The 286,098-nt window shown below is 51.3% G+C and overlaps 1 protein-coding gene and 1 long non-coding RNA gene across 2 annotated transcripts; one reads left to right on the plus strand and one right to left on the minus strand.

The window, feature by feature from the left end:
- Positions 1-7,412: 7,412 nt before the first annotated feature.
- On the plus strand, positions 7,413-211,231 carry TRABD2B (TraB domain containing 2B). Its single transcript, XM_059689667.1, has 7 exons — positions 7,413-8,135; positions 10,126-10,686; positions 175,190-175,336; positions 179,667-179,841; positions 192,594-192,684; positions 194,873-195,142; positions 205,789-211,231. Exons 1-7 carry the CDS (start codon positions 8,034-8,036, stop codon positions 206,015-206,017), a joined length of 1,575 nt encoding a protein of 524 aa, XP_059545650.1. The 5' UTR covers positions 7,413-8,033; the 3' UTR covers positions 206,018-211,231.
- Positions 211,232-256,654: 45,423 nt separating this feature from the next.
- On the minus strand, positions 256,655-264,713 carry LOC132229501 (uncharacterized). The gene is made up of 3 exons (XR_009451696.1): positions 264,577-264,713; positions 259,192-259,282; positions 256,655-258,172 (listed from the first exon to the last, which is right to left on the minus strand). It is a non-coding gene; the product is annotated as an uncharacterized LOC132229501 (long non-coding RNA).
- Positions 264,714-286,098: the final 21,385 nt, after the last annotated feature.

Consider the following 286,098-nt stretch of genomic DNA (forward strand, 5'->3'; position numbering starts at 1 on the left):
ATGAATATGGTCTATGCACAGTGTTAAATGAAAAAGTCTGGCGGTTTCTACCTTCCTCAAGCTTCTATCTAACCAGTCTTTCCCTGGATGTATGACAGTCCTTCAAATTCACTCTTAAAAACCCCTGTCCCTAGTCCTGAGCTAAGGCTCTGTGCAACAGCTAGAAATGATGATCCCTCCAGCTGCAGCATGTCAAGACTTTGAGGAGAAAGGTCTAGAATTCGGTTAGCATTGAAGTGGCTAGACCACAGGCATGATCCAATGATCTGAGGGGGAAGAAAGAGATGGGACTGCCAGACACTCTGGAGAGATGACGAACAAGCTCAGAGGCGAAAGTTTGAGGCTGACTGGATCCCAAGGCCACGGCTCTGTATCGAGGCAGCGTGGTCAGTGAAAGAGCATGATCTAGGGCAGTGATGGCGAACCTTCTGAGCTCGGCGTGTCAGCATTTTAAAAAACCCTAACTTAACTCTGGTGCCGTGTCACATATAGAAATTTTTTTGATATTTGCAACCATAGTAAAACAAAGATTTATATTTTTGATATTTATTTTATATATTTAAATGCCATTTAACAAAGAAAAATCAACCAAAAAAATGAGTTCGCGTGTCACCTCTGACACGCGTGTCATAGGTTCGCCATCACTGATCTAGGGTCAGAAAGAGCTTCTTGGCTGTAAGATCCTGGGCAAATCATGTCATCTGTCTTGCCTCTGATTGCTCACCTCCACTACCGCCTTCGTGCCCTTACTGGACCCCCTGAATTCCTCACTTGTCACCACATCAACCTCCATACCAATGTCTGAACCATGTTTTTAAAACGCAAATCAGATTATGATATTATTCTTTAAAACCTTCCTATAGCTTCTCAGTAAAGCTGGAATTCTGACTCCTTACTTACTTTGACCTATAAAGTCTTACTTTCCCTCTCATCTCCCTGTGTGATCTCTTAGCTTTTTCTTTCTGGTGTCCAATGTATCTGGCTTTGCTGGACTTCTGTTTCTGACACCAAGGTCTTTGCCCAGGCTGGCCCCCTGCTGGGAGTGCTCCTCCCCCTGCAGACTCCTCATCATCCACCAGATACTCGTTATTACTTCCAGAATCTTCATTGGTATTGGTTACTTCTTTGTTATGTTTCTTCATTAACTAGAAAGTAAGGTCTATGTGAGCAAAGACCCTACATATCTTGTTCACCAATTCTTTAGCACCAAGCATTGATTAGACTCTCGCTACATATGCCTTGCATGCCTGAATGCATGAATGAATGGACTCCTCTCCCCCTCTGTACAGAAGTCACTGCCACTACCATGTGCCACACACTGAAGAGGCACTTGCTAAGCATGAGCTTGCCTAGCAGGTGGCAGGCTCTCAAGCCACGCTGCCTGGGTTCAGACTCTGGCTCCTCCACTAATGGCCGTGTGACTTTGGACAAGGTTTTGGGCCTCAGTTTTTTCATCTATAAGATGAAGCTAAAATAGTACCTCCTTCATCCAGGGAGTTAACACATTTGACTGAAGTGATCAAACAGTGCTGGACACACAATAAATGTTCAATGAAAGTCAGTAATGATTATATCCTGGGAAGAAGCAACTCTGCAAGAAAGGATTTCTCAATCTCAGTACGATTGGTCTTTTGGGTTGGAGAATTGTAGAAACTATCCTTTGCATGTAGGATGTTTAACAGTATCCCGGCCTCTACTCACTAGAGCCAGTAGCACCTTCCCAGTTTTAATAATCAAACGTGTCTTTAGATATTGCCAAGTGCCCCTGTGGGGGCGGGGAGGGCAAATGGATCTCAAGTGCCCCTGTGGGGGCGGGGAGGGCAAATGGATCTCTTAGATTTTTCTTCCCGGTGTCCTATGTGTCTGGCTTTGCTGGACTTCTTGCTGGAAGGCATGGACTTTTACTCCTGGGACAGATAGGAATTTGGAAGTTCACAGAGTTTAAACAACTTGCCCAAGGTCATGGGGGTACAAAGTGGGGGACAACGATGCAAAGTCCCATCTTCCTGGCCCCACAGCACAAGCTCTTTTCTCCACGGCTCGCTGTGCTCGAGGCCCCAGCCCCCCTTCGCTCACCCTGGTCGGCTCGCACACTCACAGATGCGTGCTAATTACACAGCAATGTAAAACGTTATATGTGGTTTGTTATTTTATATCCAGGAACATGGTCCACAGCCTTCATTACAGAAAGCAGCTGTGTGTATACTTGGGGTCTAAGTGCTATTTAGTGGTCAGCTCCATGGGGTATTTTGTTTCAAGCATCACATTTCTTTTTTCCCTTTCCATACGTCTCTTGGATCCTATGTAGAGGAATGGAGTCTCGCACAGCTTGGCCTACAGCGAAAGGCAAAAGTCTCCTAAATGACAATTGTCCCACTGTCCTAATTAGATTAGGAGAAACAGCCCAGGATGTGCCATACGCTGTGTAGATGTGTCCCCCAGTGATTGTGTGTGTGCGTGCGTGTGTGTGTTCACCAGCCATACCTAGTCTGACCCATTCAACCTGTAGTGCTCTGCTAGTGGTGTCTTAAAGGAAGCAAGTAGTTTAGTAGCAAGAACTCAACTGTCTAAACCTTCTAAGTATCAGCTGTGTAGCTTGAATATATCATGTGTCCCCTCTAAGACTCAGTTTCCTCATCTTTAAAATGGGGGTAAAAATATCAGCCTCACAGTGTTGCTGAGATCCTTTAGAGTTTAGATAAAGGGTCTGGCACATAATTGATTGGTCTTCAGTACCCCCAGCTCCTTCACTTGCAAAGGCCCTAACCATGACCCCCTCCCCAACTTCCACTCCAGCTCTCTCTCAATATTATCCCTCTTCTCTAGCCAGATAGTTCTGGTCCCTGCCCCACCTCTGTCCCTTCCCATTCATCATCCTCCATACCTGGGATGCAAGCAAGTTTCTTTCCCTCTTGTTAAATCCTACTTTTCCTTCAGGGCCTAATTCAAATCCCACTCATCCCCGATGTCCTGACACTCCAACAACAATCGTTGTTCCCCACTTTGTACTCCAACGTTCACTGACTCTCCTGGACTTTTACAATACCGTTACTCACCTGGCACTGAAATGCATTTTAACTAGTCACCTGGATAATTTTTGTAGAAAAGTTGCAAGTAGCGAGAGGTCAGGACTATATTCCTTCACGCCTAACACACGACAATGCATGGGGGGACCAATAAGTATTTGTGAGTTAACAGAATATACATCATTGCTGTGATGTCACCGATGGCTACGCACAGGATGTGAACACACTTCGTCTGGATTCTGACATGTGGCCACCCTCAAGTGATACTGGCCATTTATGCAGAGCAGCTAAGATGTTATCCTCTGATGTTAACATCAGATGAAGCTCTTTCCAAGATCATGCAAGGCCCTTCCTGGTGCCAACTCATTTCTGAACTTCCCCAATAGCCCTGGAATTCTAGCTCTCCCCATCGTTTATAATTTCCCAAATATGCCAAACACGTACACGTCCATGCCTTTATATATACTGTTCCCACTGTCTGAAATGACCTTCCTTTCCTCATTCTCCCTGTCCAAATACTGGCCCAACTCAAACATCATCTTCTTCGCAAAGATCTTTGCTGATCTCTTCTCTCCTAAACTTGACTTTCAGCTCTTCTAAGATTGCTCTGCCCCTCCTCCCCCATCCTCCCCAGAGCACCCTATTTGTTTGCATCTCTGTCTCCCTCACTGGGTTGCAAACAAAATCTGAGGCTAATTCCTCTGTGTTCTCCATTCCCTCGCTGGGCTGGGCTATAGTAGGCTTTTTTATTTTAATGACTCATCTTGTACAGCAACTCTAATACTTGATTGTGCTTCTATGATCATGCGCCCATTTCCCCACTCCTGTAAGGGACTGCCTGTTTCTGAATGGTCTCAGTTCTTCCCATCACTCTAAACTCTCTTAAGACTGCTGGCCTCTGCCTGCTCCTGGACTCTACCTCTCCCTACTCTCCAAGGCAATCCTGTCCTTCAATCTAGAATTAACTTCCAACCATTAAAGCTGGGGTAGAGAAGACAGAGCCTGGGGGTGAGTGGGAGTCAGGCACCGTTAACAGGGGTAGGAGGTGGAGCTGGAAGTCAGACCAGGCCAGGTCCATTTGAAAGCACTCGCGTGGTCAGAGGCTCAGGCAATGGCTAACCAAGAGGGCAGCCCTCAGGCCCAGAACGCAGCTTCCCCTCTGAGCCCACAGAATAGGAAAGCCCCTCATTGCCCTCCCCCAGAGGCGCTCTGAGGCGGGACCCAGGGCTCCTGGATCTGCTCAGGAGGCAGACTTTGTTGGTTTAGTTCCGCTACAAGGCTCTGCTCCTGCCTGAGCTGTTCCAGCCTACGGATTCCTGGTACCCATCTGATTGAACAACTTAATTAAAGTGCAATAAAAGGAAAGTGGGCCAGATGTGCCCAGGGAGAGGGCAGGCATCTGAGTCCACTGCCTGCCTTCTGAGCCCTGTGCCCTTCCCATCCTGCCCAGAGGCTACTGGGCAGGCGGTGGCCAGGAAACTCTGAACTCCAGAGTTGGGTGTGGAAGACGCTTAAAGGTTAACTGCTCTGTGAGTTTGTTCATACTGATGACAAAAAAGGTGAGGCCCAGGACAACAGAGCCCCCCAAGGCTGCTCAGTGAGACATTCGCAGAAGCATGATAAATCTCGAGGACTTCTGGACCATCCAGTGCTTTTCTCATGAACCAGGAGGGAGAAAAAATTGTTTGAAAACACTAGACCCTTGTCCTTGGGGAGCACTCTCTTCTGGGCTCCAAGCTTGTTTGTTCTTTGTTAGTAACAGCTTTATGGAAATATAATTCACATACCCTTTTAAAGTGTACAATGTAATGGTTTTAATATATTCACAGAGTTGTGCAACCATTATGGCAATCAAGTTTAGAGTATTTCTTTACTCCCCAAAGAGATGCAGTACCCTTTAGCTACAGTCCCGCAATCTCCCCTTTCCTCCTACCCTTAAGGAACCACTAATCTACTCTCTGCCTCCATCTATTTGCCAATTCTGGACATTTCATATAAATGTCCTTTTGTGACTGGCTTCTTATATTTAGCATAATTTTTGATATTGATCCATATTCTATCAGTACTTTATTCCTTTTCATGGTCAAATAATATTCTATCACATGAAAAGGCCACATTTTGTGTATCCATCAGTTGATGGACACTAGGTTGTTTCTCCCTTTAGCTATTTTGAATAATGCTACTATCAATACCGGTGCACAGTTTTTGTGTGTTATTTTCAATTCTCTTGAGTCAGTCCCTAGAAGAGAAACCTGTCGGTTCTTGCATCTCATGAACAATCTCAGTAACAATACCAGTGGAAATCCTAAAGCGTTATTGCACACACTGCCTCGGAGAATACTGACAGGAAGCTGGATGGAGAGAGATGCAGAGAGGTTAATTATTCTGCCACACAGTCATAGGATAGGGCCAGAGAGGAGATATAGTTGAAACACATGACATTTAGCCAACGAAACTTGTATCATTTTAGGGGAAAAGCCCCAGAACATTTTAAAAATCACACACATATTCACATGTGCCATCACTTTAATGATATGGATCAATTTTTAATGTGGTCAGGTCCTTTTCTGTCTATCTGCCTCATATGTCCAAGTTCCCCATGGAGACCATCACACTCCCTCTCATGGAGATCAGTTCTCCCACTTCCCAACTGTTCCACCTCACCCCCCCACGCAGAGCTGGTCCTGTAGGGAGTTTGGGGGCCTGGTGGGTGGAGGCTCTAACAGGCTCTTTGGTCACAGCTGCAGTTCTCAGAGCTCTGTGTGTGGGAAACACGGAGCCGCACTGTTCTCCATACTATCTGGGCACTCGGGCCTGTTCTGCGTCTGTCACCAGATGTGTGCGTGGCTAAGAGACTGAAGTTGCTCTGGACACCTCGCTGGTTGAACTACATGAAATTGTCAACATTTATTAATTTCTGGATTAATTTATTAATAAATGCAAACTCATGTGGTTCAAACTGCCGGTCTCTGCTGTCCCCCCTGGGTTCCTGCCAGAGGCCCAGGTCTTGTGCCCTGGAAGTCCCTCTATCCCAGCTGGTCTTTCTCTCCTAACTTCCTAGAGCACCATTCTCCAGTTACTCAATCTTGTGCCCAAAGGCCTGAACCGGGTATTGAGAGAGCACTGGGCTGGGAGTCAGGAGACCCCTCCACTCCCTGCCGATCTCCCCAGAGGTTGCCCTGCTTGCAGACCTCTGCAGGCACCTGTGCTCTCCACCTCTGGGCCTTTCACCAGGAAGAATTTGTGTACCTTCACTCAGCTACTACCTGTGACTTTTCCTTCAAGACCACTCCCAGAAGTCTTCCCCGAGCCTCTGGACTGTGTTAGGAGCCCTCTCTGTTTGCATTTACTTGTGCTTCTGTCTCTCCTGGCACTCATCATTTATAGTTTAATCATCTGTGTGTCTGTCCCTGTCTGTCTCCCTCTCAAACCTGTGGGCTTCTGACAATTCTACCTAATTCATACTCCAGTCTCGGTTGTCAGGACAAGAAGAGTCAGGCAACTCTCATTTAACAGAACTAACCAGTGGTGACTGTGACTCAGTTTCCCCATTTGCTGGAAATGCCCAGAGGCTTGGGCAGAATGGGGCGGGTTTTAAGGGCACTTTCAATTCTTACCTCCCAGGCCTCTCACAGGGATCCCCTGTGGGTCCAAAGAAACTGATGGGACAGGGTTGTTTAATTGAAAGTTCCAAGGAATTTTGAGGAAGATTATTTTGCTATTATAACTCAGTTAGTGTTTGCAGAGCACCCACTCAGTGCATGCCAGTGAGTCAGAAAAGTGGTGGAACACAAAGTTGTACATACCAGCTTCCCTGATTCTTTTTGAATGCCGCCTTACCAGTCAGTCTGGGAGTGTCTGCCCATCCTGAGCCTCCCGCTGTTCACTCCCGCCATGATCTGCACTTCAGATGCCTCCGGAGAGGCCAGTCCTCAACCCATCCCTGTACCCAGTCAGCCTGCATCTCAGAGCCCACCGCGGACGGTGGAGCGGGGCCTCGGCCCGGGCGCCCTCTGGCGGCCGCGTGCGGAAGCTACCGCCCGGCGGGGAGCAGGCGAGGGAAAGGGGGAGGGATAGGGGAGGAGGAGGCGCGGGCAGGGGAGGAGAGGAAAAAGTTGCGCTGGGAAGTTTGGAAAGTTGGGAAGTGGCTGCTGCGGGCTTCGCCTCCCTCCGCGCGTGTGTGAGGGAGCGAGCGAGGGAGCAAGAGAAGAGCGAGCGAGCGCCTGCCATGCCCATCAGACCCCGCCTCGCCGCGCCGGGGCGCGGAGCACGCCCGGACTCCCTGCGGCCCGGCCCGGCCCGGCCCGGCGCGGCCCCCCGCCCCCCGCGTCCCGCGCCGGGTCCTCCCCTCCCCCCGCCCCGGCGGCCCCAGCCCCCCGCCCGGCCCGGCTCCGCGCCGCTCTCCCGCCCTCCTCTCTCCCTCCCTCCCGGCCGCGGAGCAGCATGGCGGAGCCCGGGCAGCGGCCGCGCGGCCGTCCGCCGCCCCTCTGAGCCCGGCTCGGGGGCAGCTGGGCGCACAGATCAGACCCCCGCCCCCGCCGCGCTCGCCGCCGCACTTGTCCCACTGCGCGCCCCTGGAGCGCGGCGCACCCCTGGGACCTTGCGCGCCCCAGGTCCCCAGCATAATCCCGGATCCCGCACGCCGGGACCCCAGTACCGCCCCGGGAGTCCCGCACGCTCTGGACCGCGACGCAGCTCGGGACTTCCGCGCGCCCTGGACCCCGCGCGCTCTCAGAACCCCAGGCTCGGCCGACCCGGCTGTGTGCCCTGGTGAGGGGCCCGGGCCCCGCCCCCGCCCCGGCGGGTACCCTTCTTCCAACTGACGGAGCCCCGCCCCCGAGGGACCCCCAGGTTCGGCGGGGACATCCAGCCACACCCCAGAGGGCTCCCAGCATCCCGCAACGAGCCCCGCGCTCCTGAGGAACCTTGGTGCCCAGCTGGGGGCTCCCCGCCCCGCAGAGGGGGCGCCGCCCAGGAGGGTCCCCGCGCCCCGCGGGTCCTGGCAGGATGCACGCCGCCCTGGCGGGGCCGCTGCTCGCCGCCCTCCTGGCCACCGCCCGCGCCCGCCCGCAACCCCTGGACGGAGGACAGTGTCGGCCGCCCGGATCGGTGAGCGAGCGCCTGCCCGGCCACTCTCCGGGCCTCCGGGGCACTGCAGCCCGTGGGGACGATGGTTTGGGGTCCTGCCTTCTGCACCCACCTCCGCCCACCCGCTCCACCTCCGCCCGCCAGGTGCTGCCTCGGGCGCCCTTCCCGAGCTTCTGCCGCCCGGCTCCAGCTCCGCCGGAGCCTGGATGGGCGCTCCTCCAGCTCACACTGACGCTCTTGGGCTCTCCTCAACTTTTAGTCCTTCTCGGATGGTTCCTCTGTGCCCCTTTCTTACCTCTATCCTGCCTTTACCCTCCAGTTTTCTCCCTGCCTACTGTGACTCTCTGTTTCTACCATTCCTTTGCGCCCTTCTCTCTCATTCACACGCTGCCCCCTCCCCGCCCCCAGCCTCCCTGGATCCCCTGCGCTCCACTCTGACCTAAGACACACTTTTTCCCTAGTGCAGTTTTCCACGTTTCTCTCCCTTTCCAACCCAGACCCCAGCACCCACTCTTCCAAATGCCCTACTTGAGAGGACAGGAAAAGCAGTGCCAGGAAATAGATGCTGTCCTAATATTTCCTTGGGGTTGAGTAATTATTGGTTCTCCTAATTTTCCTTCCAAACCAAGGAATCTCATGATTTCCCACAGTATACCCCCTCAAAGTGTAAATTAATACGTTGAAAATAACCCTGAATTGGAGGCCAGGGGAGCAGGAGATGATCTTGTAGGGTCTTCACTGGCTTCCTTGTTAGAAAGGTAGTTGACCTTGGACAAGGTGCACCTCCATCGGCCTGACTCCTGCTGCAACCCGGAGCTCGGTGACCTGCAGGGCGCTCAGAGCCAGCCTGTATCTCCGGTATATTACAGTTGCTGGTTGTTAGTAAAGTAAGGTGCCATTTCCTCCACCCGCCCTGAAACATACTTTTCATTGTGCTAAAATCAGGTAGAGAAATGCTGAGTTGACCTAAAGTTTGCAGGTGCCACGTGGACAGACAGTCCAGGGATTTCTCTGGTTGGAAAATGACTTGGCCTGTGAGAAATGACAATTGCTTTCTCATGCCCCTTAACCCCTGACCCTAAACTGGATCTGGAGAAATGACCCTTGTCTCCATGCCCCTCAGTGCTCACCCCTACACACACTCTAGTCGGAGCTTAGGTCATAGATGACAGAGAATAGGGTTGGAGACCAGGTGCACCTATTTAGGAGAGCAGCGGGCAAGCACCCGGACTGTGTACATTTCTTGGTACCGATTCTATGACATCCTCCTCCCCCAGGCCAGGGCCTGAGACTTCACGTAGCCTGCAGCTTTTAAAGCACTTTCTCATCTGTGGTTTCAGCTGGTGGAGCAGAGTAGCTGACACCCAGATCTGCCCTCCAAAAAGAAAACTGTATCCACCCTGATGAATGGGAAGTCGCTGTTTAAATAGGTGTGCTATTTTTAATAGGTGTTCTGCTTTCAAAGTGCTCTTGGCAAGTATCTTCTAATGGTTGGATTTCAGTTATATGACTTCCTCCCTTCTTACCAGAGCAGTACTCTTACTCCCCCTCTCCCCACCCTCCCCATCAAACACACCACTGGTGAAGGTTTGGCTTGGCCCAAGCCTGAATATTCTCAGGTGGTGTGGCAGACCTGGGCACAAACAGTGAAAGCTAATCAGAATGAGAGCTTCCTTCATTGCCCCTTCCTCTGTGCCTGGCACTGCTCTTAGCGCTTATTTAGATATATTGCGTGTTTTTATTCTCCCATTGACCCCTGAGGTAGCTTATCTCCCCCCTCCACCCCATTTACAAATGGGGAAACTGAGTCTGTGGAAGTGAAGCAGTGTGCTCAGACAAAGCAAAGGATTTGTCTGTGGGCATTTCAGCTTCCAAAGCCCTTGCTCTTTCCCAGGGCCCCGTGTAGAGGTATCTGCCTGCCATCCCCACCTCCTCCTGCCCCCTCTGTGTTAACCTGGGTTCACTCTGCTGCCACCAGCCTCACTGCCTTCCTTCCCCTCTCCTCCTGCAGCAAAGGGACCTCAACTCCTTTCTGTGGACTATTCGGCGTGACCCCCCGGCCTACCTGTTTGGCACCATCCACGTCCCCTACACCCGCGTCTGGGACTTCATCCCGGACAACTCCAAGGCAGCCTTCCAGGCCAGTGCCCGTGTCTACTTCGAGCTGGACCTGACGGACCCCTACACCATCACAGCGCTGGCCAGCTGCCAGCTGCTGCCCCACGGGGAGAACCTGCAGGACGTGCTGCCCCGCGAGCTCTACTGGCGCCTGAAGCGCCACCTGGACTACGTGAAGCTGATGATGCCCTCGTGGATGACGCCGGCGCAGAGGGGCAAGGGGCTGTACGCCGACTACCTGTTCAATGCCATCGCGGGCAACTGGGAGCGCAAGAGGCCCGTGTGGGTGATGCTGATGGTGAACTCGCTCACGGAGACCGACGTGCGTTCCCGGGGCGTGCCCGTGCTGGACCTCTACCTGGCCCAGCAGGCCGAGAAGATGAGGAAGAGCACAGGGGCCGTGGAGCGGGTGGAGGAGCAGTGCCATCCACTCAATGGGCTCAACTTCTCCCAGGTAAGCACGCGGCCCCTGGCCCCTGAGCCAGGCAGCCCCTTTGCCCCTTGGTCTTCTTCTCTGGCAGCCAGGGCCTGCCATTCCCCCAGAGAGAGAGGGTCTTTTGGACTGTGGAGCGGCTCTTCAGCTGCTTTTGGGGTGGTCTGTGGGAAAACTGGTATGTGCTGGATTTGGGGGGTAAGAGTTCGGGTGTTGGCTTCCCTCTCGGCGGTGTTACCTGTCGGGGATATACACTCCCCACCTGCCGTGCTTGCCTGAGCAGAAAGAATTTCCCTGGGAGCATCAGAGTGATGAAAAACAAAAAGAGGGGGCGGAAAGTTTGCCTTCGAGGCCCGGATCTCAGGATCAAGAGGCTGTCCTGAGGCTGCTGTGTGGGCACATCCAGGCAGCAGCGAGTCAACAGGGGACTTGAGAGGGAGTCCTGGTGCTTGGGCCTGGGGGCAGGGCAGGTGTGGTGAGTGGACCTGGGGTCTATGGCTTGCTGTTGATGGGAAGCACTGTCGTTTCCCGGACCTTTGCAAAGCTCCAGGCGACCCTCGGACTGCCTCCCTCGGCTGGGAGAAAGCCAGCCAGGATAGTTTTGGGGTTAATAATTTCAGAGAAATGTGTTCACTTAAAGGTTGACAGTTCTGATTTCTGAACCTAGGAGTGGAGGCAGGGAGAAGGGGCGAGCCTAGGAGGTTTAAAGTCTCGGGCTGCCAGAGACCTGATCCAGCAAAATGTCATTAAAAGCCCTGTTTCCATGGGCAGAGGTCACTCGCCGCTCACTGGCCCCAAACTCAACTCGGAGGCCCTGGGAACAATGGGTTCACATCTGTGCCTTGAGAACAGGCTGTCTCTCTGGGGTGGGGGCTCGCATCAGGGCCGGTGGCTTCTGCACAGAGGCCCCCAGATGGGGCTTGGGCCGATGCCCCAGTGAGGAGTGAGGCGTGGGCCCGGGAGCCGTGCTCCTCTGTGACGGACACGGCCCCATAAATTGGCCAGGCCAGCAACGACCACTGGGACCAGAGCTGCTTGCTGCTCCTGAGATGTTGCAAGCTCTTCACCAGGGAAACAGCAGCAGAAACTGATCCCCCTTCAGAGATCTCTGGCCTTTGTTTTTCCAGGGGAAATGCAATATTGTCCCCAGGGAGGTAAGAAGCCAGATTGATTTGCCGGCCAAATGAAAGGCGGGTTTGTCGGTCCTCCTGCTGGCTCTCCCATAATTGTGGAGTCCTTACCCAGAGGGCCCTGGTGGCAGGAATATTGGGGCAGTTAGTCACGCCCCGCAGGGTTCTGACTACGCCTGACTCCTTCTCCACGGGGGAAAATCCTGTGCATTCTCTGGCCCCGCGCTGATTCCTCTGAACATACCGGCTTTCTCCCTCTGAAGTGACTTTCCCCTGCCAGCCTCGGGAGCTGATATTATCTGTGTCGGGCTCCCCAGCGCTCACCGCCCATCTCATTTTGGAGGAGGCAGGCTTGTGGGAGGCCCCTCTGTTCGGAGGCCTCATGTCTGGCCTCGATATCTTTTTTAGGCTGGGGAGGTGGGGGATCCACCATCATCTCAACACCCTCTTTGTACCAACCACAGAGGAATCCACGAGAGCTGAAGGGAGCACACCAACCCCCTGGTTAAACAGCCCCTGGCTTTAATCTGTCTCCCTTAAAACAACAACACTATCTTTCTTCGGGGTCTGGAAACACTGCTGTTGGTAGGTTGCAAACATTTGCTGGAAAGCGTGTGAGGTTATGTTTTAGGAAAAGTTCCTGAGAGCCATTCATCGGCCAGTGAGGAGCCCGCTGACAGTCTCCAAAGCCCATGTTTGAAGATCAAACGGACTCAAATCTCTGGTTTCACAAACGTGCCCACCCCATCTCCAGCCTGGGCCCGCTCTTAGCGCTGTTCTTGGGTCCAGCTCGTCCAGAGGGCTGCAGGAAGCAAGTCCCAAACAAAAGGAAACAGGTCTCCTCTTGGTTCCCTAATCTCCACACCCTTCACCACCTGCCAGAGTGTCCGGCCCCGCCAATTTGTCCTGTTATCATTTTGGAGTGAGGTGATGAAATCTCTCCTTCATCCCCATGAGCGGCTGTGGGCTAACTGGGAAGGGAGGGATTCCAGAGCTTGGGTGGATGGGGTTGTTAGGGATCCCCCACCCCAACGTCAGAAATGCAACAGCCTTCTCAGTAAAATTGTATGCGCGTGTGCACAGTTTGATATGAACATCTGTGATGCATTATTGTACCAAAATATCTGTTAAGTGCATCAGATTTTTATTTTTTCTTTCCTTTCAGCATTACTGTTATTGCAAAATATTTTTTGGGTAGGGGGAGCAATGAGAGAGGAAGGCGGGAAATAGAAGCCTTAAAAGAGAGTACCTTTTTATTAAGACCTGGGATTTTAGTTTTGAGTATTTTTCAAATTTTTATATTTTCTTCTGGGTCGAAATACCACATTTTTTTCTGCCTAAGTCGAGAAAGGAAGCTTACGTTTTGGAACTCCCTGGGTTGGGGAACCACTGAAAAAGTTCCTTCCACCTTTGCACAGCTTGGAAGATTGGGCTCATTGGTCCTAGTCTGTGATTTTAATATAAACGGAGTGTGCGAGCCCCAACATCACCTTGAGTTTGCTGTGTGACCTTGGGCAAGTCAGTTCCCCTCTCTGGGCCTTGTTTTTCCCTTCTGTGAAATGAGACACCAGGATTAGGTCATCATCCAAGTCCCTTCTAGCCCTGACATTCCATGGGACGGTTGTAATCAATTCCACGTGCCTGGCACTCTGCAGGAAGCTCCGTATGCTTTTCCATTTTGTTGGATTCTCACAGCCCTGGGGTTTTCTAAGGTGGGCAGTCAAGAAAGGTTGGGTGACTTGCCCAAGGCCACATGGCTAATAAGGAACAGAACCAGTCTGCCTGGCTCTGAATGAAGGATGCACTCTTCCTGCCACCCATGTAACTAGGTATTTTGTATCCTCTTGTAATCCTTCCTTCAGTCCTTTCTTCCGTTTCTTTCTCCCTTTTAGGACTTGAGGGCTTAAAAGTTTACTGCTTAGAAAATGTATACCTATGGAGAAATGATTTCTTTTGGCCACGGGGCCGAGGCAGGGATGGTGAAGGCAGCTCCTGTAAAGATTTCCCTGATGTGTCACAGACAGCTCAGCCTCGTGGGCTGAAAGGAGATTTGCCTCTAGATTTCAGTCCCAGCTCTGGCCTGAAAGCCAGTGATTTGTGTATAACTGGTTTTCCTGTCTGTCCAATGGGGCAGTTAGTGACCAGTCTTTCTCAGTAGAGCTGGTTTGGGGAGGACGTGAGAAGACTCTACATGTGGGAGGTTACTGAGAGGGTAAAATGACTACCTAGATAGAGGGAAAGAGTCTGGGGCGACTCCGGGACTGAGAAAGAAAGAGGAGGGAAGCCTCATCCCTGCCCTGTTAGCACCTTCTCCTAGCAGCCGTGTCCACTTCCCGTCCTTTGTTGAACAGAGTAAAGCTGGAGTAATAAGGAGTGGTGGCGGCCCCTGCCCTCAGGGGCCCGTGAGTACCTGAGCCTTTAGTCCAGATCTTGTGACAGTCTTGGGACCTGCAGATTTCAATAAGTTCCGTTAGCTGCCTCCAGGGACTGGCGCCGGCTGCCACTCACTTGCTGGTCTGATTAGGAGACCTCCTTCTCCCTCTAGGGGGCCTCAGTCCCCCCCACCAGTGGGTGAGGAGCTGCATGAGAGGCCCTCGAAGTCATGTGGTTCTCTGAGGCATAATGAGAAAAATGAGGACCCTGCCATTCTGTACTTTGTTTGTTTTAACAAACATGCAATGTCACCCATCCAGGGTGTGCAAAGCCTAAACACTTGGGCCTGGCTGCTAAGGTTATCCAAGATGTATGTAAAATCCCATAGCCCCTTCACTGGGGAGTTAGAAACCGTAAAATCATCATTTATTGAGCTCTGTCTCTGAACAGGGCACTACCTTACACCTTGTAAGTACATCATCTCTAAACCTCACAGAGATGTGACAAGACGTATCATCATCTCTCTTTCTCAGACAATAAATTGAAGCTTAAAAAGGTTAAGTCATTTGGCTATGATTACACAACCAGGCCAGGCGGGCTCAGGGTCCAAACTTGGGCGTGTCTGATGCCAGAGTCCGTGTTTCTTAGGCATGTGAGAGCTGACATGATTTTTGTTTTTAATAGTTAGAAGGCATTATCTGGGTGTGTGTTTGAGTGGCGAGAGATGATCATATCTTGCTAAAAAATATTTAAAAAATAGAGATAATTAAAAAGTGCTCACTCTGATTTTCTACTGGCTTACAAGTCGGATCTATAGGTGATTCTAAAATCAGAGTTCTCAAAGACACCCCCAGCTTTCCAAGGGACCACCCCTAAGCAGGCACAGTTAAATAAGGGAGAGTCTCTTGGTTTCTAGTCAGAGCTCCTCTATCTGCACCCTGCAGGGCCAACACTATTATTAGGTGCTCTATTAGTATTCAGAGAATGAATGAATGGTCAGAAACCATGATATGACTATCTCTGCTTCCCCTCCTTCCACCATGCAGCACTGTTGAATGGATGGATGGATGGATGGATGGATGGATGGATGAATGAATGAAGAGACTGCATATGTGAGGAGCCCCCTCCTTGAACTTTATTTTAATAGCTCCATGCCTTCCTATAAGGACACAAAATATGAAAATCACCAAGTGGGTTGTTCAGATACAAAGCAGGCTCCAGCCCTGACCCCATTCCTACCTTCCCTGTGAGTCTGGGCTAGTCCTTTTCCCTTTCTGGGCCTAGATTGTCTTCTCTGTCCCACGAGAGTGTGGGCTGTATGATTTCCAGGGCTGGCCCAGCTCTGATTTCTGCGGTGCTCATCTTTGGCCCCATATCTTGGAGACCCTGAGCCACCCTGAGATGTTGAGCCTGTGTTCTCCATAGCTGGGAGGGACGGACAGTCTCTGGCGGGCTGCTGCTGATACCTGCTTGTCCGGAAGCTTGCTGGTTCTGGTGGGTGATCCTGCTGTCTCCCGCTGCAGTTTGCAGAGCGGAGAGAGCCCAGCCTGTCGCAACACAGTCTGCTGGACACCTGCCCAGCCCTGGAGCCTTTTCCTCCATTAGGACTCCTCTCCCTCACTTTCTCACTCATTCAACCGGAGTGCCTTAGTATTAGACCAGGGCAAGGCTGGGGGCAGAGACCTGGGAACAGCCTGCTTTTTCCTGCAGAGAGTTCACTGACTAGCTAGGAAGAGTGGGTGTCATTAGTCCTTGTATGAGGACTGTCTTCTTCAAGCCTCCATGGCAGTTACAACAGCACTGACCAATGGGCCCTCTAGTCCACAGCCAAAGTCCCTACTGGTGGCTCCCCATCAAATCTATGTGCCCTCCCGAGTAAGGGATCAGACACCTCCGCAAGGCAGCAGGGCACCCCTCAGACCATGCAGAGTCCTCTTCTCCCCAGAAGTCATCTGCAGAGTGAGAGTCCCTCAGTGTAGGATCAAAACACAGGCTGACCCAGTGTGCACCGTGGGACTCTAGCTCCTGAGCTGGGAAGCTGGCTTCCTCTGGCCCATCTCTACCCTGTGCTCTGTAGCCTGCCAACCCCATTGTGTCTCCCACACAGAGCCCTGTGCTCAGGAGCTGCTCAGCAAATGCCCGGCACATGGCGTGGAAGTCCCTAACAGGAAGGGGGACCTGTTAGCATCAACCCCCAAGCATGTGTATTAGATCCTTTCTGTGCCCAGAGAGCTGTTTGCAGAGCGCCGCTGCTGGCTTGGCAGGCTGTGTCCGCTCTCTCTGAACTGGTTAACTCAGACTTTAACATTTAATATATTAACACAACAGAGGAGTGGCGGGTGGGAACAAACTCAGGAGCAGATGCGCAGGATGGCTTAGGTGCCTCTGTGAAGGAGGGAAACTAAGAATGGTAAAATCTTAGAATGTTAGGTTAGAGGCACTTTGGGACTCGAAGAATCTTCACATTATGAAATCCGGGCCTCTCAGCTTTGAAGAATTTTCAGCTCATAGACGTCTAAAATTTTAGAGTTGGAAGGGACCAGTTCTCAAGAATTCCAAGAAGCCCGGTCCCCAAACCCATTGATCTCCTTCCCGTAACACACTTGCCAGCCAATGGCAGGCCCGAGACGGAAAGCCTGAGCGGTGAAACATTTTGTGACGGAGATAAAAATGGGCGCGTGCCTTTGTTAATAGTTCCCATTTGGACATCTCTGAAAGCCAGGAAGAGGTCGCCTGGTAATGCAGCTTTCCGAGGGAGGAAACTGAAGAATGCGACGTGCGCCGCGGCCTGCCAGCCAAGCTGCCGACGTTCTTTCCCCCTCAAGTTTGCTTCTAAATATTATCCACTTCACTCCCTTTTATCTCCCATCGCTGGCTCTCTGTCCGCCCACTTAATCCACAGGCAGCCGGTGGCCCAGCGTTCAGCTCTGCGTGGCGGCTGCCAAGCTGTCTCGCCGAGCAGCTCCTCCAGGATCCGCAGGCTTTTACATCTGTGCCCTGCAGCCGCTGGAACACAGCACTGTTGCCCCAAGCTTGGAAGCACTGTTGCTTGTGTGGGCCCCTCCCTCTCTAGGAATTTCCTCCTTTTCTCTTCTGCTTTTGAATCCTATGAGATTTTCAAGGCTCAGCTCAAAGCTGTACCTCCTCCAGGAAGTCCTCCCAAATGCTCCTAAGTCCAATCTGCTTGAGAAGACTTGGTTCAAAGCGTTGCTTGATGCCCAGCCACATCTATTCTTCCCCTCTGGGAATTTTTTTTATGACATTTTATGACATTCTTTCAGCACTTACATATTTTAGTTTATAGTATAGTGATTACTGAGGCAGTCTTTTCTTTCCTAATAGACCCAGATTCAAAACCTAGTTTAAAATATGCTTACAATTGACTACAAAATTAGATTGAAGGTGTTCCAGGTCTGAAGTTGGGGCTTTGTGGTGCATTCTGTGGTTGGGGTGTTGGCAGCTTTGGTTGTTAAAACAGACGGCACCTTGGCCTCCATATGCACAGAAAGGCCTTTAGACTTCCCACCTGAGCCGTGTAGAGAGTTCTGTACTGATGTTGGCCCATTTGGTCAGGGCTCTGTAGCATCCAGAGGTCCCTGTTGGAGCGCTCTCTCTCCAGCCTGAACACTTTGTTGTTTCCTCTTCCTCATCTCTTACTTTCAAACAAAGGCCTCTTTTTTATCCTCTTTACTCCCCAGAGCACACATGAGCCTCGCCAGGCTCACCCCACCCTCCCACTTTGTTTGCATTTTAAAATGTTTAACTTGACCCATTACTTGCTACTTGGGTTTTGGGCTGTAGCGATGTGACCTGTCCTGGTTCTCCCTCCCTCCCTGCCTCTCACACACAAACCTTGGTCATGCCTCCATTTGTTTGCTTATGCTGTTCCCTCTTTTTTTGTTCCTTCCCAGTTTTTATTGTCTGGCTAATTCTTACTCCTCTGCAGCAGCAAAGGTTCCTGAGGGCAGTCCACTTTAAATACTGGCCTCGCCGAACCGGTTTGGCTCAGTGGATAGAGCGTCGGCCTGCTGCAGACTGAGGGGTCCCGGGTTCAACTCCGGTCAGGGGCATGTACCTTGGTTGCGGGGACATCCCCGGTTGGGGGCATGCAGGAGGCAGCTGATCGATCTCTCTCATCGATGTTTCTGGCTCTCTATCCCTCTCCCTTCTTCTCTGTAAAAAATCAATAAAATATATTTTTAAAAAATATTTAAATACTGGCCTCTTGCCTAGCCGGTTTGGCTCAGTGGATAGAGAGAGCGTCAGCCCACGGACTGAAGGGTCTCGGGTTTGATTCCTCTGTTGCAGGCTCAATTCCGGGGCCTGGTAGAGGAGGTGGGGAGGAGCTGTGGGAAGCAACTAGTCGATGTGTCTCTCTCACATCGATGTTTCTCTCTGTGTGTCTCTCCCTCTCCCTTCCACTCTCTCTAAAAAATCAATGGAAAATATATCCTCGGGTGAGGATTAATAAAAGTCTGGACTCTTCAAACAAATGCCATTTATAGCACTTCATTCACAGTCACAAGATTGCACTTCCCCATGGGCTGATGTTACCTGCATTAGTCAGCAGTTTGAGTTTAGATGTAATGATGTGATTGCCTTTTAGCATGGTGGGGGTTTTTCCTTAATTTTTTATCAAGGTAAAATTGACATAACATATTAGTTTCAGATGTACAATGCAATGATTGTATATTTGTATATATTGCAAAGTTGCATTGTGGTTTGAAAGGATCAGTGAGTATCTTAGTTTGCATGACGGCCTAACAAAACACCATAGGACTGGCTTACACAATAGAAATTTACATTCTCACAATTCTGGAGGCTAGCAGTGTGCAATAGGGTACGAGCTTGGTTGGGTTCTGGTGAGAGCTCTGCGGCTTGCAGACAGCTGTCTTTTCACTGTGTGCTCACATGGCCGGGTTGGGAAGGGGGGAGAGAGACAGGTGTAGAGGTATGAGTTGAAATAGAGAGAGAGCAAACTCACTGGTTTCTGTTCTTATAAGGGCACTAATCCCATTACCAGGGCTCCACCTTCAGGATCTCCTTACACCTAATTACCTCACAGGCTCCATCTCCAAATAGCATCATATGGGAGGTTAGGGCTTCAACATATGAGTGGGTGGGGCACACACATTCAGTCCACACAAGCAGATGAGATGTACCTGGGTCACACTGAATGCCGAGTATCCTTGAAAAGAGCCTGAAGGTCCCCAGACAAGGTCCATACAAGTCAGAGCCCTGAAGCCATCTCTGGAGGACAGCCTGGGGCCTTGGGATTGTGCAGTCTCTGCAGTGGCACCTGATGCTGGAGTCTGAGCCCCCCTGAGTAGGCAAGGGGGCTTCCCTGGGGGCCCCTGCAGGCTTTCAGATCAGTACTGCCCACCATTCTCCTCCCCTGCAGACAGTGCCAATATTCCCTGCTGACACCCTGTCGCCTCTTTGCTTTGGGGTCTCCCTTTCCTTCCCATTGGGTCAGGAAGCGCCAGGGGAAACGTTACAATTTACTTCTCATTTGCTCTTACCTTCTGAGCCTGTGCTCTCTGCATAAGAACTCCTACCCCATGTCTCTCATTCAGAGGAATATCCTGGTCTGATTCTACCTTTGAACCAAGAACTGGTCAAGTAAGTTTACACAGCACGGTGCTGACTCAGCTGGGTGGGGGTGCTCCCACAGCCCAGCACCCCTTCAGTGCCCAGAATCATGGCACTCATTGGGAGTGTAAGCAACCTTGGGCTAGTCACCTGACCTTTCCCTGCTTCAGTTTCCTTGTTAGCCAATCTCATTGGATTGCTGTGAGGACTGATTAGTATACAACACTGTAGTGCAATGCCAAACACACAGGAGACTCCGTGAACGCTAGCTCACACTTATCCGTGTGTTTTTAAATTAGCATCATTTTACAAGTCAGGGAATGTGTTTCAGTTCCTACTGTGTGTCAGAAATTGGGCTGTGTGCAGGAGAAAGAACAGTGAACAAGCTGATGCTGTTCCCAGGTGCTCCCTTTCTGGGTGGGGTGGGAATGGGCAGAGGTGTTTTACATTGTGGCAGGATGAGGGTGGCCTGGGGGTAAAATAGTGTGTTGTGGGAGCACAGAAGACAGCACACTTCCCAGTCCTGGGGAGGTTTGGGAAAGCTTCCTGGAGGAAGCACAGGTGAAGCTGAGAACGGAAGGAGGAAAACTTAGCAGGCAAATGCTAAGGGTTCTAGGCCCAGAAGACTGGGGGAGTCTATACCAGAGCCAGGAGTGTTGTGGTGCAGACTCTCCGAAGTTCAGCTTGGCCGGTGTGCATGGGCTGTGGCAAGCTGAGGCTGAATGAAACCACCTGCCTGCTGTCTGCACGCCTCCGCCTCTGCCCGCGGGCGCCGTTCTGGGCAGAGCGCAGAGATGTGCCAGGCCCATCCCCCAGCTGGTCTGCTTTGCTCAGGCCACGTGGCCGCTCTTCTGCCTCCCTGGATTGAACTGGATTTCACCAGCACCAGTGATCCTTCCTGAAAGAGCAGCACACCTTCCTGCCCACACTTTGGCCAGGCTGGTAACTCCACTGGGACCTCGCAGACGGGCCTGCAAGCTGGCACCTGGGGAAGTGCCAAGCTCCCATCTCCACGACCAGCCCTGCCCCAGGAAGGTACAGTGCAAAGATAAAAGGCAAGGCCTTCCCCCGCCGCCCCCTTGTCTGTTTAAAGGGCTTACCTGTTTCCTTCCTATTAAGGTTATTTAAAGTTTTCCAGCCAGTTTTGTCTCCTGGGGACTTAATGCCCCTTCTAGGCAGTTGGCAAATTAAGCCTCAGGTCCCATTTGAAAGCCCTTTATAGAAAGGAAGATTCCGGTGGAAAAAGCCTTTTGGAAATCTCTCTGGCTCATCCTTTAGCCTTTGTTCACGAGGCTTCCCTTTCTTGAGCTGCTCAGCCCTAAGTTTGAGAAGAGACAAAAGCTTAATAGGCGACGATAATTCCACCCATCTGCATCTCGGTTTGCAATTTTCAGTCTCTCACATGCACTACTGTCCTGCCTCCCAACCCCCTTGGGGACACCTAGAAAGGACTACACCCCTTCCCCCCAGTGTTCAGACTCCCAGTGGTCCTGGTGGATTCCTCCTGCCAAGTGGCTATAGCATCTATTGGATTATGGGACATTTTTGAGCACCAGATGTCGGTGGGGGCTGAGATGTATCTTGAAGAGCAGATGGGCCATGGGGAGGGGGGTACATAAGACCTTTTGGGTCCTCAGTGGTGATACTTGGTCACTGTGCTTGCCCTTGACTGGGATGACTAGTGGCCCCAGGACTACATAATCCCCATGCCTGCTGGTGGTCTTGCAGGTGATTTCATATGATTCTGCTCCCGTCACTTTAGTTTTGTGGAGAGGGCAGTGAGAAAGGCAGGCGGGGTTCTGGATGGGGTTAAAGAGGATTGGGGCCCCTGGAGGTGGGAGGGGGAAAGGCCTCGCCTGGAGGGAAGGAGACTGTTCAGCCAACGCGCCAGGCTGGGGACGTGCAGAGGGCGTGCCTGGCCCTCCCTCTCTTGGGCCTATTCCGTCCTTTCCCACGAGAGCCATTGTGAGGGCCTGTTATGTGCTCGGGGTTCATCATAGGAAATTCCTGAAACACTCCTGAAAGGTAAGTATTGTTTCCCCCATTTTGACGAAATTGAGGCTGAGTACTTTGTGCAAAATGATGGAGCCAGGATTTCTACTTGGATCTTTTGATGCCTGAAGAGAGAGACGGGACTGGAGTTGGGATGCCAAGCTTTACCAGGTTGGCTGGACAACTGAGGGTCTGTTTCTACATCCGGAAAAGGGGGGCTCACAGTAGTCTTTCCCCCCTGGTGTGCTGTGAGGAGTGAATGAGGTAATGTATGTAAACCGCATAGCTGGGTGCCTGGCAGCTGGTGAAAGGTGATGAATGGTAATTGTGGTGGTTTAAGTTCAGGTTATTCTAATTATTGTTATTGGCCCATTTTCACGCTGTCTGTGCTTTGAGGTAAAGCCCATCCCATAGAGATCCTTTCGTGTCTCATATGCTGAGCCTCATCCTGAGCAGATTGGCTATCCTGATGGGAACCAGGGAGTCTGATAACTGGGAGTGTGGTCAGTTTTTTCCGACCATCTGCAGAGTGTAATGTTGGATCCTCCTCATTCAGCTTCCCTGTGATCTCCCACTGCTACCTGGAGTGGGGACACATCAAAAAGAGGGATCAAGGAGTTTAGGCTGGAGACCTGGTTTGAGGCCCAGCTCTTCCAGGGGTTATAGACCCATGATCTGGGGCGATTCCCTCTCTGAGGGCCCGTTCCCTCTCCTGCGCAGGTGGCTGGATGTCAACAGCAGGGACTCAGAGTTATGGGGAGAATTAAGGGCTCAAGCCTGGGAAGGACTTGATTAGCTCTCAAGTGCTCTGTGCTCTCAGTACTTGGTGTGCAGGTGTTTTTCCTTTGCTGTTTCTCCCAAAGAGAAATACCCTGTAAAGACTTAGGGAATTGAATTTGTTAATATGAAACTGTTCATCCCTCTGTTTGTTAACAAGTGATATTGGGATTTACACGGTGCCAGGCTTAGTTCCAGGTCATGAATGTAGGGCTGGTGAGGAAGGGAGGGTTTGAAGAGACCTCAGTGAAAGGTGCTTCATAGCAGAGTGCTAAGAATAGGGGTGAGTCGCCATGGCCGGTACTCAGTTCATTAGAGCATTGTCCCGATATGCCAAGGTTTTGGGATAAAGCCTGGGAACGACTTTATTAGCTCTCAGGGTACATACAAGAATCAATCAAGGAATGCATAAATAAGTGGAACAATAAATCGATGTTTCTCTCTCTCTCTCCCCTTTCTCTCTCTCCCGTCCTCTCTCTCTAAAATCAATTAAAAAAGAAAAAAAAGTCCTTTCTATGTACTGCCCCACTGAATCCTCACCACAATCTCTCAGATATATACTATTATCCAGCCCCATTTTACGGGGGAGGAAACTGAGGCACAGATAGGTTAATTCACTCACCTGCGGTCACACAGTCACTGAGTGGGGGATCTGAACTCAAACCCAGGAAGTTTGGCTGTAGAGCCTGTGCTCTCAACCTCTGTATCGGATGAAAACGGCCTGAATCTGGTAGTTAGGGAATGGGGGGCGTCTCTTTTTTCTGAGACTGGAAGTATGAAAGGTTGGAAGGGCAGGGAGTTGATAGACTCCGGATGCTCCCTCCTGCGGAAGGCTGCCACTACGGCAAGGAGAGGATGAGGTGGCCTGATTGCGAGGACCTCCGGCGAGGAGGGTAGTGAGGAGAGAGGCTGTGTGGGGATTGAGAGCAGAAGCTGCCCTTGGCAGGTGAAGGGGTGGCACAGCAGCCTGAGGGCCCAACGGAAGTGGAGGCTATCGGTTTGTCACAGCACCAGTCTGGATGGCTGGGGTGCTTCTCCACAGAGCTCTCTATGGGGGTGCCGGCCTGGGGAAAGGTGACAGAGAGCCACTTCCGGCCGCCGAGCCCCGGGGAGTCTGCTCAGTTACCACAGTAGCTGGACAGCATATCCGTTCCCACCTGTCTGTCTTTGCTGAGCCCTGACCCTGAGACCCCACCCCCATGGTGGCTGGGGCTTTGCAGGGACTCAGCCTGTCCTCTGGAGGCCGAATGGAAGCTGTACCAAGATGGATGAGACTGCATCCTTGCTGTCCCGGAGTAGTCTTTGCTGGTGACGATGCTCAATTTCTATGCAATAGGCAGACCACCTCTCCTTACGAGAAGCAGGCTTGGCTAGGCATTCATACCTAGACTTACACTGTACTTGCAGTTTCATGTCACCTGAGCCCAGTGCTGAGGGACAAAGAGGTGTTCCTGGGTTCAGAAGGAGCACTGTGTATGGGGGCGGGGACTCATGGTAATACAGTGAGGCCTTGACTTACGAGTTTAATTCGTTCCGAGACTGAGCTCATTAAGGAGCTCATTAACTCAAATTACTCTATCAACTCAATGCAAAAAATCAGCCGAGAGACAGCTGGTATCTCAAAAAACTCGTTAGTCGGGACACTCGTAAGTCAAGGCCCCACTGTACTGATCCAGGTGGAGGGACGACCCACACTCACAGTGGAGAATGCTTTCAGGAGGCACGGAGAGTACGGAATTGGGCCACATGGAGGAAGCCTCCTGAGACGTGTTAAGGGGTTTGGGGTTGATCCTGGGTGCATTGGGCCCACTCCTGTGTTCTGTAATATAGTCATTCATCAAACAGGAGCACCTCACCAGGCTTGCCTGGAAATCTCAAGCTTGGGCTGGAGGAAGGACCCTATGAGGGAGGGTCTTTTCGTCATCAGATGCAGGATGCTCTCACTGCTGGGCCAGAGGAGACGGACTCTCCACTTCCGGAACAGGAACTGGGGGGTAGGGGTTTCTCCTAAAAACTGGATCATAAAAGTGGTGGTGGGTGAATGACACCATCCATAGTTAAGTAATAGGGTGTCTCAAAAATGAATACACATTTTAATAGCTGATAGCTCACCTTATTTTCACCCCTTCTCAGGTTTAACTGATTTGAAATAATGGCTGAAATAATGGGTGAAAAAATAAGTTTTGAACAAAGAAAATTTATGCTAAAGTGCCACTAGACTTTTTTATGGGACCACATAAAAGATAAAGCTTACGGTACAAAACTGGCAACAGCTGATGAACTGAGAGCACACAAATACCAAACAAAATGATTCTTGATGTTTGCTATTCCATTGCTTCATGTTATCAGCAGTGCCTGGACGAGATCAGTCATCAGTTTGAAAACAGGCATTGACAACACACACACACACACACACACACCCCAATATTCATTTCTGTAGTTTCTTTTAAATTTTAAAAATGACTGTATATCAGTAAGTGCTGTCTTTATAATCATTCAAAGTTAGTATTCACTTTGGGGAGGGACAGCCTGTATATTACAGGGCCTCTTGTAGGGAGCCCAGGACCCTGATTACCATGTCTAAAATAGCCACTGAAGGATAGCATGTCCCTGCATTTCATGTGAGCCATTTGATGGCAGATTTGGGGGATTCCACCTGTTCAAAGGGGGAGTGGGGTGAGACAGGTTGTTTCTGAGTGCTCCCCAAGTGGAAGTGAGGGGTGGGAGGATCTGTGGTCTGTAAATGGCCCGTAAAGTATGCGAGCCCTGAATTAGAGTCAGCTGCATGAGCCCAGGCAGGTTCCTCCCATCTCTGAGCCCCTTAGCGGGTGTGAGAGCACTTGGTAAACCAGAAACCACACCCCATTGCTGCGAAACCACTTTCTCGGCTAGCTCTGACCTTACTAGAAAAGGGCATTTTTTGTTTTATTGTCTTGTACATGTTTACATGTCTGCCTTCTCCATAGTCTGAAGTTCTTTGAGGGCAGGAACCTCATCTAATGAATCTGGGTTTGCCTAGGGCCTGGCTCCAAGTACACACTCAGGGATGCTGCGTGGGTCGCTGTAAAATTACCGACTGTATCTACACATCATCGCCTGGGTCTCTGGGTGGGAAACAGAAAGTCCCAACCGTACCTCTGCTCTGTTTCCAGATGTTTAGCTTCGAGGCACCCAGGTGTTTGGCTTTGGTGGCTGTGACCATTGAGTGCCTTCTCTCCCTCATCCTCGGACCGTCTCCGGTGGAGCTGTGGTTTCCCGCTCATCCTTCATTCCCACAGGGGCCTCACGGGCTTCCACGGGGCCCCTCTGAGGGTGGAAGCCGTTTCTCCGAGGAGAGAAGGCATCTTCCCAGCCCTCCTGCTCGACCCCCTTCCTCACGCTCCTGGGTTTTTTTCCAGGGCACGGATCAGAGCTTCTGTTTGCTGGCCATTCCGTGATCCACACACAATATAAATGAAAGCTGCTAAAACCAATAAATTCAAACCATGTGTGGGCACTGGGGAAGAGCAGGGACGTCAGAGGGCCTGGTTGTGAGGTGGCGTCAGTGCTGACGGCCTCGGAGCTGATTTGTGTATGAGAAAAGTAAATACCCAAAGTGGTAAACAGCCTTGGGTCTCTCATCATCGCTGGGATTCAAAGGCATTTAATAGGAACACCCACTCTCTGTCTCTCGTAAACAAAGTGAGATTCTCTGTGTGTGCTGACCTAAATTCTGCATTTTCATCTTTGGGAAAGCCAGCCAGTCATTTTATTCGGGAGACCACAGGCAGCCTAGGCCGCTGGGTTGGGTTGCCTTCTTTCTGGTTTTGTCACTTTTGCTTTGCAAAGGGCTGCATCACTCTTTGGCCTCCGAGCAAATGGGGTGGGTGGCCATTCTCATCCCGTCGCGATGAGGGGGATGGATCCAGAGATGTACATCAGTTTGCCCAAGATCAGTCATCAGATCTGGGCTGAGCCCTGCTCTCCTCCTTTAGAATCCCCAGTTTTCCATTCCTCTTTCCGTGAATGGGACTTCTGTTCTCCCTGACTCAGAGTCCCAGAGACATCCTCACCCACTCCTCCCTCATTTCCTCTCCCTTCCAACGTCCCCTGGAGCCGGGCCTTCCTCTGGGTCCCTGCTTTCACAGATTATTCATCTTGTTTTATTTTATTCAGGCCATTCTTGTGTTCAGGAAAGAGCCCCAGGGAAGGAACCCGACCGTCATGGGTTTAGGGTTCTGGTTTCTCTGCTTGTCAACTGTGTGGCTTCCAGTAAGTTCCTTCTCTGAGCCCTGCAGTTTTCACATGTGTAAAATAGGGGTGAAGTACTTACCTTCTTGGGGTGGTTGTGAGGATTAATGGAGCTCACATATGTGAAAATGTCCAGCCTCCTAGTTAAACATGGATTAACCCTTAAAATGGCATAAAACCAAGTATACCATGTACACACACACACACACACACACACACACGCGCGCGCGCGCGTGCGCGCGAGCACATGTAACACTGTGAAATCTGAGTCACGTCAGTGGGTTGTGTCAGTGTCAATGTCCTGGTTTCGATATGACTGTACTATAGTTATATAAGATGTCACCCACCTATGGGGAATCTGGGGGAAGAGTGTTCTTCCTTCCAGCTGCATTTAAATCTACAACGATCTCAAAATAAAAAGCTTAATTAGAAAAGTCAATTAACCTTCCCAACGCGCTCATTCTTCTGTGCCGGCTGCATGCCAGGTACTGCTCTAGGTACTAGGCATGTATCAGGTGAACACAAAAGAAAATAATTCCTGCTCACCCTTTCTTCAGGTCTTTGCTCAAAGGTGGTCTCCCCCCATGACCACCCTATTTAAAATTGCACATCACTCCTTTCTGCCCTTCCTCATAGCACCTGCCACCAATTGGCATTGCTTATACTTTACATATTTTGCCCTTTACCCCATCGCTAGAATGTCAGTGTCATGTGAGTACAGATTTTTGTCTCTGTTATCTGTATCCTTAAGCAACTCGAACATACCTGGCACATAGAAGGCATTCAGCTCATGTTTGTTGAATGACTGAGAGCTGACAGATAACAAGTCAGAATATGGTAAGTGCTGAAGGAAAACAAAGCAGAGGGAGTGTTTGGGGGGATGGTGGAGGAAGTATCATCGTACTGACCAAGCCTAGATTTTTCTGCAAATCCTGCCTGTCTTTGTGTTGTGTGAGGGGTAAAGTCCTGGCTTCTTAGTTTCTGATGCACTCAGTTTCTTCTTCCCTTTATCCATTCACCAGATGCTTCTTGAGCCATTACTATGTTTGGGACCCTCCAGAGCAGTGGTTCTCAACCTTCTGGCCCTTTAAATACAGTTCCTCATGTTGTGACCCAACCATAAAATTATTTTCATTGCTACTTCATAACTGTAATGTTGCTACTGTTATGAATCATAATGTAAATATCTGATATGCAGGATGGTCTTAGGAGACCCCTGTGAAAGGGTCGTTCAACCGCCAAAGGGGTCGCGACCCACAGGTTGAGAGCTGCTGCTCTAGAGCAAGCTGAGATGAGATAGAAAAGGATCATGCCTCCAGGAAGCTTACAGGTGGGGAACAGAGAGATGGGACAGGAATGCACACAGCATATGACAAGGAAGAATGGAGAGAGAAGTGAGCTAAATCAAAGTGCTGGGGAAGGAGCCCGAGAAGGGAGCGCTCACTTTTGGCCAAGGCATTTGGGACAGCCTCCATGGAGGAGGTGTTGGTTCTTGGCCTCAAAATTCTGGGAAGATCTCAAGGCCTTGTCTGATCTGGCCCTGGCTCAACCCGCCGACTTCCTTTTCCATGGCTCCCCCAAGACATGCTACAGCTCTAATTAGGCTGCTCCCTGCATGTAGTTCTGGACAACCTGGCTCTGCTCATCTCTGACCTTTGCCTGCAGTACCCTCTCTCCTTCCTCTTCTTTCTCTAAATCCCATTTCCAATTCCAGATCCAGGCTGGCACTTCCTGCAGGAAGGCTTCCTTGATTGCCCCGTTCCTTTGATCTGTTTTCTCTGAACATCTGTGCCATGTGTAATCTGTACTGCTCCACTTGACCCTTTGGAAAAGAGTCTTACGTTGGATCAGCATCGCTGTGGGTGGGACTTGAACTTCCATCCAGAACAGGAGCTGGCTGCTAAGCCATGGGCTTGGGTGCACAGTAGGTCCTCAGCAGTGCTAGCGGCTGGATGGACTTGAGAGCAGTGAGGAAATGTGATTCTTCCTCAAAGAGGGCAAGATTTGTTATTTTTGTCTTTGACCCAGTCTCCTCATTTTGAACCACTAGAAGTTCAGTTAGGGCCGGGCTGCCTTTACAGTGTTTCTGAGTGTGTTGACAGGTAGTGCTGCAAACAGTGGCCCCAAAGTGCTCAACTTCAGGAACTGGCCTCAGGAATTCGTCGGTATTCTAGGGTCATGCTGGAGTCTGTGCTCACTCAGTACATCTTTAAAAATACTTGAAAATATATCCGCAGCGTGTACTGCTGTATATTCACTCACTTAACAACTGTGTTTTTACATAGATTTTTACATTTTAGAATAATTTTTGATTTATAGAATCATTGAGAAGATCATCTAAAGAGTTCCCCATACCCAGTTCCCCCTATTTTGGCACGTATGTTAATACTAGAGGCCTGACGCACGAAATTTGTACAAGGGGCTCGGCCCTCCCAGCCCCAGTTGCCTCGGCCCTCCCAGCCCTGGCTTGGTCCGGAAGGTCGTCCGGGTGGTTCTGCCGTTTGGCCTTCTGGTCTAATTAGCACAGTACTCTTTTATTATTATAGATGGTGCATTTGTCACAATGAATGAACCACATTGATCCATCATTATTAACGCATATCCTTGCCTGGTTCAGATTTCCTTTCCCCCCTAATGTCCCTTTTATGTTCCAGGACACCATAGTATATGTACTTGTCATCTCTCCTTTGACTCCTCTTGGCTATGACCACTTTTCTGACTTTCCTTGGATTTGATAACCTCGGCATTGAGTCCTGATCTGATCCTTGTCCCTCACTTGGGATTTTTCTGATGTGTTCCTTATGTGAGACGGGGGTTGTGTTTGGGGGAGGAAGATTACAGATGAAGTGCCATTCTCCTCATGTTATATCAACAGCACCTGCTATCAACACGACTTATCACTGTTGATATTAGCCGTGGTCACCAGGCTGACGCACTGCTTATCACTTTCTCTGCAGTAAAGGTTCTCTTTTTCTCATCTTTCCAACTGCACTCTCTGGAAAGATGCCACTGTGAGCAGCCCACACCTACGAGTGGGGAGGTTTGTTCCCCCTCCATCAGTGCGCTTTGAATGCTCACTATGTGCCAGGCTGTTACAGATGCTTAAAATAGAGTGGTGAGTGGGGCAGAAAAGATCCTTTTCCTGCGTGGAACTTTCATTCCAGTGAGGGCTTAACAGTGAATAAACAAGTAATAATTTTAAAGCATGATAAGGGGTATAAAGGAAAAAGTCAATAGGTTGGAGAGGGACCAGGGTGCAGGGGAGTGGTTGGGGGGGAGGGGCAGTTTTCAGGAGAAGGTGCCTTTCCAGCTGAATCCAGAGGGATGAGGGAGAGCCAGCTGTGCACACCTGGGAAAGCACATTTTTGATGGAGGAACACAGATGCCAAGGCCCTGAGGCCCATTTAAGGAACAGAAATGATGTCGTGACTGGAGCCCTATGTGCACAGGACAGTGTCAGGAGATGGAGCAGAGAGGAGGCCTATCTGTTAGGCTTACAGATAACAGGAGGGCATTTGGATTTTAATCTCACAGTGGAAGCCATTGGTTTAAAGTGGGGAAAGCTCTGATTTGCTTTTCTATATAAACGATGGCTTTGGCTGTGGTGCAGAATGGGCTACCCTGGAGACAAGAGCAGAGGAAACTGGAAGACCAGCATGGATGCTGGTGGAATAGTCCAGGTGAAGGATGGCTTGGGTCTGGGTGGAGCAGGTGGAGGTGGGTTTTGGAGGTAGAGCCGACAATATCTGATGAGATCAGAAACTGGTACGGCACTTGCACTTGGTGGTACCATAAATGAAATCAGGAGAGGCTGAGGTAGGAACAAGTTCAAAAGGTTAAAATGAGATACGAAGGCCTCATTACAAAAGCTTCACCAAAATCTCTTTTGTTGGCACCACTCTGAGCAGCCCCCCTGGGACATCACATACTGGGAAGGATGGGAATAGTATTCTGTTTGTTGATTCAAGTATGCCATTAAGTAAGCATATATTGGTTTGTGTTGACTTATGTCTACAGAAAAGTCAGTCAACAAGTATTTGTTGGACACCAACTATTGCCTAATGCTGTCTTAGGCATGAGCCAAGGTCTCTGTCTAGGTGGGTAAGGGACGGAGTGTGGGTAGCATGTTCATACATGTGCAGTTGGCCACAAGAGAGAGAACTCATGTCCCCAGGGATGCCTAGAAGCATCATGGAGGGCTGCCTGAAGGAGGTGGAAACAGTCATAAATTTGAAGGGCATCGGAAAACACATATTTAATTACATATTGTTTACAGTAGCAAAATTAGGGTCAGAATAGGTGCTCAAAAACTATTGCTGGATGGGTGAGTGATTGGAAAGTAAGTTGCTAACCACTGCCTAGGGGGCCTCTGATACAAGGACGAGGAGGTCAGTGTCTCCTGTGGGCCATGAAGAACCACCACGGAATAGAACCAGTGTCGAAGAAAAGTGGAAGGAACCAGATCCCAAAGAAAGACTTTTGATTTTCTAGCCAGTATTTAATTTATTGTAATAATAACGGTATTGCTAATAATAGCAATAATTTTTATAACTACTTAATGAGCGTTCTTTTTGCTGGAAAGGCGCTGTTAGTTCCATGCATGGCCCGTCTGTGTGTGATTAGAGGTTACTGGAGGAGACTAAGAGGGCTTTTTTATTTGGAGGTTTGGTTGTTTTCTTTCCTGGTTGGTCTCTGCTGATAGTCCATCTCAGTGTTGGCTCTTCAATCTGTTTGTGTTCCATGAGATACCACAAAAGCGCAGTCTTTGTCAAGGTAAATATGCCAAATCCTTATTATAACATTTAATCACTTAGGGAGGTTTCACTCTGGGGTCGGGGTGGAGGGGTGGTGGGAATGGAAAGAAAAGCCCAGATTGCTTTGATTAACTGCATTTTTCTTTCTGGGTGAATGAGAAGGCTTTGGTGGAAATCTTTCTTTGAGGCTGTTTCCAGGAAAGAGTGAGAAAATCGATTGAGGAGGTTCCGGAGGTTCTGGAGCATCGATTGTGGGCATGGGGCCGGGTGCTGACACAATACTCTGGAAGAAAGCATCTCTCTTCCCTGTTAGAATGTGTGTCTGGGAGGCAGGTCTACCTGGCACAAGGTGGACCTCAATAATTCTCATTGATTGGATACACCTTTAGCCTCATGGTAATTAATTGTTTTAAGGATTCAGATTGGTGAGAGCTCACTTCCAACAGGACTCACCGGCCTGGGCGTCATGGGAGACACGGTGTTTGATAGAGGCCTTTCCCCACATAAACTGCACGTAGGCAGGCCAGCTTCCTGTGGTTTTCTCATGTTTGTGAGGTGGTCTCTCTGCACTTGGTGGATGAGAGAATTGGCACTCAGAGGGTTAAGAGGTTCATTCATGCCCTGGCCAGTTTTGCTCAGTAGTTAGAGCATCGCCCATGAGCTATTGGTTTAAAGTGGGGAAAGATCTGTCAAGGACGTGATCAAGGGCACATCCTCAGTTGTGGGCTCAAGGTGTCTGTGGGAAGCAACCATTTGATGTGTCTCTTTGCCATCCATGTTTCTCTCTCTGCCTCTCCTCTTCCTTTCCACTCTCTCTAGAAATCAATGGATAAAAATATCCTTGGGTAAAGATGAACAAAAACAACAACAGGAACAACAAAAAGATAAGGGGGAAAAAAGAGTTCACTCACACCTCCAGGAGAGCGGGCCATACCTGACTGATTCACCAGTCTGGCTCAGGGTCTGCCATGGTATTCCCATACATAGCAGGTTCTCAGTGCACATGCAGTGAATGAGTGAATATTTTAGGAGTACGTATACTATGTGTAGGATGTGTAGCCATGATACAAACCCGGGCCTTTCATTTCCAGCACCTGATTTCTTTTACTGTACTGCCCAATTTCATTATGGCAGAGGTGGGGTATTGGATTAGATCACTGTTCAAAAATTTTCACTCCCTGCCTCCCCTCCCCTGAGCCTGCAGCGATGTAGGGTTGGGCTATGTGACTTGCTTTGTCTTTTTTTTATTTTATTATTCTCACCTGAGGATATGTTTATTTTTTAATATAGAGGAAGGGAGAGAGAGAAACATTGATGTGAGAGAGACATCGATGTGAGAGGGTAAAGAGGCTCTGAAGTGCCCCCACCCAGCCCCCCAGAGATGGTCTTATCTACTATAGAGCAGCATGTGACCCCTAACTGTTGCTGGTGCTTCTGCCCTTGGGGCTCATACATGCTGAGTGGTTATGGTGATTCCAAGGGGCGGTGGTGTCTTGGTGTGTGTGTGTGTGTGTGCGTGTGCCTATGTGTGTGCACACGTGCACTTGCATGTGCACATCGGGGTGTGATCCCGTGTTCCTGAACCCAGGATGAATGACTTCAATTAACCATTGTTTAGCATTAGCTGTACTTCCTCCAGCTGCTCAGACAATTTAGAGTTATTGTCCCTTCTTGGCCACACATGTCCAAAGTCCTGACCTTCTGGCAGCTCACTTGGGAGCTTGGGATCTTGGGCGTCGTGGAGGGAGTAAAACCACAGTGATTGTCATAGGAAGGAGCAGCCTGCAGTTTACCTTCCTGACTCTCTAGAAAAGGATTTACTGAGCAAATTAGAATTGAAAATAAATATTCATGGAGAAATGTGTATCTGGGTCAAGAACACCTAGTTATCTCAAGGCTGGGATGTTATTTGTTGTGAATCAAATATTAATATGCTAATTTCATAGTTCTAATCACTGTGAAAGCAGGTAATGTAAGTGCCTCTACGAGGCAGTACTTTCTTGCCTGGCTCCAGTAGCCATGGGAATCAGTCATGCAGAGTGGTGCCCACCCTTGCACCATGCATCATAATCATCAGCATTAGTTTTTGTTCTTGAAAACCACATTGTACACTGTGAGATAACACACAGCGACACTTCCACCAAAAGTGAATTATCTAGATAATAGAATCAGAACCCTTAGGTGACCTATGACTTTGGATGGGAAGTTTTCAAAAGTATGTTTGTCACACACAACAGCAAACTCTTCCGTGGGGTCATTGCCAGTAGCCCTGGATGCATGGAGAGGTGTGTACCAGGGGCCGCCTTTTCCCTCGACAATCCGAGACTGCTGCCATCTAGTTTCTGGGAGTCTTGGTGGCTGTCTGTCCATCTGCCCCTCAGAGTCAGGCTGAAGTTCTGACTTCTTCCCAGAGCGGGTTCCTCTGAGACCCATTGGCTGCTTTTGATCTTTTGTGAGCGAGGAAGCCAGAGAACCAGGTCTATGAGAAGTGAGGCCAGAGCTGAACCAAATCCTTTCAGATGAAGACGCTGTTTTCCTCTAGGAGTCAAGTGCAGAATGCAGGGCAGTGGCGATGCTGTCCTGTGAACATGTGTTCTGGATGGGAAGTTACCAGATATGGGACTTCTGGTTACATGGTGTGTATGTGTGTGTGTGTGTTCAGGTTTATACACATAGACTCATAGGCCGTGGGGGGTGAGGCTCGGTAATTCCGTTAATTCCGTTTCTGAGCTGCTCTCACTCGGCACCAGATCAGTGGCTGAAAGCTTCCAGGAGGCCGAGCGCAGCTAGCGAGGAGGAATCGGCCCGTAGGCAGAGAAGTTGCTGGACGGACGGCTGCCTCCGGGCCCTGCCTTCCCATCACTGCAGCTGCTCTAACGCAGGCTGGTGACTAGCTGCTCATTTAGCTCATGGTTGAGGGGATTTAAACATCTGCCAAGTGATTGACCTGGGTTTCAAATTTCGGAAATGTTGTCGGTGTTATTAAAGCATAATCGATGGGCATTAAACTGTCATATTTGAAGGATGGACCTGCTTGATTTTTACAGTCTGTTCCTAAGATTGGGCAAAGCTGCTATCGAAGAGCCATCTGCATACCCGCTGCCTCCAGCAGATCAGGTTAGCAGCTGCCATGGACTGAGTGTGTGTGTCCCCCCACCAAATTCACAGACTGAAAGTTCTTAGCCCCGATGTGCTTAGAGAAAGGGCCTGTGGGAGGGAATCAGGCTTAGATGAGGCCATGAAGGTAGAGTCCTCGTGATGGGATTAGTGTCCTTATATCAGGAGACACCAGAGAGCTGGTGCTGGCTCTCTCTGCGATGTGAGGACCCAGCCAGAGGTGCCATCTGCAAGCCAGGAAGAGGGGCCTCGCCAGAGCCCAGCCGGGCTGGCACACTGACCTCGGACTTCAGACTCCAGACTATGAGACAATACATTTCCCTTGTTCAAACCCCGTCCATAATCTCTTGTTTTGGCAGCCCAGGCTAAGACGCACCCCTTTTTCCAGGTGGGTCTCAGCTCTCCCCCCCACCCCCCCGGTTTCTGTCATGTTCATCAGGTAGTCTAGGAAGCACCGCCTTCTGTCATTCACACTGAAAGCGGAGTATCCTTGAGTCCCTCCCTGGCTCCTAAGGTGAGACCTGCATCTTACACACCTGGACACGGGTGACATTCCCTTTTGGTGTGAGATGACAGCTGGGCCAGTGAGGAGCCCAGCTGTGGGCATGTGGCAGGCTCTGCCCTGCATGTGTCCACATTGGAGACCAGCCTCGCGGGTTCCCATGGCCTGGCTGATGCTTCCGGACGTCAAAACGTGCAGGCCTGCCACTGCCCTGCAGTTTAATAGGCCTCTTCGTAAACTGCACCAAACAGTTGTTCAAGTGACACGCATCGCTGCGTGCGGCTGTGAGGCTGAGTGTGGCCTAGGCTTTTTATTTGTTTGGGTTTGTCCCCACTTTGTAAACAGTGAGGAGTGTCTGCCTGCAAAATGGTCCTCTTGTCTTCTTGGCGGGACAGGGAGGGGAAGAGGGGGCAGTCCTTCCTCCCTTGCTCTCTCCTTCCTGGCGCAGGCGCTGCCCCAAGTTTCCGGAACCTGTCTGAGCGCCTCGGCTCCCTGTGACCTGGAGCACCCAGTGGTTAGAGGTGGAAGGACTCACCCGATGCGGGCCAGCCCCAATCACAGCATGTCAGCAAGGAAGCTGGGCCCCATTTCCCCATGAACTGAAGTGGGAGGAGGATGTGAATCACACCTAGATCACGGGTTCCTTCTCAGAGGCCCTGCCGAAGCAGATTCCCCCAGAGGCAGTTTCTTTCCTGGGCTGGGGAGGGGGCAGGGCTAGGGTCAGCTGGGCAGCCATCCTCCAGACACAGGTGGGAGGGGGCAATCAGATGTCAGACGTTACCCAGGAGAGCCCAGAGGCCTCTGGCGGGTTCTCCCTCCACCCTGGCGTGCTCCATGGGAGTTCACTGGACTCTCTGGCCCTGAACGGGATTGTTTACCAGGAGAGGATACTTAATTGCAAATCTGGATCTGTAACCGGGACCTGGATGCTGCCAGATATCCCCATCACTTTGTAATGCAGAGGGCGCAGCCCTCAAGTTCCCAGGAGAGTCAGACTCGTGTCTTGTGGGAAACCCTCCCAGTCTCCCACCTGACAGACCACCCCCCCTCCCCAGGGACTTCGGGTTGACCTGGCCTTGATGCTGGAGTTGAACCCACTTGATCAAGTCCTGGAAGAAAAATCAAAGACCAAGGAGGAATCATGTGCGGTGCTGAAAGTCCCTGACTGCATCTCGAAACAAAAAGGATTTATGTTTTGAAGACCCAGTCAGATGGCTCAGTGCCCTGAATGGAGGGAAGCGGCCCTAAAGAGTGAGGCAGAACCTGGGATGAGGAGAGGTGGGTCTGGCGTGCTGGGGGCAGCCCCTCCCCGGCCTGTGCGCACCTGGTGGGTGTGTTGACTTCCTCCCCTACGTGTCCATCACCTCATCTGCAACAGGAGAGAAGCCGGATGAAGTGACCGGTCCCAGCCTGGGCCCCAAGTTCCCCGGCCAAGTAGAAAGCACTTGATGAAATCTCAGGGCTGTTCAATATTAAACATACAAGCAACCAAAGGACTGTTTTATTTATTGGAAGCAAAACTGCAAAGATAACGCAAATGGCAAGCTTTTAGCCCCTGAATACATCAGATCAGTATCCGAGGCTCAGACTCTGTTATCTCCTCCTGATCAGAAGCCTGGATTGGCTCTCGGACAGAATCATTTGGGATAGGGATGCAGTGTGTACCGTAAGGGAAAATATTTCAAAACATGACACTCAGCAGGCCTCGGGTGGGAAGGTCTTTGCTCAGTAAAAAGTTCGGAAACCATGTTTTCAGCATTTCAGAATTTTTAATGACGGTTATGTCCTTCCCCCACTATGAGGGATCTTTTTGGACTCTCCCATCCCTAAGATTGCAGGGTGGCCAACGCTTCGGGTCTGGAAAGTGCTAAGCCTGCTCACAGGGAGCGCCAGGGTACCTCCACCCCCCCACCCCCCCACACGCTCTCGCAGGTAGGGATTGTGTGTGTAATGTAACCAGAACGCTCCCTTTTCATCTCCGTTAATTTCCAAATTGGCTCGTTAAATCCATACATTCCAGAGACTCGGTCCAACATTCCAGGGAACCTTTCCATGGACAATCAGAGCAGGAGTTCTTTTTGGCAGGGTTTCTTTAAGCAGAGGGAATGTGAAAAAAAAATTACCAGAACAAATTATCTTCATCTTGCAAAGGGGACCTCGTGGTTACCTCAGCCCTCGTCTCTCTCTGACTCTCCCTCGTCCACGTTTGCTTCACAAAGCGTCTCAGTGAGTCCAGCTTGGGGCCTGGCCCAAGTTCACTGCCTCACGTGTTTGTTGAACTCCTGCTGCAGACAAGGCATCGTAGCTAGCAGCCCCGCCAGGGAGAAGCAGCACAGTAAACCCCGGGTGTTCCTTTCTGCCCCAGTATTGTTGGGAGGCAGACATGTGTGTTTGAAACTTCAGCATGCAGTTGCCAGGGGAGGTGTCCGTCTTGCTGCCAGATGGGTACAGAATGTGCCACACGTGAGCAGGGCACCGGGGAAGTTTAGCTGGAATTAACCTCCCAAGAACTGAATGCAAATAAATAAATAACCCAAGTGTTCAAAGGCCGGTTATCAGCTCAGTTTATCTCCACTGCTAAATGCCAACTTCTTTTCTTGACTTACCTTTTCCAGTCCTCTGACCTTCAACAGTTGTTCCCACATCCAGGCAGCTGAAGTTGCTGTCCCAGCCCTCCGTGTCCTTCTTTCAAGGAATGGCCTGCTTTTTTTTTTTTTTTCTGAAGGGCTTTGGTGGGGAGATAACTTTCCTTTTCCCCAAAGAGCAGCTCCAGGCAGTGGAGAGTTGGAGGGATGGGTTCTGGTCCCCATCCTTCTGGTCTGCTTACCACCAGCCACCTGAGCATGGAGGTAGTGGAGGACAGCTAAGCCCCATCCAGATGTCACCTGCTGTTTGCCATTACCTTCAACAAGCACTTCTTGAACACCCAGTGAGTAGGTGTGACGGCACTTCTCTGTGAGATGGTCCCTGCTCTCAGGAACCTGCTAATTCCTGGGTGGGAGCAGGTCTGTGCATATGAATGTTTACGTCAGTTTATCTCACTGGGACGGACACAGACATATAATTAATATTAATCGAATGAATGAATAGGTACCAGAATTATAGAAATTTAGCTTCAACTCATAAGTAAATAAGCAGCTGGGCCTACCTTGTTTCTCATCCGGGCAGCAGGCCCACCTGTGTGGTGCCTTTGTGTGACATAGAAGCAGACACCCGTGTGCATGCAGCCCTGCGCTGGATGCATGGGTTGTTTTGGGCAGGAGTCAGGCTGCACCAGTGTGTGCAGTGGCCCTACTGGGAGGGGTGGGAGATGGAGAGGAACAGGGAAAAAGAGCATACTCTCTGAAGCTCATGTGCTGCAGTCTCCTCGCCTATCAAGTAGAGGAATAACAGAACCTACTGCAAAGGCTGCTGTGGGGCCTACATGAATCACTACATGTAAAGTGTGTGGATCAGTGCTGGGCACGTAGCAAGTGCTTATTAAGTATCAGATCTTTACGTTATTGTTATTATGGGGGAGAGCCAAGTGTCAGGATCTGAGGGTTCAGGGAACTCAGTGTCTAGAGGGGTGAAGAGCTGGGAGAAGGGGAAGCTGAAGTAGCTGATTGGTGGGCTGTGGTCAGTATGAGTTGAGTTTCTAAAACAGTAACTAACGCTCTGGAGCCTTCAGGTCTTACCTGGTGGGAAGATCTCTACAGTGGTAGAGGCAGGAGGTCATAGGTGAAATGGGGTGGCCAGCAACTTTCTCCTGGTTCTGATTCTGAGCAACAAACTCCACACATCTCTCTCTCTCTCTCTCTCTCTCTCTCTCTCTCTCTCTCTCTCTCTTTCTTTCTCTCTCTCTCTCTCTCTGATGGCAGGGAGGAAACGGGCATCCAGGAAATGGGCAAGATCAGGTAGGGTGGTCCAGAGCCAACTAGGTAGGCCAGCAATGCATTAGGTTGCCTAGTAGGGAAACTGAGGCAGAGGCCTAATAGATACAGGCTGCCCAGAGTTCTCCATAGACATAACTGAAATCAGGTCTATGGTGGGAAGATCATAAGCCCCTGCTATTGGCGTTCCTGATCAGGGGACTCTAGTCTGGTGCGGCTTAGCCTGAAGCCCACAGGAGCAGAGTGAGCAGTGAGCCTCATTCTGGAAAGGGGGAGGTGGAGGAGAGGACTGGAAATACCATAGGCTTAGGCCAGGAGGGGTTTCATGGAGACCTTGACTTGAGATGGGAGGATGATCAAGACTTGGAGGGAGAAAGTCAAGGACAGATTCAGGTGGGAGTGTGGGTGATGAGATCCAGAGATAGGAATAAAGCCATGTGCCTAGAACAGAGCAATGGTGGCCTGTGCATGTAGGGGAGAAGCCTGGGATTGGACCAAGGAGAGAAGGCCAGGCAAGGGAGCCTTGAAGGCCAAGCCAGGGATGCAGAGCCACTGGCCACTTTTTGAGGAGACTGTTATAAAGAATCAGATGGTCACATAGAGTCCACACTACTCTATATGTCTGTACTGCAGACAGTTGGGTTATAAAGGAGAGGCAGGACTCAGGTAGGGTGCTGGAAGGAGCATGAAATTGGGGGAGGGGACAATAAGAGGCGGTCAGAGCAGTGTCGTAATTGTCAGCAGCAGCCTGGAAAGTGCAAAGGCCTAGGTGGAGGCAGTAGGAATGGTGAGGAAATGAGATCCGAGCCAGGAGAAATATCAGGAAGGAGGAAGCCCTAGGGCCTGGTGGCTGATGAGATTACAGGACACATGTGTATGGGGTGGGGCCTGTCTAGAAGGGGAGATGAATTCAAAGGGCCCCAGTGGGCAGGCTGTCAGAAAGTGGGGCCCCAGGGAGGGGGTCTGGGCTGGAGAGGAGGATTCAGGAGGCCTTGAGGCAGGATGGAAGCCATGGGTGGGGAAGAGATGGAGCACAGAGAGAAAGAGAAGAGAACAATGGTTGCAGTTGGGGCAGTCATCCTCAGGGCCAAGAGGAGGGAGAGGAGACGTAGCAGCACCAGAGGGGTCATAGTGGCCAGAGACGTGGGATGCAAACAGGAGAGCACAACTTCTTCCTGTGCCCAGATGCCAAGAGCTGCTGCGTCTTTGCCCAGGCTAGCCCTCTGTTGAAATTCATGCCCCCTTGCCTGCATGTGTGTCTATACACAGCATGCACACACATGCATGCAAACACCCAGCTCAACCCCATGACCTTTGGCAATTGTCAGCTCAAGTCTTTTATCTCTTCTGGAAAACTCTGGGCAGCTCCCCAACCACCATTTTAGTTATTCCCTCCTCTCACCCCCACAGCCCCTGCCCCACCTTCCCCACCGCACTTAGCAGGTGATACTGCAATTACCTGCAATATGGAAGGTTCTCCCACCAGACCGTGAGCTTCCCACGGCTGCTCCCTCTATGATGCTGCAGCCCTGGACAGAACTCCATGAACGGTGGCAGCTGATTGAGGAGAATTTCTATGAAAAGGGAGGTGGGCAGATAGAGGCCTGAAAAAGCACTGGGGTGTTCAGCCTGGGCCTTTGAGGCTGCAGCCCGCGTGGAAGGTAGTAGGGGTGAAAGTGTGATTGAGAGAACACACCCCATGGTTCCACCTGCCGGGATCACTCATCTCCAAGTTGCCCGTCACCTACTGTGCTCCAGTTTGATCTGGCTGTGACCCCCACCCGCCTTTCCTTGTAACTTGGTATCTTTTGTTTCTGCATCACTTTGAAGCTGTGACCTGAACCTCACCTATAACGGGGCACATAGTAGGCCCTGGGGAAATGCTTGTCTGAATGGATCGTGGCTCTCTGTAAAATGAGAACTGTTGAAAGAGGAGAAGCTGACCACCACTCGGGGAGAATGGAACTCAGAGTGTCTGGTCTCTGAAGTTCTGGAATGCCTATGATGGAGGCAGAGCCAGTCACTGGAAAGGCACTGGTGTGAGCGCTGGGCGCCCCTCCTCAGCCACCGACCCCAGGCTGGGAAGGGAGGGGAAAACTCACTCTCTCGGTGCCTCCTGAAGCCAGGCTTGAAGCCGTGTGCTTTCACGCTCAGCATTTTGTCTCATGAACCCACAGAGCAACTTCATATGCTGGTTCATATGCGGGGTCCTTGTCTTCATTTTATTTAATAACATGGGGCAACCCACAGAGGTGAGGTGACCAGCTGAAGGTCACAGAGCTGGTAGGTCACAGGCTGCCCGACTGCGTGGTTCTTATGTGTCGCTAAGACTGGTTCTGGCCCGAGGGCAGAGCTGCACTGGGTGTCCGATGCCCGAGGCCCCACAGCCCTGAGGCCTTTGGAAGAAGCAGGGTTTCCTTTCGTGTGGGAAGCGGCAGGAAGGCAGAGCAGGAAGGTTTGTCCTCTGTCCTGTTGGGCCCTATAATTCTAAGAGCAAAGGACCGTGTGTCTTGAATACACAGCGTTTAGGGCCGAACTCTGTCTGGGATGCCTGGAAACATTTGACATGATGTCATGAAAAACTATGAAAGTGTCTCTCCAAAGCTCCAAGGGAAGAATTCGGCCTTTGCACGTACGTATGTGTTTAATTTTCGGCTGTCCCGATTTCTCTCAGAAAGCTGTTCGTTCTTCCTCGGAGTCGGTCCAGGCCCCTCTGCTTCATCTGCACTGGGCAAGCCCTTATGCCCAGCTGGCTCCTTCGGTCCCATTTTTCTGGGGCGTTTGGGCTGCCCTCTGTGGCATTTTTCAGTCATGTGTTATCAGGAGCTAGGAAATTAAAACAAGGAAAGCATTCCCCCGGCCCTGAGTGGCCCTTGGGCTGAGCTGCAGCGTTTTGGGGCAGGGGGAGCAAGGCAGGCAGAGTCCCTCTGTCACAGCAAAATGAGTCCGTGAGAGGAGACCCAGCCCAGAGGAGAGGCTGGATCTGCCCTTGGGAAGGTCACAGCATCGCCAGGCAGGAGACAAGTCACATGGGAGAGCAGTTGTGTAAGAGCAGGGTAATTCCTCCTACTCACTTGGAGCCCAGCACACATGGAATGAGTGGGACTAGGTACAGCCTGAAGGAGCCGTGGGCATGGCTCTGCCCTCTGCACTGTGCACCCCGCCCTTGAGGGGCTCACCAGGTAGTGGGAGCGAGAGGCGTGCACATGTCAGTTTCAGAGGGGGTGACAGGTGCTGAGATAAAGGGGCGTGCTGCACCAAGGGCCTTGGGTGTCAGGGGAGGAGTTAAAGAAGGGGAAGAGTCTGAGTTAAGAAGTTAAATGTCTTAGATACAAGGAACAACAGCCAGTGGGTGGGAGCAGAGGCCTGCGGCAGCCTGGCACGCTTCTGGTGTGGGCAAGTGTTGGCTTGGCTGCCCTCCACACTCTACCTCAGGGCTGCTGGGGTCTTTGCCTGGCATCTCAGTAGAACCCAGCTGTCAGGATGGCCAGCAGGGCTCTAGGGAGGCCTAGATTAGTGGAGGCAGGAGTGAGTTGAGGAGGCTTCCTGGAGGAGGAGGTACGCCAGTGGCCTTGAAGAAGGAGAGAGTTAGGACAAGTAGGAAAGCAGGATAGGAGCCCCGTAGGTGCATAGAACCAGGGGCCGGATGGGAACATGACATGGTGGGGACCCCAGACTGAGGGGTGCCTTGCAGTGGCACTTGGCACAGTGCCTGGCGTCTTCAGATGAGGCGTCTTCAGAATTCTTCTCTGAGAAGAATGCCTGAGTCAAGAGAAGGCTCCTCCAGTGGGAGTGGCCTCCCCCTTGCCCTGTCACTGAGGATGCTGAGTGTGTGGGTCAGGGTGTCCAATGACATGGCTCCTGTGGCATCAAGCAGAGTCCTTTACCACTTCATGCCTCAGTTGGGTCACCTAGAGGACAAGGACACTGGAGGAGACCTCTGGCATTCTGTGATCACCTTGCCTGGTAACCTTGAGCAAGGTATGTCACGTCTGAGTCTCACTGCCCAGTGCATAAAGTGGGGAGATGGAAACACCACTGCTCTGTCACCTCACTGAGCATTTGGGACAGGGGTCCTCAAACTACGGCCCACGGGCCACATGCAAATACAAATATTGTATTTGTTCCCGTTTTGTTTTTATACTTCAAAATAACATATGTGCAGTGTGCATAGGAATTTGTTCATAGTTTGTTTTTTTTTTATAAACTATAGTCCGGCCCTCCAACGGTCTGAGGGACAGTGAACTGGCCCCCTGTTTAAAAAGTTTGAGGACCCCTGATTTGGGAGGACCCGGCAGATGTGCCAGTGAAATCACTCCAGAGTCAACTTCAGACAGACTTGAGGCGTCAGGAGACATTGGGACTTTTCTTGACTTGGCGCCCGCCAGGGCCGTCTTTCGTACAGCCAGGTCCATCGCCTCCTCTGATGTGCTTCCCCATCCTCCCACCATGTTCCCTCGGCTTTGAGGACAGTGCAGCCTGAGCAGCTCCACCCTACATCTGGAAGGACTTCCTCAGGCCACATGGCCTGGAGCCTGCCCACCGCCCCTGCAAACACCCACACACCTGGCCCTGGAGCCTGTTCACCCGGGGTGGGCGCGTCCACTCTGCTATGGGCCCAGGGTCCTGGCTCCAGTACTCTGAGCTCACCAAGGTTTATTTATTTATCATTTGTTTGGGGGTGAAATAGGAGAGAATCAAATCCAATGTGCTGTTTTAGCAGCAATTGGTGGAAAGAAAGGCATGTCTGTTTCTCCCGAAAGAATCCCCTGCATTGTGACCATGGTCCCTTGGTTGGGTTTTGGCAGACAATGCCCTTCTTTCTCCCTGTGCCCGCCGGCTCGCCCCCGCCTGCCCGCCCGCCTGCCTGCCCTTGGTCCATGGGCCTGCCACTGCCCGCTTGACTTGGCTGTTGGGAAGGAAGAGAAGGAGGTGCCTGAGGCCTTGGCTGCTCTGTCCCCCAGCCTACCAGGCCCTGCAGGATTTCTGGGGCCACCAAATCCCTGTGGCCCCCAGAAGAGCTCTCTGTTTGGAGCCTGACTCTATAGAAATGTGTTGAGGGCCTGCCCTATGCCAGGCACTGTGCCCACAGAAGTGAAGCTCTCCTCCCCCCTGGAGTGAGGCCCAGGGTTCAGGGTTCAGGTCTCAGGTCCCACTACTGTTTCCTCTAGGCTAAATCTTCATTGCCATTTGCAGACAGACTAATGGAGGCTCTAAGGGGCTGAGCATCTTGTCAAGTTCACACCGTGAGATACTGGTGGCTGAGATTTGGGGGCCTGTCTTTCTTCTCTGTGTAGAGGCGAAGGCCAGTGGGTCAACAGAGGCTGAGGGTGGTCAAGGCAGCCTCTGCAGGTGACTTCAGTGTTCCCTACCTGCTTGTCTCAGCCTCCCCTTCTCTCCTCCTATAACCAGGCCGAAGCCTCTCGTCGTGAACAGAATAGAATCAGAGTCATACCCTGGCCCCTAGTGACCTGTTTCCTGTTTGCCTCTCCAGCTTCACCAAAAACGTCTCCTTTTCCTTGCCCTTGTGCAGTCTCATTCTATTATTGCTGTTTCTTTAGCACACCACGCTCATTTTTGTCTCAGGACCTCTGTATTTACAGCTTATCTGCCCAGAGCTCTTTTCTCCTGAGGTTGGCATGGCCGGTCCTTGACCAATAAGGGGTCCACTTGATTTAAATGGTCTCTTCTCACTCACACTCTTAAACTCCTTACCTTTCTCTTCTTTTCTTTATATTATGTGTCACTTCCTGAAATCATAGTATTTATATGCTTATATGTTGTATTTATGTCACTCCCACTAGGATGTAAGCTCCTTGCCTGGCCCATTCTAGGAGCTTAGTAAATATGTGTATTTTTTGAATGAATGAATGAAATCAGAAATGTTATGTCTTGATTTTCAGGGACTTTTCTCAGAATATTTTATTGTTTTTGCCTAGTAAGTTTCTGGGACCTTGAGGATACAGATCTGAAGAACCATGGCCTAGAAAGTTACAGTAGACTGGTGGGAAGACACAGCAGAATTAGCTACAGAACTTGGGTGACCAGGCTTCAGAGTCAAGCATATCGTCATTTTCCTTAGTTCTTTTTGCCTTGGTTTTCTCATCTCTAAAATGGGAATAATAATAGTACTTCCCACAAGAATTGTTTTGAGGAGTAAGTTAATAGATAACAAGCACTTAGGATAATATCTGGCCCATAGTAAGCATATATTAGTGTTATCCATGATTACTGTTATTATTTATTAGGTATTTTATCATTATTATTAGTAGTAGAACTACAGTTATTATTCTAACTCAGCTCTGACATTTATAACCCACGTATCCTTATGTTGGTCACGTAACCTCCCTAAGCCTCAGTTTTCTCCCCTGTGGTTATTGGTAGTATACTGGTCTCATAGATTTGTCATGGGGATGTATTGAAAAACTACACATCAAGTGCTTAGCAAAGTCATGGGAACTGAAAACCTATGGGCACAGGAGAGAGACTCGGGGGGTGGGAGAGAGGGGTGAGGAGGCTCCCAACAAGCCAAGTGCCAAGAAGAGAATTTGGAGTGAGATCTTTAAGCTGGGTTTCTTCTCCATCACCCTCCTGAAAATACAAATGTTGGCCCTTTTTTTAAAATCCAAGGAGTGGAGCCAGGCCAGTGTTGCTCAGTGGTTGAGTGTTGACCTATGAACCAGGAGGTCACAGTTTGATTCCTGGTCAGGGCACATGCACAGGTTTCAGGCTTGATCCCCAGTAGGGGTGTATAGGAGACAGCTGATCAATGATTCTCTCTCATCATTGATGTTTCTCTTTCTCACCCTTCTTTTCTGAAATCAATAAGAATATATTTTTAAAAATTCAAGGAGTGGAAAGAAGCACATTTGGGGTTTAAGTCTGAAGGCCATCCTTTATGCCCAACTCTTGTCTCCTTGCCCTTGGGTCAGGGGCATCAGGAGGTGAAATGTCAATGGTCTGAGAGGTGTATGTACCACCTCGTACTCCAGGGACCACAGGTTGGCTTGGGTGACAGATTTGAAAGTTTGATGTTGGCCTTAACCCCTGTTATCTTTGATGATTCCATTTTGCTTATGAGCCTTTAGCTGGTCTGTCTGCTACCCCCAGGAGTTGTCCTTAGGATCACAGGACCTTTATCCCCACTATCCCAATTCCCATCCCCATTATTTCATAGTCTTTGACCCCAAGATTGTAGAGCCTGTGTCATCAAGATTTCAGAACTTCCTATCTCAATATCACAAAGCCCATGGCCTCAAATTCCAGAATTTTGGTTGCCTTGAATTTTAGAGCCATGTCAACAAAGCCCCAGAGCCTTTTCAGATGCTTATTTGACTTTAGATCGATGCTCTCTGGTCTTTTCTGTCCTTGCCTTTCTGTCCCTGGTAGAATCCTGGACTTGGGAATCAGGTCTGGTCCTGGGGCTTCTGGTAGGCAGAGTAGAATCATCAACAAGCTGTGCACCTGGCTGAGCCTCGGTTTCCTCACCTCTAAGATCCAGATCACAAACAACCCAGAGGGTGCTTGTGAGGATGGAGGAGATAATGTGTTGTAAAGGAAAGTGCTGCACAGATGTGAGCTATTCCTATTTTAGTGCCTGTCAGCCCTGCTCAGCGTCAGCATCGTGACACTGGAAAATCCAGCTACGTGCCCTGCTTGTCTTGGCTTTCATTTGCTCCATGGGCCGTGTCCACCCTTTGCTGTTTGCCCAGATTTTTAACTCAGTCCACTTTCTGGCTCCTCCAACCCTCTCGTCTGGTTTCAGTGTTTACCGGCTTTCCTGTGCATTTTCCAGGAGCGCCCAAGTCACAGTGAATTCCTCCCCTTCTTTCACCCCCTCCGTGTATGCCTCCAAAGCTGCTTTGTAGATAGGTCGTACATGAATGTGTTAATTATGTTATTATGCTCATTACCTCCTGTGCCCCGTCACTGTGAGTCTTTGGTGTCTAACACCATTGACTGACCTTGAGTGAGCCCTCTGGCCTTTCTGCATCTTAATTTCCTTACTGTTGACATGGGGAAAGTAACACATACCTCAGAAAGTCACAGTGATCAACAGTGAACAGAATACTAGCCTTAAAGCATTCAGAGCAGCTTGCACTTAGGCGGTGCTCATAAATATTAGGAGAAATGACAAAACTGGGTGTGAAGAACAGAAGCTTTGAGCAGGGATTCAAACCATACCTCTGCTCCATGAGAACTGTGGACTTTAGGCAGTCTGCTTAACTCTCCTGAGCCTCACCGTTCTCACCCTAAACACCCTGTTCACTGGCATAACAAGATTGCAGTAGGTTTGGTGCTAATATTAGTAAAACGCATGGAAAAGAGCAGGTACCTATTATTATTGTTTATCTTTAGTTCCTTGTGGGAGAAACCTAGTCTTAGTTATCTTTCTGCACCCCCTTGGGCTGTTATCTGTGGCACAAGTTATTCTCTGAAGTCAATTGAATTAGCGAAAGTGGTAACGCTGATGGAAGAGACGACAAAGTAGTGAACGAGGCAAATAGAGGGACAGAAGGGAACACTCCCCAACTCACTTCCCGGCTTTGTGAGGTCAGCATTACTCTGACACCAAAACCAGAAAAGACATTTAAGTCCTGTATCCATTTTGAGTTTATTTTTGTGTATGGTGTAAGTTGGTGGTCTAGTTTCATTTTCTTGCATATATCTGTCCAATTTTCCCAGCACCATTTATTGAAGAGACTATCTTGGCTCCATTGTATGTTCTTGCCTCCTTTGTCAAATATTAATTGAGCATATTGGTTCGGGCCGATTTCTGGGGTCTCTATTCTATTCCATTGATCTATATGCCTATTCTTGTGCCAGTACCAGGCAGTTTTGAGAACAGTGGCTTTGTAATACAACTTGATATCTGGTATTGAGATCCCACCTACTTTGTTCTTTTTCAGGATTGCTGCAGCTATTCGGGGTCTTTTTTTATTCCAGATGAACTTTTGGAGAGTTCGTTCTAGATCTCTGAAGTATGCCGTTGGTATTTTAATGGGAAGTGCGTTGAATTTATAGATTGCTTTGGGTAGTATGGACATTTTAATGATGTTGATTCTACCAATCCATGAACACGGTATGTTCTTCCATCTGTTTATGTCTTCCTCTATATCTTTTTTCAACGTCCTGTAGTTTTCTGAGTAGAGGTCTTTTACCTCTTTCGCTAAGTTTATTCCTAGGTAGCTTAATTTTTTTGGTGCAATGGTAAATGGGATTGTTTTTATAATCTCTCTGTCTGAAAGTTCACTATTGGTGTATAGAAATGCCTCAGATTTCTTGGGGTTAATTTTGTATCCTGCTACATTGCCAAATTCATGTATTAAGTCTAGTAGCTTTTTGATGGAATCTCTAGGGTTTTGTATGTATAATATCATGTCGTCTGCAAATAAGGACAGTTTTACTTCCTCTTTTCCAATTTGGATGCCTTTTATTTCTTCTTCTTGCCAAATTGCAATGGCTAACACTTCCAGTACTATGTTGAACAGGAGTGGTGAGAGGGGGCATCCCTGTCTTGTTCCTGTTCTTAGGGGAAATGGTGTTAGTTTTTGTCCATTGAGTATGATGTTGGCTGTGGGCCTGTCATATATGGCTTTTATTATGTTGAGGTATGATCCTTCTACTCCCACCTTGCTGAGAGTTTTTATCAAAAATAGGTGTTGAATTTTGTCAAATGCTTTTTCTGCATCAATTGATATGACCATGTGGTTTTTTTCTTTCAATTTGTTTATGTGATGTATCACGTTTATTGATTTGCGGATATTGTACCATCCTTGCATCCCTGGGATAAATCCTACTTGGTCATGGTGTATGATCTTTCTGATGTACTGCTGGATCCGATTTGCTAAGATTTTGTTGAGGATTTTGGCATCTATGTTCATGAGGGATATTGGCCTGTAATTCTCTTTCATTGTGTTGTCTTTACCTGGTTTTGGTATTAGGGTGATGCTGGCTTCATAGAATGAGCTTGGAAGTATTCCTTCCTCTTGAATTTTTTGTAGTAGTCTGAGGAGGATAGGTTTTAGTTCTTCCTTGAATGTTTGGTAAAACTCCCCTGTGAAGCCGTCTGGTCCTGGGCTTTTGTTTGATGGAAGCTTTTTGATGACTGCTTCAATTTCTTCCATAGTTATTGGCCTGTTGAGATTTTTAGATTCTTCCTGATTGAGTTTTGGAATGTTGTATTTTTCTAGGAATTTGTCCATTTCCTCCAGGTTGTCTAGTTTGTTGGAGTAGAGCTGTCCATAGTATTTTTTAACAATCATTTGTATTTCTGTGGGGTCTGTTGTTATTTCGCCTCTATCATTTCTGATTTTATTTATTTGGGTCCTCTCTCTCTGCTTCTTGGTGACGGGAAACCATAAAAATTCTAGAAGAATCCAAAGGCAACAAAATCTCAGACATATGCCGAAGCAATTTCTTCACTGATACAGCTCCTAGGGCACTTGAAACTAAAGAAAAAATGAACAAATGGGACTACATCAAAATAAAAAGCTTCTGCACAGCAAAAGAAACCATCAACAAAACAACGAGAAAACCCACTGTGTGGGAAAACATATTTGCCAATGACATATCTGATAAGGGCCTAATCTCCAAAATTTATAGGGAACTCATACAACTTAACAAAAGAAAGATAAACAATCCAATCAAAAAATGGGCAAAGGACCTAAATAGACACCTTTCAAAAGAGGACATCCAGAAAGCCAAGAGACATATGAAAACATGCTCAAAGTCACTAATCATCCGAGAGATGCAAATCAAAACAGCAATGAGGTACCATCTCACACCTGTCAGACTGGCTATCATCAACAAATCAACAAACGACAAGTGCTGGAGAGGATGTGGAGAAAAAGGAACACTTGTGCACTGCTGGTGGGAATGCAGACTGGTGCAGCCACTATGGAAGACAGTATGGAGTTTCCTCAAAAAACTGAAAATGGAACTCCCATTTGACCCTGTGATCCCACTTCTAGGAATATATCCCAAGAAACCAGAAACACCAATCAGAAAGGATATATGCACCCCTATGTTCATAGCAGCACAATTCACCATAGCTAAGATCTGGAAACAGCCTAAGTGCCCATCAGTAGATGAATGGATTAGAAAACTGTGGTACATCTACACGATGGAATACTATGCTGCTGTAAAAAGGAAGGAACACTTACCATTTGCAACGTCATGGATGGAACTGGAGAGCATTATGCTAAGTGAAATAAGCCAGTCAATAAAGGAAAAATACCACATGATCTCACTCATTCATGGACAATAGAGACCATTATAAACTTTTGAACAATAATAGATACAGAGGCAGAGCTGCCTCAAACAGATTGTCAAACTGCAGCGGGAAGGCCGGGGAGGGTTGGGGGGCAGGAGGTAGGGGGGTAAGAGATCAACTAAAGGACTTGTATGCATGCATATAAGCATAACCAATGGACATAAGACACGGGGTGATAGGGGAGGCTAGGGGACTGTCTAGGGCGGGGGGATAAAATGGATACATATGTAATACCCTTTGTAATACTTTAAGCAATAAAAAAAACACAAAAAAACCAGAAAAGACATTACAATAAAGAAAACCATAGACAAATAATAGACAAGTAAATTCAACACTGTCCATGATAAAAACTCTCAGGATTAGAAGGGAACTTTCTTGATCTGATGAAGGACATCTACAAAAAACCTACAACTAACATCAAACATAATGGTGAAAATTAAATGCTTTTCCCCTGAGATTGGGAACAAGACAAATCCACTACCTGCTAAAAAAATTTATAGGTTTACAGTGGTATCTGAAACAGCTTATTCTTGTACTATTGTTTATTAATTATTGGGCTATTTTCCATATGAACAACTGTAAACCTACTTTTGCCCACCGCTTTATAAAAAGCCCTCAAAACTCAATGAGAAAACTAATGCAATTTTAAAATGAGCAAAAGATTTGAACATTTCTCAAAAGGAGATATATGGATGGCAAATAAGCACATTAAAAATGCTTAATATCTTTAGTCATTAGGAAAATGCAAAATAAGATTGTCATGAGAATTGTAAGAATTGCTACAGTATTAGAATTACTACAAGCAAAACTAACAATATCAAGTGTTGGCAAGATTATAGAGCAACTACCACGCTCAGCATTTCAGCTGGGAGTGCAAAGTGGAATAACCAGTCTGTAAAAACAGTTTTTCAGTTTATTATAAAGTTAAAAAAAAAACTCACATTTAATATACGTGAAAATCCCACTCCTACGTATTTACCCATGTGAAATAAAAGCCTATTTTCACACAGATACCGTACACAAATGTTTATGGTGGCTTTATTGTAATCATCAACACTGGAAACAACCCAGATGTGTCTACACTGGGCAGTTGATAAATTGTGGTATGTTTGTATAATGGAATACTGCTCAGCAAAGAAAAGGGGGGAAAAACTACTGATACTGACAGCATGGCTGAATCTCAGATGCACTCTGCTAAGAGAAAGACGTCAGACTCAAAAGCCCACATACTGCAGGTTCATTTATATGACATTCTTCGAAAGGCAAAACTAGAGAGTAGTCTCTCAGATTAGTTTCAGAGCAGCTGCTATATGCCCATCCAACCCAAGGCTTATTCTAGAGGCTTGTCATCTCCCTGGAACAGGCAGCAGCCTCCTCATTGCTCTCTGCCTACCTACCTTCTGCCCCCTGCACATGCTTTCCACAAATCAAAAACAGAAATTCACACACTGGCCCTCCTTTCAAAGGCTCCCATTGCCTGTGCTGGGAGGTCTGGATCCACCCCATAGCCCACCATGACTTCCCCAGCCCCTCCTAAGTTCCAGAAATACTGCACTACTTTGTATTTGCTGTCGAAATCAGACTTGCTCTACCTTGGTGCCTTTGTGGAGCTATTCCCTAGTCCAAGAGTCCCAGCACCCTTTTTTCTGTCTTCTCAACCTCCAAGGCTCCCTCCCCTGAGATACTCCCTCCTGGAGAGTCCCCTGAGGTTAGAGCTGCATTCTTCCTCTTCTGTGTTCCAGAATCAGTCTTCTTGTAACATCTCTGATTGTGGTGCCCACGGCCTGGTCATCACAGTCAGAAAACTTCCCCTGCTCTGCTCCCCATCCCCCCTGGACTTTTGCAAGCATTACCCCCCGCAAATGGCTTCCACATCTTGCTCTGTCTGGCTTCTGCTTCCAGAAGAACGTCTCATTGATTATTACTTTTTCTCCCATTGGTCTTTACTCCTTCCTCCACTTGCTCTTAATTCATGCATTTACTCATTGGTTCAACAGACCCACCATTCACGGTGCCTGCCATCCACAGCTCAATGTCAGGGTTGCTGTCTTCCCTCTGCACCCAGCTGGATCTAACTTATTTGCCTTTGCCCTCTGTCCAACACACACACACACACACACACACACACACACACACAGAATTCCATGTCCTGTGGCCCCTTCATCCTGGGCTTATGCGTTCCTGGGTTTTTCAGTCCCATCTCTTATTCTCTAGTTAGCTTCCTCCTTTCAGACCTTCCACAAATCTCAGGGGATGGCACCTGGCTTGGTGACTGCTCCCCACAGTGCATGGCATGTACTAGGGTGCAGAAACTGCAAGTTGACTGTCTGAGTGACTTCCACATGACTGTTGTCAGGATTGATTAGAAGAGATAATGTGGGTAAAGCAACAAGCCTGCGGCCTGGCAGGCAATAGGTGTATGGTAAATCCACATGGTTGATTTCCAGTAAATTCCACTTGATGGCCTATCTTGTAGATTGGAGCTGACATTTCCTTCTAATGCATTCTGTGTTTTCTATTTTTTGTTGATGCATCCCATGCAAAGTTGGGAAAGTGAGAGATGGTGAAACCTTCTACATTGTGTTGTTTATTTCTTGAGACACAGGAGACACATATGCATGCCTTGTGGGGTGGCACCACACCAGGATGGAGTCAGAGACATAGTGCAAGCCTGGGCAGCTGTGCCAACAGCTCGTTATGTGACCCTGTCCTCCTTTAGGCCTCAGTTTCACCAACGTGATAGAGAATCAGGCTCTGAATCCCACAATTCTTGCAGAACTAGATTCTGTGCTCTGGCCCAGAAGCAATATAACAAAACTAGGGAATGGTTTTTGCTTGAGATTGTGCTCTTTCCTCTTCACATCGCCTATCTCCATGAAGGCTAAGCGTTCATCATATGGACTTGGAATAACACAGTTATAAAGATGCTCAATAAACACTTTGTCACTTGATATTGATTACAATTTACCTGTGGGGAACATAGTTATTTTTCAGCCACATTTGAAATTTCTAGCCAAAAGTGGGGGGAGAAAAATGAACATTTATTGCATGTTAGCTGTGTGCGAGTCCTAGGGTAGAGGTTTTGTGTGCATGTCCTCACTGAACTTTCAAAACCCCATTCTGGGAGCCAGTATTATTCTCATACTGGTTTTGACTGGGAAACCAAGACTCAGCAGGAAGAAGAAACTTTCCTAAAGACTTGGAACCACCCAATGGTTGGATGTTGAACCCACTGCACCCTGGCTCCAAAACCTGTGCTCTTCTTTTGAGGTCAAGTGCCGCTGCATCTAGGCTTTCAAACACACACACACACACACACACACACACATGCACACACACACACACACATGCACACACACACACACACAATAAAACCTCTGAACTGTTTAGAAATGACAAGTCAGTGGATGCTTGGGCATAGAAGGTAAGAAGCATGTGCTCTTACATCAGCAGCCTATTTTAAATCCCATCGATCTGTGTCCCCTACTAGTCTTGCAGTCTTGGGCAAGTTCCTCTACCTCCTCTGCTTCCATTTTGTCTTCTGTAAAATGGGTATAAAAATAGTATCTACTTCCTACACACATCAAATAAGTTAATATGCATAGAGAGCTTAAAGCAGTGCCTGCCCAGCACCTAGTAAATATGCAATAAGTGTTAGGAGTTATTCTCCTTAATGTTATTATTATTGTTGTCATGGTCATTGTTATTCCGATCCAAGCCTGGGATCCGGCAGATTTCTGCAGGCTCTTCTGTTGTGGAGGACACTAGGTGGTAGCTAGGGATATCCTTCTGGGGAGTGTCACTGCAGCTGCTCGGCCGCAGTCCAGCCCATTCGCTCATGGAGAGGAACACACAGCGCCCAAGCCCTACTTGGCCTGGGAGACGGTAGCTTCCTGGAATGTTTGCTTGCTGGCTGCTAAAGCAGGACCCTAAACATGTATAGACAAACACCCCAACTCTGGAGACACTGCCTCCTCGTGCTCTGGGCCCTTCACCCAGCCCTGCCCGCTCCTAGCCCTGGCCCTGCTCTGTCTTAAGGTCTTACTGTTCTGGGCTGGTGAGCCCAGGAACTGCTCAGCTTGTGCTCCAGGGGAGCGAGGCTTGTGCTCCCTGTGGGTGGAGAGCGTGACAACATGAAAGGCATAGCAGGAGCTCCGGGCATCAACAGGGCTAGACATCATTTCAGAACAGTTCTCCAACACCAGGGGGGAGGGAATCTGACAGCATTACTGCCCTCCCCCGGTAGTGTTCATTCATTCATTGGACAAACATTTCCTGAGCTCCAACGTGTTGCAAAACAACATTAATAAGTGTTAATTCGATAATGGTACGCTATTGACGAACATTTGTTGAACACACAAAATTCCAGGCATTGTTCTAAGAACATCACAGCTGTGGATTCACTTAATCACATTAAAACGCAGAAGGCAAGTTCTTGGATGACCCCTATTTTGTAGACGAGGAAACTGAGGTTCAGAGAGGTAAGGGACTTGCCCAGGGCCACACAGCTGATGCAGGCAGAGGAGGGACTCAATCCAAGTAGCTGAGCTTCAGAGCTGCCGTTTCTCAGCCTCTGAAGAGATGCAGGCAGGTCACGCAGTTCATCAGCGCCTTCTCAAGCCTTCTCTCAGCCTCACGACAACCCTGCGCGGCAGGCAGGGTTATCAGCCTGGCTTATGAGTGAGAGGACCAGAGCTGTGAAATGGCATGGACAGGTTCACACTGCAAGTCAGTGGCCAGATTAAATTGGAACTCAGGTTTCCTGGCTCTTAATAGACTAATTTAGTGTTTTCTACACTGGGCTGCATGCACACGTGCGAGTGTTTGTGTGTGACTGCACGCGCCATGATTGCATGTGTGTGCATAGATGTCTGCACTGTGTTTGTGTGCTCACCGGCATATATTTCTATGTACACGCATGTGTGTATGCGTGTTCATAGGTGTGCGTGCATGTGTGTGCATCTGTTTGGTGGGGTCAGGTGGACTGGGGAGGGTGCCGAGACACAATGTGGCTGGTGGAAGCTCTGCGGGATTCCAACTGAAAGACCTAGGTGTGCATCTGGCTCTACCACTGAGGTCCTGGGACCTCGACTAGGTCCCTTCTCCCTTCTCTCTGCGATAGGTGAGGGGTGGGCGAGGAGAGTCTAAGGCTCTCTTCTTTTATGTCGTTCTCTGCTGCTGGGAGCTCCAGTGAGCAGAGAGGAGGTGCGTGGAAAGCAAGATGTTTGGGACCGGGACAGAGAGCTGGGAGTGGGTTCGTGTGGGCAGAGTGTCATTCATACGCCTCTATTGCTCTGCTGGGCTGACGTCCAGGAATAGCTGTGGTGAGAACTACATTTTTAAAGTGGGTCTTAATGCTTTTCACTGCTGGAAAATATGCCATTATGGGCATTTTCCCCTCCCGATTCCTGGCCCGCCATGCCCCCTCCCCACGCTCCGGCCCACACTGCTCACTTTATTTTCTCTCTGACTGAAGCCTGTCTGTCTGGGTTCCCACACGCCGCCGCTGCCTCTGTCCCTGCGTCCACGCAGATGAGCAGGCTCACGTCTTGCTGCCATCCATGTCTGCATGCCAGGAACATGTGACAGGGAGATGGGATCAGGTTCACGCTGGGCAGCCAGGGCCTGCCCAGGAAGCCAGCCTGGCAGATGGGGCAGAGCACAGGCGCAGGGCGTGGGAGGCTTCCGGGGCTGGCACCGCTGCTCTTCAGGTCACTAAGGGCATGTCGTCCCTCTGGGAGAGAGGTGACATAGAGGTTGGCATGTGGCCTCTGTATCAGATAGTCACAGTCAGCCCCAGCTCAGTCCTTTCCAAGGAATGGGAGCTGAGATAATAATAGTAATGAGAACAATAATGAGATGGTAAATGAGGTGATAATAGTACCTGCCCATAATAACCCTCAACACATCCCATTTACTTGCTTATCCTTTTTTTTTGTTTCTGAGATGCTCACAGTCTGATGGTGGGAACTGCTCGGGGCTGGCAGGCACCGGGGAGCCAGGACAGAGATTCCAAAGTTGTTCCTTGAAGCATCAGTTGACAGGACAGGCATTATGAGCAGAGAAGCAGAGAGTGTGGGCAGTCACCGGGGAAAGGGCATGGTGCTTGGGGCCAGAGGTAGCCTGATGCTGCCGGGAGAAGGGGCCTCGGGGATGCTGTGGGACAGCAGGCTGGACAATCAGGTTGGGGCCAGATTGCGAAGGACCTTCCCAGGCAGGGTTTCCACTGAGGCATTGAAGCCCTGTGAGGTTTTTGACTTGGCTTGGATCGCAGAAGCGCCGTGTGGAGGATGGACGAGAGAGCAGAGGCTGGGGGCAGGCAGGAGGGGTCCTGGAGGCTCTGAGACACGGGAAGCTCTGCATAGATGTTTGAAGGACCACCTCTTCAAGGCTCTCAGCGTGATCGCAGGGTCTTGGTCCTTGTCCTCTCCTCTGTGCTGTTACCCAGGCACTGAGGCTGGACAGCTCTTCCCTGCCTCCAGGTCTGCTTCTTCCTCTTGCCCCCTGTGTCTGTCTGCCCGTCTCTCTCCCTCTCTCTCTCTCACACACACACATGCACAAACACACACACTCTTACTCTTCTGTGGGATCTCAACCCGTCAGAGTCAACCTCATATCCCACTTCTTCCAGGAAGCCTTCTCCGATCTCGGCTTCTAGGAGCGGGTCTGTCCCCGGCTCCCTCACAGAGCCCTGTTGGTCTGTCATAGCTACTCCGTAGAGCAGCCAGGGCCGTCTCTCCAGTGGTGTGCATCGCCTCCACCCCACAAGTCTCAAGGGCCGGGTGCTCCGTGCTCTGGTTGCGTGGAATCCAGCCTAGCTCCACTGTTGTACAGGTAGGAGCACAAGAATCCGCTAAAAGATCCCTCTGCTTCCTCCCAGCCCCAACCTCAGAGAGCAGACCTCCTCTGGGACCTCCAGCTGTTACTATGCTGAGTCACAGAAAACACATCATTTCTCAACTGAAGTCACAGAAAGCACACTACTTCTTGAGGCAGGAGAGGAAAATGTCTTTTCCCAGTGGTTCCAGAAGGAAGACAGACTGAGCACATGTCTCCATGCACACCTCCCACCCCGACCCACCAGTCACGTGTAGCCCAGGACTGGAGACAGAGGAGGGTTCGGATAGACAGACAGAAGACTGACAGGTTTGTGGAAGGCCACGTTGCCGACAGATAGAGCTGAGACTAGAACAGTTCAGAGGTTTTCTGACTCTTTAGTCCTGAGTTCTCTCTCCCTTGTCCCCTCTGTCCTCTCCACACCAGTAGCCTGAATCCCACTCTCCCCAAAGCGAGAAAGATCCTGTGAGTGGACTGTTCATCCCTTCTGTTTGGTGTCTAGCCTCTTCCAGGCCTGAGTTCCCTTGCTCTCACCTAATTTCCCTCAGGCCTTGCTCTGTGGGCCTGCGCCCGAGGTTTGGGAGCTGTGATATGTAATTTAGGCCCCGTTTGCGGCTGGCAAAATATATAATGAGGAGTAGAGCTGGAGAATGATGATATTGTTGGAGACCGCTGTGGGAACGGGCTGGGATCTGGGGGTTTCCCGTTTCCTCTTGGAACAAGGAAGTCGTGACAGATGTGTGCCTCCCCCCAACTCCCAATAAAACCCTTCACTGAGTCTGGGCCTTTGCTTCCTCTCCCTGGTGGCTGGGTTTGGGATGTTGCCCTCTGTCATCGACTGCAGGTGGGAACAGCCTGGCTAAGGGACAGTGGCACCAGCAGGGCAGGAGGTGGACAGACTGACCTTGAGAGAAGATGCTTTTGTGTGAATACTGGGTGTCTCCATCTCCAGGACCCCTGCTCCCTTGTCAGGGATCTCTGAGCACCACTTGTCATGGGACGCTTGTCTGAAAAATTCTGTCCTTGTTAGAAAAATACAAGTATTGGGGCCGGCCTCTCTGAGTCACCCTGGACAGTTCCCTCTCCTGGGCCTCAGTTTCCTCATCTGTAATAAGGATGATGATGATGGTGGTGATGGCAATGATGGTGGTGATGACAATGATTATTCTTATTTATTCATCAATATGTTGTAAATGGCTTCCACCTACTTATTCCTTACAACATTCCGGTGTAGTGGGTACTATGATCATCTCTTTCTATAGATGAGAAATTATTAACTTGGTGAGCTCACACAGCTCATAAATGGAAGAAAAAAAATACCTTTGACAACAAGGAGGATTTTTCCGGGCTCCTTTCTAAGTCTAAAATATAATGGCAATCTAAAATTTTAAATTTCTTATCTTTTTTCCCCCCATGCTTTCTCCTTTGTCCCCTCCTTAACTGGAGACACCCTTTCATACAAGTTCTACCCATTCTTAAAGACAGCTCTTCCACAGTGTCTCCTGACTTCCCCAGGCCTGGGAGGGCTCCTCATTGGCACCTGGGTGCCCACATTGTCTGTCTGTCCTTTGCCCCCTTAACTGCCCATCCTGATCTCCTTTACTTTTGTGTTTCCACCCTAGCATACTATGGGCTCATAGCTGGGAGGGGCAGGATTTTGCCCACCTCTCTCTCCCCCTCTGCCCTGGTGCCAGGCTGGTCTTAGACTGGACTGTTGTTGGATCCATATCCTTTGTGAGTCTGTTAGTGATGAAGCATCCAGTTCAGGAGGGAAGCCCCCGGTCAGCCAGGCTTCTCTCTGGTCCTTGGTCTCCCAGAGCACCATGCCCCTGCATTCAGCCAGGACTGTGGTTAAGAATGGCTCTCTCCTCCCTGACTTCATCTGAGAGAGAGGGAGACCCCAGAGTTCCTAAGCCCCTCCTGGGTGCCAGGCACCGTCCTGGGTGCTTCCCCATAGATTCTCCATTTATTCTCCTAACAGCCCTGTGAGGCCCCATTTTCTCATTTGAGGCTCAGAGTAGGGAAGACGCTTGTTTGAGATGGCTTAGCGAATGAGTGGCCAAAGTGGATTTGCGCATGGGTCTGCCTGCCCGTAAAGTTGATGTTCTTTCCTTCTGTGGCTTTATTCCCCAAATTGAACATCACAAGACAAGGGGGGACCTTGGGGATGCCTCTTCCACGCATGAGAATAATTTAGGTGATACAGTTTAGCCACCTAAATATTGGTATTTCTAGGCCACTCCGGTGACATAAGCAGCTAGTGGGATGTGCTATTTGAAATTAGCACTAACCCAGAAAACTCAGATGTAACATTTGTCTGTGTAACCATGTCTCACTTGCTCATTAAGCACTCATTCACTGCCTTTTTTTGAGGCTTTTAAATACCCTGCCAGTAATGAGGGACTACCCTAATTCTATTACCTACTTGGTGCAGTGGGGCTGTCTTCACGGTGGTCCATTTCTGAGCACCTGTCTTGGGTGGGGTCAAACCTGCCCTCAGCCCCGGAAGCTCTATTGCAGCGAAGTGAGAGATGAAACCAATCATTGCATTGCTGTGATGACAGGTGTGAAAGAACATATTGTGTGCGGTTAAGTTAGAATCTTTTGAATTCAAATCCAACTCCATTATTTGACAGCTGTTTGACCTTAGGCAAGTCACTTAACCTCTCTGAGCCTTTGTTCCCTCATCTGTAAAATGTGAGTAAAGGTAGTGCCTCTCCAACAGGGATGGGATGAGGATTAGATAAATTGCATCCTGCACTCAGCACAGCGCCTGGCGAAGAGGGAGCCTCAGTACACAGCAGGTCTACTTATCATTGTTCTATACTATGTTAGAGGAGGTTTACAAGGAGCAGAGACTGACGACCTGTAGGGGGGATGGCTTCTTGCGGGAGGTGACACCACAGCCACCTCCGGAAGGATCAGGTGGAATTTGGCAGGTGGAGAAGGAGAGAAGGGTGTTGGCAGGGTTGGACGAGTTGTCTGAAGGCCCCGGTGAGCTGTATCGTCTGCTGCTTCTAACTCAGACTCTGCCTTCTGTTTTGAGAAGAGGAGCAGGCTCATTCCAGTGCCATCTTGGAGGTTCTTTAGGATGCAGGAGATGCCTCATTACGACTCATTGGAATTCTGGGTGATCAGGTTCCTCTCGTACAGCCCCACCCAGAGCCCTGTGTCCGGCCCTGAACTGCTCCTACCTACCTACCTTGGAAATGTGGCTGATGACGAAAAGGGAACATGGGTCTCGTTTGTGGTTCCATCAACTTTGGAAGCAGATCATGGGAATTTTCTGAATCTGGGCCCCCAGCCAGAAGGCATTTATAATCAGACATGGAGCAATCATTAGAGCAGAAACAATAAATTACAACAGCACGAGAGAACTCCCCAAAGCCGCTCACGCAAGTGGGAATGCAGTGCTTACAGGCTTGGGGCCCTCCCGCCCCTCACAGAGGCAGCCAGGGGCCCCTGTGCCCCACCACCATCAGGCCGTGTCCCCAGACATCTCCGAGCCAGTGGGCTGCGCCAGCACTGCCTGACCCAGACGCAATCTATGGACTGAGGGAGGAGGGCATTGGAGCGGGGAAGCGTCTTCCACTAAAGCACCTTCAGGGTCTGACCCTGGAGAGGTGAGGGGTGAGCCTAGTGTGGTGGAAAGAACCAGAGATTTGAGGATCAGAAGACCTATGTGCAGGCTTCAAGCTGAAAGGACCACGGCAAGTCATGCCTCTCTCCAGGACTCAATTTCTTTGTGAAATGGGAATAATTGTATTTCCCATCTCACAGGATTGTTGTGAAGATGAACATGTTAAACAGAGTCAAAAGCTTGGCACATACTAAACTTCATAACGTCAGTCCTCCCCAACCTTCCTTCTACCCTTTGTCTGTGCTGTCCAGTAGAGCAGTCATTAGCCATCTGTGACTATTTAAATTTAATTTAAACTCAATTAAATTAAAATTTCAGTTTCTTAGTTACACCAGCACATTTCAAGGGCTCTGTAACCACAGGTGCTGAGTGGTCACTGTACTGGGCAGCACAGGTCCACAGCATGCCCGGCATTGCAGAACATTCTCTTGAGCAGCACAGGCCCCTGATTCAGCTGCTACCTGAGAGAAGTGTGGCCCAGCAGACAGTCACTGGGCCAGGCCATGTTTGCGGTCCACATATACTGTCCATGTATGTCATGGACACACAGAAGTCTTAGAATTGGGGGCCAGGATTTAAGGATCCAATAAATATGAGCTAGCTAGCGACATGCTGATTACTCCTAAATTTCTATTTCTAGCCCTGAGTTCTAGACAAGTATCTCCAACTATTGACTCAACAACTCTTCTTGGATGTCTGTCAGGAATCTTAGAATTCTGCATGTCAGGTACCCTTCCTGCCCTTCCCATGCTGCTCCTCGGCAAGGCTTTATCTCCGCAAATGGCTCCAGCCAAAATCCAAGGAGCCATCTATGATTCCTCTCTTTTCCTCTCCACCCCCAGATCCAAACCATCAGAAAGTCCCAGCTGGGCCACTTCACTCTAAATTCTGATTCCTGCCTCTTGCCACCATCCCCATTGCTACCGTCTTCACCCAAGCCCCCTGTGTGAGTTGCAGGAGCCTCCCAGTGGGTGTCCTTACTTCAGTGCTGTTCCCTCCTAAGGAGCCAACGGAATCCTTATGGCCCAGAGCATGTTGCTGCCCTTCTGGCCCTGTCATGCCTACTTCCCTCCACACGTAGAAGAAAGTGCAGAGGCTTCTCCTTTCTCCAGGGCCTTGTGGTCTCCCACTGACTTCATCACACTCCAGCCTCTCCGGATGCTTCGCTGTTCCTCAAAAGAGCAGATCTCCCTCCCGATACAGGCTCCTTGCCCTCACTCTCCCCCTGGATTATTCCATGGCTGGTTTCCTCCCTTTGTTAAGGCCTCGAATCAAATATCACATTCCCAGAGAGGCACAGTCTTAGAAAGTAACATCCCTGTCACTCTATATCCCTTTATTCTGCTTTATTTTCCTCATGATAGTTGTCACTACGTGACCTTTGGGTTATCTATTGCCACACAACAAACTGTCCCAGATTTAGTTGTTTAACAGGCCCTTTATTATGCTCATGACCTGTGGGTCAGGGATTTGTCAGGGAGCAGCTGGGCCATTCTGCTATTCATAGCATCCTGTGAGATCACTCAGGGTATTCAGCCGGCAGCTGGGCTGGTGTGGAGGGCTCAGGAAGGCTCCCCTCTCAGAGGCAGGTGCAGCAGAAATCTGGGCTCCACTGGGTGCTCACCCTCTTGCTCCAGGTAGTCTCAAGGGCTCTCCACGTGGTGGCCCCAGGAGCACAGTTGCATTTCTCACGTGGCAGCACCGAACTCCAGGAGTGAGTGTTCCAAGAGACCAGAGTGGAAGCTGCCAGTGCCCTTGACCTAGACACAACATCCCTTTCACCCTATGGCTGAGTCAAAGCCATCACAGAACCCACCGGGATTCAAGGAGTGGGGACCTCACCACTTGATGGGAGGAACATCAGGCTTGGTGGCCACTGTCAGTTTGCTGCATTGACATTCTAGCCTATATTCACCTCAGTTTCCTATATCCTGTGTCATTCCCAAGAATGCGGACTCTGTGAGCACTGAGACCTTCTCTGTCTCATTCACTGCTTTATCTCTAGCACCTAAAACAGTGCCTGGCACATACTACAGTGGGGCCTTGACTTACAAGTTTAATTCGTTCCGTGACGGAACTCGTAACTCAAATTACTCATATGTCAAATCATAAAGTGAACAAGTGAGACACGTGATGCTGGGCTGATGTTGTGGCGTTCACTGTGACGGTCGCTGCGCCAACTAGCGGTGGGGTATCTGAAGCTGTCTCATAACCCGAATTTTAGCTCGCAACTCAAAGCAAAAAATCGGCCGAGAGACTGCTCATATCTCGAAAAACTCGTTAGTCAGGACACTCGTAAGTCAAGGCCCCACTGTAGGTATCAGAATGATGGATGGATGGATGGATGGATGGATGGATGGATGGATGGATGGTTATGTGTAAAACAAGTCACTTCTCTTGTGCAGTTTTGATTTCTTATTTGAAAAAATGGAGATGATCCTTCTTGCCCTGCCTTCTTTTTGTGGAGTCCTCAGTGTTCTAGAGCAGGAGGGACTTTAGAGAGCCTCCAGCTCAGCCCTGAAGATTGGCCAGACCTTTGTCTTCCCCCAGTGGCAGCCACACCCACCTTTGTTTCCTCCACCTGGACAGGAGTGCTGAGAAGACCCTTGGGGTGTGGTCTCTGGAACACCTGAGTCAACAGATGGAAAATCTGGTCCCAGCTCTGCTCCCAAGCTGCTGTGAGACCCTATTGTGTCCCTTTTTCACTCTGGGCCTCAGGTTTTCTATCTGTAAAGTGAGGAGCTTGATCCTAGATCACATCCTAACCACCTGGGGCCCTGGAGAGGAGGGCTTCCAGGAGGGAGCGACCACTTGGACAACTCGTAGTCTCAAGATGCTTTTATGTGTGTGTGTGTGTGTGTGTGTGTGTGTGTGTTTCTGAGAATAAGGCACTCTGGAAGGGGGACCAGGGGATGACTGGACATTATGCTGCCAACTTACAAGCAAAGGTGTACATCTGTGTCCTGTCACATAGCTGGTTCAGGATCTCCGTCCACCAGAGACCCTGCTGAGCCGAGTGGGGGAGGGGGAGGGAGCGGGGGCGGGGGGGGCGGGCAATGCAGTCCTGGTCAACAGCCTTGGAGGCTGTGGCTCCCTTTCTTTGCGACCTCCCGAACTGCCAGTGGCTGTGTTCTGTCTCAGAATGTGGACCCAGGGGCTTGCTGGAATCAGCCAGGAGCTCAGTGATGATCCAAGGGGATCAAGATGAAGATACCCAGAGAAATCCACACCCCTCAGGAAGGGGCTGCGCACTGTGCACCTGCCTGCCCCAGTCTCCGGGGCACAGACTTTGTCAGAGCCCAGCTCCCCTCATAAATCACCTGGCCTCCTGGTCTTTCTCTTCTTTAGTGTCTTCTGTCAGACACCAAAAGCCATTCCGGAAATTGAACCCTAAACCTCCGCTGACCGGTGGCTCAGGATCCACCTTCTGGGAGGGGCGAGGGGAATGTCAAGATGTGATTTCCAGGGAATTGGGAGGGTATGCAGTTCAACCAGCCTCCACTCCACACCTGAGCACCTACCTGGCTGGGTGCTGGGGAATTGGAGACGAGGAAGTATTGGTCCCACTGAGCGTTGCAGCATCATAGTCAATGAATATGTGGAGAGATGAAGGTGGCATAATATGGAGCAACCTACACTATAACCAGCTATTTTCCTACAGGAGTCAGTGCAGTGGAAGCCTGGGAGAGGGCTTTTGACTCAGAGAAACTGAAGGATGAGACAGGTTTGAAAAGCAGCAGGAAAAGTATACAAGTATAATGAGCAGCAGGTGCTTCTCAAACTTAACTGTGCCCATGCATCACCTGGGAATCCTCTCAAAATGCAGATTCTAACTCAGAAGGTCTGAGGTGGACCCAAGAGTCAGCCTGTCTGACCAGCTCCCAGGTGCTGCTGATGCTGCCAGTCCATGGATCACCCTCTATGTTGCAAGGGTTGAACCATCTCCAAGCGCTTACCTATCCACGAAGAGGGAAGAGTAGCAAAGACGCTGTTCAAGCCAAGATCTTTCTTGCAATTTCTTTCCATTTCATTCAGCGTCTAGAGTCTCTAGACAGAGATCAGGGCAAGGAAAATGTCTCCCTGTTCTGGAAGAACCAGAAGCTCAGATAGGCCTGGGGCTTGCCCACTCCTGGCCATGCCTGCCCGGTGTTCTTTGGGAGGGCTTTCTCCCGTCGGCAGCCTCTTCCTCTTGGCACCCTGGGCCAGCATCTTCAATAGGCACCTCTTCTCCATTTTTCCTAATGGGGAAGCCTCTCCTGATAAAGGAGCAGTATCCTTTGTGGCAATTAGGGCATTGGCTTGCTCCTCCCCTGCTGCCCCCTTGGCCTAAAAGGGCATGGCTCTCCAGAGGGAGGGGCTCAGGAGGAGGGAAGCCTGTCCTCATGCCCGCAGTGGCTCTGCATGCTTGGCACTGCCACGCTCACACTCCCTGGGATGGCTTTGGGCTTGTTAACTTGGAAAAGAGAAGGTGCTGGAACAGTGGATGTTTGTGGATGGATTTACAGGCCTCGTATTTACCCACATTGCTAGGGAAACAGGACTACAGGACTGAGTCACTCAGAGTAGGAAGGCAGCACCTGGCGCCTCTGGTGGTCGGAGCCCACCCAGCCCTCGGGGCCACCATCCCATGCACCAGGCCTCTGCCCTCACCTTAGCTCATGTTGGCCCCCTTCTGAGCATGGCCTTCTAGCTTCTTGCAGTTCTCAATCTCAGCCCTCCCAGGCCACCCAAGGCCCTTCGAGGGGACTCCCCCCACCCCCCCTTCACCTCCATCTCTCCATTCTGTGAACTCAGCCTGTGTCATACAATCCCCACCAGTGTGTACTTGGGCTGCACGGACTTGTTTGTGGGTAGATCTTGGTTTCCATCCACTTCTTGAACCTGGAACTAGGATTTATACTGTATCCGCGTCTCTCGGGCAAATCTACAGTTAGCAATTAGAAAAGGTTGTTAACATGCGCCCCCTGCGTGAAGCATGGGGGCTGGCGGAGGAGGATGGGCTGAGGGGTTTGCACCAGCCTGTGGCCTGCATGCCCCAGGGAATTCTCCTCGGTCTCCTTCCTCGATGAAAATGTTTGGGAGATATGTCTACCCTCTACCCTCCCATCTTCCCCAACCCCTCTGTGCACATGGCCACTGGGCAGTAATAGCTGCGCCTCTCAACCGGAAAGGTCCTGCCACCCAGCTCTTAGCACAGCCGGCAGCATCTGAGGCAGCCTGGATGGTGTACCAGGGGAGGCTGAGGCTGCTGGGACCCACCATTCTGAACAGCAGCGGATCCCTGACAAATCAAGTAGGGTTGAGGCCAAGCACCCCTTCCTGGGAGCCAGAGCCCCTTGTAGAAACTTGTGCTCCTCTCCAGTGGCTCAAGGCACCGTGACGTGGCCATGGCAGACTTGCAGAAGGGAGAGCAAATGCACTCGTACCGTGCTGCTGTGTGGCATGCAAGGTTGCCTCCCCGTGTCATTCTGGGCCTGGGAGCTTTTCCCTCGCAAGTAGCCAACTGAGAGGGCAAAGACCCAGCTTCCTCGTTAGCCCCTCTTCTATGCACCATGCAAACTCAGATTTGGGGGCCATCTCTATAAGATAGGATAATAGCACATTTCATATAACTGGATTCAAGATTAGAAAAATTATGCTTGCCAACAGCTTAGCATGTGCTTGGCATGTAGTAAATGCTCAAAGAGGTATTAACTTCATCTCTCATCCCCCCCCCCGCCCCCGAAGAGACCCTACTCCATAGAACAAACTGAATGGCTGAGATTTTCTGTGCCTTCTGAGATCGAATCTAAACTAAGCCAGGTCGCAAGGCTCCAGCATCCTTTGCAGTATGTACAATGGAGATAATAATGGTAACGGCCTCTCTGAGCTGTGTTCAGTGAGGATTAAATGAAAGAATTTATATAAATAGAACTTGATAAGTTATTAGCTCTCGGCAAATGTTAGTTCCTGCTGCCACTTAAGTACAGATATCGTTCCCATTCACTCGGGGACTGGTGCTTAAATCACATGAAGTGAAATATTAACCAGAATTATTCCTAGCATAAAACATGAAATTTTTCCTTTCAAATCCCTGTTCTTTCTCATTCTTTTTCAATTTAATTTCCTGATGCTGTTTTAGTTCTTTACCACTTAAACAGGTAAAAGAGGCTCTGTGAGGTGTCAATATGTCTTTACGGGCTGTTTTCAATACCGTCCTCGGGAAATGTGGAAGGAGACCAGAGAATGGGATAGGGTTGTTTTGGGGGAAAGTGACCAGAAGGAACTAGAAATTTCGATCCCATCTTATGATGTAAATAAGCTGACATTTCTGGGCTGGGTTTCAGAAAGGCCAGATCGGTTGGCTAGAAATATCAGGGGAATGATTCAGTTACTTTCTGGCCTGGATGACCTCTCAGGAATGGACAGCAGCTGCGGTCACTCCCTGACACCTCTGGCCCAGATAAAACCTGAGCCCTGCCTCTGGCCACAGGAGAGCCTTGCCCTTGCGCACCTGCAGGTCTTCGTCACTAAAGCAGCGTGACTCACAGAGCGGGGCTGGCTCCCTGCGCCTCCCCGCACCGGCCCTGAGCTCTGGTCCCTGCCACAGCGGCCCAGGGGAACCTTCTTTCAAGGAGCAGCTGTGAAGGCTGAGCAGTGGGAGGAGGTTCGGAGCGGATGTATTCTGTAGGTGTTCCCTTCCGTTCCTCTTCCTAAGTGCAGGCAAATGCACTGCTTTGAAAATGCCACACCATTTGTCCAGCAGCCATCTGGGGTTCCAGTTGCACCCACTCCTACTGGGGGTCAAGCAGGAGAAGGTGGGAATTGTGGGAGGATGGCAGGGCTAGCGGCATCAGTCCCGGTGGACGGGATTACCTTTCCTCATGAGATGCCACCCAGGCACTCCTCCTCCTGCCCTCAGGGAGAGCTGGCTTGGCTGGTTCCTTAGCGGACTGTGGTCCAGGGCAGCCGTCCACATGCTGGGCGGTGGTGTCACTTGGGGTGAAGAGCCTCGCAGCTCACAGAGCACTGCTGTGTCGCATTCTGCTTTGATCCTGTGTCACAGTCACTGGGGACGAGTAAGCAGAGTGGGTGTCCCTGGGACCCCTTTTCACCTGTGGGAACCTAGGCAGGCCTCTGGCGTAGGGAGGCCACCCACTGGGAGTAAGCCCTGCTCCAGCCAAGCACTGAGCGATTCCCGCCTGGCCCTAGACCAGGCCCCGACCCTGGTCACCCGCTCAGTTCTGCTCCTGGCCTCTGGTGGAGTCCCATCCAAGGCCTCTTGGTCCTGTCACCCTCCATACAGATAGCGAGCAGCTGCTCTGCTCCTAGCACTAGGGTAGGCCACCTGCAGCCTGGGCCAGCCCGCATTGCTGCTTATCCAGGGAGCAAGAAGAGTGTAGATGCTGATCACCCCACTGGCTAAATGGAGACCTAAAGGGCTATAACAGCAGAGACAGCGGAAAGTGTGTGGCTTTACAGATGGACAGGCCTGTGTCTAAACCCCAGCTCTGCCACCTATTAGCTGTGTGGCCATGGGCAGCTTACTTAGCCTCGCTGAACATGCTTCCTTGCTGTCATCTGGGGATCACAGGCCTTACTTTTCTACTGAGAAATGGATTTGAGATATTTGTCCAGAATCTAGTATATAGTAGGTACTCAGTAAATATCAGCTCCTTTAACTTTCTTCATAGTCATTTATTGAGCAACGACTAAGAAATGGATGTGAGATCCTTTATTAGACGCTAAGGATACAGAGGTGACAGGCAGTGTCAGAATTTCTAGCAGACTTCTTTGCACACCGTAGATACTTTGCAAATAAAAGATCAAGGGGCCCTGGTCAGTTTTCTCAGTGGTTAGAGCATCAGTCCTCAGACTGAAGGGTCTTGGGTTCGATTTTGGTCAAGGGCTCATACCTCGGTTGCAGGCTCCGTCCCTGGCCCCAGTCGGGCCCCATGCATGAGACAACCAATAGATGTGTCTCTCACATTGATGTTTCTCTCTCTGTCTCTCCCTCCCCCCCCCCACACTCTCTCTGAAAATCAATGGAAAAAGTATTCTTGGAAGAGGATTAACAACAACAAAATAAGGTCATGGGGCCAAAGAGCATTTCAGAGACAGTTGGTTTTGCTGAGCCCCACACTGTTAGGATCTCCAAGCATCTTTGCAACATACAAAACAAAACAAAACCAAACCAAACCAAAACAACAAAAACATCCAGAGAGTTAAAATGGAGCAGAGGTACCACTGTGTCGGTGGACAGGGGAGATGGAGCCCCCGGCACTGAGACTCAGTCTGGGGCGCCTGGAGGGAGACAGTGACTCTGTGTTTTCTCCCTTGTGATGAAGGCAGTGTGTGTCAGACTAGAGAGTGCTGGGAGCTGGGAGGCGTCCAGGAAGGGCTTAGGAAGCTTCTGCTCAGCCTGCCAGCCCCACCGCAGGCTTGTTTTCCTAGAATGCCTGCCCTGGTGTCAGAGGGAATGTGCATTTTTGCATCATCTCCAGCCCAGAAATGCCTCCACTTCTGGAAATTCACAGGTCAGCCCATTCCAACCATTGGACATCCTGACCTGTCATACCTGGGGGATCTGAAGACAGGGAGAGACGCCACCAAGGGAGAGGTTTCACAAGCTCCCAGCACAGAGGAAATGCTGAGGTCTAGTTTGAGAAGCACTCAGTGAGCGTGTGGTTGGCCCAGTGTGGTGCAGTGTGCGGAGGATGCAAACCTCAAAGGCCTTGCTAGATCCTGTAATAAAATGAGCAGTCTCCATAGTCAGGGCGGGCTCTGCAGTGGAAGGAGCACTGTACTTGGAGTCTGAGAGGCTGGATTGGGGTTCTGCATGCACCACTGGCTCTGGGTGGCCTTGGGAAAGCTCCATTCCTTTGCTGGGCCATCATAAAAAAGATAGGACAGAGGACTACAGAACCTACAGATTCTCAAAATACAGTGGCTGTATAGTGGAGCTTTGAGCTTTGGCTACCAGAGTCTTAGCTGCTTCCAGAAATAAGACTCTGAAAATCAAGGTTTACTCTCTTCAGAGCAACCCTGAGGAATGCTTTCCATTTTAAAATTGGCTTCCAAAGAGGCAGCCTCAGGCCCAGAGCAGGGCAGGTAGGCAGGTCCCAGGGGAGTCACCCCACTTCCCCAGGGCCACCTTGAACCTTGAATGAGCAGCACTTTGGGATAAAAACGCTCTGACTTAGAGTCACGTGGTCTAGGTCAGCGGTCACCAACCTTTCGGACCTCACGGACCCCCAGTGGCCCGCAGACCACCTGTTGGCGACCGCTGGTCTAGGTGATGCATCATTCTGAAGACAGAGGAGTCTAGTGTCTTAAACATATATACCTTTGACCTCTGATTTTCTGGAGATGAGGCCTAGGGGTAGACAGTCCAGAGACCTAGGGTTGACCGGCTGTGTGACCTGCGCACATCACTTCCCCCCCTGTGAGCCTAAATTTCATTGCCTTCACTGTGTAGAATAGTGATAACACCTGCCTCTTCCTACCTCCTAGAGATGCAGAGTTCTTCCTATGTGCCCGGTACTGGGCATGCATTACCTCATCTTGTTCTCAGGGAAATCCTTTGATACAGGCACCATGGTCATTCCCATTTGACTACGAAAACACCAAACCCTCATATCCAAGGAGAAAGTAGCAGGCCAGTCTCAGGGGTTTCTGAGCTTTCTGTGCAAAGACTTCAGGAAGCTGAGGCCTGTTTGGTCCTAGGTGCCTTTCCATTCCTTCATTTCTCACTGCCGAAGGAAGCATTCTTCCTACCGGTTCTGTACCCCACCTTGGAGCCTCCTCAGCACCTCTTCACCAGTTTAAATCCTCCTGTCCTTCCTGGCCAGCACCAGAACCCCCTCCTCCAGGAAGTCCTTCTTGATATATCCCCTTCTGAGCTCCCCCAGTTCTTGAGAGTCATATGCACTCAGTGTGCCATATTGGAAGGACTAATTGCATGAGCTGACCTGCAGGAGTGAGCCAGCTCGGGCACCAGGGCTGACTCGGAGATGTGAGTTCTGTTCCTTAAGTAGCGTCCTCTCTAGAGTTCTTTCCCTGTGCACTGTCCCACTAGAAGGCCCTTAGGCCCTGCCTAGTCCAGCCCAGTCCTCTCATTTTACAGATGAGGAGCCTGAGGCCCATACAGAGGCCCTGGTTTCCCCGAGGTCACCTGGCAGGTAAGGGCAGAGTGTACCAGCAGCTCCACGCCTCTCCCCGACTCTCCTGGGAGTGGGTTAAGGAAACTCCTCTCTGCCTGCAGATGCCTCCCCAGGACAGGACTGAAGCCGCAGGAGCCTTTGCTCTATGGCTCACCGTAGATTTCTGGAGCTCCCTGTGGCAGAGAGACTTTTCGGTCTCCTGGGTAGCTCGCTGTGGAGTAGGCCGCGTGCACGCCGTCCATTACTCACCCCACCAGCCAGCCATGCACTCCTTCATTCTCATTCATCTGTTTATTTATCTACTTCATTTTCCCTTGTTTATGCAATCATTTATTTACTCTTTTATTTACTGGCCCACTTATTTGTTTATTGCCTCATTCATTTAGCAAGTAAACACAGAGCACGAGGCGGGTGCTAATTGGAGAGACTGATAATCAAACAGTGGCCTCCAAGGAGACACCCCAGCAGAAGTGGCATCCACACGGACCTCCAAGGATGAGCAGGAGCTCCCCAATGAGAGAGGAGGACGAAATGTCCCTTACGTCCTGCTGAGGTTCTCTGGGGCCACTTAGACCTGAGCTACTAAACCCCTCTCCCCCTCCAGCCTGGGCAGGAGGAGCGCGAACTCCACATCTATTCACTCCTCGCCCTGATCTGGCTGTGGTCACTGGCTTCCCCCAGGCCGTGTCCGGGTGCAGGAGGCAAGGAGTCTGGCTGGGCGTGAAGAGCTTGATCTTCTCTTTCCAGCCCCATCTTGGTTTCTGGCCAGTCTTTCAGATGATTATCTGGGGCACGTGCTTCCACGTGGCCTCCTCCACCACTGCTTGTCTGCCACAGGGGAAAGGAAGAAAGGAAGGGGAGGGAGAGAGGATTAGTAAAGTCAACAGAAATGTCTTTATCCTGTAGGATAGCAGAGCCGCTGTGTTTGGAATCAGGCAGACCTGGATTCTAATTCTGGTTTGCCACTTACAGCTAGGTGACCTTGACCATGTCCCTCTCGGCCTGTTTGCTTCTCTGTAAAATGTGATAGCATTTAACCTACAGGATCCACTCTGAAACACCATAGATTCTCAGAATACTAATGTTTCATTATGCAGCCACTTGCTACGTGCTTGTCGAGCTCTTCCTGTGTGTTAGACTGCCTAAGAGCTGCTGGGGTCCCAATACATAAAGCATTCACTGCCCAGCCCAAAGACAGACAGGTGACCCTGCGCTTTCCATGCAGTGTGATGGAGCCTGGGTCTGAGGCCACGGGGGCACTCTGAGAGCCCCACAAGGCTCGAGGGAGGTGGTGAATTCTAGCTGGCACTTGAAAGCTGTGTAAGTAGGAGGTTTTCTCTGAGTCCAAGCAGCACCTGACTGTTAAGACTTCATTCTGACTCTCAGTTCTTCCAACTGCAAAATGGGAAGAAGAATAACTGTTGTGGGAATAAGGCAGAACTATGCATGTTAACAGGCTTTGGAATGGTACAGAGCTACTCTTCCCCCAGCAAACCAAAGCCTATCCAGGCATCCTGACTCTAGTGCTTCCCCACAGCGCACACACAAGCCACCGTGAATGTCACAAGTTATAACAGGAATCCAGGAGGCCTGGCCCGGGAAAAGACTAGGAGGGAGGCAGTAGCACTGGCTCCTAACGCAATAGGGCTTAGGAAGAATGTCCCATGAGTGGTGGAGGCAGCAGCTTCTCTAACCACATTGTCCTGCTGCACCCCACCCTCCCCCACATGTGAGAGAGTGGATTTTCATTGTGGCAGGAAAGATAGGCTATAATCTCAGAGGAACATCCTGGACATACACATCTAGCATCTCAAGTTCACCATCTAGTGGTTTCTGGAATTCTGGCTCTATCTGAACTGCCAGCCCCAGTGCCTCTGCCTCCAGGAAGCCCTCCATGACTTTCCCCAACCCCTTCTTAGAGCTCCTCACAGAGGCTCATGCTTTAGTAGTCTCACCTGGGCCATGCACTATTTTAGGATTCCCCCCTTTTTCCTTTTCAGGAAATGGGCATGCCTGAGAAGCGTTGTTGCTGCGTCTTCTGTGTGGCCCACAGTGTGCTCATTGTGGGAGCAGGCCCAGGGCCTGTAGAGCTCTCCTCTCACCTCTGTGGCCCACAGTATTCCGGTTGGTCTGCCGCACACTGGAGTCAGTCTGTGACACCTGGCTTTTGGGTGTGACCCCTGGCTCTGCTCTACAGGAGCTATGAGGTGATCTGGTCAAATTAATCTCAGAGAGCTTGTTTCGTCATCTGTAAAATAAGAAAATAGTGTGCACTTTATAAAACCTTTTTAAGTGCAAACATTAAACTGTGTAAAGTGCTTCAGCCAGTGCCTGAGGCACGGTAGCGGTTTTCAAGGTGTGGCTCTTACTGTCAGGGCTGGAATATGGACAAGGGAGAGGATTGAAAAGTGAGAGCAGAGAGGAGAATGAAAGGGAAGGGGGTTTGACTAGGAGAAGAGAAGAGGACAGATGAGAGGGCACTACAGGAGGGGATGAAAAGCCCCTCAGCCTGCCCCTTCCTGATTCCAGCCCCAAGTCCTGCTGTTTCCCTAAGATGCTCTGCTCAGCCATGTGGAATTTTTGCCATTTGTGTAAAGTTTTTCACTTCTATTCCCTCAGCCATTGCTCCTCACCCTGTGTGAGGTGTCATTTTCCTCTTCCACCTTTAAGACTCTGTAAAGTGCTCCCTCCTCCTGGAAGCCCTCCTTGACTGACCTTCTCCCTAGAAGTTAGCTCCTCCAGCCTGCATGCCTCTCCCAGCCCTCTCTGCTGTTGCCCTCTGTCATAGCACTCATCACAAGGCTTCTCTGTTTGCATAGCTGTTCCCCCACTACCACCATCACATTGTGAGCCCCTTGAGGCAGGGAGTGTGTGTGTGGGGGAGTTTGATTCATCTTTGAGGCTCCAGCACTCAGTGACTATTTGAATGATTAGTGCACGAATGAATGAATGAATGAATGAATGAATGAATGAACAGCTGTGAAGCAGGGAGGCTTATTTAAGGGCCTGTCCTCGGTGATTTGGTCTCCCTCTATTGCTTACTATGCCCCCGCCCGCACCAAAGTCTGCTGCTCCTCCGTGAGTGAGGGGCAGGAGCGCCAGGCCAGCATCTGTGATGCACTGGGGATCCCTTCACCACCCTTGTTTCCTTCAGGGCTCTCTGCGGCCTCCTCAGGAACCCCAGGTCCTTGCAGACCTACAGAGACAGCTTCCCTCTCCCACCCTGCACCGCCCCAAAGCAAACACAGCCGCTGCCAGAGAGCCACAGGGGCTGGCAATGAAAAACAGGTGTCTCCCAGAGACCTGTCAGCCACGGCTGCGAGGCAGCTGGGGGTCACCACCCCAGGGGCAGGGGAGGGGTGGGGGCACAGCAGGGCTCACCCGAGTGTTCAGCTCCCAGGGTCTGGAATCGGGTACGGCAGCCACCTCGTGCCCTGTTACAGGAGACTGTGACTGACAGGACACCCCACCCCCAGCCAGAGGAGCCAGGGTGCTCTGGTTCTGACTGGGCCCTCGCTGGGGCCAGCCCTGGAGAACAACTGGACAGAGGCCTAGCCCTCGTTCCTGCCCCCCTGTCTCTGACTTCAGCTCCGCTCTGGGGAGTGAAAGAGCCTGAGTGTTCTATCACCTGGCTTTCTTTCCTATTTAGCCCCTCTCGAGCTGTGGGAGCTCAGGTATCTTATTTTTCTTCTTGAGGTCTTACTTTACTCATCTGTAAAATGGTCCCATAAAGATTTCCTCAATGGGTCGTGAGATGGGACTGGGTGAGGCAGCTTGTAGGTGTATGTGTGTAAATGACCCAGCATAGGGCCTGGGGTGTAATCCACATTCATTAAATGTGAGTCCCTGTGCCTCTGACTCTGGAATCCATCACCGAGGGACTGTATGTGACCTTGAGTTGGTATTTTCAGCTGTCAGGGGCCTTTAAGAAGAAGGGTCTATAGTCTCCACCCACTACCCGATCTCCTGAGGCCCTGTTCTAGGGAGATGTTTCTAGTCTACACAGGTCACCCTGTCTCTTGTTCCCCCCAACTTTTATGTGTGAAGTTCCTCTGCCTGGAATGCCTTTCCCCAGTTGTCTCACTCTTTTCAGCTGCAGACATGCCTACTGAGCACCTGCTATGTGCCAGGCACTATTGTAAGTACTGGGAAGACCTGGGTGAGCCAGTCCTGCCTGCCCCTCCTGCTCCCTGGTGCCCCTATTTCCTGCTACATCTGCCTTGTGAAATTTACCTCCTTGTACTGGAGGGGGCTGTTTTTGTGTCTGTCTCCCCATGACTGAGCTCTGACAGGGCAGGGACCATGTCTAACTGTTAACAGTGGGGAGCTCTCCTGGTCTCCACCAGTTGCTTGTGGGCTTCTTGCAATGTCCCAAGAAAAAGACTTTTCTGTGCCTTGCACAGGAGGATGAGATATTGTAGAAAGCTTTATTCTGTGGAATGACACCGCTGAGTTTAAGGTCCCATTTTCCTCCCTCCCACCATAGAAGAAGTCCCATGTTGCTTTCAGCAGACCTAGGATCAAAGCCATTGCCCAGAGTTTCTGTTCCATGTTGGGATGCAGTCCGATCCAGCATCAGGCTTGGTTTGTGTTACCTGCTGCAGCTCATCAGTCCATTCCAGGTGGAATCCGCCGGGCCACATGGCGACGGAAGGAACATGGGCCGGAGCAAAGCCAGAGGAACCAGAGAGCCAAGAGAGAGAGCAGACTCCTTTGTTTGGGGGATTATGTATGCTCAGATTTTCATGGGTTTGTAGTGGCCCTGCCCCCTCTGGCCAATGATCCCTGTTCCCAGGTCTGACTGGCAGCAAGCACCTTCCCTGACTCACTGTGCATGCGCCCATCTTCCCCTTTGTCCAGTCCCTTCCCCCAGTAATCTGCAGGGAATGGAGAGTGTAAAACTGCCGCTTCCTGGTGAAGTTGCCCAAATGACATGCCTATAATGTCTGGCCTTCCTTTTGCTCCTTTTCTGTTATTAATAACTAGCTAATTGCAACAGTATCATAACCAGTACCCACAGCACTAGGCACAGAGGGCCGCATCTGTGATTCACCATGGCCCCCCAGCATTAAGCCCTGGGACCCACTAGAAGGGTAATTCCATCTCCATAGCCTGTTTCAGACTCTGTTCACTGGGCCTCTGCAACAGTGCCAATGCACAGGCTTTTTTCTCCACGGGGGGCTGGGCCCAGACACTTCGGTGATGGAAGGAGAGAGGCCCAGTGGGTGCCGGAGTCGTCTTCTGTATTTGTATTGGAAGCCGGCTCCTTGCATACCAGCACTCAGCCCTGATTTCAATTATCCCATTGCACACTGCTGCTAAAATTGCCCCTGGGCAAATGAGCTGGCTCGGGCCCCTTCCTTCATTAATTCCAACAGTCCATCACGCTGGCCCAGCTCCGAGGCCTTCCCCAGGAGGCCTGCTCTCCCTCTGGCAGGCTCAGCAGAATCTGCCCAGGTCACCAGGACTGGAAACTGAAAGAGCCGAGGGGTGGGAATTCCCTAAGAAAAACATTTGTGTGTGAGAGGTTTCAGGTCAGATCCCACCCTCTTCCTGATTGATGCTCTGGTGTCTGCCTCACGCTCACATGCTTGGGGCTGGTCCTGGCCTTCGAGCTAGGCCAGGTGTCCTTTTGCCAAGGTGGCTGAAAGGGAAGGTGTTTGTGGTCTTTGGCCTGACCTTCAGGGACACTGTCTGGGTTCAGAGCTCAGAGCCTCGTCTTTCGGGTGCTGGAAGTTTTTTTGAAGGTGAATGATCTCCCTCATTTCCAGTTATCCAGGCCCTGCCATGGGGGAGCCTGGAAACACTGGGATATCTACAGAGAATCGAGAAGCCTAGAACAGTTAGGAGTTCCAACACTTTACCCAAAGTAGGTAGCCACGCAGGGCTGGGGCTGTGACACAGGATCTGGAGACAGGGCTGGGTTCTGCAGTGAGTGTCTCAGTTGCTGAACTTGAGCAAATTGATCAACCAGACCTAGTTTCCTCATCTATAAAATGCCAGCAGCAGTACCCACCTCGCGAGTGTTTATGTGAATATTAAAAGAGATAACATTTGCCTGTATAGGCACCCAGTAGCCTCTTTCCCCTCCTCTCCATAAGTCCCTTTATTGTTGATTGCCTTTCTGATGTTTTTGATTAAAAAAAGACATGTCAGCTCTTCTCCTGAAGCCGGGGATGGGACAGGTAGGAAAGGCAGGGAGAAGGGAAGTGGGGATTCTACACTTTGATAGTTCACATTCACAGGGTGCTGGCCACCCCATGCGTTCCCAGCCTGGGTCTGTGCTGGAGCCTCAAGGGACAAAAAAGTAGCCACGTCGAGTGTCATCTATCAAGGCCTGGAGGGGAAGGGTGGGCACCTGATCTAAGGGTGAAGGGCAGAGTAAGATGCCAGGGGAGCCACCAGCCGGCTCTGCTAGAACCAAAGCTTTCTTATCGAGTGTCTTTCTGCCACTACAAATGGTATCATCGAGGTCACTCCCTGGTGTCCTGCTTCCAGTGCAATAACCCCTGGAGGCCACAGCAGCTAACTCCAGCCAGATCCTGTCTTCAGCCCAGGGCAGGTGGCCGAAAGGCCGTGCCCTCCCCAGGATCACAGATGCTGCAGAGAGAGGGGGTCTGTGTCTCGCGGAGGTGGGGAGTGAGGCAGGGGCTACGGGGATCTAAAAGCACCAGGGGTCAGCGTGGAAAAGGCACTTGGGGAGGAGGCAGTTGCTTTCCCCACATACCAGAGGGAAAAGACTGTTTCACAGAAGAACAAGCCAGGCTTGGTGGGGAAATAGAACCGGCGAAGTGGAAAGGACTTTCTCAGAGTCCAGCTGCCCAGCCGTTCGGGGAATTAGTCCGCAACCTGCTGCAGAGGGGTGTGCCCGTGGGATTGGCATGCTGCCTGGGCAGCCTGGGCTTTTCCCAGCCTGTAGGCCACAGACAGGTCACTTCCTCCCTGAGACCCCCAGGTCATCTTCCATGGCCGTGGGGAGAGTAGTGGCAAAGGAGTATGAAATGCATCCTTGCCAGCCCCCAGGACGTGGCAGGCCTGGGAGGAGGGAGTTCTGCCATACAGGGCCGGGCACAGAGGGGCCACCTTGGAGAGCCCCCGCAGCCTGGGGTGACCACGAGGCCTCATGTCCATCTCCCCAGGCTTGGGCTGCCCCGCCAGCCCTCCCAGCGTATGTAAATACCCTCGCAATGAGTTGGAGCTCCACTGCTCCAGGAAATGTTGTTACAAATTGCTTTTCCACCAGAGCACATACTGGATTTTCCATGCCACCTCCAGCACATTTTCGGGAAATCCCAGGTGGTGGCGATGGGGGCTGAGACCCTCCAGAAGGGCCAAGGCCCCGGCAAACCAAAAGACGGCTGGGTTTTATTTAATCATAAGTGCACATACGTCTCAACCTCTGAATACTGGGAAGGGGAAAAAAAAAAAAAAAAGGCCAGCAAACCAAAAAAACACACACATCGCTTTGCTTTGGAGGGTAATTACTCTGAATTCAGTTAAACCAACTTGCTCTAGCTAACTAGATTAGTTTACATCTTGTGGTAGAAAAAGAAATACAAATTACTTAGATTGCAATAAACCATGTTTTTCTAACTAAATAGATTAGTTTATATCTTGTGGCAAGAAACAAGAAGGGGAACGGCTCAGAAATGCCGGGTGCTCGCTCCTGCCCACTCACTCATCCAGGGAAGTGTGTGTTCTGTGTGGCCTCTGGCCCCTGACCCCTGGCTTCCCTTATCCCCCTCCTCCAAGAGATGTAAAGACTTGAGACTGAGGAAAAGAAAAACAAAACCACCTCAGCCCAACTGCTTTGATGAGGAGGCCAGAGTGCTGTCAGTTGCATGATCCACACTGATTTTGTCCACTTTCACAAGCATGTGCCTGCTGCCTGCCTGCCTGCCTACTATGCGCAGGGCATGGGGTGGGCGCTGAATGGGGCAGGCCAGCTCTCTCAGTGAAAGACCCGCGTGGTCACACAAGGCCCCATTGATTCAATGCTCTGCTATCACCACTGTGAAATTCTTCATCATTTCATTTTGTGGTGGGCCCTACAAATTATGCAGCTGGTCCTGGAGGAAAGATGAGGGATAGAGGAGGTAAGGGTGAGGGATAGAGGAGGTAAGGGTGAGGGATAGAGGAAGTAAGGGTGTTCCCTCTGGAAGCATATGGCTCTCATAAGAACCCCTGATCTCTTCCTGAGGCAGGGACCATGTTGGACCCAGGTCCAGGGCTCCACCCATGTGTAGCTGGTGCATTGTTCTGACTGATTCCAGTAAATTCATTGACTTGGGTATTCCTTGGCTTTCCCCCTCTAAGAATAAAAGACACTTGCTCCCCAATGTCTGTGTCTTTCTATGCTAACATGGCACCTGGAAGAAGGTAACTGGGACCAGCAGTTTCTGAAGAGAGTCATCTTGGTGGGCATCCCACCCAAGCCTGTCCAGAGGGCATCTCCAAAGGTCATCTCAGTGGAGAAAACCATCAGAATGCCACCCTGGTCCAGGCTGGGAAATCGGTGGATTTTGTGCAGCTGGCCTGGCTCTGAACCAGCATGGGTTGGAGCAAGGGCCAGAGAGGCTTGAGGGAATGAGAGCTGCAGGCAGGGTGGAAGGCAAAGAGGGACAGAGAAGGTGGTGAGAGACTGGTTGTGGGAGACAGGGAGAGGCCTGGAGCCCAGAGCAGGAGCCAGGGGAGACTGAGCGGCATTAGCTTATCTACTGGACAGCAGCAGCCCTGGGGGCACTGGGTCTGAGCCCCATTTACAGATGAGGAGGCTGAGGCTGAGAACTTTGTGACTCGCCTGAGTTCACCCAGTTGGTGATCTGCTTCTAAAGTTTTCTCTTTCTCCTCTTAAAATCATACTAATATGTATTATTACAGAGTACACAATCTTTGCAAAAAACATAAACAAAAAATTATAAAATTCCACCCTCTGGCGGAATAACATGTTAACATCTGATGTAGCTCCATTCAGACATTTCCCCATGCAAATTCATGTCTTTGTACGTGCATGGAGAGGAATGCATATTTATAAAAACGGACTCGTCCCTGTACATACCGTCCTTTATTCAATTCACAGTCACTCGTGAGAAGCTTTCCACTGCGGTGAAAATGTGTCCATGGTATCAGTTCTAGTGGTCACAGAGCACAGATCACTCTCAAGTCTCCGTAGTCACGTGGGGGAGAGCACTTACCAGTGTAACTTTCCAAGGAGAAAGGAAAAGAAATCCAGAAAATGTGTAGTGAAAGAGGCAGCAAAAACCCTAACCAATCCCTCCTTCCTTATCCCTAAGTGTAATTAAAAAGCAGGTTCAAATCCTGGCTTCCCCCCATATTTATGGGGCAACCTCAAGCCCTGATTTATATCTGGGCCTCAGTTTCCTCATCTAGTACTAGTAAGTAGAAAGGATACAGGGAATGTAAAGGGTGGTTGGTGGGTATATGACACCATATAGGATGGTGTTTAACCAATACTTTTGGAAATTATATTAGTTTCTATTCTCATCATTTTCTTTGGGAGGTGGGCCTATCCATTCTTGGTTAAATACCCCCTTTATTCAATGGTGGCTGAGGAGAGCTTAGCGATCAGAATCCGCTGACCACAGAACTCCCTTGTAAAAAGCTGTGTTAGTGGCTCAGCCAGCGAATGAACAGATCCCTCAGCATGAAAGAACGTGTTTCCAGTAAGTATGAAAGTGTATTTGCCAAGGCAGCCTGGGCCCTGCAGCCCCAGCTGCTGGAGGTTATGGCATCCCTGCCTGAATAGCCACACTTTTATGCCTGGAACATGTGTGTTATTGGAGCCAGACTCCCCCCACCTTCTCCCCAGATCAGCAAGGCCAGTGCTCACGTGGTCTGCCTGTCATCTGCAGGCAGGAGACTTCCAAGCCTATTCAAGGGACAGGCCCTGATTGTCCGTGGAAGGGGCTGAACCTGGGCAGGCACTGTGTGTGTTTCTAGGGCACATCGCGTCTGTTGCCAGAGGAGGACAGACAGCACTAGGGATTGACACTGGCAGGACCCCACTAAGCTCCTGGATGGATGCCCTCGAGAGCCGGGCCAAGGGACCTGCTTTTTCCCCCTGCATTATTAAGCGATTAAGCTGTCTTTTGCTTTTAATGTTCTAGGACTTGTCATAGTATAAGCCATCCTGCTAATATTCTGGGCCCCTTCCCCTTTGAACTTCAGGGGCAGCTGTGAAGAAATCCCGCTTTCCCTGTGGCGTGGTTGACAGTTCCCAGCCAGGCTGCCACCAAACCGGGTTGCAGCCTAGCAGGTCTAGAGTGGGAGTCCATGTCCATGGGGAGGTTGGACAGAGCCCTACCTGCTCAAACCCTGTCAGGATAGAATAGAGCTGAGAGCAGGGGAAGAAGGTCATGTTCAAGACTGAGATAGAGGAGAGAGAGAGAGAGAGAGAGAGAGAGAGAGAGAGAGAGAGAGAGAGAGAGAGATACTGTGATCAAAATCTCTGGATCCTCAGAAAGGCAATAATTAATGCCCCACGGCAAGGAGCATGGGGCTTGGTGCTAGATGACCCGGGTCCAGTCCAGCTCAACCACTGTTGACCTTTAGTAAGTTCCTTCACCTCTCTGAGCCTAAGTCCCCTCGTTTGTATATGGGGGAAATAATAGTGACCACCTCCTAGGCTTGTTTTCAAGATGAAATGAGTGATGGGCTTCTTTGATGAGTCGTGTAACCACTGAGCCCAGTGCGTGGTGCATGGCAGACACCACAGATGTAGCTATTATTACTTCTTGTTCATGGGCCTTAGTGCTGCATGGGCCTTAGTGGCCTTAGTGGAGCATCAGAGTGGAGAATGCTCAGAGCTGGTGGCCAGAAACCTGGCTTCTGATCCCAGCTCTGCCAGGGGCCTGTGGTATGATCTTAGTCAAGTCTGTACCACTCTATGAGCCATCCGTAACTCATTTCTGGGCACAGAAAATCTAGAGGTGGCAGTAGAGCTGTGAAGGCTTCTAAACTCAGTCAAAACTCAAAGTTCCTGGGTCTGAGTGGCATGCACGGAGACAGGGCTGGTAAGGCAGGGTGATAGCCAGTAGGTAAGCCTTCCCCAGAACTGAAGCCTTTTCCTACACCCCTCTCTTTCCCTTTGAAACTGGTTCAGTGTTGGGAATGTATGTATGTATGTATGTATGTATGTATGTATGTATGTTGGTATGCTCTTACACACACAAGCCAGAGAGACCGGGGCTTGGCAGGACTGGGGGGAGGAGAGGTAAAGAAGAGGCAGGAGAAAAAGTAGAGGGAGAGAGGGGGATGGAGAAATAGACATGCAGAGAGAAAAAGAAAAGGACGAGGTTTTATGTAGAGCCACAGAGTGGGAGACGTGGGGTCAGCCCTGAAGGAGGCAAAAGGGCAGATATTCATCTGAGGTGAAAGTGCAGCCATGGGAGGCTGGGTGACCGGGTAGATGTGGGGTACCAGCTCATTTCTGCTGCCTGGGATGAGGAGGTGGTCACACCGACTCCCCAGAGAAAGCCAACCAGAAACAGGCCCAAAGAGGGAGGCTGAGTCAAGGGACTCTTCAGAGAGCTTCCTGTTCAGACACCTCGCTTAGCACCCCCTTCCCAGCCCCAGCTGCCAATGCCCTGGCCAGGCCTGCTTCTTCTTCTCCTTCTCTGGGAAGTTGGTTCTCTTTGTTCCTCCCACCATAGTGTCCCCAAGACTTCAATCCTTTGAGAAAAATGAAGGGGTGGAATTTAAAATTAGCAACCATTTATTGAGACCCTCCAGGCATACCAGGCACTTATACATGTGTTGCGTCACTTAATTTAACCTCCAAACACCCCGTGTTATTTATGCTCCTGTTCCCTTCCCTCCCTCGTGACTGTGAGCTCCTGGAGGGCATGCTCCATCTTTGTGTCCCCCAAGCCTCCGGCTCCAACTTCAGAATGTTGACTGGTTTCTGTTGATTAAATTATGTTGAATTAAATCTAATTAATCTAAAGGAAAGCTTACTGAAATTTAATTTATGTGATTTGCAGCACTGGGAGTCAGTTATATTGGGAGAGAGGAGGGAGCAATTAATCGTTTGAAAACAGAGTATATAATGTCAGGAGGGCAATGCTTAACTCAAGTGGAAGAATGGCACTAGTGGGATTTCTGGCCTGGAGGCAGATTTATGGTGGGGAGATGTTTGGGGCACTTGGCAGAGGGAAGGGCAGTGATGAGTATGGGGAGAGTAGAGTCCTCCAGTGGGTTGTGGATTGACATGCCTTTCTGGGACTCTCCTCCCTCCTGTGCTGAGTTGTCTTGGAGGAGAGAGAGGGGATGACATATCCTAGGCACTTGGTTAGAGGACTTTTGGGGCAGTAGCATTTTTCTGCTCCATTGCTGTAACCACAGTAACATGGTTTCCTACAGGGATTGGAGATTACTCCAGTAAGAGTTTGCCCAGCCCTAACTGGTTTGGCTCAGTGGATAGAGCGTCGGCCTTCGGACTCAAGGGTCCCAGGTTCAATTCCGGTCAAGGGCATGTAACTTGGTTGTGTTCACATCCCCAGTAGGGAGTGTGCAGGAGGCAGCTGATCAATGTTTCTCTCTCATCGATGTTTCTAACTCTCTATCCCTCCTCTCCCTTCCTCTCTGTATAAAATCAATAAAATATATTTTAAAAAAAAGAGTTTGCCCAGAATTGGGAAAAGACTCAGTACCTCAGTGTCTCCACCTACACAATAAACTTCTCTGCCAGGTGTCCCCAATGTGAACCCTGCTGACTACACCACCCTTATATCTTCCTGCCCATTTCCCTCCTACCCGGGCCTCATACCCTCCTTGCTGTTTCTCCCACATCCTGTGCTTCCCCCATTCTAGCCTGTGGTCACCCTGTCCCATCTATTTAAATGGTCTCCCTGGCCTTGACCCATTAGCACAACCTGCCTCCCTATTCTTTAAGGTCAGACTCAGATTCCTCCTCCTACAGGAAGCCTTCTTTCCCTTCCCCATTGCAACTATCCATCTCCCTTCATTGCCTTGTTGCAGCTTCTTCTGCATGCTTCATACTATTTTTATGCTCAAGTTAGGTTTTGGAGAAATATATCTCCTTCCGCACTGTGAGCTCCTAGGAAGCTCAGAGTCATGGGTTCATCCTATGGGCCCTGGCCCAGAGATTGTGTGCAGTGTGTATGGGCAAGCGAGAGCAATCTGGGGATGCAAGCAGATTCTGTAGCCTGGCCTGCTGGAACCTCGGGGACAGTGGGGGTTAATTAGGGGTACATGTGATTAATAATATTTACTAGGTGTTAAGTTTTTAGCCTAATGTGGGATTTAGCAGCCATTCTCATTTATAGTAATGGGAGGCATGTGTGACCCTGGGGGACTTAGGGAGGGGACTCCCTCCACCTGCTTTTAGACCAGTTTCAGAGCCCCTCCCCCACCAAACTCCAACTGCCCTGGCCAGGAAACCCTGTGGAGATGGACCTTTGGCTTCTAATAATTTTCTTGGGCTCTCAAGTCCTGATCATCCCAGGTAGCTCCTAGTCCTCCCTCCCTCCATCACTTCCCACAGAATCCTTATCCCATCACTATGCTGGACTCTGTGCTAGGCACTGGGGACAGACATGAAGCCGACCAGCTCCTTCACCCCAAGGAGCCCCCCCCATTACACTTTTCTGCCCTGAGGAATGATCCCCAGCCCTTTTTGTTGCCCAGCACTACATAGCTGGGCCAACAACAAATTGAGGCTCAGTTGAGGGGTAGGAGAGCCTCAGCCAGGTCTCAGGGAAGAGCAGAGCACAGGGAATGTGCAGAAGCCGCAGGTGTGGGGTGTGCAGAAGTCCCCAGATGATACGATGCACACCCTCAGAGGGCATTCTCCCACAGACATCACTAGGCTAGAAGCTGAGATGGACAAATCAATAGGCAACACTCCACACAGTGGGTGCAGTGACGGGAGGAAACGCCGGAGCTGTGGGAAGTAGCCGCAGCGTCTCCCCCAGCCTAGGAAGCTTTCTTCAAGAAGCTGATCTCGAGCCGTGTTGTGAAACTGGAAGAGAAGAGGGAAATGACATCTGAGGCAGAGGGAACAATATACACCGAAGCCCAGAGGCATGGAAAAAATTTGGCACGTTTGAGAGACCATGATGAATTTGTGGCTGCTAGCAACATGTGGCTATTTAAATTTAAATTCATTAAAATTAGACAAAATTAAAATTCAATTTCTCAGTTGCCCTGGCCACATTTCAAGTGCTCAGCAGTCAGCATGGTGAGTGGTGCAGATGGATTACAGAATTTCCGTCCTCAGGGGACGTTGCATCCCCAGCACTGGGCCTAGAGTGGAGAGGGCTGGGAGCCACAGCGAAGAGCCTGCAGGGTCGCGAGTCAGACTGCAGAGGGCCGCGAGTGGCCTTGAGGGACTCTGGGCTCCTTCCTGGGGGAGGGAAGGTGCCAGCTCTTTCCTGGACTCCATTTGCTGGAACAAAGAGGCTGCTCGTCCCTTCCACCGCCATTTCATGATGTCTTATTCTGTGCCTCCTGTGCCCCGTTTACGAGGAAAAAACATACCTGAGGACCTGGCTCTGGAGAAGGGGCAGAAGCGGCCTCACTAATGTCAAGGCTGGGAGGTTACAAGGGTCCTTTGAGAACGCAGGAAGCAGACGCCTGTCCGGCACACCACACCCGCCCCAGTAAACATTTGCTAAGGACGGCCAGAGCCAGCGCGGGAAGATGAGCTTGTGGGAGGCTTGGTCTAAGTTGTCTGGCAGCTCACGAACAACAAACCCAGGGCCAGTGTGGGGAGCTGGTGCAGAGAAGGGTGTGCTGGGGAGTCAGAGTGGGTGGAGGCAATCAGGAGGGAGGAGGCTTAGCCTGGGAGAGTGGCTGCCTATGTCCTGTGCCTCCTTGCCCCACAACCTCCCTCTTCCATGCCCAGCTCCCAGGTCACCTCCTCCCTGAACTCTTCCCTGATGGGTCAAGGAGTCCCAACTGTCCCTCCTCCTGGAGTTCCACACGGCACTTGTCCCACAAACTGCCGACATGTCCATTTCCCTAACTCAACTCTGGGTGTTTTGAGGGCCCAGGCCTCCGCCTGTCCTGAGCCATGCCCCCCTCTCTTCCCCATGAATCTGCCCACATGGTTATCTCTCTGCACCAGAATACCTCTGCCTCCACCATGAGACCAGGAGCTGCTTGAGTGTAGGAGCTGTTCCATTCAGCTCCCTAAGTATCTGAATGAGGCAAGAAGAATGAAGGACTGGCAGGCAGACAGAACCAGGAAGGGGTCTGGGGGTGCTGAGGGAGCCAGAGGAGGCTGGCCAGGTAGCAGGGCCCCCCGCTCGCTGCTGCCGAGCAGTGCTGGTTAACAGGACCTTCTCTCCAGTCAGACCTGAGCAGATGCCCCTGGGAGGGGACACCCCGTGTGCTGCTCATGGGCTCCAGATTGCCTCTGTGCGGCGGCCCCTCTCCTCCCTGCTGATTGACTGCTGCAGGGAAGATAATGGCAGATCCCGTCCTTTATTTCTCGGGCCGGCCTCTAGGCAGAAGGGCTTGTTCAAAGTGCCACTTGGTGACTCGTGCAAATTGTTCCTGACAGCCCCGCAGAAGGCCAGGCCATCTGCCTTGCCCTTTCTCCGGGTGGAAGGGGCTGGGAGGAGAGATATTAGGTTTCCACTTCAGTCAATACTTTGATGTTCAAAGCTGTTTAATATTCATTAAAGCAGCCCTTCAGTTGTAATTGCGGTCATTACCCTCCCTTTTATGATTGTCTGTAAATGTTATGGGACAGACGGGCACAGCGATCCTAATGACAGAGGGTTTTGATGATGGATAAAAGGTTGAATAGGACCCCTTCAAATCCGTCTCCTCACTCTGTGGTGCCCACTCCCACCCCTTGCTGCTTTCTTTCTCTCTTAAAAGATGGTGTTTGGGTTGAGAGAGCAGGATGGCTCCAGTAGGGTCATGGTTAGTTAATTTAACAGAGACAAAAATGCTGTCGGATAGTCTCCGACTGAACCCAAACTCACACACACACCTGACCCCAGCCACAGCCTCAGCCTTGACCCTGGCCATAGTTGAGCTCTTAGCACGGAGAAAGCTAGGTTTTCCCAGCCTCCACTTAGAGAACCCGGACTACTGGCCAGGTTCGGGCCTTTGAGATCGCAGTGCTTTTGTTCCGCGGAGGAGTGGAGGCCACCTTTGGGGAAATGACAGACTTAGGAATCAGATGTGTATTCAGTCTCAGACTCTGCCACTTTTGAGCTGTGTGATTTGGGCAGTTCCGGAACCTCTCCAGTGTTCAGTTTCTTCATCTATTAAGAATTAGGAGTTATAATACCTCCTAGCAGAGCTGTTGTGAAGACCCCATTAAATAACAGATGTGCAGTGCCTGGCAAGTGGCATGTGCTCAGCTAATGCCAGTTCATAGCTTGAGCACCAGTCCCTGAACCTCTGTGAGAACAGGCTGGCCCCGTGCTAAGACTAGGTCTGCGGGGAGAGGAGGGGGGAGGGGCATTTGGGGCTGGCCAGGCCCTATAATTTGAAGGGCAGATGCCTTATGCCTGCCCCTCAGCCTTCTGTTCCAACTGTCCCCTCATGCCCTTCTTTTGAAATTCCCGGTGTCACAGGTTGAGGTCTCTGGGAAGCAGATTCTGAGACCGTTTGTTAAGGGTCCCCTTGGGATTGACGCATTTGTCTGGCTCAGGGGTTGGAGAGGAAGCATATCGGGCACAGAGATGCAGGTGTGAACACCTTTCCATGGGGAAGCTGGGACTCTATACACCTGCCCCAGCCCATCACTGGGTGAGGAATGCTCCTAAAACGGCAGGATCTTGACCTACGGCTGAGGCAGGCCCCGAGTGGCTGGCAATTGAAGGCTGCATTCTGCCAGCACTGCCAGCAGCTGGGCAGCGAGTCCTTCATCAGAACAGGATCCTCCATGGCCGGGACTCGTCATTGTTCCCAAGTGCCTTCCTTGAAATACAGCATCTACCCACCACACACACACACACACACACACACACACAGCACACAAACATACACAACACGCACACACAGGACCCCTGCACAAACACACAGGGCTTTATCTTTTCTTTCTTCAGAATTCTGTAGTATCACCTCCTCCAGAAAGCCTTCCTTGATTCCCCCCTCATTATAACAAATTGCATCTCTCACTGCTCCCGAGATTCATGGGTAGAATGCCAGGAAAGAGGATTTTCTCTTACCAGATAGCAGAGTATTTGGTAATTGGCCTTGTGCGTTATGGGATGGGTCTCAGTGGTGTCCAGGTGACCTTGGCACAGCCTTGACTGAGGGGACCAAAGCACTGGAAAGGGCTGGACCAGAAGTGCTGGCAGGCCCTTTCTGCCCTACTGGCCTGTGATGCCTCCAGGCCACACTCTGATGACCTGCTTCTGCAGGTGCGCATGAGCGCCTTAGCCAGCAGGGCTGGGCCTTCCCCTCTGTAGGAGATCCTTGCGGGCACTGACTTGCTGAGCTCCATCGCATGCCACGCTCTGAGGGGGAAGGTGGAAGAAGACTCAGCCCTGCACACTGGGAAGCCTGGCCTGGGGTGGAAGTTGGATGGAAACAGGACTGTAGCTCAGTGGGACAAGTTCAGCAGCGAGACCAGCACAGCGTCCCCCATCCAGTGTGGTTCAGTGGGTGCTTGCTAATGAACAAGTGCATGGTCAGGACTTTCTCTAGCAGCAAAAGGATAAAGTACATGGTGAAGGCAGTGAAGACTTGCTGGATGAATGAATGAACAAATGAATGAACTAGCAATTAAAGAAATCTGCAACCGAGTAGAGCAGATCCCCAATCCTTTATCCAAAACCCTAGAAGCCACATTTGTTTCAGAATTCTTTTTTTTTTTTTTTTTTTTTTTTTTACTTTAGAGCATAAAATATGGTATTTATCCAGCTACCATTTAACATTCCTCCGGGGCACCCATAATCATACGCATTAATAGCGGTGCCGCAAAACATGCCTATTACAAAAGTGGGACAGATCAAGGCTCTTTGGTTGACAACATTATGGCTTTGTAGATATTTAATTAAATATTTAATAATTTTGCTTTAAAAAAATATTTGAGCCTCTTGTAGGTTTAGGTCAGGTTACCAAAGACCTGTGGTTCTTCAGAGCTCCTTGGATTCGAGAACTGCCAGCAAGGAGTGAGGGCTGTATTACCAAGGCTGGTTCTGGGCGCAGAAGTCCCCTTGAAGATGCAGAGCACCTACCTCACCATGACCCAGGTCCATCCGAGTCTAGGGCAGCGTTCCCCAGGCTGAGGGCGGAGGGGCCCAGAGAGGGCGAGTCAGCCCCTGGGCAGCATGCAGCCAGGCCAGGCTCCCCACGCCCGCCCGATTTCTGTGGACCCTCAGGCTGAGCTTCTATGCCCACTCTTCCCACGGGGCCTTTGGGAAGCGGGTCCTGGCACCTGAGATGTGTTCCACCCCCACCGCCCCACCAGGGTCCTGCTTGCATTCCAGGGCGGACGTTTAGGCAGTGCAGACCGTGGCATTGAGGACCAGGCCGGAAACAGCCATGCCCAGGGTTGCACTCAGGGAAACCTGGCCTGCCTCCACAGCCCCCATCTCTGCCTCCCCTTACCGCCCTCCTGTCTGTAACCCCAGAGCCCCAAGCTCCCCATCCTCTCTTCCCTCTGGGCCTTGGGCCAAGCCTCCACCAGCTTCCCTCTGCCAGCCCGTGAATGTCCCTTTGTGCAGCAGCCCTGACGCGAGGTCCTTCCTGGGGAGGTGTTATTTTAATATATGAAGGGTAGTCATTCCATTTCATAAAGATAGCTTGTTTGGAGGGGCCGGCAGGGGCCCAGGAGCGATCGCACTTGACAGATGCAGGGACGGCCTGCGGTTTGGGGCTGGAGATCATAACATGCCCCTCTGCAACCCAGAGCTGGGCGCTGTGCCCCGACAGCCACGGCGGGATTGAGTCCTGCTGCCTGGGCCGGAGCGCCAGGTAGCTTGTCCCCTCCACTAGTGGGGCAAGTCCCAGTGATAGGGGTGGTGGACAGGCTCCGGGAGAAAGGCAAACACTGATACTGGCAGGAAGGCCTGGTAGGTGGGGGGAGTCTGGGTTCATCTCCAGCTCCATCCCTGCCCCACCCTCCCCTGAAGTGGAACCTGAAGAAGTCCTTTCCCTCTGCAGATAAGAGCACCCATCAGCAGATAAGAGCACCCAAGGGCTTTCTGACACTGTCATTGCAAGAGACTTTTACTCCAGCCTCCCCCAAGGGAACTGCTGAAAATAAATGAGCAGCGAACTCCGGCTCCTGGCACCTTGGGCCCTGCAGCCAAGCCAGGGTGATGGACGGGGTGACGAAGTCTGAACGAGGCTGGTTCCAGGACAGCTCTGGTTTGCTGCCGAGCAAAACACCTGGTCTTGGGGGAGCGAGGCATGGAGGCTGCCTTACCAGCCCCTCTCCTCAACAAGGAGCCTTTCTCTCGCTGTGGCGGGAGGGGCCAGGGCTGGGCAGTCCCCGGGCACCCACTGCCAGGCGGCGAGGTTATTGAGCTTGAAAACGTGCGAGCTTCCCTCTGCTCAGCAGAGCAACCCACAGCTCACACAGAGTGACCAGACACAGGCTGTGCTTTATGGTAACTTCAGGGAGAAGCGGGTGTTGGGCTTGGAGTGGTGAGTGGATGGCATGAGACCATCTGCTCTCCCTGGACTCTTCCCCTGTGTCTGGGTGTGGGGCTCGAGCTGTGATGAGGACTGTGCATTGGAGTGCAGATCTCCCTCTCCTGGGAATTCCCTGGAGAGTGTCCCATCCACATCCCTGGGATGCAGCTCTAGATTTAGATGGACCTGGGTCCTGGTGCTGGTTTTGTCCTGAGAGCTCTTTGAGTATCTGCCAGTCTCCAGGAGGCACTTTTAGAGACCTCGTAAGACAAGACAAACCTGAGCTAGAACAAGGTGGTGGATGGCAAGACAGAAGGTCAGGAGCCTTGTTCCAGTCCTTCCATTGACTCACCTCTTTTCCCTGAGGCCTTCTTACCGGGTATTCTGGTTCTTCGTGGTCAGGCCTTGGCCATCGCCCCAAGCTAGAGTCGCATCTGAACCACGTCTGTGCCCTTAGCACGCGTCACAGGACATGCATGCAGGCAGTGCTCCAAATTATTTGCAGCTCACTTCCACATCCACATACTTTACTCCTGCCTTGTTCTTTCTCTTACTGGAAATATCCTCCTTCACAACTAGAACTCTTACTACTGTGGGTGGGTGCCACGACTCTGGCAGGGTCTAAAGAAGCAGAGCATAAGTATACCCCCAACCTGGGATCTCCACTCCCCAGTGGAAAACAAACACATATATTCACCAAAAATATTACAAGAACACTCTTTTTTTTAATATATTTTATTGGTTTTTTAAAGAGAGGAAGGGAGAGACCCTGTACAATTCCATTTATATAAAGTTTAAAAATGGGAGAAGTTAATCAATGGCTTCAGAAGTTAGGATGGCGGTTATGGGCAAACATGTGACTGAGAACGATCTTCGTACTGACTGGTTTAATGTCATTGTCCAGCTGTTACTTATGACATCTGTGTATTTTTATGTATTGTTTATGTCAGTAAAATGTTTTAAAAAGTGACAGATTTAAGAGAGAAACCACAAATAATAAATAAATGGAGGCTGAGCTTGCCCTCACCCTGAAACTAAGCTGGGTTACTTGAGGACAGTGTAGCAGCCCTGCCTGTTTTTAAAGTTCACCACATTCTACCTTCCCTTCCTGCAAAAGCCACTTGTCTGAGAAGGCGGCCAGCATTCCTCAGTGCTCTTTCTGCATGCCCAGGTGCTCCTTGTCTGCGGGGCAAAATTGGTCACATGTCTCTTGCAAAACCAGCATGGCACCGAACTTCAAAGATTCCAAGTGCCCGGTGCCCGCAGAGCCTAATTCCGAAGGGCGGGAATTCCCCACATCCCACAGGCCCTGTGCTGTGGTCCCAGTACCCCATGACAAAGGGAGCAGCCCCTTCCGCCCGCAGTGATCAAGTATGTCAAAGGATCTACTACTACAGTAGCCATAGCTGCTCACCTGCCTGGCTTTTCCTAGTTCCGGAAGTACTTCCCACACATTTCTCAGTTAATCTTTACCGTGCTACAGATGCTAACATTCAGACTTGGATGTGAACTACCCAAGAGCACCCAGCTAGCAGACGGTGGGGCTGGATCTGGAGCTGAGGTCTCTGACCCCAGAGTCATGCTATGCAGGAATGCTCCTCTGGTCCAGGTGGCCTGTGAAGTTTACACAGGGCTTCACATTTTCGACAGTCACTCTTCTCCTCAAGATTGGTCAGCCCTCCACTCCTTGAGGCAGAATGAGCAGGGATCCTTGCTCCCATTTTTCAGATGAGAACAGTGGGGCCCAAAGAGAGGAGGTGTCATGACCAGTGGCTCACACCCCATCCCAGTGGTGGAGCTGGGATTCAGAAACCCCCTCTTCTCCTGCTCCTCTGAGGCCTCACCAGCCCTGGCACTTAGACACGTTAGGTGCTCAGAAAATACACGTAGCCAAACCTTTAAACACCAGCCAGCCTGTCTGGCAAACTTCTTGACCGTGAGGCTCTCCATGGTGCAGTGTGTGCCCAGAGCCTTTCCCCTCATGTGAAGTTCGCCAGGTGATGTGACCAGTGAAGCGGGAGGCGGGCTTGGAACCCTTCTTCCATTGTTTCCTCCTGTCCCTACGGCTGTAGGGAAGGACAACTGCGAGTGACATGCCCTTCATGGAATTCATTCTGTGCCTGCTTCCAGGACCACCCTGGAGATCACAGGACCGTGAGTCCTCTCACTCACAGCTGGGATAGAGAAGGCCGAGCCGTAGCCCAAGGGCCCTGCTCCTGGCCCTCCATCCCTTTGCCCTGGTCTCCTCCTTGGGCTTGGGGAAGGATGAAGGCAGGGGTGAGAGCTGGAGAAGAGAGCGGTGAATAACTGGCGTTTCTGAAATCCCACCCACCACATCAGTGCTCTGCACAGCTGAGGAAAGGAAGTGCAGAGGAAATAAAAGAAAGGCAGGCTCCCCTCTGTGGACAGGCTCATGGGGCCGGGATACCCAGCCTCTGCACACCCTGTCCCCTCTGCCTAGAAGCCTCAATCCCCCGATAGCCTTCCTGACCACAGTCTCTCATATCTGTTCCCTGGCCCTGCCCTGTTGTGCTATGTTGCTGCCAGGTATTATGTAGCTCTGTATTGTGGGCCTGTTGTCTGCCCCCCTTAGAATGTAAGCTCTATGAGGACAAGGGACTGTGTCATGTTCACTGCTGTGAGAACGGCTAGAATTGTTGAGCACATGTCTATTGAAAGCATTTTATATGATTGAGTCATTTAATCCTCCCAAACCCAATTAGGTCAGTACCGTTATATCTCCATTATACAGATATGGAACTTCAGGCACAGAGAAGTTAAGTAATTTGCCCGATGTCACACTGCTAAAGGTCAGAGCCAGGATGTGGACCCAGCAGTTTGGCTCTCAATTATAGGGTCTTAATATTCTTGCCATATGTGTGTCCATAACACCCCCACCCCATCCTGCTGTCACTCTATCTCCAGCACACAGAGCAGTACACCACATATGCTAAACACTCACTCATAGTATTTAAATTATTGAAGAAAAGGAAGAATATGAGTGAGTGAATGAATGAATGAATGAATGAATGAATAAGTGGATGAATACAGGCTGAGAACATAAGTAAGTTCAAGGAGGATCACGATGAACTCTCAGAGGGTGCATGCACAGCAGTTTTCTTGGGAGGGTTGGGTATGAGGCACCTGTCCTCAACTATGAAAATAGTGCCAGGCCTGGAAGACCATCGTCTCCCCCAAATCACTTTTAGCGACCCCATCACCAAAGCCAGGATCCTGGGGCAGCCAGAGCAGTTGAGCCCTTGCAGAACCCGAGTCCCTCCTTCTGATGAATCCAGGCAGTTCACCAATACCGCGAGCCCCTGCTCCGTTGTCACGCTGTGGACAGGGGGCTTTCTCAGGCCTTTTCTCCTTTCGTCCCTGCAATAACCCTGGGAAGGTCACAACTGCCCACTTGTTCAGCAGCCGTGTGTTTAGTGACTTCTTTGCACAGTGTACAGTGACCAATTAAACATGGATCTTACAGTCAAACTACCACCAAGCTACGCAGGGCAAAATGAGAGGGGAGCAGGTGGTAAAGGGAATGGACACCGGCTTGGAGAAGGGCAGGTATGAATTGAGCTTTTCTGAAAAGATGACACCCAGGAAATTAAGTTCAGTGAGGCTAAGTTACTTGCCCTATACCACCTAGCCAGGAAGTAATAGAGTGAGAATTCCCCAACTCTGACTTCTGCGTGCTGGCCACTCCCTCTGGCTGTTCCTCCCGGGAGTCCCCGGGAAAGTATTTTGTCCCCCATAAAGACGGAAGTTGGAATGAGACAATTCCTAGAAAACAGATCTTTTTTAGGTATTTGAAAATTGTACATATGATCAATTGAATCAAATTGGGAAACAAAAAATAGCAAGTCAGTCACTGTATCCACTCCTCTTGGTAACCCTGTCGAGATGACACATGTCCACTGGCTGAGGAGCCATCTGGCTGGACGACATTCCACATGGACTCCATGGAATGAGTTCTGCCCCCGACCTCACCGTGGTCTGTGCAGGGTGCGGAACCCCTGGCACCTTTTATGTAGTTCCACGGTGAGCATAAATCTATCCCTACCAGCTTACCTTTTCCCCTTCCTATTCCTCTGGATGCCCTCATAAAATTTAAAAGCTTTGCCTGTCAGACTGCACTTCCCAGGCCCTGAAACTGGAGACTTGGCTCATACCCGCTGTTTCATTGCACTGGCCCTGCAGGAGCCACGGAGATGGCCCATATTCCGATTATGGCCTCTCTTTCCTCCGGACGAGGCCATACCTCGTGCAGCTCTTACCACCTCCTTGCCATGCACTCACATTGATAAATCCGGAAGTCACTTTTCAGCCCTTATCTCACTCAACCTATCAGCACACCTTCCTTCCTGAAACACTTTCCAGAACGTTACCCTCTCTTGGCTCTCCTACCTCCCAGGATGCTCCTTCTCAATCTCCTTGGCTGGTTCCTCATCTCCCTGACCTGACTTTGGAGGGGGGGAGGGGTCCCAGGGCTCAAGCCTCAGCGCTCTTCTCTACCTTATCTGCTCATCCCCATTTTTATTTCTACACTGAGGTCTACATTCATAGCTTCAGTTCAAATTCTCCATTCATATGAAGTCCCTGAACTCATTTATCCAACCAGCTGCTAGAATCTTCACTTGAATGGCAGACACACATCTCAAACTTAACAGCATTAGAGCCAAACAGTGGATTCCTCCCTCCACTGGTCCCAGTCCTGGTTCTCATCCAGGCTCCTCAGCTCAGCAGATGGCAGCTCCATTCTGCCCATTGTTGAGGCGGAAAGCTTGAGAGTTGTCTTGACTGCTTCCTTTCTCTCATGCCCTACCTCCAGTCAACCAGCATTTGTGTCTTCTCTACATTCTCAATATATCCGGACCCCCCTGCCTCTCCCCACCTCTCCTGCTCAGTACCACAGCCCAAGTCACCATCCACAGTGGTATATGATTAGTAGCCTCCTAACTGGTCCCCTCCTGTTGCCCCTTTCTCAGCCCCGGAGTCTACACTTCACGCAGCAGCCCCTCCTTATCCCCCTCGCTGTGGCTCCATCCTCACAACCATGGCCGCGGTGCTGAGGACCTCGTCCTGGGCTCCAACTCTGCTCTAGTTACTTCACTATGTTCAGCCACAGCTACTGACGTTGTTACCACTAACAATAGTCGTTGTGGTTAACCACTAACATAGGTAGCATACCGTGCAATTTACAGAGTGACACCATGCTTGCATTGGCGGCCACAGCAGGTTGGTGAGGTAGGCGGGGCGTCTTGTACAGATGAGGGAAAGGAGACACAGGCAGAGATATTCAGCAACTTAGACAATGTTTTCCAGGTAATAAAAAGCTTAGAGACCAGACAGAGCTAAATAAGTGAATTTACAGAGGCCTTCTCCCAGGTCAGACACTGCGCCAGGTGCGTTCACAAATTTTAACCACTTAATCTTCACCACAGCTTCAAGATGTGACTGTCATCTCCTCCATTGTAATCCTCCCACTGAGTCGATGCAGCTGCCGTCCTTTGACCTAGTATTTGGGCCTCTCCGTGTCTTATCTTGATAACATCTGCCTTCCCTTCCCTGCAGTTTGTAACAGACTAGGTCATCTCCACCCCTGGCGCCCCAGGTACCCGCTGCTGATGTGACTTAAGCCACACATTGTGCTTGGCAGTTCTTCTTACTCTCCATCCTTTATTCTGTCCCAGTTGTACCCAGTTAACAGATAAGGAAAACTGAGGCCTAGAGGAGTGACATGAGATGACCAGATTCTCAGCCCCTGTGTGATGGGGCTGGGATCTCTAAGCTAGGGCTCCTAGCTTTACATACGGGGCAGCTTCCAGCCATACTTCCACTCCAATGCCAAGGAGGTGGGTCTTAGAAGGATTACTATCCCCTAGCCAGTCAGTCGCCCTACAGCTGTTCACAGGGTTCTTGGGTGTGCAGTGCTGTGTTGAGCCCACGTGTTCAGTGGTGAAGGAGAGACAGTCTCCACTCACACTGTCTAGTGAGAGATGCAATCATCACATGAATTCTCCAGGGAATGAAATACCAAGGGTGCTGAGCACAACCAAGAAGCAGAGGGGGCTGGCGTGGGGGGGTTAGGGGAAGGTTGCAATACCGCAGGGACCAAACCCAGAGCAACACTAACGGTTGTGACAGCAAAGCTCAAACTTCTGTGGTTTCACAGCCCCAGTGTGAGTATTCGTGGTGGGTCAAGGAAAAGCTCAGGGACCCAGGCGGACAGAGGCTCGTCCCTGGACAGGGACACCAGGCGGCTTCTGTGGGAAGAGTCAGCAGGAATCACTCAGGGAAGGGTTTTAGGGCCAGGCCTGCAAGCGGCCTTGTGTCCCATTGGCCAGAACCAGTTGCACTGCCTTGTCCCCCGTAAGGGAGGCTGGAGAAGCCGTCTAGCCGGGTGCCGGGAAGGAAGGACCTGGGTTTGGTGAGCAGGTGGTCCAGTTTGGAGGTAGTCGATGCAGCTTCCCTAAAAAAGTGCCATTTCCAAAGAGACCTGGTGACCAGGCTCAGCCTGTGTCCAGGCAGCACCCAGGCCAGGGGGTGGATGGAGCAGCCCAAGTCCTACTCTCCCATGGTCGTCCCAAGGGACACGACGCCTACAGATGAGAATGGCACCTTCAGGCCCCAAGCGGGGGCTGCTTCCGGCTAGAAAGACCCTCACTCTATTGTCAGGCTGTGTAAGGGCTCTCTCCGGAGAGAACCCAGATGATCCTCTCCGAGCGCGCCAGGGCTGCTTTCCTGCTAGAAGCTGCCTTTCAGGCCCGTCAGGCTAAAGATTTTAACCCGAGATTTAAAAGGACCAGAGATCAAAAGCAGATGCTCCTGGAAGACACTTCAGCCTGCCCAGCCGTCTGGGGACACGGCTACGGAGGAGAAGACAATTCATCACGGAACCATGCGAGCCCCCGTTCAATAATAAACAGATGTATTATGGGGGGAAAAGAAAGGGATGGGTGTCAGCCCCTTGATTCATTTGTCTCCCTCTCAAAATCACCGCCATCCCGGGCTCCGGAGGGCAGGCGCGGGCGCTTTGAAGCGGAGACATCATGTCAGAGAAATGGAAACATTTCACGTTGTAAATCCTTAGGGTTGTCAGAGAAACCCTAATGAGAGGGGAAGCTTCTGGGGGTGGTGGGGAGCACCCAGGACTGGTTTGGGGGAGAAACTGAAAGGCAATTCTGGGAGACAAGAACATGGCCCCCTCCCCTCCTGCTTGACCCTTTCGGCACCGTTCTCCAGCCTTGAGATGAAGCAGACCTGTTTCCCCAGGGTGCTCCTGTCTGCGGGGATACCACCAATACCACCGTTTGGCACTTCTTGCCCTCGGCAAGATCCACCTGCTTTGCTCAGGTTAAGACTGTTTTATTGGCTCTATCCTGTAACCACCACCCCCCACCCCCAGGGCTGTCACAACTTTCACTTAGATGAAGCATCTGAAAACATTCTGAAAGCCATAGATTGATTTAAGTGTGATTGTCTCCTAAGACAGGGTATCTCTTGTTCCCTATTTAGGGGAAACTGAGTCATGACTCACAAGCCCCACCCTGCTCAAAGCCGCTCACAGACTGAGAGAGCTAGTAAATCTCCAAGTTAAGATCTGGAGTAATCAATGCTGTGTTTGGAATCCCAGTTCTACCACTTAGAGCAGTGTGACCTGACCAAGCCACGTGACCTGACCAAGCCACGTGACCTCTCTGAGCCTCAGGTTCCATGTTGCAAATGGGAATTGTAGGAATAGGAACTGCTGCCCACCTCTGATTGTTGGGAGTATTGAGTAAATATGTGTAATGTGCTTGACTCATTCAGTAAAGTGTCCGTTATTTCTTCCAGATCTGCCTCCAAGGTAGATCCACACAAAGGTGTGGATTACTAACCCACTTCACATTTGATTAAACTGAAGCTTTAAGGGAGAGTTAGCCAAGTTCACATAGGGAGCTAGAAGCCAGCCCCTGTGAGCTCGCCCTCACTGCTTTCTCCACCCCACCCCACCCCACCCCACTCCCACTTCCATGTTCTCAAACTGTGGACCTGGTGTGATGATGAAGTTGTGGAGGTACAGAAGGCTTCAGGCAGGGGACTGGTTAGAAGCCAATTAGAGATAAAGGGGTCCAGACCAAGGCCTTGGGAATGTAGAGGAGAAAAGCCATTTGAACATATATAAGGTAAAATCCCACTACACCATTTCTGCCTAATTCACCAGTTTGCCCCCAGCTCCTAGCACATGCCTAGCAGTCAGTAAGCAGATAATACCTCTCTTTTTTTAATTGTTGAAGGAATGGAAGAATGAATGAATGATTAAAAGAGGCAGAAGGAAGACTCACAAATGACTTCCAGGTGTTAGGTTTGGCATATTCACTGAAATAGGGAGCACAGAGAAAAGAGCAAAATTCAGGGAGTGATTTATGATAGAATCAGATAACTTTTAAACTTCCTTTGTGTGCAAGATCCAAAGGCTATAAATTCAATTCTGTCCAATCAAATGGACTCTCACTAACACCAGTAGGTGTCCAACAATGAGGAGAGGTGGGGGGGGGGGACAACAAGCAAACCCAGGGGATCCACAGCTATGTGGGATGGCCAAGGGTAAAGCTCAGCCAGCCCAGCACGAGCATGTGTGGTAGGCAGAGAGCAAGCTGAGCTTAGAGAACAGGACCTCCCTGGGGGCTGGGTTGATCACAGAGGGCTTTCTGGAGGAGGTGGGACTTGAACTGAGGGGTTAGATGATGAATTGGGTTTGAGAGAGGATAGAGGCACCAGAAAGCAAAGGTTTGATCCTGAGGATGGGTCCTGGGTGTGAAGGAACTAGTCTAGTAAAGGACCTGGCATTGAGCAGGCAACAATGAACTTCAAAGTTTCTTTATCTCATTTCCTATATTCTTGACCAGTAGCTACAAAATAATGATTCTCTTCGGCCATATGCCTGAAGGTTGAAGGCATTCCAGACCCATAAATATTATTTCCAAAACCAACTGATGCATGAAACTAGACTTTGATTAAATATTACAACCAGCACTTGGTAATGGAGCATGAGACTGTCATTTATCAGCAAGAAATGTGGACATAATAATTCATTAAGCCCCTTTGAGCTCTCTCTGAGCTGAGCACTCGGAACAGAGGGGCCTGGAGAGGTTATGTTTTGTTTTGGCTGGTTGTGGGACTTGTTTCCAAACTGCTCCTGAAAACCATTAACTCCCCAGGAGGCCCCAGGCTGCTGCCCTCCAAGTGTCCCAGCCACTGAGCCACTTGGAAGGTCTCCATTTATCACCACAGACTCCCTGCCTTCTCCCTTCATGCCAGAGATTTGGGGGGAGGTGTGTATGGAAGCTTCTCCTGCTTCATTAAACCCCTGGCCCCTCCCACAGTTACAGGACCTGTGTGTGTGGAGAGACTAATCATCCATTCATTCAATAGTGTTTGATAGTGACCAAGTGGCGGACGCCATAATGGGCACTGGGGATACTCTGAACAACAAAACACAGCTCTTGCTTTCAAGAAGTCCACAGCTCAAAGGGGGTCAGCAAGTAAGTAGACAATACACAGTGATACCAACCAGAAGAGTGAAGGAGACACCTAGCCTTGGGAGTCAGGGAGGCCTTCCTGGAGGAGGTAATAGCTAAGCTGAGGCCCAAAGCTGCAGGAGTTAGTTAAATGCGGGGCACAGAGAAGAGTGCTTTAGATATAGGGAACAGCATGTGCAAAGCCCTGGAGATGATAGAAAGCATGGCACCTTTGGAAGAACGAAAAAATTTGGTATGAATAGGACTTTGAGAATGAAGCAAGAGGTGGTGGGAGCTGTGACTAGAGAGCTGAGCTGGATCAGGTCCATGAAGTCCTTGAACTTTATCCTGTTTGGGGATTTAGAGTGGCCTGGAGAGTGGGAAGCCCTGCTGTGATCAGCTTTGTGGCTTTAAAGATGGCTCTGGCTGCCATGTAGTGCATGGACAGTAGTGGGGCAGGGAGTGGATGCCATCAGAGAGATTGGGATGAATGAGATGTCTTTCACACCAAGTCTCTGGAGACCTCCGAGCAGCCGATATCTGCCACACGGAGAGAGAACAAGAACAGGCCGATCTCATCCTGGCTGTAAAAGCTTCCATCGAGAAGTGGCGAACACCATTTCCATTCACTTTTCATTGGCCAAAGCAGTGACCACTTCTGTTTTCAAAGCGGGTAGGAAAGAGCCTCTCTACTCTGGGAAGACCGGAGAGCCAGACCTATTTATGGACATGAGGCTGGTGGCTCCGCAGCTTTCCCATTACATAAGCATCACAAACATGGGTCTGCTGCTTTTAGAATTTCTTTCCATGTACCTGGTCACATTTCATCCTCCCACCAGCCCTGGGAGGCAGGCACAGTCACCCCTTCCAAGCCACCAGGCTCAGCTTCCTAAAATCCCCACGGAGAGAGGAAGTAAGAGTTCAGGAACTTCAGAGCCTCTGGGAAAGTTGGGGTGGGCGTAGACCTCCCAAATGCTTTGTGCCTATTTTTTAACTTTCACTAAAATAAGAAATAAAAGCAACTTGGTAAACAAAGAGAAAGCCAATGGCATTTACACATCGAAGTGAGACATCATGGAGACCGAACCAGGGCTTTGCGTTTGTCACCCTCTGTCAGAGACTGAGCAGCTGCCTCCCGGTAGTTGGAACAAAATGATTGCAAATGTGTTTTGCTTTGGTGCAGACATTACATATGCCCTGGGGCCTTTTATTTATTCTGGAGCTGGTTAACCAACCGATATCTTGATTCTATGACACAGACAAGGGCGTTAGGCTCCTGGTTCCTCCAGGATCTCAGAGCAACGGCCCCAGATAGAGGCCCACACTTGTTCTCTCTCTGTCTCCTCCACTCTGTCTTCTCTCAGCCTTCTACTCCCTACCCGTTTGCTGTCTCCCTCTTGTTGCCAGTAGGTCTGAGTTTGAATGGATCTGCGCATCAAGCTTGAAATACCAGCATTTTGACTTAGAGCACTGAGGCAGTGTGAGAGCAAGGGCTCTGGGAGAGCCTGGCTTGGGATTAAATTTCAACTCTACTGCCTAACCTGGGTATGGCCTTGGACTAGACCAGCGGTTCTCAACCTGTGGGTCGCGACCCCGTTGGCGGGGTCCCTTTCACAGGGGTCCCTAAGACCATCCTGCATATTAGGTATTTACATTACGATTCATAACAGTAGCAACATTACAGTTATGAAGTAGCAACGAAAATAATTTTATGGTTGGGTCACAACATGAGGAACTGTATTTAAAGGGCCAGAAGGTTGAGAACCACTGGACTAGACCATTGCCATTCTGAACCTCCATTTCCTTGTCTGCCATCTGAGGCAGCGCAGAGAGCAGAGATGCTGTGAGGAGGAAGTGAGTGAAGATGTGGGAAGCCAGGCACTGTGTCTTACAAAGTGAAAGCACCTAGAGCAGTGGTTCTCAACCTGTGGGTCGCGACCCCTTTGGGGGTCAAACGACCCTTTTACAGGGGTCGCCTAAGACCATCGGAAAACACATATATAATTACATATTGTTTTGTGATTAATCACTATGCTTTAATTATGTTCAATTTGTAACAATGAAATTGGGGGTCACCACAACATGAGGAACCGTGTTAAAGGGTCACGGCACTAGGAAGGTTGAGAACCACTGACCTAGAGTAACAGTGTCACAGCACACTCACACTCCGGAAAGATGCTGGGTCACGGAGTGACTTTCCCCAGGTCATACTGTTAGCACCTAATGGAGCAGGGCCTGCCATGTGTCCTAGGAGGGAGCAGCTTCTGCTCCGAGACTCTCCTCTTGATCCCTGGGTCCCTGACTCCCATGGGCACCGCTTTCCTGCCCCCTTCCTGACAATCACCTCTGCTTTGCCCCCAGGGGCCTCAGTCGTTCCTCACTCCCATCTTCCTCACTGAAAAGAAAATGTCCCCAGAACTACCCACTAGGGCTATTTCCACGTGGCCTGACGTGGAGGTGTGTGTGAGTGCCCACACCCCTCATGTTTATTGCACAGTGCTTAGTGCTCACAGAGCTCATCCCTGCTGAAGCCAACACTGGGACCCAGGATCTCTGCCTGCTTCTCCCCGTGGAGGTGCTCTCTGTGTAGCACACAAGGTGACTGTCACACAGGCAGACTGTCACACCCCGTGCATGTCAAGGTCAAGGTCAGCAGACTTCCCCGTCTGAACCAAACATCAGACATGCCAGCCTTTTAAAAGCTCAGTCCCTCCTCTTTGGTCCCTGTGAGGAGGGTCAACTACTGGAGGGAGCTGAGAACGGAGACCCCCCCCAAGACTTGCAGGGGTGCAGCAGAGAGCTGGTGAGGCCTGAGCCAGGGGAGGTGCCATAGGGCGGAGGAGGGGGTGAGGAGACTGACTTGGCAGCGGGACGGACGAGATCATTCTGGCGGGCACGCAGGCACACATGGGCGGTCACCACAGTGACGTCCCTACGTGTGGTAGCAGCCGCAGGGGATGCGAGGCGGGACATGCTTCTGCCTTTGGAAGCTGGTGTTTGCTGGTGTTTACATAGGGAGTGGAATTAATTAAATGCCTTGGGGCCTCCTCGGTTGCTGAAAATAAACCCAGCCAGGCCCCCAGCAGCGTGCCCGCCTGCCTGCCTCACTGTGTGGAGTGAGCGTCTGTGGGATCTCTCCAGGCTTCACAGGGCAGGAGGCGCCCACGGCTCACACGCCCGGGATTAGTGTGTCTGCCGCTCTCTCCCCACAGGCAGGATGTCAGAGCCAGATGTGGCGCTGAGCCCTGTGTGACTCCCCACGGGTGTGCAGACACATGGGCACATACAGACAGCCAGAGGCACACAGAAACACACGTAGATCCATGCAAATAAGCACAGGACCACTGGGACACACACACACACACACACACACACACACACGGACATGGACATACATGGACACAGAGGTACCAGGAGCACATACAGACACATAGGTGCTTGTGGGGACATAGAGAAACAAGCATGGTCTGGTCACATATATTCAGATAAACCTGGCATGTGTGCCATTCAGGACGCACAGACTCATTGGGACATGTTTGGATGCGGCTTCAGAATCAGAAAACCTCAGTGTGACCTTGGGTTTGTTTCTTAACCTCTCGTGCCTCTGTTTCCTCAGCTATCAAGTGGGATAATAACAGAACGGACCTCATGGTATCATGAGGATGAAAACGAGAAAGTGAGCGTAAAGCTCTCAGCAGAGCTCCTGGTGCCTACGAAGCGCTCTCAGAACGCTGACTGGTCTCATTCTCTCTTAGCGCCCTCCCTGTCCTGGGCTCACATGGGCACGTGGGATGCAAATACGTTCAGATACACCTGGGCCAGATGACACAGGATCGAGGGACTTCAGATCCTACACATCCAGGCTCCCAAACAAACCCACCTCGCCCTGACCACGTGTGGCCCTGTGCTCACACGTTCCCTTCTCCACCAGCACCACCAAGACCCAAGCTGGTGGCAGGTACATGACCCAACCATGCAGAGCGGAGGCTAATTGAAGGTCTTGTTGGCCAAGAAGGCACAAGCTGTGAGGTGTGGTTTAAAACACACACACGCTCCCATGGCTCCCCCTGATCTGCAGGCCAACATCCAATCTCCTCAGCCTGCACTTCATGGACTTTTGTGCTCTCGCTGCCCTGGCCTTCCCATTGCATCCCCCCTTTGCTCTAAGGGGGCTCCCAATAAACAGTGCCTCTCACGTTCTAAACAATTGAGAAATGAAATGGAATATGGGGGCCAAATATAACCTTTATTGCTGAGAAAGTGCACGCTGGAGCTCCTAGCTTATTGTGCAAGGCAAAGAAGCCTTCTAACCGGGTCCCAGCGTGGGGCAGCACAGCTCCAGGCAGTGCTGGAGGGGGCAGGCACCCCCGTGGAAGGGCAGAGAGCTTGTGTACATGCTGTTCCCGTGTCCCTTCCCCAGGCCCTGCTCCCGCCCTCCACAGCCCCTGTTCTGACCTTGCATCCGTGTCCCCTGCTGTATAACAGTGTAGCCACCACTCCAGTGGCGGAACACAACCCTGATCATCTCACAGGGTCTGTACCAACTTAAAAATAAAACCTGCATTTAAAAGGACTTTCCCATCTTTAAGGAGGCTTCTCTTCTAGTTGCTGAGGAGTTAGTGGGACGGAGACAACCAGACAGGGAATAGATGCTGATGCCTGAAGAGGTAAAAAGGTGTAAGAACAGGGTTTGGCCTGGAGCCTGGGCTGCCTCCCATGGTTCTCTATCCCCATCTCAGTCTTAGCCTCCACCCACATCAACCTTCTGGACTGTGGGTTGGTCTCCCACTCCCATGCCTGGTCTTCTTGGGCTCCCTGCAAAATTATAGCTAGCGTTTGAATTGGCCATCTCTCTTTAAAGCTAGTTACAAAATGTAAATTTATTGTAGACATAGGAAAGTACAGATACCATAAAAATCATTCTGAAATAATTATTGCATTTTATTGCTTTCCATCTATTTCCGGTGGGTATACATTTGACCCTTGAAAGACACAGGTTTGAACTGCGTGAGTCCACTTACACGCTGGGGGTTTTTCAATTGTCCTGCGCAGTTCGAACCCCCGTTGCTCAGGGGTCAACTCTGTGGTTGGGAATCCTGGTTTGCAGAGGGCTGACTGTAGTTCTACTCAGACTTAAGACTGCATGGGGGTTGGTGCCCCTAACCTCCGAGTTGTTCAGGGATCCACTGTATGTCTCTGTGTATTTTTTAATAAGATTGACATAAGGCCACATACTATTACTTTTTATCATAATGCTTGCTATACATCACACTCTCATCACTGGCCTCTACATGATCTTATTTTGTTTCTTGTTTTTGTTTTATTAGTATTTATAAATAATGTAATAAATAACTATGAACTTATCACTCAACCCCAAAACTAAAATGACTACTAGTCACTCACATCAACTTATGTGCTTCTTCTCTCCTGGCCCATCTTCCCAGAGATAACTCACACCTAAATTTTTTTTATTTCTCATTTCTTTAATTTAAAAAAGATATTTGTATCATATATATATTATTTGTTTGATTTTTTTCCTTAAAAAAACTCATTAAAAAGAGAAAGATGCTGTGCATATACTTTTAAGACTTGCTTCTTCACTCAGCATCACCCCTGAAGCTGCCCCTGTTGGCAGCTCACCTGTATGATGCTGTGTGTCCGTGTCGTTGCGATGCTGTGCTGTGTGAATTCACCTCAGTTTAATCTCTTCTCCTCTCTATGCATGTTTAGTTATTTCATTATAACCTACTCACTACTCACTTAAAGCATTTTACAGAGATGCTCTTAATAGCTGCATAGTGCTTTCTTATGGAAGACTTGTTATCTTTTTATCACTTCTCTATTATTGACTTTTAGATCATGTGTCACTTTATAAATGATGCTACCACACACTGCCCTTCGCATGCCTCCCGAGTGTGTTTCTTAGGGAGAGTTCTGAGCTGTGAAACTGCTGGCTCAGAAAGCATGCACATGTGTATGGGTTTTGATAGGATTGGCAAAATACTCTCCAGAAAGTTTCTAATAATCCCTGTCCTCACAGCACATGCCAACACGGAGTACCATCATTTATTGGAAATGGGGGAATAGGAAGGGAGGGAGGGCCACAGATGGATCTGTGTCTTTCCAAGGACCCCAAGCCTTTGTCATCTGCAGCTGGACATGCACTGAGAGTGGCCACCTGCCCCTGCTCTGCTGCTTTCCCCTCCCCTCTCTGTTCAGCCACATTGCTCTCCGTTCACTCTCCTGCTACACCCCCATTGCTACAATGTGCACATAGCTGAGTCCTTCCAGTCCTTTGGGCCTCCACTTAAATCTCAACAGACTTCTCTTCAGATGGCTGATCCAATGCCCCTTGCCTGTCACCAACATTATTAGCTCTCCCCAGTGTGATCCCTTTATGATCCCTGCCACAATTTGTAACATATACGGGGGAGAGAGAGTAGGTTTATAGTTGTGAGTATGGGAAACACGAACTTCATTCTTGAATCATTATTTATTAATTATTGTGTTATTTTTCATACGAGCAACTGTAAACCTACGTTTGCCCACCCTGTATTTGCCTCCCTTCCCCCACCTGACTGGGATCGTAATGGGACCATAGGCCGTGTGTGATCATCCACTACTAGATACACAGCGCCTGGCTTAGTGCCTAGCACACAGAACTGAACAGACACTGGTTACTGAAGGAATGATGGATGAATGAATGAACGACCTCGCATGTAGCCCAGTGCCGCACATAGTTGGTGCTTCCTGTGTGCATATTTAATGAGTAAGTAGAAAAATGACCCAGTGCCACCGCCCACGTGCTCTGGATCGAGGCAGCACTCACTGGCCCCCAGGACCCTCCCAGCCTTGTTGAGGGCCGGGGGCCAGTACCTGGGCCAGGGGTGTTTCTGGCATGTGTGCAGGTGGACTTCTGGGAGACAGGACTGTAGCTTCCTGCTCCATGGACCTGTGTCTTCCTCTCCAGTTCTGAATCCTGGAAATACAGGCACACCCACCCCCATTGCCCCTCCAAGCAGTTAGCCCATCTCTACACGGTGACCCCCTTGACCCTCTGACTTAATGACTGAATGCTCCAGAGATGGGAGAGTCTGTGCCGGGGGTCCGAGTCAGGAGTAGTTAGGGTTCCCAGGTGGCCTGGGCTGGGGTCCCCTCACTGGACCTCTGCCTTGTGCTCTCACACATAGCAACAATGACATCACATTGTTCTGAGTGAGGATTCGCATGGCTCTCCGAGAGTCATTCTATTTGACTTTTTTTCAGCCCTTAACCTCTCAGGGCTATTTTCCCCCTGAGGCATAGGGAGGGCACCTGGCTTGTCCAAGGTCCGCAGCTACTGAGGGACAAAACCAGGCTTGCCTGACTGCAGGTTCCTCTTCATGACTGTGCCTGTAGGAGTGGTGAGTGGACGGCTCAGGTCGGCTGACCGCTGGGAGGCAGAGCGCCTGTTCCACTGGATGGAGCCTCGTTTCGTTTCGTGTCCATCAGTTGTAGGAAAGCTCTGTCTTGGATTTGATCTGGGACATTATTCTCTCCCATTGTCATTGCTGAACTACGTCCTGAATGTCTATGTGGTGCACAGCACGGTGGGAGGTTCAGTGGGAACCACGAACATGAACAGACCTCAGTGTTTGGAGGCCAGGACTGGCCAGAGCCACCATAGTCTGTGACTGGGTGCACATCTCAGCTGGGGACCCTGAGGAAGGATAGTGACCTCCCCGGGGATGGAATCAGTCCCCGAAGAGAAAACGTGGCTGTAGCTTAGCTGCAAACCTCAGGTTTAATGGGTAGCATTTCAGAGTCACGGTTGCATGCGAGCGTGCACGTGTGAGGGAGCGGTCCTGTCACTGTCGCCGTAGGAAAACGCCCCGTTTCGTAGGTTCGGGAGGAAGTCTCAGTGGAGTGCTAACCTGCTTTTAACAACTTGGAGCAGAGGCTGTTTCCTGTCTGGGAGGGGCTGATCTCCGTTTAACACCTAAGGCTCAGCCCACCCTAGAGACACATTTTAAACCTCTCAGTGAACTGTGAGCCACTCAGCACTGACCTTCGCTCAGTGTGCAGAGCCCTGGGGGGCAGCGCTGAACGTGTCACCAGAACCCTTCAGGACCTGAGAGTCGGTGTGCACAGATGTGTAAGGAGACACTAGATTGCGGAACTCCTGGGTTCAGAAGCAGCGAGTGGGGAGCAAGAATAACCACTTCTCACTTCTGAACCTCAGTCTTTTCATCTCTACAATGGAAGGGTGAGGGGGACTGAACTTATTTTATCTCTAATGTCCCTCCCAGCTCTGTTTTCAGTTACTCTGTGCATCACTGGACTCCAGACAACCTGGCAAGCATAAGTATTGCTGTGGTCTCCCATTAACCCTCGGTGTCTCTGTCTACTCTTATTTTTTCTGCAAAAGACCTTTAGGAGCTGTGCTTACTGTGTGGGGTGATGAGGGCTATAGGACAGGACTGTTATTCCAACTTGTGGTTGGGAAAACCGAGGTTCTGCACTAGACCACACAGCTCCTTGAACATGGCTGGGCGTGGTGCCAGGCCTGCTGACCATCCCTGCATTCTACTTGCTGCCAGTGGGTACCAATCTGAAGCATCCAGAAGGCAGGTGCCAGCTGAGAGAATCTGTGGTTTTTGTCTCAGGCCGGCCTAGCCTCCATCAAGCCTGTGAGGTTCTCAGTTAAGTGCATAAGGATTTGCAAACAGCCTAGCCCCCTCCACCTCCTTATCTGCTGGTAAATGCCTTTTGTCTTTTAAAGTCCAGTTCACAAGTCCTCTTTCTCCGACCTCCTTAGACGGAACCAGCTGCTGAGCTGCTCACTCATTACCGACTTTGCCTGGTGGGAACTCACCACGGTACCCACTGCTCTGGCACTAGACAAGGCTCTCTGGGCAGGTTTCCGGTTTTACAAGCTGGGCACTCTATCCTGACCTCTGATAGGCAGGCAGTCTTCTTTCTGTACGACAAGGCCACAGCCTGGCCATGGCCTGCTCTGAGGCATGTGACAGCGAGTACTCCCATCACACATCCCCCCCGTAGTATCAGCATCCTCTTATAGCGTCTGTTCTTAGGTAGAAAGCCAGGTTTTGCCTTTAAAAGAAAAAAAGGTAAAGACCAACTTTATTTAGTGTCAAAATGGCTCCCAAGCCCACTGCCCTTTGCATTTATTCCTGGCCAGGGCCAAATAACGTTCCAGGCAGCATTCTTGCCCCAGGGCCTGGCACACAGTAGGTGTTTGCTGTGGTGTTCTCTCAGGCTCCCCTGGACCACAGAGGCCCTGCATTGTTTGAAACCCGTTCAGACCTCTCCATAGTTCTCCACTGGGAGTGGGAAATCAGTCCCATAGTCTAGACAGGAAAATCTGGTGGTGTAGACACATCTGGAAGGCAGTGCTGTGTTTCGAATCACAGCCGACACTCTGCTTCCTTGTCCTAGCCCTGTGGGCTTGCTCCGTGCAGCAGTCCCCTTGCCCCAGCCACACGCTGCCTGCTCCCCGGCTCCCTTTGGTTGTAAAGAGTGTGTGTTTGCAGCTCTTTAGATAGTGAGCCAGAAATGAATGTGTCTACTCAGTAAATTGGTGGAAAATAGCAAATAAAGACTGTGGGCCTGGCAACAGCATCACAGACACTTCAGGAAAGCTCCCTTGGTGACATTTGGGCAAGCCACACACCGCCCTCTTCCCCTCCCAGGTCCTGGGTTCACATGTGGGAGGCACCGGGTCTGGCAGGCACAGGAGCCCTGAGGGTCCCCACCGGGAGCAGCCTCCCAGCCTGGATGCCTCAGACCCCCAGCCCTTCACGCCCTTCCTGTGACCTTCCTTTCTCCAGTCTTCAGGCAACTCAAGGGTTTCTCTATCCCCCGAGGGAGCCAGATTCTCCCCAAAACTCGCCTTTCCTTTATATATAAAAATAACTTCTAAGGATCGGTCTGCATAGGGCTTCTTCTGTGATGCCTTCCTGGGCCCTTCAAAACCTCACTAAAACACCTCCACTCTCCACTGGGCCCTCAGGGCTCTGCTACCCTCGAACAAGCTATGTTACCTCTCAGAGCCTCCATTTCTTCCTGTGTACCAGGATGCTAGTCCCACCCACCTCGTGGAGTTGCTGAGAAGCGAGTGGAATGAGGACTGTGCAAGGCTGCAGTGTTACAGCATGAGTGCCGGAGAGTAGACAGGTGTGGGCAGCCTGGGCATCCATGGGGCCAATTGGTTGCAAACGCTGCTAGGGCTCCCGGGATGCATGTTAGGGGCGGGACACAAAGCAAGCGTGGTCTCTTCTGAGAGTGGTCTGTAGGGCAGGCTCCTGGGAAAGGCACAGCTGGGTTGGTGGGTGGGACCTGGTCAGCACATAGGAATCATACCTGTGGGCTGTCACTTCCTTTGGTACCTCTCGTGCCACCTGATGCTCAGCTTTTCATAACTAAGAATAAGAGTGAATGCTTATATGGCACAGTGCGCCAGGCTCTGTCTTAAGTACTTTAAAAATATCAACACTCTTAACTTCATCAAAATCCCATAAGGGAGGTGGTTGATGTTATCCCCAATTTACAAACAAATAGAAGCACCCAGAGTTCAAGTAACTTGCTAATCGCCAGCTATTAAATGAATCTGGGCAGTCTGGCGACTGAGTCAGATATTAATGCTAGGCCAAGGGCTTTCCCAAGAATATGCAGCCCTTCTCTGACTCTCACTTCACTTGTCCCTTTGTATTACCCTTCCCGTACCTCGCTTTCCATTCCCTCACCCCACTCACCTCTGCTCAGCTGCCCCCTGGAGCACATGGAGGTGGAAGCAAGTACCTGGGCTGAGAGTCGGGACCTTTGGGTTCTAGTTCTGTCTGCCGTACTCCTAGTGGGACCGTGGGCCCGTCATTCATCTCTTCACCCATCCATCCACCTGTGCATCCATCCATTCCTTCATCTATTACTCTTCCCAAATCTCCCTGTGGTGGCAGGGAAGGGTGGCAGCCAGTGTCTGTGAGGCCAAGGGATGCAGTGGCTGGTCAAGCTCATCTGGAACAACAGCCTGAGTCATGTCCCACCTGGACAGGGAGTGGAAAGTCACCCCAGGAGACCAGACATGGGTCCAGGGGGACTAAACTAGCTAGAAAGTATGTGACAAAGTAGATATGAGCAGATGGAGAGAGGGTTCCCCAGAGAGGATGGAAACAGCACTATTGTGTCCTCCTGTGGGCTGCTCTCCCAATGGTGAGTGAAGCTTCAGGGTGCATTGGCTGACACACCTGGTGTGTCACAGGTGTAAGAGCCACCTTCTCTTCTAGGAGCCCAAGTCCAATGGGTCGTGAGTAGAACTTGTTCCCACAGGGACAAGTGTGGAATGACTCCCGCCCTAGTTGTCCCCGGGAGCAGAGCAGTGCACAGAGGCACAGGTACCTGTTGGCCCTCTTGGTCCCACCCCTCCTCAAAGAAGCCCCTGATCCTTGCAGAGGTCTTGTTGCCTTTGATTGTACCAAGATCCAGGACTTGCTGGTGACAAAAGCTAATGACTTCCAGGGAGCCTGGAGGAAATGGGTGAATGAGGTAAAGAAAGGGCATGGAATGGAGCTCAGAGGACAAGGGCCCTTGCACAGGCTCTGCCACTAACCTGTCTGGACCCATGGGGAGCCCCCACCTTTCTTTCCCCATCTGTGAAGCAGTGAGTGAGGGGGCAGGACCAGCTCCTCTAACACATCTTCCCACCTGTCCTGACTACCTCCCCGCCTGAGTCCTGCAGGACGAGGCCATCAAGGGTGAAAGGGTCACACCGTGGGAGGCCAATGCATTTATTCAGGGCTCCAAGTTGCTCAATGGGGGTGGGGAGAGACTTTCTTTTCTTTTTCTTAAACAACAATATAATTTTCTTGGAAGTGAATGTATTTCCTCTGCTGACTCTAAGCCATTTTGCCTCTTATCAGATTTCAAACCTGATCCAGGTCTGGTCCTGGTTAGAGTGTGTGTGTGTGTTGGGGGGGGGGGGGCGGGGTAGGGAGGAGCCCTTCTGATCAGCAGGTGTGCAGGGCTTCCCAGGTCCTTACAGTTTCACCCCTACCCCCAGTCCTGCCCAGCCCTCTAGCATCAGCCCTAGTGACTCTCAGCCTCTTATCATTGGTGCATCCTTGGGCAAGTAACTGGGCCTCAGTTTCCTCAACTGTAAAATGGAAATAATAGTACCACCTCATAGACTTGCTGGTGAGGATGAAAAGAGTAGACACGGGTAAAACACTTAGGACCCTGCCTGGCACATAGAAAACTGGTGAGTGTACCTGCCATTATTCCTATGACTGCGATTATGACCGTGCTGTGTGCTCGAACCCTGAGGAACTTCGCCCTGCTGCCCTGACACTTCCTGAAATTCAGTGCCTCCATGTCTTTCCTAGGCTGTTTCCTCTGCCTAGAAAACCATACTCATCCTTCAAGGTCCAATTCAGGCTGACCCCGTCGTCTCTGGCACACTTAGTGGACCATTGATCCCGCCCTGACTGTGCTTCCTGCTGCACCTGGATCGCACTTAGAGCACATCATGCTGTCTGCTGCCTGATCCCCTCACAGGTCTGTCTCCCACCAGACTCTGAGAGGCTTGAGGAACTGTAAGTGATTCACCTACCTCTGCGTCCCTGACACAGGCCTGGGCAGGGGATGGAAGCCGTGTTCGTCTCTCTCCCTAAGAGGTGCTGGGAGACAGGAGGGGGACACGGCCCAGGAGGTTCCACTGCAGTGATGATCACCACACTGCGGGACAGGCAGGGGTTACTGACTGAGGCTGGGGAGGGCTGAGGTCAGAATCTGAGGAACAGGAGGCGAGGCTGTCAGTTTTCAGTTATTTATGAAAATGCTTTAAAGGTGTAAGTTGTTCTACAGATACCGGCACAGAATTCCCATCAGCGGGCCAGGCATCAACAGCTCAGATCACTGTGTGGCTTCTGGCACAGTCAGTGTGGGATGCTTTGGAAAACTACTATAGACTAGGTGGCTTGTAAACAACAGAAATGTATTTCTCACGGTCCTGGAAGTCCAGGATCAGATTTGGGTGAGGGCCTGGCAGATCCAGGTCAGGGCCTGCTTCCTGGCTCATACACAGCTCTCATGCCTCTGTGTCCTCACGTGATGGAAGGGACAGGAGAGCGCTCTGGGGTCTCTTTTATAAGGGCACACATCCTATTCATGTGGGCTCTACCGTCAAGACCTAGACACCTACCGGAGGCCCTACCTCCAAACAGCACCACTTCAGGGATTAGGTTTCAACATGAATTTGGGGAACATGAACATTCAATCCACTCAGATTCTGTCTACTGATTAGACCCTGACTGATACACTCGGGCCCCAGTTTCTTATTGTTATGATGGAGTAGGTCTAAAAAAAACCTCTGCCTTCATACCCCTGCGCTCCTTCCCCAGAACAACCTCTGGGGGCCAGTTCTGGTTGCCTTGGTGGCCTCCAAGTGCTCTTTGCTTTGCCCTGATTTTTCAAACCATGTGTGACTGGGACGGAATATATGCCATGTGCTTCTGATTCAGCTCCCCTGTGCTCAAGGCAACGTGATTCTGCACGATATCTGATGGCCTTCAAGACCCAGAAATATGTTCCTCAAGCCTTCTTTTCCTGCCCTCTACCCGCCTTCTCCCTTGACAAAGAGGAAGCAGTCCTTGCCAAGAATTAGTCAACTCCACGGCCCCAAGACTTGGCAACATGCTTCCTGCCACCCCTTGCTAGGTATCTGAGCTGAGGAGGCTGGGAACGATCAGAATGGAGACCAGGCGCGCACCATCACGCGTCACTTTCTCTTGGAGACCAAGGTGGTACACAGCTGCCTAAACAGATGGATGTGCCTGTCCTGGTGGTTATGCTGAGCACACTGTCCAGGGCATGATGGGCCTATGGCTCTAAATCATGTGTTTATGTTCAACAAGCCTGGAGAGTTTTCCTTTTTTTTCTCCTCCCATCATATCATTATCTGCCCACCACTTAGTAAACTTATTATTGAGAACTAACTTAATTCTAGGCAACGGAGATATGAATATGGATAAAGCAGCTCCTGTCCTCAAGTGGGGAGAAATTGGCACTTTAAAAGACAGTCCCATGCTGTGGGGCCCTTTGGGGGCAGCACAGATATAGGATGAACCTCGCTCATTTGGGGGAAGGAGAGGAGGGAAGAAAAAGAAGGACCAATCGGAGAATCTTCAGAGGGGCATTGAACCGTTCCTGACTGTTGTGTGATGCTCACGGGCAGGGTCCAGAGCAAAGCCTCAGGGAGAAGGGGTGGCTGGGACTGAGACTCCCCTATTCCCCAACAAATGAGGACAGACATCTCTATTTTTACAAAAATGACTGAGGACACCTGCCACACTGGGGAACTGAGGCCTCATGGTTCAAGGTCCCCAGAGGCTTCTAGGCTGATTGCAGCCGAGCAGAGTAAATGTCCCCAAGTTGGACCATGCTTTCGAGTTGAAAAAGCCGAGTCCCACCCATGCTCTCATTCAGTGCTCCTTCCCTCTGTCCTTCCTTCCTTCGTTCAGATGTGTTCACTGAGCACCAGTGACCAGGCGGGGAACAGTCATGTGCAAGGTCAACAGGCCTTGGCGTCCTGAAGGATCTGGCTCAGGAATTCATGTCTAAAAAATGACACTCCCCTCTGGATGGCAAATGCCAATGGGCCTGGGTTCTGCTGAGTTTCCCCACGTTGAGGTCTTCTGTAAGAGAGCTTCCTTTCCCAACTCACATTAGGAAGGAATTCAAGAGAAAAGGACAAGGGGATGGTGTTTTCTCGATAAGCCAGGTCACCGCCTACCCCCGCCGATGAAAGCATTTCCTCTTCCTGCCCTTGAGGTACTGAAGGAAGTCCAAACCCCACTCCCGGCCTCCGAAGTTGGAGCCTCCCAAGCGCTTGCCCCTGATCAACTATCACTCGCAATGGTTCATCTCCAAAGTTTTGTTATTGATTCCAGCCACATTTGCTACACTCGTGTTGGTTGCTCCTATTTAAAAACGGAATAGCTCACGTTGGCTTTTTTTAGCCCGTGTCTCATTGTTTCCCACATATTTCCAGTGAATGAAGAGATTAGTGAACGCATCGGTATTTTTTTTTTTTTTTTCACAAAGGACGAAAGTTAAACATCCTGTTCTGACTGCAGAGAAATTGTAAGGTTTCTGGAATCCATTAAAACCCAGAATGTCACAGGAAAGTTATTCCAGAGCCTGCAAACACACAATTTTACACTTCTGATGTCCACTGGGCATGTTTGCCTGTCCTTGGAAGAGATCACCATTTTCTGTCTTCACTCCCTCCCTCCCTCTTTCCTCCTTTCCAGAAAAAATGGAAGGAAGCCAATGTATGTAATGCTAAGTACTTCACAAACATTATCTTATTTAATCCTCCTCACAGACCCCTCTGAAGCTCAGACAAGCTGACGAACTTGACCCGGGTCACCTTGCTGGGAAGCACCAGGTGCTGCCTTCCTCTCGTTGCATCTTCATCGCTTTGCTCTCTTTCTACCACCAGCCACTCCCAGTTTCACATCCTGATGCCACACCATTTCCTCCCCAACTTTGTAGGAAAAGATAGATGCGGAGCCTGGCTGTGGGTGCAAGCCAGAGAAGGACTGACATCTTCGCCTTCCCTCTCTGCTAAAGACCATGTTTTCTCATTTGTTAGCGGATGTGCCACTGCGCACAGTACAGCCAAGAATGATTTCAGAGCATCTGGGTCCACAATCCAGGCAGCTCTGCAAATGCAGTTGTCATTACACATTTTACTTCCTTGCAGAGACAGGCAGGTGGCTCTGATGTCTGACTGTATAGCTGAGTGTAGGGAAATCTCTTACCAGCTGGTGAGGGGCAGATTGGCTATGACAGGGCCTGAGGATGAGGGTCTAGCTGGCTGCAGCTTTGCAGTCAAATATGGGCCTTTGAAATCCACTAATAGCCCATTCCTGGACGTAGAGGCCCCCGGGGCCTTTCAGCCTGCCTTCATTTGGGCGCTTGTTAGAAAGTCAGGGAATAACAGGCTTGGACGGGAAGGGTGAGGTGGAGAGGGTCCGCTGAATTGCATCACAGGCACAGCCAAGTTCTAAAGCACAGGAGGAACACAGCCAAGGGGCCTCCTGGCTTAGCCTTCACCTTCATCACAGCACATGCCTTGGGAGTTTTCCAAGATTCTCCTGGCCTCGGAAAGGTTTGGGAGGTCTGTGCTGGTGATAATGGGGTTGGCAACCAGGGAGTGCTGTCCTGGCCGGGCCACTCACTGGTTCAGAAGCCTCGAGGAGATGGGGCCGATGTCTCTCTCCCAGAGTGTGAGCTCTTGGCTTCGGGAAACAGGCAGGATGGACCCCCTCTTGCCTCCTCAGGGCCCCTGGAGAGAAACAGTCAAAACTTCTAGAGTCAAATTATATCTCTTGAGACTTCTCTCATCTCCTAAGAATTAAAGGTCCCCTTTTAGGATTTACACGGAGATGTGTTCTCTTTGCTCTTGACAATCTTACCAGCCCTGAGCTGAGATGGCCTGCCCACGTCTATCTCTCTCAGACTGGGACCTTCGAGGGGCAGAGCACCTCAGATGTCGCTGTTGGAACTTGGGTCTGCCCCTGGTCCCTGATGGTTTCTATGTCCAGGCTGATTGCCTGCAGGACTGGGAGCCTCTAGCACGTGGGCAGGGCTAACCTTCCTGTTGCACATGGGCCGAGCACCCAGTCAGTGCAGATGAGTCTTCTGACCTGTGATGATCAACGATCATCATAGTAACACTCTTCATGGTAACAATAACCTGTTCACTGTGCTAGGCCCTTTCTGTTCACACCTCATGTAACCTGTGTCCTTGCAACACTCCTTAAGATTTCCCTTTACAGGAATAACATATTGTTATATATTATTTAGGTAATATATTGTTTAGGTAACATATTGTTAGCAAGAGGAAGGTTGAGATTGGAGCTCAAGGCCCGACTGACTCCCAGGCTGCTGTGTCCCTCCGCTGTCCAGAAGCATCTGCCTCTCTCACTGATTTGCATGTTTAACTCAAAGCTTGGGTCTGGCCAGGATTATGACCACCATTCCCAGAAAGTGAGAGAAGCCCAGGATGCAAGGTGGGAGGGTCATTAGAAACCTAATGGTCATGTCACAAATGAGAAAACGAGGCTCAGATAAAGAATTTAAACTTGGAAGGGATTGTTGCGGTCACCTAGGCTAGACCAGGTGTCACCCTGGTTCTGCCAGGAACCAATGAGCATCTCTGGAACCCGCCCCCTCCCCTGCGGCACTGAAGGTTGGAATTGATACTTGCCAGGGCTTAGATTCCATTGGACCATGAGACTGATTTTACTAATAAGATGCTGGGGTCCAGAGGAGGAAAGGAAGGTGCCTGCTGTCACTCAGGAACCCAGGACTCATCAGAGCTCGGTGTCTTTTGTAGCAAAGATTCGGGTCTGGGTCCATTCCCCACACATGTGAGCCCTGGGCTAGTGTATAAGGCATTCTTTCTAGGTGCCCAGCCCCGGGCCAGGTGCCAGGAGGCGGTGGTTAAGAGACAAGGGAAGGAGGAATCAGGAATCAGGCTGTTCTGCTGGTCCAGCTCAGCAGGTCACCATGCAGCAGGGTAAGGTGAGCAGCTTAGCTGGCCCACAGTGGGACATGGTCCTCCATGGAAAGACTTCTTGGAGAAAGGAGACTTAAGCTGAGCCTTTGGGAGTTTGAAGGAGGGTTTGAGAGAGAAAGGCGATTATGAAGGAGTAGAAGTAGTGACGTCAGTCTGTCCAAATCACCCAGCGTTGAGCTCTCTAGGACAATGAAAGGCATGGAATGTCAAGGTCCGGGGCCTCTTGTTCACTGTCAGGGCCCTGCACTGAGCCAGCCCATGGCGGGCGTTCACGGACTTGTCCTCTGACCAGCAGGACTCACATCTCCGATCCACTCTGTCCCCCGCTGGGCCTCACCTCCCTGCACTGCATTTCCACATCTGTCAACAGGCCGGGGTTGTGGTGAGGGCTGAGTGAGCTCATGCGCGCCTGAGGGTTTGGTTAACTGTGGAGAGCTGCCCGGTGAGAGGAGTGATCGTTATCATACCAAGTGGGATGATGGGATGAGATCAGCCCTGAGATAGAGGTGCCAGGGCTAGAAGGTACTGAGGACTTCGCCCTCCAGGGGGCAGCTGGGTGGAGCCTTCCCCCATTGGGGCAGGTGGGAATGGGGAATGGGCCACTGAGGCCCAGGGGCGTAACCCCTGCTTCTCTTACCAAAATGGGCAGCAGCAGCTAAGGAAGGCCCTGACCTGGGCTCTGCCGGAGGGCCTGCTGGTGCATGCAGAAGCCTCCCCTGACCCCAGGGCCAGGCCAGAAAGGGGCCGCTGCAAAAAGGCTTCTGAATTCCACATCCAGAGCTTTTTACAAGTCAAAACCAAGGCAGGCAGTGCCCGCGGCTCATGAGCTACTCTCAGACACGGTTGTTGAAATGGAGGCTGGGGGCAGAGGGGTGTTGGAGGTTGATTCTGGATGCAGGGGCCGGGGTCCAGCTGGAGCTCACATGGGCCAGCTGGGATCCATGGCCTGTAACCACTAGACCGCAGCATTGGCAGGCAGAGGGTATCCAGAGGTGGGAGGACAGGCCAGATGGAGAAGAGAGGGCAGGAGGAGGAAGAAGAAAAGAAGGATGGGGAACACGAGGGTCAGCCCCACAAAGCCAGGTGCTGGCATGAAGCGTATTGCCAGCTGTAGGATAGGCAGCCCGTGTCTTGAAAAAATGACAAACTCCATCCTAGCCTGTTTAGCCCAGTGGATAGAGCATCAGCCTGTGGACTGAAGGGTCCTGGGTTCAATTCCAGTTACAGGCTTCTCCCCGGCCTGCGCCCTGATCAGGGCATGTGTAGGAGGCAACCAATTGATGTTTCTCTCACATGAGTGTTTCCTTCTGTCTTTCCCTCTCTCTTCCTCTCTCTCTAGAAATCAATGGAAAAATATCCTCAGGTGAGGATTATAAAAAGAAATGGCAACTCCCAGCAGAAGCCCCTCTGCTCCTGTCCAAGCTGAGCAGTGGCCATTGCTTGCTTGGCTGTCTTTGGTTTAGGGAGCACACAGGGCCACCGCCCTGACCGAGCCACCACAATCCCCAAGCCGAGGCAGGAGCTCCCCCCTGCTCCCAGACCCCCTTCCAGCTGCCACCAAGCCACCAGCCTGAGGGCCTTCTCGGGGTGCCTGAACCCTTAGCCATTCCAGGGGCCAAAGGCGAGCCCCTTCCGCCTGGCGGGCTTCTACAAGAGGCCGCAGCCCTGCTGCTCCCCGGGTGCGGGTGAGTCAGAATGGAAACGCGGGCTTTGGGGGCACGGCGGTCGCGTTCAGATCTGACTGCACTTACAGGCTGTGCGAACTTGAGGTCGCTTCCCTCTGCTCAGGCTTACCCTCATCGTCTAACAGGGGATGATAAACCCTACTACGCAGGTCATTAAGTGTATTAAATAAGATACAAAGTGCCTGGCACGGTGCTTAGCACAGAGGCACTGTTCGCAGGAGTTACCACGTGTGGAGCATTTACTGTTTGGCCAAAACAGTTCCCAGAGAAGCAAAGGACAGTCCCCGTGTCCAGGGACAGACCACTGACATAAGACAGGGTCTCAGGAAGCGTTCTCTCTCTCCCTCAACTCCTTTATTCATCGTCGGAGGCCTTCTCTGTGCAGGCCCCACTGGGCCCTGGGTCAGACCCAATGAACAAGGTGGGGTGACTTGGAGAGACAAACAGGTGAGCAGTCAGGCCTCAGGCAGAGTCTTCAGGAGGAATTTGAGGGATCAGAGGTAGGTTCTGAGAAGGGGACCTTAAGCTTCCCAAGGAGGGCATTTGGCCCTGTAGAAGGATAGGTAGGAGGGTACACACAGTAGGGCAGGGCTAGGATCTGGTGAAAGCCCAAGCTCACAGGGCCAGAGCCACGCAGGGCACCTGCAAAGTCTGCAGGCTAAGATGAGCACTCAGGCAGCAACCTCTGGGAGTGGCTTTGGGAAGGAGGCGGACTGAGGACAGAAAGAGGTCCCTGATTAGGGAGCACCAACAAGGGAGCCCAGGGCTGAGGAAGGAGAGGCCACTTCAGGAAAATCCTTGCCTTGCACCAAGACTGACCAATTAGGTGAGGAAGGTGCCTTTATAACAGCTGAGTCCAAAGCACCAAAGGATACAGATGAAGAAAGCCGTACCACTGTGATCGCCCAGCAAGTTGCTGGAGCTTTGCCAAAATTGTCCAAAAATCTCCTGTTTGGGGCCATCTCCAGCCGCGGAGGAGCTCTGAGTGACAGCGCCTCCTGCACATCAACAGCCTCTAGTATTTTTTTCCCTTTCCTTCTCCTGTCCAGGCGCACAGCTCCCCGCCTACCTCTTTCTCTGCCCACAGGGCCCAGGCCTCATCATATATCAAGATAAAATCCATCCAAGTCTCTGGGAAGGAAGAGGATAAAAAGAGTTCGTGGGGTAATAAATCTCCTTTACCATAGGTGGTGAGCAAGGAATTCATCCCAGACTGTGCTCTTGAAAAATGAGAGGCCATGTGCGGACAGTGTGCAGCCTGGGCATGGGGGCGGATATGCTGGAGCAGGGAGGGGGCCCTTAGCGTCGCTCAGAACCTCAAACGTCACTTCTGGGAAGACTCCGCAGCTTTTGAGCACATGCTGTGCAGGGGAGCCTGGGCTGTCAGCGGCAGGGCTGAGCCTAGAACCAAGGATGGGAATCTCAGGCCAATCCAAGCTGCCTTCCCAAGTTGTGCGAGAGGCTCTCTAAGCCCAAAATGACATTTGACAACTGATTGCATTCATCTGCTAAGTCCTTTCATCATTCATGCACTCATTCACTTTCACTTCACTCTCTTAGGCATCCATCGCTATTATTTAACTGAGCGCCTACTGTGTGCCAAGCACCAAGCCTGCTGCAGGGTAGCAGAGCAGGGAGCTTGGGTTCATGGCAAACATGGGGCAGAAAGATCCACAGAGCAGGGGCAGGGAGCACTCCAGAGAGAGTGTGTCGAGGGGATGTGTGTGTGGAAGCGGGCAGGATCCTGCCTCATCTTCTCTCCTGGCAGAGAACGCAGCAGCCTGTTGTTCCAAGGGCAGGGAAAATGTGGCTGTCTTGGCACCACTCACCCAGGCTGATCCGCATTTCAGGGATCTTTCTTTGTTTGAGTCCAGCCTCACAGAAAGTAGCTTGTCCATCCTGCAGGGAGAGCGGTTTCTCTTCCCCCACCTTGCTTCTTTATGATTGTTTAGTGAAAACAGCACGAGCACGGCTGGGAAGTTGTCCATCAAATGAGTAAATAAAGCATAGTATATTTGTGCGATGGAACAATAGGTGGCAATTAGAACGAATGGCCTACATGTGTCAACATGGGTAAATCTCACATAATGGATAGAAAGGCCAATCATAGAACAGTGTGTGCAGTCTTCTACCACTTACACAGATTTTAAAAACAGAATAATATTCCATCTTGTTTATGCGCACATACGCATGTAACGGAGGAATAAAAATGTGGACCAAAAGCGTGCACCCCAGCCTCAGAAGTGATTACCTCTGGAGGGGAGAGAAGTGAGGGGGTCAAGGAGAGGGCAAGGAGACTTCTGATGCTATAATTTCATTTATTTTAAAAATATGTGAAGCAAATATTATAAAGATCAATGTTAAATCTCAGTGGTAAATACATAGGTATTTGTTCGATTTCTCTGTACTTTTCTGTTTGTTTGAAATACTTCAAGTAAAGATGTTTAAACAAAACCCAGACAGTCTGACTCAAAAGCCCACATGAACCACAAGTCTGAGGTCCTCTGGAGGCCCAGGCCTGTGCAAGGTGCTCTGCTGACCCTTTTTACATTTAATCTCCCATCATTCCAAGGAGGAGGCTGATCACCCTTGTTTCACAAATGAGGAAACAGGCTCAGAGGTGGCAAGCAACTTGCCCAAAGTCACACAGCTAATTAGGTGGAAGATCTGAGCTTCAGACTGCGGGGCACCAAAAGCCATGCTCTCTCCTCTCAGCACCTACACAAGCTACCTTTCTCAATAAATTACTATAAACTCAATAAAATAAACACCAAACAAAATGAAAACCAGCTCAGGGGTGAGAGGTCGGAGCCTGACCTTGAATCTTGCCTCTTGCTGTGACCTTTGGTGAATTACTTTCCCCCTCTGAGCTTCACTTACCCTCACTGCAAAATGCAAATTGTGATGTGGCTACCCTAGCAGGGCCTAAGGCACTCTTTTCTGCGTGGTTCACACTACTTATTAAAGTGTGGCTCCTTACACTCAGAGCCGAGACCCTCGCCGCTGAACAGTAGAGGACTACGGTGTATTCCAGGCAATGAGCTAAGAGATTCGCTTTCACTGGCTGGATAAAACATTTCTGCTCTGGTTGCATCTTAACTGTATAACCTTAAAGGAAGGAAATCTCAATTCAGACGCCCAAGGCATTATCCCCAATATTTTCCTCCCCTGCTCAAAACCTAACCAGCATCTCTGGAGTGGAGAGAGCAGAGGAAGGAAGAGAGCCAACCTAGAAAAGCCTCCTGAGAGAATCCGAGAGCAGGCGAGGCATTCACACACCTTCATGTGGCCCCTTCCAGGGTCTCTGGGTTGTGGCATGATTAAAACTCTGCAGGTGGTACGCGTGTGCTAAGAGTTTGAAGTACATTTTCCTAGTTTCCTACCCAAGAGCCTCCATTTTACAGAGGCTGAGGAATGTAAGTGTCTTGCCAGAAAGGACATAGCTTGTAAGTGGCAGAGTTGAAAGCGATGTCTTTCGGAGTCCGGAGCCCTGCGTTACATCATAGTCCTGTGGAGGGGAGGCCAGAATGAGGCCAGAGGGAGAAGGAAACAGTAATGCAATCACTGAGGAGCTAGGTTCAGTCCCGCGAGTATAGGAGCATGGCAGGGTTTAAGCAGGGAGAGCCAGGCTCGTGATGGTGGTTTAGAAAGCCCACTCTGGCTGCAGCCTAGAGAACAAATGCAGGGCTTGAGGCAGGATGCAGGGAGCCAGGTAGAAGGCTGTTACAGGTATTCAGGCAAGAGGGGCTTGGGCTTGGGCAGGGCCAGGGAGCGTTGAGAGGAAACGAACTTTCAGAGATATTTAGAATTTAATAAATATTGGAAGGAAAGAAGGAAGGAAGGAAGGAAGGAAGGAAGGAAGGAAGGAAGGAAGGAAGGAAGGAAGGGTGGATGGATTGACAGTGGGATTTGGAAGGAGAGATGAGGAATCAAGGATGACTTCCAGAATTACCCATATTCACTAAATTGGTCTGCAAGCAGGCTCTGAGTGAGGAGGCTCCCTGCACAACTTCCCTAGTTCTGAAATATGTGACAGGTTAGAGGTCAGACGCTATGGGAAATCCCACCAAAGTTATCCCCAACCCTGGGGCTCCAAGTACAAGAAATGCTGGGTAGTGGGAGGTAGGGTTGTTCAAACACAGATGCTGCTGGAGGTGGGACCCAATATGTTCCAGCAAATATTGATCCTGTCCCTTTGCCCAAATCGGGCCACCGCCAGACAATGCCAGGGCACGCTGGTGGGTCTGGGCCCTAGGCTGCAGCCCAAGGAATGTGGATTTCACAGGAATTTGTTTGCTCATCCCCCAGAGCTTGACATTTCCGGGCTTGACCACTCCCCGGTGAGTGGACCTGGGTCCCAGCACCAACCAAGCCCCGATTCAGGGTATTTGCACAGGGGCCACTCTGCTTGGCCACATTCATTAGGAAAGGCTTTGCTCTGCGAGGCCTGTTTCCAGGGCACATGGCAGGCTTCCCCACCCTCCCCCCTCTATCTGCCCCACCAGGTTCTGGCTGCTTTTGAGAAGTCCTGGGCGTGCAAGGCTTAAACATCAAAGAGAGTATGAGAACTCAGCCTGGCCTTCGGAGAGGTGTTAGTCCCCATCACCCCCATTTTAGAGGTGGCCAAGAAAAATACTCTTTGAGTCACTCAGCTTTGGGCCAGGTATTACGGTTGTTAAGAGCTTTTGAGTCAAAGACGCTTGGGAAAGTGAAATTGGACAAATTACCCAGCCCAGCTCCTCATCTGCAGAGGGAAGATTATAGTAGTACCGCCTCCTCCTCCAAGATTAAGTGAGATAATGTGCAACAAGCGCCCGGAGCCTGGCTGGTGCCGGGTTAGCAGAAACGGATCAGCTCAGCGGGAGCTGAGGGCAGTGCGGCGTGCTTGGAGAGTTTACCGGTTCCCGGAAAGTTCTGGCCAGACCTGTCCGGCAGTGGTGGCCCTGGTGGGCTGCGGGGAGGCTCAGATTCTTGGCACTGTGTGGCCACGTGGGGCCTGTTTTTGGCTCTCTCCAGCTTGCACCATTCAAAGGGGATCATGAAAATGAATCCTGGGTTGGGAGGTTGAGGGGGGAGACAGAAACTCAATTCTGTTCATGGTGGGTTAGATGACTTTGGGCTGGAATTTCTAGTCTCCAACAGCAACAAAGACTGTCTTCGAGTCCTTAGGAGAGGGGCTCTTTGGGGCAGGCAGCCCCGAGGCCTCCCCAGGCAGCTCTGCCCTGAGCCTCTCCCTGCCTCGTCTGTCTCAGGATTTCTAGGGAGCCCAGCTGTGCCAGGGGCCATGTTGTGGCTTGTGGTGTTTGGGTTTGGGGTATATTTTGGACAGTTTCTGTCTTTCTGTTTTGCTTTCCCAGCTCAGCCCCAGCGCAGAGCTCGGAATGGCTCCTGACGGTTTCCCTGGCTTTGGTTTATGCTGCCTTCCGGCTGCTCCTTTCTCATTTCAAGGGCCTATTGTGTTAATTGTGTCAATTAAGTGCATAGATTCTGGAGTCCGTGGCCTGGGCTCACATCCTACCTCTGTCACATATTAGCTGAATTACCTTGGGATAATTCAGAAGTCACAGACTTCTCTGAGCCTCAGCTCCCTTTCCAATAAAATGGTTCTTGCCTTGTAGGGTCAATGGAAGATCCAGGAAAGGGATGCAGGTGGGGTGATGTGCTCTTGTCTAGTACTTAGTATGTCAGCACCTGTCTCACACGCACACACACACACACACACACACACACACACACACACACTCACTAAATTCTCACCATGGCCCTGTGACATTGAGATACTCACTCCCATTAGGGTTGGGATACTGAGTGTCACTCCCTACATGTCACTCCCCTAGCAAGTGGCAAAAGGACTTGAACAGAAGCCTCTGACTCTAGAAAACTGACATCTTTTCAGCTTAAGTTTAACTCAAAAGAAAGCCTAGGCTTCTTTCTGACCATGATGGTAAAAAATAAACCTCACCTCTCCCTGTCATCCTCACTCTCCCTCTCCCTCTCTCTCTGTCTCTCCCTTCCTTCCTCCCTGTCTCCCTCCCTCTCAGCTCTCCCTCCCCCTCTTTTTCTGTCTCTCTCTCATCTCTCCATCTGTTCCCCTCCCTTCCTGCCCCACCCCATGCCCTGCTCTGTGACTAACCTGCACACACGCTGCAGGCCCAGGAACATTCCTGTGAATCCGCTTCGGCTGAGGGACATGGTTATCACCCCCAGAGGCCTCAGTGTTTCCGAGGCTGGGTTCCCATTCTGAGGATTTATTATTCATTATTTTTTAGGTGCTGACAAGCTACTTCAGTTCTGAGGACTGGGGTGGGTGTGGAGTATGCGGTAGGAAGGAGAGTCAGTAAAGAGCTCCAGGCAGCCTGAGACCGAGAAAGGGATCTGTCAGCCAGTTAGTCCTCGAGCTCAGGCCCCTTCTGTCATCCCTGGTGGAATGTCCACACAGAGGACATGGAATGGGCCAGAGGAGACTGAGAGGGGTCAGGGGTCAACCTGCAGGATTTCTTCATTCCCTCCTTCCCCCTCCTACAGTCCCTCACTTATTCAGTCAACCAACACTCACTCCCCTCCTGGTCTGAGCCAGTTCCCAGCTCAGGCACAGGGGCAGGGAGATAGCATGGCGGGCAGCAGCTTGGCCTGGGACGTGAGAGAGACATGGTGTGGCATCTCAGCTCTGCTGCCTCCATATGGTGTGCCCACAGGGTGCAGGGGGCACAGCAGGAGAGGGGCAGAGTGAGGAAGTGGCCCAGGGAGACATTCCCAAAGGAGGGGAAGACAAGTGGGGCTGAGGGCTGAGTAGATGTGGGCCAGGGGTGGGGGACCAGAGGCAGAGAGAGGGAAGGAGGGCCCTTGGGAGGTGAGAGGGGTGGGCCTATGGGGGACATGCAGCCTTCACTAGGCTGGTTGAGTAGGAGGCCACACGGGCCCGGCCTCAGTCTCCCTTCCTGTCTTCCGCACTGACGAGGCTGCTTCTGTCCACACTCTGCTGTCTGTGCGGCTGCCCTCGTCCACCTGCAAGGCGCCCTTCTCCTCTGGAAAGAGCTCTGTTCTGGGGGCAAACCCTGGCCACAACCCCCACCCCATTTTCTGTGGGATCGGGACAGCCTCCGTTTGCCTTAGATTGTGTTCCTCCAGAAGCTGACCTGAGTGAAGGATTGAGTACAAGTTGTTTTTGGAGACTTGAACCCAGAGGGTGGGAGAGGTGAATTGGGCAGCGGGAACTCACTCTGCTGGGACCTGGAAATGGTGTAGAACACGCACCTCGAACCCTGCACCGTGAGGCAGGGAGCTGAGGTCTCCACACCCCAGTTCCTGTGGGCGCTGGCCCAGGGGAGCCTTCATTTGCACACTCGTCTGCTCAGGCCAGTGCGACCTGGTGGTCAGGGGGAGCCTCTGGCAAAGAAACGCAGGTGCCGAGAAGTTGGAAATTGGCCAGGAGTGTTTCAGGGCGAGGGTTGGGCGGGGCATGCACAGTGTCTGCCACAGGTACATCTTGGACATCCGTCTGTCTCTGTGAACCTGATTCTGGATTGTAATCGTCCATTCCCTCTCCCCCACCAGTCCCTTGGCAGTATCATTCATCATGACACAGGACTCATCAGCAAATGTTCAGTGATTGGATGGATCTAGATTCTAACCTCCTACCTTTCCAAGGCTGGGAGAGGCCTTCGGGGTCATTTTGGTCAACCTTCCATGTGATGTTTAAGGGCCTTTCCTCAATGTCCAACAGCAGCTTGTCCACCACCCCTGCCAGCGAGCTCAGCAGCGCTGGGGACAGCCCACTGCCTGCATCAGGACTCAGCTTGGCCTGCGAGAAAGGCCTTTGTGCCATCATGTGTGCCCCCGAGCCTGTGTCCAGGCTTTGTCCCTGCCCTGGCCAGGGCGTCTGGGCCAGGTCCTGGGAGAAGTCTGCAGCTCCCTCTGGGGACTGTGACTGGTGGCAGAGTCCCCCACGAGCCACGCTTCCTAGCCTGTGCCCCAATGACACTGTTGTCTGTGTCCAGCCACCTCCCTGCTGAGGGTGCGAAATAGATTTTCTACTGTATAAATAAGTAGCTCAACGACCCAAGGCGGGGAATTTGATCTGGGGTGAACGCCTTGGTGTTGCAATTCTCCTGTGAGTCTGTGGGCCAGTGCTGGCTGGGTTTGCAGCTTCTTCTGGAAGGAACAGGCCTGTGAAACCCTAGGTTGTGCCAAATATCCCATCAGGGGATTCCGCTTTTGGCTACAGGGGGTGGGGACGGAGCAAGAATGCGGTTGTGTAACCCCGGGTGCTGACCTCAGCTGTCACAAAGGCAAAAGCATCCAGTGGGGGCCAAGTTTGCCTTCGGGGGCCGGGCATGCCCTGTCCTCCCTCCCACCCCCCATCACCCCCTCACCCAGCAAACCCACCTCATAAGCCCACACATGGTTCAACAAAACAGCGAAGACTCACCAAGCCCACTGCCAAGCCAGGTGCCAGGCATTGGAGATGCAACTTCTGTCATCTCTGAATGCACAGGACAGCTATCTGGGGCTTTGAGAGGTGCCCACTGGTCAGTTGGGAAGAATCAGAACCAGGAGTCAGAAGACCTGGGTTCAAGTCTCATCTTGGGTAAACCGCTATCTTAGCTCGGGCTGCCATAACACATTTCACAGACTGGGGGCTTCAACAACGGGCATTTATGCCTGGCTCTGGAGGCTGGGAGTCCAAGATCAGGGGCCAGCAGGGTTGGCTTCCACCGAGACCTCTATCCCAGGCTTGCAGACAGCAGTCCTCTAGCCGCCTCTGTGCACAGCCGTCTCTCTGTGCACACATGTGGTGCCCCTCTGTATTCCTCATCTCCCTTCTAATGAAGACAACAGTCAAGCTGGATTAGGGCCCACCCTACAGGCCTCATTTGAACTTAACTACTTCCAAGGCCTATCACCAAATACATTCACATCTGAGAAACGGGGGTTAGGGTTTTTTGAAAATATTTTTATAGATTTCTAGCAAGAGAGAGAGAGAGAGAGAGAGAGAGAGAGAGAGAGAGAGAGAGAGAGAGAAACATTAATCTGCTGCCTCCCTCAAGGCCTGCCCCCCCCCCCACTTAACCAGGAATAGAACTGGCAACCTTTCCCTGCACAGACGACCAACTGAGTCACGCCAGCCAGGACTAGAGTTTTAACACATGAAATCGGGGGACACAATTCAGCCCATAACAACCATCTCCTGCTCTGCCCCTCAAATTTCTCATCTGTAACCTGGGCTGGGAGGCTGCTGTAGACCTCAGTTTAGGCAACATGCAAGAAACTCATAATGGCCACACACAGGTGAGAAGGGCTGCGAAATGTGGACCCAAACGGACAAAGACAGCTGGGGTGCCGGGGTCCAACCCCAGCAGGTCCAGGGGTCCCCAAAGGTGTGGACGGAGTCGGCGAAGAAGGAATGACACGGAGACAGCGTTCAGTTGATCAGCAGCCTAGCCAGGATCTCTAGCCCGGATCTCCAGCCAAGTTCTGGTCTGGATCTCCAGAGAGGTTCTGCTTAGGCTCTCCAGAGAGGTTCTGTCCAGGTACTCCAGTCAGGTTCAGTGTCCAGGTTCCAGTCAGGTTCTCCTGCCAATCTCTGTAGTCAGGTTCAGTCCAGGATCCCTTGCCATGTTCTCCCGCTAGGCTCTGTCTCTAGGCTCCGAGGCCAGTCCCTCTCCAGGATCCTCCGGCATGCTCTCTCCAGCAAAGTTCTTCTGTCTCTAGGCTCCGTGTAGATTCTGTCTTCTTGATTCTGTTCTAAGTTCTGAGTGTTTCTGTCTTGTTACAACTGTATTTATACCAGTTGATTCAATCCTATCAATCTCTATTACAAAGGTTAGGGCGTTTCTTATCTCCATTCCAGGGAGAAAAGATTATGTAGTTTAAGCATGATTGTTCGTAGTTAAAGGGATTAATTACCCGCCTGGCACTTAGTTGAGGGGTTTTATTCCCTCCCTAACTTCAGGGGAAAATCCCTACCTGGGGATTCAACCTTTCTCGGAGAGGTGACCTTGGTTAAAACACAGCGCCAAGAAGGTGAGCAAACATATTAAGAACCGTATGCCATATATGCCAGGTCCCTTGAAACAGCAAGCATGGACCGGCTCCCGGCAAATTCCCCCTTTTTTATTTTTTAAAAGCAGGCATTAAAAAGAAAAACCTGAAATGCTCTCTTGTATCCATTTTAAGAGTAGGATTGGCGCTTTCTGCTATTACCTGAGTCCTGATCTATCACCCCAGGGAGAGCTTGCCAATCCTGCACTTTCCCGGGGTGGAAAGGCTGCAGTGGGGTTAAGGATAAGGCTCCTTGGGCCTACCTTCTCCCATGCCTCTACATTTACCTTTCCGGCACCTTTCCTTCCTCAGAAAAGCATGGACATACTTCTTGTATAAAACGTTCTGTCTGACTGGGAGTAACCTTAATTCCTCTGCTAGCAAGCATATGTGTTAAAAGATCAATACAGAGTCTTATTTCTTTAGACTCAGTATGGCACATCTTCTTAATCTAAAGATCAATACAGAGTCTTCTTTCTTTGGACTCCGTATGGCACATCTTCTCAATCTAAGAATCAATACAGAGTCTTCTTTCTTTGGACTCAGTATGGCACATCTTCTCAATCTAAGTTCTGTACTATCCACCTTCTTACCCTACTTATCCTCTATAGGGGGGTCTGTAGCACCCTGGTGGAGTCCTATCCGTCCCGAGTGTGGGGTTCTCAATGGGGGGGGGGGGGCTTACCTAAGGGAATCCTGTTCCAGGGGTTCCCAAAGGTGTGGACGGAGTCGGCGAAGACTATCTACCCTCTTCCTACGGTGGAGTCCTATCCGTCCCGAGTGCAGGGCGCTTACCTATGGGTCCCTGTTCGGGCGCCATATGCCGGGGTCCAACCCCAGCAGGTCCAGGGGTCCCCAAAGGTGTGGACGGAGTCAGCGAAGAAGGAATGACACGGAGACAGCGTTCAGTTGATCAGCAGCCTAGCCAGGATCTCTAGCCCGGATCTCCAGCCAAGTTCTGGTCTGGATCTCCAGAGAGGTTCTGCTTAGGCTCTCCAGAGAGGTTCTGTCCAGGTACTCCAGTCAGGTTCAGTGTCCAGGTTCCAGTCAGGTTCTCCTGCCAATCTCTGTAGTCAGGTTCAGTCCAGGATCCCTTGCCATGTTCTCCCGCTAGGCTCTGTCTCTAGGCTCCGAGGCCAGTCCCTCTCCAGGATCCTCCGGCATGCTCTCTCCAGCAAAGTTCTTCTGTCTCTAGGCTCCGTGCAGATTCTGTCTTCTTGATTCTGTTCTAAGTTCTGAGTGTTTCTGTCTTGTTACAACTGTATTTATACCAGTTGATTCAATCCTATCAATCTCTATTACAAAGGTTAGGGCGTTTCTTATCTCCATTCCAGGGAGAAAAGATTATGTAGTTTAAGCATGATTGTTCGTAGTTAAAGGGATTAATTACCCGCCTGGCACTTAGTTGAGGGGTTTTATTCCCTCCCTAACTTCAGGGGAAAATCCCTACCTGGGGATTCAACCTTTCTCGGAGAGGTGACCTTGGTTAAAACACAGCGCCAAGAAGGTGAGCAAACATATTAAGAACCGTATGCCATATATGCCAGGTCCCTTGAAACAGCAAGCATGGACCGGCTCCCGGCACTGGGGCATCTCAAGAAGCTGTGGCCACTCTGGGGTGTTTCAGGACATGTGATTGCCTAGGGAGACAGACAGACTCTCCCTTTTCCTTTTCTCTTGTGAGCACATGGGCCTGCCATGTCTGGTATCATTTTCCATCATTTCATCCTGCAGAGGAAGTGTGAGCAGCTGAAATCACCCCTGGTTGGGGCAGGTGGCCTGGGCTCACTTTTCCTGCCCCTCCGGGTCACTATGCTGGCATTTGGGGAATACTTGTGGCCCCTCAGTGTTCTCATCTGTGTCATGGGAGGAAGAGAATTTAACGAGAAGATCTCTACGTGTGGGACTCTGGGTGCTGACTGCAGCTGTAACAAAGGCAATCCACAGGCTAGGAGCCAAGCTTGCTTTCAGGGGCCAGGCTTGCCTGGCTCTTCTCTGATGTTATGACTGTGACTCTATATTCTTGGATCCTCTTGGGCCTGTGACCAGGGTCCAGTCCTGCCCACTTGGAATAGCCTGAGCCCTGATCCTGGTCATAGACTGGCTATTAAGAGTGTGGCATAGTGCACACCACTCCCATTATAGGAATTACACCTAGATTTTGGGATAATACGTGATTCCCCTCATCCTCAGCACTCCATCTCCCATGAAGGCAGTGGTTCTCAACCTTCTGGCCCTTTAAAATACAGTTCCTCATGTTGTGATCCAACCATAAAATTGTTTTCGTTGCTAACTTCATAACTGTAATGTTGCTTCTGTTATGAATCGTAATGTAAAATCTGATATGCAGGATGGCCTTAGGCGACCCCTGTGAAAGGGTAGTTTGACCGCCAAAGGGGTCACGACCCACAGGTTGAGAACCGCTGCATTAAGGGGTTGATTTATTAAACATTTCAGGTCAAGCCCTCATCAGAGAAAAGCTAACCTCCTCCACCACCACCCCCAAATTCTGTTTCTGTGTGTGAAGGTGGGGGGCCTGGGCAGGGGGTGGTCCCCCTCCCCTGTCTTGCTTCCTTTGGGTACAGCAGTTGGTGGGGGAGGAGAGGGAAGGGACAGTGCAGCCTTGAGAGATATGTCACTCAAAAGAGTTTATCCCAAGCCCAGGGCCCTCAGGTAGCTGGAATTTATGGTATCAGCCCCGCCCCATGTCATTAATAAAGGGAAATTAGCCCTCTCTGGGTGAGGACATTTTTCACTGGAGTCTGAGAGCTGTAATGAGGCGCTATCAAAGCCCCAACGTGCCATATGAATTTTATATGCCCTGTTTCCTACAAGTTCTGAACAGCTCGGCCGATTTATAAGGTAATGATTTTTCCATCCATAATTTCTTTCGTATGATTTTTGTAATGCGGCTATTTCCCCCTCTGGCTGGGCTGTGAACAGCCTCGTCGGTGGATTAAGGCAGGCGGGGGTTAGGGGGAGAACTTTCTACCGAAGCCCAGATAAGCAGGCAAGGGCCACCGGCGCTGCAGTGGGTGGGAGGGCAGCCTGAGCTCTGTCCTGCATGGGCTGCTGGCTCCTGGCAGCCACTTCGGGCAAGTCTGGGCCTTAGTGTCCTCATCTTTCCTGTGTGAGGCCACTGTTTAGATCTGTCTACATAAGAATGTCAAGTACGAGTCCCCTCATGGCAACACCACACTTACTTTATGCGTCAGGCACTGTGCTAGGCACTGAAGGATGAATGAAATCCGGGAAGGTCCATGGAAGACGCACGTTTTGAGAATACAGAGGCGACCTGTCCTTTCTGAGGGAACCAGGGGAGGCTTCCTGGGGAAGGTGTTTGCAGAGAGCACCACGAAGGAGGAGGCATTTTGCCTGGCCAGGAAGGACCCATTCCAGGCTTTGCCAGTTGAGGTGATGTTCCCTTCAACCCCAGCTGGGGCCTTGGCAGCGGGCCCAGCTTCCCTGAGTCAGACTCCAGAGAAGGCACTGGCTTCAGGAAAAGCCCTTTCTCTCTGCCTTCCCAAGGCCAATGCCTCTCTCCAGATGCTCCGGCGGGGAGGGGCTGGAGCAGACACACCTGGGGGGAGCCTCTGCACACCCATAAATCTGCCCTTTCTCCGCCTTTGATGTGGACACTCCTGTCTCCTAGGATCACTGCCCGGGAGGTAGCTGTTGAACCGAGGGTCAGAGGGCAGCCAGCCCTCATTTTTGAGTGGCTGTGTGTGCTTTAACCTAACCTGGCCTGCATTATGTTAAGTCAGAATGTCTTCCAGGATGTGAATCACTCCCGGGCTAGGCAGGCATTGCCGCCCCATATGGTCACCCATTGTCCGTGTACCAGCTCAACGTGGTTTGAACTACAGAAATCCCAGTGAGCCGACAGATGCTTGGTCTGCAGGACCTGATGAGCCCCTACAGGGATTTTTTTCCTCTTTTTTTCTCCTGAGTTGACCAGATGTACTCGTGTCCCTGAGACCCAGCCTCCATATTTCACGGGCCTCACTGTCTCACCCAACCTCCCAGGCACCGCAGAGATAGGGGCAGTTACCAGTCCTGTCGACAGGTGCGAGACCAGGCCTGCACCATGCATTTCCTGCTGCGGTCATGCAGCAAATCGGAGAAACGGGACCAGAACTTGGGCCTCCTGATTTCAAGGCGGGCACACATCATGTCTGCCCAGTCAGCTTCTTCTCACGGCCCAGGTTGCAAGCTGAGCCGTTTCACAGATTAGCTGGACTGGATGGGCAGTGGGCAAGTGTCAGCAGACCCAGAAAGAATGGGGTGGGAACGATGATGGAGCAGCTCTTGGCATCCCTCGTTCCCACTTCTCAGAAATTGGTACGTTTCCCTTGGAAAGAAAAGCCACTTTGACTTTCCTGTAATAAAGTTTTCTAATTAACTGGAGGGGGAAGCATGCTGAATGTATTAACCACATCTTAGCTGTATATTGCTTTTTTTTTTTTTTAAGCTTCTGCATTGAGGGACTTTAGGGGTCTTTTCACAGCAGATGTTAAAGTATTGCCATAGAACCAGGCACGGGATGTTCACGTGCCTGCCACTCACCCAGACCCCCTTGGCAAATGCCTATAATCACAGATTCACTACCTCCACCCCTGGACATGCCCAGCCTGCAGGTCAGCCCTGGAGAGAACAGGCCCACTGTGTGAGTCTGGGAGGAGGCTCCGTTCATTTGGCAAGCATCCATTAAACCCCTACTATGTGCCAGGCATTATTCTAGGGATTTCAGTTTGAATAAAACATTTTCATTTCCCGGAATGAACATATTAAACACAGTTTTTAATGAGAATTAAACACTTTAAAAAGGAAATTATTCAGATTATAAAAATATATTCCTCACTACAAAAAACAACAACAACAATTTCTCAGCAGCCACAGGCCATATACTTGCTATCCTCAAGACAGACTTAAAACATGCATTGATCCATTTGCTGCACTTACTCCTAGAAAAATATAGATTATTATGATGATGATTATCATTGTCATTAATAGTAGGCTCTGGAGTAAGACTTCTTGGTCCATATCCCAGCTCTGCCATTTACTAGCTGGTTGATCATGGGCAAATTAATTTACCTCTCTGTGCCTTGGTCTCCCAGTATGAGAGAAAAATAATATTGCCTGTATCATAGATTGTTTAGCAGAGATCATGTCTGTAAAGCTCTTAACCCAGTGCCAGACATGTGGTAAAAGCAAAATCAGTGCTTACTGTTGCTGTTATCCTAAATTAAAAAGGAAGCTGGGGCTTCGGGAGGTAAAATGTGTTAGGGTAGGATTAGGCCAGAGTCAAAGCTCCTCAGCAAGAGCCTAGGCTGCTATCAAGCACAAGCACATGAATGGGCCCGGCCCTGCCCCTGACATGCCGCAGAAAGGCCAGCCCCGCTGGAAAGGGAGGAAGGGACAGACAGCAGGGTTGCAACACAGTGGAACAAAGCTGGTCACAGTGCGCACCTGGTCAGTGTCTGGAGATTGATGGATGGGGACAAAGATGCTGAGCGGATGACTGGACAGGATGGAATCCTCCCCTGTGTCTCCACCCATTTTGGAAGGTGTCGCCTGTTGGTGACAGGAGGTGGGATCTCCTGCCCTGGGGGAGAGATCTGGCCAGGTGCACCTCTGTATGGCTCCGTGAGCTGAAATTCTTGCATTCTAGGACCCCAGCAACCTGAGTCTGATTCTAAGTGTCTGAGTCGAGGAATCTGAGCTTCTTTCTGTGAGGGTCCAACTGTGCAATACAACAAGTCCCTGGGCTTTGCTCGTGCTGTTTTCACTGCCTGGAATTTCTTTATCCCTGAATCCTGTCTCTTGAAATATTATCCTTGTAGGCCTTGTAGGAACAGATGTTCCAGAATCCATCATCCACCCTTGATGCTCAATTGCTCTATGCTTTTGTCTCCTGTGAAGCACTCAGTTCATCCTGCCTCACTCCAGGAGCAGAGTCTCTGCCCTTCTTTTACGACTGCCTGGAAGGCAGTACGGTGGCAACCCTGGGTTCTAAGCTCTCAGCACTGGGCCAGGCCCAGTAGATGTTCGTTGAACTGATGTGGATTTGAGTTGGGCAGTGTCTGGACAGTGAGAGAAACACGTCACAATGACATGAGCAGAAGATACAAAAGATGGACTTCTCCCACCTCCCAGCTGGGCTACCAGCCAGCCCTGGACTGGTCCCAAGCCATACTGACCTTGTCTAAGAAAGTGACCCCCAAGAGCTACCCTCTAGGCCCACCGCTGAGTGGGTGTGGGCACACACGACTCCTGTGGGCTCTGGGAGAAAGAGGCTCATTCAAAGGGTGGCCTATAAAACCTCTTAGCTTGCACTCAGAGGCTTATATCACCCTTAAAAGTGTGGTCAGCATGGTGTTATTGCACTGCGGCTACAGGGGACGGTGACATGATTTACTTCAGTAATTAACTGGTTGCTGCACCCAAACTCTAAGCAAACACAGTGCACTTGGCTGAAATTACCTGCTTCCGAGCTCCCACTTTTCCTTATGGGGTTCAAAGGCATTCCAGGCGTTAAGGCTAACATCGGCCTCTATTGGGGCTTTCTTCGCAGGCTTTGGCCCTGGGACTGGGAGCCCATCTAGAGAGATTGGACAGCCCTGGCCATTCAATTTCCAAAAAAGACCCATTCTGAGCTGGCATCTCGGGAGAAGGAGGTCAATGACCTTGGGTTTGTTCCCTCCGTTTTTTAGGTCCCACATACACCTCATCTGTCTTCTCCTACAAGGGCGTCTAATTGTCAGCAATCTTTGACTCAGTTGCTAATTTCTTCTTAAAACAATTTTTACTTGAATTCCATGCCACTCCTCTTTCTTCTCCCTTTGCCTGGCTGGCTGTGCCTTTGCAGTGTCCTCGCTGGCTCTCCTCGTGTCCTAACTTCTAAACATGGAGAGCTCCAGGTTCCATCCACACACCCTTCCCCTTCTCCATGGTAACTCATTTTTAAAGTCATCTCCCAAACACCTATTTCCATCCTGGATTTCTCTATAAATCTCAAACTCCTGTGTCCAGTTGTCTCCCAATGTCTCTCTGTGTCTACCAGGTACCTCAACATTAGCACACCCCAAACCAGACTTGGGGCCTCCCACTAACCCCCAAACCTCCTCATCTCAGAAAATGGAGCCCACATTCCAACAGGTGCTCTGGCCCAAACAACGGGCCTTTCCCCTCCTACCTGTGTCCATTTCATCCCCACATCCTGTGGGCTGTACGTCATGCTGGATCCAAGGCATCCACGCTCACCATCTCGCCTCTATCTCCCTGGCCCAAAGCCCGCTCTAACTCCCTATTAAGGAGGAAGCCTCTCTCCTGGGCTCCCTGCTTCCCCCTGGTCCCCTGGCATCCCACTTCTCACACAGGAGTCAGGGTTAGCTTCTAAAATACATGTCGTCATTCCTGGCTTAGAGCCCTCCAAAAGAGCCAGTGTCCTCGTGGTGGCCTAAGGTCCTTCATGATGACCCCCCCACTCCCCATCCCCACCCTGTTACCACAATGACCTCACCTAACATCCTCTCTTTATCCCACTCCTTTCACTGTGCTGCAGGCCCTGCCTCATGTTGGAGATGTCCTCTGTCTGGAATGTTCTTGCATAACCCCCCGTGCCTGCTCTCACACCCCCTTCCGATCTGTGCTCTAATATCCCCTTTCCAATGAAGCCTTCCCTGACCTCACTAAATACAATAGCACCCCACCCACACCCTCTGGTCTTCCTTACCCCAACTTATGTCTCTTCTAGTGGTTGCCATCCCCCAGGACACTGTATTTACTCGGTGATTAGCCCCTGTCTCTTCCACTAGAACATCATTGCAACACGTTAGAGAGTTTGTTTTGTTTGCTGTCTTATCCCCGGAATCTACAACAACTTCTGAATGGAGTAGACACAGTCATATGACTGAATCACTCAGCTAGCCATTTAAGAAGGGGCGTAGAGGAGGAAAATGAAGCTCAGACACGTAGACCACTTACCCAGGGCCCACAGCAAACACATAGCCACGCTGGCTGCCTATGTGTCCTCTCAGGGCACACCTTTTCCTTCCTGGAGTTTATTTTTCCAAACGGTGTCACCTGGAAGCTTTCTGTGGGGACTGGGCTGAGGGAGAGGAAGGGTCGATGTGTAGGACTAGTCCCCTCCCTCTGGACAGTCACAGCCCCAATGGAGGACCAGGCAGAGTCAGAAAAGCAGGACAGGAAGTTGAGCAATCTCCTGGGAGGGCAGTCGGCTTACGGAGGCAGCCTGGGGGTGTGAGCGGAGCACCCTGAGGTGGCGTTTCCTGACAGGTGGGCCCAACTATGACCCCCTGAGCCCTAGAGGTGGCCGCTCAAGGTCAGGGGTGGTCAGAGCCCCTATCTTTTACCCAGTGTGCCCTACCAATACTGCAATTTCCACATGAGTCTAGAAGGGAAAAGCTTGGAAAGAGAACCTAATATCAAAGAGCTGCATTGTGCCGGGCACTTTCTACAGGCTTTTTGTGTAATTTTCACAACCAACCCACTGTGTTATCAAATGAGGCAGAGGAGAGGGGTGTGGGGGGCGGGGGAGTGAGGGTTGAGACCCTGCAGGATCTGTCCAGGAAGAATGGCTCAGCTCAGGTCTGTGGCTCTGGGGAAAGCCTTCCCCTCCGCCTCATCCTTCCCCAAGTCCAGATAATTGCCCCTGGCCCGTGCCTCCCTTGGCCCCTCTGTCCACACTTTCCCTCCAAGCTGTGGGCTCCTCCAGACAGGGAACCTCCTGAGCGGCAGCTCCCCTCCATCTCTGCAGCCAGAACCTCTCAGAGAACCTGGCAGGCGGATAGCCTTCTGTGATGCTGAGCAAGTGAGGGACTGAATGGGTCCAGGAAGACAAGATAGGTTTGGGACTTTGACTGACCCAGGCGGTGACAGTTCCCGGATTCTGACGCTAGCCTGGGCACCCCTGCAGTGTCCGGGCAAGCAGGGCACCTTGTCTTGTTGCTGTGGCATCTGGTTTGTGTGTATTGGACTTGGAGGGGCTGGGTCTACCTTGGGAGAGGAGATGGGTGAGAGTCAGACTGCTGTGGGATGAGCAGAGAACCCCAAAAGCTCATCTGTCAAACCCAGGATGGTGCAGAGCCGGGAAGGCTTTCCCAGTGGGGGAGGTGAGATGGGGAAGTGGTCCACGGCCGCAGCACTCGAGGAAGAGCCCCACCCTCACAGTGGAGCAGTGATTTTTTTCTCTGCTCTGTAATCCTGGAGAAATGTCATCCAGCCCCAAGTTGATTTCTCCTCCCTGGGCCCCGATTCAGGCAGAAGCTCGGGACTGCCAACAGGGAGTTTGGAGCTCGTAACTCAACTGTGGGCAGGGCCAGGGGCCTGATTCCAATTAAAGATGTCAAATGTATTTATGGATTATGCAATCAACAGGTATGCAGCCGCCACGATAGCCGACGGGGCCACCCTGAAGATAGGCCTGTAATTAATTAATCCCAGTGGGTCTGCCAAGTTCTGTTTCAAACGTGAGTGATCTGGGCGATGCTGAGGACCAAGTCTGGGGCCTTGCTTCAGGGAGGCCCAAGGTGCTGGGCCTGTAGGGTATGTCTGAGCAGAGAAAAGAAAGTTAGACTTGGGACCTAGATTTGAATGATGGCTCTACCACTTACAAGCTTGACTGGTGTGACCTTGAACATGTCACTGAAACTCTCATTCTCAGTCTCCACTTCCGAAAATGGAGAGGATGTGTTGAGGACTCATTGAGATCATCCTCATCCCCAACGTGATAGCGCCCGTATGTAGAAAAAGGAACAGCCGCTGTGCAAGGATGCTCTGCTAAGCAAAGCACAGCCTGGTCCTAACACATATCCGAGCCACACTTAGATCGTCTGGGAAATGGACTTGCCAACCTGGCGCTCTGCTCTCTTTCTCCCCCTTATGCTCGTATGAGCTGAGACTCAGACAAGATGATCAGGTCGTTCACTCAGCAAATTTAAATTCTGTTCAGGTCCTGAGCTGCACCCCAGGGCCCAGGACTGAATCTGAGGAGGTGAACCCCTGCAGGAGCACAGTTCACAGGGTGCCCACACCAACCAGATTTACAGCCAAAGTGAGGACGGTGATGGCGACTAGCTCAGCTGTGGATGGAGTGCTGACCTGTGCTCCACAGCGCCCCCATGCGGCTCAGCGTCCTCACCTTTATTCTACCAGGTAGACAGGGGCTCGCTCCCAGCTGCGCAGAGCCTCCGCAGGATTCAGTAGTGCAACAGATGTTAAGCACATGGCCTTTGACTCTGCTCAGTAAGTCGCCTGTTGCTGGCAGTTGTGGTAATGAGGTGGGGTGGGGGAGACACTCTCAGCATTACGCAGTCCCAAGCACTTCACTCAGGAGCCAGGCCTACTCTAGAGCTGTCGGCTCCGAAAGTTCTTAGTTCACTCTCCCTTCCCTTCCTCTCAGAGATAGGACTTGCATTTCATAAAATTCCCTCTGGCTGTAGGCTGGAGCCTGGATTGTAGGAATCAGGGAGGCTAGTCCAGGTGGAGGATGTGGAGGTCCAGAGGCAGGTGGTGTCGGCTTAGGAAAGAGAAACCTGTGGTGTCTGGGACTTAAGAGGCAGGTGCAGTCTGACTGGGAGGCTGTTTAGGTGTGAGTGTGTGTGTGCACATGGGTATGCGTATGTGTGTGTGAGTGCATGTAGTGTGAGGTGTAATGTTATTGTGTGTGAGTTTGAGCACACTTGCATATGCATGAACATGTGAGAGGGCATGTGTGTGCATGCATGCATGTGAGTGTGTGTGTGCCTGAGAGCCTGGGTGTGCATTTGCGTGTGGTGGGGATCCAGGGCCGGGATGAAAGGAGGGGCCAGGCCTCTGCACTTGAAGTGGGGACTGCCCAGAGTAGAGCTGATCCCGTGTGTCCCCCGCCAGCTGGGGCATGGCTGTTTCTGTCCGAGTCCTGTTCTTTACGCAGCAGGCTCTGCTCTTGGAATACTCTGGTGGGTGGCGGCCTCTCAGGTAACACCTGTTACATTGTGTAGCACATCCTGCCATCAGAGCACTTCACATCTGTGGTCTCACTTAACCCCTCACTGCCTGTTCCCAGGCTGTCCTATGGGGCCTGAAGCCTGGGGTGGCCTCACGAGGCAGAGGTTGAGGCAGGAATATGGGCTGACAGACCTGCCCAGGCAGCAGCTGTGTGCATTTCTAACCATAGCCCCTGGTTTGAGACCCCCTTTTCCTTTTGGGCGTAATTGCGGGTCAGTCTTGGCTCTCCGACTGAGCCACTCCTTCCTCTGCCTCCTTGCCCACTTGCTCAGGGCCCCGGCATGCTGGATCTGCTGCATGGCCCTCCGGCTAGTCCCTTGTCCTCTGGACCTGCCTCTGTCTGCTGGTTGTGGCGTTGCAACCGCACCCAGGGTCTGTGGTTTGCACTGCGTCTCTTTAAAAGTGCCACCAAAGGGATTTAGTCTTCCCCAGGGAGTGGCTTGGTGGTGAATATCTGAGCTGTCAGCTATAACTGACCCTAGAAAGCATCATTCAACACCCTTGTGTTACTGAACAGAAAACAGGAGGTGAGTGAACTGCCCAAGGACACTCAGCAAGCTGCAGGCCAACTCAGAGATTCAGGCAGCCAGCAGGAACCCCAGAGGTAGTCTGCAGCCTGTGACTTAGGGGAGTGGACTCCCTCCAGAGATGGGGTGCTCAATGCTGGACGAGGCCCTCAGAGGCCTCAGCCTTCCCTACACTTGCCCATCATCCAAGCAGGACATTTACATTCTTTCTTGTTAGGACATCGCCAGGTCTCTAGGAGAATAACTTCTAGAAAGATTAGCCTGGCTCAGAATCCTGCTGTGGATGGCTGACAAGGGGTGGGGAGGGAAGACTGTGGACAAGACTGATTGCAAACAAATTGCACCCTCTCCTCCTCTCTCACTCTGCTTTCTCCTGGTGCTGCTTTCATTGAAGCTGATTGTCTTCCTGAAACCCAACCCCAAGTTCTGAAATTAGCCCTCATTTAAGCAAAGGCAGGGGTTCTGCTGCCTGCCCTGGCCTGCCTGGGCAGGTGGATATCCTATCTTGAGAGGCTAAGTGGGTTCTGGTGAAGAGCGTGACCTTGCCCTTGGATTGCTTGAATGCCAGTCCTGGCTCCACCCCTCACTCTGTGACTGGAGCACATTATCTAACTACTCTGTGCCTCAATTTCCTCATGGGATGAATTGGGGGACATAATCATATCTGCCTCATAGGGTAGCTGTAAGGGCTAAATGGAGAAACCCATGAATGTGGCCTAGAAAAGGCCTGGCGCATGGTAGGCAACATGCTTCCTGCTCATTTGCCACAGGCAATTGCCCTCTGGGATTATTTTCAACTCATCGCTCTTAGAGCTCTCAGCTGGACCCGAGGCATGGAAGGTGCATCCCCAGAAACCCAGCTGGCCTCTCCCCTGGCTCTGCACGGCCTGATGATACAGGTGATACAGTCAGCCAGGTGCTGGACTTGGATTCATTCACAAGGAGGCTCTTAGAGACTTCAGCCAGAGCCATAGTGAGGAGGAAGACAGAGTTACATGGGCAGGAGAAGGGAGGTGGGAAGTGGGGAATGACAGGATGGTAAGCTGAGAAGAAGAAAAGGGTGCAGGGCTGAAGGAAGATGTGTGGTTCCTTTAAGAGATTTGAAACAGGCCTGGTCACTCTTTTTTTTAATATATATTTTTATTGATTTTAGAGAGGAAAGGAGAGGGATAGAGAGATAGAAATATCAGTGACGAGAAAGAATCACTGATCGGCTGCCTCCTGCACGACCCCCACAGGAAATCAAGCCCGTCACCACGGGCATGTGCCCTTGGCTGGAATAGAACCTGGGACCCTTCAGTCTGCAGGCCAAGGCTCTTATCCACTGAGCCAAACTGGCTAGGGCGGCCTGGTCACTCTTGAACCCCAGATATCTTTCTGGGCCAGGAACCCATTCTTAGCAAGATGTCCTCACGTGGTAAAAACGCAAACCCATCCCCTCGTGGTGCTAAGGTTGTGACATTTGCTTCTAAGGAGCCCAGCCACTATACTGCTGGGCCTGGCTGGGGACTTCCAGGCCCAGCAGGGAATAGAGATGGATCCCACCAGTGACTTTTCTCTCCTAATTCCAGCCCTGGCCTCCTGAGCCCCAAGCCTCTCCCCTGTGGTGTGAACTTTCACAGGGTCTAATCTTCATCTGGATAACAACAGGGATAGCAAATTTTGGTTCAGTTCAATGAACACTCCATCTACTGGGCAGCTGCTCTGTGCTAGGCTCTGGGGACCCAGAAATGACTAAGGAGAGATCCCTGCCCTTGGATTGCTTCCAGATAAGAATAATCACTGACATGTAATAGATACCTACTATGTACACTTTGCCAAATAAAGATAAGCACATGGCCCCATTTAATTCCATGTAGACTGTTGTTTTGCCATTGTGCAGAAGAAGAAAATGAGGCTCTGAGAAGTTGAATAACTTGCCCAGTGTCACATAATTAAGAAGGCAAGATTCACAACCAGTGTTGCCTGCCACAGTCCAATGGAAGGAACCAGTGTTTTTTCATCAACATGCGTAGCACATTCACTCCCTTATTGGGGGATGAATCAATCTGTGGATTAAGTATAGCCATTGTCTGGTGAGGAAACTAAGATTCGAAAATTGAAAGTAGCTTGCCCAAGGTCATCTAACAATGAAGTAACATGTGAATCCAGGTCTATGATTTCTTGTATTTGTAGTTATTTTCTTAGTAGATTCCCTGGGGATTCTAATTAACATCTTAATTAACGTCAACTTAATTACAATAACATATAAAACTGTTCCTACAAAGCTTCTTTTCCTCCTCCCCCTTTTTTATGTAGCTCTCTTACAAATTACATTCTTAGGTATCATAAAGCCCATCAACAGATTTGAAGTCATTGGTTTATACAGTTGCCTTTTAAATCAGTAGAAAAAAAGAGTTACAAACCAACATAATTATTTATACTGTCTCATATATTCACTTTGATTTTGTCATGTGGATTCAAGTTACTGTCTAGTGTCCTTTCAGTTCAGCCTGAAGGACTCCCTTTAGAATTTCTTACAGGGAAGGTCTGCTGGCAACAAATTCTCTTAGTTTTTGTTATCTAAGAATACCTTAATTTCTTCATTTTTAAAAGATAGTTTTAATGAATATAGAAATCTTAATTGAAATTCTGTTCCTTTCTTACTTTGAATTATGTCATCCAACTACCTTTTGGCCTCTATGATTTCTGATGAGAAGTCAATTAATTTTATTCAGAAATGTATTGTCATTTCTTTCTTGCTACTTTCAAGGTTCTCTCTTTATCTTTGGCTTTCAACAATTTGATTATGATATGTCTAAGTTTGAATCTCTTTGACTTTATCCTACTTGGAATTCATTGAACCTCTTGGATGTGTAAATTAATGGTTTTATCAAATTTGGCAAGTTTACAGCTATTATTTCTTAAATATTCTCTTTGTCCATTTCTCTGTCTTCTTTTCTAGAATTCTCATTATGAATATGTTCATACACTTAATGGTTTCCTACAGATCTCTGTTTATTTTCTTTATTTTTTCTTTCTGTTTTTCAGACTGAGTAATCTCATTGACCTATCTTCAAGTTTGCAAATTCTTTCTTCTGCCTGCTCAGATCTGCCACTGAGCCACTCCAATGAATTTTTTATTTCATTTATTATACTTTTTATTTATGCAATATTTGAAGTCTATTGGTTCTTTTGAAAATACTTCCTATGTCTTTTGATAGCTATGTTTGGTGAGATGCCATTCTTATATTTTCCTTTAGTTCTTTAGACATAATTTCCTTAATTCTTTGAACATATTTAAAATAGATGATTTAAAGTCCTTGTCTACTAGTAAGTACAACTTATGGACTTCCTCCAGGACACTTTCTATATTGATTGCTTTGCTTTTTCTGTTTATGGGCCATATTTTCTTGTTTCTATGCATGTCATTGTCATATCATTTTTTTTTTTTTTTGAAAACTGGATATTTAAAATCATACAATGTGACAACTCTAGAAATCAGATTCTGCCTCTAAGTCAGGTCGGGATATGTTGTCTCTATTTGTTGTTATTGTTATTTGCTTAGTGACTTTCCTGCACTAATACTCTAACTACTCTAATGTGTGTATTCTTTGTGTGTGTGGCCATTAAAGTCTCACCTCAGTTCATTTAATGGTTAGCTGCTGATCTATTGTTTGCCCCAACTGTTATCCACTGCCTCAGGCTACTTAAACAATTGCCTCTGATTGTTTTTCAACAAACACCCCTGGGGAAATGACTGTTAGCACTAAAGAACTCCCAGTTAGTTAGGTCAAATGCAGACAGCCTTGATAAAGCCTTCCAGGGATCACCAGACAGGTCATAGAATGACAGCTCTCTAGGAATGAGGCTTTAAAGGAGCTTCCACACCGTTCTGTACCCCCTAGTGGCTGCCAGGCTGCTGATTTTTACTGTGATTGCAGGTGTTGGTTTTCAAGGCTACCATCAAGGGAGTTGGGGATGGGAATAGGGAAGGTTAAAAATAACACAACATTTGCTATTCTTACTGAAGTTAAGCTGTTGTTTTTGTTTGTTTGTTTTTTAAATAAATGCTCCTTAGATTGCTGCAAGTCTTTGGTTAATTTCCAGAGTTCTGAAAAAAAAGAATTGATTTTGACTGTTCTTTTCACAGTGTTCTTATTGCTTTTATGGAGGAGGAAAATTTTGGAAGTCCTTACTCCACCAAGTGGCTCACTAATGGCCAATATTTTGCACTTTTGCCTGGAGGCAGAATATGTGGCATGAAGGGACAGTTGTATTTGGGAGAGTACAAAAAAGTGATATTCTAAAAATCTGTCAGGTCCCAAAAGGCATGGTTATTATAATAAGGGTCGTATGAGTCCTCAGAAGGGGATGATCAAGGCAGACTGAAGTGCAGGTAAATGTTACTGGCGGAGGTGAGATCCTGGTTTTCTATGACTGCCAAGGGGGAAGGTTCCTTCACCCATCCCAGCATCTTCTGTCACCTGACAACTCTTCAGGATCTTGATTGTCCGAACTCAACCAAGTGCCTCTGCTCCATCTGGGGGAGTCATTTTAGTTTTTAAAGTTTAGCCTCTCTTCTAGGCTGTACCTCTTGACCAGAAGCCAGGTAGGACCTGAGACTTTATCTTAAAACCTCACACCATGGTTCCTCAGCTGGGATATGTCCTTTCCCCTGCTGACCTCAGTTCAGGAAGAGGTAAATCAGGACTCAGACCAGGACTTCTAATCTTGGAACCTCTCAGCCACCATCTCCTACAGTGCCCGGCATTCCACCATCATCACTAAATCACTGCCTTGCATAGACATTTGTACTAAAAATATTCAGATTTCCTGAAATGCTAGTTCCAGGGGGTTATTAGCCTGGAAGTCATTACCTGGTAGATTCTGCCACTTACCATATGTATGCCCTAAGAACTCAATCTCTATGATCCTAATTTCTAAACCTGTAAAACAAGGGGTGTGGTCTTAAAGAATGATTTGAGACTAGAAGCCTATGACTGTGACAGTTGCATAGGGGTCCTTTTTTTTAAGAAGTCACCAAGTCTTCCCAGATTTTCAAAGCAGGGCTAGATGCCTCTCTGGGTTCCCATGAGCTCCAATCCCTCCCTCTGTCCCACACAGATAACTCCAAATGGTTCATGACTATTTTCAGCTGTATCTCCCCAACCACCCAATATAACAAGGTCAAATAATCTCCTAGGTTCATCTACATGCACCCAGCACCCAGCACCAGGCCAGTATATAGCAGGTGCTCAAATAACCGTACCCACTATAAAGTTCTTGGGACTTGCTAGAGAATCTCACTACAACCCATCAACATGAAGCCTTAATATATGTGCAGAAAACTATGAAAGGGAGAAAGGGAAGGAATATAGCCCTTTAAAGTTTACAAATGTTTTTACACTTATTAGTCATTCAATAACAAGTATTTATTAAGTCCCTACTAGTGTTGTGCATTAAAAAAAAAGAAGAAGAAAAGAAAGAAAAAGGATTGCTATTGTTACCCCATTTTGTAGACTGGAAAACCAAGATTTGGGGAGATGAGGTGCCTCCTCCATAGTCATGGTAAATGTCAGTCTGACTGGATGCAAGATTTGGGGCTCTGAGTCTCTACTCCCATCTCCAGCCTCTTCTTTTAGCATCTGACTCACCGAACCCAGTACAGGCAGATGCCAAGGATCATAAAATGTGATTCCAGGGGGCAGGAGGTTTTTTGCTTTTGTTTTGTGTTTTTTGTGGGTTTGTTTGTTTTTTGCTGTATCCTAGAATAGCACCTGGCACATAGTAGGTATGCAATAACTATTGGTCTGATCAAATGAATGAATCTTCTAAAATGCAGGTAGAAGATGAGTGCTGAGTCTCTGAAAGAAGTGACCCGCCATGAGGAGAAAAGAACCACGTGTCTTGAACACCTCAATGTGCCAGGCATGTCCCACACACTGCTCACCATTGTCCCCACAGCAGCCCTGTAAGGTGGGAACTACACCCCAAGGCCAAGGGGAAGGAACCAACTTGCCCAAAGTCACCTAACCCGTTACATGGCCAGCTGAGGACTGCAACCCAGGTTGGTGTGGTGCCGGGCCAGGTTCTTCCCATTTTCCACAGCCTTGGAAATGTTCTCAGGGCCAGCTAATTCACTCTCCTCGCTTTATAGAGAGAGGGAGGGAGTGATTGCCTTGGCACACCGCCGCTCAGCCACTGAGCTGCCACTCTTGGCTCTCAGAAGTTGCCCAGAGCACACATCCTGTGAGGCTGAAAGCTCTAGCAAAGCTCCCTGGGAGCTGACAAATGTCTCGAGAACCCAGAGGTGCGCACACAGGCCTGCAAACACACAAAGACGCTCATGCTGCGCCCACCACAGCAAAGGAGCCCCAGGCTCCGCTGAGTGTATTTTAAATCCATTCTTACTCCCCAGAAAGTCTGTTTTTGTTATTCACGCTGACCTTTTAAACTCCACGCAGTCCTGCATTTTTCCCGAGGCCTCGGTAGGACCTATTAATAATTCCGCTCTCCCACCGAGGCTCTGGGCTGCAGCCGGCTCTCTCACGTGCTATAAAAGCCAGTCCCCTCCACCCCCACCCCCAACCCTTTGCTGGCGAGTTCGCCCTCCTCTCCAGACAATTAGAGAGGAAAGCAGAGGCATACCCCAGCCTTGGGGAGAAGAGGCCATGTGCACGTCTGTGCTCTTCAAAGGTGAGGACAGGTGGTCCAGTGCGACCAAGGACAGGATCAGGGCACTCGATGGCCCCGGGAATGTGGCTGAGTCAGGCCCCCTGCCTCCGGCCGCTTTCTCCTCTCTCTGAGCAAACATCTCTGCAAATAAATCTCCTCTTTCTTCCTTTCTCTCTCTCTGCTGGGTAACTGCTTCAGTTTCATTAAAGACTCTGGAAACATTCTTCAGGCTCAGCCGAGATATATAATACGGAGAACAGAGATTTGCTTCATAACCCACAAACTATTAAAAATATTAGTGTCCCCCAGAGAGTCTCTCTTAAAGATTCCTTCTCCCTCTCTGCCTCCCTCAGCCCCTGGCGCACAGTGCCAACAATAATGCCGGCGGGCTGAGCTGAGCCATTTCCTTGAAAGAAAATAAAGAAGAGATAACAGGCCTCGGAGAAACCTCTCTTTGTGCCTGAGTAATATCTGTCATCCTATACGTCTAGCTAGAGCTTTGTACTTCTCAAAGCCCCTTTCACCACCACTATCTTGTCTGATCCTCAAAGATGTGCAAAGTGGGGTCATGTCCCTTTTGCTGGGAGGGGAAACTGAGGCCCTGGAAAAGGGATGTGATAGGGCTTTGGGGCAGAACTGGGACTAGAACCCAGCTCCTTCTGATTGCCAGCCTGGAGCATTTTCTCCTTCAAGTGGTTGTATTAAAGTCCCTTCATTTCTCAGTAGCAGATATGCCTGGTGTATGTGCCACCCTGGAGCTCCCTCTGTCCCGACTGTCCCCCAAGGGACTAGTCTTAGCTGTCACTGCAGGTGCTCTGCCTTTCATTTGTTTATCGGAGATGTGCTGAGGACTTCCTCTGGGCCAGGCCCATCCTTCCATCTGGGAATGAGGCCAGGGTGTTCTGCTGCCCTGAAGGGGGTCCTGTCCCGTGAGAGAGCCATCCCAGGGCAGGGCAGTGAGACCCTGGAAGATCTTTCTGAGTGCCGGGAGCACTGGGGAACTCCTGACCAGGCAGGAAAGGGCCTCAGGAGTGATGGGCGGAAGTTAGGCAGAGGAGCGGGAGAGAGAAGCAAGTTCAAGGCCAGAGGCCAGAGAGGGCCTGACATTTTGGAGAAGCAGCCAGGGCATAACCTGGATGAGCAGTGACGAGAGACCAGGAGAGCCAGGGGCCCTGATGCTGGGTAACAACCTGCCTTTGCCTAAGGACTTTTTGTCATCAGTGTTTTCCGGGAGTGCACAGAGGGTTGTGCATGGATTTATCCATGGAATATTCATGAACTGTGCCGTGGGGGCTTGTGTTTTGATTTGGATCTTAGAACTGATGGAGAAGGAAGTGACAGGGACAAGGATGTGGGACGGAGGACCAGAGTGGTGACCTGAACTCGAGAGTGAGGTGGAGAGGAGTGATGGTTTGAAAAGTTGGAGATGGGCTTGAGGACCAGGAGGGTGGAGACCAGGGCATCTACTCCCGCAGGTTGGTTAGAATTATAAGCCCCCTGTGACAGCTGGGCAAACTACTGCACAGAGGAGTGATATGCCAGCATTCCTCTATGGGTCTGAGTCTGTGCGAGAATTGGGTTTCAGTCCCTATTCCCTGGAGCTCCTGAGTTTCACTTCTCTCCCATTCTGCCCAATCTAAGGCCCTCGGAGGGCTCCTGCAGAACTGCCAGGAGTCTTCTCCTCCAGGCCATATAGGGCTCTGTGGGCAGCCTGAGTCTGAGAAGCCAGCACATTCTTTGTGCCTTGCCCCTGGGATATTTAAAATTAGCTGCTTAGAAGAATTTGAAAAGCCAGTTATGCCTATCCAAGCATAAGGGAGCCACCGTGGGCCGGTCATCCTCCTCTCAGGCCTCCATTTCCTTAGCTGTAATGACCCTCCCTGTCCTCTGTAGGCATCAGATGAAACCCTCATCTCCCATAGTCCCCACCAGCACCGCTGGCATGTTGGTACAATGTCAAGAAGCAGTAGGCATGCACAGAAGAAGGCAGCCCACCGGAGCTGAGGGGTGGCGATGAAGGCACTGGGCTCTGGCCCTGCCTTCTGCCTCTGCTGTGAGAACACTCTAGGCCCGTGGTTGGCAAACCGCTGCTCGTGAGCCACATGTGGCTCTTTGGCCCCTTCAGTGTGGCTCTTCCACAAAATACCACGTGCGGGCGCACACGTACAGTGCGATTGAAACTTCGTAGCCCATGCGCAGAAGTCGGTATTTTGTGGAGCCAGTATTTTGTGGAAGAGCCACACTGAAGGGGCCAAAGAGCCGCATGTGACTCACGAGCCGCAGTTCGCTGACCACTGCTCTAGGCCACACCTGTCCTGTGAGGGGCTGCAACGCCCTGATCTTTCAGGTCCTCACTTTCTAGGACACAAGTTCTTGATGGGGAAACTCACTTTGTCATTGGGGCAAATCCAGTCCGTCTGGAATAGGAGGGACCACAGGCAGCTTCTGGGAGAGGCCTGAGGACAGGAGCTCCTCTGGGAGCCCACATCCTGGCAAGGGGCTTGCATCTCTGGCCTCTACAAGCTCGTCCAAAAGAGAACCATCCTACGAGTGTCCTTTTTATTGGTTTTGTGAACTGAGGCCACATGTCCCCTCAAAGGCTGCAGCAGCTCCTGTGCCGGGGTCCAACCCCAGCAGGTCCAGGGGTCCCCAAAGGTGTGGACGGAGTTGGCGAAGAAGGAATGACACGGAGATAGCGTTCAGTTGATCAGCAGCCTAGCCAGGATCTCTAGCCAGGATCTCCAGCCAAGTTCTGGTCTGGATCTCCAGCAAAGTTCTGGTCTGGATCTCCAGCGAAGTTCTGGTTAGGATCTCCAGCCAGGTTCTGTCCAGGTTCTCCAGCCAGGTTCAGTCACCAGGTTCTAGTCAGGTTCTCTTGCCATGTTCTATCCAGGTTCTGTAGCCAGGTTCTGTCTCTAGGTTCTTTCTCCAGTTTCTGTCCAGGATCTTTTGCCATGTTCTCTCGCTAGGTTCTGTCTCTAGGTTCTGTGGCCAGTTTCTGTCCAGGATCTTTTGCCATGTTCTCTCCAGCGAAGTTCTTCTGTCTCTAGGTTCTGTGTAGGTTCTGTGTCTAGGTTCTGTGTAGGTTCTGTCTTCTGTTGTCTTGTTACATCTGTATTTATACAGTTGATTCCAATCCTATCAATCTCTATTCCAAAGGTTAGGGCGTTTCTTATCTCCATTCCAGGGAGTAAAGATTATGTAGCTTAAGCATGATTGTTCGTAGTTAAAGTGATTAATTACCCGCCTGGCACTTAGTTAAGGGGTTTTATTCCCTCCCTAACTTCAGTGGAAAATCCCTACCTGGGGAAACAACCTTTCTCAGAGAGGTGACCTTGGTTAAAACACATAGATAGTGCCAAGAAGGTGAGCAAACATTTTAAGAACAGTATGCGATATATGCCAGGTCCTTTGAAACAGTAAGGATGGACCGGCTCCCGGCACTCCTGGGCCGGTGGCCCTAATCTGCCTCCTGCCTACAGTGACCCTCTCGTACAGGGGGTGAGAGGACAGCAGGGACAGCGATTTGGCCATCCCTCCTGCCTGCATTGCCCCTCCTTTGCTGTGGGGGAAAAATTACAGGTTAAGAGACCCCCACAAGCCTGCTTTGGTGGGGTAATTTTCAGTTCAGGGACCCGTTTGCGAGGAAGAAGGGAAATTTGGAAGACTTCAGAATTCCAGGGGACCAGCCAGCAAGGGAGAAAATGCTGCCCCACTGGGGTGAGGCCCAAGGTGGGAGCTGAGCCTTGGAGAAAGGAGGGGGGAGCATTTATTATGTGGGGCCCCTACATTGCATGGCCCTGAGCAGTTAACAGGAAGAAAGCCAGGCTCTAGCCTGAGGTCCCTGGCCTGAGGTCCCTGCACCTGTGACCCTGCTGGGACCCCCCACCTCCTATGGCCCAGCATCCAGCTCTCTTGAGCAGCCTTTGAAGAGGCTGTCCTTGTCCTGAGGTGGTAACAGCCCCAGCTTGAGTAAATCACTTGTTTTAATGCCTCCTATTAAAATAGGAGGGGTCGCACTGTGAGCCAAAGTGTTGGCGGTTGTTCCCTGCTGGGGCTCCGCGCCCATTCTGAGCAGTGCTAAGTAGCTGTTGGGATGATTTTCCCTGATAGGCCCCTTCCCAATTTGCTCTGTTTTCTCAGGGCTGTGAGGCCTGAGCTCACTACAACCAGGCAAGGCGGGGCCTCTGGGATCTGGGGAGAGCTTCTCTCAGGCTCCTGACCCTCCAGGAGCTCTTGGGCATTCTCCACCCCGTGCTTCCTGGGCAATTTAAGGGCCACACATACAGAGCAGAGTCCAAGGGACCTGCCACAGGCCACACAGACTGAGGAGATGACAAGGCATTCGAACCCAGGGGCCTGGCTGCGGAGCACATGCAGATGCTACGCACCTGTTGGTTTGAGAAACCAAACTACCTGCTTGCTGATGTCCTTGGCCGTTCATGTTTCTGAGAGTCCTGGGCTTGGGCTCCTCCACCACATGCCCGTTGTTCTCAGGGGCTGGAGCCTGCCTCTGGGGAGCCTCCTGGAGTGGATGGTGTGAAGTGGGCGAGGAAGCCTGGGTGGACCCTGAGCAGCCCCAGCAGGGGCCCTGGCGCCCCCTCCCCCTTCTCACCCCGCAGTCATACACTGGACTCCCCTGATCCCGCATGGATCTGGGACCCACAAGACAGCAGGGCAAGGAGGCCACAAGGTGCCTTTGCCCGGGGCCTCCCCGCGTGTAGTGGGCCGTTACAGAAACAGAACTAGGGACCCCAGTGGCCTCCTGAACACCACCTTCCACTAGAACAGCGATGGCGAACCTTTTGAGCTCGGCGTGCCAGCATTTTGAAAAACCCTAACTTAACTCTGGTGCCGTGTCACATACAGAAATTTTTTGATATTTGCAACCATAGTAAAACAAAGATTTATATTTTTGATATTTATTTTATATGTTTAAATTCCACTTAACAAAGAAAAATCAACCAATAAAAATGAGTTTGCGTGTCACCTCTGACACGCGTGTCATAGGTTCGCCATCACTGCACTAGAATGTCTTCCTCAGAGCAACCCTTCCCCTGGGCGGGGGGGGGGGGAAGCGGGGGAGGGGTGTCTTTCATCTCTCTGCATGTTGAACATCATGGCTCCTAACTCAACATGAACCTCTCAGACCCTCTTTTACTTATTCAACATAAATATATATTTTGAAATAAATTACATACGTATAATATACTAGATATCATGACTTAAATATGCTTTATATTAAATAAAATGATATATGAAATATATGTACCAAAGCCCAAAGCTATGGTACAACCAGGCAAGACAGATAGGTGTTTCTCCTTCAACCACAATTAAGTCTGGGCTCAGCGCCAACCCACCCTATGCCCGGGCCCATGGGTGATGGAGGGGGCCCACCGTTGGCCACTTCAAGCCCGATGGGCTGCTTTATTTTCAGAGCACAGGCAACCTTCCACCAGCCCCAGCGAGAGTCTGACACCCCAGCCTTCCCACTGAGAATCACTGCTGGTGAGCTGACAAGTGTGTCCTGAGCGTCTACCGTCTGCCAGGCACCCAGCATGGGCTCATGAGCACGCAGACCTGGTCTCTGTTCTCCGGTGGCCTCTGACCTATGCCCGTGAACAGATGAGGACACCATGACCCAGGGAAGGGTGGGCACTCGTCCAGTGCCACACAGCAAGTTAGTGGTGGAGGCAGAACAAGAAACAGGCTCCTGACTGTCAGCCAAGGCCCCACAAACTGTTACAGCTGGGCACTCAGCAGCTTCCTCCCCCCCGCCCACCCCCCAGGGCTCCCTGCACCTATAGGAAGTCCTCTCATAGGAGGTAAGAGAGGGTACCTCCTGCAAGGATGGACCGTGCTCACAGAAATGAGAGTCCTTCTGTGCACCTACTCTGCACCAGGCTGGGTGCTGGGTGCTGTGCCTGGATCCCTGTGTTCTTGCCCTTGCAGAGTTTAGCATCCAATCCCAGAGATCCAAGAATTCTTCAGTGCAAACCCATAAAGAACGGCTGCTCAATCCAGGTGGAGAAGAGGCAGGAAAATCTGCTGGGGGCGGGTGGGGGGGGAGGAAGAGCTTAAGCACAAGCATGGAGGTGTGAAAGAGAACCGTGTGTTAGGGTACCCCTGATGAGGTCGCTGACTTTGGGATCCGTCCTGTGGGAGAATAAGAGGGCAGTCTTAAAAACAGTGGGCTCAAGCATGAGGTAAGGGGCAGTGGGAGCCACAGTGGCCTTTGGAGCAAGGCAGTGGGGGCAGATTTTTGCTGTGGGAAGGTCATTGCAGCACCAGGGATGGTGATGACTATGGCTTTCTCTCCTCTGTGCCTCGCTTTCTGCATTTCCACGACAGCTATTGTGAGAATTCATGAGAACTCAGTTTTGGAAGTGCTTCGGGAATACCAGTGGGGTTAGCCTTTATTCCTGCTCATGTTGGTCTTTGAAACCAAGACGTCCAGTCCCTACTCCACCCAGAGCCTGCCCTGTGTCCTTGGAAAAGTCACCCCTCTCTCTGAGTCTGAGATCCCCCAGGGCTGGCCGTCCATCTCCCTCACAGGGGCTAGTGACTGGGATGAAGACACAGCAATCCCCGGGCTGTGCCTCCTCCTATGAGCAGCTTGTACATGCTTGTGTGTCTGCATACGTGTGTGAATGCATATGTGTATATGCATGTGTGCATGTGAGTGTACGTCTGTGTGTTCGTGCATGTGTATGTCAGGGGGGAGGGGGTGGGGGAGGAGGATATTGTCTGGCTCTGTGCAGTGGAGCTGAGCTCCCTGGGCCTTTTACAGACTGTTTATGATGTGCCACTGCGGTAACTGCCCGTGATTAGCTGCTCCACAGGCTCCGGCGCCTGGGAACAATGGAACAAAGTGGAAGGAAAGAAACTATTACAGGTCCAGGAGCCTCCAGTGTCACCCTCAGTAATTCATCCTGTCACTTGCACCTGTGCTGTACCTCTTAGTTTCAGGGACTCTCTCCCACACAGCCCTTCTCTGCCGGTGTCCACTGCTTCCAGCAAGTGTGAGGAGTGAGGGTTCAGGGCATGGACATGGCAGGCACACAGGAGTTGAAGTGCCACTTCCTCCGCCTCCTGGGTGGGCTGTATGCCTGGGCACCTGACTGCACTTCTATGGGCCTCAGCTTCCTCATCTGTGAAATGGGGAGGGCACCCTCATCCACCCCTAGAGTTAGGTGATGACCACAAAGTGGGTGTCAGGAGGTGGTCATTGAGGAGCAATTGAATTTGTGGAACATTGAGGGGAGCTGATAGCTCTCCGTGCTGAAGGCTCCCCACCCCCAGCCCTGCCTCTGCAGTGCTGACAGGAATGGCACTGGCGTACCTGCGCTGTCTGAAGAGGCAGGCCTGCGGGCAGGTGAAAAAGGAGAGAGGGAAGAGGACTAGGAACGATGCGTGGCCATGGGTTGACCGGGCCCTGGAGCCCTTGTCTCCCAGTTACAGCAAACCTGGCGGGGCTGCCCGCTCCCTCCCACACCCAGCAGGGAGGTCCTAGCCCAAGCCCTGTGCATGGCAGTCCCTGTGCCCAGTGATTCCCACGTGTGTCACTGACCCTTGCGGTGACCCTAGGAGGCAGGGATGAACAGCCTCCACTTTGCAGACAAGGAAATCCAGGCATAGAAAGAAAGATGTTGCCAACATCCCTCCCAGGGCCAGCGGCAGGGACTGGGCCCCCAGGACAGGACATGCCCACTTGCCTGGGGAGGGGGGTGGCGTGGAGCCCAGGGAGCTGCTCAAATTAGCAGACACCTGTAAAGGGATCAGTGTGCCACATCAGTCAGACCCCAGGGGAGCCCTCTTGCCAGTGGGGGGGATTCCTGGAGCCCCTCCAGTATCACACCTTACATAGCTTCCCAGCAGAAGGCGCTCTGACAGGAACTCACAGGCTTCGGCTCTAGGCTGTCCCACCTCATGAGAGCCCAGAGGGTTAGACTAGGAGACCCTCAGGCCGCTGCTGCCCTCACACTGCTCTTCGTGGCAAAGCTTCCGCTGTCCTGTCCAGCGGTCCTGCGGGGCTGGAGGCCTGTCTCCCACCAGCCCAGCCTCAGGCTGCGGCGAGGCTTCCCTCTCTCCTCCCAGAGAAGCAGCCGCCCTGCTCCCGCCACACCTGCCAGCATACTCCCACTCTTAAGAGCCAGGCATGCCTTCCGGAGCGCCCTTCCCTGAAGCCTCGGGTCTCATTGCAGGGGGAACGCAAGCAGAGGCCTGTGCTCCAGGGCAGGGAGGTCAGGAGAGACCTCCCAGGGCTCTCCCCTGGCCCCAGAGCCTCCAGCCCCAGGCAGTGACCCGGGCACGACCCTGCTGGGGCAGCGAGGCCCTGGTTCCCACCTGGAAGTGAAGTTGGAGGATGGGATTTTCAGAGCATTTGCTCCAAAAATGTGCTGGAAGGAAGATGTTGCCAACATCCCTCCCAGGGCCAGCAGCAGGGACTGGGCCCCCAGGACAGGACATGCCCACTTCCCTGGGGAGGAGGGGTGGTGTGGAGCCCAGGGAGCTGCTCAAATTAGCAGACACCTGCAATCCTCAGAGGGAGCCATTTTGGTGGAGGCCTGTCTCCCGTCAGCCCAGCCTCAGGCTACACCAACATGGCAGGCTTTCTGCCACCTGCCATGTGTGCTCAGTGCTCCTGCCTTCCAGGCCGGCACCAGTCTCCAGAGAGCAGTCCCAGGGCGAATGCCAGCAGCCCAGGGGACACACGAGTGACACCAGACCTCATCACACCATTGGCTGGGCCAGGCCAGCCCCCTCTTACACTCGGCTCCCAAAAGCCTTGCCAGCATCACGTCCCTCGGTCATGTTCCTTCAGGTGAAGGGGACCAGCCCTGGGATGAGGAGCAGGTGATACCCCGGAGATACTGGGAGGACCAAGCGTCCCAGGCCAGGCTCTGGAATCACAGGTGTCCCCAGATCCTGTGCCCAGGGCGAGCTTCCCTGGAACTGTCCAACATGAGATGCTGACAGCACAGCCCCTGGCAGCATCAGGGTAGCGTGTCCACCTCAGTCCCAGCCCTGACCCTCACATGGCATAGGACAGCGAGGCCAGCACTCACAGCAAGGGACCCTGGGCCAGGTGGACTGACTCCAGGCCCTATGGGCTGGCCCAGGATGGTGCTCTCTCTGTGTGACATGCTCAGGGGGACATAGCTCCTCCCACAGGACCTCCTGGATCAGGGGTAAATAGTGCTCACAAGAGTGTCTTAGCATTGGTTTCAGGACCCTCGGCTGTTGTAAAGGCTGCTTGGGAAGGGGTAATGCTACGGTAACGAACCCAGCCGTGTTTGCTGTTCAATGCCTATGTGCCTCAGTTTTCTCATCTTCAAAGTGGTGATGATGATCATAGCACCCCTCTGCTAAGTTTGTTAAGGGGGTTAAAAGAGTTAAAAATGAAAAGCATAGTATGGACATTATCCCTAACTTTGTCAGCAACCCTGTAAGAAAGATGTTCCGTTTTACAGATGAGGAAATACCCTGGAGAGACCCAGGGACCAGCCCAAAGTTACTGAGTGAGAAGCATTGGATTCCACAGCCAGATTCTCTGCCTGGGCCCCGCCCCACTGCCTGTGATGAGGAAGCTCAGTGCTGGGTGTACTGACAGGGGCCTTTTGAGCCCAAGATAGCTGAGGTGGGGGCTGCACTCCACACCAGAATAGAAAAACTTATGCAACAACCTCATCTCTAGGGTTTGTGGATGCCCAGAGGAGAAAGGTGAAGAGATCTCTCCCCAGAGTGAGCCCACTGTGGAGTGAGGAAGGGGCCAGGGACAATGCACGGTAGATGGGTCAGGCCTAGGGATGAGCAGGATCGCCACTGGAGGAGTGTGTGTGTGTGTGTGTGTGTGTGTGTGTGTGTGTGTGTGTGACTGTATGTGAGTGTGACTATGTGCCTGTGTGTGTGTGTGTGTATGTGTGTGTGTGCGGGCCTGTGGATCTGGACCCAACCCATCTAGACGTGTGTCTACATTAGACACTGCAGGAGCTCAGTGGTGTGCGAGTGAGTGCACATGCACATGAAGGTGCGTGTCTGTGTGGGAAGGTTTGAGAGAGAGAGCATTACCCAGTGCCCCGGGTTGGACAGGGAGGTTAATTACATTTTCTGGTTGGCTGAGAGTTAATCAGCGGCGCCTCATTGTTCCAACGCTTGTAGAATGTTTTCCTTCTCCAATGTCAGCATCGGCTTTTGAAGAGGGATGATGACAGCCTGGAGGGTGTACAGAGAGAGTGGCCAGGGCTGGGGGGTCTGGAATCTGTGCTGGTGCTGAGAGAACTGGCTCTCCAGGCGGGCGTCCACCTGGAGAGGAGCTGACCCACAGGGACGGTTCCTGCCCCAAACCTCTGCAGCCCTTGCAGGATCCCAGCGCACAGAAAAGTGCCGGCGGGCTGACCCGAGATGGCGGGCAGGGGCAGTTCTGTGTCGAAGCACTTTCTGGACATTGGAGTGGTGGTGGGGCTGCTCAGGAGCTTGGCACAGCCCCCAATGTCTGCCAGGCAAGGACAAGCCAGGACGCCTGCAGGCCTGGGGAACAAGCGGGTTCCTTCCAGTCCTGAGATCTGGAGCTGCGATTCCTGTTCCCAAAGCCAAGTCCTGGGGCTCACTCAGGCTCCTCCGGGCCCCACGACCCTGCAACAGCACTGGGGGTTCTTAGACCCATTTTCCAGATGCCTGGCTTACTGCCTCCAATAAGCACCTGTATGTGAGAGTGACGCCCTGAGCTTCTCACACACGGAGGGCCCTGTGCTCCTCAACCGACTTTCTGCAGGAGGGGCGCCATGGGCGAGAGAAGGAGTGCCAAGCAGGGAGGGCACCGCCACACACAACACAGCATAACATGTCACCTGCACCTGGGGCGGGGGCACAAAGACCCCGGAGGAAGGAAAGAGCACGTTGAGATCAAAACTTCCCAGTTACCTTTGTGATCTCAGCAAGTTCTTCAGCCTCCCTGAGCCTAAATTTTATCATTTTTCAAACACAAATATTCATAATTACCATAGGATTTGAGAGAAGACTAAATGAGATTTTGTATATGTGTGTACAGAGTTCTCAGTATGTGATAAACTGAGGGAGGGTGTCACTCCTACATGGGGAGGGAGGGTGAGACTGGTGGGCAAGAATAAGGCCCAGCAGCCAGGGCCCCAACCTGGGCCATCTCTGCTGCCTCTCTGAGGGTTCCTGGTCCCCCTTCCCTACAGGGCCTCTTTCCTGGTGCCACAGCAAGTTCAGGGAACTCCTCTGGGAGCAGACAGATCCACAGGCACATCCTTAAGCTCTGTCCAAGCATGTGTTCCTGTGCTGTGTGACCTTGGGCAGGCCCCTGCCCCTCTCTGAGCTCTGTCTGTCAAGTGAGAAGTATGTAAGCACCATCCCTTCTCCCCAGGTACCACCTCCCTGCTGCTGCAAGAACAGACTCTCAGGGGTCCTGGGAATAAGAGTCAGTAACAAAATACCACAGGTTCGTTCGTTCATTCATTCATTCATTCATTCATTCTTTCATCTGACAAATATTTACTAAGCACATTTTATGTGCTGAGGCTGGAGAGATATTGGTGAACCAAACAAACATCACTGCCCTTACAAAGTGTCTTACCTTCTAGAGGGAGGAGATGTGACAAACGAGTAACTAACATGGTGTGTTAGAAGGTGGTGACTGGAGAAAAGTACAGCAGATAAATGGGGAGGGGAGTGCCCGCGGGGTGCGGAGTTACCATCTTAAGTCAGGGGGTCCGAGTGGACCTCACCCAGAAAGTGAGGCTTCATGGAGGGGCCTCGGCCTCAGGCGCTCCCTCCTGTGCGCTCCCAGGGCCTGTCCCTCCTGTTAGAATTTACCCCCATCTCTGGTCTGCCTCCTGGAGGAGAGCAGCTATGTCCCGTCTCACCTCTGCTTCCCCAGAGCCCAGCCGGGCTGGACCCACATGGATGATAGGAACCCTGAGTGTAATGCAGTGACCCACACGGGTCTGGAGCAGCAGCCTTGAGCCCGGGGCCAGGGCCTTGTCACCCTTGTTCCCCTTGGCGGGAAATTCCGCCTGGCACCACCTACCCTCCCAGGGAGTATCAGCCCGTCCAGCCCTAGACCCTGCACTGCCATACCTGGGCGACAGACCCTGCTATGTTCATCGCCCAGCACCGCGTCGCGCCAGGCCCGGAATTCCATCTGCTGCCAAATTCCAGGACTGGAAATAATGAGGCGAGTTGTCCCTCGCCGCTGATTGACTTTCAAGTCGCTCTGCTAAACTGGGTGCAGTTGAAGTTTTAGCAAGTCTCCCGGGGACCCGGCCGCTTCAGGTTCAGCCTTGTAAAGAACTGTTAGGATCCAATCAAAATAAATAAATCAGATCCAGGAAAGCGATGTGTTTGCGACTGCAGACGAAACACTCGGGATATTCATGCTGAAGCCGGCACCCCGTTTTCTCGGGGATTCCTTACCCCAGCCTGGCACGCACCCATGATCTCACCAGCATCTGCCAGGAGGCCCGAACCATGAGCCTCCCGCCCCTGTGCGACCAGAGAGGAGAGTGCAGGCCGGGCTGGAGCCCAGGCTGTGTCTCGGAGGAGAGACCCACACCATGGCCGCAGGGGTGAAGCCCCCCTGCAGGTTGGCAGGGCCTTTCCCTAGTTTTAGGGAAATGCAGGCCCTAGAAACACAGGGTCTAACCTCGGAATCAGAAATTCCAAACGGTGAGATGCCAAAGCCATCGAATGCAAGAGATGGACTTGTTCAGTGTTAAGGTCATAGGTCAAGTCAGAGGATATCCAATCCCAGCTCTGAGAATCACCGCGTTGGATATCCCAGAGAATCTCCTGCGACATGCATTCAGCCCAGCGCCTTGCTCCTCTGGGCACACTGGTGAGCAGATAAAGGCCGGGACAAGGTGGAAGAGAGGTGCTCTCCCGTGTCCCTGCTGAGCGGCTGCTTCCTGCTCAGCCAGCCACCCCACCACTGGTTCCACATATGCCCCCTCCTCTGGGTCTAAGGACACCCTGTGTTTGATGCTTTCGCTGGAATTTTTGATCAAACCCCGGAAGAAGAATCAAAGGTATTTGAGAGAGAAAGCCCATGCAATGCCCAGAATACCCTCCTCATCTCTAAGATTCGGGGAGATCAGCCGGGGCACCGCACAGGCCTTACTGCAGTTAGATGAGTGTCTCAGGAACCCCGAGATATTATGAACAAGGTCCTCCTGTTAGCGATGGAAAAGCAGGTCCTCAGAAGGAGAAGAAATCACGCAGGGTCACTCCGGGGAACCCGTCAGAGGCGGGGTTAGGAGCCAGGCCTCTGGTCCCCGCTCCACGCGCCGGCCACCAGCCCCTTCCAAGAGCTGCATTCATCATTGACCGCTTGGCGCCATGTTTCTCTTTGCCAAGCTTCACCCAGTCCAAGCCAGGGGGTCAGATGGGGCCTCCCTCCGCCCTGCCGGTGCCAGTCTGTGCTCGCAGGCAGGCCGGCCTGGGGCAGAGCCCGTCCTTCCCGGCTTGGCTGCCCCCACACGCGGCGCGCTGAAAGGCCCTCTTGTACGGCGGCCCTGCCTCCCGGCCACAGCGCACAACCCTGCTCTCTTACCTCATAAACGGCTAATTTGTTACATATTTTCTGACGCTGTAAATGGGAGAACAAAGACCTTTTCTCTCTCATATTTTTGTTCAATTATGTTTGTGGGGGAACCTGATCCCCTTCAAAGGGGGGCTGAGGAGCTGAGGGGGAGCCTCCCAGGCTTGCTAACCTCCCAGGGCCCGTCTCTGGCTGCTGATGCCTGGGTGTGACCGAGAGGGAAGGTGGCAGGGGGCCCCCTTTGTGTCCTGGGAAGGCACTGCGCCCTCATCTCCAGAGGGACAGGGGCCCGTCTTGGAAGCAGGTTGGCTCTTCCAGCGAGAGATGCAGCTTCCAGGAGGAGATGTCAGGACAGGACAAGGAGAGGCCTTTCCACAGTCGCATCTGTGCCCACTATGGCAGGGCCTGCGGGCAGGGGGTGAGCTCCCTGCCGCTCACCCGCAGCCCCTCTCCCTCTATCTGCGACACAGGCCCCCAGGAGAAAGGCCTCAGCGGGAAGCCCTGGACTGCACAGCCTCTGGGGCCCCTTCCGTGCCCAGCTCTGGCCCCATATCAGGGCTTCCCCCCTCCATCCACTTGTGAAAAGCACACCTACTGGCTTTGAACACGGGCTCTCGCAATTGCAGGCGCTCACACAAGGAGACAAACATGGACCGGAGCTGAGGGAGGCCCTCTTAGAGGAGGTGAGCTTCCAGGCGGGCAGGATGGACGTGTGGGCGTGGACCAGTGGAGGCCAGCAAGGCACCTGCCTCTGACGTGGCAGGGCCCTGGTGGCAAGTATAGGCAGGGCAGTGGAATGCGAGCGTGGGCCTGAGGCCCCGTGAGAAGGTTGCAGGTAGGCAAGAGGCTGGAGCAGCCCTCTGCCCATGGTGGATCCTAGAAGCCGACTGGCCCTTTAACCAGCACTTTTGGAAATCCCTTTCTGCTCCCATCAGCTCCCGCTCGGACTGCCCTCCCAGGTCCGACGTGCACAGCAAGGAGGCCTCGGGTAGCCCTGAGGATTCCCATCTGCAGTGTAAGCAGATCTGTGCTCATCCAGAATGTGTCTAACTTCTCTGTGTTCTTTTCCCAAGACCCCAGGCTCAGATTTCAGTCCCACATTCTTTTGCCTCAGGTCTAAAAACATTTTCCCTGTCTGTGGTGGGGGTAAGGGGGGGATAAGGGGGCATAGGAGACCCGAGCTGCCCAAGTAGAGTAGGCAGATGCCTCATCCCTGCCTTAGTCTGCATCCCCAGCTTGCTGTGTGGCCGTGGGCGCGTTCCTGCGGCCTCTGGGCCTCAGTGTCCTCTAAGGACCCTCCGGGGCCTGCTGTTCTCTTGGCAGAGTCAGTCTCCACCGCTCCCATCCTGCCGCCAGGAAGTGTCTCCTATGACTTTGAACAGGCAAAAAGCGGGAGACGTTGGGGCTGCTTTTAGTTTTGTCTCTGAGGTCAAGTTCTATCCAGCTGTCTCCTTTGATGTCCTCCTGCAAGAGCAGCCAACCCCTGACTCGCAAGGCCACGCGTCCCGTGACAGGCCCACGCAGTCTTTTTTCCTTCCTCCTGTTCTGGACCTGCCTCTCCTCTGTCCAGCTGCTCCCCTGAGTGGGGTACAAGGCTTCCTGAAGTGGAGGAAAACAGGGTGAGGGCCCAACCCCGAAATTCAAGGCAAGGAGGAAGGGCAGTATGTGCAAGGAGAGACCCTCGGAGCCCTGAGTTAGAGGGTTCTAGAACATCCAAGCCAGGAAGGATTCGGCATTGGAGCCAGCCTTCACTTCCACCATATATCCCCAAGGCCCCAGGCCCAGGGGGGGTCTACCCACTCTCCTGGCCTGGAGAGGGCTGACCCTGATTCCTGCCTGCAGTCTCTGCTCCCCTCATCCTTTCTGCACTGCACGCAGCAGCCAGAGGGTAGCTTCTGAACCGAAAGCCTGGCTGGTCAGTCCCTGCTTCATAACTTCAGTGGCTCCCATGGTCCCTCCGATAAGTCTGAGCTCTGGATCCCACCTCTGCTCCCTGCTCTAGTCCCAATTCGTGCCCTCCACCAGCCACACACTGCCCTCCAGCCCACGGGAGTCATTGCATTTTCCAGAACTTGCCAGCTTCTCCAGGCTTTGCACAGGCGCCGACACTCCCTGGAATTCCTTTTCTTGCTCTTCAGCATGGTCCTACCAGGCATCCCTGTACAATCACCTTCTCCAGGGATCCTATGTGTGGTCCTCCCCAGCAGCATGGGTCTGTCCTTGCTCTGTGTCCATCCCTGAGCGCAGCTCTCATGAGTGATAAGTGACATGAGTGATGTTAGCATCTTGTTGCAAGTCTTCCTTGGCACCTGCTCCCTTGCTGCACTCCACCCCTGACCTTGAACTCCTTGAGAATAGAAATGGTGCGGATTTGGTTCCGTGGTCCCAGCACCCAACACAGGGCCTGGAACTGATTCATATTGAACACTGAGGAGTGAGTGAGAATCCAATCCACACACACTGGCTCCTCAGAGCCACCCCTCCGCTGCTTAGGGAACAGATATTTTTTTAACTACCCTGAGGAAGGAGAGTACAAAGTTTTTAGAATGCCAGCTCACTAGACAGGGAAGAGAAATATTGTTCTCCCTGCTTGGCAGATGGGTGAACTGAGGCCCAGAGAGCAGAAGGGCCAGTCCCGTGTTCTCATAGCATCATATCACCAAAAGGCCTAGACCAGGAACCTCACGCTGCCTGCGTGTAGCAGGGCCTGGATTTGAACCTGGGTCAGAGCCCTGCCCTTTCTGTTGCTATGCACCGCTCATCTCTGAAGCATTGCTAGCCTGTGGTTCAGCAGATGAACGATGTGTCTCCCAGCATGGAGTGCTCATGCTCACAGAGCCAGCCCCTCGCTTCCCACCCGGGCCACCTGGAGGTGCGCGCTCCAATCACGTCCTCCTGGCTGCCGCCCAGGACCCAGGCAGAGCCGAGGTCCCCACACTGCTGCAGGGCCTGAGACCGCCCCCCCCCCTCACCCCGCCACCCTGCAAATTGGTAATTGCTGTGTGGTCAGACCAGAAGGAATTAGACAAGCCCTCTAGGAATTTCATACTGATTTTGCAAATGAAAATGGAGACTTGCCTTTTGAAGTCTAGGCAGCTGTGTCAGCAGGCAGGTCTGAGACAGCAGAAAAAATAAAACTACACTCCTTCAACCAATGGGTGCAGCCACTTCATATAATAACGATGATGATGGTAACCAGGGCCACTGCCCACCAATCGCCTACCATGTAGACACCCCTCCATGGGTCTCTCAGTCTGCTCATCCATGGGTCCCCATTTACTTCAGTCTCCACTGGGGATTAGCCTGCTGACCGGATTAGAGAAGGGCCAAGTCCGCCTACTGGACTCAGTCCTGGCCTGACTCTTGACACCTCTTGAAACTTGACACCTACTTCCATGTCCCTCTACCTATACGCATCCCTCTCAACCCCACTCATCCTGCACAGCCCAGATTAAAGCCTGATTTCAACATGGACTCCCAGGCTGCACTAGAACTGCCCCCCAAAGACCCCAACACCTCTGTGTTTTTTTCCGTTTATCAGTAACGCATTACTTGGTTTTATACTCACCTGTTTCTCTATCCATCTCCTCTACCACCTTGAAGTTCCTCAAAGCTTTATAACTGAGAAGAGGTCAACCTACATGATTCTCTGGGACGTTCTGATATGATTATATGATTTGTCCTTTTTTTCTCCTGCCCAATGTGTAATCAATTTAGAAGATCAGAGGTGGTTCCTGGGGAGCAAAAACAATTCATGTAGATAGCAAATAGTTGACACCAGGGGCCAGGAGGGCTCAGGGCACTAAGCCTGGGCAGAGCTAACACCCTAGGCCACGGAGCCCCAACAATGGGAGAGCGTGGGATGTCACTTCCTTCTCTGAGCCTTAGTTTCCCTGTCTGCAAAATGGGGTCAGGAATGTTGGCCTCACATGGCTGCTGTAAAGAATAAGTGAGCTTCCATGTGCAAAGTGCCTGGAACCATAGACTGTTTAAATCATGAGATGATGGGAGGTCACTGCTAAATGTTGGGTTCAAAGCATGACTTCCAGAGCTGAGGGGTCTCACATCCTCGAGTTTCAGGGGCATCCTGGACCTGCAGAGTGGATCTCACACCTGGACTGGGTCAGAGCCTGCGGCACCAGAATCTGGGGCTGCAGCCTCCCTCAGGCTTACCTGTACCTCGAACAGAAAACCAAGGGGCTCCTCCAACAGGGCAGACTCCACGTAAACCTCTTTCCTGGAGACCCAGCTTCTGGGCCTGCCCCTCCCGCCCAGACCCAGCCCAGCTATCAGCCTCCTATCCAGCAGAATGCTAATCTCCTCATGTGGGTGGCTCTGGATTTATGAGCATTTCCTGGCATGACTTGAAGGACAGAAGAGGAAAGCTGGGATCTTTAAGGGTGGTCTTTGGGTGGAGAAATGAGGCATTCAGGGAAAAGAAGCAAAGAAAGCTAGTGAGTCAGCCTCCACTGCCCGCCCAGGAAAGCACAGAGGGCCCAGCCAGCCCACACTGCAGGGCAGATGGAGGATGTGGCCGGCACCACCGGCTCCAACGGGTGGGCGTCCACGGAGCAGGGAACGTCTGTGCCAGAGGCCAAGTCAATGGTTCTTCGGGCTGTGGCTGAAGGTTGGGGATAGGGGTAGGGAGGAGCATGCTCAGTTCTTCCTCCTTAGGAGGAAGACAGCTGCCTTCATCTTCAGGCTGATCTCCTTGCTTCACTCTTGCCTCCCTGTTCCACATCAACACAGCCACCGGGGCAGGCCTCTGCTCACACTCTCCCGGGCTTCCCGCTCACTCGGGGTGCAGGCAAAGCCTTCAAGCCCACTGGCCCCGCGGGATGTGCCCCCACTGCCCACCCCGCCACGCTCTCTAACGGTGCCCTGGAAATCCCCCGCTGCCTCTCCAGATAGACCCTCTGCTGTCCCTGCTCTGAGCCCTGAACTGATGTGACATCACCTGGGCTCCCTTATCCCAAGTCCAATGGGAAGCACTGGCAGGAGAGGAAGGCAATTAGGACATATCATGCCCCCACCAGCCCCCTCCTACCTGCAGGCCGCTGTGGTCCAGGCCAGGGAGCGGTAGCGATGCTGCCTTCTGAAGGCGATGACTCTGGTCAGGTTCAGGTCCCTGACCACCCACCCCTTTCCCTTCAAGGCTTACAGGCAGGAAAGCTTCCTGCTGCTGCTCCTCCTCATGCTCCCCCACCCCCTGTCCACAACTTTTGTGAATATTCCCATCATTCAACACGCTTCAATTACCCTTTCAGCTGAAGCTCCCTCGCTGGAACTCACGTCACTGGCAGTGCACCATCTGTTTTCTGTTGGGTTCCTGCCTGAGACAGACCTCATCTACTCGATCCCCTTCCCCCACTTCTCTCCAGCCACACTGCCTCCTTTCTGCTCCTCACACCCATCAGGCCTGCTCTGCCTCAGTGCCTTTGCACGTGCTGTTTCCTCTTCCCAGAGTACTCTTCTCTCGGATACACATATGACCACTTCTTTCATCTTCATCAGATCTCTTCTCAAATGTCACTTCTCATTGTGCCTTTCCTGGACATCATATCTAAAATGTCAACCCCCCAACACACACACTTTCTATACTCCTTGCCTTAGCAATGGTCATTCTTTAACATAGTTGTCTTACTAGTTGTTTATGTTTATTGCCAGCTTCCTCCAACAAATAAAAGTTCCTTTCTGGCAGGGAACTTTATTTGTTGTGTTTACTGCTATACATCCGGGGCCTGGAACAATATCATTCTAAGTGCTCAATAAACAATTGTTCAGTGACATGTGAATTGATCCTTTTCGTGGGTGGGTAAAACAAGGCCCAGGGAAGAAGAGTGACTTGCCCAGGGCTTCCTGGTGGAGATTCAGATGGTGACTAGATCCTCACTCTGCCTCCCAGTCCAGAGCCAGTCCAAGCTCCAGGAAACCTGTGTTTACTTGGATGCCCGCTGCTTAGTAGCGCAGTATCCGGAGACAGGATTCTGTGCTGTGGGCCCGGGGGACTCGGGACACTGAGCAGGAAGCAGGGAAGTTGTCAGCACTGCTTTGCTGCTGCCGATGGGGCAAGGAGAATAAATAAATAAAGCTCAGCCAGAGCCTGGTGGGCTCTGACCTTTGAGGAAATGTCCCCCCAGCTCAGGAAGGCTTCCTGCCAGGTAGACTGCCCTCCTCTCCGACCCAGGGCGCTGACAGACTGAGTGGCCCAGAATCCCGGGGGCTCAGCTCTCCCGCTCTGTACCCTAGAGGCACCGGGTCCCCACAGGGAGCTGCTTGGGATGGGATTTGGAAAGGGTGGTTCATTCAGCTTTCATTCATTCATTTATTCAAATTCATTCTAAAACACTTGTTAAGCCTTTGCTGTATAGGTCAGGCACTGTGCTCGTCGCTGGAGAAACAGCACAAGGACAAATGATTTGCCTGCCCTTCAAGTGTCCCCTTTGAGCAGGAAGGATGAGCATTGATAGCAATGAAGGGGGGGGGGGGCGGGGGAATGCCTGTCCAGGGAGTGTCAGGTGCTTTGGGGGCATTAGGCAGGAGCTGCCCCGTGCACGCCCCGGGGAAGTGCTCTGAGGAAGGAGCCTCTGTAGCAGGTGAAATGGGGGTGTGAACCAGAGGGTGGAAAGAGGGTCCCAGGCAGAGGCAGAGCAAGGAAGAAAAGCTCAGCACAAATGAGGGTCTGAATGAGGTTCTGTGGGGGGGATGACAAAGAGTGAAAACAGATAGGGGGTGGGGCGCACATGTTCCAGGCAGGGTTACCTTGGCAAAGATGATCTCTTTCCTCTCCTCCTATGACAGCTCTGACTAGGCCCCAGGGCTAAGGTTCTAGCACCCCTTCTCCTCCCCAGCTCACCGTTCAGAATTGGGGCCTCCCACACTGGCCCCCACTTTCTGTTTATGTCTGTCCTTCCCATCAGTGGTGGGGTGAAGATGGCTCGGTGGGTGGAGCCTAGGGGGATCAGAAAGAACCCACGGCCTGTCAGCTGGGCCTGTGTTTGAATCCCTGCCCCAGTTCTCCAATGTGAGACCTTATGCAAGCAACTTTACCATCTCAAGGCCTCAGTTTCCTCATCTGTCACATGGGAATAATAATCGCTTTTCCAGAAGGATTATGGGGTGGATGTTTTCTCAATATCCTTATAATGGCTCATGGAACCTGGCATACTAATCAACTGACCTCATCACCCATTGTTCACCCCCTTATTTACTGAGCCCCAGCCACCCTGGCCTCTGCTCCTCCTCACATATGCATGGGTCCTTTGTACCTGCTGTTCCCCCTTCCCTCATCACTCCCCACCCCTTTTCTGCCTCATTTTCTCTATGTAATACAAACACTCTATTTGTCAGGATTCCCGGAGAAACAGAACTAATATGATGGATACATAGATACATAGATACTTAAACACATATTTATTTTAAGGAATTGGCTCACACTGTGGAAGCTGGCAAGTCTAAAATCTTCAGGGCAGGTTGGAAACTCGAGGAAAAGGAATTCAAGTCCAAAGGCAGTCTGTAAGCAGAATTCCCTCCCTTGAGGGAAGTTGGCCTCTTTCTATTAAGACCTTCAATTTATTATATGAAGCCTTCCCTTATTCAATTGTTATGGAGCATACTCTGCTTTACTCAAAGTCTACTGGTTTAAATGTTAATCTCACCTAAAAAAGTATCTTCACAGAAACATCTAGAAGAATGTTTGACCAAATATCTGAGTACCATGACCTAGCCAAGTTGACAAAATTGGCATCACAAGTCCACCCTTGTCAATGTGGCAACCATATCCTTAAACCATATTTAATCTCCAAAAAAAAAAAGACAATAGGAAGATCATAATTTCACCTAGCCTGATGCCATGATCCTGTGTATAACCGAAAGGCACTCATGCCTTCCCTGAATGCTGTTTACTCTTCTTCTGATGTCCCATAACTTACATATATATGATGTAGAGTTAACAGTACTTAAATACTATAATATACAGTCTGACATTACATGATGGTGGAGAAGAACAGAAAAAAGAAAAGAAAAAAGAAAACAAAAAATGTTGCATACCACTCACATACACATTCTTAACAAAATAAGGGAGAAATAGTCCTGACAACAAAGTCCTTGTTTCTGTAACCAGTCACATGGTCGGAGCTGGTGTTTAAAACCCCATTCTTGAGGCTAGGGGACTGTCTAGGGCGGGGGGATAAAATGGATACATATGCAATACCCTTTGTAATACTTTAAGCAATAAAAAAAAAATATATTTTAGAAAAAAAAAAAAAAAAAAAAACCATTCTTCCCTTACCACGTCCATATTCCCTCTGCCTCCTGAAAACACCTCAGCTGGTGTGGTTCTGTACCCAGCAAGCTAACCCAAGCCTTGATTCCTGAGGGTCCTGGGCCATCCACAGTCCTGCCTGGATTGTGTTGTCGTTTTCACTGATGTTCGTTAGGGCAGGGGGTGGTGATACTGAGATGTCCTCAGAGACCTGCTGTGCTCACACACCCTTCCTTACCACCATTGAGGATAGCAGTCCAGCTCCCTCGGTAGTCAGGACCAGTCACCAGCCAGCACAGTGACTCCCTTCCCTGCCTGTTGATCCAGAGTCATGAGGAGCCCAGTGGCCAGGGGGCAGACTTAACTTCCAGTTCAGTGGAATCATTGCTATGTCTCTAACATTCAAAATATCAATATTTCGCTAATTCTCTTATTTATTCTCCATGTCCACCCAGCAGGTAAGCTCGATGAGGCAGGTTTTGGGTCTGTTTGTCCCTAGCTCCCCGGCATCTAGAGCAGGGCCTGGCGCATGGCAGGTGCTCAGTGAGCATCGCTGAGCGGGTGGGGCCTTTGCTGTGACTTCCCTGTGAGAAGTGCTCATTGCCCACTTCGCACCCCAGCCTGAGAGCCCAGCCTGTCCACAGGAGCCCCAGGTCCCAACATACTCCTGACAAAGGGCCCTGCTGCCTTCCTCTCTAAAGGACGTTGCTGAGCCGTCAAGTGAACACAAGGCCTCAGTGTTCACCATCTCAGCCCTTTCAGGACTGTTTACTAGACTAATCTGGAACAATAAACCCGTCCGCACCCTCCTGGCGCCTGCCTCACTCCATCCTAGGCCCGTGTTTGAAGATGTGTTTAAATTCCGGGCTACATTCAGCAGACGCCGCAGGCCAGCTCCCGGCCACAAGCACTGGTGAGGGGGGCCAGCGGGATGCTCAGGGGCTCTTGGTGGCAGGGCCTTTGCACACAGACGTCCAGGGGGAGCGAGGCTGCTCTAGCCTTCACCTGGTGTTTGTTATTCCATGTCAAAGCCTTATCATAAACATTATCCTAGAGTGGGCCACCGAGGCTCTGGGCGAGGAGGGTATGTTAGGCTAAAGTGGCCGGGAGCAGAAGGCACCAAGGCCCGGGAGCCTGTGAGCAGGGCAGGCTTGGGAATTCAGGGTGAATGGGAGAGAAGCAAGGTGGTGCTTCTACACAGGGCCTCGAGCCCCACTTAACCACCCTCTACTGGCATGGCCAGTTGGCAAATCGGTCTCTAAAATGAGATCCACATGGGTGAAAACCACGCCCAATTAATCCATCAATCCCAGATCCCTGCAGAGAATCGGCAGAAGGTAAATGTTTGTTCAGTGAATGAATGAGCGTAGCTTCCCAGTGTCTATTGGAAGCACCAAGAATGCTCAGGATAGAGCACATTTTATTTTGAAGTCCTGGTCGGGAGGACCTGTTCTGGAGCCAGACAGACATGACTTCAAATCCAGCTCTTCCTTTACAAGCTATGTGGCCTTGGGCCTGTCCTTCCCCTCTGCTTCTTGGTGTCCTGTTTGTAATAGGCACACTATCGCTGCTGGCGGTCTCCCAGAGAGCAGAGGGCAGCTCTGGTGAGCATTGGTAAACCAAGAGGACGGTCCTCAGTAGACTGCCAACGTGCAAGTGCACATCCTGCCCCCCCCCACCCCAGTTTTGTCACCTTTAATGAGTTAATGTCTCTTTGTTATTTGTTTGGATTTTTAAAAATCTATAGGACTAGTACTAGACCTACCTCAGAATTATGATAAAGTTTAACTAAATTAATATGAGTTTAAAGGGTTCCTGATACATAATAAGTGCTCAGTAAACATAGTGATCCTAATAATGGCTTGGTGAGGACTGCTTCGTAAGTGGCAAAGGATGGATCCGAGGTGGGAGGTTTGGGGGAAAGGGCCCAGGATTCAGGGTCAGCCTCCTTCTACTTGAAGCAGTTCCTGAATGTCTGCAGTTCAACAGTGAACAGAGGGGCAGGCTTCCTGCCCTTGCAGAGTTCTCAGCCTAGATAAGCAGAGCAAAGGGGATGATCTGAAGAGGACACTTCAGTGGGATAAGTGCCAAGACCAAGGGAAGCACCAAACCCCACCCAGAATAGGGGGAGTCTCTAGATGACAGGCTCAGGTTTCAGTCCCAGCCCACCATACTCCGCTGGATGCCTCTCAGTGATCTGGCCTGTAACAAGCTAATAATAAATACTTCCTGGCCATTTCTGGCTATTCCACAAGGCTCCAGAAAGAACATGGGTGTGGCCATGTCTGCAGGATGAACGTGGACTGTGCCAATGGACAGCTGGAAATCCTGCCCCAGGGACTGCATAGCACCCCGGGCTGGGTATCAGGAGAGTGGGGTGTGAGCTCACTCCACCCCCGCTCACAGTGCGGCCTTGGGTGAGCCCCATCCTGCCCACTTTGGGCTCCTATCTCCTCTTCTCTTCTGTGTGTTGAGGGCATGGGATGATCAGTGATTCTCAAACTGGGCTCCAGGGTACCCATGAGTTCCATGGAGAAGCTTTGGTAGTCTGTGCTGCAGAGGACATTGAAATAGCAGGACTTCAGGCTCCAGCCTGCCTCCCTTATGTCAATCAGGGAAGTTTCTATTTTTATCTGCTCCACATTTTGAATTCCAAGTAAGATTCCTCTGGAAAACAATAACAACAAAGAAGGGATCCCATGGCTAAAAAAGGTTTGGAAAACCACTGGACCTGATGACATCCAGGGTCCCATCCAGCTCCAATCAAGAAAAGTTAAGGCCTAACTCTGTTCTTCCAAGTGTCATTTAGCCAGCATTTAGCCAGCACTTTCTACTGCCAGAATTGTTCTTCGCCCCCTGCAGATTGTAAGTGCTTAATTCACTAGAGTACCTCCAGGCTCTGTGAGGGCCGTGTGACTGAGGAAATGACTTCGTGTGGCTAAGAAAGTCCAAGGGAGCCATTTCTCCTCCAGGCGTGTCTTGTGGGTGCCTGGGCAGATGACCTCATCACAAGCTAAGTGGTGCTCGGCCAGGCCTACGCTGAGAAGCACCAAGCAGGTGTGTGCAGCAACAGGGTGTGGTCACAGGAGGTCTGTGTGTCTCAGCCCCCAGAAGAGGAAAGCAGAGCATTCCAGCTTGACACGGATGCTTTCATCCAAGGCATGTGCCATGTGGGAGGAAGTGCCTGTTGCCTTAGCAATGTCCTCAGCAACAGGTCCACTGCCTCCTGCGATCCATCCCCAGCCACCATGCTGCCATCAACACCCTGCACCAGGTGGCCGCAGATCGGATTGCAGGGGTAGTGGCCAGAGCCTGGAGAAGGCCCAGAGGTGGGGTGGTGGGGTCTGACCTCATCTCCAGCCAGCTCATTAGGGGGAGCAGCCTGGGCTGCTGCATCCAAGCTCAATCCAGCTCTCCTCACCGCCAGAAACAACTGTGGGAGGGGATGGGTGGAGCTGATCTAACAAGCACAACTTGGTCCCAATGCCCATGACAGTATTTTGGGCAGATTCTGTGTACCTATTGCATGAGCTTTTCTGTCTGGAGCCATGTAGTGACAACACTTGGTGGGAACTTCTGCCAGGTGGTTATGGTGTGCCCCAAATGCAGACAGGGTGCCAACATTCTAGGGGCTAGTCTGAGGGATTACCAAGCAGCCTTGAACTATGAAGTGACCACAGCAGCTATCAAAGTGCTAAGGAAAGGGTGGGGTAGCATGCTGTCTTTTCCAGGTCCCATGTTGAGTATTACAAACACAAAATGCGTAAGGGGCACTTCCCGTCTTCAAGAAGCTCATAGCCTGTTGGGAGAGACAGCATTACATTCTCATGTTCACGCTGTAGTGGAGGAAAACATGGAGGAACATGGCGCCACAACTGTGCTGTGTGACGACGGCAGTGAGTGTTTGCTCAGCTATCTGGGCCCAGTTGCAAGTGGGCTCTGCTGGGCTTGCTTGCATGTCTGTTGGCTGGGTGAGGATGGTCTTGGTGGGACAACTGAAGCAATGTGGCTCTGCCCTCCATGTCTCACCCCCCACAGACTAGCCTGGGCCGCCTTCCGGGCAGTAGTGGGGGAGTAAGAGGCAGCAGAAACACATTAGAGCTTTTCAGGCCGCTACTTGAACTAGTTACTAACATACCATTGGCTATAGGACAAGTCCAGAATCAGAATGGGAGGGAGCTACTGAGTTCCGGGGACAAGGGCATGGATTCAAGGAGACCTTGAGAGTCCCATGGGGGGGGGGGGGGGACAGGGGCGCTCTGAGAAGTTTCGTGGAGGAGATATCTGAGCTGAGCCTATACAGCCAAGTCTGAATTTGCAAGTGGAGAATAGAGGTGGAATACACAGGAAATAGCATGTACAGGGCACAGAGATGGCTGACGGTGGCAGAAGAAAATGGGCTAGATGGGAGGGGAGGGGAGGGGAGAGAAGGGGAGGGGAGGAGAGGGGTCTGTATGGACAGCATGGGAGTGGCTAATGCAATGGACCCAGTGAGAGATGCCTGGGCCTAAATTGGTGTGTATCAAGAGGCTGGGGGACTGTCATCCCACACACTGCAAACAGAATAAGCAGGGCCTGAGGACTGATGGGCCAGGTAGCCCAAGACCACCTCCTGATGTTTAGCACAAGACTTGCAACAAGTTTTTCCCTATATCTGTGCTAAATAACTCAAATAATGTCTGGCTCCTCCTATTTGTTGGCCAAGGGAGTCGGGGATACAGTCACTGTGTGAAACTGAGCAAGTCCCTTCCCCTCATGGGCCTCCATTTCCCATCTAAAAGGGGACCTTTTAGATCATGTCTCAGGGCTCTCAGACCTCAGTTGGGCCACGTTCCATTAGACCCCTGGTCCTCAAACACCAGGAGCCATTGGGCTGTGGAGAAATTCCAGGGAGCCTGTTAAAATCCACATCCTGGCTCCACCTTAGATTCCAATTCCAGGGGTGGGAGCTGGGCATCTGATATTTGGTAGCCCTCCAAGTGGTCCTGGTGCCTGGCAGGTCTGCCTGGGTGACAGCAGTTTCCCCAGGGCCCAGCATAGAGGCCCTTGAGGAAACACGTGTGAATGTGTCTGACCCGGGGGGCATGGGTCAGCCCTGGGGGCCCAGCTCCTAGGCCTTTGTCTGGTGTGAGGATGGCTTCTGGAGCAGGTGGCATTTGGGTTAGGCCTTGACATCTAAGCTTGTTTTGGTCATTTGTTTGCTTTGTTGCGGGGGGCGGGGGGTGCTCCCGATTACCAAGTGAGTCTGTGCCCACTCTAGAACTTTTCTAAACACAGGAAAAGAAGAGCCCAAAGGAAAACTTACCCGTCATTCCAAAACCCAGGCACAATTAGGGTTCTCCTTTTGTCACATCATTAGATAAGATGTTAATACTCAACCCTGGTCAGTGTGGCGCAGTTGGTTGAGCATCGTCCCATGCATCGAGAGGTCACCACTTTGATTCCTGGTCAGGGCACATGCCCGGGTTGCTGGCTGCTTGATCTTGGTGGGGGGCATGCAGGAGGCAGCAGATCGATGTCTCCTCCCCCCCCGCCGCCCCCCGCCTCACTTTCTCTTCCCCTCTCTCTAGAATCAATTTTTAAAAAACTTTTTTTTTAAAAAAAGATGTTAATATTTTTCGCAGGAGTGGGGACGGTGTGGGCAGAGGGCTGGGGACGGGAACAGGCTGCACGTGTTCAGAGGCCGGTGAGTAAGGAGCGGGAAATGTGGAAACGCTCAGACTGCGCCAGCTGGTGCCGGCCCCACACACCTTCTCTGTTTCAGGGCCTGTTGCCCCAAAGTCCAGAGGGAGCACCGCCAGTCCTGGAGGTGTCGGGGACCTCAGCCAGGTCCCTGAGCACAGCGCTTATTTCTCTTTCTTCCCTCTGCCCAGGTGCTGTTTGCCCTGAACCAGACCCTGCTGCAGCATGAGAGCGTGCGGGCTGGGAGCCTGCAGGCGCCCTACACCACGGAGGACCTCATCAAGCACTACAACTGCGGGGACCTCAATGCCGTCATCTTCAACCACGACACGTCACAGGTGAGGCTCCCCTCCTCCAGCCCGGACAGCCTCTGCATCACTAGTTCCCAAGGCCAGGCCCACGTGAACCCGCCTGGCATTTATTAGATGCCTACTGTGTGCCAAGCACAATCTTTTCTCCAACCATGGTAAGCAGGAGCTATTGGGATCCCCATTCTATGGGGAAACTAAGGCTCAGAGAGGGGAGGAGACTTGCCCAAGGCCACACCACTCATTATCTGTTGGGTTATCAGGTTATGAAGAGCAGTATTTGAGGCTGATGTGTGTAGACCCTGGAAGCTTAGCCTGGAAGAACAGGGCGTCCAGTTCAGCATGTAGTGAAATTAAAGTCCAGGGAGAGAAAGCCCACAGTTACTCAGACTCAGAGCGTGGGCCAGAGTCTAGCCCAGAGCGTTCTGCCTTGTTTTAAAGCCTAAAGGAAAAACCACCCATAGGCTGGGCAGACAGTGGGTGGGACCTCGAGAGGCTGAGCATGGCTCTACCAGGAGGAGGGTGAGAGTTTGCATTGGAGGCACAGCTGGGGCCTAGGCTGTGTAATTCAGCCTGTGTACCACCCCACTGGAGCCAGCACTCCTGAGAGCAAGGATGTGGTGCTTATCTCTCGGTCCCAGTGCCAGCACAGGGCCTGGCACAAGCGTGCATCGATGAGCAACTGGTGCATGAACGACTGTAGTAAGACACACATTGTGCATAGTTTGGTGTAGAGAAGGAGGGAGGAGGGATCCAGAGACCTGGCCACAGGAGGCTCAGTTCTGAGAGCTCTGACTATCATGGTGAAGAAGGAAGGAGGAGAGAACTGCGATACCACTAGGCTCATAGGCATCCCACCAGCCATTCCCTTTGTGACAGAGCCCTGCCCTGCGTCCTCTGTTAGGGAGAGGCTGGTGAGCCCTGAGCAGAGAGAGCTGTGTTGCAGAGGGTACCTGGTCACCACCTGAGATGTCCAGGCCATGGTGTGGCCAGGCTGGGGGGAGGGGCATGCAGGACAGAGCCTCGCCAGGCTGTGGCTGACACTAAGCTGAGGGAGGAGGACTGGGGTGGCCTCAGGAGATGGCAAGCTCAGATTTTCTGTGATCTGTCTCTGGCGGGTGGGCTGCCTATGTCATTGTAGGGATTAAGTAAGATCAGTTTTGGAAAATGCATAGCACAGTGCATGGCACAAAAGAAGTCGCAACTAAATGTCAGCTTCGTACGACTAGCCTGGGGCGTGGAGCTGTGATGGCAGAGGCCACAGTAAGCGTAGCTTAGGCAGGGGCAGAGACGGAGCTGACGAAGAGATGGCCTTCAGAGCCTTCAGAGAACCAGGAAGGCCTCCTCTGCTTGCTGACCAAGAGTGTGCATGTGCGGAAAAGCGAATCTCCATTCATTCCTTAGGAAGCTAAAGAACATTCAGACAAGAACATAAAGAACATAAAGGACAAGAGTCAGAAAGTTGAACGTCAAAGCTGCAAAGGAGTTGGGTGAGGCACCCAAGTTCCCTGGGCTGCCCAGTGGCTGCCAACAGTCTCTGCCTGTTTCATGCTAATGAGCCTTTGCTCAATGCCAAGGGTGGGTCCTGTGGGTCCTGGGTTTGAGCCTGGGTGTGGATGGGAGCAAATTAATGATGTCATTAGACTTTTTGGCAGATCCTAAATCTTCTGTGACAAATTTAAGTGCAGGACACACGATAAGATTTTAAAGAGGATACGTCAGGCCCCCAGGGCCCTAGAGCAATGGGTCTGAGATGGGGGAGAGGGGGTGAGACTGTGGGTGTGACCTCAGTGTGGGCTCCCCTGACCCATGACCCGGATGGGGTCAGGTCTGACAGTTGAGTGCTGTCTTCATGCATCAGAGGCCCCAATGGCCTCATCCTTTTTCTTCACCCCATTCATCCAACAGACACCTTCTGAGAACTCCCACTGGTCCAACCCTATATCGAGCTAGGGGGCCATAGAGCATCCTCAGTCTGTGTCTGCTGCCATGGATGGAGCCTGCAACCCAGTGGGGAGTCAGACTTGCCCATGAGAACACTGTGGGATCTGTGTCTGAGAGGATGCTGAGGGGTTGGGGAGACACAGGAGGCACCTCACAGAGTGAACATGTCTTGGTTTTATCCAGGATATTCCAGGTTCATGGTTAGAGCAGACCGCCCCACACCTGGTAGTTATTCTGACTCTTAATTATATATGAGCTTTCACTCCCAAAAGTGTCTGTGTATGGACAATAAAAATATACCCTCATGTTACCAATTTCGAAACTGAGTCTCAGAGAGGCCAAGTCACTTGCTAGTTATAGAGCCTCCCAGCTGGAGGGTGGCAGACGAGGGATCCAGCCCAAGTTGTCCTGGCTGTCTGACTTCTGGACCCATATTCATATCACCATAACTCTACTGCCTCTCAGCTCATTCAACCATCCACTCATTCAGTGTCTGAACAAATATGTGTGTGTTGGTACAACAGTGTCTTACATTCTTTCCCATGTCAAGGAATGAAGAGAAGCCTGAGAGGGCCACGCTTCCAGAAATAACCCCTCTGGGTCCCAGCTCTCTGTATTCCCCTCCACTTGGAAGCCTGCAGGGTTGCCTTTCTTGTGGCTGCAGCAAATCTAAGTGTGGCCTGTGCTGTAGTAAGATGTAGTAAGAACTCCATTTCTTTATTTATCCATTCGCCCAAAAGCCTGTGGGCACCAGCCTATGGGACACTGGCATGGCTGCTACCTACAATTCTATAGGAGACACCAGCCATAGCATCGTCCTGCTCAGCCTAGAACAACAAGCCAGGCCTTTCTGGCAGAGCAGCCCCTCCCCTCTCGCCCTGAGGAGCACACTGGTCCTTGGCCAGCAGATAGCAGAGACAGATGTTCAGCCTTCTCCAAGTCCCTCGGGGTTCAGCCTCTGTTGATGCCTTCATTTTCCTCAGAAAGTGTGTTGACAACTCGTCAGTGGCTCTAGAAGCCATGTGGCTGGGCCACATGATTCTTCTGGGGGCTAAAACCTGCAGGAAATTAGTCTTCTGGTGCCAGACTCTCCATCTAGCTAGTCCATCAGTCAGCTGGGCCTCGTGGCCTGTGCTTTAGGCCTGGGTTAGTGAAGACAGAGAAATGGAAGAAGAGACACCAGGAGGAAGACATGCCGTGAGCAATAGCGTGGAGGTTGACAGGTGTGGGAAAAGAGAAGGTCTGTTATCTTTCCTCCATGGCCATGGCGTCCTCTAAGTCACACCAACATGTTGCAGGCCACGGTGCAGGACACCTGGACCCGCCACCCAAATGGAAAGACAAGTTGCTGGGAATGGAAGAATGCAGCAGAAGGCCATGTGGTCAGGAAGGACAGCACAGCTCTATGTTCAAAGTTCCAGAACCCTTTTTTGGACACCTCTTCTGTTCCAGGCATTGATAAAGGCTCTTCCCCTGAACTCAAGTTGCTCTCTGCCTAGTTCAAGAACATGTCAGTGATGCTGGCCCCAGGTCACGTGGCTGGGTGTGGACAGTGGGCCCAGAGCTGAGAAATTGGGATAGTTCCAGGCCAGGTTGCTAAACAGGCCACCATTATGGGAGAAAGCCATGTCTTCGAATTGAAGTTTCTAAGAAGGATGGAGGAGTTTGATTATGTCCCAGGAAGTGATGGAGCTGGGGGTGGAGAGATAGTGGTGGCAATAGACAGTGGCCAACCAAGGCTCAGGCATTGGGAAAACCCAAGTTAGGACCCCTGCTCTCATCTCTGCAGGGTGGAGTGGGCTGAACATGGCTCATAGAGCAGCCATCATCTCATGTAACCCCCAAAAAACATTGTCAGTCCCATCTTACAAATGAGGAAACTGAGGCTCAGGAAAGCTAAGTAACTTGGCCAAAGCCAACACAGTGTCAGAACAGGGCCTAAAGCCCATACCCTATGGCCTTTCTGCTACACCAGGCAGCTCAGCTGACCATCCACACCTTGCTGAACAGAATTTCCCGGATGTGCCAGTGCCAGGCTGCCGAAGGGAGGGCAGTGAAGCAGCTGAGCTCGGGCCGCCTCCCGGGACCTCAGTGCCTGGAAGCTGAGGTTCAACAAGGCAGAGACACGGAAGGGTACATGTGGGAGGGCAGCAGTCTGGACTCTCTTCCTGGCTCAGCCTCTTTGCAAGCTATGTGCCTTTGCACATGTCTCTGGACCTTTCCATTCTTGCTTTCTTCACTTATAAAGCTGGAATAACCACACTCATCTCAAAGGGTTTGGGAATTGATGAAAAACATATAGCCAACTGTGGGGACATAAGAAAGGTAAGTTGCTCGCCCACCTGGGCTGTGTGTGTGTTTGAGGCCCACCTTGCTCCAGAAAGAACTGAAGGCAGCCTCTGTCTTACCTTTACAGCTGCCCAACTTTATCAACACGACGCTCCCGCCGCACGAGCAGGTGACAGCCCAGGAGATCGACAGCTACTTCCGCCAGGAGCTCATCTACAAGCGGAACGAGCGCATGGGGAGGAGGGTCATGGCGCTGCTTCAGGAGAACGAAGACAAGATCTGCTTCTTTGCCTTTGGAGCAGGTTTGGGCCGGAGTGGGGAAGGGATTATTTTCAGAATTCCTAAGGGCTGGGAGATTTGCTAAACCCTTTCCTGATCTCTGCTTCATAAAGGGAAAAGCTGAGGCCCGCAATGGGGCAGGGAAAGCTACAACGTGCTTAGCAGAGCTGGGTCCCAAAGTGGTTCTCATCCTTTTAGTCAAGAGTTTTTTCATTATAGTCCCCGTGGGAAAGGGGGTGGCCCCGGCCAAGGCCAGGACAGCTTCTGTGGCCCCTTTATGTCCCAGGAGGCCATGTCGAGAGCCCAGAACTGAGCTAGCTCCCACTACCCAGCCCAGCCTTGGATCCCCCACCTCCAGCAGAGCCAGGGCCATGTGACCTAGTGAGCAGAGGTGGGCTCTGGTATGTCCCAGTCCTGCCTCCAGATCTCAGCCCCAGCCCCGTCCAGGCTGCATGACCTCTGGGTGGTAATTTCTCAGAGGCTCAAGTCCTCCTCTATGAGTTATAGCAATAACTATTCGATGAATTGAAAATATCTATCTTGGAAAAGAGTTGTAGAAATTAGTGACAACATTTAAATAGCCTGGCATATACTAGTAGTAAGAACTCACAGTGGCGGCTACCATTATCATGATCATCATCATGACAATCACGACAAGATGTATTATCCCAATGTGGACCGTGAACTGGATGCTTCTCCTGGGGGCTCTGGCCTCTTTGTGCAAAGCGAAGTCCCAGTGTCCAGATGCAGGGCTTGCTCAGCGTCTCTCCCTGTTCCTTCCCCCCATCCCTCTTCTTCTCCAGATTCTTTCTTCCTGTCTCTGTGCTGGCACTGCTGGTGACAGTGATGTCCACGTTGGGACCAGGAGGTTGCATTTGCCCCCTTTAGTAGTCAGCTTTTGCTCCAGAGCTACAACAAACATGTATTTTTTCATGTTACCACGGTTTGGGTTGATGAAATTCATCTTCTGTTTCATGAGAATTAAGCAAGAGGCCTGGTGAGCACTCACAGCCACTGCCCTCTCCCCCCTCCCTTCGCTGGACTGTTTCCCACACAGGGTCTGCCTGGGGCAGGCTGAGTTAGACCAAGTTGAGCAGTCGGTCTAACTTGGAAGGGTCCTGATTTCGTTACGGGACATGTCCACTGTTTGAGGTCCGCCTTCCCCCTGCCTCCTGCTCCTGCCATTCAACCCCATATACTTGAAGGGCAAGAGCTAGGGTTCGTCTGTCTGTGCCTGTGTTCCCTCCTCTGCAGCCCTCAGCACATGGATGAGGAGAAGCACATGATGGCCTCAGACACACAGGACCTCTGGGGCAGTCTCTTTAAGGCCACGAACTCTGTCTGGGTGCCTCTGTGGTTTCATCTCAGGCCTTCCCATATCATTGGGCCCTGGGGACCTAAGTCAGTCTTACTCATGTTATCCATCCTCTGTCCCATCCTCAAAGAAGGCACAGGGCCCCCAAGGCTGCGGGAGGAAGGACGGGAGGGTCTTTGCCACTGGAGGTATGCCTAGCCACCTCCCACGTGTGTGTCTGCCCATGCATAGATCTCCCAGAACCAGTTTCATTGGGTATCCCAAGAAATAGCTTGGGAGACAGAAACATAATTATAAGACACCCACCCAACGCTAGCCCAGCCTTGCCAGGTGTCTGAGCAGGGCCCCTGCTGTGATTCTGCCACAGGCTAACCTCAGAAGCCAGTGGAGGCCCTGAAGACTCCAGGCTCTGGAGCACTGGGGAGGGGCCATGCAAGCTAAGAAAGGAGGTGGGTAGTCGCACTTGTGCCTGCCCTTCCACCCAGTGCTAACCGCCCCCCCTACTCCCTACACCCCACCCAGTGCCTAGTCAGACCTTTCCAGTGCTGATGGCAGACTGGCCCCTCCTCTGTGCTGCTCCACAGGGGGAGTTGGGCCAAAGGGTCAGGGCTTTGGAGTCAGGATGCCTGGGTGTAAAGTGTGGCTCTACCTCTGTCCGCTAAGTGAGCCTGGGAAAGCCATCTCACCTCCATGGGCCTCAGCCTCTCCTTTGTAAAATGGGGATAGTATGCCCATCTCATATGATTATGTTGGATACACTCATTTTAGATCACAGGGCTAAAACTCTGCACCAGGGTGGAGGGGTTCTTATAATAAAACCCCTACTGTGTGTCAGCCATCAGTCTATCCTCTTGGATGACATTGCCTTTGATCTTCACAGTAACACCACAAGATGGGTGTTAATACACACATTTTCCAGATGAAAACCAAGGCCCGGAAAGGGTGAGTGGCTTCCACAAGGCCATTTCTCCTGTGCAGGTGCCCTCGCCTGGACATTTCCAGAAATGCTGACCATTTTGTGGGGAGGTTGTCTTTTTAGCTGGTGCACCTCACAAAGGAATACTTTCCTCATGTCTGTGATGTTTCTATTTGGCCTTCCCTGGAGGCCAGCAGAAGAACCCTTCAGCAGGTTCAGGGGTAGTTGGGCGGCAGACATGTGTGCAAACTCTGAGCAGGCCTGGGTGATGTCTGGGGGGCCTGGATGGAAGCCCTGCCTCTCGGGGAGGTAGCTGTGATGAGTGTGCAAATCAATGTTCTGGAAGGAACCAGGATGCTGCTGTGGAGGAGTGAGCCAGCCCTGGGGAGGGGAGGTCAGATTCCTGACTGCCAGGGTCCTGCAGAGGGACAAGCTGACCCTGAAGGGCCCCTGAAGATCTTAGGTGGGTTTTTGGATTTCCTCTGATCTGCAAATAACTGAGAAAAATAAGTACAAGTTGGGTAATTTTTTATTAGCAAAGTTTATGCAATTTGCTGGCTTATCTTTTAGTCTGAAATGATCTTTTTTTTTCTACTGTGTTTGAAGTTTAACTGTTCTTTTGAAAAAATAATGGTGATATAAGACAAATGGGGCTTTTCAAGTGCTTACTTGGCAAAATAAAAAGTTAGTTACTGTATTATCCCACCCACCTTCTCTGCAGATAGGAGAGAACTGAGCATATTTAACACATGCTGGAAAGACTAGAGTTAGAGGGAGGGTGATACAGGAGAGAGAGTGGGAGCAAATGACTGGCCCAGGGCTCTGAGAAGGCCGGAGGGGCGTGACCAGAGCTCAGACAGCGGGTGTGGCCTTCAGTAGAGGAAGCCATCCTCCCCCTGTAATCAAAGGGAAGGAGGGAGCAGGCCAGCAGGCTAGAAGGCAAGAGAGGTCTCAACTGATGGCTTCTCACAAGAGCTCCACTCTGTAAAGTAAAATGTGAAGTAATCTGCAGAGAAAAGGGAGGAAGATGGGAGATTCTTGGTGTGAAGAGAAGAGAACATTTGCCACAAATTCAGGATTGGCCACAAGAACTGACATGGACCAGAAGTTAAATAGATTTCATAGCATGGGCCAACTGTGATTGATTGGTAGTGGCTGCCTGGAGTGGGAGGATGTAACGTGGGATGATAACACACATCAGAGCTCAGCAGAGAAGAGGCCCTGATTGATTAGTGATGCCTGCTGTGGATCAGGATTAGGGCACATGCCTGTCACATACCTGCTCTGTCTGCCAAGAACACAGACGATACTGACTGGCAATGAGGACCCATGAACCTGCAGTAATCTCAAGACACAGGTTGTAAGATTTCCTACAGCAACACTGAACAGCTGGGGCGCAAATGAGGATGCTACCCTCCAGGCCGCTTCCTGAATTTATCCTAGTACCCCCTGCTCAGTGAGCATCCCACTGTACATGAACTACTCCAGGGCAGGCACACACCTCCTCAGGATTACCAACACCTAGGAATGTGCTATAAAGACATCCAGGACCAAATCACCCAAAACCAAGTTTATTCCATTCCGTCACATGGCATCTGCTGGACCCCAGGCCTCAAGGAGTGGGGACGGGGGTGTGACAATTTTGTCCCTAGCTCCAGGGAACTGGGCTTTCTCAGGACGTGTTTACTTGTGCAACCATCCTGCAGCCTGGAACAGCATGAGTAATGTCAGAACTGGCAGTGCTGGGCTGGAGACATAGCCAGACTCAAGGGAGACCTCTAGGGTCATTCATGTCGAACTCTGAGAGCCAGAGGTTACCACAGGTTACTGCACATTCTGTAACCCTCTGTAATCTGAAAATAATTCTAACTTCTGACATTGCAAAGTCCTTTGACCCAAGCATCCTATTGTTTTAGGGCCATGTGGTTCTAATATCCCATCGTCTATCAGCATAGCATTCTAACATTCTGGCCTAGTTTGCTTCAATCCCTCTTGGATTCCTTTGGAGGAGTGTGGAGCTAAGAGCCTTCCAGGACCTGGAACTTCCTTCTTGTCGGGCTACTGGCACCTGCCCCCACAGGAAGCAGAGGTCCTGGCAGAAAGCAGGATAAAAGGCAGGCCGTGTGAGCTCAAGAGACAGAGGGGCTGTAGCTGCTACCCTGAGCACCCCCACAGCCAGCACGCCCAGTCTCCAGGCTGGCGCCAGGCAGGGTGAGGACTAACATCCCTTCTAGCCCCAACATTCAGCAATTCCACACATACCTGACAGGTTTGAGTGAAAGGAGGCAGAGTGAGTGAGAGGAGGCTTCCTGAGGAGGTGAGACCACTTGAAGTTTCCTGGATGCAGGTCCAGCTACTTCGAAATTCTTTCATCATCCCATAGTCCTCAGGACAAGACTCACACCCACTTCCTTCCCCCCTTAGTCTTTACTCAGGAACAGAAGGAAGCCCTTCAGAGCTCATGATTGGATACAGAAGAGCAGTCATGGCCCATGTAGGGTCTTTTCAACCTTAGAAACAAAGAGGCAGCGCACGCCAGCTGCTTTCTCCCCTCTCAGGCAAACGCCCCTGGCCAGCCGCACTCCCCAGGCTGGAGCTCAGGGCCACAGTGTCTGGAAGTGTCTTAGAATTTCAGACATGCTTCACAGGACCCTGTGCCCCACCATGTGCACATCTGGCAGATGGCACATCTACTCTGGGCTGCAGTCCTTGGCCAGAGTCGCTGTTCCTGTGCAGGGCATCCAACCAGCCAGAGGAACATCCCATCTGCTAGTTTGTCCCTAACAGGAGCCAGCCCTGCCCTCTGGAACAGGAGAGAGTCTAGAAGAACAACGGAGGTCCTCACGCCAGGCTTGAGCTCCAAGGCTGTGCCATCAGTGAGCAGGATGGGTGAAATGCCAGCAGTAGGTCCCGCGCTCTATTGAGCCCATGTGGGCAAGGCAGGAGGGAAGAGCATGTCCTAGATTGAGAGCATGGGTTTCAGAGCCAGGCCTAGAGTTGGAAGCCCATCACTTAGAGGAAGCAGCCTGGGCGGCCGGCTTCTCTGAGCTGCAGATTTCCCCTCTGCGACACGAGCTGGGAGTCATGGGCTGGTGCTAGTGCAGCTCAGACCCTGGGCAGCACCATCCCTCGGTGAATGTGAGCTCTGTGTTATTATTTCAGGGTCCTGGCCCCTCTGAGCCCACGTTCCTCCAAAGGCAGAACCCACACAGGAGAAAGCAAGGCCATCCCAGGAGGGGCGGGGGGTGGGGGGTGCAGAAGGGCTCTGTGACCTCTGAGGACTCAGCTGGGAGACTTACAGAGAAAGCCCACTGGTCTCAGTTCCAAGTGACAGTGAGGCTCAGGCGTGGGTAGGCCCCATCCCTGTCCACATCGTTGGCCAACAGGGAGTTCTCCTGGGGTCATGGGTGCTGTGATTCTAGAAAGGGAGCCTCTGGCTCTTGTAGGGTGTTACCATGCCTGAGGTGAGCCCTAGACTGGGCACTGCCCCCTGCAGGTCACATGCTTGACCTGTGGGAGGTCCCAGTAAAGGCTCCTGGAGAAAGGAGAAAGCTTTGCTGGCACCAGCCCTCAGGGTGAGTCAAAACCCCCAGGGCCTGTGTCCTCACCTCCAAACCCGATGCTGATTGAGGGAGTATCTGGTCCAAAGGAAATGAAAGGCTCAAACCCTGGGTATTTCAGAGGAACCAAGAGTGTTGGCTTGGAGGGCGGACTTGGGGGAGGAGCATACTTTTAAGAGGACGTGCACAATTAGGACAGGTCCTGAAGGGAACCCCCAATCTAGGCAACTGCCAGACAGGTGTCAAAAGCCCAGAAGCAACTCCAGCCTCAAGAGGGAGCCTGCCCTGTGCCCATTTTTAAAGAATTATGTTTTCATATATTTCAGAGAGAGGAAGGGAGAGAGAGAAACATTGATGTGCAAGGGCAACATTGATCGACTACCTCCTGCACGTTCCCTACCGGGGATCAAGCCTGCAACCCGGGCATGTGCCCTGATAGGGAATCAGATCTGTGACCTCCTGGTGCATGGGACAATGCTCAACCAACTGACCCACCCTGGTTGGGCAAGAAGTGCCCTCTAGATGGACACAGTCTGTGTGTGTGTGTGAGTGCAGGCAAACTCAGCTCTGCCCTTTCTGCCTACGTGACACTGTGACCGTCTGCTGGCCTCAGCGGGACTGTTGTGAGATCAGTGAGAAAATGAATCAAAGTGTTTGGTACAGTCAAGTGCTGGGAAAGTGTTAGGGGGGTTGCTTTTCTCAGTATTTCCATCCATCTTTGCATCACTAAGCGCAGAGCTGAGCTGCCAGCTGAAGTCTCGGGGCTCTTCCATTTGTGACATCCTGAGTTCTAACAGTACAGCCCCGAGAGAGGAGCAAACAGTAAAGGGGGCAGAATTGGGTGCCACCCAGCCAACCCCAGCTCCCTGTAGGGTGTTTGAACCCCCTCTGCACTGGCCTGACAAGCACTCATTAACTCTCTGCTTACACACCCCCAGAGACGGGGCACTCACTCCCTGCAGAGTTGGACAGTTGCCTGGGGGAATATTCTTTGGAACCAGCTAAAACCTGCCTCGTTCGTTTACCCTGCCTCAATTCAGAATGCCACCACTCATACCTCCTGCCCCAACCCTTGCCATTACCCACCTCCTCTTTCACTTTCTGTTCCAGCAACCCAGAACCACTGTTGGTGGCCAGCGCACGCCATGCTCTTCTCCTTTTGTGCCCATGCATGTGCAATGCCCAATGTTAGGAAGGCCTTTCCTTCTTCCCCTCCATTGACTCACCCGCAGTCCCTCCTCGCTGATCCCCTAGTCTGGGTCCCGCCTCTTTCCCATTCAGCCACATAGTCCCTAGAATTCCTCCCTCATTGCCTGTCTCATGCTACCTGTTTCCTCTCTACCCTGTGATCGCCTCAGAGTGGGGACATGTATCTCAGGTCCTGGCACAAGGCTGAGTGCAGGAGGTGTCCTCTTGGTCCAAGCCCACACCCTGCCCTGGGCTGGCCCAGAGAAGGAGCAAGGAAGCTCTGCTAGATGAGAAGCCCCCTGGGGGCCCCCAGTTGCCGGTCCCTCCCCTGGTCCCTCCGTTCAGCCCTCCTGTCACACTTCCTCACGGAAACAAACACCCCTGTCGCTTGATATCCGGCTGCTGCTCCTGGCAGCTAGATTAGCATTTGAAAGTTTCCCTTGCATTAATTTCAGACGGAACATAAATACGGGCTCGGGATTCCTCTTCCAGGAGGAGAAAACTGGAAACCCAGCGGACTCACGGGAGAGAAAACATGTGTGCTGGCCGAGGGGAGCCCGTGTTACTTTGGAGCTTTTGTGGGAACATCTGGTCCTCCCCTCCACCCGGCCCCCCAACGCTGTCTTGAAATTACCCTGTTAATTGGCAGGTTGTTCTTGCTGAGCGCTCACACACTTTCCCTCCGATCTGGTGAACCTTGGACGGTACACATGTTTCTGACAATTTCCTGCCCCCAACACATGAACTCAGGATCCTTTGCAGCCGCCAGTCCTTCAGAATAGCGTGCAGGGATGTGCGGTGAGTGAGGACATCGCTGCACCTCTTACCAGCTGCGTGACCTGGGCAAGTGCCGGCCCCTCATACACGGGGGGGCCTCGAAGGCTGCCGTGAGGCTGAAATGAAACAATGTTGGAAAAGCCTCGTGTCCCCAGGGGGCTCACTAAGTAGTAGTTGTGTTCAGGTCGTCAGATGATGAAGTCATAGAGGTGGGAGGACCTCTGGGCCATTTGGGGAAATGGAGACACATAGACAATGAAGCTGCCCAGGTCACACAACCAGATGGCTCTTGAGCCAGGTTTTCTGTCCTAACCCAGCAATAGGATTCTTCTCTCTGCCCCACCCTGTCTTTCTGTGTTGGAGGGTAAGTTGGGGCTATTGGACGGTGCCCAGCCTGTGCTCTGCTCACTGAGCCTCGTGCTCTGGCACAGCCCTGCTTGGGCCGGGAAAAGAAGAGCCCTTTTCTCTGCACTAAAACATGATGGGACTGTGCCCGCTCAGAGTAGGACACCTTCCCGTTTGTATACAAATGCCCTTTATGTGGCAGTCTGGCTTGCAGGGTCAGTAAGGCAACACCAAAGCAGCCCCACCTTCTCAAGACCTTTAATCTTCCTCCAGGCCTTTGTTCCTTGCATCTCTGAACCCCATCCTGGGAGTCCTGGCTACCTGGGCCCCTCCTCCAGGAAGCCCTCCCTGATGTCCTCAGTGGATTAGTCTCTCCTCCACCATGCTCCTTGTTTCCATTTCGGGGTTCTCTTTCTCTTCTCTCCTCTTTCCTCTTTCAGCCTCTTTCTCTGTCTCTGACTTCCCCATCCTTGCCTCTTTCTATCTTTTACTCTTTGTCTAGGTGTCTTTCCTTTGCCTTCTCTCCCACCATTGTCTGTGTCCCTGTATGTCTCTCATTGCCTGGGCCCGGGCCCCCTCTCCTCCTCTCCACTGTCTTTTCCGTCCGGGGGCTCCTTGTGTCCCTGTGAGTATCTCTGTCCCCTCCCTGCCTCTCTGTGTGTCTCCCCACTGTCTGGGGCTCTGTGGGCCCCATCCCCCACTGTTCTCCTTCTCTCCCCTTTTTTCCTCATTCATGTGGCCTCTGCAGATGAAATGGAACGTGCCTTCCTGCAGAGAGCTGGCCAGAGCACAGCTGTCAGTGCTGGCAGGAGCCGCTGAGTGGTGGCCAGGAGACCCGGGAGCCTGGGCAAGCCATGCAGGCTAACCCCCAACACCGGGGCCCCCTTTGGAAACTGTCCACACCTTCCTGCAGGTTCCAGGGTGGGTGTGGCGCCGGTCTCAGGACTTCTGGTCTTGGAGGCAAGCCTAGGCCCTGTCTGCCAGCCCCTGGGGACAACAGGCACTGGGCCCTGACTCAGAGGCAGGTTCAGGAGCCAAGCTCTTGGGATTGGTGGAATCTAGATGAACAACACCAAAGGCTACAAGCGGAGGGGAGCATGAGCTCAGGCCTCCTGGGGATTGGATGAGATCATGGAAAGGATATGGAATAGCAGTTTTTGTCACTCATTCATTCAACAATCATGAAGCCGCCACTGTGGGCCAGACTTGGGCTCAGCCCTGGGTCAAAGATGAATCAGGTATGTCCCCTGTCCTTGCACAGTCCCCCACCCAGCAGCTTGTTGGGAACGTGCTCTGACAGAGGCAGCTCTGGGTATGGGAAGAGCATCCCAGCTGCAGCGAGGATGGTGGCCTGGCAGGGACAAGGGCAGGTGGTGTGGGCAGTGATTTCAGTCCAGCCTGGTTAGGCGGTAAAATCAGGGGGATTCTGATGACTGAATGGATGGGGATGAGGAGGAAGAGAAAGGAGTCAAGCCAGGGCCCATCTGAGTGTGTTGGCTCTGGGGGATGTTAGGTGCAGATTCCAGCAGGCCATTGGACAGATGGGTCTGAGCGGGGGCTGCAGTTCCAGAGGTCAGCACTGCCTGGTAACTGAAACCATATGGTGGATGATTTGTCCACAAACTGTGGTAGAGTGAAAAGAAAAGAGGCCCATGGACAGGGTTTCCAGGGTCCTCACATTTATTGGGCAGGAGAAAGAGGACCCCCACTAAGAGGACAGACAGGGAGCAGTGAGAGGAGCATGGACCAGGGCGGAACGGAGTCGTGTGGTCCTGTGAAACCAAGTCCCAAAGAGGGGGTGGAATGGGGTGGCAGGAGTGCATGGCTTGCATGGTATGGTCCTGGGGCACAGCCTGCATGGAAGGGCACCTCCTGAGCTGTGCAAGGAGCAGCCTCACGCCCGGCCAGCATGGCTCAGTGGTTGAGCGTCAACCTATGATCCAGGAGGTCAGGGTTTGATTCCAGGTCAGGGCACATGCCTGGGTTGTGGGCTCGAACCCCAGTGTGGAGCATGCAGGAGGCAGCCGGTCAATGATTCTTTTTTTTTTTTTAAAGAAATATTTCTATTTAATTTGCCAAGTTTATGTATGTCAAGTTGTTGGTATTTCTTTCTCTTTTTTTTTTTTAAATTTCTTTATTGGTTAAGGTATTACAAATGTGTCCTCATCCCCCCGGTCAATGATTCTTGATGTTTCTTCCTCTCCCTCTCCCTTCCTCTCTGAAATCAATAAAAATTGTTACAAAAAAAAAAAAAAAAAAAAAGCAGCAGCCTCGTGCAGGGGAGGGACAAGAGGGAGGAGGTGAGGGTGAAGGTGGCATACAGAAGGAGGGCATGGCAATTTGAAAACATCTGTTCTGATTGCTTCCAACTTCTCCAAGTATCTCTAAAGTCTTCTATTTGGGGTCTTAAGCCGCATAACTAGGGCCTGAAACCGCTGCGGTGGAGGGAATAGACGCACCGACTGGACGCTGAAAAGTTACCGGAAATGCCCTGAGTCCGGCGGGCATCCTGTAAGGCCTGGCCCCTGCTAGTGCCCTGTGCCAGCCCCAGGGATGCTGCTTCAGGAGCAGCCGCAAGGCCCTCAGTGAAGACTCATGGCCGCCCCTGTGCAGCCCGAGGCGGCTGTTTTCCCTGGCGGCGCTGAAATCCTCTGGGTGGACCACTGTTGGGCCTGGAAGCCTGGTCTTCAAACGGGTCTCCATGGAGGCCGGGAAGGGATTGGCTTTGCTGCCAAGTGTGGATTCCAAAAGCTGCTGGCAAGGAGTTCCTGCAGCCGATGCCCCAGAGGCTGCACACCTGAGGGACAAGAAAGAGTGGGGATGAGTCTATGGCCTCAGCCAGGGCCCAGCCCAGCCCATCCACTGGGAGTGCACGCTGGGCTCCTCAGAAGGGCATTCCCTCCTCTGCCTCATTCGGGCTTTAGAGCTGCCCAGGTGGCCAGAGGAAGCTGTGGCCAGAGGGAGACGTGCCTATGTGACCGTCAGGAAGACAGGCTGGGCACAGAGAAGCCATTTGCTCAGGATTAGAGTGGAGACTCGCAGCCTTAGCAGGAACCTGGGTCCTCTGTCCTCAACAGCACTGGGTTGGGACCGGAGCCTGGGAGGGCCTGTCGTACCTGCTTTGTCCGTGTGTCTTCTGCAGCTGGCTTCCCAGAAGTGCCTCACTTACCTCCTTGTCTGTGCACATGCCATTCCCCCTACCTGGACAGCCTTTCTTTGGTGCCACCCACTCCCATCCTCACCTAGCTAACTCTTATCCCATCCTTCAGCCAGCAATGCCACCTCCAGGAAGTCTGCCCTGATCCCAGGTTGGGTCAGATGCCTCCTGTGAGCTTCCTTCAGCATAGTGTTGGTGCCTGGATCGAAAGAGCCTCATTCTTGAGACTATGGGTGCCGGGAACAGGCCCCTACCTGTGCACACTGTCCAGCTATAGGTATGCTCTCACTCCGGGTTTGTCAGCTGGATGGATGGAGAGAGGGAGAGAGAACACATTTTCATAAAGGTCTCTGGAGTCAAAGCCTTCCTCACGGAATCTGAGAGCTGGGGAGGCCATAGGTATCATGCAGCCCGGTCCCTGTACATGGAGAGAAAGGGGGCATCCCAGCCTCATGGGTTTGCTCGAGGTCTCAGGGTGAGTGTAGGGGGTCCCAGCCCAGTGATCTTGGGCGGTGGCCCGGAGGTGGGTTTCAGGGACTGTGGCAGGCTGGCAAGAGAGAGTGCTAGGTGGGGAAATCGCTGGCGAGTGTAGGGCCAGCCGGTGAAGGACTGCGGGCTCACTCACCCTCTACTCCAGCCACGGTGCAGCTCCAGCCTGGCTTCCTCCTGTGTGCTGGAGTCTCTCCTTTCCCAACAGCCTGTCCACCCTCTATGCTCAGCACTCCCTGGGGCTGTCAACATGCTGACCTTCCGGCTTCCCACCTGTCACCACCCGTCACAGGCAGTTACTGTAACCATGCAGGGATTTCCCCCAGGTTTCGGGATGAATGGCGAGCAGAAGGGAGCTGCCTGTGGGCACATAGGTGAGGGCGCCAGGGGCCACCACCACTCTGCCCACACTGACCAGGCTGGGGAGACTGAAGCCCAAGGAGCAAGAGGGGCTCAACTGGGTGCAAACTTCCAGCAGCCACTGTCTCCACAGTCTCTCGGCCTCCCGAGAGTCCTCTCTAACCTTCCTAACTGGACCCTCACTGTGTTCTCAGACCTCAGGCCTGCGTCCCACCGAAGGAGGGTGGTGCCAGCTCAGCTGGGCTGTGGGTTGTGTGATTTAGACCTGTCTTCTCAGCATCTAGCACAGGCTGCCCTCAGAGCAAGTGCCTCATAAATGTACCCCCACCAATGGAGTGCTGTAGGCTGCCCCTACCTGCACAGTCCGGGCTGGGTCAGCTTCATGGTATGAAGCACAGCGATGCCACGGGACACACTGAGCCTTCACTGCATGCCAGCACTGTTCCTGCGGTCCTCACAGCCACTCTGGAGGTTGCTATCACAATCATGCCCACTTTACAGAGGTGGGGGGACTGAGGCACAGGAAGGTACAACCAGAGCCAGGATTTGGATCCAGGCAGGGTGGCACCAGGACCTCTTCCCAACATGCCGCTGCTCTGGGCCTCAGCTTCGGTGTAAGTCACTGGTGTCTTGGCATACAGCTGAGCCACTTGTCTCTTGTGTTCCAGGTCACTTTCTGGGGAACAACACAGTCATTGACGTCCTCCGACAGGCGGGGCTGGAGGTGGAGCACACACCCGCAGGGCAGACCATCCACAGGTGAGCAGCGGGATGTCTGCACTGTGGGGCTGGCTGGCCTGCTGCTGGTGGTCCATGGGCCAGGACTGACGGTGGGCTGCATGGCAGGCTGCTTCCTGCCTCCCTGCTCAGGCCTGGGCGAGGGTTGTGAAGAAGCCTCCGGTGAGATGGGGCCTTGTAGGCACTGGCCTTGACCAGGCACCTAAGAGAGGAGAAGCTAGGCTGGAGGTGGGGAGACTGGACAGGAGGCTGGAGCACAGCCTTGGCTGGAGGGAAGAGTGGCGTGCCTGGCAGAGGTTGTGGGAATGGGAGGAGGGTTAAATTTTGAGAGTTATTCAGGATTTGGAGACTGGTAATCAGGTGGGACAGAAGGGCTCTGTCGGATGCCTGGGTGGCTGCCTAGAGGACTTGGGGGATGCTGGGGCTCTGAACTGAGATGGAGCCACGGTCAGGGTGAGCAGTGGCTTAGCCTCTTTCCTGTGTCCCAGCCATACTTTTCCCAGTGCTGCCTCTTGGCTGTGCCCATTGCCTCGACTGTCCTGCTAGAGCACACCACTCCACTCACAGAGCCACATAATGGCATCCTCTCTTCCTGTGGGGGGTCCCTCCCAGGAGCTGCCCGAAGGCGGGGGTCAGCTGGGTGCCTGTGTGGCCCCTAGTGCCAGCACCAGGCATGGAACCACATAGGTGTCTGCATGCTGGGCAGCTCTGGGGTCAATCACAGGATCCTCGAACTCAGGGGTCCCATGCAGCCCATGCTCCGCCTAACCTTCATGAAAGAACCCTCCTCACCAGCCCACAAGGGTGACCACAGTGTGATTTGGGCCCTTGTCCATGACGTTACAAGACCCAGAGTCCGAAAGAAGCCTGAACGGTCATAGTTAATATTTGCAGTAGCTCACTGTGTACCGGGCTCTAAGCACTCCTAACTCACTGAACCCTCATGACAGTCATGTGTGGTAGGAACTACGAGTATCCTCATCTTAAAATTGAGGAACCTGAGGCCCAGAGAGGTGAAGTCACCTGCAGAAGGGCACACAGCTCCAGTAAATGGCAGTCTAGGGCCTCCCTAAGCTCCTAACCATCCCCTGTGTCCGATCTGGGGGTTAAGGTGGACTACACACGTTCTGGGCTCCTTCCTCTGCTCATCTTCTGAGCCAGGCTGACAAGACTGTTCTTCCTGAACAGCTAAGCACAATACAGTCAGATGGTCCTAGGCCTGGGCCGGCCTGTGTTTGAGGGACAAGGGACAAGGGAGCCTTGGGGACAAAGTATTCTTCAAGCTCCCCCTTCCCCTTGAAGCTCATTGTATCTGAGGTCAGGGTAGGGATGGGTGGAGGAGGGGGCAGGCTGGAGAGGCTGCCTCGGCTCCTATTCATCTACATCCCAGGCATTAGAGGAGGGTCCCCTTCTCCCCTCCCCACTCCCACTCCCCACCCCAGACCCAGCTCCTGGGGCTCTCAGCCTGGGGCTCTGAGTGCAGGCTGAAACCTTGCGGGTGGGGTGAAGGAGCAGGGCTGCTGTGGAGGCCCCGACAATAAAAGCCATCTTCGGCCACAGGTGCTTCCTGGATCCATCCTTTTGTCTGCCTGTTTTGAATTATCTCCCCAGCATCTGCGGCATCTCCTGGACCCTGGGAATCTGGAGTTGCCGTGGGGGCTGGGGGTGGACAGGCGGAGCTGATGGCCTTCTCTCCCTCACCCATTGTGCACACGGGAGTGCAGTGAGGGTACAGGCTGCTCGCCGCCCTGGGTGCCACCTAACCTTTGCAGTTCCCGAGACCGTGGCCAAGCTTCTCCCAGAGACAGGTGGCCCCTTGGAATTCTCTTTGGGCCACAGACAGGAGAGAATAAAAGCAGAGGTGCAGAGGATGTGCCCAGGCTAAGGGGTGTCTGTGTGCACCTCTGTAGGGAATGTGAGTCACACACACCCAGGTGGATGCGTTCGCGCCCCCTACAGCCAGGCTCATTTGCTTCTGCCCAATTCCTAGAAAAGTGCAATGTATATTAAATCACTAAATGAAAGAATGAGTCAAAGCTCCGTCTCTCAGCCCCAGACACTGGTTGTCCTGGGTTATCCTCACCAGGCCCAGGAGGGGCACGCTAGCATCCTCTCTTGCCACAACAGCTCTCCCATTTATTTGCATCCCCTGTCACACATGAATGACACGCTGCAACATGTGAGCTTCATGAGCTGTCACCCTTTCCAGCCCTGCCGCCAGGAGCCCTGCACCCCCATCCGAGAGGACCTCAGCGAGCCCGGCCCCCGTGACCCCGCCTGCTGCCGTCCCCGCAGCACCCTCGGTGACCCCCACCGCCCCACCTGAGGAGGAGGACCCAGCCCTATCCCCACACCTCCTGCTCCCCGACAGCCTCAGCCAGCTGGAGGAGTTTGGGCGGCAGAACAAGTGGCACAAGAGGCAGAATAAGCAGCAGCGGCCGCGGCAGTTCAATGACCTCTGGGTCCGCATCGAGGACAGGTGAGCTGGGGAGGGGCAGGTCTGCCGGGAGCTGGGCATCTCTCTGGGCAGCCTCAGGCCCCTTGGAGCCAGGCACACTGTCATCCACAGGCCCCGCTTGGGAAACCTGGCAGGGGCGTGCCCAGCAGAAACCTTAGGGCTGGCTTGTCACCATTCCCAAAGGACCCTCCTGTTCATCTTTCAGGCTTATAGAGCACACTCATAGCTCATTTTTCATTTTTATTCTCAGAATGAGAGCAAGTATAATTTTCTTCATTTTAAAGTTGAGGGACTAGAAGCTTCCTTCAAGTGCCATGGGCAAAAGTCTGCTTTGCCCTTGATTGCCTGGGATGCACCTGGGGTGCAGATGCACCGTGGGAGCCAGGAGAAAATGGAACAGGCTGGCTACAGCAAAGGCCGTGAGCTCCCTGTGTCCGGAGGGCTCAGTGGCAGGGAGGCTGCAAGAGAGAGATGGCAGAGGACGCCTGGCACCCTGAGGCTGCGGACTCCGTCTCAGCAGGGGATGGGGAGTTCATGATAAACCTTGTTAAAAATGGGCAGGTGCAGAAATCCCCCTACTGTACTGATACCTCCCTGTCCTCTGCCTGTGTGCCCCTCCCACCACCCCGCACCACATCCGCCTGGCTGTCACCGAAGCTCCTTTTGTCTTCCCGCCTCCGCCTGCAGGCTCGGTATAGCGCAGTCTCCCTAGATTCCACTTTGGGGCAAGAATCTTCATATTTGGTGAACAGCATCCCCGGGGCACCAGGGAGTGACCGTCAGTGAGAGGCAGAGACCTTCTCTCTGTGGGAGCCGTGCCCCGCAGTGGGCCTTCGCAGACTAGGAGTCTCCCTGTGGACCTCCTCAGAGTCCCCAGAAAGAATCGCCCTGGGCCCTTGTTAAACAAATTCCAGGTCCCACTGCAGACCCCCTGCGTCAGCACGTGCAGGGGCCCGGAGAGCCGCGCGTTGAATGTGCACTGGAGAGTCTTCCGAGCCGCTTTGGGAAATGCAGACCCAACTCTGCATTTACAGATGTTGAACCAAGGCCCGGGGCGGGGGGCTTGTCGGGGTCACCCAGAAATCGGGAGCTGCCTGCTGCGCAATTCAGGCATGTCCTCCTGCAGCCAGGTCTGAGTCATCGACATGCAGTTGACATAGTCCAGTCCACTCTCTTAAAGCGCGGGCTGTGCACGATCTTGAAGAGACTTCCAGCCAACAAGAGTCGAGTCCATTGTTCCTTCGGCTGTGCGTTGGCTTCAAGCGCCTGACTTGGGTTCCTGGGAAATGTACTCTGCAGAGCCCTCGCCAGCCCGGCCTGCCTGGGCAGAGGCGCTGCTGCAGCTGTACTGGCTGCCACCCATTCGGCTCACGTGCCCAGCATGGGCCCTGCACGGCCGCCCCCTTCAGACCTGGAGCGAGGGCATGGGGTTGCTGAGCTGCTTCTGCAGCCTGGGTAGGGCCACGGGCTGCTGCCCGGGAGGCCCAGCAGCCCCTAAAGTGCTTTGATCCAGGGGTTCCCTCAGCCCTGATCAACCTGCCCAGTGACCAGGAGACCCGGCTAGTGGCAGGCCAGCCCACGAGGTGACAGGAGGCTGGGCGGTCAGCTCCAGCATGAGACTCCCAGCCCCTAACCATGTCTGAAAGGTAAATTTGGGCAAATGACTCCAAAACAGTTTCCTTTTCACAACACGTAGCTCTGAAACACAGAGCCTGGTTTTAGGAGAAGAAAACAGCTTTTCTTTGGAAAGAGGGAGCCTTCCCGGTCCCAACAGGGAAACCACGGTTGGGTAACTTTCTCCCATCTGGTTGGGTTGGAGAAGGAGGATTCCGCCGACAGGCAGCCTGTTTGTTGAAACTTTCCCTGCTTCTTAGGGAGCAGGCCTGGGCTCCAGGGCAGCCTGGGGCAGGCACAGCTTCTGTGGCTCTCCGGTCTCACACCGTCCTCTTCAGGTTCCCCAGTTCTCCAAGAGGGGGCTGAGGAGAGCTCTCTGGGGAGACTAGGGCCCATTTATACACCTTCTAACCGAATGATTTTCTTTGGGGCTTTAATTCCATTCAGTTTTCTCATTTTCTTCCCCCTAAATCCCACTAGAGCCATCCCCTTCTCCCCATCCTCTCCTGTCATCCCCTCCTCCCTATCCCCTCCTCTCATCCACTCCTCTCCACCCCCTCCTCCCCATCCCCTCCTGTCATCCCCTCCTCTCCACCCCCTCCTCCCCATCCCCTCCTGTCATCCCCTCCTCCCTATCCCCTCCTCCCATCCCCTCCTCCCCATCCCCTCTTCTCCACCCCCCCTCCCCATCCCCTCCTCTCCACCCCCTCCTCCCCATCCCCTCCTCCCCATCCCCTCCTCTCCATCCCCTCCTCCCCATCCCTTCCTCTCCACCCCCTCCTCCCCACCCGCTCCTCCCCATCCCCTCCTGTCATCCCCTCCTCCCCATCCCCTCCTCTCCACCCCCCCTCCCCATCCCCTCCTCTCCACCCCTTCCTCCCCATCCCCTCCTCTCCATCCCCTCCTCCCCATCCCCTCCTCTCCACCCCCTGCTCCCCATCCCCTCCTCCCCATCCCCTCCTCTCATCCCCTCCTCCCATCCCCTTCTCTCCATCCTCTCCTGTCATCCCCTCCTCCCTATCCCCTCCTCTCATCCCCTCCTCTCCACCCCCTCCTCCCCATCCCCTCCTGTCATCCCCTCCTCCCTATCCCCTCCTCTCCACCCCCTCCTCTCCACCCCCCTCCCCATCCCCTCCTCTCTACCCCCTCCTCCCCATCCCCCCTCCCCATCCCCTCCTCTCCACCCCCTCCTCCCCATCCCCTCCTCTCCACCCCCTCCTCCCTATCCCCTCCTCACCATCCCCTCCTCTCTACCCCCTCCTCCCCATCCCCTCCTCTCCACCCCCTCCTCCCTATCCCCTCCTCCCCATCCCCATCTCTCCACCCCCTCCTCCCCATCCCCTCCTCTCCACCCCCTCCTCCCCATCCCCTCCTCTCCACCCCCTCCTCCCCATCCACTCCTCCCACCCCCTCCTCCCCATCCACTCCTCTCCACCCCCTCCTCCCCACCCCCTCCTCCCCATCCCCTCCTCCCCATCCCCTCCTCTCATCCCCTCCTTTCTATTCCCTTCCCTCCACCCCTCCTCTTCACCTCTCCACTCTACCCCTTCCCATCCACCCTCTCCGCTCCACCCCCTCCTCTCCATCCCCTCCTCTCTGTCCCCGCTCTCCAGCTCACCTTCCACCAGGGATCCTGGGTCCTAACAGGCCTCCTGGTCCTAGCACATTGCTGCTCCTCAGCTTCAGATTCCTTGTAGCTCCCACCACCACCAGGTTAACTTCCTACAATTCTGCCCAGATGCAGCGCCTGTCACCCCTTTCCTGCTTGCCCACTGCCCCTCCTCCCAAGGGATAGAAGGGCCTGTCCTTGCCAGGCTTTGGGTTGCCTCTCAATGGACTGTGCCAAGCCCCCAGCCCCGCCTTTGTACTCGCCTCTCTCTCAGCTGGGGTGGGTGCCAGTGGACATTTGTGAGCTCCTGCTCTGTGCCAGGCACTCACATTCACCATGTCCCTCAGTCCTATCAGGAGCCCTTGTTTGACGAATAAGAAAACTGAGGCTCAGCGAGGTCAGGTAACGTGCCCAAGACCACCCAGCCAGTCAGGTGTGGGGTCAGAACCCACACGCCGGTCTGTCTAATGCTAAGGGTCACAGTCATTCAACCACTATGAAGACGCCCCTGCCACCCTCACCTGGGGAGCGTCTCCCCATCCTCACCGAAGTCTCCCTTCCTGCCCCAGCTTCCCCTCCTGCCCCCTCCCCTGCGTTCCTGCAGCGCCTGTGGGTGTCCGGTCCTCAAGTAGTCGCACAGACTGCAATTTCTGGATTATGTTTCTAGGCTGGGAGCCCCTGGGGGCCAGATCTGGGTTGGACTCTGTGGGTCCCTGGAGGCCTCGCTGAGGGTGTGTTGAGGGAGAGGAGGGTGAGAGCCAGGGTAGGGGCTGCAAGCGCCTGGGCAGGATACCACCTGGAGCAGGCTGGCCTCCTCCTGCCCCTCATTACCCGAGATGTAAACACACGGGAGGAAGTTTAGAGAAGCAGCAGCCCGTGGCAGGATGATTTATGGGGACCCGCGGAAAGGGCCGGGCCTGTGTCCGCAGATGGCTGCACACGGGCGGCAGAGGGCTCCACATCTGAGAGCCGGGCAGGGCAGCAGGGCAGGCCGTCCCATGCTGGCCTTGAGCAGAGCACCGCCCAATGGGCTAGGACCTGTGGCAGTTTCTCCTTCTGTGCTGTTTAGGGCCTTCACTGGTCTTTGAAGGCCATGCCAGCTCTGTGGTTCTCTGAATTCACAGGGTGTGTGTGTGTAGGGGGTGGGGAGCAGGGGGGATGGAGGTTTGCATGAACAAGGAGCAGGGTGCTGGACCACCAGGATTGGAAGGACAGTCATAAGGGGGCAGGTGCTACAAGAGCTGGGCATGACCTGAAGCTAGAGGAGGGCATCAGTATGTGATGGACACAGAGCATTGTGGGTGCCACCATGTAGAGGCAGGGGGTGCAGGACAGGGGGCATTGCCTTCTGGCCCTCAGCTTCCCCTGAAGTTTGAACTGAGGGCCAGAGCTCCAGCCCCTGGGCTCCAGGCGGGCTCTGTGCCCCTCCTGCTGGCTGGCCCTTCCTGCCTGAAACCCTCCAGCTTCGCTTTCTCCTAGCACAGCCCGGCCCTCTCCCTGAGCAGGGTGGTCGGCTGGAGGCCAGGAACCTGGCTGATTAGAGGTAGAAGATGCCCCTGAGAAACGGGAAGCAGCTCCCTCAGTGAGGAAAAGCACCTATTCAGGTAGAACAGGTTTCTAAGCCCTGCACCTCGTACTTGCTTTGAGGCTTAGAGTCAATGAGATGGTGCTTGTAAAGTGGTACCAGTGTCTCCAGTGTTGGTGGCCAGTGGTGAGCCTTTGACTCTCAGTGTCTGGTCTAAGTTGCCCCCCTCACAGCAGAAGCTGCTCACGGCCTTCAGCACCTCGAAGACTCACAGCCTTAAATGAGCCACTGGGCTGGCGCTGCACAGTATCTGCCCTCCACCCTTCATTGGCCTCATACGGATGCCCAGCCCTGTGTGAAGTGCTGGTGGGGACCAGACTAGGAAGAGGCTCAGGCCATGGCTGGGCAGGGACAACTCCCCACTATGTTGCAACTGAAAGAGTCCTGAAGCCACAGTCCATCCGCCTGTGCTGCCTGCGAAGGGAATCGGTCACTGAGGGCTGGAGGGTCAGGGCTCTGAGGGTCAGAGGTGACCCTGGAGTCTGAGGGGAGGTGAAGGGACTTCCTACCGAAAACCACATGGCCGAAGGGGTGGAAGCTGCCGTGGACCTGAGATGCCAGGATGCTGAGCCGCAGGCAAACCCAACATTTTTCTTTAACTTTTCAATTACAGTTGACGTTCAATGTTACTTCATATTAGTTTCAGGTGTGCCACATAGTGGTTAGACAATTATGTAATTTACAAAGTGATCCCTCAATAATTCCAGTACCCACCTGGCACCATACATAGTTATTACAATATTATTGACTATATTCCCTAGGCTGTACTCTACACCCCCTTGACTATTCTGTAACTACCAATTAGTACTTCTTAATCCCTTCACCTTTTTCACCCAGCCCACCTCCCATCTGGCACCCTTCCGTTCGTTCTCTGTATCTATGAGTCTGTTTCTGTTTTGTTTGTTCATTTATTTTGTTCTTTAGCTTCCACATATCAGTGAAATCAGATGGTATTTGTCTTTCTCCGTCTGACTTATTCACTTATTGTAATACCCTCTAGGTCCATCCATGTTGTTGTAAATGGTAAAATTGCGTTCTTTTTTACGGTTGAGTGATATTCCATTTTGTATATGTGCCACCTCTTCTTTATCCACTTGGGTTGCTCCCACATCTTGGCACCGTACATAATGCTTCAATGAACATCGGGGTGCCTGATTTTAGAACTAGTGTTTTGGATTTCTTCAAATATCCAGAATTGGAATTGCTGGGTCATAAGGTGACTCTATTTTTAATATTTTAAGGAACCTCCATACTGTTTTTCACAGTGGCTGCACCAATCTGCATTCCCACCCACAGTGCACGAGAGTTCTGTTTTCTCACATCCTCACCAGCACTTGTTGTTTGTTGATTTATTGATGATAGCCATTCTGACAGGTGTAAGGTGATCTATCATGTGGTTTTCATTTTTATTTCTCTGACCATTGGTGACATTGAGTGTCTTTTCATATATCTATTGGCCCTCTGCATGTTCTCTTTGGAAAAGTGTCTCGCAGGTCCTCTGCCCATTTTTTAATTGGATTGTCTAATTTTTTTGGTGTCGAGTTATGTAAGTTCTTTATAAATTTTAGCTATTAACCTCTTATCAGATGTATCATTGGCAAATACATTCTCCCATTCAGTGGGTTGCTTTTCATTTTATTGTTTCCTTTGCTGTGTAAAACCTTTTTAGTTTGATGTAGTCCCATTTGTTTGTTCTTTCTTTTGTTTCCCTTGCCTGAGGAGATATGTCAGAAAAAAATATGACTATGAGAAAGGTCAGAGAGTTTACTGCCCAGGTTTTCTCCTAGGAGTTTTATAGTCACTTACGTCTCTGCCTGTGTCTGGCGCGCTTGGCCCAGAGAGGCCAGGCCCGGGCTGGAACCACAGTGAGGTCTCCTCCAGCAGGATCGCACTGAGACCTCCACCCCCAGCACCAGGGCCTTCTAGCATCAGGGCCACCTGGCACCAGGACCCCCAGCATCAGGGTCCCCGGACACCACCAGGGCTTCCTGGCACCAGGCTCCACTGTCCCAGGCTCCATCTCCCTTTATCTACTTAGAGCCTGCGCAGAAGCCACCCAGGACACAACCCAGCAGCCCCTTGTGTTGGCAAGAAAGCCACAGCCCCAAGATTCCCAGAGCCCAGCCTGGATGGCTGTTGGCGACCCTCTGATGCCAAGATTGGCCGCCTGCTCCAGGAAGCCCTAGGAAGGGGCCTTGGGGACAGACAGCTGACACTGTGCTTTATACTTTGGGCTTCTCCCTTCTGGCTTCTGCTGCTAGAAAACACTTAAAAGTCCAAGGGGTCCCCCCTGCTCCTTCATTGTACACCTGGGGAAACTGAGGCCTGGAGGACTGGACTTGCCCCGAGTCACGCGGCAAGCAGGAACATAGGGCAGGCTAGAACGGGGCTTCTGCCTTCCCCTCAGGCAGAGGGCCCTTCCCTGCTCCAGAGGCCCCGTCGGCTCAGAGCAGACTGGGCCCCTCGGTGCCAGCCGTCTGCGGAGCCTGGGAACACTCAGAGTGTTTGGTTTGGCTTTGCGGCCACTTTGCCATGAGACACTTTTCCCAGCATGGGTCGGGGGGCGGGGGGGATCTGGACTGGGGGAATAAGCTTTGTGAGCAAGGGAGGTGGGGCATTTGGAGGGGCTTTCTGCCCCCGCCTGCCACCTCCCCCCTTTCCCTGGGACTCCTTCCAAGCAATAAACCCCACTCCACTCCGGCTCCAAGCGGGAAGAGGGGTGGTAGCATCTTTGGTTTTCAAAGTGTAAAAGCAAATGCCTTTGGGCATTTTGTGAGACAGTTTTCATAACTCCTGCTGGGTCTTCCTTCTATGGCCTGTGGAGCTGCTGTGGCCAGCCTGGGCCCTCACCGCCACTCCGGCACCCCACATGGCACCCTAGGCCCCTCTCCTGAGGCCAGCCCTCCTCGCCTTCCTGCTGCTCAGTCTGGGAGGAACTTTTGTGGCCTTTTGTGTTGTATGCAGGGATGGGGGTCTTTTTCTTAGAAAAGAAAGGGAGGGAAGGGGCTGAGGCAGTGACCATGTTGGGCATGGGTGTTCGAGGTCTCAGCAGGAAGCAGCACGCTTCACCCCTGGGCCCTCCCTTCGCACACTTGCTCATCTGCACAGTGAGATCGGCACCCAGGCCGGGTCAGGCTGGACAGCAGACTTCCCAGGACACATCTGTGTCCTAACCTACTTCCGGCTCAGTTTCCACATCTTGGAAATGGGGGTGATAACAGAGGCACACGCCCAGCATCCAGCACAGTGTCTGCCAGCACTTGGGAAGTGCTCTGTGAATGGAGGATGTTATTTTTTAAAAATATATATATTTTATTGATTTTTTTACAGAGAGGAAGGGAGAGGGATAGAGAGTTAGAAACATCGACCAACTGCCTCCTGCATTCGCCCTACTGGGGATGTGCCTGCAACCAAGGTACATGCCCTTGGCCAGAATCGAACCTAGGACCCTTGAGTCCACCGGCTGACACTCTATCCACTGAGCCAAACCGGTTAGGGCTGGAGGATGTTATTAGTAGGGGAGACGCATGCAAGCATATTAATAATGATGACAAAAATAGCCAACACCATGTAGCACCATGTGCCTGGCATCATTCAAAGCTCTTTACAGAAACCCATCCAAACCTTGCGTGCCCAGTCGGTGCCCGTGACATAATGTGATCAGTGAGAAATGTACAAGATTTTACGGGAGCCTGAATGCTCCCAGGGGCATTGAGGTGCAGGACGAAGAGGCTCCTAGGCGAGGGGACATGGAGTCTGCACTCGAAGGGGAGTAGGAAACTGGCCACAGACCATTAGATGTGACTGGAGAGGCTTGGTGTGTGCTGGGAGGTGAGGCCAGCTGGCCCCAGACCATGACCACTCTCGATGGCCTGGGGCATAGCATGGGGGGCACAGCAGGCCAGATGTTGTGAGTTATAAGGGGCACTCAAAGCGCATGGTCTGCCCCCTCCCTCCTGTTCCAGGAGCACGTCCCTCTGCCCCCTGTGCATGGCGAGAGTGTGCTCCCTCCTCTCCTGAGAAGAACCTCCTGCGAGGACCTGGTCGTTGAGGTCGGAGCGTGGCCAGTGGCAGAGTAGAAAGGGAGGGACCGGGCTGAGAGTAAAGACTTTGCTTTGAGCAAAAGTCTAGACCCCATTCCCAGAGTAGAGATCCCAGGCCATGTAGGGGCAGGGCTGTGCTTGGTGACCCCAGGCTGCCCTGCCCACCAGCCCCAGGCTGAGGCTGAGCCAGGCTGTGTCAGAGGCATCCAGCCGCAGGGCGGTGGGGCAGGGCTGTGGCAGCGACACTCACAGATCTCATCCAGGTGACTGTGGCTAACTGTTGGGACCTTGTACCAGCGCATGGAAACTCTGGCCAGGGTGGGGTGGGGGATTTCCAGGAGACCCCGGGAGTGAGCAGCCTGTCTGGGAGGGAGGGTGAGAAAGTGGAGCAGTGTCTCCTATGGAGGAGGCTACCCACAGAGAAAGAGCCCCATCCCTGCCTCTCAGAGAGGGGCAAGCTTCCTGCCCACCCCACACGTCCTGTGTGCCCCTTGCCCTGCGTCCTAGAGCAAGTAACTTAACCACTTTGTGCCTTAGTTTCTTCATAAGGAAAATGGGATAATAGTTGTACCTGCCTTGTGGGGTTGCCATGAGAAGCTATATGCTAAGTGCTTCGCACAGAGCTGGCACGGGGCTCTCCATTCTGCTGGGAGCCCCCTCGGCCATGTGCAGGCTGGACTTGCTGCTTTCATGGGTGACTGCAGAGTCTCCTTTTCAGGGAGGCCTGTGTCCCCACTGCCCCTGGTGTTCCCTCACATCCTTGCCCCTCTGCTGTTTGGGGCTTGTTGGATCCTCTGCCTGCATGTCCGTCTGCCTCCCCCAGCCCAGGGTCCACAGGGCGAGTGTGCCCATAGCTTCTAGGGCCAGCCCTTTCCTTTATCCCTGAGCCTCCTCCTCCTATGTCCCCTCCCTTCCCCAGTCCCTGTCCCTCTATTCATAATTTTCTATCTCTTTCTAGGACTTGAACTGTGATGTGGCCCTGCACTCCACCTGGCCCCCATCCTACCCTTCACTCCCCAATCCTTCTGGCACCAGTCCTTCTGTCCTTAATCTCCTTTTCTCTCTGCCTCACTCTGTCTCCCTGTCTCTTTCCCTTCCTCTCTTTCACCTATGCTTTCTCGAGCCAAGATCCTTAACCATTACCTCCAAAACAGGATTCTGTTTTTATAAGTTCACGAAGGACTGCGCCTTTCACTAAAACCCCCTGTGACTATGCTGACCCCAGGGCTCCTGCTCCGTGGAGGTGCTGCCTCCCCTTCCCCAGGGACCTGGTCACCGCATAGCCCCATGAGCCTCAGTTTTCTCATCTGGTGAAGGGGGTGATGCGAGCCACTGTGCAGGTTTGTTCCGAGGACCAGAGATATTCTCAATAAATGGCTGCTGGGATAAGGGGGTGGGGGAGGGGTGGTTTGTGTGTTTTGTGGGAGGGCAATAGGAGGGCGGGGCATCTGTATACATAGGTGTGGAGGCTGATGGCCCCACTATGACCCCAGAGACACTTTCATTACACTTTAATTCTCCATAGCACTTTGATTCCCTCTGCCTGGGACTCAGTTCTCTTGAGTGGTCACACGAGCCCTGTGGCTCCCAGTGCCCAGCCCACCGACTCCCCCACCCCCCAGAGCCTGGCGCAGGAGGGTGAGTGCAGCCTCAGGAGCTCAGCCAGCCTGCTGTGTGGCTCTGGCTGCTCACTGTCCCTGTCTGAGCCCCCTGTTTTCTCCTTCATTTTATGAAGTCAGATCTGAACCTCAGGGCCACGGCCCCGGACGGGGCTGCTGAGCGGTCACTCAGAGTTCCATGTGTCTTCTCCTTCCAGCACCACCGCCTCGCCACCCCCGCTGCCCCTCCAGCCCACGCACAGCTCCAGCTCCGGGACCGCCAGGCCCCTCTTCCAGCTCTCCGACCAGCTCCGGCCGCAGGAAGAGCCGGGGTCCGCCAGCGGCTCAGTGCCTGCCCACTCACAGCCGGCACTGGGCCTCCTCCCGGCCGTCGTCGCTGCCAGCTTTGCAGCCCCCTTCCTGCTGCACACCCTCGGGCCCTCCTGACCTCGGCTGCCAGGGCAGAGAAGCCAGAGAAACCGTAGGAGGGTCTGTGGCCACACCCCTCTGCCCCTGCCACCCCCCTCCCAGGGGTGCCTGACACCTCACGGGCGGTCCAGTCGGGATCCGTTAGAACCCTAGAGCTTTATTGTTACCCGAGTTACATCTTCTTTTTTGTAGAAGGATCTTAATTTCCCATAGTGCTATGGGGCTCTTTTGTAAAATATGTGTCCATATTAAAAAAGAAAAGTGTATTTATTCCACTGATAAAACTATTTTTATGTGGCCTATATCAGTAACCCCTTAATGAGCCCCAGCACCAACCCAGGCGGGGAAGCCAGGCTGTCAGGACATCTGTGACCTCATGCGGACCGTGGCTGTGCACTGCCGGCTCCTGGACCAGCGGAAGCCTCCCGTGTCTGGGTCTGGCTTCTCCCACCGCGGGGACCTCAGAGGGAGGGGCAGGCAGACAAGCTTAGCTTTTGTGAAGCTGGATTTGGGAGCCAGAGATGTGAACGCTGACGGTCCTTCCCTCCCGTGGATGCATCTGGGGCTGGGAAGACACTTTCGGAAAGAGAATGCTGCTATTTTGTAAACCCTGGGTGTCTGTGAACGGGCCTGCGGAGCTCTTGGTAAGTGTTCTGGCCAAGGCCCTGGGTGGAGGAAGAAGGTTGGTGCTGAGGGAGGTGGTTTCCCAGGCCCGTGCGCCTGATGGTGAAACTAAGAGAGGAAACTGGTTGCCCAAGGTCACTCAGCAAGTGGGAGATCGGGATGTGAATCCAGACCTCTCTGCTCCGATAGCATTAATCCAGCGTGGGTTACAGGAGATGCTACTGAAGTCACGGCCAAATGGAATGAGCTGCCGCAGGGCAGGAGTCGGCACAGAGGGCAGTTTTAGGAACAGGGGCTCTGGGAGTCACATGGTAATACTAATTGTAACGAGAGCCACCATTTGTCCAAAGCCTACCATGTGGCAGGCACTTTGCACACTCACTTTATCACTGATCCTCACACCAGTTCTATGAGATGCAACTATCCCCATTTCACAGATGAGGAAACTGAGCCCCCAAAAGAGGTCAAGGGACTTGCTCAAGGTCACCCAGCCAGGACAAGGCCCCAAAGTAATGTGAGGGAAAAGTGATGCTTATCTCCTGGATCAGATTCTGCCACATTCTCTCTACACAGGGAAGCTCCAAGGGCCAGCACAAGCTTCTTACTCCGCCAAAGAGCCTGTTTGGCCCCAGTTACTCATGTTGGTCACTCTTGCCAAAGGGCTCTTTGTGTGTGCCACGTGTCCCGGGCCCAGACTTGTCTTATTCTGAAGCCAAGGAGAGGCTTTTCTGCCAAATCAGAGGCTAGGGAATGGGGGGCAGCTGTGGGAAGCATGGGGAGACAGGCAGCCAGTTAAACGGGGACAGTCAGGCCACTACGACTCAGAGAGACAGACCTAGATCCTCTGCCCCCCAGGCGGTGGCCGAGCAGGCAGAGGACCCTGTCTGGCTGCCTTCCAGTCCTGGACCCTCATAGGGCTGGCAGCTCATCAGTTACAGGGCCCTGGCACCGGAGAGCAGAAAGAACCCCTCATCTGACCTATAACTGTAAGAGTAATAATCAGGCCGGGGAGGGGGCATTTCCCAAGAACTGCACAGCTGGATATCTGCTGAATCCCAGACCAGCGCTCTCCAGCGTCACTGCACCAGGCCTTTCCCTGGCAGGCCTGGTAGTGACTGACTCACCCCAGTCCCCGTGGGGCAGCTGTCTCCCTTCTGAAGTAGTAGAGTCCAGGGCAGCTCATTGGATGGTCAGAGGTCCCACCGGCATCTTGGCAGGCCTCTGAATTCTTTTCCGCTCAGCCCTGGATGGATGTGTTTGAGCCTGAGACCTGGCAGGAGCCCTGAGCTCTACTTCAGAGGGTCCAGCCAGCCCCATGGGCATCATGCTGTAAACTGAACTTGACCCCAGCCAGGGTTTATCCTTGGCAGAAATGTGACTTCCTATTTCTGAGCGGGAAGGGGCTTAGCTGAGTTATAAAGCAGGCTCAGAGGCCTGGGGGACATCAAACACTTCGTGCGGAGCACTATTTGGATGAGATAAGTGTAAAGGAATTAGAAACACACAGGCCAGATTTCCCTCTGCTCGGGGCAGAGTGTGGCATGCGATGTATTGAGATGGAACTTGAGGTTAATTAAAGATGAAGCATTTGGGTAAACAGTCCAGGCACCTGACCGCGTGCCCAGATCTGTGCCAGGCATGGGGCCAGAGGTAAATTAATGCAGTGTGTGATTATCAAGCACACGCAGTGCCAGTCTCCATGTCGGGCCCGAATCTTGCCACCTTCCCGACCTAGAGGAACTCAGCATTGAGAGGGACACGCAGCACAGTCCTGGGCTCCTAAGGGAACGTCAAGGTTATCCTATCCAGTCCCCTAACCAGGCAGATTCAGCCCTAGTCTTCCCCAGACCCCTCCTTGGTGCAGTTTTGGGGGATTCCAAGCTCTCCCTCAGATAAGCACTCAAGCGTTTAAAGAAAGATGGATGTGCTAACTGGTTAGGTGGACGTGTGCCGCCCGGACAGCCAGAGCCAGCGTGGGTCAGACATCTGCAGCCAAAGCGCGCTGATCTCTGAGGACCACCCACTGGCCAGGGTTTGAAGTGAACTGAGCTTGCTGTTTATATCCCAGAAGGCCTGAGGCACATTTATGGAAATTGAATGGCTGGGGTGCGTGAATTCTCTCAATTCTGGGCCGGAGAGCCTTCATTCCATCGGCAGCCAATCACACTCTTGGAAATGATCTACCCACCACTGCTGACATTTTTCCCAGCATGTGCTATGTGCTCAGCCTCATAAAATGTCCCTGTTGTTCTGCGAGCCTCCCGTACACCTCTTAGGGCTTTCACATTGGCCTTGAGGCAGGCAGAGAAGATGGACGGGCTGAGACCCAGCAGGTTACGTGACCTGCCTAAGGTTAGGCAACAAGGTAGTGGGGGCCCAGATCCCCTTGCTCTCAGGAAACCTGACTGAATGACCCCGGAGTTTTCTGGGGCTGGTCAGCATAGCCATGCTTCTGGTCTTCTTCCAGGCTGGGTGCCACCCCGCAGCCAGGTGTAGGCCTGGACTGAAGGTGCATGAGCCAGGCTGCCAGGAGCTGCACAAGGCCATCGAGGGCCCCTCCACCTCTGAGATTCAAAGATCTGGTGTCCAGGCAGCACGGACACCTGTACTTACCAGCAAGGTCACCTTTGCTCCGAAAGACCATTAGTCGAATGCTCCATCTTCTATTTCTTGGTCTCAGCCAGACTTGGGCAAACCTAGAGGCTCAGGGTTCTGTCCTACCTGACCAGCCTTGAGTCTGGTGCCATTGACAACAGATCCCAAGGAAAGGTTCCCCACCACAGGAAAGCTTATGACAAACACCTTGAAGGATAAGAGACGTTCTGCCTGGGAATGGCAGCTTTGATGGTTTGTGTGCAGAGAACAGAACTGGAGCTGGCGATAGTGTTTCCATGGCCGTGGGATAAGAACCAAATCCTCAGCCTGGCATTCTAGACTCTCCATGATCTGGCCCTGCTGACCTTGCCAGCTGCATCTCTCATCTCTCCCACTCTGTGCCTGACCAGACTGAGCCATATTTGTCATTTCTAGGATAGATAGGACGTTTTACACATGCTGCTTGCTAGGCCTGGGAACTCCCTTCTCTTACTCTAACTGCTCATTTTTTGAGGATCAACTCAGATGACACCTCCTCCAAGAAGCCCCCTGTGATTCCTTTGTGCTGAGACTGTCTAATTGCACGTGTGCTCTCTTATTGGATTGTGGGCTCCACGGTGGCAAGAGTCATGTGAACTCATATCTGTATCTTCATCTGACACAAAGATGGCACTCAACAGCTGTGCAGAAAGGGAAGGAGAGAGAAAGAAATGAAGGAAGGAAAGAAGGAGAGAGGCCGATGTTAGCTTTGCTAGTGGAATAGTTTCTACAAAGCCAAAATTGTGTGAGAATGGACAGGTGCCCCTGCAGGTGAGTTTCTGTCAGGAGAGGTGTGTGAGCAGGGGCTGTAGGCACCCTGGCTGGAGAGATATGGCAGAGATTTAAGGTCTTGGCAAGGGACTGAGGCAGATGACATCGAGAGTCCCTCCTGGCTCTGTTATGCTCAGGTTCTTTGAACATTATGATTTTTCCAAAACTTCATCTCAGCAGCCAGAAAAATCACCCGGCTGGCTGTCTAAACCAATAAGGTTCAGGAATCAGTCCAGCCATGCACCACAGTTCTCCAAGAGCCCAACCAGCCTGACGGAATTGGCAGGCTCGGCCGGCTGCCCTGGGGCAGGGGGACTTCTGGGCCATGGGGGAGGGCTGGACTGGAACCCAGGACCCTGGCTCCAGCCCGGAGCTGATTGCCTCCCTGCCCCCACCTTGGGGAGGGAAGGACGGGGTCATGAGAGCCCATTGAGCCTCACCTGGCCCTGGCCCTGGCCCAGGAGCATCAGCTTCCCCCACCCTTTCTCTGACTGTGGCACTTCCTTCCCGGAGATACTCTGGAGAGTCCTCACTTTGCTGGTGACCTTGGGCAAGTCCCTGCCCCTCTCTGAGCATCCATTTCCTCATCTGTCAAACAGAGACCTTGTTTCCTGCCTGGGGTGTTCTGGAGGGGTGGGCAGATGCTGTGTGCAATCCTGGGGCTCCAAGAAGGCCAGACGCCACTCCTCCCCAGGATCAATGCTGGGCTCTCCTCCCAGGACCCGCAGTCCGCTCTGGGCTTGGGAGCGCAGCGGGAAGGAGAGGTGGCAGAGTAGCTTCGAAGGGTCGCTCCATCATGAGTCCCACGAGGGGGAAAGTGCGCTTTGAATGGGGCCTCAGTCTAAGAAGTTTCCGATGGGGCTTTTAGGCATCTTGGGTCCCCATAGCTGGGGTGGCAGGGCCTGGCTCTTGGCCAAGGGAGAGTCTAGCCCAAAACAGAGGCAGCCAGAGCCCCAGCCCTGGGCCTCAGAGCGATCGCAGAAGGTCCCCACCGGACTCGCACTGTGTGACACACGCTTCAGACCTTAATGTATTTGAAAGTATCCGTGATGCTGTTCTTTCGATCACCTCTCCCCTGCACCTCTGTGAATTATGAAGAGTTCTTTAAGAATATAATAGAAGACAAAGAAAGATGCTATTAATGTTATTTTGCCAAAAATATTTTTGTAGCATAATATATTAATAAAAGACATTATGAATTCAGCAGGATGTGTCTCTGTGTGCTGACGGATCCCTCCTCCTGCCAGGGAACACTGGGGGAAATTGCCTTTGTTGGGAGGGCCAAGGCCTGAGGCAGCAGCGTGGAGGGAGTGGGATGGGCCCATTTTCCATGCTAAACTCAGGCCGGTTCTGGGAGGGTGGTTTGGGCAGCGGTCCAATGGCTCAAGAGGCCTCATGCCAAGGGGGTCCGGGTAGCCTCTCCAGCAAGAATGAGCTGCCCACAGACCTCAAACCTGAGGTTCACCCTCGGGGCCTCCCTTTCTCTCCCTCACTCTCCAAGACCTACTGATGCTTCGTTATTCGTCCTTTCTCCTCTCCCCATCCCATTGCTCCAGCCCAGACCTCATCACCTTCCTGTGAGCCACTCACTGCCACCCACAGCCGTGTTCCCTCCGGCCCACTCTCCCCTCTGCAGCCTGAGTGAGCTCTCTAAACCACAAAATGACCGCGTACCTTCCCTGCTTTTAACACACTCATGAGGGGCACCAGCATCTCTGAGAAGCGCAGCGATGGGCCCTCCATGGGACTCGTCGGGAGAGAGGCAGGTCACTGTGAGGTTGGTGGGGAGAGGTGTCTGCTTCTGGAACCCCAGAGCCTCCACCAGAGGCAGGTCACTGGCCGAGCTTAGTGAGCTCTTGCTGGCTCCTACTAAGAGCATGTGGGCTGCGTGTGGGGGGCCCACCCCCAGATAAGGTAATAATGCAACTGGAAGCTCACACTTATTGAACATTTATTATGTACCAGACAATGTTCTAAGCATTTGTAAGTCTTCAATCATTTCATCCTCACACCTACTCTTGCTATCTCCATCTTACAGATGAAGTAACCGAGACGCCGGAAGGTTCAGTAACTTGACCAGATCACACAGCTTGTAAATGCTGGAGCCAAGGTTGGAATCTAAGCTCCAAACCAATTCTCTTAACTTCAGCTCAGCGATGCTGTGCTGTCCCATATGGGCTGTGGCCGGTGAGAGCGAGAAGGCATCCCCATTCCCTTTCACGGGGAGAGAGCAGCAAACATCAATTGGCTATCTCCCAAGCTTGCTCTGACCAGAGATCAAGCCCGCAACCTAGATATGTGCCCTGACTGGAAGGGAACCTGCAGCCTTTTGGAGTATGAGACGATACCCCAACCAACTGAGCCACTCGGCCAGGGCTGAGGGAATGTTCATGGCCAAGTTCGCATGGTGTGAGGCAGAGGTGTCGAGTTCAATGACAGGACGAGATCACAGGAGTGTAAGTCCTAGGGCATCAGGAGCTCTGGGAGGACTTGGCCCCCCAGCCCCGGGGCTGGGTGTCTGAGATGATCTCAGTCAAGTCTGCTGGAGCAGCATGCCCTGGCCGTCTGAGCTGCAGGTGGGCAGAGAGAAGCCAATACCCGCTGGCCTTGGGCTGCCTTGAACTAAGGGACCCAGGAGCTCCAGAGCTCAGAGTCTGCAGGAAGCCCTCCCACCTCGTCATTACCTTCCAGGGCCGCCCCAGCCGAGGAAACACCCAGGCCTGATGAGGGGCAGGATCCGGGCTGGGGCAGGCTGGGTGGGGTGAGGGTGGGGGGCCTCCAGCTGCTGCTGTTGGCAGCCAGCAAGCCAGCCAGACAGGGCTGGCCACTGTTACAGCATCATAAAAAAAGAAATTATTTTCAGAAAATATTCATAATATCCTGTTTTATGTCAGTTCTGGGCTTGCAAAACACTTCCTGTGTTTTCTTTTTTTGTATTTTCCATTTCTTCCTCCCCATCAGTCACGAAAGAGGAGTGATAAAGCTTCCAACCTGAAGACACAAGCCCCCAGGCAAGGACTGGAGCCTCCCAGGCGTCCCTGCTCCTTCTCACCACCTCCACCGCCCTGAGCCTCTGGAAGGGTGGGCGGGGCTGAGCAGGAAGGCGGCAGAGGGCTTGGGGAAAGGGGTGCAGGAGGCAATAGATGGGAGAGAAGGAAAATACACAGCAAGCTGGAGGGGGGATCCAAAGAAGGCGAGAGAGATCAACACAGAGATAGACGAAGGCAGATGGAAAGACAGGCAGAGACTTTCTGGAGAGAAGTAAAGAGAAGAATGAATGAGAGTAGTGGGAAGAGGCCTAAGTGGAGAGAAAGAAAAACACAGAGCAGAGAGTCAGGACCAAGGGGAGTGAGAACACAGCGGTGTCTGGGCAGAGCAGGGACCCGGCATGGATTCACTGAGCAGGTTATGGCCTGGGATGAGCAGCCAAGATGGATGGGCCTCTAGGGCAGTGATGGTGAACCTATGACATGCGTGTTAGAGGTGACACGCGAACTCATTTTTTGGTTGATTTTTCTTTGTTAAATGGCATTTAAATATATAAAATAAATATCAAACACATAAATCTTTGTTTTGCTATGGTTGCAAATATCAAAAAATTTCTATATGTGACACGGCACCAGAGGTAAGTTAGGGTTTTTCAAAATGCTGACACGCCGAGCTCAAAAGGTTCGCCATCACTGCTCTAGGGACAGGTCTGGGAGCAAGCAGTGTCCTCCTCCCAGGGGATCTTGAAAACATGAGCTGCTCCCCAGGCCTGCCTGGCTCCCCAGATTCAGTAGAGCAGCCCCTCCCCCTTCCTCCCCCACACAAAGGTTCTCCAGGCTCAGCCAGGTCAAAGGCAGGTGGTCAGGGGGCCTCAGCCTCATTTTCCTCATCTTTTTAATGGGGATAATAAAAATACTTCCGGTGAGGTTACAATAGGCTTTAATGAGATGGTGAATGTAAAATTCTTGGAAACCAAGGCCCAACACACGTGTTGGTGGTTGCAGCCACGTGCTGGAGGCCTGCGAGTGTTTCAGCGCGGCCAGGCGCCCCGTCAAGGCCAAGGCGATGCGGCTGGAGCGGAGGCAGCAGCAGGCCTGGACCCCTTCGCTGTGCGCATGCAGAAGTTGGTACCTTATCAGGAAGGCAATGGGAGCCCCTGAGGTCAACTAGGTAACCCTGAGCACGTCACTCACGTTCTCTGTTCCTCCGTCGCCCCGGGATTACATGAAGTGCCCCATGCTTGGTGCTGAGAGCGCCGTCTGCAGTGCAGAGGTCAGACCGTGCTGGCGCTATGGTATCTGATGGGCTGACTTCTCAAATCACCCTGGCTGCCCCATGCAGGAGTGTTAAGGTGCACCCTGGACTAGGGCAGGAAGGGAGGAGGTGCCGAGGAATGGTGAGGCTGGCTCCGGGGGCTTATGTTCACACTTCGGAGCCTGTGCTGAGAGGTTGGGGTAGGGGAGATGTGCCCACTGTCACAGGGATCTGAGCAGGGTGTGCCCGGGCACCTGACTGAGGAGGCCTCACTGACTGTGACCTGGAGGGTGTGGGGAAGGTGGCAGGGGAGGCCGGCTTGGCAGTGGGCCAGAGTTACGTGTGAGGGCTGTGGCCTACCTGCTGAGGCACACGGATGTTGCCCTGCGGGCTGCAGGGAGCACAGGCAGCTTTAGGACGGAGTGTAAAGGCCTGATGTGCGAGCCCAGTCTCTTCCTCCCGCTGAGTCTCTGTTCCCACCAGCAAACGGGGAGAGGATGCCCGACCCACAGAGCACTGTGAGGACTTAGGGGGAAGAGGGTGGGCCTGTGCTCTGCAGACCCTGAGTGCCCTGAGGTCTCTGCACGGTGATGAGGATGATGAAGATGAAGAGGCCCAGCTCCCTGCCCCCCTGGTCCCAGCGACGACACGTGAAGTCACATGGTCCCAGGACTTTCCTATGATGATGGTTGGGAGTGGGCGGGCATGGGCAGCACCACTGGGAGTTCTGCTTCCCACACCCTTGAGGCGCCCACCTGAGCCAGACCCAACCCCCCCACATACCCCCACCCCCGTCTCCCTCAGCAGGAGTTGGGACTTAGCTGCCCTCAGGGGGTAGTGCTGCTCGGGCTGCGACCTCAGGCTCCAAACAGGTGACGGGAAGGAGAGAGGCTTGGTGTGGGAGCTGGAGAGGCTCCACCCCTCATGGAACAGATAGGGGACCACCAAGGGGAAACTGTGCCCGGACATCTTGGCACCTGTCAGGAGAGGCAGAGCCCTGGGTTCCTGACTCACAGGCACCTCTTCTGGCCTCATCTCACCTGGATACTGAGCGTTGGAGCAGAGAGTCCAGTTCACCTCAGCTTCCAAAACCATCCTTAAACCTGAGCGGGCAGCGGGCCAAGCCCTATGTTCAGAACCAGGCATGTGCAGATTTGTTCAAAAAAATTCATTTATTCAACAGAAAATTACTGTGCCCTACACTGTGCTCCCAACTAGAGAACTGAACCCTCCCCTTTCCTCCCCAGGCCTGCTGCTTCGTGGGAGGCGGGCAGCAGTACAGTGTGCGGTGGCTCCTGTGAGGGTCCGGGCCTTCCTCCAGGAGTGGGAGTTGATAGGAAAGCACACTTGCCTCCTCCTTCCCTCCCCTCCCCTTGGCCCCACTGCCCAGGCCTCTGCAGTTCGCCTGGCCCATCTCTCCAGCCACCTGTCTCCTTCAACCTCCCAAAACTCATGCTCCAGCCACATAGAGCTGTGGGGGAGGGGGGTTAGCTTTCATACATTTGTTGGGTGAGGGGTGCAAAGAGTCCCACACAGAGAATAAGCCTCCATCCTGCCTGCACAATTTTTGCATGTCCCTATCCCGGCCCCCAATTCACCGACTCCGACTATCAACCCCCACTATCCCCCCCAGAGCCAAGTTCCCCTTCTCCCTATTTTTACCTGAAAATTCTCTTTCTGTTCTCCAAGGCCTCGTTTAACTCTGCCTCCTCGTAGAAGCTGCCCTGGTCCCCCAGCCTCACACTTGGCACCTTTTCTGAAGAGCAGGCCACACTTCATGTGTATGTTGCCTTAGATTATGGTTTCCTTACGTCTTGTGTGTGTGACGTGCTGTTGAGTTGGTTCTGACTCCTGGCGAGCCTGTGAATGAGTGATGCCCACAGTGTCCCGTCCTCAGCAGCCCCGTCCTGTAGACTCAGGCCTATGGCCTCTTCTGTAGGGTCTGTCCATCTCATATTTGGTCCTCCTCTTCCCCTGCTGCCTCCTATTTTCCCAGCATTATTGTCTTTTCCAGAGAAACCTGCCTTCTCATGATGAGCTTGAAGTAGGACCCACAGTTTTGTCCTTTTCGCCTCCAGCGATGCTTTGGGCTTAACTTGCTCTAGGACCCACTCATTCCTCTATCTGGGGGCCCAGGGTATCTGTAGAGCTCTCTGCCAACTCCATATTTCAAATAAATCTATTTTTTATCAGCTTCTTCACTTTTCAACGTTCGCATCCATACATAGTCATTGGGAATGTTCTTATAACCCTTAAAAACAAAAAAAGGCAAAGTCCATGTATGCAGGGACCAGGTCTTACTCATCTTTGCATCCCCTGAGTGGACTAATATCTAGTTTATTAACTTATGTTTGAACACTAAGCATTGTCCAAGATTAGGATTAAGTTTTATTCCTCTGGGCCCCAGCCAGTTTGGTTCAGTGGATAGAGTGTCGGCCTGCAGACTGAAGGGTCTCAGGTTTGATTCCAGTCAAGGGCATATAGCTCAATCCCCAGCAGGGGGCGTGCAGAGGGCAGTCAATCAATGATTCTCTCTCATCATTGACGTTTCTATCTCTCTCTCCCTTCCTCTCTGAAATCAACAAAAAAATTTTTTTATAATTTTTATTCCTCTGGGAGCAATACAGGCCTGAGCCTTCCCTCTTACATGCATCGTTTCTAAGAGAAAACCTCCAAATCTGTTTTTCAGCAGGGGTAGGACCACCACCCACGGGATGTTTTGGAAATCTGGGGGGGATTAGCTTTCATACATTTGTTGGGAGGGGTACACGATCATGGGTGAGGGACATAAAGAGTCCCACACAGAGAATGAGTCTCCATCCGGCACAATTTTTGCATGACTTGCCAGACATTCATTAGGGGAGAAAAACATTTGTAATTATGTGAGCCTAGACCCTTTTATGTAAACACAAAGTTGTGGTTTGTTGTTGTTTTTTGCAGTGTCAATATACACACTGCATCTTACAGGAATGCAGTTGCCATGCTCATTGAAAGAAGAATGTACTTTGTTTTGTGCCAAATTTAACCAAGAGCTGTTCACTGCTTCTGAGAGCCACCTTGTCGTCAACGCTGCCTGTGTATTAGGGCATCAGAGCAGCATGCCTGTGCCCCTCTGCAGTTTTGCTGCTGCGTTCACAGTGACTCAGCAGATAGGTGCCAGCTTTTCACTAGCGCATGACGTTGCTGCTATTGTCATTCCCAAGCATTGTCACACAACGCTGTCTGTTGTTCTATCATCAACATTTCTTTTTTCTTTCTCTTCTTCCATATAGTTTGGGCATTACATTGAAGTTTTGAAATCATATATGTAGGTGTGTTATAGTATCCAAAAATTTCATTTGAGCACAGAAAGGGGCATTATTGCATATTTGTAATAAAATGAGACAATGAACCGGAAAGGGTTGAGAGGCCCTACTCTATATGTTTCTCTCAATTATGAGACATGGAAAGTCCTGTGATGTTGTACCAGTCCCTGTGATCTGGGGAAAAAATCCTTTTACCCTATTTTCTATCCCAGCCTTTTCTGCATGATTTTCCAAAAGAGAGTAGGACCTTTCAAGGGATAGGGAGGTTGTGGGGTACACTGAAAAGAGCAGCAGGACTAAGCCCAAGGCCCTCTTTGACTACATACCGGGTGTCTTTCCCTAGGCCTGCCACTTAGCCCTCAGTCTTACCAGCCTCGTCTGGGAAATGGGGGAAAGGATACTTCTTTTATGGGTTGTAATGGTGATTAACTGAGACAATGGATTGAAAGTGCTTCATATCTGTGAAGTCAACATCAATGCGCATTATTGTTGTTAATAAAAAAGCATGAGAAGAAGAAGACGAAGAAGGAGAAGGAGAAGAAGAAGAAAGAGAAGAAGAAGAAGAAGAAGAAGAAGAAGAAGAAGAAGAAGAAGAAGAAGAAGAAGAAGAAGAAGAAGGAGGAGGAGGAGGAGGAGGAGGAGGAGGAGGAGGAGGAGGAGGAGGAGGAGGAGGAGGAGGAGGAGGGGGAGGAGGGGGAGGGGGAGGGGAGGAGGAGGAGGAGGAGGAGGGGGAGGAGGAGGAGGGGAGGAGGGGGGGGAGGAGAAGGTGCCTTGAGTTTCATAATTCCCTAACTGTCCCTCAGGGTCCCCAAACTGTAAATGGAAAATTATGGCTAACTTGAGCCTCAAACGGGGCTCGGGTCCTGCTTTGCTACCAACTGCATGAATAACACTACGCCAATGACATCTCCTTTCTGAGAATCAGTTTCCCATTTGAGAAAAATGTGGGAATTAGAGCAAATGGTCTTTAAAGGGCCCTCCCTCTAGCTTTGATAGGCTGGGATGTCAAGGCCCATTTCTACCCTCCAACCTCTTAACTCAGCTACCCCTCCAAAAAGTTAGTTTGCATCAAATGCTAAAGCTCACCGATTTGCTGCTGCCTTGAGCCCCAGATGCTTGACTGTCTTTTAAAGGGGCCACTTGACTTCTCCGGGGCCTGATGAGAAGCTCCCGTTCCGTGATAGACGCACTTTGAACACATTCAAGCAGAAGCTCAGAGGCACACCCAGGGTAGGTGGTTGGTTGTGGCGTGGAGAACAGGCTCAGCGGGTGGTTGGGATGGGAGGCAGGGGGAGCAGCTTGGGAGTGTGGGATGTGGGCAGGATGTGCAAGAGGAGCCCCCAGGAGGATTTTCCTGAAGAGGAGGGTATATACTTCTGGGGGGTATATAAATGTCAGGTAAGGAGGCCTCAGCGAGACCTGCTAGAGGAGGCACCTGGGGCCAGGCGAAGGACATTAACGAGGAGGGGTCTTAGGGGACTTGGGCTGAGGGAAGTAAGTGATCTAGAACAGAACTTGGAAATCCAGACTGTGGATTTTAAATTTGATCAATGACTATTGCTCCAAGTCTTTTATTTGAGGAGATGGAAAATATCTTGCCTCTCTGGGATATTGAGGCTCATAAGGAATGCAGGGATGGTAGCTGGGCCAGGGAATTCAGGAGGCACGGAGGGCTGAGCCAACTCTCACAGCGGGCCCGGGCGCGTCTGCCAGAGCAGGAAAGAGCAACAAACACAGGCAGGATGGATCCGGACCAGGCATGAAGCCCTGGCTGGAGGACCACTCATCTGCACGCTGGGCCTCGATGCCCTCGTGGGCCGCCTGCTGGTGGGCACACAGGGTGCCAGCTCAGACCCTCATTAGAACCAATGACCCACCACCCCTCCAGCGCTCCTGGTCCCATGCTTCAGGGGAGCCTGGCCAATGAGAAGAGGTGCTTGCCTGCCGTGGTTTATGCGCCATGAGGCCGTTCCCTCCTTCTCAGAGACAGCTGCCCAGCCTGCTGCTCTGGCTCCAATATAGCATTTCCCTTTCAGCTTTTGAATTTCAAAGCAAACCTGAGGCTGACTGCAAACAGATGGATGGGGTCATAAAAATCCCCCAAGCAGGGAGCAAAGAGGCTCATGGTTGTAAAAGAGAGGCTCCTTTGGAAGAACGCATTCCTGCACCCATGCTGGGCTTCTGCCTCTCTGGGCACCTCCTTGCCCTTTGCTGCAAACACACCAAACATGTCTTCTTCACCTTCACTTTCTTCTATCTGAATTCTACCCGGCTTTCAGGGCTCAGCCCCCGCCCCGGATTTTCCAGGCAGCCTTCTGTGACTTCCTCTCCCAGGCCTTACGTCTCCCCACCCACCAGCCACCAGACCGCTCTCACCTTTGAGCTCCTGGGGTACTAATGACCTGTTCCCCTTCACGGGTGTCTACCACATATATCTTCGCATTGCTGCAATTTTCCTACATATCTTATCTCTCAAAATAGATTCTAGGCTTAAGGTCAGAAAGCATCTTTCCCTTCATGACTAAAGCAGTGTTGGATGCCAGGTAGATGCTGAATCAATGCTAACTGGATGCTTTTCATAAAAATGCAACTTTATATGGCTTAAATAATAGACAGGGAGAGGATGGAATCCATACTACTTCTAAGCAGCTGCTGTGGGGATTGGTTATTACGCAACACAGGAAGCACCATTCTACGGAGCAGTGGGGGATCCATTTCCAAGGTTCACTCCAAACAGGAAGTGACTTCACTCAAAGGGATGCTCTATTGTGTCCATAGAGTGCAGAAGAGCTCTTGGCAGAGGAAACAGAGAGAACAAAGAGAGCGGGTTGGGGGAGTAAAATGAGTGGTAGCACACGTGCTGGGTTTGGAATCAGAGAGCTGGGGGTCGAGTCCCAGTTCTGCTCTTCACAAGTTATCTGACCCTGTGCGAGAGAGCAACCTCTCCGAGTGTCAGTTTTGCTGTCTATAAACAGGAATGACAATAATACCTACCCTGCAGGATTGCTGTGAGCTGTAAGTGAGGTCACGATGCTCAAGATATGCTAAGTGTTTGATCAAGAAGAGCACTGTAGGCAGGGAGATGCCGGGAGGGAGCCGGACACCAGTCCGGGCTGGGGGAAGTGGGAACTCCACAGGAACGCACAGAGCACTGCTTCCATTTATTGAGGGCGACCCTGTGCCACCAGACATATAAAGAACAACTCAATCTTTACAACGTCCTTGAGACTAAAGACTATTGTCCCTGCTTCACATCGAAGAAACTGAGGTTCTGAGACGTTAGATGATTTGTCCGTGGCCACTAGCCAGTGCCAAACTGCAGAACCTGCACACTTACCCACTTTTCTATACTTAAGGTAAAAGTTGAGCACTTGAGGCAAAGGAATTAAAGTGTAACAAAATGTTACTTGGAACTTTTCCTGGTGTCTGCAAGTCATAACTGAGGCCCCAAAGCTAAAGACAATGTGTCCTAATTCGGAAGAAGGAAGCCAGACCACCCCTGCAGGACTTGCTGAAGGATAGCTGAGTTGGCTCAGCACCCATATACCACCCCCCAACCAACCAGCCTGTGGGGAGGACGGAGGCCAGAGGATCCTTGGGGGACGGTGGGGGTGAAGCAATGAGAATAGACTATCAGAGCAGGAGAGGTGGGAGAGCTGGAAGATGCCAGCTATAGGGGGTTTTGCCACATTGGGAAGAAAATCAGAGGCTCTGCGGGGGAAAAACAAAAAAACAAACCAAAAAAACCCCTCCTAAGTTCTCAACCAGAGAAAGAGCCAGCATTTGGACAGCTGCCATAGTGAGAGCACTGCTGTCCTCCTTGCCTCATCTCACCTCCCCACCCAGCCTGGCAGGAGCCACGAGCAGCCTCCAGTGAGGGGAGGAGGTACAGGGCTTACCCTGAGCTGGGCAGGGGAAACAAACCCTTTGAACTTGATGAGACATTTAGATTTATTTTTATCAGATGAGAGGTTTTAATACATGAAAAGGAGACTTCTAATTCCTGACAGTAACAGGGAATGCTATTGGATCTACAAAATAGGTCATCCAGGGGTGCAGAGGGACCATATAGTCAGTTGGCAGGAATGGTTGGAAACTAGATTAAAGTTGGGTCTTCCTGGTACCCACTGAATCCAATCAGATCAATTGGAAGGTTACATTTGGAAACCAGGCCAGCAGAGCCAGCCATCCAAGCAGCATCAGCCAGGACAAGGTGGAAAGGAACCCAGAGCAGACCATCTGCCCTCAATGCCCTGGTCATTGTTCTTACCAGTTCGTTGGTAAGGGGGCTGAGGGACCGTCTCAGAAGTGACTGTTGTGGGGCTCCAGACCCATTCCATCTATTTATGATGTGTTAACATAGTAAGCTCTGCATCGTTCTCATTCCAGGGTTTGGCTCAAACATTCCCAAAACAAAAGTCCAAGACTTTATTGTGTGGACATGCCTGTGCTGGGTAGACCATTAGTGTCCAGATCCTGGAGTGGGGAGAGAACCAAGTCGTCACGTGGAAAAGGCCGGTATCAGCCATCCCTTGGCACCCACTCTCTTAGGACCCTCGTTCTCCAGGTGTGGCTGGCACTGAGAAGTCAGTGCTCCTGGTCCTGTTTTACAGACATGGACACTGAGGTTTGGAAAGATGAGGGGCCTTTCCTGGGACCTCACAGCTGGGAAGTGGATGCAAGAATGTGATTTAAGGCCCACGAGACTCTACGTCTGTGCTTTTTCAACTCTCAAAGCCAGAGGCTGCCCCAGCCCCAGCCCCTGCCTTTTGGAGCCGAGGACTCTGCCTGTCCAGATGTACTCACCGCCAGCCCCAGCCTGACTCCATGCTTCAGAGGAGCCTCTGGGATTGCCAGGCAGGTCCTCCCTCTGCTGAGACCCCCATCACACTACACGACCTGCCCACTTCCAGCTCGCGTCAGTCTGACATATAAAATCACATGTATATGCAGCCAGATCTTTTAATGGCTCTCTGAGTGCAGGCCTCTTCTCTGTCCGCAAACACTCTCTCAGTGACCTCGGCCAGTCACATGGCTCTCAATACTCCGTGATGAGTCTCAAAGCTACACACCCAGCCTCTACCCTAACATCCAGCTGCCACCAGGACCTCTGCACTTGGACATCAGAAAGTATCTCCACATTCAAAACCTGGTCCCTCAGAGCAGATACCATGGAGTCAATTTGATTGTTCTCCCCTCATCTCCTACATCTTTTCCATCCTGTTACTTCTACCATCAGAGTATATACAAGCATGGGCCACTCTCACCCCCAGCTGCTACTACCCTGGGCTGGACCACCCTCATCTCTCCAGCCTCCCTGTTGCCACAGAACCCAGGCTACACTCCCTAAGATCATGTAATCCTTGTAACTGTAAGGATCATGGCAGTCCCTTGCTCAGAACCCCCAGTGCTTTCCCCTCAGCTTTAGAATGAAGTCACCATTGCTGACCGTGGCCCAGCCCTATCCCAGTGCCTCTGAGGTCATCCCTCACCCTCTTCTCCTTGCTTACTCCATGCCAACCATATTGTTCTCATCATTCCTTGAGCATCCCCAGTATCTTTAAGTGTTAGGACTTTGCACTTTCTGTTCTTCCTGCCCAGAATGCTCTTCCCCTAGATCAGCGGTTCTCAACCTGTGGGTCGCGACCCCTTTAGGGGTCGAATGACCCTTTCACAGGGGTTGCCTAAGACCATCAGAAAACACATATATAATTACATATTGTTTTTGTGATTAATCACTATGCTTTAATTATGTTCAATTTGTAACAATAAAAATGCATCCTGCATATCAGATATTTACATGACGATTCATAACAGTAGCAAAATTACAGTTATGAAGTAGCAACAAAAATAATTTTATGGTTGGGGGTCACCACAACATGAGGAACTGTATTAAAGGGTCACGGCATTAGGAAGGTTGAGAACCACTGCCCTAGATTTTACTACTTCCTCTCACCCTCATCACATCTCTCCTTAAATGTCACCTTCTCAGAGGCCTTCCCTGGTCATCCTGTATAAAATACTGCCCCCGGACTCTCTTCACCCCGTACCCTGTATCAGTTTTCTCCGTATTAGTCACTATGGACTACCTGACATTGTATTCAGCTGTCTTTCTGTGCCTGATGTCCACACTCACCGGCAGCACCAGCACTGAACATAAGCTTCTCATGGCTCATGCCTTCGCTGCACAGTCGCGACTGCTCCATCTCACTGACTGGCTCAGCGCCCACTCTCAAAAGATATTTGTGGTGCGAATGTTGAAAAGTTCTGTTTGCGGTGAAATTATGGTTACATATTTTAACAGGATGTGCATAATTACAGGCAATGTGGAGGTCTGGCCTCCAGGCCCCAACTCAGGAACTGACCCGTTGGTCAGCCTCAGAGGCGTGCTGTGTCGGTCCCGGCTGGGCGCCAAGGACCGCAGATAAATAATACGTGCTCCTCAGAATATGCCTGGAACCGGAAGTGAAGATCTTTCTGGCCCCGTGTGAAAACCTTCAGATAAAAGCTCCTTCAACTTTCGGCTACCTACGGCACTTGCATCGCACCTACTCCACTCTCCTCATTCCCCCTTGCTCCTCTGGAGGCTCTGCCTCACCCCATCCGAGCTGCTCCTGGGCCCAGAATACAGAGCCACTTCTTGCCCACCTTCACAGAAATTCGCTGTTCTTTTCTCTCAATCGTTCCCTCTCAACCAGATCATGAGCACCATTGTGGAAGCCTGTTTAAATCTTTTGCATCTTAAAAATAAGATCCTTTCCTTGACCCAACACTCCCTTCCAGCTAGTTTTTCTTCTCCCTTTTGTTGTTGTCACATTTCTTAGCTAGTAACAGAAACAACCTTTTGCTGATTAAAAAAATGATTAAATGAATATTAAAACATATGTCCACAAAAGAACCTGTACACAAATGTTCATAGTAGCCAAAATGTGGACATAACCCTAATATCCACCAGCAGGCGAGAAGCTGAACACATGGTGGTATGTTAAGAAAAGTAGAACACTAAGCAGCAAAAGGATGGGCTACTGATAAACACTCATCAACATGGGTAAGTATGAAAAATATTAAGCTGAAGGAAAGAAGCCAGACACAAAATATTGATTGAGTTTATATAAAACTCTAGAACAGATATAACTGATCTATAGACATAGATTCTAATAAGTGGTTCCTTGGGAGCAGGGGTGGTGGAGGCACAAGGAAACCTTCTAGGTGATGAACGTGTTCTATGTATTGATGAGAATAGTGGTTACACAGGCACATACATTTTCAAAACTCATTGAACGGTACCTCAAATTCATTGTGAGTACCTATGAATGTACCTAACATTGATTTTCAAGGTTACATATATGTACATAGATAGAAAGATATAGATATATATTGATGATATGGATGGATGATTAGATAGATAGATAGATAGATAGATAGATAGATAGATAGATAGATAGATCTACACTAATAATAGACAAACATGCAAATTGGTGTCACTCTACTATGCCCACCAGCCAATCGGATGAGTATGCAAATTAACCCGACAAAGATGGCGGTTAATTTGCATACATAGGCGCCTAGCTGCCTGGGTCCTGGGAACATCATTGGCACCCAGGTCACTCCGAGGTAGGCCCTGTGTGGGCCCTGAGCAGCCTAGGAAGGGCCTGAGCCAGGGGGCTCCTGGGTAGGGCCGAGCCTGCAATCAGAGCTGAGGAGGCCCCTGCCCAAGCCTAAAGACTCAGCCAGAGGCTTTAGGCCTGGGCAGGGGCGGAGCCAGTGATTGGATGGAGCTGGGGGTCCCCTGCCCAGGCCTAAAGCCTCGGTCAGGGGCCAAGCCAGCAATCAGTGTGAACTACAGAGGAAACACCTTTTCTGACCGCTCATTTGCTAAGCTCCCTGTATGCCACTGGTAATATTCTTAGTAACTTGGGTAATAAGAGTCCAAAAGGTGATCTAGGCCACACTCCTGGAGAAAAAAACAAAGGTCCGCTGCTGGAGGGCTAAGAAATGTTATAACCTGCCCTACCTGGTTTAGCTCAGTGGATAATGCCTTGGCCTGCCTACCGCAGGGTCTGGGTTCAATTCTGACCAAGGGCATGTACCTATGTTGCAGGCTCCTTCCTGGCCGGGGCCCAGGTCAGGGCTCATGCAGGAGGCTACCAATCAAAGTGTTCTTCTCACTTTGATGTTTCTCTCTGTCTCTCCCTCTCTCATCCACACTCTCTAAAAATCAATGGAAAGATATCCTCAGGTGAGGATAAAAAAAAAAAAATAAAGAAAGAAATGTCATATCCTATGAAAGACACATCTTGAAAATGCCTAAAGAAAGTTGTTTTTTCATGGTGAAGGGACTGAAGTCCGTGTTGATGAAAACACCTTGGTGGCTGCAGTGAATGGCAGTGGCTGCAGCAGCGGGGTGATGGGGCTGGTGCCTTCCCCTGATCAGCCTGGTCACCTCCCACAAAGGGAGGCCAGACTGCGGCTTAGGCCTGCTCCCCAAGGGGAGCAGGAAGCAGGCCTAAGCCGTCAGTAGGACATCCCCTGAGGGCTCCCAGTATGTGAGAGGGGCAGGTTGGGCTGAGGGACACCCCCCCCAGTGCATGAATTTCGTGCACCAGGCCCCTAGTAGATAGATATGGATGCATGATAGATGGATGGATAAATGATAGATAGATGATAGATAGATAGATAGATAGATAGATAGATAGATAGATAGATAATTTGATTGGCTTACAGATTGCCAGGAAGATGGAGAGATCAGTTTGGGTATGTTTCTATAACCACCACCATTACTGGCCTTTCTTTTGGTGCCAGGGTGAGCCCCATTAACACCACCATCGCCAGCCTTGCAGGCCCTGCTGGTCCAGGCACTCTTCTTTTTACAACCAGCATTGCTCTCAGAAAGCATCCCTCTATGTCCTTCCTCTTGCGCTTCATAAATCCCTGATTTCAAGTGATGCTTCTGGTTGGCTGGCCCTGTCTTGTGCTCATCCCAGCTAAAGGCCAGCTGGGAAGACAAGTATCTGGCACCTTTCTCATATCTATTGGGAGGAGAGCTCTGCCTTTCAGCAAATTCATAGATAGGGAATTCCCCAAACATAGGGAGGTGAGGCAGTTACTGGGCAACCAAAAGGAATGACAGGTGTCTACACCTACACCTCCCACAAACTTCTCAAAGAGCTGTCTATACCAACTACCTCTGTTCCACCTCCCACACTGTCTTCTTCCACTGCAATCTGGCTTATACAACCCCCATCACCCTCCCAAACATGGCTTGTTGCTAAAGTCACCAACAGCATCCCCATCGCTAAAAATAACATTCCTCTTTGCTATTGGTCACTCCTTCCTTCTTTAAGCACCCTTTTATATAAGCTTCAGTGCCACCACCTTCCCCTGACTTTCCTTCTATCCTTCTTGCTTTGTATGCTTTGCAAGGTCATCCTCCTTCTCAGCCTTTAAATGCTGGAGTTCCTCAACGCTCAGACTAAGAGCCTCTTCTCTCCTCCATTCTGATCTCATGGCTGGTGACACATACTATCTCTCTGGCCCAGACCTCTTCTCCAAGGTTCATATCTATTAGATGTCTCTAGGGCAACAAGTCAACCCCTTTCTTTCCATTCTGAACTAACTAAAAGAAAGGCGTGTGATTCAAATAGGTGCAAATAAAAATAGCAGCTTTAGCCCTAGCTGGTTTGGCTCAGCGGATAGAGCATCAGCCTGTGGACTGAAGGGTCCCAGGTTCGATCCCAGTCAAGGGCACATGCCTGGGTTGTGGGCTTGGTCCCCACTAGGGGGCGTGCAGGAGGCAGCCAATCAATGATTCTCTCTCATCATTAATATTTCTATCTCTCCCTCTCTGAAATTAATTATATATATTAAAGCTATAATGAAAAATATCAGCTTTAGTACTGGTGAATCTGGATTGAAAATTCTGCTGAAATATGTAGCCACAATCCTTCCTGAAACTTACCCCAACACAAGTCCTTGGAGTGATCCACCCAACTGAGCAAACACAATTCTGCAGAATCATATCTTTACAGCCACTGAGCCACAATATTGGGAGCAAAGAGAGTCCGACCTCCAGATAACCTCTAGAAGCAGGTGGGACCCTGCCCCCATGGGCTCCCTACGTGAAAGAGCAGGTTAGAACCTTCCATTCCTATAGACAGGCTGAGTCAATAAGAGAAGGTGGCAGTCACAACTGGTTGGGGTTTTTTTATTTTTTGTTTTTTGTTTTTATAATCCTCACCCGAGGATACTTTTCCATTGATTTTTAGAGAGAGTGGAAGAGAGAGGGAAAGACAGAGAGAAATATCTATGAGAGAGAAACACATCAATTGGTTGCCTCCTGCACACGCCCTGATCAGGGCCCAGGCCAGGGAGGAGCCTGCAACCGCGGTACGTGCCCTTGACCAGAATTGAACCCAGGACCCTTTGGTCTGCAGGCCGATGCTCTAAGCACTGAGCCTAACCAGCTAGGGCACACCTGGTCATTTTAATCTCACCATAAGATAAGTCACCTTCCTTCCTTATGAGGAAGGAGGCAGAAAAAGAGGAAGCTTCTCTTCCTGACTCTTCTGAAAGGGTGGGAGTGCCTATTCCCTGCGTGGAGGCAGGAACACCAGGAAGAGAGAACAAATCAAAATCATGATTTCCCTCCCAAACTTGGTCATCTTCCAAGATGCACAGTCTCAACGATGCCACCAATATCCCGCCAGGTGCCAATGTTGGGAGTCTAGCAGTAGGTATCATCTTTCTCACTGACCATGTTTTATCAACTCTACCCCTCAACATTTCAACACGTGTATCCCCCTCCATTTCTATGGCCACTACCTACTGAAGCAACTCAATTCATTACCACGTGGCTTCTCAACAACCCCTCGATTTCCACACTTGAACCAGAGTGACCTCCCAAAGCAACTCTGAGCATGTCCCCTACCTTACATTACACCCTTCAGCCCCTTTCCTCGCTCTTAGGATAAAGACCAAAATCTCTGGTGTGAATACGGTGCTGCATGGACAGAACCTGTTTCCTCTCCAGCTTCCTCTCCAACCCTGTCTTCCTCTCTCTGGTTCAGCCTTGATTCTCCTTCCTGTTTCTTCTCACTGCAGCCCTCTGCATGTGTTCTTTCTGCCAAGAATGCCCTCTTCCTCCTCTCTCCCTCCGCTACTTTCAAATCTCACCTCCAGTAGCTTCCCTTGGGTGACTGCCTCTGAAAATTCTCCCCTCCCTCCAAAACCAGGCTGCCTCCTTAATCATGGCCCTCAAGGGTCCTCAATACTTTCTTCAGGGCCATCTCAAGTGTGCCAATATTTACTCACGTGTAGGTTAAGTAATGTTGGTCACTCACTTTTCATGTGCAACATGACCTTGAGAATAAGCTGCTCAGGCCACCACTTTATCTCCACTCTCTACCACAGTAACAGGCATGGGTGGGCCTTGGTAAATGCTTGCTGAGCGAATGAATAAGCCCTCAGCTTATTCCATCTCGTCCAGACCAAGCACATGTTGGGGCACCTCTCTTTCCCCTTTCTCTCTTTCTCTCTGTGTTACTTGTTCTCTCTCTCTCTCTCTCTCTCTCTCTCTCTCTCTCTCTCTCTCTCTCCCTGTTTCCCTGTTTTCCTTCTCTCAGGTCCACTATTGCTCTTTTTTTTTCTTTTTTTTTTTTTTGCTTTTCTCCCTCCCTTTCTTCCCAGAGCCCTGACAGCTTTGCCAAAATTCCTCAACCCAAAACTTTTACAGCCACAGCACCACCTAGAGTCCATCCGTGAGATGGACCAACCCTGGAGCAGTTGACCGCTGTCCAGCCCAGCCTTACTCTGCCTTGGCCAACTCTACCCTGTGTCTGGGCACACGTCTGAGTCCTCAAACCTCATTTTCCTGGCTTTGAGACATCACCATTTCTCCAACACCGAGTTCCTAGTGGAGACGTTAAGATAGAAAACTACAGCATTCAGGAGAGCTATGGATGCGGCTCAAAGTGATATCTTTCCCTCACATTTGATCTCACTGTCTTTCCCTTCCTCTCTCCAGCTCTGTTTCTCTCTATTCAATGTTAGCTACACTTTCCATTCATATCACAATATTGCAAGGAGCTCATGAACAACAACAATATGTATGGGCCCAGGCAGGGTTCTCCTACCAGAGGGACTTGTAGCACCACCGAGGAAACAATGTGGGTGAAAGCAAGACTTTTATTTGTTCTCAGCTACCTTTTCTCCTTCTCTAGAAATACAGGCTTCCAAACTAAAGTCTGGAAGTTTGGACCAGGTTCCTTCAGATTTGTTCCAGTAATTTTATCATCTGTACAGAGCTCTATGCATCATTGTGTGTAAAAACAAACATGTAGAAACAACCTACCTGCCCAACAATGGAAGGCTGGCTACATAAATTATAGCACATCCTCTTCTCTGAAGTCTAAAGCCCTAAAAATGATGCATATCAATACTTTATCCTAATGTGAGCACATATTTGTAAGCTATTTGGGGGTAGAAAAATAGGTTACAACTTGTGTACCATGTATCGTCTCAACTATGTAAAATAAAGGTCCATGTGAGGAAAGATTATAACAGAAGCCTCAAATATTCTTAGTGATTGTGCTAGGAAATTTCTATATGGCTTTTTAAAACTCTTTTCTCTACTTCCTAAAATCTTTTAAAAGAGGTTGGGTTTTTGTTTATGATAAAGTACTAAAACAAACCCCCAAATTACCAGAATAATCTGAGAGAAAAGAAAAATGGGGAAAATTGAATAAATCTAAATAAAAATGGCTCTCTGAATAGTCTATAAACTCATCAGCACTGGCCAGGTGGCTCGGTGTTGGAGCGTCTCCTGTACATCAAAAGGTGGCAGGTTTGATTCCCACCACCCAGTCAGGGCACACACCCAGGTTGCAGGTTGGATCCCAGTCAGGGCACATACAGAAGGCAACAGATTGATGTTTCTCTCTCTCTCCCTTTCTCTCTCTAAAATAAAGTTTTAAAATTACAAAAAGGAAGGAAGGAAGGAAGGAAGAAAAAAGAGAGAGAGAGAGAGAGAGAGAGAGAGAGAGAGAGAGAGAGAGAGAGAGAGAGGAGAGAGAGAGAGAGAAGGAGAGAAGAAAGAAAGTCCTCATCAGAGACTGTGGAGTCTTCTGGACGATTTCTTCCCCACAGACAGAGGGTTCTGAGGTCCCCTGAGATCCCCCAGGTTTAAGGTTGAGAAACATGAGCCGTTGCCATGGGTTCAGCCAGTACCGCCCAGTGCTTAGCAGCGGGAACCACCATGTCTCAGCCACGTGCCGCCACAGAGCATCGGGTGTATTAGGGGAGCAAAGTAGACACAGGAGCCAATAGGGTGGAAGCTGCTGTCCCAGGAAAAATTCCAAGCGGGTCAAAGATTTTAATGTAACGCTAAAAGTATTGTAAGAAGCACAGAAAGAGAGTGATTTTTTTTTATCTTTATTGAATTTATTGGGGTAACATTGATTAAATAAAATTATATAGGTTTCAGGTGTACAATTCTATAATATATCACCATACATTGTACTGGCTGTTCACCACCCAAAATCAAGTCACCTTCCATCACCATTTATCCCTCCTTTATCCTCCTCTACTTTCCCCACGGCCCTTTCCCTCTGGTAATCACCACATTGTTGTCTGTGAGGTGTGTGTTTTTTCTCAATCCCTTCACCTTTTTCACCCAACCCCCCACCCCTATTCCACTCTGACAGCTGTCAGTCTTTCCTCTGTATCTATGAGTCTGTTTCTATTTTGTTTGTTACTTTATTTTGTTCATTAGGTTCCATAAGATACTTGTTTTTCTCTGATGGGCTTATTTCAGAGAAGGAGAATGATTTTATAATCTCAGAACAAGAATGACGTTTTAAATGTGACAAAACTGAGAAGCCACAAATAAAGGAAATCAATAAATTTGGCTATACAAAAATATAAATTGTATTCATGGCAACAATACTCAATAGACATATCACTAGGATTTTTAGGAACTACACAAACTCTAAAGTTTATACGGAAAAGTTAACATACAAAAATGCCTATAATATAATATTGAAGGGCAAAAAAAGAACGGGAAAAAATACTTTCAACTCAACTCATATCACAGGCAAAGTAAATGTCCTTTAAAATATAAGTCCTGAAAAATCAATTATAGAGATCAACACTCTACCACCCTCCAAAAAGAGCAAAGGACATAAATAAATAATCCCTAGAATAGGAAATAGATAGCTCTTAAACACATGAAAAGATATTCATAATTTTAATTAAAGAAATGCAAGGTAAAGACTTCCCTAAGATCTTTTTTTCACCTACCAGACTGGTCTTGATCAAAAAGTTTGATAACATACTCTGTTGGCAAAGATAAATGGAAGCCAATTGCCCACACTGCTGGGGGAGGGCTGGGTGTCAATTGGTTCAGCTCCTGTGATGGCAGTTTGGCAACATCAGAGTCCATCTGTATGTCCCCTGTGTCCCAGCAGATCCACCTCTAGGAGTTCATTCTGTAGATGCAATTACACACCTGCATGAACATACAGGAATTAATCGTAGCATTGTTTGTTAATGGTAAAGCACTAGAAACAAGCTAAATGCCAATAAATAAGGGATGTTTAAACATACTGGGGTATATTCAATGTATCCTCTGGGATGGGAAAGAATAAGAACCTATATATATAAAAGCCAAGGGACTGGAATGCCAGAACTACTGGAATGATCGGTTGCTATGATGCACACTGTGGCAGCCAACCAGTCTGATCAGGGCCCCAATAGGCCCCCCACCTCGATCAGGGGTAGGGATGGCCAGCCAACCTCCCATGGCCCCCCACTGGCCCTGCCCCCGATTGTCCCCCTCATTGAGGGTGGGGCCAGCTGACCTCCCATGGCCCCTCCCCCCCACCAGCCCAGCCCCAATCGGCCTCCATCGGAGCAGGCTGGCCAGACCCCACCTGTGCATAAATTCGTGCACTGGGCCTCTAGTGTTTTTATAAGATATTATGGAATGATCTGCAAGCTACATTGTTAGGCTAAAAAGGTGAGGTGCAAAACAGCATAGTGTGCTCTCATTCATGTTTTTAAAAGGAGTGGGGGAGACCATATATGCACACTCGCTTGCAAATGCATAAATATCTCTGCAAAGGGATGTAGGAAACTGGCCACTGGGTCCTCTGGTGGAGGTGGCTGGGTGGAGACAGGGGTGGGAAGGAGACTTTTCATTGAATATCATTTTGTAACTTCTAAAGTAGGAGTCAGGGGGATGCATTACATCTTTTAAATCTACATATGATTATGCCATTGGGAAAACACAAGAACTGGCCATTTCAAGACATCTTATAACACAAGTACCCCCCAATTTCTTTTAGTGGAATATCTAAGTAGCTTGAAGTAGATATAGATATTTGGTCATGTAAATTTTCAAATGTGGTTGTGGTGAGTGCTGCATCTCCGTAGATTTTATTTTCCTTAAAAAAAAAGAGAGAGAGATTTGGAGAGGATGTGGAGAAAAAGGAACCCTTCTGCACTGCTGGTGGGAATGCAGACTGGTGCAGCCACTGTGGAGAACAGTATGGAGCTACCTCAGAAGACTAAAAATGGAACTCCCATTTGACCCAGTGATCCCACTACTAGGAATATATCCCAAGAAACCAGAAACGCCAATTAGGAAGGATATATGCACCCCTATGTTCATAGCAGCACAATTCACCATAGCTAAGATTTGGAAACAGCCTAAGTGCCCATCAGCAGATGAGTGGATTAGAAAACTGTGGTACATATACACAATGGAATACTATGCTGCGGTAAAAAAAAAAGGAACTCTTGCCTTTTGCAACAGCATGGATGGAACTGGAGAGCATTATGCTAAGTGAAACAAGCCAGTCAGAGAAAGATAAATACCACATGATCTCACTCATTTGTGGATTATAGAGAACAACATAGACTGATGAAAAGGGACAGACCCAAAGACTGAGAAACAGCAATCAGGCTATCAATCCCCAGAAGGAAAGTAGGGGAGGGCGGGGGTAAGGGGAAGAGATCAACAGAAGGACTTGTATACATGTATATAAGCCAAACCAATGGACATGGACAACGGGGGGATGGGAGCATGAGTTTGTGTGTGGGGGGGAGGTTGGGGCTTAATGGGGGGGATGAGGACACATTTGTAATACCTTAACTAATAATAATTAAAAAAAGAAAAAAGAAAAAAAAGATGAATGAAAATGAAAAAAAAAAGAGAGAGAGAGATAAATATTGTATTGCTTTGTATGAGTTAGCCTTCATTGTGCTTATGTGTGTGTGCATTCTTATTTAATAACAGTTCCAGGTGGTTTAAGCTGAGCACCTAGAAAGGTGTGCAGGCCCACACTGCTGGGCGAGGGTGGCAAGACCCGTGGTAACCATTAACTGGACTGGGCTATGTGTGCCTCACACTGGACTCAGTTATGGATGTGCTCCCAGGCTATAAAGCTAGATGACGCAGACTGTGGGGAATGTGCTGGTGGCTGTTCAGTTCTTGCTTTTTGATGTGATTGTCATTGGGGCATTTAGAATTAGGCCTCGTCTTTGTGAGAATAGGGAAGTGGACATTCCTGTTGTCTACCCTCCAGGCAGCTGACCAGCCTGATATTGGCAGGAGTGGCCCCTACACTTGGAATGAGAGGAGACTCCTTCTCATCAGGCCTTCTGGTGGCTGGTCCAAAATTCTAAGGCAGACATCTTCAAGAGATCCCTGGTGAGGGCAGGGATGGGTGGGTGTGAGCTAGCCTCTCCCCCTGCAGAGACAGACTGGGAGGCAGGCAGGGAATGCTTTGAATGTGATCTCAGAATGGATTTAGACTTGGGTTCTAAGGGAAGCCACAAATAGCAGAGATTATGTTATTCTCTAATTACGCCCCCCCCCCATTGCCCCTAAACCTTCCAATCAAAAGTTATAGACAATTTCTACTTTGCTTGAGAAATTAAGGGAAGGTTGGACAGTGTGGTGGAGGGGAGAGCAGTGTCCCACATCACACTGGAGCACTGGGGGCCCGTAGCACAACCCCCTGATCTCCATGCGGCCGCATCACATGAGGCCCAAACATAAGAGCTGGAGTCACCGCACCAGGACTAACCTGCCCCCTTGGTGCCCGCATCCTGGTCTCTAATGCTCTTCTCCACTGAAAAGAATCGTATGCTTCAGAGGACAGGTGGTTCCAGGTCCTGGAGAGAGAAAAAGAAGTTCGGATGGCTATGGGGCCTCCTGCTGTCGCTAGAAAGCAAGGCTGCTTTAAAGGATATCGGTGTGGCATTAAAGAGACAAGGGGGAGGGGGGGGTAGCTTAAAATGCCTTCCACTGGCAAAGTCCTGATCACCTGAACATCAAAAAGAAGGCAGACAAGGAGGGAGAGAGGAAGATACATGGTTTATTAAAACAAAGTAAGTTCATGAGAGGCTTGAGAATGACACTTCAACAAGTCAATATAAAGTTTCAAAAAGGAGGTTGTGATTAAAAGGTGAATATAATAGGATCTATAAGAGCTATTCATTTTTATTATTTCAATACATTGGAGCATGTTTGGGTTGGGTATTCTATTTTTTTCTAGTAATTTATGTCGTTATAAAGCATTGTCATGTATCTGTTTCTGGCTACTTAAAAAGGAAAGAAAATCACAGGAAACCATGTGTAAGCCAAGAAGTTATAGGAAAGGTAGGAACTGTGCTGCAAACCCAAAGGGCTGGTCTTGGTAACAAGCAAGTAGGAGACAAGCCCCGCAGGGAGCTAGCCCACAGCACAGTGGATCCAATAACTGAGCAGATGGATTAGCTGAATAGCTCAGAGAGGAGAAAAAACAGGCAGACCCAATCCTTCATCTCCTATTAAACCTCTAGATGTCCTCACTGATCATAAGATAATAGAAAGGATCTAGATGTCCTAAATAATTCTCACAGCCAGATCCAGGCGTCACAATGATGGGACAGTGGGTTATGGAACACTGACCGAGTGAGGCGTGCAACGTATAACATCTGGGGAGAGACACCAGGAACAAAACTGAATACTGTGTGAAAGAAAGGCCCAGACCTGCACATTTCACTGATGTAACAAGTGAAGATTAAGCCCAAAAGAGGCAGCCAGGTCTGTTGACCAGTGCCTCTTGTTCAAAGCCCTTGGGAGAAGCAACCATGTTTCATTTCCAATCAAGAATCAAATGATTGGTACCTCAATCCTGGCCTGAGTCAGTATTACTTTTCTTTTCAATTTGGAAAGTTTTTGCAACCCTGGCTAGGTATCAAAATAAATATCTAAGAAACTAAGAAGGTATAAAAATAACACATAGAAATAATAAAGAAATAAATGACCCATGGAACTAATGCTTTTAGGATAAGTATAATGTGAAAATAGCAAGAAGTTTAAATAACTCTGTTTTGTATACCTTTTATCTGTTTGTTTAATGAGTTTAGAGGACTCAAAGTATATTACATAATTTGTAATTGCAGCTTCAACTATGCAAAGCAATGCACTTAAGCTTATAATGTTTAAATTTTTAAGATGTTTAATGTATTTTAAAATATTTTTAAGAACCGATAGTAGAGGGCCCTTCTCTGCCAGCCCACATTCCCCTTAGTCATTGTTTTAGTTATCTAAAGCTATGTGCAAACTATTCCCAAATTTGGTGGCTTGCCCCAGCAACCATTTTATTATATCTCTCCACTTCCCCTCAGGAATTGAGGCAGGGCATGGCAGGGCAATTCTTTCTCTCCACAGGGGGTGGCTGGGATCACTCTGTAGCCTTCAGCCACTGACTGGGCTGGGATGCCTAGTGTGTGGGTGGGGTTGGCTGCTGAATTGGACTCAGGAGGGCCTCATCCATGAGGTCTCAGGGTCTCCCTGGGTGATCTCTCTGCAGGATAGGCAGGCTTATTATATGGCTGGTCAAGGTCCCAGCGACCAGGCAGAACCAACCTGTCCTTTTAAAGGCAGGTCTGCACTGGCACAGTGTCACTGATGCCATACTCCATTGGTCAAGCAGTCACAGGCCACACCACATTTAAGGAGAAGAGACACAGACCCCATCTCTCCAAAGAAGCAGGACCAGAGAATGTGCAGCCATTTTGAATCTGCCTCAGTAATTAAATAACCTTTTCTGGGAGATTGTGAAACAGCTAAGTTAGAAGAATAACATGTGGTTTGGTGTAGGAGAACTACCATGTAAGTTGCTGATGGGCGCTAACGCTGAGTATTTTACTGGGGCTTACTATGTGCTGGGCAATGTTATAAGTGCTTTACAATTTTTTAGTTATCAGATCTTTGTGGCAACCAACCCTATGCAGAATGTTCTATTATCACCTCCAGTTTATAGATTTACAGGTTGAGTAACTTTACCAAGATCATATGGCCCCTAGTAGTGAGACTAAAGTTCTAAGCCAGGCGACACCCTGTATTCAAAAGAACCCAAACAGGAAAATCTAAAGAGGTCAACAGATGTGGAGAAGGAGGAGCCTTTAACCCTAGAGGGACCTGGAGGGGTCTCGGCTGGGCAGTGCCCACATTTGTATGTGGAGCATAAAACTGGGGACAGTGAAGGCCTGGAGACCAGTGAGGGGACTTGTGCCCTAACCTGGATATAATGAGTCCTGAGTTAGCGCTGAGATTTAGAGAAGTGGAGGGGGAGGAGGATTGGGGAGTGATTAAGGAGGAAGGTGGACAGAATCTTGGAACCTTTGATGTGAGGGAGAGAGTGGAGACAGGACTAGCCTCAGGGACAGAAGTCCCCACAGTCACAGGCAGAGCCTGCAGCAGACACTGTCAGAAAGGTGGTGACAAAACCCTCCCCTTGCACCTTCCCCTGTTGGAGGGACAGCAGAGCCCTTTCCTAGACTCTCACACACTTTTGTGGGACTGGGGGAGAGTTGGGAGTGAGTGGGAGACGGGGAAGGCAGCAGGGGAGGATCCTCATGGGGTATTCCCCTGAGAGATGACTCACGGGAGCCTGGGTGGCTCAGTCCCAGTTAAGACAGCCTAACAATGGAGTTGATGCTGGGTTGCCAGGCCTGGGAGAAGACCAGTATCTCTGATCATCTTGGGGGCACTGAGCTAAGAATGAGACTGGAGTGAGCAGGGCGAGCCTGCATGGAGGTGTGGTTTTCTATCGCAGCCAACTTTCTTCTTGCCTTCCAGCCTCCATACCAACATATACCATGTAGCCTTCTTTCTTAAAGTAGCCACTCTGGCCATTTTAGGCCCAACTCCAACGTAGTGTGACACTGATTCAAAGCAAAGGCTTTGAAGTCAGATACGGTAGACCAGTGGTCGGCAAACTCATTCGTCAACAGAGCCAAATATCAACAGTACAACGATTGAAATTTCTTTTGAGAGCCAAATTTTTTAAACTTAAACTGTATAGGTAGGTACATTGTTATTAACTTAATTAGGGTACTCCTAAGGCTTAGGAAGAGCCACACTCAAGGGGCCAAAGAGCCGCATGTGGCTCACAAGCCGCAGTTTGCCGAACATGGCGGTAGACCTAGGTTCAAATCATAGGTCCAGAATTTACTAGCTAGGACTTTGGGTAAACCACTTAACCTCTGATCACCCATGTATCAACTTCATACCATTATTGTGCAGATTCTTTGTGATACTGTACATGATCACATACTTAGCACCATGTCTAGTGCCCAGTCATTACTTAATAATTAGTAGGAAAAAAAGTCCTTCCTTTGTTTTCACAGCCCACACTGGCCTTTCACACATCCACCACCCCATTTTGTATCTAGCAATGGAGTGACGTCCCTGGTGACATTTATGTTTCTTGGATTGACTCAGCATCTCTGCACTCCTCGCCAGAGGAGAGGTAAGCAGCTCACAGTCCTGGACTGTGGTTTATGCTACCCGTCCTCTCCGCGGGCACAGGCTTGTACTGGTTGGGTGCCTGTAAGAGTGCAATAAAGACTGATTGGGCTAAATGGCCAATTTATGGCTTCTCTTTGAACAGGCCTTAGATGATTACCTTTTATGAGGCTTACACATCAGACTTAAGATGTAAAACAGAAGCTCAGGTTAAGAGGCAAATAATGGGATATTTTATGTGCTGTTCTGGAGCAAAAGTCCACAGCTTTATTGTGGTGGCTATAAAAGAACATGACTGGAAAAGCCTTGATTGAGAAACCCACGGTGGAAAGAGGCTGGGTCAAGAGGCAGGAGAGCGAGGTTCCCACCCTGCCCTGCACCTTCCAGACAGGTGCCTGTCTTGTCTGACCTCAAGTGCAAAATGAGGGACCCCAAGGGCCTTCCCAGTCCTAACCGTTCACATCTCCTGAGTCCACAAGTCTAGATGCCCTCCCTCCTCAGTATTTCATGAGTCCAAAAATGTTGAGACACTCCAATTCCGAGGTTCTAATACCCTACAATTCTACAATACTAAAACCCGGCAGTTTTAGCTTATCTTATCTTAAGATTCTATAGTAAAGTATGCTGGTTAACAGCACAGGTCTGGGGTCAGGAGTCCTGGGATTCACATTTCAATGTACTGCTTACCATAACGTGATTGTAGACAAATTGTTTCCTAAGAATCTCAGTTTTCTCACCTAAACAGTGGGGCGAAACAGCAGCCATGTGCTGATATTGCAGAGAGGATTCAAGAAACAGCTCCCAAAAGCAGTCACTCTAGTTTTCCCACGCAGAGAAAGCTCTCAAGGAACTTTAGTTATTATTACTGTTCTAAAGTTCCATGCACACAATATCTCAAGAATCTAAAATTATCTGAGCCTAAGAGGATACTACCTTGTGATTCTAAGAGTCTGAGACTCTTCAGTCGTCAACTGTGAGTCTACATTCCCTGGGACTAGGACTCCTCATCACAGGGCTCTAGGAGGAGGGCGGTCAGCATAGCCATGGCCACCAGATGGCAGACTCGAGTTGCCAGTCCCTCCTGACCCTGCTGGGCCAGAGCTCGGCTATGGGACCAGCCCCCAGGTCTTCTCTGGGGCTCTCCTTTAGAAGTTCCTTTCTCTGATGGGAACAGAGAGAAGGAGGAGGGAGGGGAAATTGCAATGACTATGTTTTCCTTATCAACCCAAAGATCAACAACGCAAGAATGAAAGGGAACCCGAGCAGGAAGGGGACTTTATTGCCCAATGAGCTTAATATAATGCCATATAAGCACTTGACGGCTGCAGCCTGGGAAGGCATAAATGGAGCCCTCAGACCACACCCCAGGGCGTCAGCATGTCCCTCACTGCTCACCACAGTTACCCACTGCCTGCCCGTGCCACTTAGAGCCCTGTGATTCTCGGTGTCCCAGCTCAAGACACCCATTCGTCTGGGAGAGCAGGAATTACATCACCACGTTTCCAGACAAGGAAGCACAGTATCTAAGAGGTTTAGGATTTGTCTCGGGTTCTTCCGTGATGAGGCCAGGATTCAGATGGGGAACCTCCCAGAACCTGTGCTGTGTTCATAACTAGTTGATGCTGGCAGCAGCTGATACAGCCGTGCCCTGGGGAAGAGAACCAGGCCATAGACCGTCACTACCGGATGGGGGACGCAGGTGGGGGCAGACTCCTCCCCGCCTCGCGTTGGAGCAGCCACTGTCCAAATGCCCTTGTGCGTCTGTGCTGGCACCTGCCCTGAAATATCTCTACTGTGATCCTTTCAACAACCCTTGGGGATCGCGTTAAAAAATGCCGCCCTGAGGGCTCAGGTTGGCGAAGGGACCCATCCAAATTTACAGAGAGAGGCGGAGCCAGGAGTCCACCCGCGGTATTCCTAGGCCAGACCTCCCGTTTTCCCTTCCCATCGCAGTCGCTGCCTCTGCCGCGGCCGGAGCCCTGGGCGACCTTGGGTGGCGCGCCTGGGTCTGGTCCGCAAGCTCCTTCCTCCTCGGGGCCAGGGACAGTTGGGACACCAAGGAGGAGGCCTTGGCAGCCCCGATGCGGCCCTGGCAGGGGAGGCCAGCGGGCGCCGCGGCCAATATTGACTTTCGTAAACACCATTTTGCACCGAGCGCGGGGCGAGGGCGGGTGCGCCCTGACCCGCGGGGCGGAGGCAGCGGCTCCGCATTTAGACGAGGCCATTAGCGGCGATCGATGGCTGCGCCGAGAGCTCTGGCCGCTGGGCGCTCCCAAATGAAGGTTAAGTTTGCTCTGCGCCCCGGCGCGGCCGGCCATGCGCCCGCATAATGGCCCCGGCCCTGGCGGCCCCGCGCCCAGGTTAGCGAGGCCAAGTGCCGCCCTGGCGACGGGGAGGAGGGCGGCCCGGCGGGCGGGCGGGCAGACTGGGCGGGCGGCTGTGGGATGTGTTTGGGCCCAGGGCATGGCACCCTCGTCAGACTCCGCGTCCCCTGCTGGGCTCCTGTGCGCTTCTGGTGGGTATTGTTCGCTGTGTCTGGGTCTCCGCTCCCCAGGGCTCCTCTTGAATGCGTGTGCCCTGGCCGGGTGTGAGAGCTGGGTGTGCACCTCACCCTTTGCACAACCACCGCGGGCAGCCTTCGCACAACCAGCCATCTGGGAAGCAGGCGCCCAGTGCAGCTCGGGCTCCGCCATTGCCCTGTCTCCTGGGCAAGTCCCTTCCCCCTCAGCCTCAGACTCATCCCCGAAAGTGACAGGGGGAGCTGGTCCTGGCCAGCCGGATGTTCACACTGTTAGTGGGTCGCTACAGTATGAGGACACATGTGGGAGGGCTGCATGGACACAGGTGTGGCTGTGCCCACGGTGCGACTATGACATGTGCCCCGTGCTGGCAGCAGGTCTGAGTAGTTCCTTGCTGGGGCTCCCCTGGGTGGTTGGGGAGCTCTGTAGCCCAGGCAGCTGGCACCTCACACGCCCCAGCAGGATGCCTGGCTGTCTTCCTCATCCACTTCCCTCCTCCCCCCTCAGAACCGTTTCCTCGTGAACATTTAGTGAATGGCAGGGAATGCCCAGCATCACAACGGCCTCCCATTCATTACCACACGGGGTCTTTTCTCTGCTTGTTACAATGAGGACACCAAGGTTCAGAAAGGGGGAACAGCTTGCCCCACACCCCAGATCTCAGCAAGTGGAGGAAATAGTATTCAAAGGTGCTGTCCCTGCTGTCCCTGCTGCTGCCTCCTCTGCTAGTAGCAACTCTGGGGACAGGTGTCCTAAATGCCACATCCTGGCAGGTTTCCTAGTGAGGGAACTGCTGTGTGCACTCACCTGGGCGGGTGGGTAGTACATTTTTGTCTCCTTCAAGATCCTACTTATTTCTGATGTTGCAGCTGAGAAAGTGAGGCTCAGAGAAGGAAAAGAAGTTGCCTCAACTCATTCAGCAAATTAGCATCAGAGCAGGGATGAAACCCCTGATAGGCTGGGTCTCAGCAGGGCCTGGCTGCCTGGGGTGCAGGAGGGGCTCTGGTCTGGAGGCAGCCATCGGCATACACCTGACAGGGTCCCAGGGGCAGGGGTGGTAGGAGGTGGAGGGGAAATGCAAGCTCTCATCACATACTGACATTATCTGTTCTTGTCTGTTTCTCCTTTCAGCATCACAGTGCCTGGCATAGAGCCTGGTATCTAGTAATGCCGGGGTCCAACCCCAGCAGGTCCAGGGGTCCCCAAAGGTGTAGACGGAGTCGGCGAAGATGGAAGGACACGGAGACAGTGTTCAGTTGATCAGCAGCCTAGCCAGGATCTCCAGCCAGGATCTCCAGCCAAGTTCTGGTCTGGATCTCCAAAGAGGTTCTGCTTTGGATCTCTAGCGAGGTTCTGTAGCCATGTTCCCTCGCTAGGTTCTTCAGCCAGGTTCTGTCCAGGTTCTCCAGCCAGGTTCAGTCACCAGGTTCTAGTCAGGTTCAGTCCAGGATCTTTTGCCATGTTCTCTCCAGCAAAGTTCTTCTGTCTGTAGGTTCTGTGTAGGTTCTGTCTGTAGGTTCTCTCTTGTAAGTTCTGTGTTCTAAGTTCTGTTTCTCTTGGTCTTGTCTTCTGAGTTCTGTCTCCTAAGTTCTGTCTTGTTACATCTGTATTTATACCAGTTGATTCAATCCTATCAATCTCTATTACAAAGGTTAGGGCGTTTCTTATCTCCATTCCAGGGAGTAAAGATTATGTAGCTTAAGCATGATTGTTTGTAGTTAAAGTGATTAATTACCCACCTGGCACTTAGTTGAGGGGTTTTATTCCCTCCCTAACTTCAGGGGAAAATCCCTACCTGGGGAAACAACCTTTCTCGGAGAGGTGACCTTGGTTAAAACACATAGTGCCAAGAAGGTGAGCAAACATTTTAAGAACAGTATGCTGTATATGCCAGGTCCTTTGAAACAGCAAGGATGGACCGGCTCCCGGCATAGTAAGTGCTCATTGAAATTAGATTGAAGGAGTGAAGAGCTTGGAGGGGGCAGGAGTGTTCAGGGGAGACTTCCTGCAGGAGGAGGGGCTGGAGCCAGGCCCATTGGGTCCCAGTTTCCCCTTCTTCCACAGTGTAGTGGGAGGGACAGGGGAAGGGAAAGGGGGACGATGGAAGAGAGCGTGCCGGAGGGGGGAACAGCTTGAACACATTCTTCCCAGCTGAGGGGGCTGGGAAGGACTTTTCAGCTGAACTGCGACCCCTGAGCCACATATCCTCTTTGAACTTCAGGCAGCCCCCAGCCCTGTCACTCCCCATCTGAGCAGGTCAAAAAGTGAAACACAAGCCCTCCCGTAGAGCCTTCCGCAGTGAACCCAGGCCCGGCCCCTCTCCGGGGTTTGTTTGTGCTGGACTAGCTGAATCTCACAGCCGGGCCTGCCCGCCCTGCTCTGCGCTGGTGGCCTCCTCAACCTGAGGGCCCTGGTGGCTTCCCTTCCAGCCTGGGCAGGGGCCCCACGCTGTGGGCAGAACTTGGACTCCAAAGCTGGGCTGGAATCCTGCTCCCACACTCCATGCAAGGGGAAGTGTGGAGAACTTGGAAGTGTCTTCACCTCTCTGGGCCTCAGTTTCTCTGCACATTGGGGGACCTACCAGGTGGGTCACTGTAACAATGCAGCTCTCACACCAAGTTCATAGCTCATAGGAGATGCTTAATGAATGTTCGCTGCCTTTTCTTGCCTCAGAACGTGGCCCAGAGGAAGAAAGGTGTACACTGGTTGCACTCCCATGTGCCAGCATCACCCTCTCCTCTCACACCCAGCCCTGGCACAGCAGGTGCTTTGCCCAGTTTTACTTATGAGAAAACGAGGGTTTAGAGGACGCTGTGCAAGAGCAACAGTGTCGCTCATAAGCAACAGAGCCAACGTCCCGATGAAGGGCCATCTGACCTTCAGGTTCACAGCAGCGCTTTGCAGCGGGAACATAGCGCAGCTTCTGGAGGGGCCACCCCTTCCTCCATCAAGGACAAAGCGTGTGGCCTCTGGCCCTCACTGCCCCTCGAGCTTCTTTAGTCAGCTTTCTCGCTGGATGTCCAGAGGGTTCCATGATGCACGAGCTAAATCCAGTGCCCATTCCTGAGCATCTAACAGGGCCTGGCACCAGAAGGTTTGTTGAGTGACTAAACGAATGAATTCCCAACACCTATTTATTATCTCACAGTCCAGAGACCAGAAATCCAGGTGGGTGCATCTGGGTCCTCTGCTCAGGGTGTCACAAGGCTGAAATCCAGGTGTCAGCCTGCTGGGTTCTTACGGGGAGGTTCTGAAAGGATGCCCCTCCAAAGTCAGTCAGGTAGTTGGCTAAATCCAGTTCCTTGCCGCTATGGCCCAAAGGCCCTGTCTCCTTGCTGACATTGACTCCTGAAGGTCATAACCTTCCTCTTCACGTGGTCTCCCCCATTCTCTAAGCCAGCAACTTCGAGGCAATTCCTTCTCATGCTTCCAATACCTTTAACCTGATTCACTGCATGTCTCTGACTTCCCCTCTGCCCAGCTGGAGGAAACTCGCTGCCTTTAAAGGGCTCGTGGGATTACAGTGGGGCCACCCAGCTAATCCGGGATAGCCTCCCTTAGATCCTAATGTCAACCGGACCACACAGCTTAGTGTAGTCTCATCAGATTCACAAGTTCCAGGATGAGGGCAGGACAGCTCTGGAAAGCCATTTCGGAAAGTCTGCCTACTGCAACGGGAGGCTTTGCAGAAGTGGAGGTTCTAGGGGCGCTCCCCAGGAAGAGGGGACTGGGATAGAGAGGGACTTCCTCTGGAGGCCTTGAACACCCAGAAAGCACTGTGGGGGCATTGGGTAGCCAGAGGGAATGGACATAGACAAGGAGGCAGGGTCTACAGCAAGGGGCAGAGGAGAAACAGGAAAGAAGGAGGCAGGAAAGAAATGCTAACAAAAGAAAGCAACCTTACATCTGTAGAGAAGTTCAAGGTTGCTTTGCTCCCTTGTGGTGGCTCACAAAAGATACTCAGAAAATATGCATGGAATCGAACGGGCTATGCTGCTCAGCTCACATAGAAAGGGCTGGACTGAGGGTCATTGGATGGGATTGCACAGGTTGCGCTGGCTTGTTTGGATTGAGTTGGCCTAGGCTGGGTTGGAGTGGGTTGCATGAAGTTGTGATGGGCTGAGGTGGGGAGAGGTTGGTTGGAGCTGGGTTCAGCTGGACCACATTGATTAAAGTCAGGTTAGATTGAACAGACTTGGAAGGGTTGAAATGGTTTGGGGATGGATTGGTTTGGAGCAGGCTGGACTGAGTTGAGGATAAGGTTAGGTTGGGGAATGGCCAGTATTTAGTTGCAGAAACAGAATCTACTCTGGATAGTTTAAGCAGAAATAACTGTATGAGTGGGTATTTAATGGCTTACAGAATAGTGGGAGAGCTGAAGAAACAGATCGCAGGCTGCATCCTCAGGACCAACTCCCAAAGCTGTGCTGCAGAAGGGGACCACCAAGGCAGCTGCGCCTTCTGCAACCATCAGGAAGCCAGCTGCCAAATCAGGAAGCCGGCAGCCAAGCTTCTAGCTCCAGAAACATGTTCCTCTGTCTACACCCGCTCAACGTACACCTCACTATGAAAGCACAGACAGGTTCTGGCTTCAGAAAAGAAATGTGATGAAGAAATTCTTTGCATAGGTAATACAAGAGTGAAAAAATATTAATACTTGCTGAAGCTGGGTGATTGGGGACATAAGGGTACACCAGACTCTACTTTTGCATGCTTGATGCTTGTTTTTGCAAGTAATGTTTGGCATGGATAGCTCATTCAATGACTTTCTGTCCATTTAATTAACTTCTGAATGAATTGCCTTACATGAGGGCATGGCATTTGGTGAAACCTATATCACATCAAAACTAACTACATACAGGGCAGTCTGGGAAATAGTTTTTAGCTTTCAGCCTTTGTGGGATAAAAAGGCACAACAGAAGGAGAGGGGAATAGAGACAGAATAAGCCAGTCCCCAGTCTCTCCTACCACTGAGCTGGGTGGGGTTGGAATGAGTTGTGATGGGCGAGGTTGGCCTGGGTTGGGTGAAGAGGGGTTGGGATTGGTTGGATTGGGTTGAGTTGGAAGGTTTGACATGTGTGTGATTGGTCTGGACTGAGCTGGACTGGTGGTATTGGCAAGGGTTGGATTGGGATGGGTGATTTGTGCTGGGAACCTCTATGGGGCAGACACTTGGACATGGGGGTCAAACCCTTTGATTCCAGTGTGACGGTCTTTCGCAGTCGGAGCCAGGGAAGGAGAACTTGAAGGATGACAACAGTGCCGAGAGTGGCAGCTCTGTCATCACTCTCTTACTGAGCTTCCTCTCCACTGACTGGGGTTGGGCCTATGTCCCCTCACCCCAGCCAGCCCAGTCCCCAGGTTTAGGGGATTTCAGGGTTCAGCTCAATCTCTTCTGCTCTCCTTAAAATGAAACCTATTAGAGCAAGAGGCTTTGGAAATAAGTTCCAAGCAGAGAAACTTGCAAGATGTGTTGTCTTGAGGCAAAACCAAACTCAAAGTCAGGATATCAGAGCCATATGGTTTCCTCCTACATTTCTAATGGGAGGAGCTGTGGATTTTATGGAATTTGGGACCAGTTCCGGAGTCCCACAGGTGCTATGTTCACCGAGCCAAGGAAAACGGGTGCTGGCAAGCACACATGTTTACACACACCACAGCAATGCACATGAACACAAGGCTTTCCAGTCTGCAATATATTTTCAGTTTATATACGTTCTCTCAGAACTGTACTGTGAAGCAGGAGTCATCATGTAATATTCCAAATGGAGTCACTCATGCTCAGAGAGGCTACGTGGCTTGCCCAAAGACACACAGCAGAGCTAGGATTCGCAGTTTTGTTGTGGCTGCTGTTTTGTTTTTGTTGCATGAACATTGTCTATCTCCTGGACTTGGCTTGCAGAATCCAGCTTCCAGAAGGTTTGCCATTTTGCTCATCTTGTTTGTGGTTGTAGCCCCAGCATCTAGAACAGTCCTAGCCCATAGTAGGTGTTCAACATACATTTACTTGATTCACATATGTATTTACTAAATAAATGAGGAAAGAAACCCAAGCCTCAGAAACCCATGTTCTTCCCACAGTGACACACATGTCCGCACATGGCCCTGGTGACACAGGCCCCTTGTCCCAAGTCGTTGAAGTCTTATCCCATCTCTGCCCCCTGGGGTGCCGGGACCAGGTCATGGGTTCATGCACTTCCTCTGTCACTCAGTATCAAGGGAAGAGAGGCCTCTGAACTTACTTCCAAACATGCCTGCCACAGTCCTGGCACAAACCAGGGTCACCCCCTTCATCATCTCCCTACACTCAGACTCTGTTGGGTGGTATAGTGCAGAGGGGACACCAGGCAATTCCACTTAGAAGTCCTTGCCCCCCCCCCAGGACAGGACAGGATGGGGTCCCACACTTCGTCTCAGCCTGATAGTCTTCCTGCTCACCCTGTTCAGCACAGGGTCCCCTTCAGTTTGCACACACAACCCTTCCACAGAGGGGTCATTGTCCCCATTCTCCACACAAGAAAACTGAGGCTCCTAGAGAGGAAGTAACTGAACCTCCCAAGGTGGCTTAGCTAGTGAGCACAAAGCCTGGGTCAGAATCTAAGTCTTGTGACACTAAGGTCCATGGGCACTGGTGACAGCAACCCCCAGGCCACCCCTGAGGCAGTAAATCTCTCCTTCACCCCTGGGCTCTGTGAAGGGCAGGGCCATGTCGGCTCTTCCCTGTATCCTACCTCTGCTCTCGGCCCGGGTCAGCACAGGCGGGGGTGGGGATACACATTTCTTGCCGCCTCTGACTGATATTGATGGACAGAGTGACTATTGTAAATGCTACGGTGTTGTGTAATCAGTAGGAAAATGTGACTCTGTCCCCAGAGATGCCAATGGCATTTTGGAGAAAATCCTATCCTTGATTCTCTGGGCCTGTTCAGTTGAAATGTCTGGGTGACAGGAACAGGCCGGGGGGTCTGATACACAGGGCCCGGGCAGGTACTTTGCTGCTCCAGGCCCTGCCTAGGAGAGTAGGGGCTACAAGAGTGCACACAGTGTGAGTGTACATGGGATCAGGATAGCATGCGTGCTAGAGCCACACTGTGGGCTCAAATCTCAAATCTGTCACTTCGTCTCTCTGTTCTCATTTCCTCTGCTGTGAAGTGGGGATGGGTAAAGTGCTCAACTCGTGTCTGTCATGAGGATTCGGTGAGAAGATGCAGGAAAGCAGCTAGCACCTCGCAGAGTCTGGCCCAGGTCTGATACACAATATAGATTTGTTGAGTGAATGAATAGATGAATAAATGAATGTGCATGAATGCATGGAGGAAGGAGCAGAGAACAGCAGAAAGAGAATAGCCTTTCGAGCCAGGAGACCCAACTCAGAGCCATGCCTATCATTTACTAGCTGAGTGACCTTGGGCAAGTCACTTAACCTCTCTGAGCCTCAGTTAATAATTGCAATAATCCCTGCCTCTGGGGTTGTTGTGAGGATTAAACGAAAGTGCAGGGTGGAACTCCTCTGTCAATGGCAGGGCACTGTGCAAATGTTAGTTCTAATTATTCTCCACAATTATGACTGCTCCGCTGGAGGCATGTGTGTGAGTGAGAGTAGGGAAAGGGCTGTGCGTGAGGGTGGGCCCGTGACCAGGCTGTGTGTGCATGTGTATTGTGTGTGGATGTGTTTGGAGAACGGGGGCCATTAGAAAAACCATCATCCCTCTAAGTTGTTCTTTCTTTTGCTAAACTCAACCTGCCAGGCTGACATCGGAAGCAGGAATTAGTGGGAAGTCTGGGGGGACGGGATTAGTGGCTGAACTTTCTATTCCTGGAGACCCTCTTTTCTAAGGAGGTCAAAGCAATTTCCATATATTATCCTGCTGGCAGCTTGGGAAGGTCAGGGAATCGGCAGACACATGACACGCATTCCTCAGATGGAGAAACCAAGGCAGGAAGGGCAGCCACTGAGGCCACTCCTGCCCTGACCCTGCTGGAACCCCCATCTGAAGGACTCTGCAGCTACCAGGGCCAGCCCCAGCCACACCAGCTGGCAAAGGTTCATTCATTTGGGTGCTTTTTGCAGTCCCCCTTTATCCCTGTTCCCAGCCTAGGGCTGTATGTTTTTCAGGGGGAGCATTAGAGCAGAATCCCGTGTCCCTGCCATGTTACACACAACTATTGGAAGGTTTTACCTCCACTTTTCAGTCTCTGGCCAGCTGTTCTCCCAAGTCCCTTAAAGCAGAGCTTCAAGTTTAGTCCACTTCTTCCAGGAAGCCTGCCGGACTACCCCATCTGGAAGATGGAGCAGTTCTTCTTCGTTGACCCATTGGGGTGAAAGGACTAGGGAAAGAAGCTTGGAGCCCTAGCCACAGTGCATCTCATGTTGAGGCCAAGGCCAGGAAATGAAACTGATCAAAATAAGATTTACCCAGACAGGCGTGCTGGTAAATGTGGAGCTGTTAAGCCTTGGGCGATCAGGGGACGTTCTCGGTCAGAGCAGTGATTCTCAAAGTGTGGTCCCTGGACCAGCAGCACCTGGGAATCAGAAGCCTCAGGGGTCAGGCAACAATCGGTTTTAGAAGCCCTCCAGGTGAGTGAGTCGGGTGCTCCGGAAGTTTGAGAACCACTGGGCTCAGACTGCTCACCGCCTGCACCAGCACCCAGCACCTGTCTTCCAGCCAGATCTCAGGAAGCTCTGCCTGGTTCACCCAGGAGAGCTCCTGCCCCAGAACGCCCGTCTTGCAGAGGGTGGGGGTTACAGCTCCACAGTCCTTTCCCTTCTTATTAGCCTGCTCCAACTATGTCTGCTGCCCTCAGCCCTTCTGTGTCATCACTAAGAGCCCTTGAGACCCAGCTACACACAGCGCATCCCTGTGTCACCTCATGTCACCCTTCCAGCAGTTAATCAGCCCTCTCCTGTACAATAGCAAACTGAGGCAGAGAAGGCCCGGGGGCTCCGCGAGCTAGTCCAGGAGCAGGGTGCGTCTCTGGCCACGAGCGCAAGGGGGCGCCATGGGCCCACAGCGAGCGGGTGCCGCGGGACCCACAAACAGCGACAGACTTTCAGGATCCACACTCCTGCTCGCTGCGGTTCCCAGGCGTCACAGCGCGCTGGGAGGTGCCTGGGGCTCCAGGGCGTCCGGGAGGGGTGAAGGAGAGTTGAGCAGAGTCTGAACTTTAAATCCCAAGTCCGGACAACTAGCTGCCTCTCCCCGCTGTGTGACCGCAATGACACGTTTAACCTCTCTGAGCTTCACCTATAATATAGAAATACAAAACCCTACCCCGCCACCACTCCAACCCAACCCGCCAAAGGCTCCTGAAACCACAGAATTAGATCGCTGGTTCAGGCTAGCAGTGCAGCGTGTGCAGCCTCGTTCACACGTGAGGAATTCGCAATTTCCCCTTGGACTCCGCGTCTCGGAGGGGGCACGCACAGTGTGGACGCGCAAACGAAAGCTCAGAAAAGTCACTGTTGGGGATCCTGTGGCTCATCCAGGCAGACAAACTGATCACCAACAACCAAGCACCAGACTCTGCCCCTCCTCATCCCGCGGCCTCAGCTCCAGGCAGGCACTCCCGTGGCAGGATACAAGGAGAGCCGCCTCGAACCTTGAACCTTCGCAGAGACGGGCAAGCTCAGGAGGCCAAGATAATAGAAACCTAAGGACCCAAATGCTGGGCCCGTGCCGCCAGGGCCGCTCAGCACAAGGCCAAGGGGAGCTCCGACCAAGTTCTGGTCCTAATCCCTAACCCGGTCGCGACCAGCCATCCCGGGCATCCAGGGCCGCAGAGCGGGGGGACGCTCTGGAGGCGGTCGGCTCACCCCAACCCCTGGGGCCCCCGGCTCTCCGCCTGGGCGCCCTTCCCCCAGGCGCTCAGCCCCAGCTGTGCCAGCAAAGCCCCTTTGCTGGGGCGGGATCGCTGGGTCAGGCGGGGGAGGGGTGTCCCGCCCGCGGCCTCCGCTGTGGCTGTTTGCACACATGTAATTAGCTCTAATTATCCCGGGCCTTCAGTTCCCGACTCCGGGCCTGGGAGCTGCGCCCGGGGTGAATGCTCCCTCTCGCCGGAGCCTGGAAGCTCCATCCCCGTCCACGGTACCCGGTGTTTGCCCAGCTGTCTACACGGCCACCACGTGCTGGCTTGGGGACATCTTTGTGTGTCCTCGGTCGTGTGTCTACACGGGCCGCTGGGAAGTTTCTCGAGAACCAGGCACCGATGAGGAGAGGAGGGGTCGCGGGGTGGGGGAAGAGAGAGCATGAACTGGTTCTCAGCTGTGAAGGAAGGATCGCTAGCGCCCGGCTCTCCGGGCTGCGCAAGTCCTACGTAAACGTGAGCCCCGAGCAACGGCCGAAGCCGAAAATCCCAGGGATTTCGGATATAACCGCCAAATCGAGGAGTCTTAGACCCAGCTCTGTCTCCTCGGCCCCCGAGCCATTTGGACCCTCAGCCACCAGCGCTCCTCTCCCGCAGGTGGCATAGCCAGGGCTCAGAGAGGTTAGGGCGCTCACCCTAGGCGGCACAGCAGGCCAGGGGCGCCACTCTCCAAAGCCGCAGCACCGGATTCGGGATTCGGGCTTCGCTCAAAAACAGAAGGTGTGTGTGCGGGGACCTGGGAGAGAACGCCTCCAGGTCCTCTTCTCTCCGTCTGCTCTCGAATCCCTAGCCCCCGGCGACCCTGGTCCTGCGCACTCAGTCCATCTCGCGCCACATCCTTCCAGCCCTTTCCCTGAGGCCAGTTCAGCCCCGTCTGCGCTGAAGGGAACCAGAGGGCAGAGGAGAGCAAGCTTAGCCCCAGGGGCCTTAGGTGGAGGGATCTGCCGCCCAGAAGCAGGATTTCTCAGCACCCTCGCTCTGCCCTTGGCTGAGTCCCTCCCTTAGCCTTCCTGGGTTCTGTGTCTGTCTGTCTTGCCCTGTGCGTCTCTCTCCCTGTTCCTTGCTCTCTGATCTGTTTACTCATTCCCCACGTCTCGCTGTGCCTTTTGTCTCTGTCTCTCATCGGATCTCTGCCGTGGAGATCACCCCTGCCGCCCCCGCAAAGGAACACACACCAGCAGAATCCGCCTTTTCAATAAAAAACGACAAGTGGGAAACAGAGTGAATTAAAAAGCATTAACTCAAAAACAATCCATGTGTCTGCAAATGCGTTCCAAATGGCAGCCCTTCGGCGGGGGTGGCAGGGGCGGGAGCGTGTTGGCCACATGTTCTGGAGCCTCAGACACACAGTGAACGGGGGCTCAGCACCTCGCTATGGGCCCCTCCCACTGGCCACCTGGGATGGCAGGGTCTGGGGAGGGGACTTAGTCTATACGCACCCTCGCGGACCCCCACCTGATTCTGTAGACCCTTTCCCCTGTTCTGGCATCTGCTGGTCCCCCAGTACCTCCAAACCTTTCTATGATGACCCCAATTCTCCTTCTGCACCAGGCCTCACCCCCCCCACAAACACACACAGATTTCACCCTCTCTCTCCCCCACCCCCCAGTCTTCTAACCCATACTTCTTCCGGCCCTGCCCTGCCCTGCCCCACCTCCATTCTGCCCTCCTGCCCCAGACCACCCAGCAGCCCTGGCTCGGGGAGAAATGGTTAGAACAAAGCTTTCCTTGGCCGGAAGAGACTCTCCAGGGAGCTGCATGCAGAAAGGCGCTCCCAGTCCTGTACCTGCAACTGCTCTGTCCTGCCAGATGCCAATCAGAAATTGTGTCTCTGGAGACAGAGGGTAGCAGAAGTCGGCTGCTGTCTTTGAAGCCCCTCATCAGGAGGAAACTCTCCCCCCCCCCCTCATCCCCAGACACACACACACACACACACACAAAAGTTCACCCTGCTGCCTCCCTTGTCACTTTCAGCAACCCTCCTTTGCCTGGAAGTGGAAGGATTGGAGAACATCAGGTCATAATTAAAGATGGGACTGAGCTGCTGCCCAGATTGCTACTGTCCCTCAGTGTCTTCTCACCTGGGAAGGAAACCCTGAGTCCACAGCAGGCGGGAGGAAGACCTGGATTCGTAGCCTTCCCTGCTAATGATAATGACTTACGATTAGAAGAATAATAGTCACAGTAATCATAGCAGCTAACACTTCCTGAGCTCCAACTGTGCGCTCACTGTGCAACTCACAGAAATCACTAATAGCGACATGACTTTAAGCAGCGGCTTGCCCTCCCCGGGCCTCAGTTTCCCTATCTGCAACAGGAGTGGGACCTTCCCGTTTAAATAAGGAGTCTGAAACATCTGTGTTTAAATCAAAAACTGGACAAGTTGTATTTGTTGTTACAGTTTCTCTCTGCTTAAGGATGACATAAAGAAGCCAGCCAGTAAAAAGTGACTTCCGAGTTATCTTATGTTCCTGAAACAACAAAACAAAAAAAACCCACCCCCTTAAAAAGTCCTAATGGTCCTCACCCAATCAAATTCTTCCTCCTCATACTCAGCAGTGAGCCATTTAATTGTATTTTTTAAAATATATTTTATTGATTTTTTTACAGAGAGGAAGGGAGAGGAATAGAGAGTTAGAAACATCAATGAGAGAGAAACATCCCTACTGGGGATGTGCCAGCAACCAAGGTACATGCCCTTGACGGGAATCAAACCTGGGACCCTTGAGTCTGCAGGTCGACGCTCTAGCCATTGAGCCAAACTGGTTAGGGCTAATTGTATTTTTTATGATAAGAGTGTTCTGTGTTCATTATACAAGGGAGCCTTTCAAAACTCACCTGGCTACCACTATCTCACAGGCCTCACCCGTCGGCTTAACAAATTCAAGGAAAGCTGGATCTAAGCACTTATGAAAGCTTCCTGGGGATTCCAAGAGAATTCTGATTTGCATATGTTGTCTGATATCAGAGATTCAGATATCTCATATCTCCTCAAAGGATCATATCTAGTTCTTATATGTGGTTCTGATCTCAGGTTCCGATTGAGAATAGCCAAGCTTGGGTTCCAAGAATGGTTTCTATAGATTTAAGCAGCATCTCTGTCTCTGAGTATGCCCTCATATACCTGTTCCAAGGAGCCTATGAAGGTATATCTACTTGCATTCATATAAGTCTAGGTATGTGTCTGTGGGCACACATGTGCAAGTATGTGTTTCCTTGTGTATGTGAGGGGGGGGATGTAGATCTCAGGCCATCTCTGGGTATTTGCGTGAGTGGATGTGCTGGTTGAGGGCCTGTACCTCCCTGAGTATTTGTGTGTCTCCGAGGGTGGGTGCCTGTACTGCTGGGCTAATTTTTGTGGCCATGCCTTTGTGTCACATTTATCTAAGTCAGTGGTTCTCAACCTTCCTAATGCCGTGACCCTTTAATACAGTTCCTCATGTTGTGGTGATGCCCAATTTCATTGTTACAAATTGAACATAATTAAAGCATAGTGATTAATCACAAAAGCAGTATGTAATTATATATGTGTTTTCCGACGGTCTTAGGCGACCCCTGTGAAAGGGTCATTCGACCCCCAAAGGGCTCGCGACCCACCGGTTGAGAACCACTGATCTAAGTGGAGGGATATTTGTGCTTGTATGTGGACATCTCCTGTGTAACTACATTGATGAGCCTGCCATTTTCTGAGGCCTCTAACAGGGCAGGAGTTTCTATGGAGAAGGAGCCCCATCCGGGCCCCTGAAGTGCCAGTTGAGCCGCCTCCAGACTGCAGAGCTAGCAGTCAGAACCCCTCTCCTGGTTGGAGAAGAGGGAGGACAGATTTTGAGCATAAACACAAATCTCTGTGCTGAGCATTCTAATTCTGCAAGTCAAGTAGACAGCCCGGGCAGCTGCCTGCTAATTAGCCACCCTGGGGACAAAATTGCCCGTGTTGGAGTGGATAATGTGTCTGCCTGTTTCCGTGGGATCCTTGACCAACTGAATGCCCCCCACCTCCCTGCCACCCTCTCCCATGGGCCTGTCTCCCTGCACTCCCAGCTCAGAAAGACATTTGCATGCCTTCGTTCTAATACATCAGCTTTTTCAAATAGGCCAACTGCTAAGCAAATGTCATTTGGGCTGGAGCTTCGGAGGCTGTAAATGAGGTAAATGGTCCATTTGAATAGATGAAGACAGATCTCATGCTGGATGGAGACAGGCTCATAAAGTTCCCCAAACAGCAAGGACAGGGTACTTGTCCCCTCCCCAGGCAAACTGTGCTCTCAGGGACTGGGGTTCCTCCACAGTACAGCACAAATCCTCAGGTACCTGCAGTCGAGGTTCTTGGGCTTCACGGATCCCCAGTCCCAGAAAGCCTCTGAAGCCCTCTGCCCAGTACCCTGTAGCTGTGAGGGGCTGGTGGGAGCAGGAGCCCAGCCAGCCCATAGGTTGAGCTGAGGGGCAGCTGCCCACTGTGGTTTAAGTCATGCCCTTCCCATGCTTGTATACACACATGTGTACACATGCTACACATGAATACACTTATACTTGCAGCCTGAACCCACTACTTTAACCTGTGCTAGGCTCTCAGGTACATGAAGGTCTAGACCGTACCCTTTTATGTAATGATGTTTACTTTGAATTTATATTAGTTCACACAAACACTCCATCCATGCTTTTGTTCTGGCCCTCCGGTCCAGTTTAAGAACCCATTGTGGCCCTCGAGTCAAAAAGTTTGCCCACCACTGGTCTAGACACAGAGGCATACACAGAAGTATGTAAACCCCCTACCATCATTGTTCTGTTTTAACTCATAAATAGACATTAATACAACGCACAGGTTCATAAGCAGACCCAGATATGAACTATACAAATATACAAAAATGTAGATTTTGTCATGGATGGAATATTTGTGTCTCTCTCCCTCCAAGTTTGTATGTTGAAGCCCTATCCCTTAATATGATGGGTTAGGAGTTGGGGACTTTGGGAGGTAATTAGGTAAGATGAGGTCATGAGGGTGGGGTCTGCATGATGGGATTAATGTCCTTAGAAGAAGAAGAGAAACCAGAGCTCTCTTTCTCTGCCCTGGAGGACACAGGGAGAAGGTAGCCATTTACAAGCCAGGAAGAGGGCACTCACCAGAAACCAAATCCCCTAGCACCTTGACCTTAGACCTCTCAGCCCTCCAGGGCTCTGAGAAATAAATGTCTTTGTTTAAGCCACCTAGTCTAGGCTATTTTGTTATAGCAGCCCAAACAGACTAATACAGATATGAACTAGGAATTTTACTTGCACACATTTGCAAATAGCAATTTGCATTTGCATATCTATAAAAATTATTGACACACTTCTAAAGAGAGAGAATAATGTTGTGCGTGCCACGCCTACCATTACTACTGCTTATCACTTATGAATGTCTGGGCTCAGTGTTTCAGAACTTTACTTTACTTTATTCTCAAGATAGCCCCAAGAGGGAGACATTTATTAGCTCCATTTTATCCAGGAAATTAAATCCTGAATAAGGTGCTCTGGGTTGGTTGCACAATTGCTATGTGGTAGAGTCAGGATTTGAACCCAGGCCTCCTGACTCATGTACATGCTCTGTAGGGATGATAAATGATCTAGCACTTGGGGAAAGGGAACCTCACCAGGGTCAGAAAAAAACAATCCCACCATGCCCACAAGGCCAAAACTTCCATTCCCTAGGGCCACCTGACTTGTTCTGCCTCACACCTTATAACTCAATTATCGTAATTGGGGACAGCTGTCTCCCAGAACACAGAGAGCAAGGCTCATCTTCCCAGGCTACAGGTTCACAGGCATCCCTGAAACTCATTGAAGAATTGGCTTGTGATTTTTGTTCCAAATAATGACCATGATAAGAGTGATGGCGTAAACTGATTTTATTTTTTTAAATATATTTTTATTGATTTCAGAGAGGAAGGGGATAGGGAGAGAGAGATGGAAACATCCATGATGAGAGAAGATCATTGATCGGCTGCCTCCTGCACGCCCCCTACTGGGGATCAAGCTCGCAACCAGGGCATGTGCCCTTGACCAGAATCGAACCCAGGACCCTTCAGTCTGCAGGCTGATGCTCTATCCACTGAGCCAAACCAGCTAGGGCCATAAGCTGATTTTAATATATGCCTGGCTTAAATGACAGGCTCAGCTCCAGGGTTGGCATTTTCTGACAATACAAGGTTATTTTATTCTCAGTCAAAGTCACTTCTCAGATTAATACAGCTACATGTTCTAATTAATAATGACATTATTTAATGATGCATTTGGACTCAGTCTCTCACGGAGTCCACGCCCACACACAGATTCTCTCATTTACAGTTCAACAGGGCCTGGGACATGTTCTGGCTGCACAGACCCCACCCACCTCTCCTGGGCTCCAGGTCCATCCTTCCGGAAGCCCCTCGTGCCTTCCAGAGCTGTCCTGAGTCTCCGTCAACCCTGGGCTGGAGCAGCCTCACAGACAGGTCACACTCCGTCAGCCTTGGCCCAGCACCCTGGCTGGCTCCCCCAGAAGAAAAATGAAGGTCCAACTGACAGGCGAGCATAAATATTTTCCTTCCCAGCCTGGTTCAGATGGGGATATTTGCTGTTAATAAAGTGGCAGCCGGCTATCTGGGAGTGTCTGAACGTGGCCTTCCCCGGCAGGGAGCGTGTCGTCCATCTCTGTCTTCACCCATCAGGTGACAAGACTTCGCTGGCTTCCTTCTTTTTTGAATGTGCCTCAGATGGCAGGACGCAGGCGGAGAGTGTTGGGGCACAGCGGTGTCGCCTCCTATCTTTGAGGGGCTGGGAGGGGCAGCCTCCCTCTGCTGTTCTTGGCAAGCACACCTATCAGCACCGTGGCCATCAGGTGCCCGGCAAAGCTATTTATTTAAGCCCCCATCAGGCGCTGGGACTGTATTTATGGAGACAGAACGGGGAGTGTTGGAGCGACCTGGGTCTTCCCACTTTGAAAGGTGCTCAGTTCAGAAAGGGCAACACGACGTAATGGGAAATTGTGCTTTTCTTTGAGGCATGTGGCCTGGAAATGGAGCTGCAAGGCCCTGAAAGGTTTTGAAATAACATTTCGGGATGGAGCCTTCCCTGCCCCCACCTGGAAATAGGTGTTGGGATGGAAAACAGGGCACCTCTCCTCGCCACTCGTCACCAGCCAGGGCTGTTTGAAATAAAAACAAAAAATTCTTCCTTAAAAGAAAATGTGTTTTCCAAAGTACTGTGACTCGCTTCTTGACTTCCAAGTCCGAGAAAGGCTGTGTGAAGGCCCCGATTCACAGCTCGGAGCTGTGGGGGCGGCTCTGGGAACCGGGGAAGGGCTGAGCGGGGTTCAATGGCACCCGCCTGCAGGCTGTTGGGGTGGCTCTGGCAGATCTTGCATTCGATCAACAAACACTTGATGAGTGCTAGGCCTCTGGGTAATAAAAAGATACAAAGATTTCAGGACTGGTTCAAGGTTCTGAGAAAGTTATTCAACTTCTCTGGGTTTTGGTTTCCCTACACGTAAAATGGGGACAGATTTCAAAGGATCGCTGTGAGACTTCCGCTGACGCCTGCACAGGGAAGAGCCCACCGGAGCACTCCACTCCTGCTCAGGCTTGCAGATGTGTTGAATGCTGTTGAGGGGGCTTCCTGCAGCCTCAGCACTGGGCAGAGCTCCTCCGTGTGGCACTCAGTACCTTCTGGGATCTGATCCGACCAATCTGGCACCCTGTGGTCAGGATTCTCATGCCGCAATCAGGCTGCCAGCAATCAGGCGGTCCCTCAGTTCATGACACGCTGCCGCCATCCCCATCTGCTTATCCCTCCTGCTTCCCACACCCACCACACCCCGAAACAGTCCCCTCCCTGCGCATTGCACCTTCGGACTGGATGCCGTGTCTTCAGGGATAACTGCAACTACCACTTGATGTGAGCCATGCGGCAGACGCTTCTTGTATATTATTTTAGATCTTTATCTTAGAGTCAGGAATGGCAGAATCAAGAGAAAGAAGAGAGGTGAACAGTAAAGAGTTTCCAGAGGGGGGTGATATGGTCATATCTGTCAGAGAGAAAGGATCACTCTGGGCCAAAGAGGAGACTGGGCTGAGGGTTAGGGAAGAGGCTGGCAGTCAGGAGGAGGCTGGGGGTCAGAGAGGAGGCTGAGGGTTAAGAAGAGGCTGGGGGTCAGAGAGGAGGCTGGGGGTCAGGAGGAGGCTGGAGGTCAGGTAGGATACTGGGGGTCAGGAGGAGGCTGGGGGTCAGAGAGAAGGTTGGGAGTCAGGAGGAGGGTGGGGGCCAGGGAGGAGGGTATTGCAGTGTCCAGGCAAGAAAAACAGTGGTAGTGGCTTTTAGATGGAGAGGAGAGATTGGATCTGAGTTGTCTTCATTTACTCATTTAACATATATTTTATGGGCATCTATCCATTCGATACATGTTTCGTGGGTACCTACCATTCAGTACTTATTTTGTAGGCAGGCTCTCTTCTAGCTGCTGGGATGCAGTAGTGCAATATAAAATCCATGACCTCCTGGAGTTTGCATCCTAGTGGGAGAAACAGATAAGAAAATGAATAAGAAAAATATAAAGTGTTAGATAAGGATACATACTATAAAGAAAAAGCAAAGGGAGGGATTTAGAAAGAAGAGTCAGGGATAAAATTACTGAGCAAAGCCCTGAAGGAAGGGAGAAGCCAGCCCTGCTGAGGTCTGGAGCGCACCAGAGGGAATGAAGAGCAGAGTGCCATGGGCCAGGACACGGAGGAGGCCTGGAGGCTGGAGGAGGCCCCAAAGGGGAGAGGAGAGGAGAGGAGAGGAGGGCAGAAATGAAAAGGGGGCTGGATTATAAAGGGCCACATCTGCCCCAGCAAATATTCCTTAAGGCACCATGAAGCCAGGGGCCCTGGCGGCGTGCCTTGGGTGGGCCCCCTCGCCCTCTGAGCCTGATTTCTCATGGTGGAGGGTACTCATGGCGTTGGGAGTGCTTGTGAGAGCTTTAAGGAGGTGCTGAGCAAAAATCAGAATCTGCGGGCCTGAGATTCTACACGTTAAAGACTTCAACCCTTTCTAAGACTGACTTTCGGTTCTGGAGGTACTGAAAGTGGCAATGGGGCCGACCTTGGGGTGCAGAGGGCCCGGCTTCCTGGCCTCGGAGCCTCTCTGCCCAGCCTAGGGCCCTGTCCCCAGGGAAGTAGGAGAGAGGCTGGCTCTGGGCAACTCTGGCTTCCAGGCCTTGTGTCCATAAACACTGGGTCATGTGGAACAGATGCTTTCCCTTGTAACTGATTAATCTTCATCCATCATTCCTTCATACCTTCCTTTATTCTCCCTAATTTTCACTTACATATTTATTCCCTCCCTCATTCTGTTTGCTTATTCCTGTCTTCACTCATTCCTCACTTATTCACTTCTTTGCTGACTCATTTTCCTCTCTTGTAGGATTTATCACAAGAGTAACTAAATAGGTAATGGATTGTTCAACTCTGTGTGAGCCTGACTTCTCAGCTAAAACGTAAGAGCCTGAGGACAAAAAACACATCTTATTCACAGCTGTAACACCAGCATCTGGCCTCATGGCTGGCTCACAGTGCGTGCTCTGAAATAAATTCTGTATCCATTCATTCATTGCACACTCATTCATTCCTTCAGATGTTTGTCAAACCTCTGCATGTGCCAAAATCTGGGCCTGGCACATTTCAGAAGAAGGATAGAAAAGAAGAAAATACAGAGATATGTTATCTGAGCCCACATCATCCATCTGATTCCATTCATCCATTCACTTATTCATTCTTCAATGAACATTCATTCATGTGCTCATGGCCAAATTCTGAGCTGGAAATCCCTTCACTCAGGGTAATCAAGGGTGTGAGAGAGAAGTCATGGGAGGGCCCCTTCAGAGTCTGTGTCGTCGAGCTGTTGACGTGATCAGACCTGAGTTCAGGATGTGAAAGTGGAGCGCGAGAGAGCAGGACATCCTGGGCCTCCCAGGGGTGGGGCAGGCCCAGCCTGGGGGAGGCAGAGGGCCCTGAAGCCACCCTTGACTGGCCCACCCTCACTCTCCCGACTTCCGCCTCTTAGCCTGGGGTCTCCCCCACTTCCACATCTTATTGACTTTTGGATTTACAAGGTGTGCTGATTGCCAAGGCCGTGGGACAATTACATACTGGGCCCACCTTAAGAAAGCAACCTCCTATCCCAGTCCCACCCAGCACAGGATGCATCTCTCGGGTGCTGTGAAAAGTTTAAAGAGGAAAGTAATGGAAAAGACTCAAAGGCAAGTTCCATTCTAGAAAGGAAGGGCAGGGGGTGGGGTGGGGGTAGGAGGTTCACCTTCAACTTCATGGTCGTGTTCTGAAACCCTTGCCTCTTCATTCCAGGTCTGGCTCCGACCACTGGGCCTCAGGCCGGGGTCAGGAGCTTTATGGTATTTGCTTGGTTTATTGGCCCCGCGGAAGAGGATATGAGGCCCAAGCAGTTCTCCGGAGATAGGACCCCTCAAGATTTATGGTTTCCGGAGACCCTCGAGGCGACTGGGCTGGGCTGGGCAGAGCCGGCCTTCCTCGGCACCCAGTCTAAGAGAAGGAGGGCCTGGGGGTCAGGAAACCCCAGAACTGGGGTGGGAACCACTGCCCCAAATATTTTCTCTTCGGTCACCTCCCATGATTCTCGGTAACAACCCCGCGATGCTGGCATTTCCTCCTTCACTGTGGCAATGAGAACTGAGGCTAGGAAAGCTGTGGGCCAGCCCAGATCAAACAGAATCAGTGTCAGAGGGGAACTCAAGCCCGGCTTCCTGAAGGGGCTCTCCCTCTGTGAGCCGATGCCACGAGAGTGACCTCTGAGGCCCAGTCATTAAATACCTGAGTCATTCTGACTAAAAGAAAAACAATATTGCTGGGGCTCGGGCCTCAGGTCACCTCTGTGTTACCCCACGCAGATCTGAGACAATAGCCCTGAGACAATAGCTACCCACCCCAGCATGTGACCACAGGAAGGGTGCTTGACCTGCTGGAGAACACCGCCCCCCCGCCCCAGCAGTCCTGTGGACACTGGGCCTGGCCAAGTGGCTCTGGACACAACGTTTCCTGACAACCCTCCTCTGCAGGCACAAGAGGCTGGTTCCTGCCGTTGCCTCGCAGTTTTCCGTGGCCCCTGTGAGCCGGGTAAATTTTATTTCTGGGCTTAATTAGGGGACATGCCATAAATATTCATGCAGCAAAATGAGCCCTGGCTCACAAGTGCAGCTGCTTCCCGCTTGGGGGGAAATTAACGTTGTTTTTCAGCCGGTGAGTAATGAGGCTCTGCTGCTGGAGAGAGGAGCCTTTTCAACAGCCTCTCCAGGACAGAGAGAAAGCCACACTCAGAGCCACCCACACCCCGGGACGCCACCCCAGCCATCCCAGGCCCCTCTGCCTCTCCAAAGGGGGCAGAGCTGGGCTTCCTTAAGGCTCAGCTCTGAAGGGAGCCCCCCGCAGGTGCTCATCAGAGCAGAAGGTGCCTGAGCTGTGTCTCGAGAACAGTGGTCAACAAACTACAGCCTTCTGGTCAAATCCACCTACCACCTGTTTTTGTGAATAAAGTTTTATTGGCACATAGCCATGCCCATTCATTTAACTATTGGCTATAGCAGCAGAGTTGGGTAGTCATGACAGAGACCTTATGGCTTGCAAAGCCTACACTATTTCCTATCTGGCCCTTCACCGAAAAAGTTTTCCAGCTCCTGCCCTGGCCGGTCTGGCTCAGTTGGTTGGGTGTCATTCTGTGTGCCGAAAGGTCGCTGGTTTGATTCCAGGTCAGGGCACATGCTCCGGGTCTATGCAGGAGGCAGCTGATCAATGTTACCCTCTCATATCAATATTTCTCTCTCTCTCCCTCTCCCTTCCTCTTTCTCTAAAATCAATAAAAACATATTTTTTAAAAAGTTTGTCAACTCTTGTTCTAGAATCATCTCATCCTTTAATAAAATTTCCATAAAATTAAATTATCTGGATTTTTAGGAACATGGAGCAGTTTTAGAATCTTGTGGTCTTAGAATCTTATGCACACGGAGTCCAATCTCAGCTCCACCACTTCTTCAGCTGCGTGGCTGTGGGCAGGTTATGTAACTTTCTGCCTCAGTTTCTACCTTATAGGGTTGTTGTGAAGATTAGGTGAGTAAATATTTGTAAAGCCCCCTAGAAAAGCTTTTGGCACAGGGCAAGCATTATGTAAGAATTCTGTTAAATAAGTGTACGCAATCGCCTATAATTTCAGAGTCCTCAAAGTATAGGATCCTAACCCCTACAAATTTCGGCTGAGCCCAGGTGTGTCTGATCCCAAAGTCTGGCGGTCAGGTAGTCCCACTTCTCACCTAGTCCCTGTCCCAGGGTTCTCCAGCCGCGCTGGTGCCTGCGGTGGCAGGGAGCTTACTGCTCTGGAGACAGCTGGCTCTGTTGCGGGAGAGTTCACGCGGGGATCTGCTCTTGCATTCGCCCGCCTCTTAGTCCTAGCTCTGGCCGTGGCCTCCAGGCTGTAAATCCCAGGTGGGAGAACTAAGGCACTTCTCAGGGCAGCTCCCAGCTTGCTGGGAGCCAGCCGCAGTCTGGGCTTCAAGCATTTGCAACAACGTAAACCTGGATGGGAAGACTAAGCTCCACAGCTTTGGACAGCACCCTCCCCCAGGAAGCCCTCCTTGGTGCCTCTCTTTCTCCTCAAGGCTCCCAACATTCCTGCTTGAACCACCCCTGGATGAAACCAAAGCCACGTCCTGGAGTGAGACTTGTTGTAAAAGCCCCAGGACTCTCTGACCCTTGTATTCTTCCTGCTCCCTTTCCAGGAGTTTTGAGATCTAGCCTCTCCCACAGTTCTGTGGCCGTGCCAGGCTCTCCAGGTGCTTATGGCATTGCATTTATCCTCATAGCATTCCCGCGCTGGAGGGTCATCCCCATTCCCATTTGTAACATGATGCTCCTGAGACCCAGGTGAGGGGGGGGGGGAGTGGGAAGAAAGAAGAGAGAGGGAAGCTACTACTAGAGCGAACAGAGTATATACTAACCCTTTGTCTCACTTAATCCCGACTATGTGGGCAGTAAACTTCACAGAGGAGGGAACTGAGGCTCCGACAGGAACTCAGATTCGCTCTAGGTTATGTAGATAGTAAAAGAAAGAGGAGGCCATAGATAAAGCATCTACTATATGCTAAGTGCTTTCACACATATGCCTTATTGCATCATCAAACACACACGGAAGAAAAGTCGAAGGGCGGTATTTCTATTCCTGTTTTCCAGGTGTGTAAACCAAGGCTCAGAGAGCCAGGGTGGCTTAGCCCAGGGGGATGGAGCTGGAACCAGGCCTGCGGGCCGTGGATAAAGCGCTCTCGCCCAACGCGGCCGTCCTCAGGAGGCTCAGCACGCATCCTTTCGAGGAGTGGGAAAGGAAACACTGGGCCCTTTCACAGGGTTTCCGGGTGCATGATGCGGGAGCCCCTGAGGATGGCCGGCCCGCTACGGATGGGAGGAACGGTTTATTTTTGCTGTGGGTCGCTCTGGAGCCTTTCAAAGGTGTGAAGTTCTGTGGCCTGAAAAGGCTGACTCTACTGGCTGTCCAGAGCGGGCCTGCCTGGGCCCCAGACCCCCAGGCCCGGCCTCTTCATGTGCCGCCTGCGGGAACTCCCTCCTGCCCACCTAGCCTCTCACTCGCTGAAAGGCAGCAGAGTGACAAGCCAGAAACTGGTCTCCAGTGTTTATTCACCAAACACAGAGACGGCCCTCTGGGCTCTCCTCCGCCAGCCAGACCCGCTGCCACCTGAGGGGAGAGGGGCTTCCAGCCCACTCCCAGGCTCCTCAGACCTCGAATGCTCACCTCCAGAAATTGGCCACAAGGAGGAGCATCCAGCCTGGCCCAGAAGCAAGAGAGAGAGTGGTTAGACACAAAGAAGAACTTTCTGCCAAGGACGGACACTCAGCTCAGAGAAAGCAGAATCTTCTGAAATGCTGCGCTCTCTTGGTAAGGACTCTGGGCTCTTCTGTCCAAGCTTCCTTTCATCACTCCTAGGATGAGACTCTATGAATCCCAAGCCCCACTCCCAGCAGTTCTAACATTGTCATAACTGGGAGATTGATCAGGGTGACAAGGGACAGGAGACCCAGGCTCTGTCCCAGCTCCACCATCAACTGACTGTGGGAACATGGGCAAGGTTAGTTTGTTGCTCTGGACCTTGGTTTCCCCATCTCCGAAATGGGCATAATTATCAAAAGGTAGTTATATATAATCGAAATGTACTGTATGGTGCGTTCTAACTGTAAAGGGCTCTACATGTGCTAAGTGGATTTATTATTTCCATCATTCCTTCCCTTTTCCTTCCTCCTTTCCTCTCCTCCCCCGTGCCCCCATGCTTCTTTTTTTTTAACCCTCACCCAGGATATATTTTTATTGGTTCTTAGAGAGAGTGGGAGAGAGAGAGAGAGAGAGAGAGAGAGAGAGACATCTATCAGTTGCATCCTGCATGCACCCCAACTGGGGATCGAACCTGTAGCCTTTTGGTGTACGAGATGATGCTCCAACCAACTGAGCCACCTGGCCGGGACCCCCATGCTTCTTTTGATCCTTTCTTTCCTTATTTCCCCTAAGAGGGAATGTTAGCATGCCCCCTTTCTACCTAGCCCATTAACTGAGAAATGTAGATTGAGAGGTTTCTGTTTTGCTTTGTTTGAATTCTTTTTTTTTTTAAAGCAGTTAATATGAGTGGGCCTGGGAAGGTAGTAGGGCCACGGGGAAATGCCCAGGGAGGCTTCCTGTCCCCCCGGCAGCCTCTAGAACAGCGGTTCTCAACCTTCCTAACGCTGTGACCCTTTAATACAGTTCCTCATGTTGCGGTGACCCCCAACGATAAAATTATTTTCGTGGCTACTTCATAACTGTAATTTTGCTACTGTTATGAATCGTAATGTAAATATCTGATATGCAGGATGTATTTAGGCGACCCCTGTGAAAGGGTCGTTTGACCCCAAGGGGTCTTGACCCACAGGTTGAGAACTGCTGCTCTAGAAGAATCCTGGATATTCCACCTGCTTGGGAGTGTCCAGCTGGGTCTCAGTGAGGGCAGGACATCGGGAAGTCCATAGTCACAACCTTGCTGGACTGGATGAAAGGACCATTTCCCGGTGTTTCCTTCCGACCTGTCAAGTCACCTAGTGTCTGGACAACACTGAGCAGTTGTTTCGGGAACTGATTGGCTGTTTCCTTACATAATAGCCAAGGAAGTTGCATGACTACCTTTTAAAAACTGAACTGGTATTGTTGTTGTTTTTCTGTTGGTCTTCCCCCCGACCATTTTTATAACTGAACTGAACTGTTTTGGTTGGACTGACCTGTTGTTTGTCTAAACTGACCCATTGTGGGAGGAACGGACCGGCTGCTTGTCTAGAGTGACCAGCTGTGGGGCCAGGCGGCTGGTTGGGGGCTGTCCTGATAGGGTATTTTGGCAGAATGGACTGGTCTGAGGCTGGCAGTCAAACCAGCTGATAACCAACCCCACCCTTCAACCTTATCCTCAATACTGGCCTTTCCAGAAAGATCCAGTCTCACCTGTCCCAGCCATAAGTCCCACCCCTGCCCGGTGGCTATGTCATGGCCGGAGCCCTCCAGTCATGACTGGCATCTGTTAGGGGGATTGCCAAGCCCCCAGCACGGCCACCCCCTCCCCCCACACTTGCCTCTTTAACTCACTTCCTTTCATTGCTGCTGGGTCCATGGACTTTTTCAATGGGGCCACAGCAAGAGGGACCTCACCCCCTCTGCCCCATTCACCCTGCCCCCCCCCCCCCCCTTAGCCTTTCAGGCTCCCAGTGAAAGGGACTTGTCCACAAATTGGGGATTTGCCATTGTCCCCTTTATAAAGGCCCTTCATTTCCCTAGGCCCCACCCCTCCCAGCACTGTGATCAGCAGGGGTGGCCCCAGAGGGGTATGTAACAGGACACAATATCCCCAACAGCCTTGCTTAGAATCAGGGCTGGGGCCTCAGAAGCGCCAACTTGGCTCTGGAGCAGGAAGAGTTCTCCCTACCTCCATCCCCTCCCCATTTACAGATGGGGAAACTGAGTCACACAATGAGACCCCTTGACACCCAGTTAGCTCCTTTCCACCGTGTTTCTTTCAGAATTGGGAAGGCAACTGCATTTGTCGTTCGTTTTAATGCGATATGCCGCTCCATTGAAAGTGCATACGAAAGCTGCAGTCAGTAGTCAAGCGAGTAAGTCTGGGTCAGGGTTTTGTTGTTTAGCATCCGAAATCAAAAGCTAGGGCTATGAAAACAGCAATTCTTGGTTGAACTGCCTCAAAAATAAATAGAAACCCTGGCCTAATTTGAAATTCAACTCGCAAATAGGAAACAAAACCAATTTTTTTCCCCTAGGGTTTTTGTGTTTTTTGAAAAACAAAACCAAATCGTTCTTTTCCTGTTTCTAATATTTTTGTTCCCCCATTTAGATTATTTAATCTAACTTCTGATCTGTAGGTGGTCTGACTGGGGCCCAGAGAGGAGGTCTACGTGCCCAAAGGCACACAGCATCACAGGGCTGGGCTCGAGCGCCTGGAGCCCACCACGCTCTGCCTCTCCGGCAGGCGCTGCAGCTTTGGAAAAATCTCGGCTCCATAAAAATGGTGTTGCCAGAACCAGGTGGGCACTGCCATTTGGTTTGGGTGCTTTGCAGTTTGTAAACTAAATTGGCTTTTAACAAAAGATTTGAAATTGGTGGAAGGGATCCTCTACTTTCAACTGTGGGAAGAAGTGCACTGATTGATCTCTTAGCTTTTCTAACCCGAGCTGCTCCCTCCCTAAGGACTCTTGTGGCGCTTTAGGTGGACATGGGGCTGGACGATTCTGTGCTTGAGCTGAGCCGGAGAAAACATCTTTCAAGGAAGACATCCTTGTATTTAAGTGGCCACTGTCTTCATGGTGCTTGAAAAAAAGCAGGAGGTTCTGTATTAAAATTGTTTATCTCTACCCAGTCCTTTTACCATTTGGGATGAGCTCACTAGGAAGTGAACATTTTCCAAAGGATGAAGGTGACCCTGAAGCTGGCTGTTTTGCAAATTTTGGCTTATTCCTAAACACTACAATAGAATCTGAAGTGTTACTATCTATCCCTGTGCACTGTGCCTACTGTCCCCCACAACTCTGAACCCCGATGAGATACAATAACATCATCAACTCATTGCTGAACCATCCTCATCAACTCAGCTTCCACCAGCCTGAGACTGATAACCATCAGAGACTGTTAATTCCTAGCAAATTATCTAATCCACATGTTGTCCGATGTGTGTAAACGCCAGCCTGTGAGGATCATAAAGTAAATAAGCATAAAATAGTTTATAGTTTCCAATCTGCTCTCACCTAAATAGGCCTGGCCGCTTGGTCTGGGCCTCAGCGGTAGCTCCCACCTCCTTTAGAAGGAACGGGGGGCAGAGGTTCATATCTGGACCCGTTTGCTGCTGTTTCTGGGACAGAGGCCACAGGCACACTCACACACACAGATGCACAAGTCTGTCCGTCCCTCCTGCGCCCCCCCTCTCCCCCACCTACCCCTGACCCCGGCCTCAAAGGGGCCAAAGCTTCATTTCCCTAATATGTTAATCATTGAAATAATCTTGTCTTGCAGGGCCCAGGCATGGGGACTTAAGATTCTGGGTGACTTGCAGAAAGAAAAGCAAACTGTCCCTTCAAAAAACAGAGGATGGTAGGAATTTGTAATGATGAGAGGGGAGCATAAAAAGAGACCAGCAGCTCCAGGGGGTACAGGGAACGATCAGATTAAACGTGTTATCTGGACATAAGCATAGGATCGCCAAGGGCTGGGTGTGGGGTGTGTATGTCAAAAGGCTTAGGTGAAGATTCCAGCTGGGCCAGAAGTGAGGCCAAATGACCTCTAAATCCCCTGTTGCCTCTGAAATTCTTCAAGGCTGTTATCTAAAAGCCTATAATTCCAAAATTCTGTAATTCGTAGATCCTATACTTCTCTAACAAAACAGACACGCTCCAATTCTAATGTTCCGTGATTCTAACGTCTGTCATCCAATGAGTCTGTAATTGCAAGCTGCTGTGATTGTAAAAGCCACAGGTCTCTAATTCTCTCATTGGTGATGCTAATATTCTGTGATTCTAAGATTACATCCCTCAATATTTCCTTACTCTAATATTCTATCATTCCACCATTCTTGTGTTCTATGATCCTAAGAGACCAGGATTCTGGATTGCTATAAATTTATTTTTCTGTATTTCTAATGCGCTACGATTCTAGTTTTTGAGAATTCTGTGTCCACAATTCTAAAACTCCATAATTCTGTTTACTAAGAATCAAAAGCATTTCTGTGATTCTCTAAATCTTTTTTTTTTTTTCCAAGAATTCTAACAGTCTATGATTTGAATCTTCTGGGTTTCTAACTCTCTACAATGCAAAGGGGTATTTTTTATTTAAAGTTCTACATTTGAAGAGTCTATAATTCTAAGCTTCTTCATTCCATGATTTTAATATTGTATGCTCTCATAATTCCAACATTGCTGGTATTTTTTTATTTTGTTATGACAAACAGAATGTTGCTTCATCTACAAAGTACAGGAATTAAGCTGTAGCTGGCAAAGAGCCAGGGGACTGCCACAGCTGTCCTCTGAATCAGGCTGCAGCAGGTCCCAGGGCCACTGATCCTTCCTTCTCCGGGAAGGAGACCAGAACGTGGCCAGCTGATCCAGCCTGGGCTCCAGGAACGGCCCTGAGACAAAGGGTGGGGGCTGGCCCAGGTCAGGTGGAGGAGCTGGCCCCACGCCTCCCGGGCCTCCCGGGCCTCCCGGGGCCCTTCCTCAAACAGCCAGGCTTCCAAACATCTGCCAGCATTTGGGTCCCGATTGCTGTCCTTTAAAAGTATCCGTCTCCCTTTCTTGTTCTCCGTCAAGAGCTCCCATGACAATCATTTCAAGCAGCTAATGAGTTTCAGATGGCCTTCAGGAGCCCGGGATGGATGGGAGCTGGGGGATGAGGGTTCTTAGGCCGAGTTTTGTGGGCAAAGGGGGAGGGGTGGGAGCGGAGGTCAGAAAGAAAAATCTTTTGTCGCTGAAGTGTTACGGGCCGCCCACCCATCCCCTTCCAGGCCTGGAGACGGAACCTGGAACCTGGGAACCTGGACGGGGCCCCCCTTGGTCACTCTGTCGCTCCTCTCTGATCCTGTGCTTGATCTTTCAATATACAGACCAGCATCTCCTCTCGAACTCCTCACTCACTCACTGTTTTGGATTTGGACAAAATAAAGACCCAGAGCATGAAATGAAAGCATCAAGGCCTGCTTGAGGCCACGATGTCACTACTCACCTGCTGATAGAAGCATCTTTGCAAAAGACAATCTTCTGACGGCCACCGGCAGATGAAGGGGATAAGGCCCAGGGGTCGCTCTGGTGCCGCCTGGCTCCATGGGGGCCATGCTGCCCGGCCCAGAGGCGGCTGGCACTGCGCAGGGTCAGCTTCCTCCTGCCGCTGCTCTCTCCCTCGGAGCACTCCTTCTGCCCCTCAATTGGCCTGGGGCCCCCCAAGGGGCTTCTTGTGACCCCAAAGGGCTTTTTTCTTCCAGCAGAAGGGGACACAGAGAGACCAGAGGCACAGGAGGGGCGTCCCCGCCTTCATTTCCATGGCACTGGAGAGCCCAGGAGGCCCAGACCTGGCCGGGGTTACACAGTGGTTCTGCGGCGCCCTCCCTCCCTGCTGCCTGGGAACTTCCGCTGCTTTTAAGGCCCAATTTAAGGATGGACTTGAGGGAGCAGAACACTGGGAAAGACACACCAGTGCCTTTCAGAGGAACTCACACAGTCCCCGGCCACCGAGGCCATTCCTGTCCAGGAATGTAGGGGACATTTCTGCAACAGGATGTGTACAGTTTGGGGTTTGGAGGGGGGTCCCTGCTGGCAAGGGAGTTCCAACCATATAATTAAGTAACTCGCCATTTCCTTTAAGATATCAACAACAATAACCACGCTCTCCCGTTGCCTAAACAGGACAAACCCCGGGTTAAGCAGTTCCTGGTGGTCCGCTCTCACACATGTGCAGAGAGAGGGGAAGAAACCGCCTGGAAGCCGGCCTCCCTGCTTCCCAGCAGCTGCCACCCCCCTCCCCCTGCACGGTTCCCTCCCCCATTGCAATTAGGGGTAATCTTTTGTTGCCTGGAAAGTGTAAAAATCACCGCTTTTCTTTTTGCATGCATAATATCCATTTCCCCTCCAAGTGCGTTATTTGGTTTGGGAATTACATCTATTTACAAGAGTAGATGTTGCACAAAGGTTGTGTTTATGTGGAAAATTATATCGGTGACACAGGCTGATTGGCGTGTGGAGGCTGGGAGAGGCAGGCCGAAGAGGCCTTCTCATCAGCTTGGAATAACAAAATGATTGTATTTTCAGCAAAGCTAATTGATCACATACCTCGCTGGGCTATCTGTTTACTCAAAGGCCATCCAGGCCCTGGGAAGGTGGAGAGGAGAGGGCCCGGGGGCAGTGGTCACCGCCAGACCAAGCCAGCTTTCCAAGGCACTGGGGTTGCAAGCGGAGATGAGGGGACAGGGTGGGTCAGGGGGTCGTGCGGTGGGACAGAGAGATGAGCTGACTCCTTGGAGACCAGGCCCAGACCCCGTGCTGGTGGATTGTGTGCTGTCTCCAGGACACTAGAAGTCAGTGTGGGACATAGAAGCTGTGAGAACGGCAAATGAGAGTAGGATCATGAGCCACAGAAAGGGGAAAAACTGAGCTAAATCCCTTCCTCTCTTCTGTTTAAAAAGCTGGTCCAAGAATGAGCTTCTAAGCTGGTGCTGGGCTGGCCACGCTGGGCCCTGCAGGCGAGAACGTGCTGACCCGTGGGTTTCAGGCTGCCTCTGCCCTTCTCCGGGAGCTGGCTCTTCATCCACTCTGGCCCCAGAGCTTGGGTGGGAGAGAGGACTGTGTGGAGTCAGGGATGTGGATGAGGAGGGTGGTCATCTCCCAAATCTGCGAAGAGGGAGACCCGAGCCCAGCCCTCTCGGACACCCTCTGGAACCAAAACCCTTGCTCCTCCCTTTGGGGAGCTGAGGGGTTTATCTTTAGCTTTATGATCAGCATTCCTGGGCCCCCAACATGTGTGAGCGGTCTCCTAAGGAGATTTTAACTCCCCCAAACTGAGCCTCACAAGCCAGGCCTTGGCGGGGCGGCAGGGAGGAAGGGGTGGCAAACTGCTCAAGTCGCCTAAAAAAGCACCAAGCTAGAACTGTGGTTCCTCATCAGTGTTAAACCTCCGTTTGTATGGGGGCAAAAATAAAACAGTTGGATCTAGTTAAGTGCTTAAATGGAAAAATGACCAGTTATTCTAAAAACAACTTGTCAGGAATTAGTCAAGGAACTGATTAATTTAACACTCACTTTGCAAGATGAAGTTCGTTTGAAAACCACCCATTAAAAATAATGTGACAACCCTGTTCCCCATATTATGAAGATGGCTAGTCATTTCGCACACTCCCAGTCGGAGTCAGGCAAACCACCAGTTACTCTCACAAACAACTGGGCACAAGCGCCAGCCCCTGGCTGGACAGTTTCCAAATGTGGTTGGGTCTCCTGATTGCTGATCAATTTCAGATTTCATGGCCTTTTCCTAAAGCAAGGGTTAAGAAATCTTTGGGGATAATCAATAAGGGTTCCCGCCTGGAGAAACACTGAAATCCTCGGAGACCACTGAACCCAACAGCCTCGTTTTACAAATGGGGAAACTGAGGCCTTGTATACTCCAGTCTTTGCCGATCCCTCCTGGTGACAAGTAAGCCAGGTTTGTGTGTTATGTTGGGGCCCTTGGATCAGGTGATGCTGAATACACTTCAAGTGCTTTTTCTCTAAGCCGAGTAATGAAGTCTTTCACCTCCTCCAGGTCTGAGCTGTACACGCCCCAATTTGGAATATGTTACATGTTGTAATAACCTCCTGGTAGCACTGTATGTACACGTGTGTATCTGTCCACCATTGCATTTCAAAATCTCTGGCCCTTCCAAAAGACAAGCAGTTTATTAATGTGGCGCTCGCGGAATTGTTTTTTAATTGGAAACATTTTGCAATGAAAGAACATTAATAAAACCTGAATCCAAATCAAACTTCTCTGTGTATGTTATTTTTACTCTGCAGTCAAAAGCTTTTATTAGATTTAAAACTTTCACTGTGCTTTTTATCTCTGGCTGTATAATGTTCTACAATAAAAAAAGAAAGCCCAATGACTCCAAAGTCTGGCAAAATAATATACTTTCTTGGATGTCTCTGTGTGTTGCCAATTAGCTTTGCCGTGAACACAGGCCCCCATCCATCACCCGCCTCTGGGTGGCTGTAACAGAGACCTAATTTGTTTCATATGCCCCGTGCTCTCTGAGCCATTCACCAGCACCTCCAACCTGCTGAGCAGCCAGGCCAAAGAAGAGATGAATGACAAGAAAAATCCCAGGCAAGCCAAAGAGACCCCTTATCAGAACCGGGCTCAGCTCTGCTGGCCCAGTGGGAAAATCTCAGCCTCCACGCCTCCAATTTCTTCCTCCCGGCTCCCCCCACCCACCCTCTCCTGCCTCCTCCATCTTTTCTCCCCTTTTGTGACCCAAAAGCCTCAGAGCTCACAGCGGTGAGGTGGGTGGAGGATGGAAGACTTCTTCTTTCTCCCCAGTTTCTCGAGCTGGCTGCTGTCCTCTCCCCTCTCTGCCCCCTCCCTGCCCCCTCCCACCTACTCCTTTTACAAGCCCCACTTTTAAACCTGCAGTTCCCTAGGAATTTTATGAATGCTCAGCACAAGCCAAAATAAACTCGTAAAGAAAAAGTTTCTAAAGAAGGTCATAGACCCGTACAGCAAGTGCTAAGCGGTAAAAACAAAAGTTCTTCAGGTTGCTGGGCACTAAGGTCTGGGTGGTGGGAGGCTGGGGTCAATGGAGGGAAAGGGGAGAAGGAGGGGTAAGGAGTGAAGGTTCCTTTCAGGAGAGAAAAGGAATCTCCAAATCCCAAATCCACCCAGTCTTTTTTATTTTTTTTCATCTTATTGAAGCTGCAGCCCAGAGAGGGGAAGGGTTTATCCAAAACTGCACAGCAAGCTGGCCTGTCCAGTGCTGAAGCTAGTGCTCTGACGCCCAGTCTGAAGCCTTCCCTTTCTGTGTTGCTAACACCATGGGGAAGGATAGGAAGGGACCTCAGGGGAGAGGCGTCTTCTGGGCCTCGGGGCATGGAGCTGCCTGTTGTAACTTTCTGGAGTAGCGCCATCCAATAGAACTTCCCACAACGATGGGACTGTCCTATATCTGTGCTGCCCAGTATAGTAGGCACTCACCAGGTATGGCTATCAAAATTAAAGAAAACTTTCAGTCTCCTAGCCATGTTTCAAAGGCTACCATGGTGGCCCAGCTGGTGTGGCTCAGTGGTTGAATGTTGAACCATGAACCAGGAAGTCACGGTTCAATTCCAGTCAGGGCACATGCCTAGGTTGCGGGCTCAATCTCCAGTGTGGGGCGTGCAGGAGGCAGCTGATCAATGATTCTCTCTTATTGATGTTTCTATCTCTCTCTCCCTTTTCCCTTCCTCTCTCTGAAATCAATTTTTTTTGTTTAAAAAACTACCATGGTGGATAGCCCAAATAGAGAACATTTCCATCATCATAGACATTGCCTTTGGACAGCACTGCTCTTGAGGTCAACATCCTTGGTCTTTGAAGACATGATTGTGATCATGGTGCAAGGTGGGACCTTCCTCTGGGCTGTCTCAGCCCCTAGAACCTCCACTATTTCCCAAAATGACACGTGTCCTAGGTGTCAGAGGCCCTGTCTCCTCTTTTCATACACCCCCACCCCCACCCCCCAGTAATATCTAATGAAGATTTAGTCTCAGAAGCAAAGGGTGAACTGGCCTTACAGGGAGTTTAATCAAGCCACCACTCCCAGGGCAGGGATCTGCCCTGCAGCCTCCAGAAGGTGGCCCATCCACCCTCTGTTTGCACACCTTTAGGCACAGAGACCTCACTGTCTTACCAGGCAGCCTAGTTCATTTCTGAAGAGCTGGGATTATTAAAATATACTTTCTAAAATCTAGCTGAAATCTCCCCACTCTCATCCCCCACCCTGGCTCTGCCCTCGGGTCTCACAATACTAATTTTGCTTTTCTTTCCATGTCATGACCCGTCTAATAGCTAAACATAGTCCAATTCCTCTCCGCTCCTCCTCCAACATGGAGCTCCTCACTGAACACCTAATTCTAGATGTGGATTGGTCAGCAGAAAATAGCAGATGTTGACCTCCTTTGATCTAGAGACAATTCTCCTGTTAATGCCGCCCACATTTTAAATAACTCTATAGACTCATCCTGGGTTTGAGTTATATAAACCACCCAGGCTCTCTGAATGACCCCGAAGCTAAGCTGTCCCAGTGGCGAATAGGATGGGTACAATCCCTAACAGTACTGCTTTCTGACCTGAGCAAGCAGTGCTCCTGTTCCTGCCCGCCTCCCACTCAGATAGCCCTACATTTTGGAGTGCCTTCTGCAAAATATTCCAAGTCCCTCTCCAATGTCTGGGAGTGCCTGGAGCTGGCAGTGCCCTACAGGTGGAAGGCTCTGAGCCCAGACTGAGACCTGCATAGGCTCTGGTCCATTTCTGCCCTTCCAGGTTCTTTCTACCTCTATCGCATGCATGAGGTTGACCAGATGCCCTGAAGAGCTCCAGGATTCATTTCTGTGGTCTTGTCCTGGGGCTCCATGGTCAGGCCCTGGTCCCAGGAGAGCAGCGTAGCAAAGCGATCATTTCATTTAGCTGACGTGATATTTCTTTTGTCGGTGCCCATGAAATTGGGTCTCCAGAATGGTGCTGACATTCTGGTTTTGGATAACCCCCAACACCTAGAGGCAGTCCTGGTCCCTGTGTTCACAATCCAAAGGTGGGAAACAGTCTACTTACAGTTCTGTGAGAGCAGTGTTGGGCAAATCCAGAAGAAAGAGCCTGGAGGGCTTCCTATAGGCAGTGCTATCTAAGGTGCGTTGCAAGAATGAGCCAGGAAAGAGAGAGAAGGGCAAGAATTCCAGGTAGAGGACACTGTGTAGAAAGGGCTCTGAATGCGGGTTAGCCTGGTTATATAAGCTTAGGCATATTGCTTAGTGTTTTTAGACTCCAGTTTACTTGTTTGTAAAACTAAGAACAGTCTCTACCTCACAGGGTCAAGCCTTTGTTCAGTGATTCACAGAATGTCCTGGGAAGCTACTGAGCCACCCACGGTGCAGGTGCCAGGGACATCCAAAAGAGCAATGCAAGCCCCTGCTCTCAAGGCAGCGGAGTGGGCCTGACTCACCAAGAGCCACAGTGGGGCAGGGCTTCCTGACCTTTCAGCTCAGTCTCAAGGAAGATTAGGAGGAGTTGTCAGGGCAGAGAAGTTGGGAAGGGCCTTCCAAGTAGCGGGGAAGTATGTCACAGGCCCAGAAGTCTGAGCAGCCCCTGAGATTTGGGGCCTGGGAAGTAGTCCCATGTGCCCCCGGGGTCTGCTACATGTTGACTGTGGCTGGAATTTGAGACCAGAGCCAAAAAGGCTTTGAACATCCTTTATCATATGGGTGGGACTGAGCTCTGGAGGATTTTAAGCCTGAAACTCATTCGATCAGATTTGCAGTTTAGAGAGTTGCTCTGGAGGCCTGTATGGAGGCTGGAGGCTGGAGGCTGGGAAGTCAAAGGGGTGGCTGGTGGGATGTCCAGGCTGCTACCAAGAGGGAGGGAGAAGGCCCATATAGGAGGCAGAATCAACAAGAACTTAGTGGTTAGTGAATGTGTATGACAAGGGAGAGGTAGAGTCAAGGGTGACTCAGTTACATGGCATGTTTGCTTTCCAGAGGAATACCAGCAATCACAGCAAAATTAGCTAGTGTTTATTATGCATCAATTACAGGGTAGGCTATGTGCTAAGCATTTTACATGCACTATTGCATTTAATCCTGACAGCAATTCTGGGAGGTAGCTACCATTTTATTACTGATGAGGAAACTGGCTCAGAAAGGTTAGATAACTTGCCCAAAGTCACACAGCAGACCAAAAGCTAGCAGTCAGGAAAGCCTTCGGCATCTCTCTCCTTCCCTCCCTTTTGCTCCCAGGCTGAGGCTCTGGGTTCCCGCCAGGCTGTCCACACCCTGTTTGACCACCCAGGCACTCAAGGCATGAGATGTTTTCTTGCCTGCCTCTCCTCCAGGGCTTTCCTACACAAGACCCAGGTCTCTTCAACTGCAAGCACCACACACACTCATCCACTCTCCCATCTGTCCACCCGCAACACACTTGCTGAGCCACACTCCAGCCCAGGCCCTCTGTGGGACCTGGAATACAGAGGTGAACAGACTTGGCCCCACCATGTGTTCTCAGCCCCAGGCAGGGGTAGGTGAGGGCGGGTGCGAGGTGGCCTGTGTCTGCATACTCCTCCCCACCTATCCTGTCTAAAGGCCTAGTCCACCATCCCTGTTCTCTCTCTCAGCCCGTTTTGGTTTGTTTATAGTCCCGATCAGAGTTGACTCATACTTCTGTTGGCTGGTCTATCTTTCCCGTTAGAAGTAAGCTCCCTGGTGTAAGCTGAATTGTGTCCCCTTGAAATTCATATGTTGAACTCCTAATCCCCAATTCCTCAGAATATGACTGTATTTGGAGATGGGGTCTCTTGAAGGAAATAACCAAGTTAACTGAGATCATTGGGGTGGGGCCTAATCCAATAAGGCTGGTGTCCTTAGGAGAAGAGGAGATTAGGATGTGGACAAGCACAGAGGGAAGACCATGTGAAGACACAGCGGGGAGGCGGCCATCTGCAAACCAAGGTGAGAGGCCTCAGAGGAAACCAGCCCTGGCAACACTTTGATTTTGGACTTCCTGCCTTTGGAATTGTGAAAAAACAAATTTCTGTTGTTTAAGCCTCTCAGCCTGAGCAAACTAATACTCTCCCTGGAAAACACTCCCTGTCTTGTTCTCCGGGGCTTAGCATCATATGTCACCCCAAGATTATGCTCTCAGTGAATCTGTGTCTATTGAGTATGTGTGACTGTGTGTGTGTGTGACTGTGTGTGTGTGTGTATGTGTGTGTGAGTATGTATGTGTGTGTGAGTGTGTGTGTGTGGGTGTGGTGTGTGTGTGTGTGTATGTGTGTGTGAGTGTGTATGTGTGTGTGAGTGTGTATGTGTGTATGAGTGTGTGTGTGTGTATGTGTGTGTGAGTGTGTATGTGTGTGTGAGTGTGTGTGTGTGTGTGTGTGAGAGAGAGAGAGAGAGAGGGAGAGAGAAAGACAGAGAGAGAGAGAGAGAGAGAGAGAGAGAGAGAGAGAGAGACATATATGTCTCTGAGTGAGGTGGCCATTCCCAGCTCAGCTAGCATAGGCCAAGCCATGACAGGCAGTGGAGGGGGGAAACTGAGCCAGCAGCAGCTCCCCTTGGTCCTTGTTCCAGCTGCTCCCCCCAGAATGGATTGCTTCCCCACTCCCATCTCTGCCCCTAATGGTTCGATGGACCATTAGACCTTTGCTTATGTAATGTGTCCCCTCCTCCCCCACTTGTTCCCTGCTCCTAACCTTGTTCCTTTCATTGAGATTGAGATGAAGATGACAATGAACATTATTAAGAGAATAATAGTATTTTATTCCCCCATTGGTAGTTTCTTCTTGCTCTGGCTCCTGCACAGAATGGCCCTGCGCTCATTGTCCTAGGGGAGGTATGTGGTAGGGTAGAAAAAATGTGGCCAGTGAGTATTCCTAATTTTTCTTTACAAAAAGAGGGCTGTGCAGAGAAGCTGAAACAGAAAAATGAGACAGACTAATTTGGACGATACCAAAAGTGGCAGGATTTTCCACAGAACCAGACTATACAGAGGAGCAGAGCAAAATCCGTGCAAACCCAGGCAGAGAGGACTTGGGCCTGCTCAGTTTGGATGCGCCTGTGAGAGGTGTGTCCAGGGAGCCACACCCCAATAGGTACAGGAGCCCCCCACAGCTGCCAGTCCAGAAGAGGCAAGGGACAGCTCTGACATAGCTGAGTGACAACCAGGATCAGCTCAGTGCAAGATCCTGGAACTGGGTGAAGTTGAGCCTGAGAGTGACTAAGGTCACATTTCCTACCAGCTCAGTGAGAAGGGGACTCAAACACTAAATCCCTGTATAGGCAGCACAGGGACTCGCTCCGTCGAGCACAGCTGAATCATGGAGTAAGAGGCACACCGCTACAATCTTCTAGCCCCATCGGCCTTTGTGTGATTCCATCTAATCTTGGGGCAGCTCTAAGTGTAGGTAGTACTGTGATTAGTCCCTTTTGAAATGTAAGACACTGAGACACAGAGAAGTTAACTTGTCCCATAGCTGCTTTGTTGGCGAGGCCAGAGTCTAAGTCGCCTTAATCACTGCATTACGTCATAAAATCTTCCAACCAGCATCTCTGCTGATCCTTTCCATCTTCCAAATCTACAAGCAAATCTGAGACCATATCATCTGAACCATGTCTCAACCCTCTCATGACATCCTTGTCCTCAGGTTAAAGCTCAGCCTCCCCTCCTCAGAGCCTCCCCCAGAACCTGGACCCTCACCACCCTTTCCTCTCCTCTGCTTCTCCCTCTCCCTTTCCCTCCAGCCAAGCTGGCCAGCTCCCTGTTTTCTAAACACATCTTGCTTTCATGTCTTTGCACTTCCATTGCCACCTTGCTTTTCCCATCTGCCTGCAATACCTTCCCCCGAGTACAACTCACAGACCACTTCCTCCAGGAAGCCTTCCCTGACTGCCCTCCTCTCACCTGTGCGGGATCTTTAGACCTTCCTAGATTTCCTTTAGGATTTCAAAGTTCTGACTGGTACTTCCTATATAGTGCTATTCACTTTTTACAATAGGTATCAACTCTCAGGCTATAAGCTCCTGGCAGGTGGAAAACATGTGAGATTCACCCCTGTGGCCCTTGAACACTGAGCACAAAGTAGAGACCTAACAAATGGTGAATGGGTGAATGAATGATATTGCTCACTCTTCAGGCCCAACCTTATGCCTTTCTCCCCCAGGCATCTTCCCTGACTTTAAATCGGAGATGGGAGGGGAGTAGGGATAGGATTTCCAGTCAAGCATTCTCCAGTCTGTCTCTAATATGCTGTGGTGCTTTCTCAGTCATTTCCTCTCTCTGAATTTTAATGCCTCTTCACCTAAAATGGAGCTAAGCAGCCCCCTTGATTTGAAAACAAAGAGGTGCTGGCTGTAAACACACGTTGGGACTACAAGGCCCACGGGAGTTCCCCAAGCATTGCCTGCTCTAATTCCCTGTGCCTGGCCCAGCCTGATCTCTGCTCTCCATCCGGTGGGAGGGCGGGGTGCCTGGCCTGGTTGCCGGCTGCAGGTTGGGAGTTTTACTGGTACCCAGGCCTCCTGACTTCCCGTCTCTGGGCACCAAGTCTGGCTGCCCCAACCCAGCTGGGCCCAGCCGGAGTACCTCAACCTGGGGGCTGCGGGGCCCTGCGGGGAGGTCAGGCTGGCAATTTATGGTGTGTGGAACCAGCTCCCTCCCAACACATGATCTATCAAGGCGATGTTTTCCTTGGAAAGCTGCTCCCACGTGGAACCCTCTTCCCGGCAGGCAAGCGGCTCTCCCTCAGGTGCTCGCAGAGTTCACAGGCAGGCAAGGGGGAGCAGAGCGGGGGGTGGAGACCTCCTGGGAAGGGGCCCTTTCCATCAGAAATGACAAATGGATTTCCTCAGCTCCAGGCCTCAGCCCAAGCACATTCCGGTGTGCAGAGGCCTTGCAGTTCCATGGGGCGTTGAAGTTCTTGTGTGCTGGGGGTGAGGGGCCAGCCTGGCTCCCCTCTGATCCCACCCAGAGCCGCTCAGTCTCAGAGGCTGCAGAGGGGCTGAGGGAGACACAGAGACAGGGAGATGCAGAGACGGATGGAGAGAGGCAGGGTGTGGCCACAGAGGCAGAGACAGACTAAGAGTTGGACAGAAAGGCAGAGAGACACTCAGCGGTAAAGACAGATCGGGAACAGAGAAAGCATGGGAGAGCAAAAACACATGAGGAGTCGGGAGTCTTAGAGACAGGGCAAGACAGAGAGGGAGCCAGAGAGAGGAAAAGGGGAAGCCAGCCACAGCGAAGGCGATGGTGTGGGGATGGGGACAGTGCAAAGGCAGAAAGTCAGGGAGAGAGAACAAGATAGAGCTGAGACACACTGGAGCAGGGAGATAATCAGAGCGAGGCCTGGAGGGAGAAAGACGTGAAGGAGAGAGACCCAGGGGGACCAGGAGCAGAGTGACGGAGGAGAGAGGGCCGGACAGGTGGGAGTCCGTGCAGTCTGGGCAGGAACACTACAGGGAGAAATCAAATCACCATGACCGCAAATGAAAGACGTGTCACACGCATCCCAGGGCCTGTCACACAAACCTGCCTGCTCACCCCCTTCCTGAACAGCAGCAGGTCCTGGGACTGCCAGCTGGGCTGGAGGCACCAGTCACTGCACAGGGGCCCATGGGGAAAGCCTGGTGGGGGGTGGCATGAGGTGGGGCCCAGGCTGGTGGGAGAAAGAGCCCTTAGGGCCAGGGTGGCTGCAGTGGTGGCGGCGACGGAGGGACAGTGAGGAGAGAGAGGCATCAGGAAGTTTGGCTGGGCCAGACGGGAGGAAGAGGAGAAATGGATCCCCCACTCTCTCTGGGGCCAAAGGCCACTGCATTTTTCACAGAATCAGACAGAATCAGACTGGAGTTTGAAAGCCAGGCAATGCAGTTGTCAGATTGCTCATGTCCATACGCCTGCTCTCACTAGTTCTTTCTCTGTGTCTCGTTATGTCCTACTCTAGATGGTCTTCATAACTTGGAGTAAGAGGGTGGAGGGATAGGCAAGGGATGACTTCAGACAGCTCCACTCTTCCGTTGTCCCAGTTTAGTGACTCCAGACTTTTGCTTTCCTAGTGTCTACATATGAAATTCCAAGGAAGGATTTAATGGGTCTAGTTTTGGTCATGTGCCCACCCCTGAGCCAATCACTGTGATCAAAGGGTATTATAAAGGGCTCCATGCACAGAGGGAACAGAGTACTCCGACTGGTGACGCCTCTCCCGTGGAAGCAAAGAGGAGCAGTTTCCCTGTAGGAAGAGGAAGTGCCCTTCCCAGAAGAAGGAGGAAAGGATCTCAGGCAGACCCAGGAGAGCTGTTCTTTAGTTTTGGTGGCTGATGTCACTGGAGCTGGAACAAGTGGGTGGGTTGAAATGAGAACTCACTGGCTGGGATCATTCTCTCTGAGTGGCTCTCGCTCCTTGACCTGTGGGAAGAGCAGTGGATCAAGCAGGTGGATCAGCCCCAAAATGTCATTGTGCATAGGGGTGAATCATAGTGAAGTAGCCACAGGACCTTAGACAAGTCCTATCCCTCACTGGGCCCCAGTTTCCTCCCCTGTAGAATGGGAATGGAGGCCACCAGCAGAAAGAAGGCAGTGAGCCAAATAGGGTCCTGCCTCAGACCTTACACAGGCCCATTGGGCAGTTAACTATATGGGTGTGGACCTCAGGCCACAGGAGCGAGCTGGAGTTGTAGATGGGGGAGTTACCATCACAAACATTTGTGAATTCATTCATCCCATTTGTGCTGTTGACTGATGTGCCAGGCACGGTTCTAGGCACTGATATATCAGCAAATCAAAGATCTCCACCCAATGGCACTTGCATTATTCTAGTAGAGGGAGACACACATCACACAACAAACAATACATAAGTGAACTATGTGATATATTAAAAGATTACAAGTATGATGCAAAAAAGAAAAGGTCGACCAGGGTGAGGTGAAGTGGTATGAAGGGGAGTGGGTTTCAGTTTTAAATAGGGTAGATAGGATAGGTCTCACTGAGAAGGTGATATTTGAGCAAAAACTTGAAGGAGCTGCATAACTGAAGTCATGGGAGCCAATGAGGAAGCTGGGGAGGAAGTGGGGGTGTAACTGGGGGTCTGTAAGCATCCTGGGACCAGTGCCTGTGCACAGGCTCCTCGAATCTCAGCATTGGAAGGGCTTAGGGAGCACTGCACCCACCCCCACCCCACTTTACTGCAGGAGTCTGAAGTCAAAGGGACAGCAAGGTAGTGCCTGGGCTGAAATGAGAACTCACAGGCCCCGGGCTGGCAGCCTCATGAGCAGGAATCCAGGTCATCATGAATCATGAGGGCTGAGCAGCTGGTCACCATCCATACCTCTGTCTCCAGCTCTGCCTTGAGGATGGCTGTGGTCTCAGCTGTGGGCCACGCACAGGCCATGCCAGAGGCAAGGGCAGGACTGTGTGGCAGGCACAAGCCCATTAGGGACTCTCCCCACCCGCTACCCACCCTTTGCAAAAACTAAGATCATCGTTAGATTATCTCACCACAGTTTCAAAAGCACAGGGGACCATTCCAATCAACTGTGGCTTCATTGGCATTGGCTTAGAGTGGCCCCAGATCCAACGTCTTCTCGCTCCATACAACTCAGCCTGGGATGGAGCCTGGACCCAAAGCAGGCCCTCGCCAGGACCTTTGGCTCTGGGGTCCTGAGAAGTCCCACCCTCCCTGCTTCTGGTGAGCACAGGAGGAGGGGGGGGACTTTGAGGATGAAAGGAAAGCTAATGAAAGCTGAGAAGAAGAGTGTGTTGAGAAGAGGTTTCAAAGCCAGAGGTAAATAGGTTCAGTTGCATTCATTTCCATTTAATTAAACAAACGTTTACTGATTATCCTCCCACAGGTCAGGCCCTATGATTTTGCCATGAGTGACAGACAAGTAAGGCGAGGGCTCTGCCTATGGTAAATTGCAAAATGACCACACATTCTCATCTCTGCCCACCTGAGTCTTTGCAATGTCACTTTGCAGCTCCTCCAAGCAGGGTATGGAGTCCATTTCCCAAGCCCTTGACTCTGGACTGCCCTGTGACTTGCTTCGGCGAGTGGGACATTATCACACATGACATCAAAGTGCACGTCTTGAAAAGCACTTGGACCACGAGACCTGCCCTCTTCCAGCTCTTGGGAACCCTGCCACCACCCCAGGCTTGCCTGCTGGATGATGAGACCTCATTACCTCTGCCAACAGCCAGCCGGCCACAGACCGCCACCCTCGCAGGAACCGCTCAGCCGAGCAGGGACCGAGCTGCTGCCTCACAGAGCGGGAGGTAATGGCAAACTGGCCCCGCCTAAAGGAAGCAGCCTCCATCAGCTCCTCCCAACTGCTGTGGAGCAGGAGTGTGTACCCAGTGTTGCCAGATGGAGTTTTAAGGAGAAGCCAAAAATCAGGATATCTCTGCAAGATCTCCCAATGCTGAAACGCTGACAGTTTAGTTCTCTTTTAACACTATGTTATACTCTGTAGTATGAGCATCTGCAGGCCTGATCCAGCCGCAGGCTTTTCGCTCCCAACTTTAAACAAAATAGCAACAACCCTCATGATGATGATAACGATGACGACGACGACGACGACAAGGATGACGACGACGATGCTATTTTTAAAGGGAGTTTAATGCAGGAGAAGTTAAAAGCACAGGAGCTTAGGAGCCAGGAGGGACACCTGACCCAGCCCAAGGAGGCCAGGAGGGCTCCTCACCGCAGGTCACAGCAGGGCTGGGTAGACATGTAAGCCAGGTAACAAGGTGAGAGCAGCCTGTCCCGAGTGCCAGGGTGGCCGTCAGTGCTGACCCTCTTGGGGGAGGCTGTCCCTGTGACCTAGGGCCGTGGTCCGCAAACTGCGGCTGGCGAGCCACATGTGGCTCTTTGGCCCCTTGAGTGTGGCTCTTCCTAAGCCTTAGGAGTACCCTAATTAAGTTCATAACAATGTACCTACCTATATCGTTTAAGTTTAAAAAATTTGGCTCTCCAAAGAAATTTCAATCGTTGTACTGTTGATATTTGGCTCTGCTGACGAATGAGTTTGCCGACCACGGACCTGGGGGGAGGAGCAGTCAACGTGGCCAGGAGTGAGGCTGGAGCGGTGAAGGCTTCAGGCTAAGTTTGTACTGGATTGACTACGAAGGTGGCAACACGGTGAGATCATTCAGCGAGGAGCCCCGGGAACCCAGGTTCTTTGTGCCTCAGTTTCTTCATCTTCAAACAGGATTAGTCACGACACAGCTTAACACTGTTTGTTGTGAGAGTTAAAGAGCCAGTACCATTTATCCGTGAAGAGCCATTGAAGGGTGTCATTTACTCTGTTTTCTTCTTGAAATGTTTCTTTTTCCTCCTTTTGTAAAAGCACTGCAACTCGTTGTAGAAAATTCCTAAAATACAGAAGAGTACAAAAAGAGCATTTTTAAATCTCCCACTATCCCACCTCAGAAACTACTGAAATCAACACTTCATAGCCACTTTCCCGGTCCCTCCATCCCGTGCAAGTGTGGTTTGCTGGTCTGTGGTTTGTTTTCACAAATCTGAAATCATAACCAATATGCAATTTTGGATTTTCTTCTCTTAATGTCATTCCATAAGAATTTTCCCATGTCATTCAAAAGTCTTCAAAAACATAATTTTAAAAGTAAGATGTACCTCATTCTTAATCTCCTACTGATTTGCATTTTGTTGTATCCATTTTTTTTTTTTTTGCTATTACAAACAATGCCACAATAAGTAACCTTGTGCATATATCTGTCCATATATGGGTGGGCGTATCTATAGATTAGGTTCCTGGAGGTACAATTTCTAGGTGAAAAGGTATGTGCATTTCTTTAATTTGTATAAAATTTTAAAAATTTTGCTTTTGCAAAATTGTCATTGATGACTGCCCCAGCGGTATATTAAAATGTCAGCTCTTCTAGGTTGCATTTGATCAAATTTTTTTATTCTCTTTATATTTATGAACATAGTCTCTTATTTTAATTTTCATTGCTTTTATAATGAAAAGGAGTTGACATCTTTTCAAAGAAAAACCTCATCTTACCGCCCCAATTCTCCCCCATGCCATAATGTACTTAGCCCATCTTTCAAAATTCACCATATTATCTATAATAATAAAAGAGTAATATGCTAATTAGACCGGACATCATTCCGGATGTCCTTCCAGACGAAGCTGGGGCCAGAGGGAAGCCCAGGTCCTGGGTCCCAGGTGCCAGAGGGAAGCTGGTGCTGGCAGCCGGGGGAAGGAAGGCCTACTCTTGCATGAATTTCGTGCATCGGACCTCTAGCTAAAAATAACAGTGCGATGACAACCTTTATACTTAAGTCTTTGTCTGTATCTCTCAGTATTTCCTGGGAAAGGTTTTACTAGAAGTGTAATTACCGAGTACAGAGGGTATGGGATTTTTGCAAATTGTCATATAGACCATACATTAACCCTTCTGCCAGCAATATTTTCAGGAGCCTCCTCACCTACCTTGCCAGCACTTTTATAATTGTTAAATGAGTGC

The sequence above is a fragment of the Myotis daubentonii genome, chromosome 3, assembly GCF_963259705.1.
Source record: "Myotis daubentonii chromosome 3, mMyoDau2.1, whole genome shotgun sequence".
Taxonomy (NCBI): Eukaryota; Metazoa; Chordata; class Mammalia; order Chiroptera; family Vespertilionidae; genus Myotis; species Myotis daubentonii.

Excerpts from the sequence above, each read along its gene's own strand:
- TRABD2B (XM_059689667.1), top strand. The coding sequence starts at position 8,034 with ATGCACGCCGCCCTGGCGGGGCCGCTGCTCGCCGCCCTCCTGGCCACC. Across the intron at positions 192,685-194,872 it reads GCAGGGCAGACCATCCACAG|CCCTGCCGCCAGGAGCCCTG; the intron begins GTGAGCAGCGGG and ends CACCCTTTCCAG. Across the intron at positions 195,143-205,788 it reads TGGGTCCGCATCGAGGACAG|CACCACCGCCTCGCCACCCC; the intron begins GTGAGCTGGGGA and ends TTCTCCTTCCAG.